Source organism: Schistocerca gregaria, chromosome 2 (assembly GCF_023897955.1).
Source record: "Schistocerca gregaria isolate iqSchGreg1 chromosome 2, iqSchGreg1.2, whole genome shotgun sequence".
Classification (NCBI taxonomy): Eukaryota; Metazoa; Arthropoda; class Insecta; order Orthoptera; family Acrididae; genus Schistocerca; species Schistocerca gregaria.
In genome coordinates this window covers 473,642,840-473,847,332 of record NC_064921.1, presented here as the reverse complement: position 1 = coordinate 473,847,332, position 204,493 = coordinate 473,642,840, and the positions used below count along the sequence as shown (strand labels likewise).

The window sequence follows — 204,493 nt, the reverse complement described above, 5'->3', positions numbered from 1 at the left end:
ACGCTTCATCCAGTCCCAAACATGCTCAATGGGGGACAGATCCGGAGTTCTTGCTGGCCAGGGTAGTTGACTTACACCTTCTAGAGCACGTTGGGTGGCACGGGATACATGCGGACGTGCATTGTCCTGTTGGAACAGCAAGTTCCCTTGCCGGTCTAGGAATGGTAGAACGATGGGTTCGATGACGGTTTGGATGTACCGTGCACTATTCAGTGTCCCCTCGACGATCACCAGAGGTGTACGGCCAGTGTAGGAGATCGCTCCCCACACCATGATGCCGGGTGTTGGCCCTGTGTGCCTCGGTCGTATGCAGTCCTGATTGTGGAGCTCACCTGCACGGCGCCAAACACGCATACGACCATCATTGGCACCAAGGCAGAAGCGACTCTCATCGCTGAACACGACACGTCTCCATTCGTCCCTCCATTCACGCCTGTCGCGACACCACTGGAGGCGGGCTGCACGATGTTGGGGCGTGAGCGGAAGACGGCCTAACGGTGTGCGGGACCGTAGCCCAGCTTCATGGAGACGGTTGCGAATGGTCCTCGCCGATACCCCAGGAGCAACAGTGTCCCTAATTTGCTGAGAAGTGGCGGTGCGGTCCCCTACGGCACTGCGTAGGATCCTACGGTCTTGGCGTGCATCCAGGCGTCGCTGCGGTCCGGTCCCAGGTCGACGGGCACGTGCACCTTCCGCCGACCACTGGCGACAACATCGATGTATTGTGGAGACCTCACGCCCCACGTGTTGAGCAATTCGGTGGTACGTCCACCCGGCCTCCCGCATGCCCACTATACGCTCTCGCTCAAAGTCCGTCAACTGCACATAGGTTTACGTCCACGCTGTTGCGGCATGCTACCAGTGTTAAAGACTGCGATGGACCTCCGTATGCCACGGCAAACTGGCTGACACTGACGGCGGCGGTGCACAAATGCTGCGCAGCTAGCGTCATTCGACGGCCAACACCGCGGTTCCTGGTGTGTCCGCTGTGCCGTGCGTGTGATCATTGCTTGTACAGCCCTCTCGCAGTGTCCGGAGCAAGTATGGTGGGTCTGACACACCGGTGTCATTGTGTTCTTTTCCCCATTTCCAGGAGTGTATTTTCAGCACACAAGTAATAAATATGTGTTGAGTAAAAAAGTCTACTGAATGTATTATTCAAAGACAACTAAGATAAGTGTATTAAGTGATTAGTAATGGGAATGGATTTGGGAGATCAAAACCCTAGCTAGCTGGTACGCAAGATGCAAGCCTTGACAAGAGTAGAAAATTGTCCTTAAGACACTTTGGCAACAAATATTCCCTGAATTTATGTGGAATATTTTCCCAGTGAAGAGGAACAAGATAAAGTGGTTACAATGGCTCATAAAATAATAGAAATGAATCCCTGTAACGAATTCTTTATCATGTAAAATGATGCTTGTAACCAACAGGATGTTCCAGTAACAATCAGTGACATAATTAAAAGACTTTAAGGCCCAGAGACAAATACATGCATTCTCAACTAATTATAAAGGCAGGTATCGCCAGAGGATCTTCAACTGCCAAAGTAATAACAGCCGCAAAAGGTCTCAAAATAAATTCAATTATCTGGGAAAGTATTGTTATTATCAGTTTCGCTGTGGACAGCACTGTAATTCTGAAAAATGCGCGCCTCCATGTAGTTGGTCCAATCAAGCACACAACCCAGCTGATCAATTAGCAGCAAGTTCTGCAGACCAATCCAGTTGCCGCAAAACCTGCCTATTTGTAATGAACAGAAACACAGGACTGCGATTTTTAGTTGACTCTGGGGAATTGTTCCTGAAATTCCAACTAACTCAAAAGTTAATGTTGAATCACCATATCAATTGTGAGTTGTTAATGGTACCGAAGTTCCTACATTCAAGCTCGAACTTTGTACCATCGATTTGGGACTGCGACATCAGTTTCAGTTGTGATAAATCGTTGCGAAAATCAATTGAGCTATAATAGGAGCCAATTTTGTGAATAAATTCGGATTATTAGTAGATATTAATAATAACAGATTAACAGATAACGTAACCAAGCTCAGTTTTGAGGGCAAAGTTGTCAGCTTCAGTTGACAAAGTTGTAAGTACCATGAGTGTTAACTCAAGATTTATAGAACTGTTTAAACATGATCTCAAACACTGCAGTGCCACTGAAGGCCTACCCATGTTTTCTAGAGCAAGACAGTTAGCCGGCCAGAGTGGCCGTGCATTTCTAAAGACCGCTATGGTTTCAGTTTCAAATCCTGCCTAGGGCATGGATATGTGTGATGTCCTTAGGTTAGTTAGGTATAATTAGTTCTAAGTTGTAGGTGACTGATGACCTCAGAAGTTAAGTCGCATAGTGCTCAGAGCCATTTGAACCAAGGCAGTTAGACCCAAAGTGTGTGGGAGTGGCAGAATAATAATTTAAATTCGTGTTACACACAATGGCATCACTTGGCCATTCAACATTCCAGTGATTCAACGTTCCAGTGATTCAGTGATGTGGTTTTGTTTGACTGGATTTTGTGTTTCTGACCTCCACTATAATTTACTCTCCTCATCAAGTATTGAACACTGAGCACACCTAAAAGGAGTCCTAGAGCAATTGTCTAGTTATAGACTTTGAATCAACATTCCAAAACCAATCTTGAGAGTAAATGAAATAGAATTCCTGGTGTACTGGGTAACACAAGAGAGATCCTGTTTGCTACCTGAGAAAGTGCAAGCAATTTTTGGGTACAAGTATCTTGGCATTGTCAACTACTGGAGTCATTGTCTTTAAGATGCTGTGCAAACTCAGGTTGTATTACACGGCTATATTAAGAGAGCAAAACGCAAGGATAACAGGCAAATTCAGTGGACTGTGGAAGTAAAGAAATTGTCCAAGAAATGCTCAGATTTACGCCTAGCGCTATGCACAGACACATCAGATTTTACTATTGGTTCTGTACTCCAACAACTGGAAAGGAAATTGAAAACCGAGTGCATTCTTTTGACAGAAAGTGAGTCAATCACTGATGGTCTACAGTACCTACAACCGAGACTTGTTGGGAGTTTAGCTTTCTGTAAAAAAATTTAAGTATTTACATGTTGGAAAGCACTTTATAATCTTCACTGACCATTAGCCACTCACATTTGTTCGATAATTGGTTGCAAATCCCCTATCTGGAGTTGATGAAGCGACAATAATGGACTCTGAAGAAACTGCCAAGAGTCAACTGCAAGATCACAAATTGCAGCAACTCCAAACAGGGAACAATTCCTTAAATTTCAAGTCACGTCAACTACTACCAGCAAAAACAGTGTGATGTGACACTTCAATGGCAAACATCGTACCTCACATTTCTCATCTTTATAGTCTTCAAATATTTCTCCATTTTCAAGGTTTAGCTCATCTAGCCATAAGGACTACAGTGAAACTACTAATTAGTAGAGTTATTTGGTTAAACATAAAAAGTGATGTGTGACAATGGACTAAATCTTGTGTTAGCTGCTAGAAAACCAATATCACTCGCCACACAAAATCACAATTGGAAAAATTTGTAGAAACAGATTAACATTTCAGTGTTGTACACATTGCTGCCTCATCGATACAGATAGTCGTACCACAGGTGCAACCACAATGGAGGGGTATCTGTTGAGAGGAAAGACAAACGTGTGTTTCTTGAAGAGGGGCAGGAGCCTTTTCAGTAGTTGCAGGGGCAACAGTCTGGACGATTGACTGATCTGGCCTTGTAACACTAACCAAAACGGCCTTGCTGTGCTGGTACTGCTAACGGCTGAAAGCAAGGGGAAACTACATCCGTAATTTTTCCTGAGGGCATGCAGGTTTACTGTATGGTTAAATGATGATAGCGTCCTCTCGCGTAAAATATTCTCTAGGTAAAATAGTTCCCCATTCAGATCTCCGGGCGTGGACTACTCAAGAGGACGTCGTTATCAGGAGAAAGAAAACTGGCGTTGTACGGATCGGAGTGTGGAATGTCAGATCCCTTAATCGGGCAGGTAGGTTAGAAAATATAAAAAAGGGAAATGGATAGGTTAAAGTTAGATATAGTGGGAATTAGCGAGGTTCAGTGGCAGGAGGAACAAGACTTTTGGTCAGGTGAATACAGGGTTATAAATACCAAATCAAATAGGGGTAATGCAGGAGTAGTTTTATTAATGAATAAAAAATAGGAATGTGGGTAAGCTACTACAAACAGCATAGTGAATGCATCATTGTGGCAGGATAGACATCCAACCCATGCCTACAACAGTAGTACAAGTTTATATGACAACTAGCTCTGCAGATGGCGAAGAAATTGGAGAAATGTATGATGAAATAAAAGAAATTATTCAGATAGTGAAGGGAGATGAAAATTTAATAGACACAGATGACTGGAAAAGTAGTGAGTGAATATGGATTGGGGGTAAGAAATGAAAGAGGAAGCCGCGTGGTATAATTTTGCACAGAGCATAACTTAATCATAGGTAACACTTGGTTCAAGAGTCATAAAAGAAGGTTGTATACATGGGAGAACCCTGGAGAGACTGACAGGTTTCAGATAGATTATATAATGGCAAGAGAGATTTTGGAACCAGGTTTTAAATTGTAAGACATTTCCAGGGGCAGATGTGGACTATGACCACATTATATTGGTTATGAACAGGGTTATAAAACTGAAGAAACTGCAAAATGGTGGGAATTTAAGGAGATGCATCCTGGATAAACTGACTAAAACAGAGGTTGTACAGAGTTTCAGGGAGAGCATAAGGGAACAATTGACAGGTATGGTGGAAAGAAATACAGTAGAATAAGAATGGGTAGCTTTGAGGGATGAAGAAGTGAAGCCAGCAGACGATCAAGTAGGTGCCACTCAGAGTGGCCGAGTTGTTCTAGACATATGTCTGCTTGTGTCTGTATATGTGTGGATGGATATGTGTGTGTGTGTGTGTGTGTGTGTGTGTGTGTGTGTGTGTGTGTGTGTGCGAGTGTATACCTGTCCCTTTTTTCCCCTAGGGTAACTCTTTCCGCTCCTGGGATTGGAATGAGTCCTTACCCTCTCCTTTAAAACCCACATCCTTTCGTCTTTACCTCTCCTTCCCTCTTTCCTGATGAAGCAACAGTGGGTTGCGAAAGCTTGAATTTTGTGTGTGTGTTTGTGTTTGTTAGTATCTCTGTCAACATACCAACGCTTTCGTTTGGTAAGTTACATCATATATGAAAAGGACTAGAGAAAGAAAATATATATGATTTTTCTTGATGTGGTAACTCAAACAAAGGTGGAGGAATTGGAAGTTAGTGTATGGTGCTACATATCGTAGGAAAGGCACTATCCATACATTCCACAGAGGCACATACGGTATTTTTTGTGCCTTCCATAATCTGGCACACACGGGGATTAGAGTTCCCGCTAAATACCCGGCAAAATATGTCATATGACTCAGGATCAGAAGGGATTGCTGGAACTGGGTTCACTGTTGTTTTGCAGTGCAGGAAAAAGCAAAGTCAGACGACATGTGCATGTTCCTTCAGGATCATTTATGAAGCCTACTGTGCGGTGGTGGATCGGTTCTCACACTAGCCAGCAGCATTTTATGCAGACAACATTTAGGCCAACTCTGTTTCTATAACGCTCGTCACAGGCTGGTTTGCCTGTTATGGAGTTCCCATGTCATCACTTACAATAGATGAAAACCGTTTGAGGCTTGTTTGTTATAATAGCTTCTTCAGGTGTCTATATGTGAACATATTAGGCCAATTAAGTACCACCACGAAAGCAAAGAATTAGTTGAAAGATTTCATCGAACACCCAAGGTAACATTAATACTGCTTGATACTGTATGGACTGAGGCTTTGTGTCGTGAGTTATTTGGCCTCCATTTGGCAGTGAAGGAGAGTCTGTGAGACTGTTTTGGCTTCAAGGCGCTGTGAAGGTGTCTGTTTTGAAACTTGCTGGGTGAATAAGGAGACACAGCATAAACACCCCAAGCAGGACGTTCCCACACTGGGGTCGTGCCATGACTAGAAGACGTGTGATCTGTCTTCCAGATCTCGCTGTTGGTACTGGCCTATCTGGAGGACGAAGCCTTGTTGCTCCTCGAGTTACTAAGTCTGGGTGTGGCTGTAATTATCGTCATGCATTGGTGGTTTTCTTCAGATATGGGCAGTGGAGTCTTAAGCACAGTTCTTGCAATATTATTCTGCAGCTTCCTTATTTGCCCTGTTATGGAGCATCACATTTATTTATTTCGATAGATGCCCCTACTGTTCTTTTAGTGCGTCTTTGGCGTATTCTTGTCGTTCTAGCATCGCTATGCTCACCCTTCCTTTTGGATGTAATGTGTTTTCGCTTTTGCATTGTACTGCCAATCATGTCTGTTTTATTATATTCACTTGCTGAGTGGGCTTAATATGTTATCATGTTTGGGCTGGTAATATTTTAAGCATATTTGGCTAATTTAGTCATCTTCGGAATTTCATGTTTGAATTTGTTAAAAGTTGCAATCTGTCTTGTAGCACTTCTTCTTTTAATTACTTTCATAAGGGTGGTTATAATACGAGTTTTCTCACGTGTGTTAAAGAATGTTAGTGTATTAGAGAAGTAAATTGTAATCTCGCTCCTAACATCAGGTTTGGGCTGTGCCTGTGCGGCATAGAAGATCTTGTGTGTGCCTATTTTGATTGATGTATTAGGTGGGAGCCTAGACCAGTCTTTGGAAATGACGTTTGTGATCGTATCTTGTAGACACCACCCCTGCCTGTATTCTGTTCATTATGTTTGATGTCTTTATCCTTTATCATTTATAATGTCTACTACTGTGTGGATGTGTGTTTTTTTTTAACTAAAGAATCTCAAACCTGTTTATTACGACATTTGGGTAAAACGTAAATGAGTCTTGAAACAGCACTCAAATTCTGTTACATACCTTGTAAGTATTAATGGTTCTGTTTTATGTGCTTTCTAATGAAATAGAGATTCCCTTTTTAAATTCATTTTCAAAAGCTACATTTACAGATGCATTAAAATCATTTCTTGAATACAGAGTGTAGTGTAAGGGAAAAACATGAAACAGCTAACGCAGTTATTACTATTTTCTCCGACTCTCAAGATATTAAGTTTAGTGAGTTGCAGGACTCGATGTAGGACATATTACTCTTCATTTTAAGCACAAACCAAGAATCATTGTCAGCTAAAACTAGATAATTATGTGTTGCAGTTGAAACATTATTTGTGGCCAGTACCTGGATTGTGTAAGAACTCAGAAAATAAATATCGTACAATGTATAAAATGCAGATAGACTCTTCAGTAAGAATAACATTTTTATAATTGACAGTAAGACAATATGCATTAGGTTCCATACCAGCACAGGAATTACACCTGGCAGAGCCGACGAATTTGTTAAGAAAAGAGATGGCTACAATTTCTTAGGAGTCATTGTAATCCAATACATGAAATGGGAGCAACATCTAGTAAAATCTTCCTAAAAAATCAAATGTATTTCTGATGGAGCAAACGATCACAGCAATAAACTGAGACAAATAAAGTATATTTTTATCTTCCCACGACTGTACCATTTTCTAATGTTGTTTTTGTGATGCAAATTTTCATATCCATAGAATCTTAATTCTACAAACGAATGCTGTCAGATGTATTGTTGGCGTTGCCTCGAGACAATGCTGCAGGTGAAAATTTGAAGATTCAAACTTAATATATTCATAACAATAAACTGCACTCAATTTAAAACATTTCTGTAAATGTCTATAATACATGGAAAAAGAATTGCTACCACACTGACAGTGAACTGTCAATGTAATTGATAGATAAGGACACCGAATGCTATTAAAATTCTGTTCCAGAAGTTGTCTCAGTGTCTGGAGTACATGAGTTTAGAAATAAAGTGAAACACTGCTTAAAATTTGTTTGTCTATATAGTGTTAAGGAATATCAAGAAGTCTAACATTATGGCTGCATAGTATGAAATAGTGTATTATAACACGAGCACATAAAGACATGTGAAGATATGGTTTTGTGTAAAGAAATTACTGCTGCAGAGATACTTCCATTGTAGAGACCATTAAAAACGCTGTTCGTAGGATAACAAAAAAAAATCATGCGATGTATAAGCCTACGGGGTGTTTCTTATTTATGTTGTAGTGCAGTGACGCAGGTGAATTTGCCTTACTCATGTATTGTAAGTTCATTACTCTTTACAGCTTCCTATATAAATTTTAAGCCTCCTGTTTGGAACTTTAATTATTAATTATCTAAGAGAAAAAAAGATCGATCTGTAAAAGCTGCTTACCATTTTTAGTCTGAGTTGTGGTTCTAAATTTTCCACTAGAATTAGACAGGAAATTAAAACACTAATAGACAACATTTTTTTAATAGATGATTCAGTGATATTCATTTTTATCCTGGAAAAATAGAGATTCTGAGAATTATGTACAATTGTAGTCTAATTCATGAAAGATGTAGGTTCATACAGGTCGTGGTGTGGACAGGGTTTGCATTGTTGCTGGATTGAAGTGTCAGTTGTGGTACACATATGCAAGTGCTTTGCAGCTGAAGAAAGCGCAAATCCTGCAAATTAAGTTTCTCAGTTGCTTATCTAGATTTTGTCGTTTACTGCCACTACCAGTGATTACAACTCGCAAAAAGTAGATTAAAATTTCACTAAATAACTCGCTATACTCACGTTTGATGCTTATAGTGGCTACAACATTGACAGCAATCTCTCAGAACACAACTGAACATTCATCGGCTGTTGGAGATGTGTGACTGAGGCCCACAGAACAATCGCTTGTCATAGCTCATGACTCCAATTGTAGTCATGATAAGCTTTTTGTGCAATGGAAAAAAATGCAACTAATAAAGAGATAAGGCAGCCTTATAGGCAGCTGACTGGAGGGATCTGTGTAATGTGTCAATTATCAGTTTCAGATTTAATATTTTTATAGTTGCATTTCTGTCCATCTATAATAGTTATTTTCCAAATAAGACATTTAAGTATTGTACTAAAGAAAAAGACTTGGATTACAACAGGATTCAATGAAACATTATGAAACAATCAGGATAAACAGAGATGTAGGATTGATTTTATATTACAACTACTACTCTCTCTTTAGAAAAAATGACTAAAGAAATAAAATCTCTGTGTGATATCTGCAATTAAAATCCAAATAAAAAAGATATATGTGAGTCATAGTTAAAACTGAAACTTGGAAATATGTTAAAGAATGTGCATATATCATTACTAAAGAGGCATGAAATAACAAATGATAGTGGTCAACATACATGTGGAATTGGATAAACATCGAGCCGAATCATTTTCATGAAATAAACTGTAGAAAACATTAGAGAAGAAACCGAACGAGTAAGAAAGGTGATTGGTACCAGTTCCAGATGCAATTTGGTTTGTTAAAGTGATTTCTTGTCTCAGGGAATGTTGGACCTATATCTCTGATATGTGACTTCTGAAATTTTCCCGGCGTATTTGTTCTTCTAATAATTTCCGGGTATGCAGCCGGATCCTGTCGACATTCTGCCACGATATTTCGGCCCAGAGACGTCCGGCCATCATCAGGTGAGTACACAACTACTCACCTGATGATGGCCGGACGTCTCTGGGCCGAAATATCGTGGCACAATGTCGACGGGATCCAGCTGCATACCCGGAAATTATTAGAATCTCTGATATGTTTTATGATACACTTACACCATATAATTTGTTGTGTAGCTTGCATGATCCTTCTCTGATAATGTTGTGTGGAACGTAATTTCCAAAAATGATGAAGGTACATGGAATAAAACTGACCCTTTGTGATATTCTGGTAGACATTATCTTAAGTTTGGAACTCTGCCTCTCTATTTATGTCATAATGTAACTTTTGTATGGATGATGGAATCAGTTTTATGCAACAATTTGGGATTATAGTTAGCTGTCAGAGTTTGATAGTAATGTTTCCTCTACACACCTTAAACCAGAATTTATTTCAGCCAAAGAAAACTGCTGCTGTCGATTTAAACAAATTGAGTTTTCTGGAGCAGTGGTAGCTCAGCTGAGAGCATTTTCTGGAACTTAACCTGTTGTGGTCGAACCATTACATGTGTTATCAATGGTTCTTTGATCCACTTCATTCAAGTAAACTGATGGGTCTATAATATCTGGTGTGTGTCAGGTCTTTATTTGAATTTGGAATGGGTACAACTTTAAGTGAGAAGTTCTTTTTCGGAATGTATACAGTCTGTAAGCAACTGTTGTAAATTTTCATCAATAGGAGCAACTGTTTTCTTGGTAGATGTTTCTACTGTTGGTTCGTCACCTTATGAGTACCCCAATGTTTTGCAACGTCGAAGTCACTGCAATATGGCTTTGAATTCCGTGACGGATGCCAATTCTGGCTCTGTTGTTGATGTGACTGTTAAAATCCTTCCTGCTATGTAATTAACCTGTTGATCCTCTGTTTCGTCAGATTAGTTTTGATAGGGCAGTAGCAGTGAACTTTGATCTCTATAGATGAAGACGAACATGTTTCTGTTTGCTGCTATGGGCTTTATTGTGAACAAAGTCTTTCAACCAGCAGCCACTCGTCCTCAGTTAGTTTCATGAAATGGTTCATTCAGTCTTCTCATAATTCCATATGCCAAATGCATTATCAGTCCACCAGTTATTGGCGCTTTTTACGTAGGATCCCCACTTCTTGCCACCATTTCCGACATCTCGCTTCTGCTCTTGTAATTCTTCAAAGAATGGTGATAACTGTATCTGATATACTTACAATGTAATTGTGCTGAAACCCGCTCATTTTATTCCATTTTGATTTCTTAGATAATTTGTCTGTTGGTTAGTTATTCAGTCAAAAATCGATTCCACTATGGAGATGTCCTGAGTCGGATATATATGTAGTTACTTAAATAATGGGCTGTAATAAGGCTGTAGTGACTTCATCACACTTTTCTCATGTTTAATGCCAGTTCATACTGGCCAATGCATTATATCGAGTCACGTCACTTCAAAACTTTATACAATTAATTTCAAATGGTGCAATTCACACAGGCCGTCAATGGTCCGTTATATCACATCACGTGGCGCCATGTCACTTTAAAGATCTTAGGTAGAAAATTTTGATGGTGTCATAGTCTGTTAACGTCTGAAATTAACCTGTTGTCACCGCACTGAATAGTATTATAAAAGAGGAGTCCATTCTTTTGTTTATTTCAGTCTTTACTTTATTATTTTGCATTGTTGTCGTGACACATTGCAAATGTTTCATGAGGACTTGGGTATTTTTTCCATTGAGTGTTCTTTAACAAGCGAAGTTAGGTATTTGAAAGTGAAACAATATATCAGAGCTGATTCCCACATTGTACATGAATAAGAATGTAATTTGATGCAATTTCCATTAAATAAATTTTTAACTGATAATTCCAAGTCTAATGAAGGAGAAAAATACAGTTCTTTATGACGTTATAAGTTCTGTGAGAAAAGAAAACATATTGGATAAAGACTATATTTACTCAATTATAAATATTTCAGATGTGTTTCTATTACATACTTTCGCTGGCAAATAAATGTTGATGTTTTAATTGTTGTCTCATTTCTCAGCACTTAATTACATAAAACCTATCAAGAAAACATGTTGTGAAGTTTCCTTTGGTCAATAAAAATTTCTGTCAGTGTTAGATCCTCAATTCCAACACTCCACCCCAATTTTTTGCATTATAACCTCACCTTTACCATTCTGTACTGAACTCAGTGAACTGACATGACTTGACAGATAGTATGAATTCACCGTGATGTGATGACGGCATGATGGGATGTTCAGTGTGAATTGCTTTTTATACATAGAGTACCAGTATATGAAAACTATGAACACCATAATGGAATACAGAAGTGTGAGAAATAAATGTCCAAGATGATGGAATCCATAGTAGGTAACTAAAAAATATAAGATAGAATAAATTGCTGCCCTGTTGGAAAGCGTACGAAATATCTGTATTATTTAACAAAAAATATGTAAAAAATTGACAATATCAATGTAACTTAAAGTATTTCCACTGCAAATTCTGAAGGTGGCAGGGGTAAAATACAGGGAGCGAAAGGCTATTTACAATTTGTGCAGAAACCAGATGGCAGTTATAAGAGTCGAGGGACATGAAAGGGAAGCAGTGGTTGGTAAGGAAGTGAGACAGGATTGTATCTTTTCTCCAATGTTATTCAATCTGTATATTGAGCAAGCAGTAAAGGAAACAAAAGAAAAATTCGTAGTAGGTATTAAAACCCATGGGGAAGAAATAAAAACTTTGAGGTTCGCCGATGACATTGTAATTCTGTCAGAGACAGCAAAGGACTTGGAAGAGCAGTTGAACAGAATGGGCAGTGTCCTGGAAGGAGGATATAAGATGAACTTTAACAAAAGCAAAACGAGGATTATGGAATATAGTCGAGTTAACTAGGGTGATGCTGAGGAAATTAGATTAGGAAATGAGACACTTAAAGTAGTAAAGGAGTGTTGCAATTTGGGGAGAAAAATAATTGATCATGGTCGAAGTAGAGAGGATATAAAATGTAGACTGACTACGGCAAGGAAAGCGTTTCTGAAGAAGAGAAATTTGTTAACAACGAGTTTAGATTTAAGTGTCAGGAAGTAGTTTCTGAAAGTATTTGTATGGAGTGTAGCCATGTATGGAAGTGAAACATGGACGATAAATAGTTTGGACAAGAAGAGAATAGAAACTTTCGAAATCCACATCTATATTTGTACTCCGCAAGCCACCCAAGGGTGTGTGGCGGAGTTGTGGTGCTTCAGAAGAATGCTGAAGATTAGACGTAGAAGTTTGTGGCACAACTTGACCAGAAGAAGTGATCAGTTGGTAGGACAAGTTCTGAGACATTGAGGGATCACCAACTTAGTATTGGAGGGCAGTGTGGAGGGTAAAAATCTTAGAGGGAGACCAAGAGATGAATACACTAAGTTGATTCAGAAGGACGTAGGCTGCAGTACGTACTGGGAGATGAAGCAGCTTGCACACGATAGAGTAGCATGGAGAGCTGCATCAAACCAGTCTCAGGACTGAAGACCACAACAACAACAAAGTGTCTGTCACAAATATGTAGGTTTGCACATTCACACACACACACACACACACACACACACACACACACACACACACACAAAATTTCTGTCTCAGTATTAGTACCATTTCTGAAATGTCTGTAATATGATTCTCTAAAATATATGTTATGGAAAATATCTTGTTCCTACTGCAGGAGTCCAGTTATTGTGTAACTCATACTTGGTGCCCAAAATATGCCTGCTGAGTCTCAGATTAAGTGCTAAAATGCTATTCCCATGTATCAAGTTTTGTATTATTGTTCTATAAAACACATGTCAGCTAAAACAGTCTGTCAGATACTGGAAAAGTCCAATTACTATGTAACTTATACATGACGCCTAAAATATAACTGCGGATTCTTAAATTAAGTTCCACCATGATATATGCAGGTCTGAAGTGTTTCATATATGGGGGAAACTGAAAATTTGTGCCAGACTGGAATTCAAACTCTAGTCTCCTGGTCAGTAGAGAGATGCTTTGACCACTAATCCATCTGTACACAGTGCTCACCGCAACTGCAAGCTTCTCGTTATATCCAGATTCTCAACTTACCGTCACAATGCTGATGTAATGCCCCTGCCCATTATTCTTATTACTCACATCGTTTCGACGATGCGAGCATGGTGTGCATCTGCACTGAAGAGATCATTTGCCAGCTTCGCTTTAATTATGTATGTGGCATCTTTTTTTTGGGAATGTCTGAACACATTACCATGTGTAATATGTCGTACGCAACCCACTTATATTCAAAACACCTTCCAATCGTCTCTGGATGGATAAATACAGGTCCTGTTTGGTCAAAGGGGAGTTCATACCATTCTTCATTCATAGTGGCAAGTTCAGATAATGATGATGGAGGTGGATAGCGATCATCTTCTCTCCAAACCAGATCACAAAGACTCAATAACATTGAGATCTCGTGACTGTTTTCGCCGCTGCAGATGTGAGAGCTAATTCTTGTACTTAAAAAATCAGCCCAGGACGAAGAGAGCTATATGAACATGGGCATTGTTGTTTTACAACACTGGGGAACAAAAATTGTGCCATGGGATGGACCTGATCAGCCAAAATGATCTCTAGATCCATGGCAGTAATGCGACCTTGTAGAGAAACCATGGTGTTTCATTCTTGGGACATGAGCTCCGGCAGCAGTTTAAAACAGTATGGAAAAAGAAATGACACTGGTCCTTAGTTCAGGTTTAAAGACTTCGGCACCACGTTTTCCTGTTGCGTCCTGCAATTCCCAGAACATGGAAGTCCCTTCATGTTGCTTTGATGCCGAAAGAGTTTGTGAGCGCGAGGTTCACTTCTGCATTGACTTTTGAAGCTGTCTCTCTCTCATTTTTCGTCAGAGTCCTCTTTTATATTTGTATGTCACGACCTCTCAACATCCATTTTCGTCCGTACTGTGACTTAGAGGATAATGAACTTCCACTTTTCCTGTATGCGGTATAAATCATCGATGTGAGGGCTCTTGAAGTACCAAAGACTTCGGCTTTCTTGGTTATGGAAACACCCATCACACGTTCACCAAAAATTTTCCCACTTTAGAACTCACTTAGCTCCGCTATAAATTCACTTACACTTGAGCAGAACACTGCTTGAAATACGTTGGTGGTCAGATGCAACAGTTCAATCAGAAGGTCTGGTTAGCATCTTGATTAACGTTCAGGCTTGCATTTTTCGCTGTTTTTCCACATTCTTCGTCCAAGCCCTGTAATTTTAATGACACTCTGACGAAGAGACATCTATCGGTCCCTTCGGTAGACCAGGGTACAAAGCCTGTCTTTCTTGATGTGCTATTACGTTTTGGAGTCTCTACTCATTTCAGATCTTTGAGTAGTTTACATCAAAAAGTTGAAAACACATGTGGGGTTGTTTATATTTTTGTTACATATGAAATCATTAAAAAGAGGAGTTAAATAACAAAGTTTTGCAGGTATTATTTGAATTTGCTATTATGTATTAATCTCACATTGTTTCCGAAAATGTGTTAATTAGTTTTAATGGCATCAACTTTTAAAATAGCAAAACATGGTTTTTACGGTCACGAAATACTAACCAGTGATTTATACGATGTATGTGAATCATCAGATGTGTGTCAGCGTTTTACATACATGTGTCACGTAATAACTCCTTATCATATATACATGCAGTTTGAAGTGTGACATCTATAAGTTTGCGGGATAGTAGAGACCTACAGTGACACCAGCACTTATATTATTTTGCAAACTTTGCCTCGTCCACCTTCTTGACATTTGACATATAACATCATGTAAGATGCGACAGCTGAAGAAACAATGTTATTGACAGTGGCTGGTCAGAACATACTAATGGCCTCTTAGCCTTCAGAGTTCTACCAATTTGTAACTAGGAAGTCATGCAACCAACAAATATTGGACAAATAGTACACACAGGTACACCAAGGATAAAAGCATATCCTGTGTCAGCTATCAGATATATGTAGTATAAGAAGAGTTACCATCAGGGAAAGTCTAAAATAGTAGAGTAGAAATCTCTGATTTGCTGATCGTATTTGGTTATGGTAATAGGTACACCATAATTTCCACACAGATATGATTAGAGAATCAATCAAAACCAGACATTTATTTAACTATTCCTAGATACTCTTTGTACAGTGTATATAAGATAACCAATCTTTACAGCTCATATACATGATATTGCACTGATTACTGTGTCATGTTCATGGTTTATGTGTCAACTGCTAAGGCTGCTACACCGGCTCCTCCATTTTTGAAACTGGGGGCACCGGGAATGGAAGTTCTGCCAGCCTGTGTGACAACTGTTGTTTCACTCTATTTTGATGGATTTGTGGTAACTTTCTACCATCCTGATATTCATGGGATAGTGGCCGGTGGTTCTGAGGTGGTTTCAGCTACATTGGTGTGTCCACCCCTCTGGAGAACCTTGTAGGGCCTTGTGTATATTGGCTGCAAGGGAGGTCGTACACAATCACCTCTAGCCAGATTTGTGATATCAACTGCAACTCTTTGAGTACAATGACTTTGTGTCCCCTTAATTCTGTGCCATCCTATTCTGTAGCAGTTGATTGGACTCTGTCATGGCATTAAGGGTTGGAAGGTGCTGTGGCTTAGTGGAGACAAACATGGTGGGGAGTCGTAATTGTTCTCGAATCATTAGGCATGCTGTGGAGCAATGCAAGTGCTCTTGTATTGCTGTCCATAGCCCTAACAGCATTAATGGTAGTGAATTGGTTTACTGGCTGTCATTACACATTAGAGCTATTTTGATGGATTTGTGGTACCTTTCTACCATCCTGATATTCATGGGATAGTGGCTGGTGGTTCTGAGGTGGTTTCAGCTACATTGGTGTTGAAGTTTGTGGAATGACTGAGACTGTAATTGCCTCATGTGTTCAGTTGTTATTGTTTGAAAAACTGCAAATCTTGAAATCCAGCTAATGATAAGGACTCTGGCTACTGCCTTGCCCAAGTTGTCTGTGATGGTAATTGCATCTGCCCATCACTGTTGCAGCAAGTGACTGTGTTGGCTCAAGATTGGTAGCGGCCCTACCAGCTCCACAGACAAACATGTTTAAAATAAGCTGTTGATGTTTCTATGATGTCTAATGGCCAAGACACAAAGGAATTAAAGACATTAGCTGCCATTTGGCATTCATTTATATCAATGGGGTACAAGTTGAAAATTGGTACCAGACTGGGATTCGAACCCAGGTCTCCTGCTTACTAGGTGGATACAATGACCACTATGCCATTGGGACACAGTGGGCACCACAACTGCACAGACTACTGTAGCCAGAAGGTACTTTGTGTTTGCATGTTCTCATTGCTGTTGATGACAATGTTTGTTCTGGGAAGTCTTTTTGAATTATGTGAAAAGAAAGGCCTCCATGCAGTGGGACCACCTCCACTAGTGGCACAAGCCACATGTTGTTGAGATCAATTGAGAGGTGGAACTTACAGAGAAAGTCAGTACCTAGAATTAGCTCCATGATGTCAGTGAATGTGTGTAGTGTCACGAAAATATCTTGTGCATACTGAGGTCCAGTTCCATGTAATTCCTTCCATATATGTGAATAAATAAGTTGTTAGGTGCTGTCATTATGTGTGCTGTCAATGTATTCTCTGCCTATGCCTGTGTTAAGGCAATAAAGTGAGGTCTGACCCTGTGTCCACCAGGAATTTGCTTAGAAGAACTTGATATGTTGTCAGCCACAAAAAAATGGTGTAAGCACCGCTGTGCCACCTGTGTGACACTGATTAACTGTGAATTGTTTGCCATGTGCAGTTTTGTGGCTGATGGGGTAGCTGTCTCTTCTGCCAAGACAGCTTGGGTATAGGTGAGTGGTTGTTGTGAAGGATGTTTCATGGACATATTCATGCATGGTCCAACCAGTTGCACTGTGCGGCCGTATGTATGAACGAATGTCTCCTTTAAAACTGTCATGATAGTCACGCCCCCCCCCCCCCCGGAAGGGGGTTAGAATGAAGGGCAAAGACAACTGCTTTGGTGCTTGTAATTGTCAAAGGCATACATTAATGGCCATCTGTGGCATATGAATGCCGAAAAGGTGCTAAATTTTTTGTTGCTGATCATAGCAAACCAATTATTAAATTCTTCTGGTTCCTTGTCATTGCGATTCTGTGGTGAAGATTTGCCACACCATCTGCAGGGTGCTCTTGGTGTTGCTTCTTGCAACTGTTTTTATTTGGTGCTGCTAACAGTACATTCAACTCGTGCATGCTGGTTGTCTGTTGATCCTGTGTTGCTGTGTGTGCTTCTGTAGGCATGTGTGTTCTTGGCCCGGTGGGCTGATGCATATTAATCATGGGCATTATGGGTCTGCTTGCTATGTTGTCATTTGCTGCTGCACTGGAAACACTGTTTTACAGGGTGTTTGCAATGGCATCAGCATTATCTTCCAGCATGCTTAAAGGTGTGTGCTGCAAAAACTGTCTGTATGGTACTCGGTAGGTGTTTAAGCCACAATGTGCAAATAGAATATTCTGGTAACAACTATGTGCCAGGCAGTGACTTAAGATCAGTCAAAAACTGTTTGGGGAACCTGTCCCCCCAATTGTTCTTCACCTAGTAACTTTTGAAGACACAGTTCAGCTGACTGTGAAATTTGATAATATACAATCATTTAATGTTATGTAGCACTGAGTTTGTAACACCTCCTCATCATGCGACAATTTAAGTTTCATTTAATACCCAACCAAAAAGCTTAGGCCGGTTTTTTTTTTTTATTTTGTTTAATGTATGAAACTGCAAAACCTCTCATGCATTGGCCTTATCATTGGTTGAAGTATAATTATTGCCACTCTCTTATCAGAATGTAAAGAATATACACTCCTTAAAATGTGCCACAGCAAACTGCACACGAAACAGACTGTGCAAACAGGTGGATGCTACGAGCAAAGTAGAAAGCCATATGTAGAAATGTGACTGCATTGTGTGTCTGCGACTGGAATGAGAAATGCCCTGCCAAGATAATTAATTTTGCCGTCCACAGCTTCTTGTCTTTCACCTAAGCTACTTTTTCTTCCACTAGTGTGTAACCTTCAGGTTCAATAATTATACAGCAGCCCACAAGGCAATTGTTTGATGTACAGCTGTATCACTCTTGTAGGCTCTCTCTCAGGTGCTGCACCAACTTGATTGTATCCTTTTATTTCTGTGTTGGCTTAAACCCAGCGGAAAGCAACCTTATTCACTTGATACTGTAGTGGGAGAATGAAATCTTGTGTGTTCTGAACATTTGCTGAAGTAAATTGGATATAATGAGAAACTTTTTCCTTTGGTCACAACTTCACTGCTCCAGTGCTCTGAGAGCTGCATGGAACTTGGCATTGTAGGTGCGGAAGTATGTCACTAGTTGATTGCAAAGAGACTTTCTGTGTTTTGATCTTCACACATTATGTTGTTGATTTAAAACTTTATGATTCAAGGATCTTGAAATCAAACTGAAGTATTTTTTTGTTTTTTAAATAAGCCAAATTTAAACAATTATATGCTTCAGAGGAAACTTAAGTATGAGATTTATTATTAGCTTGGTATAGAATATTTACTACACTCATTTTTAAATGACAACTCTTTGTATAAATTCCAAAAGAACTTGTTTCTCATGGATGACTACCAGGGTTGCCACAAATTCTGGAAATAAGAAAAATCAGGGAATTTCAGACATGTCAGGGAAATTTTAGAAAAACACTGCAAAAATCTCCTTTCTGAGTAGATGAAATGGTTGTTTACTGAGATGTCATGCACTATTGCAGGCTTGGCACAGCTGAGTATGTGCACTGCTTCCCTAATCCCTTTCTTACTGCTTCTCCCCTTCCTACCATTCCCCTCAGTTTACAGTCAGTGCTGCCACCATTTCTTGCCAGTAGCCTAGCAGCTACCGACGAGAGGCAGCGAGGTGTGGGGAATGGTTTTGTTTGGATCTGATTGTCAGAGATTGTTGATGCAGCGTCTAGAGACAGTGGTTGTGTGAGTTACTGTGAACGTGTGTGTGCTCTCTCTTTCTGACAAAGACTTGTGCTTTCATTTTCTGACAAAGTGTATGGCCAAAAATTTAGTTGTGAGAGTGTGATTGTCTTTCCTATGTGCCTGTCTGCAGCTCAGTGATCATCTTTACAATGAGTTGCTGCCTATTCTAATTAGCGTTGCTTCTCAGAGTATTTGCACCAAGTTATCTGGTCTATGTATTGATCACCGCAGTCTCCTTTCATCAGCATGATGTCTGTGACACATGAGTAACTGGCCACATGAGTGGTCTACCGTGACAGGCCAAAACTGCAGGCCATTTCTGCGGTTATCTCTAATGGATTGGGCCTACCGATCTGCAGCACATTATTTCCCACAAATGTGCAAGCCCTGCCCATTGGATCTAGTCTCACCAATCTGACTGCAGGCTGGGTCTGTTTGTGTGTGGATAATGTGATGGATTTTCATAATTTATCAATGGACCCAGGACTGCTGTGCTCCTCGGCAGGCCAGATCCCACGGGTGATGGATTTCAGGAATTGCGACTGTTTCACCACAAGTCCATTGTACAGTGTGGCATTTTATAGACATTTTATTTATTCTAGTACATTTTGGCACTTCGAAAATAGTTTATATATCAGAAAGTATGGACAAAAAGAAGAAGAAAATTGTGGCAGTCGCTGGTAGTTTGTACTCATATATTTCTCGAAAGAAATATCACACAATACCGGTAAAGTAATAGACATAACACAGTGGCTAATCACTGACAATAATGAACATAGAACCATCATTTTATTGGTGATCACCTATAGTATTGGTTTACACAACTCTTCCCTGCCTCATACACTACTTTCAAGAGGCCTTTTTTTCTGAGGTTATTTCTGAAATAAGTGAATGTATTTTAAGTCTTTCTTGCAACTCCAAGGAAATGTGTGTTTTTGTCACCAATTGTGCTTTGTTTTATTGAAATACAATAATAATAATTTTGCTTTAATTGAAACACGTATACCATTTGGCTTGCTTCTCCATCTAAAAACAGTTCATTACAAAAGATGTGATGTTAGTACTACTTTTGAGATCTCAAAATTTATCAGGGAAAAATGCTAAAACTTGTCTGGAAAGCAGGGAAATATCAGGGAGTTTCACTTGGGGAAACTTGTGGCAGTCCTGACTACTGAAAGTTACTCTGGGGGTGGGAGGGCTTTGATATGTTATGCTTGTGCCTAGAGTATAGAATACATTTAGTTTGTTACACTAAGAGGATTTATCACCTGCTCTGAAGTGGCAGCTCACAACCCTCGGCATAGTGGAAGGAAATGAGACTAGTCCTAAATGACACTGTGGCCACCCCAATGATCTTAAAGTAGACTGTAACTAAAACTTTTAGGTATAACGGCCTAGATGACCTGTAAATGAAGTTCTCCATCATTTTTCTTTTCATTTGCTCTTTTATCTTTGCACCCACTGCTCAGGGGTAAGTATTCAAAGATTTGAACTGCCATGACTACATCCCAATATGAATGTCTGCCAGATAGAGCAGTGACTGAAAGCCACCAACCTGGTTACTGAGCAAGACAAACTAAATGCTACAGCCAGCTTTTTTTGTCTGAACATTGACAGCATCCATGAGTGGGTGAATCAAATTACCAACTTCAACAGTCATGTTTCTGAAATATCTATTCCACAGTACAATAGGTTCTAGTTATTTCGAAATCAGATAGCTAATCCAAAAATGTTGTTAACCAGAACTAGCTGTTTGGTCCCTGCCAAATTACATAAAAAAATCTACCACTTTAAATGAATTTCAAATAATTCATACTAAAAGCTAAAATTTGGTCTCCACTGTACATATTCCATGTCTTATTCTTTGTCTAGACCAAATAAGTATGTACATATGTAGTGCTGTGAATTATGGTATTTTCTATTATGCATTTCATGTAATTATTCTTGATAATGTACTTACTGAAATTTCATAGCAGTGGTCAGACCACTTGATAACTGCTCATGTATCATGTCCACAGCATAAGACACAAGGGCGGGGAAAGAGAAGCATCGGTCAACAGATTGTTCACAGTGAACGACACTCAACAATCCAGAGAGCTCTGTGTGTTTGTTTGCAAACAATGAATGTGTTTTTCCTTTCGCTCCATCACTTGCAAAAAGCAGCTGGAACAGAACCGAGCTCATAGTCAAACTATCTGACAGATTGAAACTGTGTGTCTGATCTAGGCTCAGACTCCTCGGAACCTTTGCTTTTTGCGGGGAATTGGTCCCGAGTTTGAGTCTCCATGTGGCACATCATTTTAATCTACCAGGAAGTTTCATATCAGCACACATTCTGCTGCAGATTGAAAATTTCATTCTGGAGACATCCTCCAGTCTGTGGCTAATCCATGTCTCTGCTATATCCTTTCTTCGAGGAGTGCTAATTGTGCAAGTTTCTCAAGATAGCTTCTGTGAAGTTTGGAAGTTAAGGGATGAGGCACTGGCAGAAGTGAAGCTGTGAGGACAAGTTGTGAGTCATGCTTGGGTAGGTCAGCCAGTAGAGCACTTGCCCATGAAGGGCAAAGGTCCTGAGTTTGAGTGTTGGTCTGGCACACAGTTTTAATCTGCCACTGAGTTTCATATCAGTGACACTCCATTGCAGAGTGAAAATTTTGTTCTGGAGCTCATAATTCCCTGATGTTAAAACAAAAGCAGCAAATTCTGCATATGATTGATGGCGGAGAGAAGACTAAAACACAGGGTGCAAAACACTTTCTAATCCAGAAGCCTACTCTCTCATCAATAATAAGTCAGCAGATAGAGGCAAATATGGCAAGCTGTTCATTTAGCAGCATTAGTGAGCGCATGAGGCCAGCCGAACATGAAGTAGTGGAGGATTGGCTGTTTGAATGGTTCCAACACATGAGCTCAAAGCAAATTCTGTTGTATAGTCCTTTGCTTCAAGGAAAGGCTCATGGGAATTGCCTAGAAGAAGGAAATTTCTAGGTTTTTGTGTTCTGAGGGCTAGCTGTGACATTCTCAGAAGAGGCATAAAATCATTGCTGTCAGTGACTGTGGAAAGCGCACAAAGTAAATGAGGAAGATACCAGTGAGTGAATGTGGGAATTTCAGTCTAAGCTCTGCCATTTGTATCACCAAAGAGATGTGTTTAATATGGTCAAAGCCGGTATTTTCTATACCTGGGAGAGACATAATGTTCCACTTTAATGCTGGAATGTGAAATCAAAATCCTTAGATTGGTGTAGCAGTTATTTATCACCCTGGCAAAACATTTTGCTCAAAATGCCTCGCTGGAATTGCAACTGATGAACTGGCTTTCCATCAGCACCAAACAGTTGCTGGGAGCGGCAAAGGGGACTTGAGTCCAGCCTTTAATGAAATTTGTAACTGTCCATTTGCCATGTGGTAGCCGTGTTTGGCTTTGCCTTTGCTATGTATTATTGCACCAGCTCAAACAATATGCTGCAGTAAACATCCAGAATGCCAAGGGTATCTTTCTTGAACTTTGTAACTTACACTACTGGCCATTAAAATTGCTACACCAAGAAGTAGTGCAGATTATAAACGGGTATTCATTGGACAAATATATTATACTAGAAGTGACATGTGATTACATTTTCATGCAATTTGGGTGCATAGATTCTGAGAAATCAACACCCAGAACAACCACCTCTGGCCGCAATAACAGCCTTGGTACACCTGGGCATTGAGTCAAACAGAGCTTGGATGGTGTGTACAGGTACAGCTGCCCATGCAGCTTCAACACAATACCACAGTTCATCAAGAGTAGTTACTGGCGTATTTTGATGAGCCGGTTGCTTGGCCACCATTGACCAGACATTTTCAATTGGTGAGAGATCTGGAGAATGTGCTGGTCAGGGCAGCAGTTGAACATTTTCTGTATCCAGAAAGGCCTGTACAGGACCTGCAACATGCGGTTGTGCATTATCCTGCTAAAATGTAGGGTTTTGCAGGGATTGAATGAAGGGTAGAGCCACAGGTCATAACACATCTGAAATGTAACGTCCGCTGTTCAAAGTGCTGTCAATACAAACAAGAGGTGACCGAGACGTGTAACCAATGGCACCCCATACCATCACGCCGGGTGATACGCCAGTATGCCGGTGACAAATTTATGCTTCCAATGATCGTTCACCGCAATGTCACCAAACATGGATGCGACCATCATTATGCTGTAAACAGAACCTGGATTCATCCAAAAGAAAAAATGATGTTTTACCATTCGAGCACCCAGGTTCGTCGTTGAGTACATCATAGCAGGCACTCCTGTCTGTGATGCGCGTCAAGGGTAACCGCAGCAACGGCCTCCGAGCTGACAGTCCATGCTGCTGCAAACATCGTTGAACTGTTCGTGCACATGGTTGTTGTCTTGAAAACGTCCTCATCTGTTGACTCAGGGATCGAGACGTGGCTGCACGATCCGTTACAGCCATGTGGATAAGATGCCTGTCATCTCGACTGCTAGTGATACGAGGCCGTTGGGATCCTGTGCGGTGTTCCATATAACCCTCCTAAACCCACTGAATCCATATTCTGCTAACAGTTATTGGATCTCAACCAACGCGAGCAGCAATGTTGCGATACGATAAACCACAATCATGATAGGCTACAATCCAACCTTGATCAAAGTCGGAAATGTGATGGTACGCATTTCTCCTCCTTACATGAGGCATCAAAACAATGTTTCACCGGGCAATGGCAGTCAATTCTGTTTGTGTATGAGAAATTGGTTGGAAACTTTCCTCATGTCAGCACGTTGTAGGTGTCGCCACCCGCACCAACCTTGTGTTTATGCTCTGAAAAGCTGATCATTTGCATATCACAGCATCTTCTTCCTGTCAGTTAAATTTCACATCTGTAGCACGTCATATTCATGGTGTAGCAATTTTAATGGCCAGTAGTGCAATTTTGGAGACATGCAATTTCTGGGTTCATAGAAGGAAACTGTTTTAATTCTCCCTCTTAAGCCTTGAAAGTACTAAACATGTTTGAGTAGCTTTCATAACGTTGCTCTCACTAATGTGCATCAGGATAACAAACTAACTGACAGCTTCTGATGGCCATGCCAGCTTTGGCGTAGTTGAGTTGTTGCAACAGATGTTTTGCGGAAATCTTTGTGCAATGTGCAGCGAGTTGCAGTCCTTGGCCATGTGTGTGAGCAAACATCTTGTTTTGGAACTTTCACAGTAGTCATGAGAGGGGCTGTGGGGAAGGGATACCTACTTTGGTGCTGGCGACAGTCACATAGGCAACCATTAGTGGCATTTTGATAGATTTGGGTGTTGGCAATGTGCTACACCTCTTTTTAAAAGGGGAGAAATTTCCAAAAACACTGAAGCATGTACACTGAAGAGCCAAAAAAACTGGTACACCTGCCTAATATTGTGTAGGGCCCCCGCAAGCACGCAAAAGTGCTGTAACACGATGTGTCATGGACTCGACTAATGTCTGATGTAGTGCTGGAGGGAACTGACTCCGTGAATTCTGCAGGGCTGTCCATAAATCCGTAAGAGTACGAGATGGTGGAGATCTCTTCTGAACAGCATGTTGCGAGGTGTCCCAGATATGTTCAATAATGTTCCTGTCTGGGGAGTTTGGTGGCCAGTGGAGGTGTTTATACTCAGAATAGTGTTCCTGGAGCTGCTCTGTAGCAATTCTGGACATGTGGGCTGTCGCATGTCCTGCTGGAATTAACTAAGTCTTTTGGAATGCACAATGGACATGAATGGATGCAGATGATCAGGCAAGATGCTTGTGCATTTGTCACTTGTCAGAGTCATATCTAGACATATCGGGGAGTCATATCACACCAGCTGTACACACCCAACACCATAACAGAGTCTCCACCAATTTGAACAGTCCCCTGGTAACATGCAGGGAATGGATTCGTGAGGTGGTTTCCATACCTCTACACATCCATCTGCTCGATACAAGTTGAAACAAGACTCACATGATCAGTCATCAACAGTCCTATGTCCGTGTTGACGGGTCCAGATGAGGCATAAAGCTTTGTGTCATGCAGTCATCAAGGATACACAAGTGGGCCTTCAGCTACAAAATGACATATCAATGATGTTTCGTTGAATGGTACACATGCTGGAATTTGTTGATAGCTCAACATTGAAATCTGCAGCAATTTGCGAAGGGTTGCAATTCTGTCACATTAAACAATTCTCTTCATTAATCATTAGTCTTATTCCTAATGGATCTTATCCTGGTTGCAGTGATGTCAGATACTTGATGTTTTACCAGATTCCTGATATTCACGGTTGTTGTTATTGTTGTCTTTAGTCCTGAGACTAGTTTGATGCAGCTCTCCATGCTACTCTATCCTTTGCAACTTCATCTCCCAGTACCTACTGCAGCCTACATCCTTCTGAATCTGCTTAGTGTATTCATCTCTTGGTCTCCCTCTACGATTTTTACGCTCCACGCTGCCCTCCAATACTAAATTAGTGATCCGTTGATGTCTCAGAACATGTCCTACCAACCGATCCTTTCTTCTAGTCAAGTTGTGCCATAAGCTTCTCTTCTCTCCAATTCTATTCAATACCTCCCCATTAGTTATGTGATCTACCCATTTAATCTTTAGCATTCTTCTGTAGCACCACATTTCAAAAGCTTCTATTCTCTTTTTGTCTAAACTATTTATTGTCCATGTTTCACTTCCATACATGGCTACACTCCACACAAATACTTTCAGAAATGACTTCCTGACGTTTAAATCTATACTCGATGTTAACAAATTTTTCCTCTCCAGAAACACTTTCCTTGCCATTGCCAGTCTACATTTTATATCCTCTCTTTATTTTGCTCCCCAAATAGCAAAACTCCTTTACTACTTTAAGTGTCTCATTTCTTAATCTAATTCTCTCACCGCCAGCCGTCTTAATTCGACTACATTCCATTATCCTCGTTTTGCTTTTGTTGATGTTCATCTTATACCCTCCTTTCAAGACACTGTCCATTGCGTTCAACTGCTCTACCAGGTCCTTTGCTGTCTGACAAAATTACAATGTCATCAGCAAGCCTCAAAGTTTTTATTTCTTCACCATGGATTTTAATACCTACTCCAAATTTTTCTTTTGTTTGCTTTACTGCTTGCTCAATATACAGGTTGAATAACATCAGGGATAGGCTACAACCCTCCCTCACTCCCTTCCCAACCACTGCTTCCCTTTCACGTCCCTCGACTCTTATAACTGCCATCTGGTTTCTGTACAAATTGTAAATAGCCTTTTGCTCCCTGTATTTTACCCCTGCCACCTTCAAAATTTGAATGAGAGTATTCCAGTCAACATTGTGAAAAGCTTTCTTAAGTCTACAAATGCTAGAAACGTAGGTTTGCCTTTCCTTAATCTTTCTTCTAAGATAAGTCGTAAGGTGAGTATTGCCTCACGTGTTGCAACATTTCTCCGGAATCGAAAATGATCTTCCCCGAGGTTGGCTTCTACCAGTTTTTCCATTCGTCTGTAAAGAATTCCTGTTAGTATTTTGGAGCTGTGACTTATTAAACTGATAGTTCGGTAATTTTCACATCTGTCAACACCTGCTGTCTTTGGGATTGGAATTATTATATTCTTCTTTAAGTCTGAGGGTATTTCGCCCGTATCATACATCTTGCTCACCAGATAGTAGAGTTTTGTCAGGACTGACTCTCCCAAGGCTGTCAGTAGTTCTAATAGAATGTTGTCCACTCCTGGGGCCTTGTTTCGACTCAAGTCTTTCAGTGCTCTGTCAAACTTTTCACGCAGTATCATATCTCCCACTTCATCTTCATCTACATCCTCTTCTATTGCCATAATATTGTCCTTAAGTACATTGCCCTTGCATAGACCCTCTATATACTCCTTCCACCTTTCTGCTTTCCCTTCTTTGCTTAGAACTGGGTTTCCATCAAAGCTCTTGATATTCATGCAAGTGGTTCTCCTTTCACCAAAAGTCTCTTTAATTTTCCTATAGGCAGTATCTATCTTACCCCTTGTGAGATAAGCCTCTACATCCTTACATTTATCCTCTAGCCATCCCTGCTTAGCTATTTTGCAGTTCCTGTCGATCTCATTTTTGAGACGTTTGTATTCCTTTTTGCCTGCTTCATTTACTGCATTTTTATATTTTCTGCTTTCATCAGTTAAATTCAATATTTCTTCTGTTACCCAAGGGTTTCTACTAGCCTCGTCTTTATACCTATTGATTCTCTGCTGCCTTTACTATTTCATCCCTCAAAGCTACCCATTCTTCTTCTACTGTATTTCCTTCCCCCATTCCTGCCAATTGTTCCCTTATGCTTTCCCTGAAACTGGTTTAGCTAGTTTATTCAGGTCCCATCTTCTTAAATTCCCACCTTTTTGCAGTTTCTTCAGTTTTAATCTACAGTTCATAACCAATAGATTGTGGTCAGAGTCCACATCTGCCCCTGGAAATGTCTTACAATTTAAAACCTGGTTCCTAAATCTCTGTCTTACCATTATATAATCTATCTGATACGTTTTAGTATCTCCAGGGTTCTTCCATGTATACAACCTTCTTTCATGATTCTTGAACCAAGTGTTTGCTATGATTAAGTTATGCTGTGCGCAAAATATTCATGGCACACTCGTGAAATGGTTTTACAGGAAACTTCCCACTTCATCGCTTCTTCAGAGATGCTGTGTCCTACTGCTCATGTGCTGACTATAACACCATGTTCAAACTCACTTAAATCTTGATAATCTGCCATTGTGCCAGACACTTGTTGTCTTATATAGGCATTGCTGCTCACAGCACTATAATCTGAGGCCCTTCCATGGGGGGAGTGCCTGTGTTCCCCTGCCAGTGTGTGTAAATTGTAATGCGCAGCATCCTCCACACTCACCAGCATGCCTGGTGTATGTGAAAGAACGACAGATTCAAGAGTACAAGACCTTAGATCGACTTACCTACACTGAGGCTTGTCGAAAGTATGACCGGCTCCATCCCGTGCCTATAACTTCTACTTTTGCTTCAGTTATGTCCATTCCTGCCTCCTACCCCCTCCTCTTCCCAGCCATCCCTCATTTGCCCCACACCTTCCACCTCACCCTCACCCTCACTCTCCCACTCCCCCTCCCTGTCAGTACCCTTTGGGTGCTGCTCCCCCTCTCCCGCCAGAGAAGCGCTCGATTTCTTCAGCAGCCGCTGGTACTGGAGCTCCCTCCCAGCACTCCTCTTCCCGGCACCCCCCCCCCCCCCCCCCCCCCCGAAAGGAGATCTGCAGCTCCACATTGGCTGTGCGATCCATGGCCAGTGTGTGCCAAGATTGCCAGGTGTAATTCCGTCGTGACTGACCTCACTGCAGTCTGCCCTTCTCTTCCTTCACAAGAGAAGAAGCAGAAACACAAGATCAAGGGCAAGGCCCCTCCAGTACCTCCTGAGGTGCTGCCTTCCCCTCCTCCAGCCAATGAACTAACAGAGTCTGACCCCACCTATATAGACATTACCGCATGTAAGGATGCGCATGTAAGGATGGGGTAATGTCCACCGGTGATGGATGGCAACTCGGCCGCGTGACTGGCTGCGGTCCGTTTGCTTTCCATTTGGACACCAGCTTGAGAATCCTCCAGTGGAATTGTAATGGCTACTTGTGTCACCTCCCAGAGTTGCAGCCCCTTCTTTCCTCCTCATCTGCTGCTTGCATTGCTTTCCAGGAGGTCCATTTTATCAATTCTTACTCATCCACCCTTCATGGGTTCCACGCTTTCTGTCGAAACCGAATTGGCCCCTTGTGGGCTTCTGGCGGTGTTTGCACCTTGATCCGCATGGACATTTTAGTAAATGGGATCCCCTCCATACCAGTCTGTAAGCCTTTGCTGTCAGGGTCCATCTGGCCACTCCAATCACAATCTGTAATCTCTGCCTCCCACCTGACAGGCCGCCCACGTCCCTTGCCTTAACCATCCTTCTTCAACAACTCCCTTCTCCCTTCCTGCTTCAAGGGGACTTTAATGCCCACAACCCTCTTTGGCAGGACAGTTGAAGCTGTTCTGGCATGGCTTGACCTCTGTCTCCTAACACCGGTGCTCCCACACACTTTAGTGTGGCACATGGCACTTTCTCTGCCGTTGACCTCTCCATCTACAGTCCCAGCCTTCTTCCCTCCATTCAGTGGGGTGTTCACTATGACTTATGTGACAGCGATCGTTACCCGATTGTTTTGATCTACCTTCAGTACATCTCGCTCCATCACCCTCCCAGCTGCACCTTCTCTAAAGCTGATTGGTGTGCCTTCTCCTCTGATACCATCCCCCCTGTACTACCACACAGTAGTATTGGTGAGCCTACACAGACTTTGACTGCTGCCATTATTTCCACATCTGTTTTAGCCATCCCTTCTTCCTTGGGTTCCTCCCATTGGAAGATGGTCCCTTGGTGGACTCCGGAAATTGCTGCGGTCATAAAAGACCGCCGCTGAGTTCTTCAACACTTCAAGCGACACCCTTCTATTGCTCTCCTGCTGGTCTTCAAATGATTCTGCACCCATGTCCATTACCTAATCAAATTTCAGAAACGGATTTGCTGGGAATGATATGTGGCTTCCATAGGACCGCACACCCCCTCTTCACAACTATGGGCGAAACTCATGTGAATTTTTGGCCATCGTCCTCCCACCGAAGTTGCAGGAATTTCTGTGCAAGGTGTTGTCCTTGCCCACTCGGACTTTGTTGCAGAGCACTTCACTCAACACTTTGCCCAAGCCTCTGCATCGACTCGGTATCCGCCCATGTTCCTCCTCCTGAAAGAGCCCTCGGAACGACTGCCTTTGCCTTTCATTTCTCGATGCTTGGAGCCTTATAATGCCCCATTTAGTAAGTGGGAATTTGCCAGCATCCTCGCCCTTTGTTGCAACACGGCTCGTAGACCGGATCGGATACATAACCAAATGCTCCAACACTTATCAGTGGCTGGCCACTGTCGTATACTGACCCTTTTCAACCATCTGTGGAGTGAGGAGGTATTTCCTACCTAGTGGCAGGAAAGTATTGTTATTCTGGTATTGTAACCTGGAAAGCCACCTCTTCAGCTGGATAGCTACCGTCCAATTAGCCTTACCAACATCCTCTGCAAGCTTCTTGAATGCTTGGTGAGTTGAGGCTGTTTTGAATCCTTGAGTCCTTCAACATTTTGATATTGACTCAAGGTGGTTTTCGCTGTGGCTGCTCTACGGTGGATAACTCAGTCCACCTGGAGTCTGCTATCTGGTCGGCTTTTTCCCATTGGCAACACCTCATTGCAATAGATAAGATTAAATGAAAAACAGTGTGATTTGTCATAATTTGTCATGAACAGAGCGAGAATTCACAGATATGTTCATCAGATACTGAAATGAAGGTAGTGTGCCTGATGACTAAGATCAGTCTTAAGATTCAGAGACCACCCTTCAAGGATTAGTGAAATAAAATATTACTACTTCACACACAAAAATTATATGTAGTTTGATTGACAAATTAAAAATAGAAATATATTTATAAATGTAGAAAATGGAATTAAAATTTCGGCTATATGAAAAAGGTCTTAGCCTGTTATGAAGTTTGTGGTGACCTGCAGATGAACATGCTAACCTATGTTGCACACTTCTATTTCTTGTTGTCGTCCAGGGCTCTTACAGAGGCAGTGCAAAATGATTCGTAAAGGATTTATTCTTCAAAAAATACGTTGTAAGAATGCTGTGAAAGTCAATAATCTATCTTCTACTGTACACACATTATCCAAGGACCTTGATATTACTACAATCACACACCTACATTTTTCCGTTAACTATTATTTCTGCTTAACAACAGATTCCAGTTTAGTACGAATGCCAACAACAACAATGTGATACATTACTGAAGAAGACTGGAACTGAGTGGCGTCAGGAAAAAAAAAGGGGGGGGGGGTAGGGTCTACTAATCGTTGGCAGTTCAAATGCAAAGACGGTACCTCTTAGGGAAATGGAAGCAAGGGACAGGAAAGGACACCAGGTGCACTTAGTGTGTGCCTGGTGGGCAGCCATTGAGGTTGCAACTAGCTGCAGATCGTGGTGCACATTGGAACAAATGATGCCTCTCGTGTGGGCTCCGAAGTCATGCTTGGGTTATTCCAGCAACTGGCAGAGAAGGTTGAGAAGACCAGCATAATGTATGGAGTTTCAACAAAGCTCACAATTTGCAACATTGTCCCCTGAACTGATCATTTCTGTGACAAGCTTGTCTGTGACTTCCTGGACTTGCGCCATTGGGTTAAGAACTGTAGGGTCCTCCTAAATAAGTCAGATGTGTACTACACATAAGAGGCTACTTCTCAGGTAGCTGACTGTGTGTGTGTGTAGGGGGGTGCACATAAGGGTTTTTAGATTAAGGGACTCTTCATCCAGTCCAGATAACAGTAGCTCTAGGAAACCCAGAAGTAGCAGTGTAAGTTCGAAAGAACTGCCTCCTGCGGGTGAGATTATTAAAATCCTAAAGGTAAACGGCCAAAGCATTCGCAACAAAGTGCCAGAGATTTAAGTGCTCAAGAAAAGCAGTGAAGCTCACACAATAGTAGGTACAGAAAGCTGGTTGAAACCTGAACTTGATAGTAGTGAGATTTTGTGGAAAAGTTTAGTGTATATCGATAGGCAAATGGGGAATGGAGATGGTGTATTTGTCACAGTAGACAAGAAACACAAATCCACAGAGATAGAAATTGAAGCTGCATGTGAGATTGTTGGAGGAAGACTCAGTATCAGGAGTGGGCATAAAATGATAATCGGATCCTTCTATTGCCCCCCAGACTCATCTCCTGAAGTAACTGAAAACTTAAAGAAAACCTCAGTCCACGAGTTTGTAAATTCCACAATCATACTGTAATCATTGACTGACTGACTGACTGGCTGGCTGGCTGACTGACTTCATGACACTACGGTGCTCTGAGGACCTTGGCCTCCTCAGTCACAAATTTCCAATCGTCTTGGTCTTCAGCACGCCTGTGCCACCTCCTCACTCCCACTGCTCTCAGGTCGTCTTCTGCATCTTCCAGCCATCTCACACATGGTTGTCCTCTCCTCCTCCTACCATCATGTGGCTAACAACCCCATATTGAAAAAAAAAAAAAAAAAAAAAAAAAAAAATTGTTCAATTGTTCAGCAACCAATTCACTGAGAGAACCGGACTGTAATCACTGGTGGAGACTTAAATTTGCCAACAATTAATTGGGAAAATAACAGTTTTGTTAGTGGTGGGCATTATAAGGTACCCTGTGAAGCTTTACCAAATGCCTTCTCTGGAAACTACCTAGAACAGATAGCTAGGAATCCCACTCATGATGGGAATATATTGGGTCCGATGGCAACAACTAGACATGACGTCTTTGAGGATGTCCACAACAATACTGATATCAGTGACCATAATGTGGTTGTGACAACAATGATTACCAAAGCACAAAGGACAACTCAAACAAACAGAAAGATATATATGTTCAGTAAACTAGATAAAAAATCAGTAGTGTCATATCTCAAAAACGAACTTGAAACTTTCAGCACAGATCAACAGCATGTAGAGCAGTGCTTCCCAACCTGGGTGTAATAAAGTGAAATTTTCTGAGGGGTACAAACTAAATGATTTGATTCTCTTTCGGTCACAAAACTAAATTATTTTGTAAAGATCATTACTATTATCACAGTTTTTTAAGACTATAATATTGATTATATAATTTATCAGTGATTACTTTTTCTCAATTAGTAGCATTAATGCAGTGGAGATTACAGCAGAAAATGTCCTCTGCAAGTTGTAGGTACTACCTGCAGTAGTCCAGAAGTTGCTTTATTACTCACTTCAAAACATATAAATGAATTTATTGACAGCATGACACAGTGTTAGCAACATAAGGGCTACCGTAATGCATATAATGTATTATTATTATTATTATTATTATTATTATTATTATTACTCTTAGTGACTGGTTAGAAACAAAGCGTTTCCAGACTGAAGTCTTCCAATTTCTGCCAGTTCAGAAGTAAAAAATGCCACAATCAAGTGATTTACGAACTATAAGTACAGTGCACACACTTTAACTTGGTTGATTTTAAATGGCGTTGCAGTTTGCAGGCCAAAAAGTGCCACAATGCAGAAGAATACTGAAGGAGAAGTGTGTTTCGTAACAAGTGTCTGTCTTCAATGTGGATACAGTGAAACTTTGATTTTTATGTCTTCCAATTTTACGTTTTTCATGATTCTACACCATAAATTCTTAGTGCCTGTGAAAAACCGATAAGATCAGTGCTAAAAATTCCCTGGTTTTTCATTTCTTCGTAGTAACGTTTACCCTGATTCTAAATTCTTGCTTGACTTCGTCCTGTTGACATATGAATGACTAAACAAGTTATAAGTGGCTCAAAAGGCAGATGATTTGCATCACAGGTGGTGGCAGAATTAAGGGAATATTTTAGGCCATTGTGGAGAGGGGAAATGTAAGAGAGGAAATGCTAATGTAATCCACGATTGGTGTTTGCCAAACAATTTGCAACCCTTAGCTTTACCAAGCAGCTGTGATACAACTACTGCTAGGTTGCAGCAGTAATGTAAAAGCAAAACAGCAGCATTAAGTGTTGTGGACTGAGCCAATATGTGTAAAGGGGCCCAACCACCACCTTTTCTTTAGCCACTTATAACTCAGTCTCATCTTCTTGCATGTATTTTCAATGTACTGTATTCAACAACATTATCAATCATCAACTTTTTTAAATTCAAACATTGAGTCTCAAAGAACATGCTCAGTCATAATCGAGGAAACATCACCCATTTCCTTCTAGTAAACTCTAATTGGCAGGCGACTTGTTAAGTCACCCAATAGCCAGCGCAGCCGTCACACCACACTAAACATATAAAAAGAGCTCACCTACTGGGTGTGTGCAGAAGGGTAGTGGCCCTTCAGCGATGGTAGTGAAGGTATGGGTGAAAGCGTTTTGTGAAGTGCTGAAAATATATGAGGGTCACTCCAGAAGAAATGCACACTATTTTTGTAAAAATACAGTTTTCATTCTGCCTGTGTGAAAGTGTGTTGATACATCCTTCCTGCTTGTTTTCAAACTTGTTCCCATGGGTGGTGCTGTCACAGCACGTCTTCAAGATGGCTGCTACACTTGACGCTCGTCAGAAGCAACATAGAATTCCCGCATAGAATTCCCGTGCTGTGAAAACGAGACTGTGGGAAACATCCACAATTGGTTGAAAAAGGTGTATGGAGATGCTGCTGTCGATCGCAGTACAGTTAGTCGGTGGGCAAGCACGGTTACGTGATGAAAGCGGGCACTGCAGTATTGAAGATTGTCCTCGCAGAGATTTAACGAATTGGTGACTGCTGACAGATGCATCACAGTGAACGAATTTTCACGCTATGTTGGGAAAGGGGAAGGAAGTGTTTGCAGATTACTGAAAGTGTTGGCGTTAAAAAGATTTGTGCCAGGTGGGTTCCCGGGATGTTGACAATGGCTCACAAAGAAACAAGAAAAATGGTATGCAGCAAACTTTTGGAACAGTATGAGAGTGGTGGAGATGAATTTTTTGGAAGAATTGTGACAGGTGATAAAACATGGCTCTATCATTTTTCACCAGAGACGAAGAGGAAATCAATGGAGTGGCATCATGCAAATTCACCCAAGGAAAAAAATATCTAAACCACACCTTCTGCTGGAAAAGTTATGGCTATGGTGTTTCTCGATTCCAAAGGACTCTTGCTTGTGGACATCATGCCAAGTGGAACCACAATAAATTTTGATGCATATGTGACAACTCTGAAGAAACTTCAAGCTCGACTGAGTCGCATTCGACCAAATCGCAAATCGGCAAAAGCAGGCTGTTTTGCTGTTGCACAGCAGTGCACGGCCACATGTAAGTCAAAAAACCATGGAAGCGATCGCAAAACTCAGATGGACAACACTGAAACACCCACCTTACAGTCCTGACCTGGCTCCATGCGACTATCACCTCTATGGGAAACTGAAAGACTCTCTTCATGGAACAAGGTTTGAAGATGATAACTCCCTTGTGCACACTGCCAAACAGTGGCTCCAACAGGTTGGTCCAGAATTTTACCATGCGGGTATACAGGCACTGGTTCCAAGATGGCGTAAGGCAGTTGAGATAGATGGAAATTATGTGGAGAATTGAAAATATTGTTCCTAAAGGATGTATCTACACACTGTAAAACTTTTAAACATGTAGAATAAAAGATGGATTTAAAAATAGATAGCGTGCAATTTTTTGGAGTGACCCTTGTACTTTTCATGCAGATGATATGCTATGTCAGAGATGTCACACGGAAATAGGACAAGGTTTCTTGCAATATCACATTTTAAAGTCTTTCCTGTTCAAATCTGACATGATACTGTTGCAACAACTATGTACACTATTCATGTATATACTTTGCAACAGACCACACCGTAGATTGTAAAGATTGGCAGCAGTGACAGAAGGCATGAAGCAAAATTGTAGCACATGTGGTTTCTTCAAATTTACATTTTACACAGTGTACAGAAATTCACTTAGCCAGTTTCTAATAAAGGTTTCTAGTAAAGGTACTAACTAATATCTAATTGCACTCTGGGGTAACGGTCTAAGAAAGATTGGGAAACACTGATGATGATGTAGAGGACCTCTGGAACAAGTTTAAAAAAATAGTTGACCACTCACTAGATAATAGATATGTACCAAGTATAGTAGTCCATAATGGGAGGGAGCGTCCGTGGTATACAGTCACTGTAAAAAAACTTCTAAAGAAACAGAGATTACTGCATAATAGATGTAAAACAAAGTGTAGGGCTGTAGATAGAGAGATGGATAATGAAATACATTTGGCTGTCAAGGGAGTAATTCAATGTCTACAGTCACAGAAGTTTTTCAAATGACATTTCACAAAATCCAAAGAAATTCTGTTCGTACATAAAAGCTGTTAGCAAATGGGATGGGAACTGAAACTGAGGGTAGCAAAGCAAAAGCTGAAATGCTTAACTCCGTTTTCAAATGTTCCTTTACAAAGAAGAACCCAGGAGAATTGCCCCAGTTTAGCCCTTGAACCACTGGAAAGATGAGTGAAATAAGTATTAGTGTCAGTGATGTTGAGAAACAACTTAAATTGTTAAAATTGAACAAAGCTCCAGGTCCCCGGTGGACAACCAGGTGGATGCAGTGTTTCTTGATAACTGGTACAATGGGATGCACCGCTCCTACGTTTATTGCCAAAAGTACAATCATGTGGGGTATCAAGTGACATTTTTGGCTGGATTTAGGACTTTTTGGTAGGGAGGACGCAGCATGTTATCTTGGATGGGCAGTCATAATCGAGGAATTGTCACCCATTTCTGGCGAGTAGACTCTTATTGGCTGATGACTTGTTAAGTCACCTAATGCTAAATCACAGTAAGACTCAGTTTTTGCAGTTTCTAACACGTAATTCAACAAAACCCAACATTTCAGCTTCACAGAATGGGCATATGATCAGTGAAACTTTAAAATTTGTAGGTGTTCAGGTAGATATTATTCTGTTGTGGAAAGCCCGCATTCAGACTTTTGTTCGAAGACTTAATGCTGCCATTTTTATTATTCGAATGGTATGTAAAGTAAGTGATCATTTGACACAAAAATTAGCCTACTTTGCTTATTTTCATTCACTTATGTCATATGGTATTATATTTGTGGATAACTCTTCCTATTCTAAATCAATATTTTTGGACCAGAAACAGGCGGTTCGGGCAATAAGTGGTGTAAGTTCGCGAACCTCTTGTCGACTCCTGTTCTCTAGTCTGGGTATTTTGACATTGGCCTTTCAAAACTTGTTGACAATATCAGCTTATTCCCAAGAATAAGCAGCTATCACTTAGTTAATACTCGGCAGAAATCTAACCTGCATTTGGATGGGACTTCCTTAATTCTTGTGCTGCATCAATTTTCAATAAGCTACCACTTGAATTCAAAAATCTTAGCAGTAATCCACATGCTTTCAAATTAAAACTGAAGAGTTTCCTCATGGGTCACTCCTTCTATTCTGTCAAGGAGTTCCTTGAAAAATTAAGCTGATTCTTATGTTATATTGTTGGCTGCATTTACTGAACCTTATTGGCTTGACTTTTTTTGGGTTCATAAACATTTTATTTTTATCTGTTATTACTTTTATGTTGTAATTTCATGTACTGACATGTTCCAAGACCTTGGAGGTTTGCTCGTCAATTTGGAGCTAAGGAACTTGACGTGTAAATAAACAAATAAATAAATAATGTAGAAATAACTAGGGTGTGCCCTAGGGAAGTGTTTGGGACCTCGTTGTTCATCTTGTATATTAAAGAACTTGCAGAGAATATTAATAATAAAATCAGGTTTTTTTGCATATGATGCAGTTATCTATAATGAAGTACTATCTGAGAGAAGCAGCATTAAGTATTCAGTCAGATCTTGATGAGATTGGGGACTTGCTCCAAGTGTTCAGAGTTGTGCACTTAAACAAAACAAAAAACCACATAGTATCCTATGACTATAATATCAATGAGTCATTTTGGAATTGGCCATTTTGTACAAATAATTGGCTGTAACAGTTTGTAGACATATGAAATGGAATGACAACAGAGGTTCAGTTGTGGGTAAAGCAGGTGGTAGACTTCAGTTTATTGGTAGACTGTTAGTCTACAAAAGAGATTGCTTACAAATCAATCATGTGACCAACTCTAGAATATTGCTCAGGTGTATGGGAACTGTACCAGATAGGACTAAATAGTGATACTGAACGTATACAGAGAAGGGCAGCATGAATGGTCACAGGTTTATTTAATCAGTGGGAGAGAGTCACAGAGATTACTGAATGAACTGAAGCAGAAGACTCTTGAAGATAGATTTAAACTGTCCTGAGAAGGTGTATTAACAAAATTTAAAGATCCCGACTTTAACTGATTACTCAAGGGATGTACTACAACCCCTACGTATCGCTCACATAGGAATCACGAGGATAAGATTAGAATAATTACTGCATGCATAGAGGCATTCAAGTAATCATTCTTCCCACATTCTACACATGGAGCAGGGTGAAACCCTAATAACTGGTACAATGGAAGGTACTCTCTGCCACACACCTCACAGTGGTTTGCAGAGTGTAGTTGTGGATGTAAGTGTAGGTGAAGTGGAGGTGTAGGTGTAGGTGTAATTTTTCTGGAACACAACTGCCTATGGGAAACCACCCATTGTAAGAACTGGTAGCTTTGTAATATGTTATCACAACTTTTCAGGTGTTGTTTACTAACAAGATCAAACCTGGCTGAAAGCAGGCTCGTGTGAATGCACTTCAAAAACTCTTACAAAAGATTAAGCAAGTCTGTGGAAATTAGGAGTAACCTTCATTTTACATCTGGAGACTAAAAACAAGGAGTGTGTAATGCAATATCATGATAAGTTGTACTGAACTCTTTCCAAAGTATAGTGCTCACAGAAAACAATATTTGTGTTGAAACACTATGGTATTCAACTTGCCCACATCTCTTCTACAGTCACTATTTATGCACTTGTTTCAACTGTACACTGTAGTGTTGTTTTAAGATCAGTTCCATCAAGGTCTTTCGTAGGCCAGAGGTATGCTTTCTGCTTTGAATTATGTGTGTGTTTTATGAATAATAGCATTCATTACAGATGAATGTAGTATTTTTGTGATTTTTGAAAAAGGGCAGTACGATGCATAATAAAAACCTGAAAAGTAATTTAAATATATTTTTGGCAAGGATCAAAGTATAAAAATTAGGTCCCAGGCTTCTGAATAATGAGTATTGCACTAGATGTGAACTGGTTTTTGTTGTCTTCAGCAAACATTTTCCACGTATGTGGGTGTGTTGTTATGCCATTTTGTAGACAAATGTTCCTTTTTTTAGAGTTATATGATGTTCTTATGTCTTGCCCAATAATTTAGTCTCTTCTCTTGTGGTGCTAGTCTCATTAGAACCTTCATTTACAATTGTCTGTGTTTGGGTAGTCTTCAACTAGTGTATTTGCATAAATTTGAATGTAGTCTTAATTTCGTGAATGTATGTGATGAATTAGTTTTAAAATGTGACCTTTTTGTGTTGTTGTTTTTCCTTTGTTGTTGAACTCAATTAATTATTTTATAGAACTATTTGTTTTCTTGTTTAACATTTATTTTATTTTTATTTTCGGTAGTTTGCATGCTGCAATGTAGAAACTGTTCAGTGATTTCTCAAGTTTGTCAAACATTTTCAGAAATAATTATACTGTTTTTTAATGCAGTCCATGATGACAGATTAATGCAGAAGTGCATGTATTGTTGTGACACAGTATATATTCGTATTGTTATCAGCATTTACTTACATTTTCAGGTAGCTGTAGACTAGTAACATGAAAGTTGATACAGTGAAATCAGAACCCAAACGGTTTAGCTCTAAAAAAAAGAAAAGTGCAGTGTCCACTTTTCATGAAATAGAAGACGATGTTGGAACACATGAGATGGGAAAATGGTATAAACAGGTATTCATTGCAGTTAATATTTTTTTAATACTTTGAACTTTTGCCATAATCTTTGTAGATTATATGTACACTTTAAGTTATTTAGAAATATATCATATGATGCATTTGAAGCAGTATGCATTAACAAAATTAGTCTAGTTTCCTTTCAGTTTTGCCGGCCGGTGTGGCCGTGCATTTCTGGGCGCTTCAGTCTGGAACCGCGTGACCGCTACGGTCCCAGGTTCGAATCCTGCCTCGGGCATGGATGTGTGTGATGTCCTTAGGTTAGTTAGGTTTAAGTAGTTCTAAGTTCTAGGGGATTGATGACCTCAGATGTTAAGTCCCATAGTGCTCAGAGCCATTTTTTCCTTTCAGTTTAATAATAAATAACTCAGTTTTTATCCACTTCTTCTACAACGGTATGTCTGTATCCGTTGAATCATAATACAGGGTGTACATAAAGTCTGGAACACTTTCAATTATTTATTTACAAGAACTACATATTGTGCAGATGTCATACATATTGCATTTTGAAGAAAAACTCTGAAAGCTTTTTTTTGCAAACATTTGACATGCGAACCATGAGTGGCAGATGCCAATGTGGTAATTGAATTCTTGCCGTACCCATCCCACTATGGCATCATTGACTGTGGCAGTCGCTTTCCGCATTCTCTCCCGGAGCTCTGCTAAATCACATGGCAGAGGCAGTACATACACCAGATCTTTAATGTATCCCCACAGAAAAATGTTACACGGAGTGAGATCTGGTGATCCCCTTCTGTAGCACAGCTGATCCATCGATGCAGCAGCTCCATGTTCAGGTACCCATAAAGTTCACGATGAAAATGGGGTGGAGCCATCCTGCTGAAAGATGAATGGAGAGTCCGATTGCATTTGAGGCATCATCCATTGCTGCATGATGCACCTATTTCTTTGGACTCCTTATGAATGTCTCTCATACGTGCTCCACATTCACTTCACTCACACTGGGATGTCTGCTTCTTTTTGACGGGCACAAGCAACCCGTTATTATAATTCATTACCATTTCCAGTAAAATTTTAGCTGGATCTTGGATCTTATTAGGAAAGATTCTGAATTACTTGTTTATTTATTTCTCTAGGGACAATCTCACAGTGATATGGGATTTGTCATTATCATAGTACATTGCAAATAGATAGCTCCAATATACACACACATAATACGTATGTATGTTTTATGAGGAAAGGACAAGTGGTCAGCTGTGGCCATACTGAAGTCTGAAATTATTTAGGAAAACCAAGGAAAACCTGAAGAGGGCCATATGAATCTCAATACCTGACCTGTGTGTATATCAAAATGGGTGCAGGATATAAGATTATGCTGAACTCATCCAAAAGCCAAATGGTACTGGTTGGTCATTCTAAGCTCATTAGCCCAAAATATAAGTAATCCCTGCCATCTTTAACCCTGAATGGGATAGAAATCAACTTCTCTCCCTCAGCAAAGAGTGTAGGAGTAATAACAACAATTGAAAATCTAAATTGGACTCAGCACAAAACAGCAATGTGCAAGAAGGCATCAATATCTCTCCACGCTGTACAAAAATATAAAAAGCTGTACCCTCTTGATCTGAAAAAGAAACTTGTACAAACACTCATACTTCTAATTCGGCACCTGGAAGTAGTCGCAAATGCCTTTGTTCAATATACCTCTGATGTCTATATGTCACCATGATATGCACAGCTGCCCCAGCCATGTGCAGGCAAGATGTGCAGAGATTTCCATACCCTCTACCTTCTATACTATATAAGTAACATACACTTGTCTGTCATATGTCTCCTTGACCTTAAAGCTCTTGTCTGAACAACATGGCAGGAACACCCCTTCCCAGCAGCGCAAAACCTTCTGTCCTCCTCCATCATTCAGTTACTTTCTTGAAATCCTTCTCAGTAACAGGGACCTTACTCTGGAATAACCTCCTGCATTATATCAGAGAACTTTATAATGTCTCTAGCTTCAGAATACGGATATAACATATATCATCATCATCATCATCAGCAGCAGCAGCAGCAGCAGCAGCATCAGGAATAGTAGTAGTAGTAGTAGTAGTAGTAGTAGTACTGTCAATATTATCTTTAGTAGTTCTTAGAATTATTTACTTTCATTGTCACTATAGACACTCAATTTAGTTTAATATTATTTGTCATGATATAACTGTTATTTTTTAGGTAACTGCAATGTAAAAAAGGTACTGTATGTGTGACACTCTGGTCTGATGAGAGAGAGGGCCTGATGGCCCTGATCAGATCAGTTTAAATAATATATAAATAAAAATTAACAGTAATAAATACTGATAACAAAATAAATGAATAAATAAAAAAAGTCAGGATACAAGACAGCTCAAACTCCATTCTCCTGAGTCATTATCATTATAACTGCATTGCCACATTTGATTGGTCTCTACTATATAATGTTCTTTTGACCATACACAGTTTGTATCAAATATCATATAAAACATAATTCTGCACTGCACCACTCTACCCACTGGACACACACTGGTGACTGCAGGACCATGAACATATACATATCCATGTCCTCCTTCCATCCGTCTGGAAAACCAAGTCAGTATCCCCCCCCCTACCCGATGAGTGAGTTGTTGAGCTCAGGAGAATGAGACATTATTGTCAGGCACTATATATGGCTCTTATTCCATAATTATTTGTAGAACTTTTAGTGAAATGCTTACTAATATTTTCACTGATATGTGCAGCAGATTGGTAGATGTGTTCACTTTGATCAGTAAGGATACTCGTTTATTTTAATTAGTTCTTCACACTGAGCCCAACCAATACTTTTAGTTATTATTCATATGGCTCGGTTCTGTGGTTTAAAAATGATCTGCAACATAACTCTCACTGTTTAACTTTGTAATGTCGGTTATTGTTTTTGTCATATCTCATCCTTTAGGCATTTATTAGAGCAATTTCATCTATGCTGCTGTCGCATTTTCGCTTGTCTCAAAATAAATGAACAAGTTGACTTCATTTGTCCTCTCCTGGAAGCTGTGCAAACAGAGGCACTCGTCAAGAGCTTTAAGTACCACTTTTGTGAATTTTGTTAAGGCCAATATTCTACTTCTCCCACATCAGAAATCAAATTATTCCATTAAAAAGCCTGTACCTATTTATGTAACTCATTAGTCTACCTTTCAAGATTTGGTTCTGTTATTACAATACTGAAAATGACATGTCGTTTTCCATACTCTCTGCATTATCTTCGTTTAATAAGCATGTGCTTTAAGTGTTCTGGAAAAACATCCCATAATAATTTGCTTTTATTTTCTACATTCATATTATTTTGTCATTGAACAACTTTTTTTGAACAAGATGAATTCCCGTGTGCATCTTTTTGTATCTGTGATAGTAAGGTGCTGTAGAATAATACAATGCTTATGTTAACGACTGCAAAATTAAAGTATCTTGGAGGAATTTCTAATACAAACTGTTGATAACCTATTCCTGAAACATCAAGTAGAAGAGCAAAAGATCTACGTGATACAGTACATTCCAATGTTTGTGGACTAATGGGCATAACTTCATAGGCAGGAGCACATTTAATATTCACTTTTTATGGGTGATATGTCAAGGAAGCCATTTGGTTATACGCTAAAATCAACAAAAGCAGAGTGCTGTACTTTCATTGAGTTCAAGGAAAAAGTAGAAAAGGAAAGTAGTCAAAAAAATTTAAATACTTTGAACAGATAATGGAATTGAGTTTGTAAGTCAGCATATGAAGTCATTCTTAAAAGATAAATTGAATTCAGTGTGAGACAGCAATTATTTACACACAAGAACAACACAGAGAGGCAGAATTCCTGAATCCGACAATCATTAAAAAGGCAAGATTGATGATTACTAATGCAGGATGCAACACAGAGAGGCAGAATTCCTGAATCCGACAATCATTGAAAAGGCAAGATTGATGATTACTAATGCAGGATGCAACAATTTTGAGCTTAAGCCATTCACACTGCGGTCTTTCTGAAGAATCAATCTCCAACAAAAGCTGTTCAGACTGTTAGTCCTGAAGAATTATGGAGAAGTTCTGAAATAAAACTTGAGTCACTTATCAATCCTTGCACATTGAGCATTTGTTATGTACCTAAAGAAAAATGAACAAAGTTAGAAGATAAATCCAAAGAACGATTCTTTTTTACAGTGTACTTATTTGCTCAATGAACAGTGCTATTATGAATTATTCAGTCATTTTCAAAGTTCTTTTTTTTTTTTTTCAAAACATTACATCTACAAATCTGATTAATGTGTAAATAAAACCGTAAACTCATGAAGTTTGCATTGTGCACACCAGTTGGTGTTACGAGTGCAGTGCCTTGACAGAATGGCTATAAAGCCAGAAAAGAGCTTTTGTCTGTTGGAAAATGCGAGATGTTTATCTGTTAGAACAGTGCAACTTTGCATTCAAAAGGAATTATGAAAAAGAATCGCCACATTAACAGAGCATTATGTGTTAGTATCAGGAGTATAGGTACACTGATTATCTCAGTAAACAGTAGAGGACTGGTTGATGAATGTTAAAGAGGAAGGTGTGTGGGCCGTTTTTTTTCTTTGGAAAGACTATGATGAGTACGTGTTATCTTGATATGTTGCAGTTGTGGTTATTTCCACGACTGACTATCGATTCTGAGAATTTCATCTCCAGACAGGATGGAGCACCCTGTCATTGAACCATCAATGTACTTCACTACCTAAATGGCAAACTTCCACATTGCTGAACTGGGCGTAGTGTTGTAGATGATGCGCTTTGTCCCCTTTGCCCCACAAGTTGACTGACCAAACACATTGTGACTTTGTCCTTTGGTGGTACATTAAGGACCATGTTTACGTGCACTCAATGCTAAGAACACTGGAATAAACCAGAGAAAGCATCAGTGCTGTTGTGATGACTATTGACAGGTTGTTGCTACTTACGGTATGGAACAAACTTGACTACCACTTGGACATGTGTCATGTGGCCAGAGGGGCATTCATAGAACATTTGTAGCATGTGAAATGCAAACTTGGTGAGTTTGTGGTTCTGTTTATGAGACAATCACATTTGTAAATCTAATACTTTGGAAAACATAGAGTTTTGAAAAGTAGTCAATTGTTTATAGTAGCCTGATACCTCAAGTGCACTGGTTAACACAATGAGAGTTAGTATTGAACACTTCAGAACTGATCACATGAATGATATCAAGGGACATCACCACCGCTATAAAAATGTTGTGCTGTGTGTTAACATTTTCATTATTACCATTAAATAAATGTATCCTGTAGAGTGTATACTATATGTTATTTACGTTTCTCTCAGACGTATGTATAAAAGTTAAGACTCTTACTGTTGGCGTGCAGTGAGAGGCTTTGCAAGAGTATGAGTATATTCACTATTGTTGTAACGATATGTATTTTGCTTTGTTCATTTCTTTTCCGTGAAATGGATAGGCTCCCATTTATTAATTAACAGAGATTCAGAACTTGTAAACAAAGCTTACTGGAATAAACTTGAGTATAGGAGTGTACCCAAAAATAAACTGATTTGTAAAAAAAAAAAAAAAATGAATTTTTTGGTGAACAGGTTGGGGAATACAAGAGCAGAGATGATCTGCGTCTTTTCTCCCAGCACCAGCACTTATACACAACAGATACTAACTGGTTCTTTAGGATGTTGACTTCTGCCACGCTCTTGTTTTTAGTGTACACTACTATATTCACAACACATCTCTCCTCCACAGTATCATTTCCACCCACCTTCTGTTACTTTGAGCATTACTTTTCTCTTCCTATCTTTGTAGTTCTATTTATCTTGTTATTTTATTTTGCTGTGTTTTGTCTTTTCTGTCACTTTCTCCTTCCTTCAGTTTCTCCTCTGCTTTGTCCTTTTATTCTTATTCATATGTACCATTGTCTTATCCCTTTTTGCCTTCATAAACCTTTCTTTTTTATATTTCATTCTAGTTTATTCAAATTTCTAGTTACTAACTCTGTCCAATTTCTTGCCTATTGTTACCTGCAAATGAAGCATTTACCTTTCACATATTAACCGGATTGATATCTTTCATGTTAATTTATCTTGGTTTTAACTCTCATCATTTCCATGTCTAGAACCAATCATTTCTTGTATCCTCATCTCTCCTGTTCCTTGGTTGGGTATCTGTGTGCATGCGTGTGCATGTGTGTATGAGAGAGAGAGAGAGAGAGAGAGAGAGATATATAGAGAGAGAGAGAGAGAGAGAGAGAGGTGGGAGGGGGGGGGGGGAGGGTTCTTAGCTCTCTTATATCCTCATATTTAATTGCCTATTGGACATACAGTCACACTGTCACACTGTGTTGTATAGAGCTGTGGTCCAGATTGATTCCACTTCACAGTGAAAGCAGTTTGTGAAGTGTGTATAATTTTATTCCAAGCAATGTCCTTCATTGCATGTGATGTATAAAAAATATTGCGTGAAATATCTGAAGAGCATAAACTTTTCTGTGACCAATGGAGTGATAACACTACATATTGATGATAATATACAGGACGAACATTAATAAAACCAACAAACTGCAGGGTTGAATTCCTGATTGGAAATGGAGGGAAAAGGATCCTATGAACATGTATCTGGAAATAGACGATGTGCGTGCAATGACAATAAATCATCCCGGAACCCAGTACAGAGCTGTATCACATCCACTTTACAACAGATGTTCAAAGTGTCCTCCATGTGACTCCAGGTGATAGTGATAGTAGTGATTGTCATGCAGGATACACCTAATCGTAATGTCTCTTGCACATTGTTAGCGGGCCACTTGCCTGGACCTTGTACTACGGTTTGTCCCAATATCCTGTAGAACCTGGTCCCCCATATCTCATATATGCACATTCCGCAGCCTCCATGCATGTTCGTCTGTCTGAAGGGAACCATGATCATGTAAACACACAAAAAGGGCTTGAAATGTTTTATTATGTGGTTGGTGTCTGTGAGCATACTTGTTTTGCTATAACCATGCTGCCCCTTGACCTTTTCCATCTGCTTATCTGTACACAAACACCATCTCTGCTTGTTGTCGGCAGGAATATCGGATTGTTCTGCAGCTTTCAGTATGCTGCATCAGTCACACAGCCTGCAACTTACAAGGAACACATGGTACTTGGTCAGGAACTGTCATTTGACAGCCCCATCTATTGTGGCAATGATACATTTGTGGACACTTATTCATAGGACCTTTTTCCCTCCATTTCGAGTCAGGAATCTGTCCCTGCAGTTTGTCAGTTTTATTAATGTTCACTTTGTCTATGAGGGTCCAATGGGAAATATTTGAATGCTTCGTTATCATAGAAGCAAGCACAATGGGATACTGATTTTTTTATTTTAGTTATTACTAATAGGAATTGTAGTTGTGTACAGTCTTTAAAGATAATTAAACTATACTTTCTTGAACCATAATCTCCATGTCATTTATTTTCATAAAGAGTATTTTACAGTCCTATGATGATAGAGCCCCAGTGTTTCTACTGGATGCACTGCAATTAGCTGGATGCACTGCAATTAGCTATCTTCCAAATATAGTCACTGAAAACAGATAATTTACTATAATTGCTCTCATTATTAAGGACAGACTGTTTAATTTAGACTTAACATGTCATTTAAGCCTGTGATTTAATTAGGTTGCCCTTATGCTATTGTTTTTCATATATTTATGTATTTAGGTTCCAGATGATCCAGAGGAATTCTCAAAAGTGTCAGATGCAGAAATAGAACATTTAAAATTAGAAGCAAAGAAACTACTAAATGATGAGACTTGTTCATATACAAACAGTATGTATAGCATGGAATATATTTTTTATGAATATGAAATAGCCTACAACAGTCAACCATTTAGCTTGAAATAGTTCATTTTTGTCTTTAAAAATACATGTTTATGTTATTTATGATAAACTGAATTTCATATTTTGAATTTATTTCGTTCAAATGACTTTTTCACTCTTGAAATCATTTTGCTTTTCTGTCAGAATTATCAAAAGGTGGCAGACAGTTTGACTACTCATGGATGCGAACTGTTGTCAACAAGGGAACAGCCTCTGATAAAGTTGCTGCAAACACAATTCTTATTCAAGATTCACCTGTTCATAATGTGCCAACTCTAAAGAACTTGATCAGCCTAGTCAAAGTTGGAAAGAAGAATGAGTGTTTGATGGTTATAGGTAATGTCATTCCACCATATAGTGGATGTCAACCATTTATTGATGTAATATAGCTTGCTGTGTCTTATGAACATTTTAATGTGTGTCCATATTTTTGCTTTTATTGTAGTAGTTGCCTAATTAAATGATGTTCACTGAATGCAACATTTTTAAATGGTTTAAAACAAATTTATTGAGGACGCTATGTTCTGCTGCTTCTTTACCGTGATATCAGGCAGCAGTGTACAGCCTAATTGGGAGCTGCAACTACCTGTTATCCAAGTGTCGGGCGGGAGGGTTTGTATACTTTGTTGAAGTTGAGAGCTATGCTTTCGGTAGCATAGTTACTGTCAGGGTCACCCAAGTCGGATTGGTCTTGACTGAGGAGCCAAACGACGTGTATCCCACAACGTAGGACAGGGAGGGCTCTAGAGGCATAGTGAAGCCATCTTCCTTAGAGGAGTAAACCTAATACAAATCCTGGTCCTCCAGATTGGGGTTTGGGCTAATAACCCCATACCGAATAATAATAATAATAATAATAATAATAATATGGAATTTCAAGAGAAGCCTTGGAAACTAGATGGAAAACATGTATCATGACCCTGGAAAAGGAAACGGACAAAGGATCTGATAGCACCATCATGGAATCTGAGGAAAATGATTCAGCCTGGAAAAATGAAAGAAGTAGCCAATGAACTACTATTGATATAAACCCATCCAGGCGCTAGCAACATCGCCTGACAAAGAATGGCTATTAGTCAGAGTCACGCATGGTACATGCAGTATCAGTGAGCGTACTGTCCATCTGTAGAATGGGGAAGCCTCACAATCTATATGAGTTTGACCAAGGCAGCCCAGAGGCTCAGCATGAGCATTTTGGAAACTGCACAACAGTGTTCAAGGACTGCTATGGGGAGTGTCTTCAATGTGTGGTGAAATCATGGCCAGGCATTGTTGGGTTGGGTGGCCACTCCTCATTACAGATGTTGGATGTTGTAGGCTGGGCAGACTGGTAAAACAGAACAGGTGGCAGACTGTGGTGGAACTAACATCAGATTTTAATGCTGGACCAAGTACTAATGTGTCCGATACACAGTGGATTGAACACTGCTAACAGTGAGCCTCTGCAGCCTCTGTGCGTGAGCCAATGTTATGAGTGTAATAGTAGTAATTTAAGAGAAAGAGCTCACCCAATTCCACTGAAAGTTTTTGACACTGAAAATAGAGCTCACCCAATTCCACTGAAAGTTTTTGTCACTGAAAATGATAGCCAGTGCCTTCTTTCCCATTTGTGAATAGTTACTTTGTGTCATTAAGAGCATATTCAACATGTATAGCAATGGGTTACCTGGTACCATCTGGGTTCCAGTGAGAGAGGACTGCACCAATGCTATACTAGGTTGCATCCGTGACCAGGATTAGTGACTTACCCGGCATAAAAGAAATCAAACAGAGTGGAGCACAAACACTACTTGAGGGACTGGAAAGCCCGTTGACAGTCTGGAGACCACATGAATTTGATGCCCTTTTGCCAAACCCAGTTAAGAGAGTGGCAAATGTATGCAGCCTAGAGAATGAACTTAGCATAATAAGAAATCTTGCCCAAAAAGGACTGGAGCTTCTTCAGGGTTGTGGTTGGCGAGAGGTTGATGGCGGCTTCGATGTTCTCATCCATAGTGATAAGGCCATCTTGCTTAAGCACGTAACCCAAACATGCATGTTTTGAGCAAAACTACTACATTTTTCCAATTTGCAACAAAGGCCATTTTCCAGAAGGTGTTGGAAAATCCCCTGCAGATTGCGTAAATACTTCTCTCATGGGAGCCTGTGACACAGATGTCATCGAGGTAGTTGACACAACAGGTAATGCTCCCAATATCTTTGATAAATTCTCAGGGCACATGAAATACCAAAGGGCAAGTGATTAAAGTGGTAAAGCACAAACAGGGTGTGGAACAGTAAGGAATGCTGAGATTTGGTATCCAGTGGCAACTGCTGGTGTGTGTTGCACAATTTGATGTGTAAAAAATGCTAGGGTCCTGATAACTTCACCAAAAACTCCTCCAGACATGAAATGGGATACAATCCATGACTGTTTGTTTAAAATTGCTGCAAAGGCACATGGTGCCATTTGGTTGCTTAATTATCACCAAAGGGGTGGCTCGCTGACTAGACAAAGTGGAGAAAAATGACAGAGTCTCTGCCTATGCTGCAACTTGACCTTGACCTTGACCTTGCTGCACTTGGTCATGCAAATAGGGTGGAGGCAACAAAATTTGATGTTGCTGATGGGTTAAGGGACACACGAGACTCGAAATTTTCTGTCCAGGCCAAGGTATTCTCAAACATTTGGACATACAATCTCAATAGAGACTCCAAATCTTGAAACTGGACCAATTGGGTCACTAAATGAGCTCTTGTCAATGATCTGTAATCCAAAAACAGACAAGGCTTCAGCCCAAAAGTATTTTGTTCCAATGGTGAATTTACCAGTAACAATGTAAGCTGCTGTTCTACTTTCTTATAGTACACTGAGATGGCGAACTGCCCCACAGTGGAATCTACTGTTTACTGTAAGGTACACTATGCAATCAAAAGTACCCGGACACCTGGCTGAAAATGACTTACAAGTTTGTGGCAACCTCCACCGGTAATGCTGGAATTCAATATGGTGTTGGCTCACCCTTAGCCTTGATGACAGCTTCCACTCTTGCAGGTATACGTCCAATGCGGTGCTGAAAGGTTTCTTGGGGAACGGGAGCCCGTTCTTCACGGAGTGCTGCACTGAGGAGAGGTAGCGATGTCGGTCGGAGAGGCCTGGCACGAAGTAGGCGTTCCAAAACTTCCCAAAGGTATCCTGTAGGACTGAGCTCAGGACTCTGTGCAGACCAATCCATTACAGTGATGCTATTGTCATGTAACCACTCTGCCACAGGCTGTGTGTTATGAATAGGTGCTTGATCATGTTGAAAGGTGTAATCGCCATACCCGAATTGCTCTTCAACAGTGGGAAGCAAGAAGGTGCTTAAAACATCAATTTAGGCCTATGCTGTGATAGTGCCATGCAAAACAACAAGGCATGCAAGGCCCCTTCATGAAAACATGACCACACCATTACACCACTGCCCCCAAATTTTACTGTTGGCACTACACACGCTGGCAGATGACGTTCAACAAGCATTCATCATATCCACACCCTGCCATCGGATCACCACATGGTGTACCGTGATTTGTCACTCCACGCAATGTTTTTCCACTGTTCAATTAACTAATGTTTACACTCCTTGCACCAAGCGAAATGTCATTTGATTTTTACTGGCGTGATATGTGGCTTATGAGCAGCTGCTCAACCATGAAATCCAGATTGTCTCACCTCCTGCTTAACTGTCGTAGTACTTTTAGTTGCTCCTGATGCAGTTTGGAATTCCTGTGTTATGGTCTGGATAGGTGTCTGCCTATTACGCATTATGACCTACTTCAACTGTTGGCAGCCTCTGTCAGTCAACAGATGAGGTCGGCCTGTATGGTTTTGTGCTGTACATGTCCCTTCATGTTTCCACTTCACTATCACATTGGAAACAATGGACCTAGAGATGTTTAGGAGTGTGGAAATCTCCTTACAGACATATGACTCACTTTACACCCAATCACCTGAGTATGTTTGAAGTTCATGAGTTCCGCGGAGTGCCCCATTCTGCTCTCTCATGATGTCTAAAGACTGCTGAGGTCACTGATATGGAGTACCTGGCAGTATTGTGGCAGCACAATGCACCAAATATGAAAGGTATGTTTTTGGGGTGTCTGGATACTTTTGATCACCTAGTGTAATACTTGATTTAGAGTTGTTGCAACACAGCAGCCCAAGGGCCTTGTACAGTCTTCTACATCTACATCTACATTTATACTCCACAAGCCACCCTACGGTGTGTGGCTGATGGTTGTCCCCATGTCTACCTGAAACACTATTGGTCACCCATCCACAACCATCATTAGCAAAATACATTGGGCTGATGCTAATGAGGTGGCGAATACAGCCTCTGAGTCAAGAGAAAACACTGGGGCCTCTGATGATAGTCTTGCAGCTCACCACTTGTCATAAATTGTTGCCAAATGGCCTACATTTTGGCATACCCCACACATGACTGTGTATGGGCAGCCCTATCTAGTATACACCAAATAACAACAGGACTGCTGACTTGCCCCTTGAGTGGAAACAGATGCAGGAGGAGAATGGCACCTAGAGTCAGACAAATGTCACATGCAGTGATTATGACTCTTTGGCATACTTGTTCCTGCCAAGCTCATCGCTGGTAATGACAGGCAGCACTGTGATATTACCATGTGAAAATCGTCAATGGCATAACCACACAATGGGTCAGTGAAGGCAAGGTCACCTCACCAATCCTATGGGATACCGGGGCAGTTTATCATATGTAAATTTTGCAACCTGCCAGTATCAGAAAGTACATCACTTGCTCCTACAGTAAGGTTATGTAATTCAACATCTGGGCAGCTTCGGATAAACAAGGATCTGAAAATGCTAATGCCGTAGTTTGGACCTTGGGGTCAGGTACTAACCAGATCATCAGGTTCCCAATTAATGAGTCCGCACAGAAGGTAGCACGGTGGGGATACTCAAACTGATGCTTGCCTGAGAGACCTTGCATATGATCCAGGAAACACGGGATGGCCTATGGCACGTGCAGTGCTGGTTAAACTGCAGTGGTACTACCACCGCATGGGTTTGATGTCCAAAGTCTGCGTAATCAACTGACAGAGTTCCCCAAAGTGAAGTTTCTCAGGCTCAGTAAAGGACTTGAAATTTTGTATGATTTCATACAACTCCACATAGCTGGACAATAACAAGGTGGCCTTATCAGTTGGATCGACAAAATCCTTTACCTGGCAGTGCAGCATTCCCATTGACTTCACTTCTGTTTGAGCAACTTGTTCATGTGCTCCTGTTGCAGTTGTTGTTGCATCTTGATACACAACTGCTGATACAAGCATTGCACACTTCTGGGTCCATGGGGGTCAAAAATTAATAACATAGAAAAAAAGGAAAAAAAAGCATCACATGTGTAAGAACATCCCATCGCCGTGCCTGCTTGTGTATCTGAACAGCTGTGACAGTGCTGCAAAACCATCCTGTCAGCTCAAATGTCCCTACTCCAGCAGATGGTGGTTGCTCGACCCGAAAGCCAGGGAGTTGGATCCAGGAAGAGGGAAAATTTGACATGTGGATCAATCCACAGGAGATCAGAAAATCTGAACACCATGTAGAAATTGGAATGGAGAAAAGCATAAAATGTGACCAGCAAGTATGACTGTAACAGCTAACGCGTGAAACCAAGAGTAGAGCACAATGCAAAAGGCAGGTCCATATTGGGTGATCTCAGCTTAAGATATGACAGGTCCTGCTTTATTGCCACCAGTAAGTAAACACCTGGGTCTGCAGTTCTGCCCATACAAAGGGGGTAACATCCATGGTAGCTTGCAGCTCTACTCTGCCATGAGACTCGCACCAGCTCATCTATGTAGGTGTGTGTGTCCGCTGGCTGTGAAACTAAAGTAATTTTAACAGCTTTATCCATAATACCAAACCTCTGTTTCTGAAAATACTGTCAACACCTTTGAAAGATACTTATTTCACAGTTACAAATACCACTATTGATTGTTGGCAGAGCTGCAAATGAGAACCTCATGCTGTGCCTCATGCAAAATGTTGTTTCTCCCATATATGTTTCTGTCTTCTGTGTCATGTTCTACCATTTTATGTGAAACATCTTTAACAGGATTTGACTTGTAAACATAGGACTTCATGTCAAAAAGGTTACATATTAGCACAGTCTCACTCATTTTTAGCAATTTGAGAAGTGTTCCTTCCTCTTGGTTGACTTTGCCAAAACAACCAGTGGCACATTTCATACAACTTTCAATTAGCTCAGCAGATATATACTCATGGTGCAGAGTATTTTGAAGTATTGCTACTTCAGAATAATTTATTGGCTGCAGAAATGGGAGGTGTTGTATTTATACTGTGCATTTGTATAGCTGTAGTTAATAATTTGTTCACGAAACAAAGCCGTTCACACCCAAAGTTTGGTGTGAGTACCGCAGTACTTTACTAGGCATTATTGGAGAAATTATGCCCTTGTCATGCTCTGATCGTTGAACTGGCTTTTCCAGCCAGTTATAAAGGGAGTTACTGTTTATTGTGGTCTCTAAATTGTTATGCAGATTCAAATTTTGCACATTTGGAGATCATTACCAGAGGTGAGAGAAGTAGTAAATGACATGACAATTCATAGGAATGACTAGGGAGTGAGGTCACTGACCTTTGACTTATTAGTCTGTCATTTATCCACTGAGCCACTGATCTCACTATCTCATCATAATGCCAACGAAAGATTTTATTAGTCTCAGCAAGCCCATCCGCTCATTGCAGTACTTCTTTAGGATTTTATTACTGCTCTCGCTCCTGTTTGAAACTACAATTTTATTTCCATATAAGCTGGATTTTGTTTTTCTCATTAGCTTACTGGCTCCCTTTTTGTCCTTGCAGAAGTTAGAGTAAGAAATTTTCCAACCAGTGCACAATTATTGGAGGGAGAAAGAATCATTATGGGAACATCCCTTGACTGTGGCAAAATCATTTATCTACAGTATCGTTTCTTCCAGAAGTGCTAGCTCAGTGAGATCTAGGAAACGGCTTTTGTGAAGTTTACAAAAATGAAGATAGAGGTATTGTTAGAATTAAAACTATGAGGGCGGGTTGTGAGTCCTGCCTGGGTAGTTCAGTTTATAAGAACCTTCAAGTTTGAGTCCCTGTCAAGCGCACAGTTTTAATCTACCAGGAAGTTTCAAAACAGTGCACACTGTACTGTGGAGTAAAAGATTTATCCACTAAGTATATGTTGTTTCCAATTGATACTCGGATACAAGCTGTGTAAAGTGATAGGAAATCTACACTCTAAGTAAAGACCAACTACCTGAAGGTTGTGGCATCAAGGGCAAGTCTGTTGGAATGAGATAAATGTTGGGAATGAAAATATCCTTCGGTGTAGTGTTGCTACCACTACCACTTCCTTTAGAAAACTTTACCTGGAAGTGTGATCAACTCATTATTGCAGATGTTATCTATTCCAAAAAAATACTTCCAGCAATTTAACATTGGTAATGAAGGCCTACCCTTAATTTACTGCTTTCATGTCCTGTTACCTAGTGTGTTGTATCTCTGCAAAAGTGTGTATTATTACTGATAGTTCTGAAAAAATTATCTACGTTTCTTTGATTGTGTGTTCATGTATTCTTGTTGCTGAAGTGTGGCTTGGTGGCTTAGCTGGTAAATACCAGGCCAAATCTAAATTCGGTCCAAGGATATTTTTCTGAAACTTATCACTCCTTTCACATCTTGCAACGGTTTGTTAATGTGGATAACACCAAGTTAGATCCTTGTTTGCAGTCCAAGTTAAGCTGTATATGAGGGTGGTTTAAAAAGTTCTCGGAATCACAATGAGAGATCAGCACTAGCGCAATGAGTTGTTCAGGTGATATTCATTGGACTGTTGTCTGTGAACAAAAGTGCACAAAATAGTCATGGAGGATTGCTGATTGAAAGTGTGTGAAATTGGTCACGCTTACCAGATATCACCTGAAAAGATATATCAAATTTTAACTGAAGAATTAGAAATGAAACAAATTATCTGCATGATGAATGCCGCAGCTCTTGACGCTGGATCAAAAACGCATGATAATGGACATATTGCAACAATGTTTGACCCGTTTTAGGAGAAACAAACAAGATTTTTCGTGCCACTTTGTGACCACAGATGAAACTTGGGTGCACTACTATACCCCAGAGACAAAACAACAGTCAAAGCAGTGGAAACATGCTGATTCTCCACCACCAAAGAAAGCAAAGACAATTCCTTCGGTGGGAAAGGTCATGACAGCAGTGTTCTGGGATGCGAAGTGGATTCTGTTTGTAGATTATCTCCACACTGGGCAAACAATTACTGCAGAATACTATGCTAACGTCCTGGACAAATTGCAACAAAAGATACACGAAAAAAGGCCAGGTTTAGCAAGGAAGAAAGTCATCCTCCATCAAGAAATTGCGCGCATGTGCACACATGTGCCATCGCCACGTCAAAATTACACGAACTAAGGTATGAATTGTTGCCACACCCGCCTTGTTCACCTGATATGGCTTCATGAGACTTCCATCTCTTCCCAGAACTGAAAATTTTTCTTGGTGGACGAAGATTCACTTCAAATGAAGAATTGATAGCTGGAGTTGACAACTATGTTGCAGGCCTGAAGGAAACGATCTATAAGGAGACTACATTGAAAAATAACAAAAAAAAGTTTCAGTGATGTAAATACTTTTTTTATATTTGGTTCCGAGAACTTTTCACACCACACTTGTATCTCAGTATGTCAGTTCAAAACGAAGAAAGGTAAGGGCACATTGCACTGAATACTGTAGGAACATGTCTAGTAAAACACTGTGGTATTCAGACTACATTTAATTTGAGAAAAACTTTACTTTACTTACCGTCACCAAATGAGGTGGCGCAGATGTTAGGACAATGGACACTGGACTCGCATTGGGGGGGGGGACACAGTTCAAACCCACATCCAGCCATCCTGATTTAGGTTTGCATGATTTCCCTAAACCACTTCAGGTGAATTCCAAGATGGATCCTGTGAAAGGGCATGGCTGAATTCCTTACTCATCCTTCCCTAATCCGATTGAACTGATGACCTCACTATTTGGTCTCATCCCCTAAATCAACCAACCAACCATCACTTACCGTCAGGTGTTACCTTTCCCTTGCATGTGACAGATAAAATACTGGTCCTCCCTTGTACATGGACCTACATCTTGCTGCAGTTGTACCACAGCATTTTCTTGTGTTATTTGGTTATTAAAAATTTTTCAAAAATGATGACTTACGTGGTCTTCTCTTTCTTCTGCTGATGTTGGGTGTGGTGATGCCAATGTTCTTTGTGTTGCTGCTAATGCCTTTATTCTTAAAGTTTAATTGTCATCTTCACCAACCTGAATCCATTCTCTATATTGTCACGTTTAGCTCAACTTATATTTTTCCTGGTCCTATTTAGGTATAGGTTGTGCTTAGTGAAACTCTGTCCACTTTAATGAACAGCTACCGACAAAATGAGACATAAGTCAGGTTCTGTCAGTTCTGTATCAACATGCTTCACAGCACAATTAAAATTTGGCTGGTAATAGTGCAGTAACAGTTCAGCAAAAACACATTATTGCACCATAAGACAATAAAGAGGTATGCATACATAATAGCAATCACACAGCAGAAAATTTTCTATATGACAGTACACATTGGTAAACTTACAGCTAGCTGCAAAAAGAAACACACACACACACACACACACACACACACACACACACACACACAGAGAGAGAGAGAGAGAGAGAGAGAGAGAGAGAGAGAGAGAGATCTCACAAATTGTATTCTGTAGATTTGTATGGTGCAAGTTAATGATTTAATTGGTATTGTCCTATTACTTTGTTATTTTGTGCTAAGTATAAATATTATTTTATCTGGTTTAGGCTCTTCTCTTTTTCAATGTATGAAGTAAATTTAATGTTTTAGAAGTCAGTGCAGCCAGTGAACAGAATTGCAAATGAATTTGTTCTAGCTTTGGTTGTTTTGCCTAATTTAGATGTAGTATAACACTAACATAAAGTGTTTTTTTAACAGATACTCTGACAGAACTTTTTATGGCTGATCTACTTCCTCCACACCGAAAGCTGAAAACTTTTGAAGCCAGGCCTCATGTCATCTTGCAGGGGTTAAGTGAAGGAAATAAAGCCAAGAGACAAAAGTACCTCATGTACTGGTTTTTTGAAGATCAACTCAAGGAATTGTATATGACATTTGTACAGTCACTACAGTCTGTCTCCCATGATTCTGTGGACAAGAATAAAGAGAAAGCTATAACAGCTTTCTATAAACTGCTTGCAGGGAATCCTGAACTAGAAAGTGTAAGTTTCAAATGTGATCATTCGTGGTACTTAATATTTATTGATCTTTACCTTAGCATCATTAATATTCAAAGTGGTGACAGTATTATGGACAAAAAAAATATTTACACGCCTTCATAATATACACATATGCAGTACATATGAAGATTAATTGCTAAGTAGTGTCTCCATGGGAATAACACACCAATCGCCAGAATCAGTTAAAATCGAACTATAACAAACTATAACTTTTTGTGTGAAGCCTCTTTGAAGAACTGCATTTATTGGAAGTTATCGTAGTGAAAGGGTGTTCAGGAAGTTTTCTGTTTGATTCAAGCAGTATTCAATAGAAGCTGTTATAAGTGGAAGATGTTGATTTAGTGGATACTAACAGGTAAACAAAAGTTTAGTATGGTAATAAGAATATTAATGTGAAAAATGCGTGACAGCAGCTTAAGAGGTGAAGGTTGCTACACTCAGATTGTTCTGCTGCTACTGAGGACTTTTAAAACTGTTGAGGAGATTTGATCCATCACACAACAAAAAGTTCTCTCCTCTATAGAAATTTAAGAATGTGTGGGTCAAACTGATTTTTGTTCTCACTGTTTAACTTGACTGTTAATGCTTGAAGTGACTCCCAGGACTGAAAATTTGCTAGTGGCTTCTGTTTTGTTATATGGCAGAAGATGAATTTTTTCTCTACATCATTACCACTGTAAATTAAATTTGGGTCCACTTTATGAATCCTAAATAAAATGACAAATCATTGAATACTGGCACATAGTATCATAACAGAAAAAAGGTTCAAAACACTGATATCAGTTGGAAATCAAATTAAATTGTCATTTAGAATGACTGAAACAAGTGACTGTTTAGCCACAGATCATTACATTGTTATAGTTGTTTTGGGGTGTTCAGTGTGAGGCCTCATTTGATGCAACTAGCCACGCTAGTTTATCCCATGCAAGCCTTTTCATATTTACACAACTGCTGTAACTCGTATCTACTTGGAGCTTCTTAATGTAGTCAAGCTTTGGTCTCACTCTACAATTTTTTATCCCACACAATTCCATCCATTACCAAATTGAGGATACTTTAATGTTTCGGGATGTATCCTGTCAAGTTGTGCTATAAACTTCTTTTCTCCTTGCTTCAGTTAAGAACCTCTTCAATACGTACCTGATTTTTCTTCTGTAGCATCGAATTTCAGAAGTTTCTGTTCTCTTCTTATCTGAACTATTTATTGTACACAGTTCACTTCCATTAAAAAATTCTGCTTCATAAATGCTTTTCCTGCTGTTGCAAGTCTGTACTTCTGCCATTGATAGTTATTTTGCAACCTAAGTAGCACAACTCTACTACTTTTAGTGTTCATTTTGTAATCTGATGCCTGCAGAATTGCCAAATTTAAATAAACTATATTGTATTATTCTTGTTTTATTTTGGATGATGATCATTTTATTACCTCTTTTTAAGATACTATCCAATCAATTCATCTTATCTTCCAATTCATTTTCTGACTCTAACTGAATTACATTGCCACTTACAAACCATAAAATTTGTTTTCTTCTGTAAAAAATTCAGTTCATTTTTACCAATCATTCTTTGGTTTTATTTACAGTGTGTTCAGTGGATAGATTGGAAAATGATGGGGATAGCCTCTTTTCTAAACTTCCACCTCCCTGTCATATCCTTTGACTCTTATAATAACTGTCAGGTTTCTTTATTAGTTTTAGTTAACCTTTGGTTCCTTATACTTTATCACTGCTACTTTCTGAATTTCAAAGTGTCTTCCAGTCAATATTGCCAAAAGCTTTCTCTGAATCTACAGATTCTGTAAATGTGGGTTTGCCTTTCCTCATTCTGTCATTGTAAATAAGTCATAGGGTGAGTTTTGCCTATGATGTTTGTACATTTCTTTGCTAGTCAAACTGACCTTTCCCCCAATTTGGCTGCTACACTTTTCCAGTCTTCTGTGAATTATTTGTATTAGTGTTTGACAACCATGGCTTATTATACTGACACTTCAATAACATTTGCCCATGCTAGTACCAGCTTTTTTTTTTTTTTTGAAGTGGGATTATTGCTTTCTTCTTGAAGCCTAAGGGTACTTAGCAGTCTCATATATCTTGCACACCAGGTGGAATACTTTTTTTCATTGTTGGTTCCCCAGAAAGATCTAAATAATTCTGAGGGAATGTTCTACTTCTGGTGCCTTCTTTTTCTTTCAGTCCCCTGTCAAATTCCTCTCACAAAATGATGCCTTCCATCACACGTTCATCTAGATCCTCTTGTCTTTCCATAACATCTTCAAGTTTCTATCTGTTTTTAGCTTTTCTATATATAAATTTCACTTTCCAGCCTTTCATTCTTTGTTTAGTAATGGCTTGCTGTCTGAGCTCTTGATATTCATACAGCTGCTTTCATTTCCCAAACGGATTCTTTGATTTCCTTGTATACAGCACTTATCTTTCCCATAGTAGTAAAGATTTCTACAGCTTTGCATTTCTGGTATAGCTATTTCTGCTTTGTCATTTTGCAGTAACTTTCAGTATCATTTTTAAATGTCCATATTGTCTTGTCTTTCTACATTCTTTGCCATTCTTACATTCTCTCCTTTGCTTGGTTAAATTCTATATCTCATACTTTAATCAAGGATTACTGCTGGGGATGTGTTTCTTACTAGTCTGTCCTCTGCTACATTCAGTAATTCATATTTCAGAACTGCTCATTCATCTTCTATTATGTTCTTTTCCTCTGTTTCAAACAATAGTTGCCTAATGGGAACTCTCTTTGAAACTCTCAACAACCTATGGCTCTTTCAATTTATCCAGGTCCCATCCCCTTGATTTCATACATTTTTGTTTTGTGTTCACACCTCCTGCTGCAAATGTTTTGCAGTAGAATCTGGTTTGGAAGTGTCTGTCTTGTCATCTATCTTCCCCTTCTATTTATCTATCTTTTTGTATACACATGTAAATCAAAGTCGCCTGCCACTATTTCTGTCTGTGCATTCAGGCTAATCTCAGGAATGACTACTGGGATTATAATACGGTAGACTGATTCATGGAGGAAGGCTTGTGCAGACGTAAATTAAAAATATTTCATACAAATTGACCCAGCTATAACGAAGTCCCCTGCCACTGTTAAAATGATGTCATTGCCATCTAGTGGCGAGTGGCAGAACATGGAATCGCATAAGGCCATATGAGAGTGCAGCAACAGGCTGGCAAAAGCTACTCTTATCCAGACGCCAGTGTCAACTATTACTGACTTCCTAACTGACCTGTGGTGCAGGGTGTAAGCTGATAAGAGCACGATTTGTGGTGCAGAGTTAATATATAAGGAGTGCAAAGGAAATGTGGGAAAAGTCACACACAAAATGTAGCTTGTGCTGGACTGTCGCTGAGCAGTGTGTCAGCAGTGCACAAGTAGCAGCAAGTGGCTTAATTAATGTTCATATAAGTGTAGTAGTCAAGTTGAAAATTTGTTTGAGTGTTTTTACCGCACTTGTTTAGTTAAATCCGTCAAATCATTGTGTAGTTTCATATTTAGCAGGGGCAGATTTGCATTTTAATATCTGTGACATGTAAAGTCGCATAGTCGTCTGTCATTTGTTTATTTCTTTCAGATAGTCTTTGTACGTTACTGACAGTACAGTTAGCCTTCTGCCGCCGAACAGTGTGTCAGCAGTGCGCAAGTAGCAGCATTACTGCATTTACTAGGCAGTCTTGTATTTTAATAACCGTTTAAATTTTGTGTCAAATTGTTTGTGCTCTCTGCAGATTACTTCAGACATTCTTTGCACGACAGTATTTAGCATGGATAGGGATTGCGTCTGCTGTGTTCAGATGCAGGCTGAGTTGGCATCCCTTCGCTCCCAGCTTCAGGCAGTGTTGGCTTCGGTCACACAGCTTGAGGCTGTTGCCAATGCGCATCACTGTGGGGGTCCGGACGGGGGTTTGTCGGGGATGGCCAGCTCGTCCCATGCATTCCCTGATCGGACCGTGGCTGTGCCTGCTCACGATACCCCCACATTGAGGCTGACCCCTTACCTGTGGTAGAGTGGGTGGTCGTCTCAAGGTGTGGCAGGGGGCGAAAGACATTCCGGAGTGCTGAACGGAAGGCCTCTCCAGTTTGTCTGACCAACCGGTTTCAGGCTCTGTCTCCGGCTGATACTGATCTTCGGCCGGACATGACTGCTTGTCCTGTTCCAGAGTTTGCCCCTCAGTCTGCAAGATCCGGGCGGTTGCAGAGGGTGGGCTTACTGGTAGTTGGGAACTTCAATGTTAGGTGCGTAATGGGGCCGCTCAGGGACATGGCTGCAAGGGAGGGGAAGAAAACCAATGTACACGCTGTGTGCATACCAGGGGGAGTCATTCCAGATGTGGAAAGGATCCTTCTGGATGCCATGAAGGGTACAGGGTGCACCCATCTGCAGGTAGTCGCTCATGTCGGCACCAATGATGTGTGTTGCTATGCATTGGAGGAAAACCTCTCTGGCTTCCGATGGATATCTGATTTCGTGAAGACTGCCAGTCTTGCTAGCGGGATGAAAGCAGAGCTCACCATCTGCAGCATCGTCGACAGGACTGACTGCGGACTGGGTCTGAATCAGAGGCTGAGACGGTTGGGCTGCAGATTCCTCGACTTGCGCCATAGGGTGGTGGGGTTTTGGGTTCCGCTGGATAGGTCAGGAGTCCATTACACACAGCAGGTGGCTACACGGGTAGCAGGGGTTATGTGGCATGGACTGGGCAGTTTTTTAGGTTAGATGGCCTCGAGCAAGTATAGAAAGGGCAACAGCCTCATAGGGTGCGGGATCGAAGCTGCATTGGTAAAGTACCGGAACTTCAAGCGCTGATAGAAAGCACCGAAGCTGAAATTGTTATAGGTATGGAAAGCTGGCTGAAGCCAGAGATAAATTCTGCCGAAATTTTTACAAAGCCACAGACGGTATTTAGAAAGGATAGATTGCATGCAACAGGTGGTGCCGTGTATGTCGCTGGTAGTAGTAGTTTATCCTCTTGTAAAATGGAAGTGGATAGTTCCTGTGAATTATCATGGGTGGAGGTTATACTCAACAACCGAGCTAGGTTAATAATCGGCTCCTTTTACCGACCTCCCGACTCAGCAGCATTAGTGTCAGAACAACTGAGAGAAAATCTGGAATAAATTTCACATCAATTTCCCCAGCATATTACAGTCTTAGGTGAAGATTTAAATTTACCAGATTTAGAATGGGGTACTCAGATGTTTAGGACGAATGGTAGGGACAGAGCATTGAGTGACATTATACTGAGTGCACTATCCGAAAATTACGTAGAGCAATTAAACAGAGAACCGACTCATGGAGATAACATCTTGGACCTACTGATAACAAACAGACCCTAACTTTTCGACTCTGTAAGTGCAGAACAGGGAATCAGTGATCATAAGGCCATTGCAGCATCCCTGAATAAGGAAGTAAATATTAATATAAAAAAGGGAGGAAGGTTTCTCTGTTTATCAAGAGTAATAGGAGGCAGATTTCAGACTACCTAACAGATCAAAACAAAAATTTCTGTTCCAACACTGACAGTGTTGAGTGTTTATGGAAAAAGTTCAAGGCAATCATAAAATGCGTTTCAGACAGGTATGTACCAAGTAAAACTGTGAGGGACGAGAGAAACCCACTGTGGTTCAATAACAGAGTTAGGAAACTACTGTGAAAGCAAAGAGAGCTTCACTGCAAGTTTAAACGCAGCCAAAACCTCTGAGACAAACAGAAACTAAATTGTGTCAAAGTTAGCATAAGGAGGGGTATGCGTGAAGCGTTCAGTGAATTCAAAAGCAAAATTCTATGTACCGACTTGACAGAAAATCCTAGGAAGTTCTGGTCTTACCTTAAATCAGTAAGTGGATCGAAACAGCATATCCAGACATTCTGGGATGATTATGGCATTGAAACAGAGGATGACATGCATAAAGCTGAAATACTAAACATCTTTTTCCAAAGCTGTTTCACAGAGGAAGACCGCACTGCAGTTCCTTCTCTAAATCCTCGTATGAATGAAAAATTGGCTGACATCGAAATAAGTGTCCAAGGAATAGAAAAGGAACTGAAATCACTCAACAGAGGAAAGTCCATTGGACCTGACGGGATACCAATTTGACTCTACACAGAGTACGCGAAAGAACTTGCCTCCCTTCTAACAGCCGTGTACCGCAAGACTCTAGAGGAACGGAAGGTTCCAAATGATTGGAAAAGAGCACAGGTAATTCAAGTTTTCAAGAAGAGTCGTTGAGCAGATGCGTAAAACTATAGGCCTATATCACTGACATCGATCTGTTGTAGAATTTTAGAACTGTTTTTTGCTCGCGTATCATGTCATATCTGGAAACCCAGAATCTACTCTGTAGGAATCAACATGGATTCTGGAAACAGTGATCGTGTGAGGCCCAACTCACTTTATTTGTTCTAGAGACCCAGAAAATATTAGATACAGGCTCCCAGGTAGATGCCATTTTCCTTGACTTTCGGAAGGCGTTCAATACAGTTCCGCACTGTCGCCTGATAAACAAAGTAAGAGCCTACGGAATATCAGACCAGCTGTGTGGCTGGATTGAAGAGTTTTTAGCAAACAGAACACAGCATGTTGTTCTCAATGGAGAGACGTCTACAAACGTTAAAGTAACCTCTGGCGTGCCACTGGGGAGTGTTATGGGACCACTGCTTTTTGCAATATATGTGAATGACCTAGTAGATAGTGTCAGAAGTTCCATGCGGCTTTTTGCGGATGATGTTGTGGTATACAGAGAAGTTGCAGCATTAGAAAATTGAAGCGAAATGCAGGAAGATCTGCAGCGGATAGGCACTTGGTGCAGGGAGTGACAACTGACCCTTAACATAGACAGATGTAATGTATTACAAATACATAGAAAGAAGGATTCTTTACTGTATGATTACATGATAGTGGAACAAACACTGGTAGCAGTTACTTCTGTAAGATATCTGGGAGTATGCGGGTGGAATGATTTGAAGTGGAATGATCATATAAAATTAATTGTTGGTAAGGCGGATGATAGGTTGAGATTCATTGGGAGAGTCCTTAGAAAATGTAGTCCATCAACAAAGGAGGTGGCTTACAAAACACTCGTTCAACCTATACTGGAGTATTGCTCATCAGTGTGGTAACCGTACCAGGTCGGGTTAACAGAGAAGATAGAGAAGATCCAAAGCAAAGTGGCGTGTTTCGTCACAGGTTATTTGGTAAGCATGATAGCATTACGGAGATGTTTAGCAAACTCAGGTGCCAGACTCTGCAAGAGAGATGCTCTGCATCACGGTGTACCTTGCTGTCCAGGTTTCGAGAGGGTGCGTTTCTGGATGAGGTATCAAATATATTGCTTCCCCCTGCTTATACCTCCCAAGGAGATCACGACTGTAAAATTAGAGAGATTTGAGCATTCACGGAGGCTTCCCGGCAGTCGTTCTTCCCGAAAAACCATACACGGCTGGAACAGGAAAGGGAGGTAATGACAGTGACACATAGAGTGCCCTCCGCCACACACCATTGGGTGGCTTGCAGAGTGTAAATGTCGATGTAGATGTAGACTGTCACTGGGTCAGTTGGCCAGCAAGTGGCCATTGCTTGGGCCAAACTCTGCGTCCCGATCGGACGGACCACATCATACGGGCACTGCAAATTGGTGGCCGGCAATGTTTGTGCCTTTTGAGAACTTTCCTGGTGAGCACTTCTCATACATTTCAGTTAAATGAAAGTGATGATATTCAGTTATATAACATTGTTCTCTGAATTTTCATCATAACTATTCATTGCTCTGTAAACAAAATTATCGCTATGTCAGTAAAGTCATCCGTCCTTAGACGGTTAATGGTACCCATGTGAAGCCAGGGTGGGTCCCTAGTTCTATTATACAGGGTCATCAGAAACAGTCTGAAAAGCTTGTAAGGGTATTGGAGGGTAGTAATTGTTAAGAAAAATTTTTTTATGTTGCACTGTTTCTAAGTTAAGTAGCATTGAAGTTAGCCAACTGTGCCACTACATTTGCAGATTAAAGTGAACCACTAGATGCTGTTAGTGTCAGTTATGCTCGTGCTATAGATGGCAGCATACGAAACTGTTCAGCCTTTGGCTCAAGTTCGATCATTACTACCATCCCATGTCCTGTTTGTGGGTCGCTATCATGTTCGGTTTTAGGAAATCAAATGAACACATTTGGCATCACTGTCTCTTTAGGGTACTTGAAGTTGTGCAGGCAACAGTGTGATTGGCTAACTTCAGTGCTGATTATGTCAAAAATGGCACAATGTTTTGATTTTTTTTTAACAATTATCTTTCAGCACAACCTATCCTGGAACTAACTTACAAGCTTTTCAGACTGTTTCTGACCACCCTGTATATCAGAAAACTTTTATTATCTCCAGGTGTCTTCCATTTACACAACCTTGTTTGATAATTATTAAACTCAGCATTAGTAATGATTTTATTGTGCACTTTGCAAAGCCCTACCATATGGCTTCCTCTTTCATGTTTCCCTCCCAGCCCATGTTCTCCATCTGTTTTTCCTTCTGTTACTGTTCCTACCATTGAATTCCAGCCCCCCATCAAAATTAAATTTTTGTCTGCTGTAACTATCAGAATAATTTCTTTTACTCATCATTCCTACCCATGCTCTTTTCATCATCTGCTGAGCTTTATAATTGTATGACTGTGTTTGGTCCAGGCTTCTTGTCAGTCTTGGTTACACTAAAGCCTTCACTACTCTGTTGTAATATCTTACTTGTGTTCCTCTTTTCTCACTCACTATTACTCTAATTCCAACCTAGCTGATTGCGTATTGATGACCCTGTGCTCACCTGACGAGAAATCCTGGTCTTCCTGCTGCCATACTTCACTAATTCCCATTATCTCCAACTTAAACCTATTAACACCCATTTTTCAAATTCTCTAACCTACTACACAATTAAGAGTCTAGCACTCCACATTCAGATCCATAGTACATAATATTTCTTTTTCCCATTGACAAAATCTTCCAGAATAATCCTGTAGATCCAAATGGGAGACTATTTTTCATCTGTAATATTTTAACCAAGTAGATGCCATTATCATTAAACCAGATAGTAGAAATTATGTCCTTAAGGGATGTAGTATCTGTAACTTCCTTCCCCTTTTCATTAGCCATGCCTCTGTACCAAAATAGCAAGGCCATGTTGGCTAATGTTACAAGGTCAGATCAGCCAGTTATCCAAACTGTCACCTCTACCAGAGAGGTTGCCACCCCTCTTAGTCTATCCGCTTCATAGATGTCACTCTGATGTGGTTGTGCTTGTGATATGTCTACCTGTATATCGTGAATGTAATGATAGCAACATTGGAGAGCTACATTTTATGTTTTTACAACCAATTCCTTGGCGACCTGAGTGGCCGAGTGGTTCTAGGCGCTACAGTTTGGAATCGCGCGGCCACTACGGTCGCAGGTTCGAAACCTGCCTCGGGTGTGGATGTGTGTGATGTCCATAGGTTAGTTAGATTTAAGTTGTTCTAAGTTCTAGGGGACTTATGACCACAGCAGTAAAGTCCCATAGTGCTCAGAGCCATTTGAACCATTTTTTGAACCAATTCCTTATTGTTGTATGAATTAAATCATTTATGGCATAGTGATGTTCACGAAAGAAGATCACAGAGTGCTAAATGTGCATTATGAGGTGGATATGGTACAGTACTGACATGAATTTTGTCTTCCTTAGCTTCTTCAGGGAAGTGCATGAAGCATATTGCTCAGCATTTTGATATTGTGTCAACTTAATTTTTGTCTCTGTGAATTTATCTTAAATATCTTCTTAAGGGTCACTACATAGATGCTTGAATGGATATTTAAGAAAAATTGAAAATGACGGCCTTGAAATATTACTTCTGCTATAATTGGGTAGGTCAAATGTTTCAGACCTCAGCTTTTAGACTGGTAACAGCATTTATTATTGCATTTTTACTGTGTATATTACATTTCGACATTAGTGTTACGTGCCCTTCTTGCCTCAGGAACAAGCTACACAACTTGCTAAGAGGAATTCGGATTTTACTTTCACCCTTAATTTTTATTACAAACTAGTACTCCATGTGAACTGTTTTGCATGAAGCTTTGATTTCCAGAACTTACGGACGCATACAGAGTGCACTGAATTTAATTATTCAACTGAATACACTTTTATAAGAATTAATTTTACTGTCTTATCATTTTTCATAACTTAGGTTATTTTGTTACAGTATAGTTTCTTGGTAAGATGAGAAGAAGTTAATGTGTAGACTTTGTAATATACTTGTATGTGTAATAGATCAATGTGTCTCATATATTTTTTTTTTTAGATATTGCTTTCAAATCTTGTTAACAAATTGGGTGATCCAAGTCAGAAGGTTGTTTCAAAAGTAATGTATTGCCTGACTCAGTTACTTCATGTACATCCAAACATGAAAGGTGTTGTGACTGAAGAAATTGAGAAACTTCTGTTCAGGTGGGAACCTTAGAAATCATAGTAGTATTGTATATTTTTAACAGTGAATTACTTTTATTGATTTGTTGTTTCTCTGTTTTAGGCCTAATATAAAACAAAGAGCTCAGTATTATGGCCTGTGTTTTTTGACACAGCTGTTGTTCACTAAAGATGAAGCGTCTCTGGCAGTTACATTAATTAAGTTATATTTTTCCTTCTTCAAAGCCTGTGTTAAAAAGGTAAATGTAGAATTGGTTACAAATTGCATTTCTTTGTTGTAGTATAGTGTTATAAAAACATGATGCATTCATGTCTGAGAAAAATTTGTAGCATATGATGGATTTCTAATGAGAAACCTATCCTTCCTTTTGTATTACCTGCAACTACCACACTATTGCATTTGTAATTAATAAGAATAGTTTGAATGTGTTTTTCATTTATGATGATCTTTTTTCTACTCAAGTTATCCTATGCCTGTATGCTGCATATATGGCTTTGTTAATATAAAGGTAGTGGATGATTATACATTCTGTGTTGCCTCATTGCAGTTATTTTGAATTTCAAGAAAAATGATATTGTGTTGTTTCCATGCAGTATCTCCCACTGTAATTTGTTGGTTGTTATACGATATTTTTAAGCTGAATAAACAAGCCCATGATGGGTTTTGAATCCTATTGAGTGTCTCTTTATCAGTATAGATCTCAGACAGATGAACAGTATTCTATATCTTGTGGAGACATTACCTCACATACATTCAGGTGACTGCATGTATCGTTACTTCAAAGGGTTGCAATCTGCAGGCCAGTACTTGAGTGTTATACTAGCTGTCTGGATGCTGTAAGGCCTGTTACAAACATTCATGAACACACACATTGATAGGGACTGAAAATTTATGGCAAAATTTGCATAGTTTTTTGGTGAAATTTGCATCCAATTTTTTTTGTTTATAAATGATTAGACCTTCAAATTTAGAGTGTTGTCACACTGACTTACCTGAAAGTGAACCCATAGTACTTTCAAATTGACCTTTAAAAATGTGGTGAGGTGGGAGCCTTTTGGCTGGAATGTTTGCTTTTGCTAAAATTTCAAAAGCTTTATTTCAAAATGGTCTTTGCTTTATGCTTTCAACAAATGGTTATTTCTGTTGAGAAGCAGCACTATTTTTATGTATTTGATTTGAGGCATTTCTCGATGTTATTTTTCTTTTCCTGCCAAGTTAAATAATTAAAGAACCTGCAGAGTATTGATTTCAACCTTTTCTGGGCATTTATAGCTGTGTGACTCATACTCGTCAACTCTAGAAGGTACTTAGTATAGAAGTGGAACCAAAAATAACTCTGTTCGCATGTTGGGAGAGACTTTCGGCATGGTTGAAATGCATTAAAGGGTTTTGTTTTTTGGTTGCACTGTATTGCAGAGTGCGAAGGTTATAAACCAGCAATCAGCCATGAGCATAAACAAACTAGAATCTTGGCTGCCAGAGGGGAAAGGAACAGTGCAGGAAAACAAGCTGTCTCGCAGGGCAGGCAGTCTACACCTATGTTCTTTGTTTCTGCGAAAGCAGAACTTGACACGTCGTAGAGGTTGTTGGTCCTTTCTGGTGCTTTGGTGGTAGTAATCAAACTCCGTGATGAATCAGAATTAGTTTCTTCACACAGTTTAAAATAAGAAAAGAAAATGAGGAACACACCACTCGAAACATTCATTAGTGGTTACCACAAAATTGCGTGTTGATATAAGCAGTGTTGTAAACAAGGTAATTCACGCCTGATCTCTACCAGCACTTCATGCAATCAAAATTTAAAACACCTGCAACCTAAAAGTGCCACATTTAAGTGTCCGTATTATACCAACTTTTGAACTTTATGTATGTTTTTATTTGTTCTAAGTTGATAGGTCCCATGGTTGTGTTCTGTGTTGGATTATGTAGAATGTATCTTGTACCAGCTATTCATCTGCTCGCAATTGGTGTGACACCAGAGCGTTGAGTGGGAAAGATGAGTTTTGGTTCCAGGAATTGAGTACATTTTAAGTATTTATATGCAGAAAATGAAGAATTTCAAACTTTCTCTGATGAAATTGTTCATTTGGATGCAATTTGCTAAGAAGTAGCATTTATTAGAAATTTCATATTTTTGCATCTTGAGTCGGAATTTGCATTTATATTCGCATTTGTTAGAAATTGCAAATTTTTCGGGGCCCTACACATTGGGCTGCTGCAAGATTGGCTCACGAAGACTAATATTTTAAAACTACAGTAATTATCTTCACATTTTCTGTCAATTTTTTGCCGTAAGTTAATGTTATATTTATTTGTAGTTGTAAAGTTGGTTACATTTGTGTGTATATTTTCTGAATGTGTATTTATGGAAGCAGTTTGTGAATAACATTGCAGTCCTGGCACCAGCTGTGTAAGTAACTACCTGCTCAGTTGAGTTTATACTTCTATATTATTCTCTTAAATTTCAACAAGATATTTGCTTACTGTACTCTGAATGCATAGTGAGTGTGTTTACTGGTTAATCAAATATCTAATATTTTTGTTTATTGATGAGCAGCTACCAACAACTGCACCAATGATTTAATTTTCTTTAAGAGTGTTAGTGGTGAATCACAATTCCTTATGTTATATAGTTAGTAGATGCTTGTCCGATAATATGCACCTCCTATTGGAAGATTAAATACCTAACATTTTTTTATGATAAAAACATCCTTTATAAGCCTAATCACGAATAGTCTTATGTAAATAAATTTAATTAACCACTCTTCTCTTACTGTGTGAGCTAAATTTGCATAATCTCAGCAACAGTTTTATCTCCTTGTTACGTTCTTGAGGAAATTATCATTTTTGTTTTCTCCATCAGAAAATATCTTGATAGATGTCAACTTGTGCAAATGTCAATAACTGCTGTGCAAGATTTGTAGCAAACAGGTTATTGTAATGTTTTTGTACCAAAATTGAATCACCAGAACTTTTCTGTACCCCAGCTTTATTATTTCATCAAAGATTTTCACGCACTGTACACACCATAACATAAGGTTGTGTATAATTTTCAATAGATTTTCTCTTACATCACAAGCATTCTGCTAGTTTGTTAAAGTCTCTGTGAATATCTCTCCCCATTTGATAGATAATGTCACATAAATATGTACTCTTTAAAGGTATTAATTTTCTTCTGCTCACTAAATTGCCATAGACATCAAACAAATCATTGCTGAACTGTGTCTACAACGGCAGTGTGCCAGTGCAGTTCCATGTGAAAAACACCAAATAACTTGTAAAGATTGTTGACGTTAACTGGAACTTAAAGTTTCTTTCAGTTTACTATTTTTATTTTATTTGTTTATTTATTTTTGACTGGGGCACACTGTGTATATTATTGGTATTAAGATGAGTTGGTTTTAAATAATCATCTCTCACTAGAGTAGTGTTTCATTGTAATTTTATATGTGATGAGGCAATAAATTTGAATGGGAAGGCACTGAACTGGAGTTGCAAAACAATTGTCATTAATCTATAGATGCACTCATAAGCAACCAAGACATGCAGGAAAGGATTCCGACATTATTCAATGCTACAAGGAGAAAGTATAATGATATTATAGATCAGAGGTTTTCTGTTTTCCTGACACTGGTTATTGAACTAACAAGCCAAAACCTTAGGACCACCTGAGTAATAATGTTCTGGTCCAGTTTTGGAATAGAATACATTAGCGATTCTGTGATCTATAGAGTCAGCAAGCGCTTGATAGGTCCCAGCTGGTGTGTGCTGCCAGATGTCGTCGTCGTCCCCCCCCCCCCCCCCCCCCCCACACACACACACATTCTAACAATTCCCATAAATTATGAGCAAGTGGAATTTGGGTGCAGAATTGGCACCCAGTTGAATCTCATGTGTATTCCATTGGGTTCAGATGACACAAACTAAGAAACCAAGAAATCAACATGATCTCACCATAATGCTCCTCAGACCACTGTGACACAATTCTGGCCTAATGACATGGACAGCTATCTTCCTGGAAGAAACCATCACTATTGGGAAAGACTTCACATTTGCAGAGATATATGTGGTCAACAGTATTGTTCTCATAGACCAGGGCTGTCATGGCACCTCTGATTACTGCCACAAGTTCTGCTGAACCACAAGTTGATGTGCACTGTAGCATAATACCACCCCCACCAGCTGTTGGGTGGCGCATGTTCGCAAGAGTCTTTTGCCTGGATTGTGGCGTAGCTGGACATGTCCATTGATTTGATGTAACAAAAATTGTATTCATCCAATGTGGGGAAAAATTTCCATTGATCCAGGGTCCATTCTGTGTAAAGTTGAGTAAAAAACATAATGTAATCGAAGTGCCACCAAGCTTGCTCCCAGCATTTTGTCTAGTAGCTGATATCTGCATAATTTATCTGAAAGAATTTAAAGTTCTTCTCTAGTTGGTTTGTGTAACAATTAAATCCCTTTTTGTTAATTTTGTACACTAAAGAGATTTCTATTTGCATAAAAATATTTATTGACTCTGTATTTATTATGATTGAAAATTTGGGAAGTATATATTTGTGTGTAGACATTTGACTGTAAAATAAACCATATTTTATACCTAAAGAATATTTGTATGTAGATTCAGTAACTGGAATTAGCTACTGAAACACTACACGTACTTCCATAGGGTTTCGTATACATACTTTACACTGTAATATCAATATATCAGCACTGAGTATTGTTTCTTTTGCTGTGTATGATTGTGCCTAATCAGTAAGTGGTGGCATTCCGTATTCATCCATACATTATCTAGCCAACTCACATTATGAAAGAGAATCTCAATCAAGGGTATTAATCATTGTGCCCATAAACTTAATGACTTGCCTATCACAAACTTTATTTGTAGAACGAATTAACATTTAAAAATTATTAAAGATAATCTGTTACACTCTGTTGGTACATAAAAATGCAGCAGATGAACTTATTAAACATGAAACTAATAATAATAGTATCAGAATGGGATTGTCAACTTATTCTGCTTACCAACCATAAAAAAGGCCTCCTGGAACAGGTGTGGCAGACAGCAAATGGCTCTCTAACATTTTGATGTTTCTAACATATTTTCATCAGGATGAAGATAGCAGAAAAGTAAAAGTAAAGATATATACTTGTGCTGTATGAAAGAAAAGTTCAGTTGAGACCTTAAATTAAGGTGAAAGACAGGATATAAAAAAGATGACATTATGATCGAGAAGTCAAATTAACTTCTCTTTCCCTTCAGTATCTGCCTTGTACTCTCAAGTTACTAAATTTTGAATTTAATTTCCCCTAATTTACATCAGTGTGTATCAGAAATGCTGCTGTGATTGAGTTTTTATAATTTATGCATCTCTTTTCTTGCTCTCCATGTTTACCATGGTGAAATATTTTCAAAAGTCACCTGCCTCTTAATTTGTGTGTCTGTCAACCTTGCATCAGCCTTTCCTGTTTTTACAGTCATAAATGAACATCTTAGGTACTTTACAGGAAAACCACATCTTTGAAAAGAGTGCTGTTTTTCAGGCTACACTGCACGCTGTTGTTGGTCTACTAATGGTTGCTTAATATTTCCAGAAATAGGGTGATAACTATAAAAAACATCAGTTACATGTAAATACTGTATGACTGGAGATTTCCAATCCCAAATCTAGATAATCACATAATTTATAGGAGGAGCGAAGTGCTAAATGAATTATACTGTCAGTTTAATTTTCTAGATGCTGGGGTTCCCAATTTATTTACTTATGTGTGTGTATGGCTAGATAGGATCTTTGCACTAGGGTGTTGATTATCACTCTGAAACCCAGACAAGCTGCAACTTTCAGATGAAGATGTTTTTTGTTTCTTCTATTGTAATTGTGTATGTTACATTTCATCTGGAACATATTTATAAGGTTAGCCACAAAAACCATTGCAAAAGAAATGTCCCAATCAGTGCAAGAATTCCAATATCTCTGAAGAGATTTGCAGTTAAATACTTTAAACTGTACTCTCATTGCACTTTTTTTCAGAATAAATATTTTATTGACTAAAGTTGCCTTATCCCAATAGATAATTCCATAGTATACAGAACATGTTAGTGTTCGTGTATGAATGTGAACATAGGCTGAGGTAATAAGTGTTAAACTTGCAGCACAAAGTAATAAACCTGACTGCCAAGGCAATTTACAAATCTAGCACTGTTTTTCATTCATTCATTTATTATGAATAAAGTAGATGATGATCTGTTGTTTCAAAAATATTTTTAACTAAATAATCATTTGAAATATAACTATGTAAAGCATATTTTTAATTCTCTAGGGAGAGATTGATTCAAGGCTGATGAGTGCGTTATTCACAGGAGTCAATCGGGCATTCCCATTTGCTCGAAATGAAATTAACACTATTATGGAACATATTGATACACTATACAAAGTTGTGCATATAGCATCCTTCAATGTCAGTCTACATGCCTTGTGCCTGCTGTTCCATATCACTGACCAAGAAAATACATCAGCTGACAGGTAATATTGTGTGAAGATGTAATATTTGATAATTTATTATAGTTACTTGTCTTTCTACTTGAGAAGTCATTTGAGGATTTCCCTGTTGTTTATAGGCTTGTGTTATTTGTTCTTCTTTCTTTTATTTCTCCTTTCTTTATACATGCAACAAGGCACAAAATGGCCCACAAAAATAGTTTATTCTTAAGGCAAGATAAAAATAAGTTAGCAGAAAAACTGCTTGATTTTATCTCTAGTTCATAGTTATATCTTTTCTTGTTCATTTCCAGTCACTGTTAGTTTTTTATTTCCCACTTTTAATTTATGCAGATGATGCATTGTGAACAGTTTTAGCACTAAACATTTATCACTTTTTTGTGAAATGGATTGTATGGAGCAACAACATTGTGTTGTTGTGGTCTTCAGTCCTGAGACTGGTTTGATGCAGCTCTCCATGCTACTCTATCCTGTGCAAGCTTCTTCATCTCCTAGTACCTACTGCAACCTACATCCTTCTGAATCTGCTTGGTGTATTCATCTCTTGGTCTCCCTCTACAATTTTTACCCCCCACACTGCCCTCCAATACTAAATTGGCGATCTCTTGATGCCTCAGAACATGTCCTACCAACCGATCCCTTCTTCTAGTAAAGTTGTGCCACAAACTTCTCTTCTCCTCAATCCTGTTCAACACCTCCTCATTAGTTATGTGATCTACCCATCTAATCTTCAGCATTCTTCTGTAGCACCACATTTCGAAAGCTTCTATTCTCTTCTTGTCTAAACTATTTATTGTCCATGTTTCACTTCCATACATGGCTATACTCCATATAAATACTTTCAGAAACGACTTCCTGACACTTAAATCTATACTCGATGTTAACAAATTTCTCTTCTTCAGAAACACTTTCCTCCCATTGCCAGTCTACATTTTATATCCTCTCTACTTTGACCATCATCAGTTATTTTGCTCCCCAAATAGCAAAACTCCTTTACTACTTTAAGTGTCTCATTTCCTAATCTAATTCCCTCAGCATCACCCGATTTAATTTGACTACATTCCATTATCCTCGTTTTGCTTTTGTTGATGTTCATCTTATATCCTCCTTTCAAGACACTATCCATTCCGTTCAACTGCTCTTCCAAGTCCTTTGTTGTCTCTGACAGACTTACAATGTCATCGGCGAACCTCAAAGTTATTTACTATAAACAGTTTTGCCTTATACTCACAAGTTATTAAATTTGGTTTTAATTTCTTGTAATTTATATCAATGTCTATCAGGTGCAATTCTGTGAATGAGTTTTTGTAAGTGATGAATCTTCCTGCAATTAAAGTTTGTGTAGCATACTAAAATTGTGAGATGCAATTGTCCCCAAATACAGTTTTGCTTTTTACTATAGTAGAAGTTGCTGTCGGAAGTAGTTCATCTTGAACCAGAATTGAAGTGGATAGTTCCTGTGAGTTAGTATGGGAAGAAGTCTTTCCTGGAAACTGGAATAAAATAATAATTAGATCCTTTTACTGACCTCCCAACTCAGATGATTCAATTGCTGAACGGTTCAAAGAAAACTTGAGTCTAATTTCAAACACATACCCAACTTATACAATCATAGTTGGTGGTGACTTCAATTTACTCTCGATGTGTTGGCAAGAATACATGCTTAAATCTGGAGGTATGAGTAAAACATCATCTGATATTGTACTAAATGCAATCTCTGAAAATCATTTCAAGTAATTAGTTCATGAGCCCAATCAAACAGTAAACAGTTGTGAAAACACGCTTGGCCTCTTAGCAACAAATAGTCTTGAGCTACTAATGATTATCAAAGTGAATACAGAGATTAGTGAAGACATGGTTGTCATAGCGACACTGAATGTTGTAACTCCCAAATCCTTCAAAAAGAAACGAAAAATATACCTATTCAAAAAAGCAGATAAAAGTTCACTTGACACCTTCCTAAGAGGCAATCTCCACTCCTTCCAAATTAATAATGTATGAGGGGAGTTTGAAAAGTCCGTGCAAAAATAAAAACTACTTATATGTTTCCGTTAGACCGTTTTTAATTTTTTGACGTTGTCTCCTTTTAGACTTATACACTTGTCCAATGCTGTTCTAATTTGTTGATCCCTTTTGAATAATAGGAATTGTCCAAGTCTGCAAAATAGCTATTGGTTGCTGCAATCACCTCCTCATTTGAATGAAATCTTTGTCCCGCCATCCATTTTATCAAATTGGGGAACAAATGGTAGTCTGAGGGAGCCAAGTCCAGAGAATAGGGGGGGATTTGAAATGAGTTGGAATCCTATTTCCAGTAATTTTGCAACCACAACTGCTGAGGTGTGTGCTGGTGCAGTATTGTGATGGAAAAGGACTTTTTTGCGGTTCAATCGCCGGCATTTTTCTTGCAGTTCGGTTTTCAGACGGTCCAATAATGATGAATAATATTCACTTGTAATAGTTTTACTCTTTTCCAGATAGTCGATGAGGATTATCCCTTGTGAATCCCAAAAGACAGTCGCCATAACTTTTCCGGCCGAAGGAATGGTCTTCGCCTTTTTTGGTGCAATTTTTCCCTTGGTAACCCATTGTTTAGATTGTTGTTTGGTATCAGGAGTATAGTAATGTATCCATGTTTCATCCACAATGACGAAACAGTGCTTAAAGTCCTGCGGATACTTCCTGAACAGATGCAAACCATCCTTGCAACACTTCACACAATTCCATTTTTGGTCAAGCGTGAGCAGTCGCAGAACACATCCAAATGCAAAATCTTCGAGATTGGCGATTTTTTGGCAGAAGCTCAAAATTTAGTGCAGACTTCAATGCGAGATGTGTATAATAGTTTCCATGCCCAAACTTTGCCTTGAAACCTGACAGAAAATCCAAAGAGATTGTGGTCACATCTAAAGTATGCTAGTGGCAAGACACAATCAATGCCTTCTCTGTGTGATAGCAGTGGAAATACTATCGATGACAGTGCTGCTAAAGCAGAGTTACTAAACACAGCCTTCTGAAATTTCATCACCAAAGAGGACAAAGTAAATATTCCAGAGTTTGAATCGAGAACAGTTACCAACATGGGTATCCTCAGCGTATTTAAGTAACTTAAAAACTTAAATCTCTTAATAAGCAAGTCTACTGGTGCAAACAGTATGCCAATAAAGTTCCTTTCAGAGTATGCTGATGCAGTAGCTCCATACATATACAACTGCTCACTTGACGAAAGATCCATACTCAAAGACTGTAAGGTTGGATGAGTCACGCCAATATTCCAGAAAGGCAGTAAGAGTAATCCACTAAATTACAGACCCATATCATTAATGTTGATTTGCTGCAGGATTATGGAACATGTATTGTGTTCGACATTATAAATGTTCTTAAAGAGAATGGTCTATTAACACACTGTCAACACAGATTTAGAAAATATTGTTCTTTTGAAACACAACTAGCCCTTTAACAATGTAGGAAAAGATAGAATGATACTTACTGTAAAGAAGATTGTTAAGTTGTAGACAGACATGATTAAAAGATACTCACATATAATTTTCGGCCACAGCCTTCATCAGTAAAAACACACACACACACACACACACACACACACACACACACACACACACACACACACGCGCGCACACACAAACAAACAAACAAACAAGAAAGCACACGTCACATACATATGACTGCGAACTCCAGCATCTTGGCTCGGATTGCAACATCATGTGGGATGCAATTAGCAATCTGGAGGGGATGGGTAAGGGGAAGGGATAGTAGTGTATGGATGGGGAGAGAGATGAACACTGGTGGAGGTGCAGTGACTTGACTGCCATCAAGTGAAGCATCAGGAGGTTGTGGGGCAGGGAGATGGGGGGAAAATGTAACAAAAATGAGAGGAGTAGGGAAAGACAGGCAGATGCATTGTCAGATGGCTGCAAATAAACAGGGCGGGAGATGAGATTGAGGAGGAGATGATAGGGCAGAGGGGGTGGATAATGTTGGCTGAAGGGTGTGGGGACTGTATGTTACCATAGATTGGAGAGAAGGATCCAAATGGTCAGATGGCTCGAGTTGTGAAGCAGCCACTGAAATCAAGTGTGTTATGGTCAGCTGCATGTTGTGCCACAGGATTGTATACTTTGCTCTTGGCCACAGTTTGGCGGTGGCCTTTCATCCTGGTGGAGAGCAGGTTGGTAGTCACATCAATATAAAAAGCTGTGCAAAGTTTACAGCAGAGCTGGTAAATGACTTGGCTGCTTTCACAGGTAGTCTAGCCCCTGATGGGGTATGATAAACCTGTGACAGGACTGGAATAAGAAGTGGTGAGTGGTTAGATTGGAGAGGTTTTGCACATGGGTCTTCCACAACGATATGAAGAATGCTTCCATTGCACGGATCAGGAGAAGGAGAGTAGGTCTTTGATAAGTACAGCATTCTGCAGACAGAGGTTCCACCACTGTTGTTATGAATCACAGTGACTACCTGGCAGAAGGCCACCACCAATTGTCTTGACTCCTCCACCTATAAACCTAGCCAGAGTGATCCTATCCCAGAAGTGGATTACAAACTCCAATCCCTGTTTAAAGCCTTAGGCCCTTCCCAGAACATCTCTCCTGAATCCATTTCTCTCCTCACCCCTATTACACCCTGCACACCCACCTTCTAATTGTCCCCCAAAATCAACAAACCCAACAGTCCTGGACACCCCATTGTGGCTGGTTACTGTGGCCCCACTGAAAGAATTACAGCACTCTATGACCAATGCCTCCAACCAATTGCCCATAATCTGGCCACCTACATAATGATATCAACCACTTCCTTCACCAACTCTCCACCATCCCCATCCTTTTACCTCCTGGATCCAGCTCATAACTGTTGATGCCACCTCCCTGCACACCATCATCCCTCATGCCCATGGTCTTACTGCTATTGAACACTACCTCTCTCAATGTCCTTCAGACCCCAAACCCACTACCTCATTCCTCATACGTGTTACTAACTTTATCCTAACACACAACTACTTCTCATTTGAAGGGAAGATGTATAAATAAATCCATGACACAGCCATGGGCATCCACATGACCCTTCTATGCCAACTGTTCCAACTCCAGGAACAACTGAACCACATCCTTTGCCAGGGCTTTACTTACCTATCATCTTGTCATGGTGCCTTGAAATGAGGGACATCCTACCCAAAGCACTTCCTAGCACTCCTAAAGTGGTGTTCCATTGCCACCAAACCTTCACATTATCCTAGTCCATCTCTGTGCCACTCCCAATCCCAGCCCATTGCCCAGGAGCAAAACCTGCCCAGTCCACCCACCCCATCATTTCCTATTCCAGTCCTGTCACAAGTTTATCCTACCCCATCAGAAGCTGGGCCACCTGTGAAAAGAACCATGTCATTTGCCAGCTTTGCTACAATCATTGCACAGCTTATTATATTGGTACGACTACCAACCAGCTGTCCATCATGATGAAAGGCCACCTCCAAACAGTAGCCAAGAGCAAAGTAGACTATCCTGTGGCACAACATGCAACTGAACATAACACACTTGATTTCAGTGGCTGCTCCAGTACCCGAGTCATCTAGATCCTTCCCTCCACCACCAGTTCTTCTTAACTGTGCAGGTGGGAGATATTCTTACAACACATTCTCTGCCCTCATAATTATTCCGGCCTCAACCTATGGTAACATGCTGTCCTCACATCCTTGACCCAATAGTTTCCACCCCCTTTGTCCTATCGTCTCCTCCCCATTCTCATTTCCCACCTAGTTTATTTGCAACCCTCTGCCAATGCATCTACCATTCTTTCCCCATTACTCTCCTCTCTCCTTTTTGTTCCTTTTTCCCCCACCTCCCTGCTCCACAACCTCCTGATGCAGTCTAGTTCCTGCACACTCCACCAGACAGTGTTGTCTCTCTCCCCATCCATTCACTACTATCCCTTTCCCTTCCCCTTTCCCAACTCCTCTAGAGTGCTACTTACATACCACATGATGATGCATTCCAGTTCGAGATCTCGAGATGCCGGATTTGGCAGTCGCATGTATGTGAGGTGTGCTTGCTTTGTGTGTGTGTGTGTGTGTGTGTGTGTGTGTGTGTGTGTGTGTGTGTGTTTACTGATGAAGATTGTGGCCAAAAACTATAAGTGAGTGTCTTTTAACCATTCCTGTGTGCAAATGACATGTCTTCTTTACAATAAGTAGTGATCTACCTTTTCCTATGTTGTTTATTTATACTCCTATGTGGAGTTTCCATTGTCTGATGCCTAGCTCTTTACTCACACAAAGTGTTGAGTGCTATTGACAAGGGCTTTCAAATTGATTCTATTTCTAGATTTCCACAAAGTTTTTGCCACTTTCCTCACAAGCAGCTTGCAATCAGATTACTTGCTAATGGAATATCATTTCAGTTATGTGTCTGGATTCATGATTTCCTGTCACACAGAGGTCACAGTTAGTAGTAATAGACGGAAAGTTATTGAGTGAAACAGAAGTGATTTCTGGCATTCCTCAAGATAGTGTTATAGACCATCTGCTGTTCCTTCTCTATATAAATGATTTAGGACACAATCTGAGCTTCCTTCTTAGATTGTTTGCAGATGATGCTGTCGTTTATTGTTTAGTAAAGTCATCAGAAGATGAAAACAGATTGCAAAATGATTTAGAAAATATTTCTATATAGTGTAAAAATTGGCAATTGATCCTAAATAATGAAAAGTATGAGGTCATTCACATGAGTTGTAAAAGGAATCTGTTAAACTTGGTTTCCATGATAAGTCAGTCAAATTTAAAGGCTGTAAATTCACATGAATACCTAGGAATTTCAATTAAGAACAACTTAAATTGGAAAGCACACACAGAAAATGTTATGGGGAAGGCAAACCAAAGACTACAATTTATAGCAAATGCTTAGAAGATGCAGCAGATCTACTAAACAGACTGTCTACACTATGTTTCTCTGTCCTCTTTTGGAGTACTTCTGTGCGGTGTGGAATCCTTACCAGATAGGATTAACAGAGTAGGTCGAGGAGTTGAAAGAAGAGGAGCATATTTTGTACTATTGAGAAATAGGGGAGAATGTGTCACTAACATGATACAAGATTTGGGGTGGCAGTCATAAAAAAAAGTTTTTTTTTTTTTGTTGCTGTGGTCTCTTCTCATGAAATTTCAGTCACCAACTTTCTACTCTGAACGTGAAAACATAGGGAGAAATGATCATCATAATAAAATAAGATAAATCAGATCTCGCCTGGAGAGATACAGGTTTTTGTTTCTACCACGCGCTGTACAAGATTGGAATAATGGAGAATAATTGCGAAGATGGTTCAATGAACCTTCTGCCAGGCACTTACATGTGATTTGCAGAGTATCCATGTAAATGCAGATGTAGATACAGAAAGAGAAATTATCAAGACCACAGCTGGAAAAAAGGCAGTTACAAACATGTCAAAACTGAATATCATTAAGTGAAACTATGCAAGCCAAAGTAAAAACTTAACTCATTTCACCTTGGTTAATCACTAATCTGGTGTAACATCCCTTGTACTCTAAATATTATCTTGAAATTGTGTCAACTTTATAGCTATCTTTGTATCTGCGCCTTCACCTATTGGTTTTGTAATTGTAACTTTGTAGTTGTTCTTGTAATAGTTCCTTCACTTATTACCTTTATAATACCCTTAACTGTAGTATTACTTTATTTTATTTTATGTGCTGTTATTACAATTTGCCTGAGAATTCTCTGTCTTGTATGTAACAGTAGCTTGGTTTAAATGGCCTAGAACAAAATCAGAATCGATATTACTTTGGTATTTCCTAATTTAATTGTTAGCATTCTGTGTTAATCTCTTAGTAGTCATTAAATCTATTTTTCTCTGTTGGCAGCATCAGTGTTGTAAATCATCTGCTTTTTCCTCCCAACCTGAGCTACACAGTACTCTAATTACCTTTAATATGGAAGGTTTGTTGTTTTTACAGTCATCACTGTTCTCAGTCGCATTCCCTCACAAGGAATAATCTCTGCTGCCACTCCTCCATATTTGCACCAACCTTTGCACTTTGTGCTAGAGAAGAGTAACTGACCTTGAACTCGTTGCATTCTCCACACCCTGTCACCGCCCATGGGCCCCTCCCCCTCTTACTCATCCCACATACTTCAAGGCACTGGCTATGCCAGAGTTCAGGGCAACTGCTGTCCCTACTTTCAGCATTATAGCAGGAGCTATTCACAATGACTGTACACTACATCTCGCACATGCAAATTTGCAGTCATTATCAGCCCACTTGACTGAATTCAGCTGCATATTTCAGGACATCAGCTTTCATGTCACTCTACTGTTGGAGATGTGGCTTTAGCCAAGTATCCCTTCTGGCTCTGTAAGCCTCAAAAGTGTTCTGTCTGTGTGATATACAATCCACTCAAGGCTAGACATCTCTCTAGCTTTAAATCCTCATTCTCAGGTCTTGAATCTTTGTATGAAAACATAATTGTAGCTGGAGATGTGAACATAAATTTTATAAGCATCAGTTTTGCAGTTTCAAAATTCAAACACATACTTTCCTACTCAAATTGTATACTGTGCCCACTTGGGCCAACTCAACATACTGCAGACACTCACACCTCTGTCAATATTTTTGCAACAAAGTCTCGAAACAGAGCTATTCACACTGATCAAATTTCTGCACCTGGCTTACCTGATTATCATGTAATATTCATGAATTATTTGTTGCAAGTCTAAAGAACAAACTGCAACTGGCCACTTTTATAGACTTCAAGCAATTATGTCCGAGCTTATAGCTGATGCCTGTGACACCTCTTGGCGGGGAGTGACAGGAAATAACTTTGTCATAGGTTATGGAGCATCTAATTTCACTGAGATACTCAATAATTCATATGATAAACACACCCTGATAAAAACTGTAAGAATCAGCAGAAAATCTGCACCACGGCTTACTGATCAACTCAAACACTTTATGAGTATCAGAGATACAGCACACAAAAAAATATAAATGGCATCCTACCTCTGAGAATAATCTCACATACAAGTGAATTCGCAACCACGTTAGCCAGTCAGTTAGAAATGCAAAACTCAGGTACACCAACTCAGTAACTGAGAAAAGGAACAGGTAAACCTAATCTGCAGCTGAACCTTTCATTCCTATTGAGAATTTAGCAAGGAGAGGTCCCCAGTGGTATAATCGACTTTTTGCAACCAGCTATATGTGGTGTAGGTTAAGAACCCAGGCATCACACCCTGAACCCATTCACCCTGGTGGGCCCTCTTTTGCAAGTAATAGCCGAAAAGCAATTTAGCCTGTTCCTCTACATTAAATTATCATCAGACTTTCGACTGCCATCTTAGTGTAATGGATAGCGTAAATCAGTAGCAAACAGAAGGTGGTGGGTTAGATTCCTGTCTAATTCCTATTTTTTTAATTTTTTTTCTTAGGTTATTTGCTTCAAATGTAATATTTTTAAATTTTCTAATCCTTTCCCAAGTCATTTTAATTGTTGTATCAACTTTTTTATTTGCTCTCATATTGTTATCCTGTCACTCCTTTTTCATTTGAAATGATTGTCCATATGGTTTTAATCCTTTTTATGGGTTTAATTCTTTTTTTATTTATATATTGTAATATTTAATCATTTTAAAATACCGATCAAGTGACTAAAAATCAAAATAGTTATTAGTATTCATGTAGATCGTGCAACAGCACAAAAATTTATTTTTCATTGCGAGATATACAGTTTTTTGGGCGGTAATTGTCATACAAACATTTGAAACACAAATTGTTCTCACATAATGGACAAACTATAAAAGCTATCTGTCTATATTTACATAGTTTCTTTATCAAATTCAATGGAAAGCACACTTCATTCACACTGCGAAATATTGTTTTTTCATTACCTAACTTTGATTCATACCAGGTATACCTTATCATGTCTTGAAAGGCTGGTGCACACATAATTCAAAGAACAATTTAATGTACTTTGATAACATCGCCATGCGTAGCAATTTTGCGTTTATCTTGTAATAATGCTGGTGCGCTCTGAAGCATTTTAATAGTATTTTACACCTGGCGATAAAAATATACGTCACATGTCTGGCAAGGGGGAATACACTTTGGAGGAATAATTTTCAAAGTGCTTGTAGCTTCCCCAGTGCTGTTCACATATATTTCGTCATATGATGTGTTGTCCATCTGACCTCTCCATGAATCAACAAGTAACAAAAAATCATTTTCTTTGTGTATGGTTTTGTTACAGATAGCAAATATTGCACATATAGCTCTTTCGCTAATTTTCCTGATTTTGAGCAGGTGATGACCACATTTCCGTATTCTTACTCCAAAGTTCAATTTCTTTAGCAACCATAGGTCCAAATTTATTTCCAACATCCTGCATACATAAGAATGCATGGTAGCAATTCACAGGCAAATGTCAAGGAATACGAAAGTGAAGGCTTTCACCAAATTTCTCTTTTACACCAAAACTATTTTTGGTCCTCGAAATTCCAGTGATCGATGATATATTAATTTATAATTACAACTCATTTGATTGGTATTAATAACAAGGTTTGGACTATAATTTCCTACTATCAGCACTGTTCATTTTCTGCATCATTCTGCTGTTGCAGTTTCAAGTGTTGCAATGTCATTTGCACTAATGAAATAGTCACTTTTCTCTGATGTATTCCTTGTTTTATTTTAAAATTGCTTGCTCACTTCCCACTTGCAGAGAATGGCAAGTTTTCCTATAGATACAGAATGGCGATAACCATTGCCCATTGTTGCAGTGTACGCGTTGTCACTTGTTTGTAGTACATCCGAGCATCCTTAAATTTTTCAGATGTTTCAGTATCAATTAGACACAGCTTATGGAATTTAGTTCCTCCTTCTTTGACGTCTTGCTTCCATTTCCTCAAGTATCCTTTTCATGCGTGAAGGAGAGAAAGCACTTTGTTGTATACTTTTTAGTGAGTAATAGGGATTGGCTTCAGCGAAGGCGACTGCTTTAGCTTTGTATTTTAATGCAGTATTTGTCTATGGAGGTGCCTGGCAATTGGAAGGGTTAAAACATTCATCCATGCCTTCATCATTGAAAGTACACAGCAAAGAACAAATTTTCCATGTTAATAGTGAGCGAGGAAATCCAAAAATTAATAGCAGTAATATGGGAAGGCGAACTTCATCATACAAACCCTCTTCACCAGTCTCGCTGTTTAAAATGAGATCATCTTCCTGAAGAATAGCACTCTCCATCACAAATCTAATTGTTTCCTCTGCGATTCATTTGCCCATCATATTGCATTTGCATTTATATAATAGGGAGCATTTTCAGAGAGGAGAGATCTCTCCTTGTAAATAGACAATTTATAACGTAAGGCATTCGTGAAAGTTCTCCTTATTTCTTCATCAAATTCCTCCATTCTCTGGTCATGACATTTGCTGGTTGGTGAATTTACGTTGCTGGTCATTTCAAATGCCGTACACTCACAAAACAAATGCAAGAGGGAAGCACAAAAAAATAAACAGGAAAGAATTGATTTATGATTGGAAAGTGCAAACCCACCAATGATGTTGAGCCTGGTGGAGAAATGGGAACAAAAAAGGAAGTTAATGCAATGGCTTAAATGACTTGGCAAAGGATTAGAAAATCTAAAAATATTACATTTGAAGATGATAACTGAAGGGGGGGGGAAAGAGCAAGAGGAACTTGACGAGGGCCCAGCAGGGTGAATGGCTTCAGGGTGTCATACCTACACAACTATGTAGGTGGTTGCAAAAAGTCGATTGCATCACTGGGGACCTCTCCTTGTAATTGAGTATTTTGCACACCAACATCTCTTCTTGACCAATGCAAAAGGACACGGACATTGAATTCCGTGAAGCATCTGCGGTCAGTAAAAATGAAAAATTTTTTCTGCAGCTTGTAAGTCTCAACACAATCAGGAAGTCAATTGCACAAATTCGTTCTGCTGCCGCAGGACATGACAATATTGCAGTACAAATGATCAATTTCCACATCAGTTCATTACTGTTGATAATAATGTATCTTTTTGACCATTCATCTTCCTAGTGGCTTGGAGAAAGGGACTTGCTGAACCTATACTCAAAAAGGCATCTGCCAGAGAACCATCTGGTTATAGGCCCATTTGCATTCTACCAGAATTGTCTAAGGCTTTACAATACATAGTTGACAATCAGCTTACCAGTTAGTTAACCTCAAGTAACCATTTGGATGAATACCAATCTGGCTTCTGGAAAAATCACAGCATAGTGATTGCTCTCATAAAAGTTACTGATGAACTAAAACAAGCTGTGGACAAAAAGAGGCAACTTTTATGTGCTTCTTGGACTTCAGCAAAGCTTCCAACACTGTCAACCTTAACAGTCTACTTGCCAAACTCAAAAGTCAAATCTTTTCTTTGAGTACTGTCCAGTGGATCTACTTATACCTTATATACTGCCAGCAGGTGTGATGATCAGGACAAAGAGGTCACAGTGGAAGACTATAGTATCAGGTGTCCCACAAGGACCAGTACTGCCCCCGTTAATTTTTTCATTACATGTTAATGATGTGTCAGCTATTATCCCCCTTTGCAGACATTATTTATACTGCACTTACCCACCCAGAAGATAAATGCTGACTTAATTGCTTTATCAAAATAGGGACATAACATAGGTTTGAAACTTAACCCATCTGAAACATAAGGCAGCTTAGACATTCACAAGAGACTTATTACACTTCAGTTCAGGGAATCTCTTCTGCCCTTAGTCCTAAACAACACAGAAATCACCTTTTCTTCTTCTGCAAAGAATTTGGGATAATTCTGGATGTAGTCGCCCTCCGTCTGTCTGCCGTCGTTGACTTCTCTGATGAACGACGTTATGTTGTTATCTAATGTCTATGTCTCAATGATTGTCATATCTGTACCTCAGGTGGAGCAACCACAAATATCTTCACTATAACAGCAACTAAATTTCAGGTTTTCCTGACAATTAATGTTAACTTTTTGCTCAGTCAATCACCGTTCATTTGTTGCTGCATTACTGAAGACACGATAGTTAATAACGTCTTTGGATGTTACATACTAGTTACTAATTAAATGTAACTATGGAAATCACTTTAGATTTTTTAACAAGAACAACATTCAATAATAATTAAATGATGATGAATGATTGCTTTTTGTATAGAGGGAAAAAGGGGGTTGACCCTACAATTACTTTCAGCAATTATGGCTACTAAAATGCCCGTGATTTTTTTTATAGTTAGTCTCCCAAAGATATTATAGAAATGTGTATGGTCCATTACTATACTTCAGTACAGTCATTCAAACTTCATACACTTTTATATTCACAAAGCTAAGTGTCCAGTTCCGTTTTTATATTTAATTTAATGTCCCTTCGTATAGTTGCAGATCCTACTAAGAGTTATTCGGCTTGTAATAGAATTTAATACCGAGCACTACTTTTTCTCGCACACATAATTCCTCAGATATTCTTAGTCCGTGGCAGTACCTCAAATGTCTGTCCTGTAAAAATTAATTATAGTGAATTATCTTGCAGTTTAACAAAAGTTCCCTGATCGCTTCCGTAACATATCACATGAAAATGCCCGCTATATCGCATGTCACAACTACGTAGACTTATTCAGAGCGGGGAAAACAAGATGAAAGAACTAACAATACCCACCCAGGGTTTATATAGTAGAATTAAGAAACAAAAGTAGCCACATTAAACCCTTTTTGATTTCTCTGAAGCACTACTTTGGTGCGGGTGTTATTCTGATGAGAGATTATATATCGATAATTTTAATTAAAACTTTTTCAGAGCTATTAATTATTACTGATATTGTTGATTACCTGTACCCAAACTCTTTGCCTTTACAAATGTCTGCTTGTATATATATATATATAGGTGTGTGTGCGTGCGTGCGTGCGTGCGTGCGTGCGTGCGTGCGTGTGTGTGTGTGTGCGCGCGCGCACGCGTGTGTGTGTGCGTGCGCGTGTGTGGGCGCGCGTGCGAGTGTATACCTAACCTTTTCTTCCCCCTAAGGTAAGTCTTTCCGCTCCCAGGATTGGAATGACTCCTTACCCTCTCCCTTAAAACTCACATCCTTCATCTTTCCCTCTCCTTCCGTCTTTCCTGAGTTGATGTGACTTACCAAACAAAAGTGCTGGCAGGTCGATAGATACACAGACAAAGACAAACATACACACAAAATTCAAGCTTTCGCAACCAACACTTGCTCCTTCAGGAAAGAGGGAAGGAGAGGGAAAGACGAAAGGATGTGGGTTTTAAGGGAGAGGGTAAGGAGTCATTCCAATGCCAGGAGCGGAAAGACTTAGGGGAAAAAAGGACAGGTATACACTCGCGCACACACACACACCCACATACCCATCCGCACATACACAGACACAAGCAGGCATTTGTAAAGGCAAAGGCACATGGGTACCAGGATGGCCCCCTCGTACGCCAACCTATTCATGGGTTGCTTAGAGGAACCCTTCTTGGTTACCCAGGCCTGCCAACCCAAAGTTTGGTACAGATTTATTGATGACATCTTCATGATCTGGACTCACAGTGAAGAAGAACTCCAGAATTTCCTCTCCAACCTCAACTCCTTTGGTTCCATCAGATTCACCTGGTCCTACTCCAAATCCCATGCCACTTTCCTTGACGTTGACCTCCATCTGTCCAATGGCCAGCTTCACACGTCCATCCACATCAAACCCACCAATAAGCAACAGTACCTCCATTATCACAGCTGCCACCCATTCCACATCAAACGGTCCCTTCCCTACAGCTTAGGTCTTCGTGGCAAACAAATCTGCTCCAGCCCGGAATCCCTGAACCATTACACCAACAACCTGAAAACAGCTTTTGCATCCCGCAACTACCCTCCCGACCTGGTACAGAAGCAAATACCCAGAGCCATTGCCTCATCCCCTCAAACACAGAACCTCCCCAGAAGAACCACAAAAGTGCCCCACTTGTGACAGAATACTTTCCGGGACTGGATCAGACTCTGAATGTGGCTCTCCAGCAGGGATACAACTTCCTCAAATCCTGCCCTGAAATGAGATCCATCCTTCATGAAATCCTCCCCACTCCCCCAAGAGTGTCTTTCCGCCGTCCACCTAACCTTCGTAACCTCTTAGTTCATCCCTATGAAATCCCCAAACCACCTTCCCTACCCACTGGCTCCTACCCTTGTAACCCCCCCCCCCCCCCCCCCCCCCTGGTGTAAAACCTGTCCCATGCACCCTCCCACCACCACCTACTCCAGTCCTGTAACCTGGAAGGTGTACACGATCAAAGGCAGAGCCACGTGTGAAAGCACCCATATGATTTACCAACTGGACTGCCTACACTGTGAAGCTTTCTATGTGGGAATGACCAGCAACAAACTGTCCATTCGCATGAATGGACACAGGCAGACAGTGTTTGTTGGTAATGAGGATCACCCTCTGTCTAAACATGCCTTGGTACAGGGCCAGCACATCTTGGCACAGTGTTACACTGTCCGGGTTATCTGGATACTTCCCACTAAGACCAACCTGTCAGAACTCCGGAGATGGGAACTTGCCCTTCAGTATATCCTCTCTTCTCATTATCCGCCAGGCCTCAACCTCCACTAATTTTAAGTTGCCGCCGCTCATACCTCACCTGTCTTTCAACAACATCTTTGCCTCTGTACTTCCGCCTCGACTGACATCTCTGCCCAAACTCTTTGCCTTTACAAATGTATGCTTGTGTCTGTGTATGTGCGGATGGATATGTGTGTGTGTGCGAGTGTATACCTGTCCTTTTTTCCCCTTATGGTAAGTCTTTCCGCTCCCGGGATTGGAATGACTCCTTACCCTCTCCCTTAAAACTCACATCCTTTCGTCTTTCCCTCTCCTTCCCTCTTTCCTGAAGAGGCAACCGTTGGTTGTGAAAGCTGGAATTGTGTGTGTGTGTTTGTGTTTGTTTGTGTATCTATCGACCTGCCAGCACTTTTGTTTGGTAAGTCACATCAACTTTGTTTCTTTGTTTTTAGATATATTTTTCCCCTGTGGAATGTTTTCCAAGACTTACCAAGCGGGAAAGCGCCGGCAGACAGGCACATGAACAAAGCACACAGACACACACACAGAATTACGAGCTTTCGCAACTGGCAGTTGCTTCATCAGGAAAGAGGGAAGGAGAGGGAAAAATGAAAGGATGTGGGTTTTAAGGGAGAGGGTAAGGAGTCATTCCAATCCCGGGAGTGGAAAGACTTACCATAAGGGGAAAAAAGGACAGGTATACACTCGCACACACACACATATCCATCCGCACATACACACACACACACACACACATATATATATATATATATATATATATATATATATAAAAAACAAAGATTCCAAGACTTACCAAGTGGGAAAGCGCCGGCAGACAGGCACATGAACAAAACACACAAACACACACACAGAATTACTAGTTTTCGCAACCGATGGTTGCTTCTTCAGGAAGGAGAGGGAAAGACGAAAGGATGTGGGTTTTAAGGGAGAGGGTAAGGAGTCATTCCAATCCCGGGAGCGGAAAGACTTCCCTTAGGGGAAAAAAAAGGACAGGTGTACACTCGCACACACACATATCCATCCGCACATACACAGACACAAGCAGACATATTGAAATATTGAAATATGTCTGCTTGTGTCTGTGTATGTGAGGATGGATATGTGTGTGTGTGCGAGTGTACACCTGTCCTTTTTTTACCCTAAGGGAAGTCTTTCCGCTCCCGGGATTGGAATGACTCCTTACCCTCTCCCTTAAAACCCACATCCTTTCGTCTTTCCCTCTCCTTCCTAAAGAAGCAACCATCGGTTGCGAAAGCTAGTAATTCTGTGTGTGTGTTTGTGTGTTTTGTTCATGTGCCTGTCTGCCGGCGCTTTCCCGCTTGGTAAGTCTTGGAATCTTTGTTTTTAATATATTTTTTCCCATGTGGAAGTTTCTTTCTACATTCGACGTGGGAAAAATATATCTAAAAACGAAGATGATGTAACTTACCAAATGAAAGCGTTGGCATGTTGATACACACACAACATGCCAACGCTTTTGTTTGGTAAGTTACATTATATATAAGCTTATTTGTTGTGCCTATTTGCTACTTTGCATCTCCACTGTATGGTGAGTAGCAACTTTCCTTTTCAAAGTGTTGTTCATTATTATTATTATTATTATTGTTTTATATTATCTTTAGTATGTGTTGTTCTTTGGCAGGTGTAAGAGAGGGCCTTAAGGCCACAATCTTGTCAGGCTAAATAAGCAATAAGTAAATGAAGGCTTTAATGCAGCAGCAGTCCTCATAGCAATTTTTCTCTTTCCCCCTAAGGTGGTGTGACTTTATTTGATTTTTTTTTATGTTGTCTCCAAGGTATTACTCTGCCCTGTATAAGAAACTGGTGGATCCACAAATTGGATGCTCTTCACACCAGGCTGCCTTTGTGAACCTCTTATTCCGTTCCCTACAAAAGGATACTAGCACCCCGCGAGTATGCGCATTCATCAAACGTCTACTGCAGGTATGTCATATGTAACATGTAAATTTAAAGCTTGAGGACATAGAATGGCTTGCTGGTATTTACCTTTTGGAGGGGTCATTTGAAGCAGTGCTGATGGAAATAATGAAAAATAAAAGATACTACTCCTAGCTTTCAGAACTTGGCTTGATTGATGGTGGTTGGAAAGGAGGGTAGACCACTCAAAATTCTACCATTGGGCAAATGGGATGGGGCAGGGTGATTTTTAACGGAGTACAGAAGAGTAGCAAGACGCGACGACATGTTGGGGAGCAATTTCTCATCTCCAGATTGGAGGAAATTCATACTGGATAGGCTGCTTCAAGTGGCCTTTGTTGTGTTGCATGCATTCAACAGGATTGTAGGTAGAACATGCTCAGCAACATTGTACTGCTTATCACATAGATCATTTGAACCCCCCATCCAATATTGTTCCCCTGAACTCCAGAGATGGAAACTTAGTCTCCAAAATATCCTTACATTCCACTGCCTTCCTGAATTTAAACTCTGTGAACAACCCCCTCCTCCTCTTTCTCCCACTCATAGAATTTCATTATTTCCACATTAACTAATTTATCCCCCCCCCCTCTCTCTCTAATTGGTTTCTCTCTCCTTTTTCTCCCCCTTTTTCCTATTTTTAATTGCATTTTTTATTTCACTTTCCATTTATCTTCCTATTTAATCCATCTTCCCTTATAATTCTTCCCCTATTGTTATCCACGAACTGAAGCTAACACAGTGTTTGCAAACTGTCTTTGACCACCTGGCACCTTCTCCTTCACCTTTGTCTCCTCTCATCTTCGTAAATACAGATGAGTTTCTCTCAACCTAGAGTCTACATTCCAGCCTTCACCATCCAATTCCTCTTTCTCCCGCAGGAAGGTACATACTTGTGCTGAAAGCTAGGAATAGTATTTCCTGCTTCTAAATGTCCCTTTTGCCTGTGCTAGGATTTTTGCTTGCTGAAGATAAGTACTTGCTAGCCATTCTGTCTCTCTGTAATTTAACTGTTTTCTTTTTTTTTAAATTGAACTTCCAAAATGAGACAAATAACATACATAAAAACTATTTTATGTTTTTCTAATTTTATATTACCTGTATTATCCAGTTTACTCATTCTTTTATTTGTTTAGAAAATGATGGAAGAAAGGAAAAAGGAGGGACTAACAACTCATCTACAATGATTTTCGTGTGTGCATGTAGCGAAATAAGTCACCAGGCAAAGAACTTGGCGTTTACTAAGTTCAACTTTGTTTTATCCCTAACCTCATTTTATATCCCGCTGTGTGTAGAATGTTTAATTTGGGAGTATAATATAGATTTTCACTATTGAGGTTATCTTTAGATGGAGAAGAAATATCGTTAGGTTTCATTACATAGCAATATTTTATTGAGCTTTCAAAATGTTGAGCCATTTTCAGCATAATAAATAGGCTGGATGGTATTGAAATTGAATGCTCGTCAGTGTGCCAGCCATACCAAATTTTTATCTTGCCTCTTTGAGTGTAATAATCAAGGAAAGTTTGCTATTTACTAAGTAGTCTCTGTATGGTCCAAAGTTCCGAAATGTTAAGGTGCTTGCTGCCTTCTCTGAGCTGTCGTAGGCAGAAGCTTCTATGTGTACATGTTTCTATGACATATGTTTATTGCATAATGGCAAAGCTGTACTGGAAGTTCCAAATGGGATCGCTGAGCAAATTGTGTACAATATGTGGAAGCTGAGAGATACACATTATTTTTGTACAGCAATTGTAAGTAGTTTAGCAGTCTACAGGAGGGCTTGGTGGGAGGGTGGAAGGAATTGGATAAGATTCAGATCAGTAGTGGAACGTGGTGAGCAGTAATTGTGCAGCTGTAAGAGATTTGACTTATTAGATCTTGCTCTAACACCATTAATTGGGTTGGTTTTACCTCTTTTTGGTATCCCCGCTAGAAGACATGGAGATGTATCTAGATGAGTTGGTATGAGTATTGCAGTGGAATAGTGCCGAACACTGTCACGTGCGAAGAGCATTGCAAAGGCAGAGTCACTGGCTCAGATGTTTACCTGCTGGTGGCAGTAGGCCTCGGCTGGTAGTTCCTATGTGGACATTAACTACTTTGGACGTAGCCTTTGCCTCGCACTGTGTTTTGTTTCAAGTCTTAGTTGAAGCATCGGCTGGGCATCAGTGTCATTTCTCCTATTTAAACCAGTCGGCACCGTGCACCTTTGTGGCATCTTTAAACAGACATTCACTGTCCAGTGTGTTGTGGACTCGTATCCAACTCCGTGGCCACATGAGTTGTTGGTGAAGTTGTCAAGGGGCCAGTATTTTTCACCCATTGACTTGCTAGACACATATCTGTGGTTGCCCATCAAAGTCTGGAATTTATTAACAATATTTGGAGCAGTTGATTCAGGACATTCTCTGTTGCGTAAACTATGTCAGTGATATCCGGGTCATGGGTTCCACGCTATATGAGTATTTATGAAATCTGCAGGTGATTTTCAATGCCCTCTGATGAACAACCTTCATCAAACTCAAAATATGTAGGTTTTTCCCCCAAAGGTGCATTTTTTGAGACGTGCTTATCAAAGATGGCCTTGCCCCTACAAGCAAGCGCATCAAAGCCATTGTCAACTTGCTAGTGCCCAAGAATCTAAAGGAACTCCAGTCTCTTTTGGGTGAAATTTCTTATTATGCTAAGTTCATCCCGATGCCATGCCCATATGCCATCCTCTCAACTGGCTTCACCAAAAGGGCATCATATTCATGCGATTTGTGGACTGTTAATGGACTTTTCAGTCCCTCAAGCAGTGTTTGCGCTCTGCTCCTTGTTTGGATTCCTTTACTGCGTGTAAACTAGTAACCCTGGCTGCTGGTGCCTTCCAGTAGGCCCCTTGCTGTTGTATTGCATCAGAACCCAGGTATCATGAAGCATCCCATTGCTTCTCGCATCAAAGATGCTTTCTGCAGTGCAAGTAAAAAAGGAGGTGCTGGCTGCCACTTTCGGCACTAAAAGATTTCATGTTTTTTTTTATAGGGACCAAAAATTCCTGCTCATTACAGACCACAGTCCTCAGGCTTCCTTATTCATATCTCACTCTGATATACCAGATTGGATTGCCCATCAGTTGCAGAGGAGGGGCCTCTATTTCATTAATTATTGCTATTACATTTACCAGCCCACCACCCAACATGCAAATGCAGAATCGCAGTTGTGGTCTGTAGTTTTATTGGCAGGGAGTTCTAGTTTTCACATTGGATGATACCTCGTAACAGACATTGCTGGGGAGAGAGTAGCCACCTATGCCACTGACTTGCTTTTCTGGAAAATCATTTGAGCATTTCAGGTAAGATGGCTCAAATGCTCTTTCTGGAGAAGATTCAGTGTGACATCTTTTCTGTTGTGGAATCAGCTCAATGTTGCCCTCATGCTGGCCACAGAGGAGCAAAGCTATCCAGTCACCATCGTTCTCATGTTGCATCCCCACATACTCCATTTGCTGTATGTGTCACATCTGCTGGCTGGCAATCGATTATGGTTTTGGAAATGTTGTGCAGGCTTGCACAGCCTGTGCCCAGAACAAGGCTGCACCACTGCATCTATTTTCCCCTTGGCCAATTCTGAACCATCCTTGGGACTGAGCACACATAGATTTTTAGAGTCATGCTATGGGGGAGCATGTGGCTGTTGCTGGTCACTGTATTGTCAAATTTCTCGTGTGTGGCCAAACTGCCCTCCTCAATACTGACTGCAGCTAAAAGTTCCTCTCAGGTTAAAACTGTGTGCCAGACTGAACTCAAACTCCACTATTGCTAGAACACTGGACAATAGTGAATACTCTAAAATCCTGAAGAAGATCCCAGCAGAGGGGTCAAAACATTAATTATTTTTGAGGAAGTACGATGCGGCCTAACAACTCAGAAGATTTTTACTTTTAAGTGCTCTAGTGATTGAGCTACCCAAGTATGGCTTATGGTCCCTCCTCCGAGCTTTTCTTCTGCTGGTACCTCATCTCGTACCTTCTAAACTTCAGAAAAGCTCTTCTGCCAAACATATGAAACTTCCTGGCAGACTAAAACTGTATTGTGGACCAAGACTAGAAATCACAGTTCATACACTGCTAGAACTTTCAATTATAGCATCAAAACTGCACATAAATAATGAACTTGCTTTCATATTTCATTAATTTATACGATCACATTTAAGCATAATCTACAGCCTTGTTTTTGGAGGCTAAAGCAGATCAAGCAGTTTTGTTTCAGTCACTGTCCTCCTCAAGAAGAAGCAGTACAAGTGTTGCGTTGTAGCATGTTGCTAAAAGCCCTCTGAATCGTAATAGGAGGGGATAACAACACATATTTTTCTACCTGAGGCCCAGGTTATTGTTCAAGTCCCCCATGTCAGTGCTTCTAAATGTAGCTGATAATTTGTTCTTTAACTGAAAAGGAAAAGTCACTAGAAGAAGGTATGTGTTTGAAGTGGAGCAATCTGTTGTATCCTTTAATTGACACCGTGCCTCAGGACCTGTCGTGCTACAATTTTTCTGAGATAATTTGGAGAAAATAACATGTAATTTTCTGATCATTCTCTTGTGGTAGGGGCAGATTTCATTGTGCCAGTCAGAGTTGTGACTGATAGTGCAAAGTTTTTAATACTGCTTCACATTGTTGCACAGTGAACAGAATATGGGAATATTGACTAGAGGACGAGTTTTGTGATAAGGTAATAAACTGTCTAGCAGATAGAACTCAATGCATCATTGTTAACGAGGTTAAATCATCAGATTAAAATAACTTCAAAGCACACCTCAAGGGTGTGTTATAGTGCTATTACTGTTCACAATATAAATAAATGACCTGGTGGATAACATAGGAAGCTCCGTGGTGTTGTATATGGATAATTTTGTTGTACATAGGAAAGGTGTAACCCCAGAAACTGTGACAAAAAGCAGGAGGATCTGCAAAGAATTGAGTTTGATGCTGGGATGATCAGCAAGTTACACTCAATATTAATAAATATGACATACTACGTGTAAATAGGCAGAAAGACACATTATATTTTGATTACATAATTAGAAATCAGTCACTGAGAATAGTAGTGACTGTAAAACGTCTATGACTATACTCCAGAGCGGCCTAATGAATAACAACTACATAAATTAGTTGTTGAAAAAGCATATATCTGGTTGAGACTCATTGGAAGAATCCTAAGTAAATTTAATTTGTCAAAGAAAGAGTTGGCATACAAAAGCCTCATTAGACCCATTCTTGAGTAGTGCTTGTTTGTCTGGAATTATTATTGGTCAAGAGTAATACAGGAGATAGAGAAATCCAAAGAAGAGTGATGTGTTTTCTTATGTTCATTTATTAAGTATAAAAACAGCACTTTGATGCTCATCATACTCTAGGAACAGATGCCGATAGAGAGGCCGTGTGCATCGTGGAGGTATTTACTGTTAAAATTCCATAAGCACACTTTTCAGGGAGAGTCGTACAAAATATTACTTCCTCCAATATAAATCTTATGAAATGATCATTACGGAAAAAGTCAGAGGAATTTGAATCCATTTGGTCACTGCCAACAGTTTTTCTTTGTAAATGGAGCAGAGGGGGAGCAATCTCTTCTCGGATCGGTATTTTTAGTAGTAATTATATGTTGAGATGCACATGGAGCAGAGGGGGACCAATCTCTTCTCGGATCGGTATTTTTAGTAGTAATTATATGTGCACTTTCACTGGAATCTTGTCATGTTCACAGTTATTAAGTGTATTTCTGCGCAGTGAGCTTTTATGCTTGCTATTTTTGTAACATTATCTTTAAACGATAATTCCCAGCTGGAGGATATACCCTGATGAGCTGAACCATTATAACCATTTGCTTAGCAGCATGCTGATCCACCATTGGAAGGTGGAAGGTAGTGCAGTAGTGATTCTGCATGACATGAGTTTGACATGTCCGTCATAGGTTTCCGGTTGTATGTGGCACCAGATGTCTATGCACAAGCCGCACAGTTCTTAATAAGTTTTGGTTCGGTGGTTTGTGGGTGCAGAGCTGGTGTCTTATAGCATCCAGAATGTTTTCCATGCTTTCAGATCAGGCATATTTGGTAGCAGAACATCAATGTGCGTGAGTTTGCTATAATGCTTCTCAAAATGCTCTAGTATTATTTTGGTATTTGACATGGACAGTTATGGTGCTAGAATAAATCAATGCCATTGGGAAAGACATAAAGTGTGGTCTGCAATAATGTTCACATAGTCCACAGCTGTCATAATGCCTTCGGTTACTACTGTACATCCCAGGGATGTCTAGGTAAATGTCCTCTATAGTCAAATATTGCCCCCTCCAGTCTGTGCTCATGGCATGGTGCATGTTTTAAACAGTCGTTCACCTAGATGATGGTGACTCCAGTCACAAACATCGATCCAGTGTAACAAGAAACACGATTCATTTGATGAAGTGTTTTGGCTCACCATGTATAAAATCGATATACATGTAGGCCAAGTTAGCCATTAATTTGCAGTATCGTAACATTAATATTTCACTTTTTAAAACCTTTTTAAGTGGATGCCATGAAAATACTCTTTTTTTTTTCTTTATTTTGAAGTACACGCCAGTGTTTATAAAGAAAGAGGTGTCCACATTATTTGCTGTCTACTTATGTATTTCCCAGGGCTTTATCATATCTAATCTCCATTATTGTGCCAGAATTACATGTAAGAAATTCAGTTATTTGGGACACAAAAATTTCTTTCTTTTGTTTCAGCTTTGTTTGGTGTGGCCAGTTCCTCTGGTATGTGGTGTCCTGTACATGATTTCACAACTTTTAATCAAACATGCAAATATTTTATCCTTTGAGATGAAACATACACCTAAATTTGAAAATGATGGAAGTGATGAAGAAGAACACTATGATGATGTGCTAGAAGAGGTTTGTTTTTTAAGATTGATGACTGTGTACTACTTTATTATAATATTTAATAAGCACCAAGAAGCGATTAGTAGTGATCTACTGTTAACTTAATAGAGTGAGTGTAAATTCTGATCTGGCTTTTTTGACCTAGACTCTCTCTCTCTCTCTCTCTCTCTCTCTCTCTCTCTCTCTCTCTCTCTCTCTCTCTCTCTCTCTCTAGAAAGAAAGAAACTTCCACATGGGAAAAATATATCAAAAACAAAAGGCACAATGAATAAAACACACAAACACACACACAGAATTTCGAGCTTTCGCAACCGGCGGCTGCTTCGTCAGGAAAGAGGGAAGGAAAAGGAAAGATGAAAGGATGAGGGTTTTAAGGGAGAGGGTAAGGAGTCATTCCAATCCCGGGAGCGGAAAGACTTACCTTAGGGGGAAAAAAGGATAGATATAATCTCGCGCGCGCGCGCCCACACACACACACACACACACACACACACACACACACACACACACACACATACACATACATATCCATCCATACATACACAGACACAAGCAGACATATTTAAAGGCAAAGAGTGACTCCAGTGCTTTTGCAGACTTAAATTCACAGTGCTGTTGCAGACATAACTTTTGCCTCTCATCCCAATGCTACCGGTAAGCAAGATAAAGTTACTCTCACTAGAATGTACAATAACAATCTCCCGTATTTCTACTGAGTTTGAAACCTGTACCTGCCATGAGGATCTTGCCGCCACTCCACCAGTATTTTTTAGGAAATGCTGGCGTTTTCTCAGCAAACACAGAATAACTGAACTCTCTCCATATCGCAACCCAGTGGTCATCATTCCCTTCCAGCACAAGTTTATCTGAACTATCCAGATGGGAATTGCCTCTCCAGCATATCCTGCACTGTTGCAATGCCCTGTCCTGAATCTCCAACATGTTTTCCAATGCCTCACCTTACCTTTCACCGTCTCTCTTTTGCCCATACCACTCTGCCTCCATCCAATTTGTGTACTGCCCTCTCCGACCACTCTCTCTCTCTCTCTCTCTCTCTCTCTCTCTCTCTCTCTCTCCTCCCTCCCTCCCTCCCTCCCTCTCCCTCTCCCTCTCCCTCTCCCTCTCCCTCTCCCCCTCCCCCTCCCTCTCTCTCTCTCCCCCCCCTCTCTCTCTCCCCCCTCCCCCCCATTTGGTCTCTCTCTTCACCCTCCCATCCCCTTCCTCTCTCTGTTCCTAAAATGCTGTGCCTTCTGAACTCTTTTCATCTTGTGCAGCTGCTGAGTCATCTGGCAAAGACCTGCCTCATACTTTCCTGCTATCCGCTCATTGCCTTGTGCGCCCTTTCTCACCTCCATGTACCCAGTCAATTACTGTTGATAAATGATATTCAGTATACAGTTTTACTACTACCGCGAGCATATATATATTCAGGTGTTAGTGTGCTTGTGTGTCTAAATGTGTTTACTGTTAGTAGAAAAACAGCAAGAGCTCAAAAACTAGTGTTAATAGTTTTCTATCATATTTTTCTATGCACCATGCACAAATCCTCAATAGATAGATTGTTTATGTAAAATAATCATTTACTGTATTGTGAAACTGTGCTTACAGACTTTGCTTCTTATGTGCATTTTTCCGTTCAAGACCAGCACTTCACTTTACTTTTTGTTGTTATCATTTCCTTATTATAGCAGAAGAAAAAGTCAGTTGTGGAAATTATTACAGTACAAGGAGACAGAGTGACAGGCCCTTCCTTACCTTGAGGAGGTGAAAGTCTAAGTACTGCCAACAGACATGTTATGTAAAAGTAGAAAAAGCTATGTTGGCTTTCACGACTTTCTCAGGAAGGAAAGAGGGATGTATCTGGCAAGATTAGAAAGGAAGGATGTGTAATTCAGACCACATGTTGAGAGAGACCTACATGTTATAAAGACAAGGCGAGACAAAGTTTAAGGGGAGCTGACAGTGTGTGTGTGTGTGTGTGTGTGTGTGTGTGTGTGTGTGTGTTTCCTTATTAGCTAATTCTGAGGAGAGACAGTATCTTAAAGCTTGGCATTGTTTTCAGTCTTATTTATGCACTGCTAAGTACCTTAACTGTTTGTGATTCCTTAGACTAATTTTCTGAAGTATGCGATTGAAGGCCTTGAAAAGGTCATAGAAAATCCTATAAGACAATTTTTTCTTGTCTGGTTCCAATAGAACTAAATTTGTCAGAGCATATATTGCTTTCTTGGTAGAAAAGCCTTTACAGAAGCAAAGCTGTGGTGGCGTTAAAATGTTATTCTCAGAACAGTGGTTCAATATTCTGTTTTAAGCTAGCCAAAGATTTGTGAGAACACAGGAAAAGGGGAGGGAGGGGGGAGGGGGCAGTGATATTTAATGAGAGGCCCTTTTACTAATCTACTTTTTATAAATGAATATTACTGCAGCTCATTTCCAATGTGGAAATTGAAAGTAATTATTTTGACTTATCTTGTTTCTTGAAGTTCATTACATTTTCTTCATATTGTTGGCACAGCACTCTTGAGGTGTGTAATATACCTGATTGATGTAGGAAGATATTGGGCTTATCCAATCTTCAGTATTAATATTACTTTACTTACTTTTACTTTACATGTGGCGAGGGCCTTATCGACCATACGCCTGCTCTATGAGCCTCTTCCACTTCTGCATGTCCAATGTGCTGTTTGTCCAGTTGCTGTTGCTGTTAATCCTAGTTGTGTCCTCCTGAATGTTATTCCGCCATCTGATTCTGGGTCTCCCTCTTCCTCTTGTTCCGTCTATTGTTCTGCTGAATGCCATTCTAGGTAGTGTGTTCTCTGTAATTCTTGCTATATGGCCTGCCCAATTCAACCTTCTCCTCTTGAGCACTTCGACAATGTTAAGGTGTTTGTACAGCCCTCTTAATTCTTCATTTCTTCTTATTCTCCATTCCATGTTATTTTCGTCGTATACAGGTCCAAAAATTTTCCTTAGTACTTTCCTTTCTAATATTAACAGTTTTTCTTCATCTTTCTTTCTAAATATTAATGTTTCACATCCATATAGCATCACAGGTATAATGGTCAATTGATATAAGCGGATTTTGAAGTTACTGCTAAGTAATCTTTTTCTTAGAATTTTGATGAAACTAAAAAGTATCTTGTTTGCTGTTTATAAATGGGCATCTATTTCTATAGCTGTTCTGTTGTTATTACTAAAAAGACTTCCTAGGTACTTGAAGTGGTCAACAGTCTTAAAATTGAATCCATCTACAGTCAGAGGTGAATATTTTCTGGTTTTCTTACTTATGGGCATGTATTCTGTCTTTTCTTCATTAACATGTGATCATGTTTTCTCAGCAATTTTGTAGTAATTTTGCATAATTCTGATTAATTCTCTTTTGGCCCTACTTATTAGTGCTACATCATCTGCATAGGCAAGTCTTGTAATGTTCACATCCTGTAGCTGGATCCCTTGTGGACTGGTTTTAGAAAATTCTCTATCAATCTTCTCTAGGACAAGGTTAAATAAAATAGGTGAAATGGTGTCCCCTTGGCTCAGTCCAGTATACACCTTAAAATATTCTGTTTCTCCAACCGGTGTCTTTATGTGACATAAAGTTTCATCTTTACACATTTTAACTAATCTGATTAATTTTGATGGTATTTTAAATTCCTTCATTATATTTAGGAGTGTCTGTCGGTGTATGCTATCATGTTGTTGTTGTGGTCTTCAGTCCTGAGACTGGGTTGATGCAGCTCTCCATGCTACTGTATCCTCTGCAAGCTTCTTCATCTCCAGTACCTACTGCAGCCTACATCCTTCTGAATCTGCTTAGTGTATTCATCTCTTGGTCTCCCTCTACGATTATTACCCTCCACACTGCCCCCCAATACTAAATTGGTGATCCCTCAATGTCTCAGAACATGTCCTACCAACCGATCCCTTCTTCTAGTAAAGTTGTGCCACAAGCTCCTCTTCTCCTCAATTCTATTCAATACCTCCTCATTAGTTATGTGATCTACCCATCTAATCTTCAGCATTCTTCTGTAGCACCACATTTCGAAAGCTTCTATTCTCTTCTTGTCTAAACTATTTATCATCCACGTTTCACTCCCATTCCTCGCTACACTCCATACAAATACTTTAAGAAACGGCTTCCTGACATTTAAATCTATACTTGATGTTAACAAATTTCTCTTCTTCAGAAATGCTTTCCTTGCCATTGATAGTCTACATTTTATATCCTCTCTACTTCGACCATTATCAGATATTTTGCTTCCCAAATAGCAAAACTCCTTTACTACTTTAAGTGTCTCATTTCCTAATCTAATTCCCTCAGCATCACCCAACTTAATTCGACTACATTCCATTATCCTCGTTTTGCTTTTGTTGATGTTCATCTTATACCCTACTTTCAAGACACTGTCCATTCTGTTCAACTGCTCTTCCTAGTCCCTTGCTGTCTCTGGCAGAATTACAATGTCATCACCAAACCTCAAAGTTTTTATTTCTTCTCCATGGATTTTAATACCTACTCCGAACGTTTCTTTCGTAGCCTTTATTGATTGCTCAATATACTGACAGCAGACTGAAACTTAGACGCAAGACAGGACAGATAAGTAACATAGCAACACACAATATAAATTCTCTCATCCAACCAGGTAAACTTAAAATTTTGACAGACAAAATGGATCGTCAAGGGATTCTGATAACCGGACTTCAAGAAATGAGAAACACTGATCAAGAACCAGTGGAATCACAAGGATATAAAATTTACAAGGGGATACCACCGAAAAGAGCAATGAAGAAATGTCCACAATTTGAAACAGGATTCATGGTCAACCTCAAAATGATAGATTCCATAATAGCATTGAAAGCACAATCTCCGAGGCTCTCAACATAACAATAAAAGTGGCAAATAGAACATACACAATAATAAATGCCCATGCCCCAACTAATGACAAAAATAAAGAAAAATACCACAGAGAAGATGTGGATGGATTTTTGGAGCTTTTGGATCAGATAGCAACAAACATCAACAAAAATCACATCAAAATTTTAATTGGAGACTTCAGTTCTGAGATACAGCGATGTAATAGGGAACTGGCCATCACAACGAAGAAGAAACCAGAATGGCATGAGATTGGTGGAGTTCTGTAGAAACCATGGCATGATCTTGATCTCAAAATCAACATACTTTGTGCCTGGAAACACCCAGACTGGACAAAAGGAGAATGGCAGTTGGATCTTGTCTGCATGGATAAGAACCACAAGGAAATCTACGATGTGAAAGTCCTAAGAGGAACTGACACTGGAGCAGATCATTGCTTGATAAAAATAAAAATTAAATTCACCTCACTGAGAAAGAAAAAAATCCTACCCCCAAAAACAGAGAACCTATGACCCTCATAAATTGATAAATAAAAAGGAATGCGAAGAACAAACTAGGAATATTAAAAAAAAAAAACAAAAAAAAAAAAAACCAGATGATCTGGATGAAACAATTTCCCAATTAAAACAAATAGCTGAACAAGTAGCCCCAATAAATCCTAGGAAAAAACCTCCAGTGGCGGAATAACGAATGTGATAAAACAGTGGAAGATAGACTCCACACCTGGTTAAGGTATCAGAGTCAAAAAACAGAAGAATTTTACTTGGAACTTACAAAACAAAGAAAGATGACTCAAAAAACATTAAGAAGGGTTAAATGTCTATATCAAAAGATATATTTTCTATGATAGAAACAAATAGTAAGAACACAAACTCACGAGATTAGCAGACAACTCCAAAGATATGATCCCCAAACAGTAACGGTAAAAGATGAAAACAATAAGATGGCCCATAGTGATAAAAGGGATTAAGAAATTTTAGCAGAAACATTTAACGAACTAATAAATTGCAAGGATACTCCTGAGCTTCTTGAAATAAACACAGAATCTCCACCAGAAAATATAAACCCACCAACAATTCAGGAAGTCTACGAAGCTTTGAGCAAGCTCAAGAACTACAAAACAAGTGGAGAAGTTCATACATTTACAGAACTCTGAAAATACGCAGAAGAACCGGTGAAGATATCATTACATCAATGCATAGTTAAAATCTGGATCGGAGAAGAGCTATCAGAACATTGGACTACAGATATTATACATGCATTACACAAAAAAGGAGAACAATCCAATTGGGACAGCTACAGAGGGATTGCACATATAAAATATTGTCAAGAATTCTCTACAATCGCTGTAAAGATCATCTTGAAAAGGAGCTAGGAGAATATCAAGGAGGATTTAGACCCTGGAGAAGCTGCCCAGAACAGATAATCACATTAAAATTAATGATAGATACCTACAAAAGGAGACAGAAGCAACTAGTCATGACCTTTGTAGATTTCAAGAAAGCTTATGATTGCATCCACAGATCTTCTATGCTGGATGTATTAAGAAATTTTTAGACTTCATCTCAAATTAATAAAAATGATGAAATTAACCCTTATGAACACCAAGTCCAAAGTAAAATTCAGAGGAGAACTATCTGAGTCATGTACAATTAAAACAGGGTTAAGACAAGGAGATGGTCTGTCACCACTGTTCTTCAACTGTGCTCTTGAATACTTGATGAGAGAATGGTACAAAGAGAATCCTAAAAACATAACAATTGGAACCAAGAAAGATGATATAAACCTAAATTGTTTGGAATTTGCAGATGACTTGGCATTACTAGCTAATAATATACACGAAGTTAGAAATCAAATAATGAGCCTGCAAAATATAGCACAAAAAGTAGGACTCCAGACATCTTTCGAAAAGACCAAGATAAAGGTAACAGACCAGCTGGTAATAGACCACGTAACAGTAGACAACAGAAAAATTAAAATAGTGAAGCAATTTAAACATCTTTGAGAGATTATAACACACAACTTGGATGTAAAACATGCTTGGCAAGAAATAACCAATAAAGTGATAAAAGCTCAAAAATTAACTTGGTCTACATACAATAAGAAATGTCTTTCAATTCAAACAGAATTAAAACACTACAAGATGGTGGTTCAGCCAGATGTAACAAATGCAAGTGATTCTCTTTTTTGTAGTCTCTCAGAGAAACAGGGTCGACAAAATACTAAAAGTAGAGAGAAGAATAGCTGGTGCGTGCATAAATAAAAAAAATACCAGAAGGAAGGACAGTGGCGGATAGTGTTGAATGAAGTAGTGTACAGGGAACTGGAGTCAATCTCAGATACTATATGTAAAAAGAAGATGTCTTTCGTTCGTCACACAATGAGGAGGACACAAACCACATTAGCAAGAAAAATTATGCAGAAACTGTGGAATCTGGAGCAACAAGTAGGATAGATCAAGGAAATTAAAGAGGATATGGGAAAACTAGATGTAATGTTGGATGATCTGCAAAACAAGACAGAAAATCTCAAGAAACTGCAAGACAAAAAAATAAGATTTAAACCGAAAGTAGACAAATGACTCACAATGAAAAGGGTATTTACAGATGAAGAAAGACAGGAAAGATCAGAACAAATGAAAATATACTAGGTAGTTAAGAAAGAACGAAACATGCACTTACTGAAGAAGGGGACCAGGAAATGATTGTCTAAAGTGGTCCAATGAGGCTGTAAAAGCAAATATTATTATTATTGTTAATATTATTAAAGAAAAGTGTGACAAAGTTGTTTCTGGTTGAAAAAATGAAGCCATTTTTAAGTTTTGTGGAAACTAGTAATTTCTTCTCATAATTTGTGGATATGTTTTCAGTATTTTGGCATTTGTTGTCTCAAAATCTACCACAAAGTTTTCCAGTATGTTCTACTCCTGTAACTTATTCTTGGAATCTGCGTGTTTCTTATTACACTGTACAGAAAAAACACTCCACTTCTTGATGATGTTCTTCTCAGTTACAAAGCCAAATAACGTAGTGATCTTGACACAGTATTTCACTGGACTAGCAGCTACCATCTTCAGGTAAGTATGCTGTTGCACGATCTCACTGGAACTGAGTCTCCGACAGCGTTGGTGACTCCTTTATACACCCCGGTGCACCCACTATGCATGTGCAAGCACCACTGCTGTTCTTAAGTGAAAGTGTATTGTAGCGCACTGGTGGAAGAGAGAGGCAAAACAATATAGCCCTAGCAAAAGAATTTTCCGGTCGAAATAAAGACTGTTGTTAAATATCAGACAAAATCCGATTTCGTATCTTACTTCAAGGGAAACCCTCATCCCTATTAATAATCAGATAATCAAATTTCAATAGACTCCTTTAGAACACAATCCCAGTAGTGGGAAGCAGGAGTGATCAAAAATAAATAAATAAAATAAATTTGCATCTCATTATACAATATCTAAAGTACCTCACTAAGCCAGTGTTCTGCCACTGTGGAGTTCTCTGGCTGGAACAAACAAGTGTGATGATGATGATCTACTCACCAGTCCTGAATGGTACGTATAGCTCGGCTAGTATAAGTCATCCCACAGTGACATGGAATTTTGTAAACTCTGGGTTTCCTCAGTTCCGCATCATCCTTAACTTATCCCAGAAGGGCTCTAATCGTATCTTGTGGCACAAACGTACTTGTAATGTCATATCTTTTTAATATTCATGAAATTTTTGAAGATATACCCCCGTCAAAAAGCAAAAAAGCAGCAGATTTACAATACTCCTCTAATGGTTCATCCGCCAGTCCAAACTGAAAAGCCCAACGTATTTTTTTGGTCAGTATAACCAATGTGCTTAAAAACGACTTTCAGATGATCCAGTTCTTGTATCTAATTTTCTGCATCAGAAATTGCATAAACTCTTTTCATGAAAGACATCAAGACCCACTTTCATTGGTGTGGTGGGTGACAACTGTTTGCAAGAAGATAATGATCAATATGTGTAGGTTCACAATATACCAGTGACCAAAATCCCATTGTCATTTCAGTGAACCAAAACTCAAGAAAAGGAAGTTTGCTTTCTCTTTCAACTTCCATCATGAATTTGATACTAGGATGAAGATTAATTAGAATGATTTATAAAACAATTCATCACATCAATTCCATGAGCCAATTATCAAAAGTAGTACAATTCAACACATCAATTCCATGAGCCCAAACTTTAAAAGTGCCATCATCGTATCTCCAAAAAGTTATCTTTATGTTACCAGTTATCACCCACCACTGCAATTCATAGGCTTCTTGTAGACTTTGGTGAAGGGAGCTTATGCCATTTCCAACACAGAAAATTTGATACAGGAACTGGATCTTCTTAAAGTTGTTTTTGAACAGAATGGTTATACTGTCCAACAAGTATGTCATGCTGTTTATTTAGCACCACCAGGTAAACCATTAGAGGATGCTTGTAAATCTGTTGCTTTTTTACCTTTGACTAGGAGCATATCCTTGAAAATTTCAAGAATAGTAAGAAGCTAAGATTAAGAGTCCTTCTTGGACCAGTAAGGGATGAATTGGGACTGATGAAACCCGGAGTATACAAGAAACCATGTTACTATGATATGGCTTATATTTTCCAAAAATACTTGTATTATTCAGGACCAGTGTGTAGAACCCCATGATCACACTTGCTTGTTTCAGTCACAGAAATCCTCATCGGCAGAACACTGGTTTAATGAAGGACATGAGATTTAATATAATGAGATGTGAATGATTGCTCTTGCTTCCTGCTGTTGACATTGTGCTGTAAAGGAATCTATTGAAATTCAGTTATCTGATAATATTAATAATAGGGAAAGGGTTTCACTTTAAGTAAGATGTGAAATCCAATTTTATCTGATATTAAACAACAATAGTCTTTATTTTGACTATCAGATTCTTTTAACTAATGTCTGCTAGTGATTTATCGTTTTGCCTGTTTCTTCCACCAGTTCGCTACCAGTTCACGTACGCTTGAGAGCAGCAGTGCAACTGCTTGTGTATACGCAATGAGCCGATCACAGTGTATAAAGGAGTTGCCAATTCTGTTGGAAGTTTGGCTCTGGTGAGATTGTACATCAGCATTTTCACCTGAAAATTACAGTCAATTGGTCCATTGAAATATTGTGTCAAGATGACTGCAGTATCTGGCTGCATATCAAAGAACAGTATCATAACTTATTATTCTCAGAAAGTCTATGTAATCACTCTTCACATTTTGATTATCTAGTGACTTGTGGCAGAAGTTTAGTTACTAGCAGGCATACACCTTAGTTAAGATCAGTGTGAGTGCAGAGGTTCACGATAACATATTAAACATTAGCAAGCTTCCCACATCTTAACAGTTTGCAATTGAACTTTTATGTGTCAACACAATAATGGTCCTGTCCTGAAAGCAAAGACCATTGTATCATGATTTGAAGATCAATTACATAGGATGGAGCACCTGATTTGTAGGTTTGCCATGTATGTCTCTGAACATCTGTGGGATGAAGTGGGGCATCAGTTACATGTCAGATCAGTTCCTGCATGTAGCGTAGCCCAGTAATAGTATGGTTTACATAAATATTTGTTGTGCCTGTAATCTCTGGTGTGAAGTGATATGGACTTACACATTACTAGTATAACAGTTTTTATCATGTTTGTTGTATAACTCACAGTAACACCTGATTCAGATAAAGGAAAAAGTAGTACTTCTTCTTCAGGGAATGGACAACATTGGGATCTGATATATTGAGGGCTATTCTAAAAATGGGTCTGAGACAGAAGTTTTCTAGATTTGGGACAAGTATTTTAAGTGATTATTATATGTTTGAATAATCCACAGAATGTTGTAAGAGGATATATTAAGACAACTTAAACAGCAAATTTTATGAATATGGTGGAGATTAGTAGCTCCACTAGCTTCCTGTGCTATTCTTTGTTATTGATTTTTTGAATTTGTGTGGTATATCATTGTTAATTATTGTACCGCACTTCCACAGGATAAGGCATGTGAAGCTTCTACCAATAATGCAATAAACAATAAAATAAAAAATGGAGAAGTTAAGGGAACATGGTTTCACTGTCAAAATGAGAGGCACAAGGGTCTTAAAAAGACAGGTGTATATGATGCTTTCCAAAGGAATCCTCTGTTTGCTGGTGGGGAATATAGTGTATGTACTGAACTGCGACACCTAAACAGCCATTATCACCCTACTGTGTCTCTGTTTGCACAGAAAATTCTCCAAGGTGAGCTGTACATGTTTTGTTAATTTTTTCTGCCCGTATTTGTTTTTCTATCTCATACATACACACTGAAGTGTTCAGTTCATATTTCATGATGAATTTCTCTACTTGCACTTACTTAAATTTTCTTTGTGCCAGGAGAAAAAATAATTTATTCTGGAGATCCACTTCAAGACTTCACTTTGTCAAGGTTTTTGGACAGATTTGTTTTCAAAAACCCAAAGAAGAGCTCTGAGAACTCTGATGCAGTGGTACACAAAGTCCTGTATACTCCTACTGGAGTAAAGTCACTTGCTGTTACTAGTGACAGCTATCTCAACACAGATGAATCGAAAATACCTGTTGATGAACTCTTTCTGTATAGGTGAGTATTTTGAGAATCAATAAGTTGAAAGTGACTTATTTTATCCTCCAACCATTTTTTCTACATCTTACATTGTTGTTCCATCATTATACTTTTTTCCTTTCTTACTTCTTTCCCATCATCTTCACTACACAAAATTTCTGCATATTGTAGTTTGTGCTTCTTAAAAACTTCACGCCTCTGTTGGTGAATGATTTTGAAATAACACTCCATGTTGTTGGTAAGTTGATAATGAATAGTAATATGAAGTACTGAGACGCCAGTAATGACTGGTTAGCACACTAGATTCACATTCGGGAGGACGATGGTTCAAACCCATGTCCAGCCATCCTGATTTAAGTTTTCCTTCATTTCCCTAAATTGCTCCAGGTAAATGCTGTGATGATTACTTTGAAGGGGCATGGTCGAATGCCTTCCTTAATCCGATAGGACTGATGACCTTGCTGTTTGGTCGCTTCCCCCCAATCAGCCAACCAGTAATGACAAGATTGGTTCTGCCATTTCAAGTATCTGCTGCCACAGACAATTACCCCAGTTTGATGATATAGAGTGAGGTAGCTTCAGTATTGATATAATCATCAGACCAAAAAATTGCCAGGTTTTCTTAAAAAATCTGAAAACTGCATTGAGGGGGAGCATGTTACATTTCTTATGAGGCATACTCTGGAAAAAAAAAGGGGGGGGGGGGGGGGGGAATGCTTGATTGATGCTTTATGTTCACGGTCAGTGAACCATTTGTTTACTTCCAATTTCTAGAAAAAGACTGGTTAGGCATCACATGGCGGCCTTGTAGCTCTGCAATGCTGGCAACTAACCTTATTCTTTGGTGTAATTCTGTTAAGTTTCTCTCCCAGATCTGTACTGCTCCACGAGGAAAGAAACACACATAGAACCAGGCAGCTTGGTAATTCACCGGTCCCAGATTTGCTTTTTATCAGAAGTATGAACAAAGGCTATTTGTTCAGGTTTGCTTTTGGCTGTGGTTATTTTTGAGGAACAGAGGCACCTTTTTTTTTTTTTTTTTTTAGTTCATGGAATCAACCAATAAAACAGTAAAATGCACACTAAGTGTTTATCAGATCCACTTTGTAATTGAACTACTCAGCTGCTAAAGCCAAATCAGATTTCATTTTGTAAAAAAGAAACTACATTTTTCAACAGAAACATGTGATCACTACTGTGTCAATTTGTGGGATAGAGAGACCCAACCATCTAAGAGTACATATTCAATGTCTGCATGGCTTTGCACCATTGTGTGTGCATCTTTGATCCTTGCTCTCAATGCAGTAGGCACATGTGCCTTGTGCATAAAAAATAAAAAAAATTGCTCAGGTTCAAATGGGCTTTTGTCTCCTGATCACTCATATTCCAAACAGCTACTCCAGTCCCAACTCCAGTGTATGAAATGGATCCCACTCTTCTCTAAATGTTCACATTGTTCTTCGTCCATTTACAGAGTTAAGCCCTCGTAAGAAATGGTACCCTATAGGATTTTAATTAAGATGGAACCACTTCACAATTGACTAAATGAAGTTTTTCCCCAAATACATTTTCACTGTTCTTCACAAAGAACATTGACTTAGAGGAAAAAAGGATCCCACCTCTGTCCAAATGCAAACCAGGAAGTGAGCGGTGTAAGTTTCTGCAAGCCACTTGGCTTTCCTTTCCTCCCATGGTGTGCACAAGGAGGAAAAGTTCCTAGGGGTACAACGATACACACTGAAGGATTCCAGAATCTTGTCAGTGGCTGCTTGGAGTGTAAGATGTAATACTGTCATCCATAAACACATCTGTGATAGCTGGTGGTGTTACTTATTGTTCTATTTATATATACTGCAACTTGTAATAATGTTATCACATTTGATGTTTTTATTCCTGATGGCCTCGCCAGGGAGAATTATGTTTTGGTAAGAAGTCCTCAAGCTAGTCATAAGTGTAGTTTGTATCCTGTAAGCATGTGTGGTGTTTATTGACTGGCAGAGTTGAACTGCATAAAAAGCTTTCCCAATGTTTACTCAGGCTCACTGAACTGCTACTGAAAAGATTCACAAACAAATGGTTTACCATCATTATACCCTCACCACACTAGTACTAAGGTAATGTATTTCCATTAGTTTCTTTCTAACATCAAATTCCAGCCATCTGACTCAGCTTCCCTACTTTTGACAATATAATGTAATTGGGTACATAAAAAAATCTACTCACCCAGCAGTGGCAGGAAAACACACACACACACACACACACACACACACACACACACACACACACACACACACACACAAAGAGGTTTTACTTATACAAGCTTTCAGAACCAGTGGCTCCTTCTTCTGGCAGAAGGATTGAAGAAGAAGGAAGAGGGATGAGGGGGAAAGGAACTCCTACTGTCTTAAATTTCTCATTTAATCAATTGTGAGCCATCTTCTTTCAAAAAGCAATAATCATCATAATGTATCACTAAAAAAAGCTCAACCTCTGTGATTTCAGATCTAAAAGAGGTTACAGTAGCCATTACCAGTTCTTTGAATCCAAATCTCACCAAGTTCATGCTTATATGACAATTTTCAGTGCTCCAGAAAGTGTGTGGTGAAATGTTTATTAGTTTCCAACATTCATTCAGTGATGAGTTCATTACAAATGGATACACTCTTTCAGGGCAAGACTGAAGCACATTATGTGCAAAGTAAAGTGGAATTGGAGCAGTTCTTAGCTGCAAGCAGAAAGTACAAATTTCTTCTTCTAACACTGTGCAAATATTGCTCAAATGGAAGAATGTTAGTAAGCAAATAAGGAAAGGACAGAAATGAAAAGAGCAATGCCGAAAACTTTAGAAGAAGAGGCTGAGAAAACAAGAGTACAAGAAGCTATGAAGGAATGGATCACAAAAGAGATTACAGAAAAAATGAATAATAGGAACAAATGTAAGAGTGTCAAAACATATTTCTTGGGAGAAGTCAGTTTTCTGCATCAAGCTATTTTTATTTGGAATAAACATTTTATTTCGCGAGCTGCACACCGTAACACCATCGCCTCCAAATTTTACTGTTGACAGTACACAGGTTGGCAGATGACATTCATCAGGCATTCGCCATAGCCACCCACAGCCATCAAATCACCAAATTGTTTACCGTAATTTGTCACTCCACACAATTTTTTTCCACTATTCAATCGTCCAATGTTTACACTTCTTACACCGGGCATTGTCGTGCAGCATCACACAAAAATTACATTATCTGCTTTCATCTGTCAGTACATAATGATCAGCTTGTAATGACATCCCATGTCCCTCTCAAATAGTTTCTCAGGATAACAAATTATTTAGGAATAAATAAAGGAGACAACTCACCAAAAGGGAGAAGTGCTGTGTTGCTGACAGGTGCACAAAGAAAATGTAGAGTGCTTTGCTAGCTTTTGGAATGAAATTCCTTTCTCAAGCTGTAGGAGAAAAGGCCGGGAGATACGGGAAGATTTCAATTAGATTACATCATGGTCAGACAGAGATTCCGAAATCAGATACTGGATTGTAGGGTGTACCCAGGAGCAGATATAGACTCAGATCACAATATAGTAGTGATGAAGAGTAGGCTGAAGTTCAAGACATTAGTCAGGAAGAATCAATACGCTAAGAAGTGGGATACGGAAGTTCTAAGGAATGACGAGATACGTTTGAAGTTCTCTAACACTATAAATACAGCAATAAGGAACAGCACAGTAGGCAGTTGAAGAGGAATGAACATCTCTAAAAAGGGCCATCACAGAAGTTGGGAAGGAAAACATAGGTACAAAGAAGGTAGCTGCGAAGAAATCATGGGTAACAGAAGAAATACTTCAGTTGATTGATAAAAGGAGGAAGTACAAACATGTTCTGGGAAAATCAGGAATACAGAAATACAAGTTGCTGAGGAATGAAATAAATAGGAAGTGCAGGGAAGCTAAGACGAAATGGCTGCAGGAAAAATGTGGAGACATTGAAAAAGATATGATTCTCGGAAGGACAGACTCAGCACACAGGAAAGTCAAAACAACCTTAGTTGACATTAAAAGCAATGGTGATAACATTAAGAGTGCAACGGGAATTACACTGTTAAATGCAGAGGAGAGAGCAGATAGGTGGAAAGAATACATTGAAAGCCTCTATGAAGGTGAATATTTGTCTGTTGTGATAGAAGAAGAAACAGGAGTCGATTTAGAAGACATAGGGGATCCAGTATTAGAATCGGAATTTAAAAGATCTTTGGAGGACTTACGGTCAAATAAGGCAGAAGGGATAAATAACATTACATCAGAATTTCTAAAATCATAAGGGAAGTGGCAAAAAAACGACTATTCACGTAGGTGTGTCGAATATATGAGTCTGGCGACATACCATCTGACTTTCGGAAAAGCATCATCCACACAATTCCGAAGACGGAAAGAGCTGACAAGGGCGAGAATTATCGCACAATCAGCTTAACAGCTCATGCATCGAGGCTGCTTACAAGAATAATATACAGAAGAATGGAAAAGAAAATTGAGAATGCGCTAGGTGACGATCAGTTCGGCTTTAGGAAAAGTAAAGGCACGAGAGAGGCAATTCTGACGTTACGGCTATTAATGGAAGCAAGGCTAAAGAAAAATCAAGACACGTCCATAGGATTTGTCGACCTGGAAAAAGCGTTCGACAATATAAAATGGTGCAAGCTGTTCAAGATTCTGAAAAAATTAGGGGTAAGCTATAGGGAGAGACGGGTCATATACAATATGTACAACAACCAAGAGGGAATAATAAGAGTGGACGATCAAGAACAAAATGCTCGTATTAAGAAGGGAGTAAAACAAGGCCGTAGCCTTTCGCCTCTACTCTTCAATCTGTACATCGAGGAAGCAATGATGGAAATAAAAGAAAGGTTCAGGAGTGGAATTAAAATACAAGGTGAAAGGATATCAATGATACGATTCGCTGATGACATTGCTATCCTGAGTGAAAGTGAAGAAGAATTAAATGATCTGCTGAATGGAATGAACAGTCTAATGAGTACACAGTATGGTTTGAGAGTTAATTGGAGAAAGACGAAGGTAATGAGAAGTAGTAGAAATGAGAACAGCGAGAAACTTAACATCAGGATTGACGGTCACGAAGTCAATGAAGTTAAGGAATTCTGCTACCTAGGCAGTAAAATAATCAATGATGGATGGAGCAAGGAGGACATCAAAAGCAGACTCGCTATGGCAAAAAAAGCATTTCTGGCCAAGAGAAGTCTACTAATATCAAATACCAGCCTTAATTTGAGGAAGAAATTTCTGAGGATGTACGTCTGGAGTACAGCATTGTATGGTAGTGAAACATGGACTGTGGGAAAACCGGAACAGAAGAGAATCGAGGCATTTGAGATGTGGTGCTATAGACGAATGTTGAAAATTAGGTGGACTGATAAGGTAAGGAATGAGGAGATTCTATGCAGAATCGGAGAGGAAAGGAATATGTGGAAAACACTGATAAGGAGAAGGAACAGGATGATAGGACATCTGCTAAGACATGAGGGAATGACTTCCATGGTATAGAGGGAGCTGTAGAGGGCAAAAACTGTAGAGGAAGACAGAGATTGGAATACGTCAAGCAAATAATTGAGGACGTAGGTTGCAAGTGCTACTCTGAGATGAAGAGGTTAGCACAGGAAAGGAATTCGTGGCAGGCCGCATCAAACCAGTCAGTAGACTGATGAAGAAAAAAAAAAAAAAAAGGGGGAGAAACACACACACATATATGCACAACCAGTCTCCTTACATTGTGTTCAGTCAACTGGCAGCTCTTTCTTGGCCCATGGTGAGTGTACTGGGGCGAGGTGTGGGGTGCAGGGTGGGGTGGGGTGAGTGATGGAGAGAGGTGGGAGACAAGAAGGGGGCTGGAGGGAAGCATCCAGCGGTTCATGGGAAAATGGGGAGCCATCTGTTGGCTAGCTAGGAGTGCAGGTAGAGGAAGCACCTGGCAGATAGCTGTGCATGCAATTTCACAGGCTAAGGTGTGAGACGGCAAAGCACACAACTAGCTAACATGTTTTGGGCAGGGGTACTGGGGCAAGGTATGGTGTGTGTGTGTGTGTGTGTGTGTGTGTGTGTGTGTGTGTGTGTGTACAGGAGTGATGGATTTGCTGTAAGGGTAGTTCCCATCTGTGCAGCTCAGGAAAGCTGGTAGTGATGGTGAGGATCCAGATAGTACAGTTTGTGAAGCAACCATTGAAATCTCGCATGTTGTGCTCTGCTGCATGTTGCACTACTGGGTGGTCCACCTTGCTTTGGCGACAGTGTGGCAGTGCCCATTCATTCTGGTTGACAGCTGGTTGGTTGTCACACCAGTATAAATGTTGTGCAGTGGTTGGAGCTGAGCTGGTATATAACATGGCTGCTTTCACAGGTGGCCTGGCCTCCGATGGGGTGGGATAGGCCTGTGATGGGACTGGAGTAGGAGATGCTGGGTAGATGGATAGGGTTGGTCTTCCATCTGTGTGTTGCGGCAGGGGATTAGGGGTGGGAGTGGTGTAGGGATGGACTAGGTCACTAGGATGTTGTGGAGGTTGGGTGGGTGGCAGAGCACCACTTTGAGAGTGGAAGAAATAACTTGGGGAGGATGTTCCTCTTTCTTGGCATGATGATGGATAATCAAACCCCTAACGAAGGATGTGGTTCAGTTATTTCACTCCCATGTGGTATTTGGTGACAAGGGAGGCACTTCTTTGTGGTTGGCTGAATATAACACACTTGATTTCAATGGTTGCTTCAGTACCCGAGCCATCTGGATTCTCCCCTCTACCACCAGCTTTTCTGAACTGCACAGATGGGAGTTATGCTTACAACACATCCTTCACTCCTGTAACCTCCCTGGCCTAAACTTTATTAAGGTAAGTCACAGTCCCACCTTCCGCCCACCCCCACCCCCCAACATCCACAACCAACCAACAGAGTGTGTGTGTACACAGACCATCCCCGTCTCAGTTCCCCCGCCCAATATGTGTAAGCTATACTATGTAATCAAACGTATCCAGACACCCCCAAAAACATACTTTTTCATATTAGCTGCATTGTGCTGCCACCTACTGCCAGGTACTCCATATCAGCGACATCAGAAGCCATTAGACATTGTGAGAGAGCAGAATGAGGTACTTCGAACATGGCCAAATGATAGGGTGTCACTTGTGTCATATGTCCGTACGCGAGATTTCCACACTCCTGAACATCCCTAGGTCCACAGTTTCCAATGTGATAGTGAAGTGGAAATGTGAAGGGACATGTACAGCACAAAAGCATAGAGGCCGACTTCATTTGTTGACTGACAGACTGCCGACAGTTGTAGAGGGTCGTAACAGTTGTAGAGGCAGACATCTATCCAGGCCATGACACAGGAATTCCAAACTGCATCAGGATCCACTGCAAATACTATGACAGGTGGGTGGGAGGTGAGAAAACTTGGATTTCAGGGTTGAGCGGCTACTCATAATCCACACATCACGCGCTGGTAAATGCCAAACACTGTCTTGCCCGGTGTAAGAAGTGTAAACATTGGACGATTGAATAGTGGAAAAAAATTGTGTGGAGTGACAAATTACGGTAAACAATTTGGTGATTTGATGGCTGTGGGTGGCTATGGCGAATGCCTGATGAATGTCATCTGCCAACCTGTGTACTGTCAACAGTAAAATTTGGAGGCGATGGTGTTACGGTGTGATTGTGTTTTTTCATGGGGGGTGGGGGGGGTGGGGGAGCTTTCACCCCTTGTTGGTTTGCTTGGTATTATCACAGCACAGGCCTAAATTGATGTTTTAAGCATCTTCTTGCTTCCCACGGTTGAAGAGCAATTCGGGGATGGCGATTGCAGCTTTCAAAACGATCGAACACCTGTTCATAATGCACGTCCTGTGACGAAGTGGTTACACAACAATAACATCGCTGTAATGGACTGGCCTGCACAGAGTCCTGAATCCTATAGAACAACTTTGGGATGTTTTAGAACACCAACTTTGGGCCAAACCTCACCGACTGACATTGATACCTCTCCTCAGTGCACTCCAGGAAGAATGGGCTTTCATTCCCCAAGAAACCTTCCAGCACCTGATTAAATGTATGTCTGTGAGAATGGGAGCTGTCATCAAGGCTAAGGGTGGGCCAACACCATATTGAATTCCAGCAGTACCAATGGAGGGCGCCACTAACTTGTAAACCATTTTCAGCCAGGTGCCCGGATACTTTTCATCACATAGCGTAGTTTTGTGCTGCCATCTTATGTCGTAGTCTGTGAAATTGCATACCCACTCGTCTGCCACCTGCCTCTTCTACCTGCACCCCTAGCTCGCTGACAGATGGCTCCCCAGTTGCTCAAGAGCTGCTAGATGCTTGCCCCTAACCCCCTCCCTGCCTCCCAGTTCTCTAAGCTCTCTCCATCCCTCACCCCACCCTACCCTGCAGCCAGACCTCACCCCAGTACACTCACTGTGGGCCAGGAAAGAGCCGTCAGTTGCCTGAGCATAATTTAGGGAGGCAGGCATGTGTTTATGAGTGAGTGTATGTGTATATGTATGTTTGCAAGTTTCTCCTACAGCTTGAGACAGGAATTTTATTCTGAAAGCTAGCAAAGCAAAGTTCTGTAACTTTTGTTTGTGTACCTGTCAATGACACAGCGCTTCTGCCTTTCGGTGAGTCATCTCCTTTGTTCCTAAATAATTCATTATTCTCCACCATAACTTTCCATACATTAAAATAGTGTATCAGCATACACTCACAGATGAGAGGTTCTGCACCTAGTTAAAAAAAAAGTTAAATCCAGATGCAGGTTGTACTTTTTTTGTCGTCATGGAGGAAGCTGCAAATGTTTGAAACTCGAGAAGTTAACCCTTTCACTTTCTTCAGAGGAAAAATATTTACAGAATTCTTCATTTGGAGTGTAGTTATTTATGGATCAGAAACCTGCATATTAATGAAGGAACAGGAAAAAATTTAGAAAACTTGAAAATCTACCGTTGGGGAAAAATGGATAAAATTAAATAGGCAGAGAGGTTAATGAATGATGAAGTATGTGGAAGGCTAAGGAAACAAGAATCCCCTGAGGTATGACATGCAGTGGGCTCAGTATTTCAGTGATCACACTTGTCATCACTGTCAGGTGTGCTAACAAACTGTCGTCGGGGAGGGAATAGGGAAGGTGAGGATTACATGACCAACGTGTATCACTTCCCCTTCGTGGGGTGTTCCATATGTCATCTATGCCTGAGGGTGTACATCCACAGCTGAGTAGGTGATTGCATCGGCATTTGTGGCTCTTCCAGTAGGGTGACGTGGTGCGGCAGCTTGGATGTAGGCAATCTGCCCACTCCAGCTGACAGTTCACTGTGTTTGCTGAGTGTCTTCTTAATTACACCCAGAACTGGTTCCCAAACCTTTCTGAGGCTATAGCTGCGGTTCCAGATGATAACATGGCCCCTAGTAAGTATTTAGGTGGCTGTTTAAGAACCTAGTCTCTTTCTCCATAACTTCTTTACCTGTCTCCACATGTTCCACTCTAGTGGTAGGGTGCGGAGCATGGCAACTCTGCCATTGCATGTAAACGTTTTTTGGAATGCTTTTATGAGTTGTTCCTTTTCCAGGGGAGACACACTGTAATGTGAGATGTTCCTCTGCATCCTAGTGTTTCAAGCATCACACTCCCTCCACAGGAAATGTATTCCAGTAAGGACTAAAGGAAACAGCAAGGGAAAAGACATTGTCTTTTGACATAATTATGTATGGTGGTAGTGATGGTGGTGGTGGTGGTGGTGATGATGATGACAGCTTGCTATGATTGGTTACTGGTGGATATAATCCTGGAATTCACTTTAAGAGATTCAAGTTATGCACTGGGTGCCTAAATCTGGATGATGATTTGCACTTAATTCCTCCTGAATGTCAGTCTAGTGTCGTAACCACTTTATCGCTTTCCTCACACAAGCTCAGTCAAGTAAAGCATTTGCAAACACAGGCAGAAGGTGTCATAAACATTGTCTTCCAAAACTAATGTTTCCTTTATGTATAAAAAGTAAGGGTGGATTGGTGTAGCTGTGAGGAATTTGAGTGGTCAGGAAGCAAACACTGCAAAGTAGTACAGACATTGAATGTCCTCCAGAAAGGTAGACACTGGAAAAATATTTCCCACTCTTGAACCGATGCTTTAAATTCATTGGCCACACATCTTCCTGGTGTAAATACAATGTAATTTGTGGAGACTGGATCATTTCACGAAAGCTCACCTTCTGCACTTCCATCTGATTTATCAGTTGTGGAAATGACCACCCTCCCGATCCTTGAAGTTCCCTATTCTAATTAAAAAAGGCAAAATCGGTGACCTGAATGTCTCCAACTGATTCTCATATTTTGAAGCTTGAAAAAATCTGATTGTTTATATCCTGTCTCAGTGATACCAACCTTTGCCACTACTGTGATCAAATTGTTTGCATTAACTTGATTAGTTACTCCCTCAACATTGCTCTCTGGGAGTCACTCAACTAAATTAGACAATGGGGATGATAGGATCTTCCCTCACATGGTAGCTGCAGCACCATCTAATGTGCATTCTGTCAGAAGAATACTGGCCCTAAGAGAGCATCTGGAGCGGTCTGTACGTTAGCTCGCACAGATAATCATCAGTGAGTAGTGTCGTCTCCGTACCACATTGGAAGCAATAGCAATGCAGTTGTGAAATACCCAAGTGATAAACAATTGTAAGCTTTATTTGCTTCCAGGCAGGGCGGCATTTATATACAATGAGATGACCACCTGAACCTCCCTCCTCAGTTTTCTTCCAGTTTGGGATTTCATTGAACCTCACTCCCTTTGGAGATTGTCCGGTTGACTAGTGTCTTTCTGACCTTGATCTTTGTCTCCTCACTGACTCATTCTCACCTCAATTCCACCTGCTGTGCTTTTCTAGCTATCAGCTATAAAGTCTCTATCCCTAATCATGTGGCTTTGCTACAGTGGTCCCTACACAATGCTCTTCGTAGTAGTGACTACTTGATGGCAATTTGTCACTTCCTTGTCACCACCCAATGGGATGATTGCCATGCTGGGCTCCTTGAAGCCGCGTGGGATTAGCCGAGTGGTCTAAGGCACTGCAGTCATGGACTGTGTGGCTGATTCCGGCGGAGGTTCGAGTCCTCCCTCGGGCATGAGTGTGTGTGTTTGTCCTTAGGATAGTTTACGTTAAGTAGTGTGTAAGTTTAGGGACTGACAACCTTAGCAGTTAAGTCCCATAAGATTTCACACCCATTTGAACATTTGGTTCCTTGAAGAGCCGCTGGCAATTGTATACCTCTGCTGTCATCACCACCCCTCTCTTTGAGATTGCATCAGTGGGTTTGTGAGAGACTTTTCTGACACATCCATCCGTTTTGATTGGTTGGTTGATTGATTCAGGGGAGGGGACCAAACAGCACGGTTATTGGATTAGAGAAGGAGGGCAAAGAAGTCAGCCGTGCCCTTTAAAAGTAACCATCACACTATTTGCAAGAGATTTGAGAAAATCATGGGAAACCTAAATCAGGATGACCAGCCGCAAGCTTGAACTGTCATCCTCCTGAATTTGAGTCCAGTGTGCTAACCACTGCGCTACCTCGTCCAGTGTGCTAACCACTGCGTTACCTCCCTCGGTCACTTGTGCCACTGGAACTGCTGTTCCTCTTGCTATAGGCCCCCTCCACCACCAGTTGGTAGCATGGTAAATCAAAGTTGTTACAAAAGTTATTCAGGATTGTTGTCGGGCCCAGCAAAATCTCATGTGACATCCTTCATAGACAACCCTCATCACTTTTAAGCAGCTGTGCACTAAGACTGCTATCTAGTTAAACACAGTAAGAAGAAATGTTGGGAGTGCTATGTCTTCTTCTTTGGAACATATGCCTCTTTATCCCAAGCTAAGCCCTGTATTCTTCTGGCCCATCAAAGATCAGCAACTGCTCTGTGTGTCTTCCTTCATGGTGGTATTTCTACTGATGTGTCAGTTCTTGCTGAACACTTTGTGACAGCATCAGTATCCTATTCTTACCCGGCTAGCTTTTAAATGCATAAAAGGCAAGTTGAAAACATCTACCTATCCTTTATCTGCCATCACACTGAGTTATACAATGAACCTTTCACTGATTGGAAACTCCTCCCTGTTTAGTACACAGACCACAAATTAAGATCAATCTATTTCAAGGACCTAAAGTTGCAGTTCTCCCAATTACCTTTTGGCATCTGTCCTCTCAGCTCTTCAGGAGTATCAGGATATCATTAACATTAACACTCAAAAAACCATGAATAGGAAATGATATGTAAGTTTTTACATCTCCCACCAGTCAGAAGGCACATTTGTTGCTGGGAATCTGTAGTATTTTTATGACAGAGCTGATAGCCTTTAACAGAGTCCAGTATTTTATTAAACAGACCTCTCTGGACTGCATTTTAATTTTTAGTGACTCAATGAGAGTTTCCACACTGTTGGTTGGTGCTGCTCTTGTCATCTTGTGATATCTGCTATTCATGATGCTCTGTCTGAGCTTAGTCATATTGCCTGCACACTTGTCTTTCTCTGTCTCTCAAGTCATGTGGTGTCCCAGGTAATGAATTGACCACCATTTGACTAGAGAAGCGATTACTCACCCAACAGTCACTTTGATGAGCCCAGATGCATATTTGTGATTGCAAATATGACATCTCCTCACTTAAAGATAGAACAACGCAACAACATTTCATGGACTACTGTCCCATCTATAAAATTCCACACTATCAAGGAGACTACTGCTGTTTGGTGCACCTCCTTCTACCCTTTCTGGAAGGAAACCACTACCATGTGTTGCTTCTATTGGTCATACCAAATTAACACACAGTTTCATTCAGTGTAATGAGCCACCTCCAAGTTGTGGATGTGAAACCTAGCAGACAGTAGATCACATTCTGGCAGAATGCCCCTTCCTGCTGATTCTGCGTGCTAAGCAAGATTTTCCAGATTCTTTGCATCTAATATCAGCGGACAACTCATGGACAGTTCTGTTGGTTCTCTGCTTTCTATGTGAAGGTGGTTTTTATTCACAGACAAAATGGTTTAAACTTTTTCGGGGCAGGAGGATGGTGGTTCACGATGTTGGGGCACCTCCTGCTGCATGCTGGATCTGGGTTGCACTCAACCCTACTCCCTTTGCCAGCTGCCTTTCCCATCCCTCTTTTAGACTACTTTAATTGCTGTCACCCTTTTTTCTGCCATATCTTGTTTTCTGTTTTAGGGATAGCACTCTGATGAATGATGGGTGTTGTTTCATTCTTTAACACTTTGGCTATAATGGATTGGTGGGACAGCTGTGGGAGGGATGAGTCCTTACTTGTATTATTATGAATGTCCCCACTTAGAGGCAGTCTTTTCTCTACAACTGTCTTCTCCCGTAATGGAACTGGCTGGTGGGGTTTCTCTTGCCACAGATGCGCACTGGGAGAACCCTCATCTGAGCTCTAACTTGTGTACTAACCAAACTCAAATAATTTTATTTCTCTATAAATTATTTCTTAGCTCTGGCACCAGTATTGCTTTCAGCACATATTTTACCACTCCTGCATACCTCCATAATTTGATCAAATTTCAGCCTGGTATCAGTAACTCCAGATGAAATATCTCTTGACTAAGGATGTTAATGACCTTGTGGTTTAGACCTTAACCCCCAACCAACCAGCCAACCAATCAGTCACACTATATTATGGTGTGTGGCGGAAGAAACTATGTAAACAACCATCACTTCCTCTTTTCTGTTCCAGTCATGAGTGGTGTGCAATGAGAATGATTATTCATAAGCCTGTGTGCAAGCCTGAATCTTGATAATCCTACTTTTCTGGTATTTTTGTGAAATATATGTAAGAGGAAGCAATATATTGGTTGGTTCTTCTAGGATTGTATGCTATTAGAATTTTAACAACAAACCACATTATGGTCGACAATACCTCTCTTGAAATAAATGCCACTGAAGAGGTGTGAAAATCTCTGTGATGTTTTTCTGCTTAATAAACAAACATTTGATGAAACATGATGTTCTTCTTTTGATTTTTTTCTATTGCCCGTATGATCATATATGGTAATTGTCCTAGACTAATGAGAAGTACTCTAATACGACAACTTTGGTTTTGTAAGGTGCCTCCTTTGTTACGGGTGAGCTACATATCCTAAGGATTCTTTCAGTAAATATCAGTCTGGCCTCTGCCTTTCCTACAATTACTTGTATGTGGATGTTCCACTTTAAATCGCTATATATTTTTCTCCCAGATATTTAATGTATGTGACTGGTTCCATTGACTGTTCTGTGATCATATAGTCATACAATAACAAGTCTTTATGGGTCTTACACGGTATGTTACATTTAAGTATGTGGAGTTTCAACTGCCATCAGTCAGTTTTCTGAAGATCTTCTTGCATTTCACTGCAGTTTTTAGTATTGAAGCTTCCCTATGTGAAAATGTCATCTGTGAACAGTTTCATAGAGCTTCCAATATTATCCACTAGGTCATTTATATATACTGTGACTGTAATACTCCTCTGACAATTCCTTGGGCTACACGTGAAATTGTTTTTACAGTGAAAGATTTCTCTCCATCAGGAATGACAGTATGTGTTCTGTTTGCAAGGAGCTCTCTAATCCAATAAAAAATCTGATCTGATATTTGTAAGCATACTTTCTTGCTCATTATGGAACACTGAGTAACTGTATTGAATGCATTCCAGATGTCAAGGTGTATGGCAACAAATAGGATACTTGTGTCTACTACCATGTTAAACAGTAGGTTCCGATATAACTGCCTGGGTAAGTCAGGTTGTAGGAAGGTGAAGGCATACCACCTACAATAGGACTGTGCTTAGTAAAATGTTGTGTTGTTCAAACAAACCTTCTGATGGAACAAAGCTCTACTTTTACTAATTAGTATAGTATCATTTTAAGTATATTACAAAGAGAAACAAAAAATTCTCTCTCCCTCTTTCTCATTTACATGAAAAGAGGCATTTGAATCACAGACTGTAAATGTTGTCAGTTCATTGTGTGTGTGTGTCCCAGGATGGTTGGTCATTACTTACCTCCGAGAAATGTAGTTCACGTATTGTCCATAGACACATTAACAGTAGAATACTGTCTCCTAATAATTTTATCATTTTCGCAAATGAATTCTCCTTTTGATATACTGGTATACATCTTTTGAGTTTTTTGTTTTCCTTATGTTTCAGCTGTACAGAGTGCATCAGTTCCTTAGTAATTCATTTTTGTCAGAATTTCCACGTTTGCTTATGCTGTATGAAAATAAACAATATTGCATACTGGAATGGTAACAAACTGAATATTTGTTTCTTTATAATGCTCCTTCTTTTTGTCTAACACTTCAACTTTTTTAGGTACCTGAAAAAGAAAAGAAAAGATACAGTTCCCAAGGACACTGAAAGTGACATTGAAAGTGTAGCAAGTGAGGAATTTGAAGAGATGATTGATAGTATGATGGGTGTAAAGAAGGGTGATACTGACTTCGCTAATGAGATTGCTGGTAAACTTACATCATCAGAAAAAAAAGGTCAGTAGTAGCACAGCAAATTTCAGTCTTCAGTGGAAATATTATCATACTTTTGTGTTATACAATATGGAAACTATCTGTGAAAATGATCAACAATCTGAAAATATTTTTGATGTGAATAAAGAAATTCTACACATTAAGCAACAGCAGATGAAAACCACGAAGAAAAATTAGGAAAAAATACTGCCATCGTTTGTGAAAAAATTTCCACTGATTTTGAGTACTGGAGGACTTTTGGTGTATCTTTAAATCATGCTGGTCTCTTTTTGTACAACTCTTTCATCTGTTCTACTGGAAGGATGAGTCTGTCCCCTCAGTCCATCCCAATCATAGAGATTATCTCATATAGGACATTATTCATTGTTTGAACATATTTTATCGCAAGTAGTAAAGGTTACAGCAATCGGTTCCAAATAACATTTATTGCATATCCAGATATGGGTCACCGTGTGGCCATCTTCAGTGCTAAAAGACATAAAGAACCAGTTACAATAAGGTAATGTGCATGTCTTATTACACTGTCCAGTCACATTAATGTGACCACCTGCCAAAGTTTGAATAACAACTTTTTGCATTGTGCACAACTATGAGAAACAAAGATTCAGTGAGGTTCTAGAAAGTACTGACAGGGGTGTGGAGTCATGCTTAGCTCAGTCCTGCAGCCAGCTGTGCTACCTTTCTTGGTTGATGATTCATGGCACACATAACCTGACAGAGGTGTTCCCACAGACTCTCAATTGGTTTTAAACCTGGGGAGTTAGATGGCCAGGAGAGAGTGCTGAATTCATCCTGGCACTCTTTGAACCACGCACATATGCTGTGAGTTGTTTAACACATTACTGGTACATGCTGTTGTGCTGCAGAAAAGCAAACTGCATATAGAGGTGGACATGGTCTCAAGGATAGACGCACACTTGTGTTGATACATTCTGCCTTCCAGAATGACAAGATCCCCCAGAGAATGCCACAAAACCATTCCCCAGATCATAATGCTCCCTCTTCTGGCCTGGCCCCTCCCAGAGATCGTTGCAAAGTGTTTGCTTTTGGATCTTTCATGCCCTACACGCCAACCGTCATCTGTCTGATGGAGCATCTGAAAGGGCACATGTCACGAATCAGTGGATGTTCAGTTGGCAGTATTTGCATGCAAATTCCAGTGTTTGTTGCCTATGAACAGCGGTCAGCATTGGTGCATGAGCCAGGCACCTGTTGCGGAGGTCCACACACAGCAATGTTCGCTGAATGGTTGTTGCGGGGAGACTGTTGGTATCCATGGTTCATCAGGGCTGTCAGTTGGTCAACAGTAGCATGTGTATTTACATGTACACATCTACAGACTCATTGTTCAAGTCTGTCATCTATGGCCTGTGGCGCACCACAGTTGCCTCGGTGCCGGTTTGGATAGTACCACTTTGCGATGCTTGATGTGCTTTAACCATGGTGGCATGTGAACATTTCACAAACTCAGCAGTTTCAGAAATGTTTCCACCCTTGGTCCGGAAGCCAGTGATCATACCTTTCTGGTCATCAGATAAATCGCTTCATTTTCACATTACAATGACTATACCGTTTACGTACCTCAACCCCCCCCCCCCCCCCTCAACATGCGTTATGTACCCTTCACTGCTAGTGCAGCCTCCTGCCACTGCATCATGTTGACGTAGAACATAGGCGGTGGTCAGATTAATGAGAGTCGACCCTGTAGATGTACAGTTGTATAAGCTTTAAATGTGAGTCAGTCTTAAATACATAGCAGGAAATGTAAGTTAAAATATTTAAAACCACTTATACAGGGTGGTCAGAAACAGTCTGAAAAACTTGTAAGGGTGCTGCAGGCTAGGTTGTGCTGAGAAGTAATTGTGAAGAAAGAAATTTGATATGTTGTGGTATTTCAGAGTTAATAAGCCGTGAAGGTAGCCAAACAGGCTGTTGCACTCACAGGTTCAAACAGCTTGCCAGATACAATTAGTGTTGAATGTTCTCATACTGTGGATAATTGCACACAAGACTACTCAGCCTGTGGCTCGGGCTCAACCCTTACTACCGTCCCATGTCAAGAACGCTGTCTCTGGTGGGCTGCTTGAATTTGCATGCATAATGGCCTGATTGGCTGCTTCAGTATTAATTAACTCTGAAGTGTTGCGATGTTTTGACTGTTATTTCTCACCACAATCCATCCTGCAACATCCTTAAAAGTTTCTCAGACTGTTTGTAACCACACTGTTAACACATAGTCCCGACTGGACTATTCATGCCAAAAGTTGAGTTCACACAGAGCTTACTGTTGACAGTTACATAACTGCAGATTTCAGTATATGTCATACCAATCTGCAGCACCCGCATTACAAGCGTGGTGCGTTGACAACGTGCCTTAACTTTATTTTACAAATCTAATCACCAATTAGCAACAGGAGACACATACACAAAAAGGTTTAACTTATGGAAGCTTCTGGAGCCAGTGGCTCCTCTTTCCAGCAGAAGAGTTGAAGGGGAAGGAAGATGGGTGAAGGAAAAGGACTGGAGAGGTTTAGGAAAAGGGGATACAGTTTTGAAAAGTCATCCAGAACCCCACATCAGGGGAGACTTACCAGATGGGATGAGAAGGAAAGACTGATTGTTGGGGACTGCACTGGATGAGATTTGAAAACCTGACAGCTTAAAGGTGGAAGGCAGGGTAATGTCCAAGACAGAGATTACTACTAAAACATTGTGCACAAGTTAATTAGAGTGAACTAAGTGCATTGTATGTATCAGAGATTGGGGAGGGGGGGAGACGGGAAAAAATAGACAGGTCAGAAAATGAAAGATGTAGAAAACTAAAATGGAGTGAAGAAGAGAGTAGTTACTGTGAAGAAATGCTGGGATAAAGAAATTAATGTAAATTTAGACCAGGTGGGTGATGAGAACCAAGGACATGTTGTAGCGCTAGTTCCCACCTGCGGAGTTCTGAGAAACTGGTGTATGTGGGAAAACTCCAGATGGAACTTGTTATGAAACAGGCACCAATGTCATGACTGTCATGTTGTAGAGCATGCTCTGCAACAGGATATTTTGTGGTGCTGGTATATGTCCTCTGCCTATGCCTGTTCATGCTGACTGATAACTGAGTGGTTGTCATGTTGATGTAAACAGCCAAACGGTGGTCTATGACGTGTGTCGTTTCACAGGTGGCTCTCCTCTCGATAGTATATGTTTTGCCAGATACAGGGCTGGTGTAGGTTGTGGTAGGAGGGTGCATAGGGAGTAGGAACCATAGGGTAGGGAGACGGATGCAAAGGAGCATAGAGTCTGACAAGGATGTTGTGGAGATTGGGAGGGCAATGAAAAGCTATTCTAGTGTGATGGGCAAAATCTCAGTCAGGATGGGCCTCATTTCAGGGGATGATTTTAGGAAGCCGTTGTCTTGTTGAAGTAGCTTATTAATAATTAAGACCAGGATAATACTGAGTGATAAGTGGTGTGCTCCGAAGTTGTTTATTGGAGGGGTAATCAGTACCAGGGTGGCCTGGGAAATCTGCTTTTGAACTAGGCTGATGGTGTAATTATGTCCAGAAAGGCTGAGGTGAAGTGGTGGTATATTGCTGTAGAAAGTCTGCATCCAAACAAATACATTTGCCTTGAATGCTAAGGCTATGTGTGAGAGGACATTTGACATCGAAGGGATGGCAACTGTCAAAATGTAAGTACTGCTGTTTGTTAGTAGGTTTAATGTGGACAGGAATGTGTAGCTGTCCTTTGGCAAGAATGAGATCAACATCAAAGAAAGTGGCATGGGTTTCAGAATAGGACCATGTGAAATTTAATTGGGTGAAGACATTTAGAGATTCCAGGAATTTTAATAGGTCAGCCTCACTACAAGTCCATATGGCAAAGGTGTCACCAATATATTTAAACAAAACCAGTGGCTGAAGGCTTATGGATCCCAGGAAAGCCCCCTCCAAGGGACCCATGAAATAGTTGGTAGATCTGTTTTTATGTCTGCCCCTCAAAGGTGAAGTAATTGTAGGTAAATATAAATTTGATTAAGGTGAGCAAGAAGGATGTCATAGGTTCGGAATCTGGTGGGCACTGGCTGAGGAAATGTTTAGCAGCAGAGAGACCATGTATGTGGAGGGTGTTGGTAACCTGCTTCGGTGGATCTAAATGTAGCATTACACAATAGAACTGAGTCCTGAGTATAGTTCTATTTCTGATGTAATGTCAAATTAGTATCCAGTCAGCAATTTTTATACCTTCAGCCCTTAGAGTGTCTAGTGGGAATGATTTTTATTTATTTAATATATTGTAAAATGGTGTTTTATGAAATGATCTTATCTGACATGATTTGCTATATTTTTAAATCTACTGTTGTATAACTCATTGCAGTTGAGGGAATGCTTATTGTATCATTACCTTTCAGACATTAAGAGTGAAAGGAGTGGCAGCATGTAGAACTCAACATGAGCGTATTTCTCTATAATTTTACCCTCATGCATATTATGTGCAAGGTAGTAATATGCTCCTAAACACCTCTCATAAGGCGGGCTCCTTCAATTCTAAGAATAAACTTCCTGTGATGGATATTGCATATGTTTTTGAGTCTCCCACAAAATTTTGTTGACACATCTGTGGCAATCCACAGACCCCTAAAATAAAAATAATAACCAAGACTGGATTGGGAGAAAATCTAGTAGTCACTTCTAGTATAGTTGTTATGTTCTCTGTTTTGAAGACTGGTTTCACGTAAAACTCACACTAGTGTACACTGTGCAAGCCTCTTCTCCTCTGCTGTAACTCCTGCAAACTCCATCCATTGGACCTGCTTACATTACTGAAGCCTTGGTCTCCCTCTACATTATTTTACTCCCCACACTACTCTCCATTATCAGATTGAAAATTCCTTGGTGCCTCAGGATCTGTCCTATCAACCAATCCCTTTTTTTAGTCAAGATGTGTCATAGTATTATTTTCTCTTCAATTTCATTTGGTACCTCATGATTAGTTATCCAACATACCCACCTAATCTACAGCATTCTTCTCTAGCATCAGAAGCTTGTACTTTCTTTCTGTCTATGCCATTCACCATTTTGGTATCACTTCTGTATAAGGCTACTCTCAAAACAAATGCCTTCAGAACAGATTTCCTAACACTGAAATTTATATTAGATGCTAACAAATTCCTCTTTCCAGAAATGTTTTTCTTGCTGTAACCAGTCTGCATTTTATGTCCTCCCTGTTTTAGCCATTATCAGTCATTTTGCTGCCCAAATAGGAAAACTCGTGTACTACTTTTAGTGTCTCATTTTCTGATCTAATTCCTTCAGCTCTGACTGAAGTAATTTGTCTACATTCCAATACCCTTCATTCGTATTGTTGATTTTCGTCAAATAACTTCTTTTTAATTAGCTTTAATGTCCTTTTTGTATTTCTTTTTGGTTTCCTTTATTGTATGCTCAGTTTACAGAGTGAACAATATTAGTGTCTCTTTACTTTCTCAGCTGCTGCTTGTCTTCGGTGTTCAACTCTTATGATTGTAGTTTGGTATCTGCACGTTTGATGTAATCTTTTGTTCCTTACATTTTATCCCTGCTTACTTCAGAATTTCAATGGTTCTAGTTAAAATTTAAGATATTTGCACTAGAAATAAAAATAAAAAAAGGTGGCAGGAGTATGTATTTACAGAAGAGGGAAGAAACTTCAGTAGCTCTTGTAGCATGGATCTTACATAACTCCAGTTCGTTTTCAGCGAAGTTTCTGAGATGACTTATACAGAGAACATTATTTCTTTGATGTAGAAAATTTGTTTGTCAAATCATTCTCACGTTTATGGGCAGCAGGGAGTCCACACCTACATTGGTGTAACACTTTAAGTGGAGAGTGGGTGGCAGCTGTTATTGTATCGAAATTGAAAATCAAATAATTTCCCCAAGCATGGTAGTGACCATGATGCAGGTTCATACTACTTGTCTATCCTACAGCTATCCCTACAATCCATAAACTACCAATAATAGTGAATGATGATATCAAGGAAAATAAATACTAGAATAACAATCTCAAACATATCTTGAAATTATAATTATATTCTCCAATAATATTTGTATAATTTGCCTATCCCATGATGTGAATTGCAGTTGAAATCCCGTTCACGTATGGACATAGTTTTGACATTGAAATCCTTTCATTTAATGGTGACAACAACATTGGCAAGTGTTACATAAAAAAATACTTGCAGCCATTCTCTCCAAGTCTAGAACAAAAGTATTTTGCGTTCCTTTTTTGTGTAACATAACTTAATGGAATAATGTTGTCATAGCCCAGAAGGCAGCCAGCTGTATCACTGTGTGTATACATTATTACTGGCGTGCTGTTCATGCTTGGCATAACATTATTAAACATTATTTATAGCATTCAAAAGACACGATATAAAAAGGGATAGTACAAAAAGGGGTCATACGCCCTGCTTCCTTCAGAACTTCAAAAGATTCTATTCTAGTCAACATTGCCAAAAACTTTGTCTAAATCTGCAGGTGCTATAAATGCAGGTTTGGCTTTCTTTAGTCTACCTTGTAAAGTCACAGAGGCAGTATTTTCTCAGGTAGCCAAAATGATTTTCTCCAAGGTTAGCATCTATGTCATTCTGTTCTTCCGTATAATTTGTGTTTGTTATGCAACCATGGCTTATTAAACTGATGGTTCAGTACTGTTCACACCTGTTAGCATCATCCTTCTTTGTAATTGGAATTATTTCATCCTTCATAAAGTTAAAGGTGTTTTGTGTGCCTCATATGTCTTGCAGACAGAGTGGAACAGTTTCACCATCATATTTTCTGCCAAGGATCTCAATAATTCTGAGAGAATGTTGTCTACTACAGGGGCTTTATTTTGACATAGGTCTGCCACTCCTGTTTGAAATTCCAGTTTATTTCCTAGCTCGTATTCATATACTTCCTCTTACTTTTCCATTATGTCTATATTGATGTGCTATGTTATCATAAAACGCTCTCCATAAATCTCCACATGGTATTCATGTTTGAAACAACTAGACTATTTATGTAAATTTGTGGTAAGATGTTATAGGACCAAGCTGCTTAGGTCATCGGTCCTTGAAGGATGACAGAGAGAAGGTCAAAATACTAAATTCCTTTTTCTAATTTATCTTACTGAAGAATATCATACTAAAATTCCTCCATTAAATAGTTGCACAAATGTCAAAATAACAGATAAAGAAATAATTGACCACAGGATAGAAAATGAACAGAGGAAAGACCGCTGGGCCTGACAGGATACCTATGCAATTCTACATAGATTGTGTGAAATAACTTGCCCTCTTTTAGCAGCATTGAATGGTAGGTCACTAGAGGAGCGAATCATTCCCATTAGTAAGAAAAAAACACAGGTCATTCCCATTTACAAGAAGGGTTATTGAACAGATTTTATGCTCATGTATTATGACATTTTTAGGGACTGCAATTCTCTTTGGTAATCAACATGTATACCACAAGCTATAATCAGCTCACTTGCTCTGTTCATCCATGAGACCCAGAAGGTAGTAGATACCAGCACGCAGGTTGATCCATTGTGCTTTGACTTCCAGATAGTATTCAACACAGTTAATCACTGTAGCCTAAGAATAAACTATGAGCATATGAAATATCAACCAGCTGCGTGACTAAACTGAAGAGTTCATAGCAAACGGAGCACAGAGTGTCATTATTGACAAACGGACATCTTCAGGCATATAAGTAACTTAAGATGTACCCCAAGAGTGTGTTATAGAGCGAGTATCTATCATAGTATATATTGGTGACCTAGTGAATAATGTCAGGAGTTCCATGAGGCTTTCTGTGGATGACAGTGTTTTATCTAGAGCAGTCACAAAGCTAAAATAATGTAGCAAAATGCAGGAAGACCTTAAGAACATTGACATTTGTTGCTGGCATTGGCAGTTTAACCTTAACATAAAAAAATGCAATGCATCATGCATAAATAGGCAGGCAAACCCTTTACAATCACTATAAGCAGTCATGTTCATAAATATCTTGGAGTACGAGTATGGAATGTGTGGAATGACCATGTAAAATTAATAATTAGTAAGTTAGTTGCCAGACAGATTCATTAGAAGAGTCTTCAAGAAGTGTAGTCAACCCACAAGAGAGGTAATGTACAAAACCTTCATTTGGCTAATATTTGAATAGTTCTCAACAGTCTAGGGTCCATAACAAATGGGACCAATAGAGGAAATAGAGAAGAATCAAAGAAGAACAGCACATTTGTCACATGTTCATCTAGTAAGTGGGAAAGTGTATGGAGGTGCTTACTAAACTCCAGTGGTAGATGCAACAAGACTGGCATTGTGCAACATGTTGTGGTTTACTGTTAAAATTCTGATAACATGACACATTTCACCACTTTGAGTGATTTAATTTATTTACTTATTCATTTAGTTTTTAATAGGGATGCGGGTTGTTGTTCATGCTGGGTGCACATTCATTGTCATGCTATGTTGTGACCCATCATCCCTTCCTGTGGTATTTTTATTTCTTTATCTTCGCAGACTTCTCTTAACAACTGCCAAATGTATCAAGATTTATCGCATTCATTGATTCGTATTACTGTCACTTTTGTTTTAATTCTAATAATGGTTTGGCTCATCACTTACATTGACAGTTTGCTCTGCTTCTTTCTGCATTTTGTGCCAAGACAGGTCATGAAATTTGCTGAAAAATAACTCACTCCATGATCTGAAAATCCATTTTTTCCATTTTCTAAAATATTTTAAGTTCTTGGAGTTTCCTGCTTCCTTGTTTTTCAGTTTTGTACTTCACTTCCCTACAACTCTATTTGTTGAGTTCATTACAGGTCGATGTTAGACACCAGTATATTTATTTTCCTAGGTAATATATTTTTGCTTCTAATTTTCCCTTATGTTTCCGTCTTCAGGTTTTTCTCTAAATAATAATATTTCTTTCTTCTGTTGCATCATTATTCATTAGCTGATATCCTAGTTCCTGATGGTCATAATAACCTATGATTTTTGTATATGGCAATGTGACCTGTTCCTTACATTTGGATAGTTTCTCTAAATTTAGAACATATTTAGTTACATCACAACAGGATCAATGAACATAAATCTGATTATTTTGTTTCTTTCTTCTTTTAGGTATGGTAGATTTAATGCACTATATTGCTCATCATGTAAGCTAGGAGGCTTTGCCCCTCTGGGCTTAGATTTTTGTTATGGTCACTAGTTGTTTATATATGTGCAACGAGTACTCAATAAGCAAGTACTTATTACTGTACTCCTGAAACTTATTGTGCCCAGTAAAATAGTTCTTTTTTATTATAAGTACAATCTTTTTTTATCCATTTTCATTACATTTATAGTATTTATAGATTTCTGCAAATGAAAAACTTTAATTTGGGAATCAGTGGTGCAAATTGTATATTAAATATTAATTTTAAGCTGTGTGGTATGGATTAAAAATATGCATGCATGTGCATGCATGTACAAAAACACAACACACACACACACACACACACACGTTCACAGAGAGATGGTATTCACAATGTACTGTAAGTATTTCTTATGTGCATTCCCCCGGATCCACATTATGCCCGTTTCACTCATAAACAGACCCTCTTTGGGCATAATGTGACATCATAATCAGATATGTGATAACCTGTAACCACCGTCAAGCATAATGTTATGGACCAACATCTGCTTCAACAATAAATCAGACAATGGAATCTCCAGATTGGAAAAACAACAGTATTAGGGAAAGGATAGATTACTTCTCACCATAAAGATGCCGTGTTGTGTTGCAGACACGCGCACACAAAGAAAAGAAACTGCTACACATTATAGCTTTTGGCCAAAGTTTTCCCCAGCAAAGAAAACACACACACATTTACACAAGCAAGTGCCCTTCATGCACACATGACCACTACCCCTGACAGCTCTGACCAAAATGTGACTGTCACATGAAAAGCAACTTGGAGAGGGGTGGTAATGGGGGCAGAAGACTGCTGTCTGGTGGGGCATGCAGGGACTAGATGGCGGAGTGACGTGACAGCTGGTTGCAGAGTCGGGAGGTGGGGTGTGGTGGGAAAACATGGAAAGTGGAAAAGGAGAGGAGCTGGGAAGAGAGAAGGACAAGCGGGTGCATTGGCAGAGGGCAGCACACAGCTCCGGTGAAGAGGCATGAGAATGGAGGAGGCGACGGGACAGTGGGGCAGAAACTGTTGGATGGGGTGTGTGGGCACAGTAGGTTACTGTGGAGTGAGCCCAGGTTAATTTTGGGAGTGGTGAGTGTGTTTTAAGGATAACTTCCATCTCTGCAGTTCAAAAAAGCTTGTGGTGAAGGGGAGAATCCAGATGGCCAGGGTTCTGAAGACACCATTGAAATCAAGCATATTATATTCAGCTGCATGTTATGCCACAGGTGGTCTACTTTGCTCTTAGCCACAGCTTGGCACTGACCGTTCAATCTGGTGGACAGCTGGTTAGTAGTCATACCAATATAAAAAGCTGTGCTAGAATAGGACTAGAATAGAAAGTGTTGGATAGATGGAATTGGCAGGAATAGACCTGGGTCTTCCACAGGGATGTGGACTAGGACGTTGGGGAGTTTGTGTGGACGACAGAACACCACTTTAGGAGGGGTGAGATGGATCTTCGGTAGGATGTCATTCATTTCAGGGCATGATGGTAGATAATTAAAGCCCTGACGAAGGATGTGGTTCAGTCGTTCCAGTCCATGGTGATATTGGATGACAAAGGGTGCACTCCTTTTTGTTTGGCTCTTGGGGTGAGCGGGAGGATTCGGCGTGTGAGAGGAAATGACACAGGAGATCTGTTTGTGGACTAGGTCTGGGGGATAGTGCCTGTCTGTGAATGCCTTGGTCAGTACTCTGGGACAAGATACCATATCTTCAAAGCATTTCACCTTTTTGGACATTGACCAACTCCTTTCTGATGGTTTCATCCACGCCTCGGTCCACATTAAACCCACTAACCACCAACAGTACCTGCATTTTGATAGCTGTGATCCCTTCCACAGCAAAATACTCCCATACAGCCTGGTCACTTGGGGACGGTGTACCTGCAGTGACAAAAAGTCCCTTTCCCAGTATTCTGAAAGCCTCTTCTGGGCTGTGCCGATCAATGTTATCCTTAGAACACAGTGTCATTTCCCGAAATCGTGCAGGCCTCAACCTACAGTAACCTATCAGCCCCACACCGTCCATCCAACAGTTCCCGCCCCCTCTGCCCTCTCACCTCCTCCCTTTTCATGTCCCCTCATCCTCATTGTATGCTGTCCTCTGTCAATTTATCCACCTATCCTTCCCTCTTCCCTGCTTCTCTCCTTTTCTGCTCTCTGTTTTTTCCCCCATAACCCCCCCCCCCCCCTCCCGACACTGCACTTGGCTGTCACTTCAGGCCACCATCTAGTTCCTGCATGCCCCACCAGACAGCACTCTTCTCTCCCCCACCCGTACCCTAACTACCCCTCCCACTTCACCACCCTACTCTATATTGCTAATCATGTGACAGTTGCATTCTGATCATGGCTGCCAGCAGTAGCAGTCCTATGTGCATGAGGTGTGCTTGCTTGTATTAATGTCTGTTTTTTTTTCTGAAGAAGGCTTTTGCCAAAAGATATAATGTGTAACAGTCATTTCGTTGTCCGTGCCTGCACACCAGGTCATCTTTATCATGAGTAGCAGTCTTATCCTTTTGCTAATATTGTTGTCAACTATAAATCAGGGCACATACAGCGTTCAGCAATTTACTGTAAGCTACATGTGCTCCTGACACAATTCTGATTATGATAGCTTATCTGTTTGTTCACAGAAATCTGTTACAACCATAAAAAAAAAATTTATTGTTACAGACACAGACAGTGATGATGGTTCTGATGGAAGTGGTGCTGATCAAGATATGGATGATGAGTTTGATGATGATCTTGATGTTGATGAGGATCTTGGTGAAGATATTGATGATGGTGATTTTGATGATGATGATATTGGTAGTAGTACTGGAAGAGATGATTTTGATGCAGAGGATGATGATGAAGAGGAATTAGTATTTGATGATATGTCTGATGAAGAAGTTGATATAAATAGCATTCGGGAGGACATAAGGAGGAAAAAGTTTTCATTGAAGGTATAAACTAGCATTGATATACTGTGGCAACTAATAATTTTTCAGTATAATTGTCATTATAACTGCTGGGTCTATCTGATCTTAGAGTCTTGAGTGACCTGCCTCTCTTTATAGCCTTCTCCAATCTATTCCTCTTTCCTTCCCCAGGAAGGAATCAACATCTCTGAAACCTAGGATACTTTGTTATATGCACCTCTCAGCTGTACTTATATCTATAACTCTTAGAGATAAGTACTGCCCAGTCATTATGGATCTTTGTACTTTCTTAATTCCCTCAAGTGAACCTCTCTGTTGAAACAATTAATCCTCTTTCTGGCATTTTTATTCTTTTTTGTGATTTGGTCATCTCCTTTCTGTGTACATTGATCTATGTTGAGTGGTCCATTTTCCTTCTACATCTGCCTCTGTTGTTGTATGGTGAGTGCGGCTGACTTCCATATGTGAGAACCGTGTCAGATTCTCAGCCAGGTCGGAGATTTTGTCCACTTAGGGACTGGAAGTTGTGTTGTCCCCATCATTCTCGAAGCACAAGTCACTGAAGTGACATCAAATAAAAAGACTTGTACTAGGCAGCCTGACAACCACAGATGGGGCCTCCTGGTCATAAATGCTGTACAATATTTTTTTTTCATTTCATTTTCCTTCCACAATGATTTTTCCTTGTATGGTGATTCTTTTCTATCTGTTTAGTGATCTCATTTTTTTTTTTTTTTTTTTTTTTTTTTTTTTTTTTTTTTTTTTTTTTGTGATCGTTTCTCTGTATTCAGTCATCCTTACTCAGTAGTAGTGATCTCTCATTGTTTGGCAGTCTACTCTAATTGCTGAACAATATTCCGTATTTGTGTGGCAATTGTTTTCCTGCTAGTTTTCTTGCTTGGCTACTGTTTTTCACAATTTAGTGATTTTCTTCTGTCTTATTTTCTTTTTAGTAACCCTTACAGAGCATTGAATGACTATACCTCATTGTAAAGTTATTTTGACTGTCTAATATTTTCTACACATTGTCCCAGTAGCCAATTTGCCTGTGTACAGAAGCTCTTCACCTTGATTTAGTCTTGTGTCTATTTCATGGTGTTACCTTCCCCAGTCTAAGTTAGCTCTGCTCCCCCCCCCCCCCCCCCCCCCCCCCCATATCTTCATGCCCCCTAACCATAGACCTTGATACCTACACTCCTTTTGCAAGCATGTTTTCACTGTAGCCAAACTAAATTCCGATATATTTTTCCTCCAGTTGTGCTTAACGTTCGGTATTGAAGTTCCCACTTCTCTCTGCAATCCATCCTTGCAACAGTCCCTACATAAATCCCAGACTTATCCATTCTTAGCCCTTACCCACCATGTCCTTGATCTGTACATTGCCTCTGCCAGTCGCCAATTCTGACAGTTCCTATCTCTATTTAAATTCATTTACCTTGTGGCCCAACAGTGGTGCCCCTCTCCAACTCTCTCACAAATACCATTCACAACCCCATCTCCAGTAACATCTAGCCAACAAGCCCAGCCTGGCCTCCATATCATGACACACCTCCTACACAGGCACAGCCATAACCATAATCAAACACCAACACTGTGTCATCTCGACCACCATTCAGTACTAAACCTTTAATCCATACCTCTCTCTGATCATGATACATTCATTCTTTTCTAATTCCTAACCCATCCTTAAATTCAGTCACACTGTCCTAGTCAAAAGATTTCCTCTCATTCACTCATAAATACAACTAGAAATATCACTTCACCATCCATTCTCAACCCACAACCAACAGAATGGGTGTCGAATCCTGTCTATAGTAGTTCTGACCCAAATACCAAAAGTGCCCTCTTCTGGTTCTCCCAAAATCATCATCTTCCAACATTCTAAGAATTTCTCATTTCCAGCATCATCTCTCAGTCTTTCATAAAAATATGAACAAAACTTCAAACCCTACTCAAGCTGAAACCCAAACTATCTGTTCAGATTGCTCTATAACATCATCTTCCCTGTGGTCCGTTGTACTTGACAATTGAGAGTACAGGATTTGTATAAAAAGTAATGATACTGAGCGTGTGAATCAAAATTTATTGTAGATATCGCTACAACCACTTAGTACTTCTCAACATATGACTCTTGAGAGTCAAAAATGTGCTGCATGCGATATTTCCATTCTTCAAACGCTGCTATGAACGCTGAGTCTGGGATGGCCCCTCAAAGCCCTCATTGTGACAGCTTGGACCTGCTCCAGGGTCCCGTGATGGTGTCTTTTCAGGGAAGTTTTTAGTTTGGGGAACAAAAAAGAGTCTGGTGGGGCCACATCGGGACTGTAGGGGGGCTGGGGAATCGGAATCCCTTTCTTGTCCAGGTAGCTGGCCATCATGAAGGAGGTGTGACTCAGCGCTTTGTCATGATGCAGCTTCCAATCATCGGTGATGGCTGGCTTCAAGTGATGGATCCTGGCTTTCAGTCTCTTGATCACTTCCCAGTTAAAAGCAGCATTGAAAGTTTGGCCTTGGGGCACAAACTCATGATGAACCATGCCCATGACATCGAAAAACACAATCAGCTTGGCTTTCGCCTCTGATTTGCTCATGTGAGCCTTTTTTGGACGTGGGGATGTTGTGATGTGCCATTCGGCATTCATACCCTTTGCCTCCGGGTCGTACTGAAACATGCAGGTTTCATCTCCGGTGATAATGTTATCTAAAACTTCGGAATCAACTTCAAGGCTCTGGAGATTGTGTTGTGCTTGCTTTTGAATATCTGACGAAATATTCAGGACCGTCTTGGCGCAGATCTTCCTCATTGACAATTCTTTGGTGATGATGTGCACTGTCATTTTATCAAATCCGAGGTCATGTGCTATCATATTGACACTCATGCAATGGTCAGTGTTCAATAAAATACGCACAGGGGTGATGTTTTCATCAATTTTGCTGGTTGACGGGCGTCTGGAGCAGTCCTTGTCCTCAGTGCTTTCCTGGCCCTCTTTAAAGCTCTTCACAACCTAAAAACCTGGGCTTTTGACAGGCAATCATCACTGTAGGCTTGCCAACATATATCCAACCTTTCCGTACCTGATTTCCCTAGTTTCACACAAAACTTGATGGCATAACGTAGCTTGATCGTTTGCTGCATGTTGCGCCACAATCGCCAACTTTGTGACGTGTCCGCTCAATGCACGGTGCTGCCGAGACAAGAGTCTGCAGGTGACTGGCATGCCGCACGTTTTCGGCCAGACACCCCCCACCACCAACCCCCCCCCCCCCCCCCGCCCCCCCGGGGAGTGTGCACTGTGAAGTACAGTAGTGTCAGCAAAAAAATCAGTCTCATTACTTTTTATACAAACCCTGTATGTGGCAGGGAACTTTATCAGCTCTCGGTCACCTGTACAGGCAAAACCGTTCCTAACAATAGCACTTTGAAGTGACAACCTAATGCTATCTCAAACGTTTATGTCTGATAGTCAATGTAATTTTATTTGTGTTCTAATCCTCACTTTGTGTCATTTTCGTCTTACAAGCACCTCACATTGATTTTTTGATAGTCTTTATATTACTGTGTACATTTACTTTTTATATTAATGTATATGTTTAGTATCTCATTCTGTAACCATTTTGATGTTTTATTATGCCTATTTTTTACAAGATTTTAATTAGAAAATGGATTCAGAATGAGATTTTCACTCAGCAGTGGAGTGTGCGCTGATATGAAACTTCCTGGCAGATTAAAACTGTGTGCTGGACTGAGACATGAACTTGGGATTGAGTCTCGGTCTGGCACACAGTTTTAATCTGCCAGGAAGTTTCAGAAAATGGATTGGTCATCAGAATGAATCTTCTACTCAAATGCAATGTGTGCGCTGTCTTGAAAGGGGTGCTGATAGAGAGCGAGCTGTGAGGGATAGTTGTGAGTTGTACCTGGATTGTTCAGTTGGTCCCAATGACTTTACAACCTTTGAATCGCTGGATCTTCCTTGATCACTGGAGTTAAGCAAATGTCTGGCCCAGTTAGTACATTGATTGGTGACCAAATGGGAAAATTGGGTACCATTGACTCAGGTTCAAGCAAGTTGCTGAAGTGGTGTCCAGTTGAAAGACTAGCACCGGGCTGTTGCGCCATACAACTTACTATTGTCTCAGTTGGCAAGATCACCGCTTGCTAAAGGCAAGGTTCCTGTCTCGATCTGACACATGGTTTTAATCTGCCGAGAAGTTTCAATTTACCTGTAATGTGTACCTGAACTGGCTATTCAGAATGTAGGTAAATCAGCAGTGGTCCATAGCTGCAACAATAATTGATGCTGTGTGTAATTCTTCATGAAAATCCATGAAAACAGTTTCTGAGATCAAGGCACACGGTCTTGATTAGTCTTTCAATGTCTCAAGATATGTTGTAATACTTACCACTGTAATTTTGTACAGAGCAACACACCTTGCCAAATAATAAAAGAAAGTAAGGCTGAAATTTGGAAGGAATTTGTAGAAGAACTATATAAAGCAAAGAAACCTGAAGACATCATTACAGAAAGGAAAGAAGAAGTGGAGGAACGCGAAATGAGATGGTGAATACAGAGCTGGCAGAAGAATTTGACAGCCCGATGAAAGGATTAAGTTGAAACAAGGCAGTGGTATGCAGAATGTATTAGACATCGGAAATACCTATTGACCTCAATAGAGGAGGAGTGACTATTACTGAACTATTAGTTTAATAAGTCATGTTTGCAAAGGAAAAACATGAATTAGCCAGAGAGGAATGGAACAGTTAGTAGAAGTCAAACTCGGAGGAGGTCAGTTTGGATTCCAGATAAATGTATGAACGCTTGAGCTATTATGAAATGGAACAACCTCATATCCTGTCACACTAAAAAGTTTTGTGTCTATCTGGATTAATGAAAAATCAAAAATAGACTAAAGTTAAGCTGGCAGTTTTAGGGCTCCAGGCATTCTACATAGTCTCACCCCCCCCCATTTCCCCTCCCAGTCACTTGTGTGCAACATACAGAACTTTCATACAACCATATGAAACTGTCAGAAAGATACTTATGTGGGATGTTGTTCAGCTCGTGCACCACATTGACTTGCTTATTTGTTATGTTCTCAGTGTTGACCTTTTACGTGAATTTCGGCATGGTGTTATTTAATGGTAGGTGTAGATTGATAACACTGAGTCTTGTCACCTTTGATTATTTTTTCCAGGAAAGAACTGCCTGTGCTTTTCATTTTAGTCACGTCATGGCAGGCAACCTAGTGTGTTGTTTCTGTTTAGGAGTAAAGGTTTGCAGGACAAATTTTCTGTACACTGTTCTGTTCCTCAGAACATTCTAGAGAATTTCTTGAATACTTGATTTGGATATTTTTCTCTTTTGCCATATGATTGTGATTTGTGACAGAACAGTGACACATTAAGACCACACATACACTTCTTAACACTGTGTGCTCACAACTGACTTGTCGAATGCACATTTGTGTTTACAATTGTTAGTTCAAGCTGTCCCCATAGTTACTACACTAACATTGCTTATACATCAGGAATAAAATAAGTCTTGGAACTTTTTCCATGGATCATGTAATGTTAGTAGTAGAGAAGATGAATGGTTGATTTTGGTGTATTGGAAGAATTTGTAGCTCATCTGTAGAGGAGACGATGTATAGAACACCAGCGTGATACATTCTTGAGCATTATTCATGTGTTTGGAATCACCAGCATGTTGGGTGAAAGGGAGTCTTGAAGCAGTTCAGAGGAATGCTACTAGATTTGTTACCAGCAGGTTCGATCTACAAACAAGTACAATGGATGTTCAGAAAGTTTTGAACAGCTGTCTCTAATTTTTTTATTTTTTTGCAGGAGGAGAATGAAATTTTTTGTGAACATACTTGGAACATTTAGCTATACATTGACTCTACTTAATATATAATCCATCAGCTGTGATGCATTTGTCCCAATGTTCTTTCCGTGATATAAATGCACTTAGGTAAAATTCTGGGGATCGACTTTTACACCAACACTTGACATTTTCATTTCTTTTGTCAATAATCTAGCCACTTAAAGTGCACAGATTTTTCTGTACCCTAGTGACTGTACCAGTGATACCACACTACCCAATGACTAAATGAGTCATTTCAGCAAGCTGTCATGTAGTCACACATCTGTCATTTTGTGTGATTTGATCAGTGGTCTCCTTATTCACATCACTCACTGCCATCAATGGTCTACCTTATTGTGGATTGTTCAGTAGAGAGAAATCACCCTCTTCAAACCTCTGCAACCACCGCAGGATACTGTTGCAGTGCACTGTGTCCTCCCCATAAACAGGGATCAACTTCCTGCGAATCGATTGACAGAGTCATCACCGGTCTTGAAGAGGAACTCCATCACTGGCCGTTGTCACAACCTGACATCTTCTTCATGGTCCATTATAGCTCACCTGTAAATAAAAGAAAATACTTTTATAAGCCAACTTATAGCTAAATGTTCCAAGTATGTTCACAAAAAATTTCACTCTCCTCCTGCAAAAAATTAAAAAAATAGAGACGACTGTGCAAAACTTTTTTGAAGGCCGTTTGTATTATGGAGATGCTCCATGAACTCAAATGGAAATCTCTGGAGGTAAGACAACATTCCTTTTACGAAATACTATTGAGAAAATAATTTTTTCAGGACAGCCACAAGTCACACTCAATATTTTTTATTGACCAGTTGCATTCAGTTTAAGAAGACTATCATCAGAAACTGTGGAATTTACAGTTCAAATTAAGACAACAGAAATTATTGCTTATATAGCGGCACATAGGCAGTTGTCTTCCCATCACTTCACTTGTGAGTGGAACAGGAGATAAAATGACTAATAATGGTGCAAGACATGCAACATATGGTGCCTTGTGGAGTTTGTGTGTAACATAGAAGTAGAATATTGTCTCTATGACTTAGAAAACTAAGTGAAGAATGGCAAATCTACGATTATAGGATTTGTAGATTTAGGATTTCGCAATGTTGAATGGAGTACAGTCTTTGAAATTCTGAATTTAAGGCCCAATAGAATGTCTGTAACTTGTACAGAAACTGGTCTGTAGATATAGGAGTCAAAGAAAGTGAAAGGGATGCAGTGGTTGAGAAGGAAATAAGGAAAGGTTGTAATGTATCCCAGATTTTATTTAATCTGTACACCGAGAAAGCAGTGAATCAAATCAAGGAGAAATGTGAAAAGGGAAAGTATAAGACATAAAATCTTTGAGAGTTGCCAGCGACACTGTAGTTACGTCAAAGAACTTGGAGAACAGTTGAATGGAATGGACAGTGTCTTGAAAAGAAGTCACAAGTTAGGCATCAATAAAAGTAAAACTGGGTTATTATAATGTACACATACCAAATCATGCAAGGCTGAGGGAATTTGATCAGGAGATGAGACACTAATAGCAGTAAATGAGTTTTGGTATTTGGGCAGCAAAATAACTGATAACTGCCAAGGTCAGGAGATTATAAAATACAAACTAGTGATAAGAAGAAAAAGTTTTGTGAAAAAGAGAAATTGTACAGTGAGCTCCAGGACTAACTGTAGTAAGCAGGTGGGTACAATTCTTATGTCATGTTGAAGAGATAGACAAGTGATGAGAGTTGCATCAAAACAGTCATAGCACTGAAGTCCACAACAACAACAGGGATACTGAACTGAATCATAAATATGTTGTATGAGATTGGACACAACTTTCAGGAAGAATCTGAGAGGCCATGAAACTAGCACAAGCACCACGCACAAGGAAACACTGTTGGTGGAAGCAAACATGTGACCAAGCTATTGACCAACGAACCAGTGCATGGAAAAAATTTAGTAGCCATAAATCCCCATAGAATTGGATGAACTTCCTGAAAACACAAAACAATCAAGCAAAATCATTCGCAGTGAAAAACAACAGTATGATAAACGGCAACTGACTGAGATCGAATTGGACTTCACGAAGAACAATACAAGAAACTTCTACAGAACGTTCAGAGAAAATATGACTGGATATCAACCATCCAACTTGTGCTTCAGAAGACTGGATGGAACCCTAGAAACCAGTACCAAAAACAGTTGTGACATTCTGGCAAAGGACTTTGAAAAGCTCCTCAACACGGACCCCCCTACGGTAAGAAATGATGACAGAAACAAGCACGTACCTCCAACTCTAGAAGAAGTTAAAGAAATAATCAAGTCACTCAAGAATTGTAGAGCACCAGGAGAAGATGGCATCATCACGGTAATCTGGAAGTTACAAGACCCAGAGCTCACCAAACACATCCACAGGATCTTAGAAGATATCTGGGAGACCTTGAAAATTCCTGACGACTGGAAAACTGCTCTGATATATCCACTACACAAAAAAGGTGACAAGACTGACCCGAACAACTACAGAGGAATATCCTTACTACCGTTCACATACAAGATACTCTCTAATGCTTTACTTGACAGCCTAGAAAGCCAGACCGACCATTTGATTGGAGAATACCAAGCAGGTTTCCGTAAAGAGCGGTCTTGTGTGGAACAAATTTTGAACCTGAAAGTGATTTTACAACACAAACAGAACCTGATCATTACCTTTGTCGACTTCAAAAAGGCGTTTATGGCTCTATCAGTGGTTTTCCTTTGTATATTCTAAAGTTCTCCGTGTTGAAATGGTCTTTGTATGTGAATCATGTTTCTTGCAGTGCACATATTTTGATTTGAAATTTTTTTGAGTGTGTCTGTGAGTTGTTTCATGTTTCCTGTCTTCGTCAGTGTGTTCATGTTGAGCATACCAATGTAGTGTTTGTGTTTTTCTCATGATGTCCGTGAGCCCCCAGAATCCGATGCTCACGGCAATCCCTGTCTATTGACTGGAGCCCAGGGTAATGAGATTTTTCTCGTTGTACCAACATGATGTTTAGTAGTAAATATTCCAAGACTTACCAAGTGGGAAAGCGCCAGTAGATAGGCACAATAAATAAAACACACAAACACACACACAGAATTTCTAGCTTTCGCAACCGATGGTAGCTTCTTCAGGAAAGAGGGAAGGAGAGGGAAAGACGAAAGGATGTGGGTTTTATGGGAGAGTGTAAGGAGTCATTCCAATCCCGGGAGCAGAAAGGCTTCCCTTAGGGGGAAAAAAGGACAGGTGTACACTCGCGCACACACACACATATCCATCCGCACATACACAGACACAAGCAGACATTTGTAAAGGCAAAGAAGGTTAGGTGGATGGCGGAAAGACACTCTTGGTGTCCCTTTGTAACCTCTTGGTTCATCCCTATGAAATCCCCAAACCACCTTCCCTACCCTCTGGCTCCTACCCTTGCAACCGCCCCCGGTGTAAAACCTGTCCTATGCACTCTCCCACCACTACCGACTCCAGTCCTGTAACCCGGAAGATGTACACGATCAAAGGCAGAGCCCCGTGTGAAAGCACCCACGTAATTTACCAACTGAACTGCCTACACTGTGACACTTTCTATGTGGGAATGACCAGCAACAAACTGTCCATTCGCATGAATGGACACAGGCAGACAGTGTTTGTTGGTAATGAGGATCACCCTGTGGCTAAACATGCCTTGGTGCACGGCCAGCACATCTTGGCACAGTGTTACACCGTCCGGGTTATCTGGATACTTCCTACCAACACCAACCTATCCGAACTCCGGAGATGGGAAATTGCCCTTCAATATATCCTCTCTTCTCGTTATCCACCAGGCTTCAATCTCCGCTAATTTCAAGTTGCCGCCACTCATACCTCACCTGTCTTTCAACAACATCTTTGCCTCCACACTTTCGCCTCGACTTACATCTCTGCCCTTACTCTTTGCCTTTAAATATGTCTGCTTGTGTCTGTGTATGTATGTATGGATGTGTGTGTGTGTGTGTGTGTGTGTGTGTGTGTGTGTGTGTGTGTGTGTGTGTGGGCGCGCGCAAGTATATACCTATCCTTTTTTCCCCCTAAGGTAAGTCTTTCCGCTCCCAGGATTGGAATGACTCCTTACCCTCTCTCTTAAAACCCACATCCTTTCATCTTTCCTTTTCCTTCGCTCTTTCCTGACAAAGCAGCCGCCGGTTGCGAAAGCGCAAATTCTGTGTGTGTGTGTTTGTGTGTGTGTGTGTGTGTGTGTGTGTGTGTGTGTGTGTTTTTTTTTCCATTGTGCCTATCTGCCGGCGCTTTCCCGCTTGGTAAGTCTTGGAATCTTTGTTTTTAAGATATTTGTGTGTGTGTGTGTGTGTGTGTGTGTGTGTGTGTGTGTATTTTCCACATTTCCTTCTAAACCACTGGATTGATTTCACCCAAACCAGGTTCACACATACCTTACTGTCAGGCGACAATCGCTGTGGGGTTAAGAACCACCTAACTATCAAAAGAAACGGGATGGGCATGAAAAATTTCAAACCTTTATGAATTTTTTCTCATTTACGACCCCCTGCAAAATGATGAAAGGAATATTTTTATTGCTTAGTACTTTTCCACTTTTCGTACAGTAAAAATACTGCCCAAGACATAACATTCTAATTTATTACTTTTTTACTTCTCTCTGTATTCACGAGGCAGCATGCACACATACCACTGAACGTAAGTGCTGAATTATGCCATTGTATGACACAAAGTTCATAAGATATGACATCACAGTAAGTGAGATGTGTGAAAACTGAGACATCACGTGCTTGACACCTAAGTTTATTACTTATTTGCTACTAAGTTTGTTCACAGGAAATGTCATGGTCAGTATCCACATATTCTGCTGGATGTACATACAATACTACACCATTGTACAACTAATAGTTCAGGAGATATTATGTCAAAACCAGTGAGATGCATCAAAAACTGTCACTTTGTGCCTGACATGTAATTCTGTCAGAGACAGCAAAGGACTTGGAAGAGCAGCCGAACGGAATGGACAGTGTCTTGAAAGGAAGGTACAAGATGAACATCAACAAAAGCAAAATGAGGATAATGGAATGTAGTCGAATTAAGTCAGGTGATGCTGAGGGAATTAGATTAGGAAATGAGACACTTAAAGCAGTAAAGGAGTTTTGCTATTTGGGGAGCAAAATAACTGACGATGGTCGAAGTAGAGAGGATATAAAATGTAGACTGGCAATGGCAAGGAAAATTTCTGAAGAAGAAAAATTTGTTAACATTGAGTATAGATTTGAATGTCAGGAAGTCGTTTCTGAAAGTATTTGTATGGAGTGTAGCCATGTATGGAAGTGAAACATGGACGATAAAAAGTTTAGACAAGAAGAGAATAGAAGCTTTCGAAATGTGGTGCTACAGAAGAATGCTGAAGATTAGATGGGTAGATCACATAACTAATGAGGAGGTATTGAATGGAATTGGGGAGAAGAGGAGCTTGTGGCACAACTTTACTAGAAGAAGGGATTGGTTGGTAGGGCATGTTCTGAGACATCGAGGGATCTACAATTTAGTATTGGAGGGCAGTGTGGAGGGTAAAAATCGTAGAGGGAGACCCAGAGATGAATACACTAAGCAGATTCAGAAGGATGTAGGCTGCAGTAGGTACTGGGAGATGAAGAAGCTTGCACAGAATAGAGTAGCATGGAGAGCTGCATCAAACCAGTCTCAGGACTGAAGACCTCAACAACAACAACAACAACAACAACAACAACTTCATTGCTGCTATCTCCATTTGCTACACAATTGCACACAGTATCCACATATACTACTGACTGTGCCTACAAAATGATGACAATTTGCGACACACAGATCTGGAAATATGATGTTATAAACATTAAGCACAAGGCCATATGCTGTGTGGTATGCATGTGGATGCACAGCTATAAATAAATACCTGGGCAATGCTGGAATTCTGCGCTAGTAAATAAATAAAGATTAAGTAAAATATGCACTGCCTGTCACATGTCATGCCTTTGAAACCAGGCATTATGATTAAGCAGCATTTACATGTGGAAAAATGCATGGAATTCTTCCTCCACCACCCCCTCCCCGTTGAATCTGTCATTAATACTATTTATGTCCTTTTCTTCTTGACACACTCCTCTAAATATATTTTTTTTAATTTCTCTGTAACTTGTTTTAAAATTTTCCTCTTTCTGTTTTCTTTCTCTGTGATGGAGCCATAAGCACTAGATATTAAGTTATGTGAATAAAAGGTATCATATTAAGATCATGTGGAGAAAAGGTATCAAACCATATTTAGGAGCTAAAGCAACTAAACTGCACTGCATGAACTATTTATCCTGTTTCATCAAATTTCACACTGTTCTCATTTCAATAACTGTATTTAGGGATTAACTGTTACTTTTCTGATAGTAAATTAAAGTGCTTTCAAAACTGCTTGTTTGAGGCACAAATTGTGATTGTGGCGTGTCGGAAAACACACCTTGTCGACATCCGAACACAGCTGTTTTTCTTTATGTACTATAGACACACTAAATAGGCACTGGATGTTTATATACTTTTTCCAACAAATAAAACATTTATATGTAAGTCACTCACTATCCTATGATTTTCCGCTTTGTATAGCTGAAGCTCCAGCGATACCGCCTACAATGCAGTACTCGGCTATTCTGATCACTACAGGTCTCACACTGTTCCTCAGGAAACAAGAAAAAGTGAACAGATCTTAGTTATGTACTCTGCTAGTGACATAACTTAATTTTGGTTGATATCATTACTTTTGGATTTGTAACACAGGATGTATTACACTGTAAATGTTTCACTTCTGTTCCACTGACTGGGTCCCCATACCTGGCACTGGCCTTCAAGGAGTATTTACGACAAAACGACATATGAGTAAGAGTTATACGTGAAATTTTATGGATGAATAACTTTCTGGAAAGGTTGAGTGTGTTTGAAAATGCAAGCTCTGGGAGAGGAGGGGTGGGGGGGTTTGGCTGGCACTTGACATTTTAGCACTAGGCAGCAAAATCCCTGGAGCCAGCTCTGTCTCATCTAACATATTCTTATTTAAAAAGTATGACCTACCTTGAATTTTTCCACAGCAATCAGCAAGAGCCCTGAAAACACTGATCATGTGAAACTCAACTGTCAATCTTCTCACATGGTATCCTCAGTGACATTGATAAAGCAAACTAAGTTGATTCTATGTTTCAAAACTGTCAGAATGTTTTTGATTCAGTATGTCAGTGATTTCTTTCTAATGAAAACATATTCCTGTGGCATATCTAAACTGATTATGACTGGATTGAAAATTTTATGACAGGTAGTTCGCTATATATATTATCCTGAATAGATAATCATCTCTTAGACACAGAAGGGCACTTTAATTAGGTTTGTTGCTGTTCATGTTTTACAAATATGAGCTACAATTAGTGGATTGTACAAGCTGCAATCTTATGCTTTTCACAGGTATTGCCATTATTTACAGTGAAATTCTATCAGTAAAAATTATGGCAGTGTTCAGTTGAATCTCAGCAAAATAGTCTGGAACAGTGACTAATAACTAGTTCATGACAGAAAGAAAAGCACAGCTGTAAACTTTATGAAAAGCAACGGCAAGTATCATTTGATGACACGATTAGTGAGGTACAACTAGAGTCAAGTCATAAAAATATTAGGGAATAGCAATGTGTAGAGATACAAAGTTAAATGACTACATAGGTTCAGTTGTAGGTAAAGCAAGTTGCAGGCTGTGATTAATTGGTAGAACACAGGGAAAGTGCAGTTTCTCTACAGAATAAATTATGGTATGGCCGCACTAGAATACTGCTCAATGGTATGGGACCTGTATTAGGTCGTATTAACTAAAGACTTTTATTGTGTGTGAGGAAGGGTGGTGGTGGTGGTGGTGGTGGTGGTGGTGGTGGTCATATTGTTTCACTGGTCAGAGAGTGTAAATGTTGAAAAATCTTAACAGACAGACAGTTGAAAAAATATGCTTCACTTCTCATAAGACTCCTATATGTTTATTCCGTAGAGAGAGTACACATAAAATTAAACAAATAATAGGTGGCACCGATGTGTACAAGCAGACATCCGTATTGCATTTCATCCTTGGATGGAACAGGAAGAAACATCAGTATATGACATAATAAAAATTATCTTCTGCCTCACACATCATAGCAGTATAGATGTAGGTGGAGATGGTGTGTTTGGGGCCGGGTTAAGGGGTGGCAGTAGGACAGAGGGTATTATGGCTGTACGTGTGTCTATCTGTTTTCAGTATATTCATCATTTAGATTTGCAGCTCCTTGTGTTTACCATGTTTGCAGTTAAAATTGTTGGATGTAACATCTGCCAGTTATGCAAAACACCGTTTTTTCCAATTTCCCAAACATGTTTCAGCACCACTGTGCCATCATCAGTGGATTTTCAGTTTACTTGATCTGTAATGTGAAACATTTTTACTAAATGATTACAAAATTATATGGATATTCAGTTCAAACAATAATTCGTTTCTTTTTGTTAATACCTTTACACTTGGTGTCAGTGGCAGCTCGTGACCAAAGAAGATGGTGGTGGCGCACTTTACTCATGAAGGATAACATCAACAAAAGAGAGAAAATCAGTACACTGCTCAATGTTTTTGTAATGCCTGATATAAACAGACCGCTCACTCGTGTCACTCCTGCATCTACTCATAATAAAACCAAAAGGTGTACACAGAAAAAAACTATTACTTTTGCAGAATAAAAGGAATTAAAATCAACTGCAGCTCTATGTACTCAAAAGTGGTAGGGATGCCTTACTAACCTTATTCAGCACGACTGGTGTTAACGTCATTCAATTATACCTCTGAACTTGGATGTGGTGGTGATCACTTGTACAGGAACTCTATTCTTCTTTCCATCATATTTGCAAATCTTTCTATCACTCTTTGATTGAAGTCTGCAATCGCGGGTGCTGATAGTCTTTCTTGGTCCATAGTATTCCGCAAGAAGATTTTGATGTGTTTCAGTGAAGAAAAACAATGTTCTGCTTCTGATGTGGTCATTGGAATTGTAATTATCGCTTTCAGGAGCTTCACAGATTCAGTCAGTGTATCACAAAGATTATTATCTGTTATGTAATCCAGAAAGCTCAGAGCTCCACACATGATTTTGAACTCCTATCTTCCATAAATAACAGATAGTTCTGATCAAAGTTTCTTTGCTTCCAAAAAAGAGTAACATTCAGTAGCAGCTCTGAAATAAGTTTCTGGAAAACTGGAAGAGCAAGTAGCGAATTTCTCTGGTAGAAAGAGAGAGGCTGCAACTAGGTGTCCAGTGAACTTGAATCTTTCTTTTGCCTCGTAACTTACGACGTCACATACTTCTTTATCTCCCGCAGTAGATTACACATCGCTGCCCCATCTTCAGTTCTCCCTCTTTTATGGTACTCCTGTAAATCTGTTGAATTTTCACTCACTCCTTCCCTAATGATCGCAATTTCATGCTCAAAAGCTGTCAGCTGACTGTGTGAGTAAGTTGGGCCAATATGCCTTTTTTTTGTAGCTGGTTATACAAAATATCCACATGGATCATAATTTTATGAAAAAATGAAAGGCAAAAATGAACTTTTCATCCTCCAAAATTGTTACTAAGCCACAGGCTTGCAGCATCGTGTTCTCATTGCACAGTTTTTCCCCCGGCTAATATTATTCATGCATGTGATTATATCTTCCCTGCATTCTAAAATGTTATTGACGTTCCTTGACTGAAAATTCCAACAAGTAGGCACTGAACGTGGCAGTTGTTTTTGTACTATTTTGTCGAGAACTGTTGTTCTTTGAGAGGAGATGCTGAGAAGAAGTTGCAAAGTCCCTGAAGTTTAGTGAAGAATATTCACACATTTTTATTAATGGAAGCAGCTTTAAGCATAATGAGATTCAACTGGTGGCCATAGCAATGAATGTATGAAGCGTTGGGAAACTTTTCCTTAATGAGAGCCTGCACCCCACGTGACGAACCACTCATGACTGCTGCACCATCATATGTTTGCGCTATTGGCTTATGTGGATAATTCCCCAAATGATTATTTATCTGTTCGATGATGGATGTTGCCAAAGACTTGTCTGGTGCTATGAAGTCCCAAAATCTTTCAACTCAGCACCTTTAATTTCCTTTCTAATTTCCTCTTGGCAGACTTGAAGCATGCACTGGAGGAGTTCATTCTCGGTGGTTTTTGAGGTTCCTTTGCAAACTGTAGCTTTCTCTAAATGCAATTTTAATACCGAGTCTAATTCTAATTAATCAAGGAACGAAAAACACCAGGACTGGAAGATGATTCAGTCTCATCGCAAGTTCCAACGCACCACAGAAATGAATACAGTTAATAATTAGATTCAATATGTACCTATTATTGGTAACTTTCCGGTTGTGTAATGCCACGGACCTTCTGTACCCACTGTCTAATTTACATTGCCTAGACTCGATATATTCAAAACGTTATCTACATCGACTGAAGAAAGTTCGTGTTTTCTAATTTTGTCATGGAGGTGTTGAATGTCACAGACTCCGTGTGTAGACCATGAAAATATCTATACCAAATAATAAACAAGGAAAACAAAATAATGTATTTTTCATGTCGCAAGCACACAGCCATTCATGCTTGTTGTACAATTCACAGTTAAATTTCCTATTGAATTGGCGACTTTTTGTTTTAATAGTGTGAGAAATTGTTAAAGCAGTCGGCCTACCTAGCCTTTTGATTTCTAATTTTTCTTCAAACTTACATAAACTGAAGGGTTCAGAGAGCAATGAAATTACCTGATTAATTATTTCAGGTATTCGCTTGTCACTTGAGCCTCAAAATTCACAGTAGCACACGCGAAAATAACTAACACAACACACAGGAAATAGTTAATTCGCTCTCAGCAACACCTGAACTGGTAAGGTGGCGCGAAAATCCCACTTTGTTCGAAGATCCGATAGTTCCGTTTCCCTTTGGAAGAGTTCCGGTCCTCTTCTTGCAGCTGGCAGGGTGGCCCGGGTGAGATGCTTATATGCACAAGGCCCGCATACGAGTACAGTGATGCCAAGCATTTCCCCCGCACCCCGCACCGCCTCTGAGACACCCAAGTCCGCATTTGCAGCCACAGCGCAACCCGCTGTACTTCTCCACACGTATAGAATGGTCAGAAGGCAAATACAGTTGAACAATATTATTCCTTGGGGGTAGCACAAACCTGCAAACCTATACAGGAGCCACCCCTGCTTGGTGTGCATGATTTTTCAGGACCACTTGTGTGTTATTTATTGCAGGTAGCTTGTCATCTGCAACCAAACGATGTTGATGAGGGACTTTGTTGAGAGTTAACCTATCATCTAAACATAATTTAGTTTGTCAATACCACAGAAGGAAGGTTGCTATTCGCCATATAGCAGAGACGCTGAGTCATGATAGGCACAACAAAAAGATTCACACAATTATTGCTTTAAGAGATTAAGGCCTTTGTCAGCAGTACACACACACAGACACACACACACACACTCACACTCACACTCACGCAAACGCAACTTGCACACACGTCTGCAGTCTCAGAGAGCTGAAACCACAGACTGCAGATGTGTGTACAAGTTGCGTTTGCGTGTGTGTGTGTGTGTGTGTGTGTGTGTGTGTGTGTGTGTGTGTGTGTGTGTGTGTGTGTGTTCATTTTTGTACTGTTTACATACTTTTTGATTTAACTTGTCTCCCGTATGGGTATCATAACCATTTTCTGCTGCTATTTGTTTTATTGTGTTTAGTTGTTTGTTCAGTGGGTGTGTTCACAGGTGTTCTGTTTAATCTGTTGAGCATGAATCTGAAGTTTGCTTGCTTATTTGTCAGTGGGTGATTCGATAGGCTGTGAATGGTGGTGCTTGTGGTTGTTGGTTTCCTAAATATTGTGAAGTTGTGTGTGTTGTTTGTTTTATGTATGATGAGATCTAAAAAATGTAGTGTGTTGTTAGTTTCTGTTGTATGTGAAGTTAATTTTAGGGTGTAAGTTGTTTACTTCATTGTACAGCTGTTCTATGTGTGTATATGGTTAATCAGTCAGGCATATTACGTCATCAACATAACGGTACTAGTATACAACTTTGTAGTTTTTTGGTTTTATTATGTGTCTGAAGATTATGTACTCCAGGTTGTTCATAAATATGTTAGTTAGGAGGCCACTAATTGGTGATCCCACTGGCAGTCCTTCATGTTGAGAATAAAATTCTTTGTTGAATACAAAATAATTTTGTGGTGTTATGGTCTCGAATATGGTTTTTATTTCATTGATATGTGTGTCTGGTGTGTTTCCTTGTTGTTTTAATCTTTGTGTGATGCTGTTGATTGTTTCGTTTATTGGAATACAAGTGTACATTGATTTGATGTCAAATAATATAAGGGTTGCTGTGTCTGGTATGTGTATGTTCTTGATTCTGTCGATTAATTCCTTTGAGTTTTCCAGGTTCCTGTTGTTACCAAAAGTGTACTATTTTTTTAGTCGTGTGTGTGTCTGTTGGGCTAGGTGGTAGGATGGAGTATTTCGGAAGTTGATGATGGGCCTTAATGGGATATTATCCTTGAGAACCTTTGGTAGGGAATTTAGGGTGGGTGCTGTTGGATTTTTATGTTATCCTCTTTTCCTGACCTTTAGAAAGTGTATTTTTGATGTTTTTCAGTGTCTGTTGAATGTTTTTCTGGTACTTTGCTGTTGGGTCACTGGTCAGTTTTCTGATGTTGTTGTCTTTGAGAAAATCTAGTGTTTTTTTCTATGCATTCTTTTTCATCCATAATTATAGTAATATTCCCTTTGTCTGTTCTTATTACTATGGCATTGTCCTGTTTTAATTTTTATTTTAGCTTGTTGGCTGTGATTTCCTCTAATGTACTATGATTAGAAATAATTGTGGATTTGTGTGCTCTGTTTATCTGTGTTACTTCTGGAGCTACTAATTCTCTTGTCGAGTTTGCATTAAAATTTGGTGTGCTCAATCTTTCTTATTCCTTTATAATGTGTTCCAATTCTGTTATGAGGCTTTCTATTGTTAAGCATGATATGTTTGTGTTAATGCTGTGTTTTGGTCCTTTTTCTAGTAGGCACTTTTCTTGTTTGGTAAGATTTATGTCAGTTAGGTTAATGATTCTGTCCACTTTTTCATGGACACTAAGCCAGTCTCATATTGATTTAACGTTTTGTAATGCCCTGTGCGGTCTATGCAGTGAAATCAAATGGGTGTGCTATTTATATACTAGGATGCTTCATGTTGGTGCAGATAGGAGTTCAAATGCAGGTTATTACATACAGGTTAGTGAAATATGCAGTTTCAGTATTTCACTCCTTTCCTCTCTCTCTCTCTCTCTCTCTCTCTCTCTCTCTCTCTCTCTCTCTCTCTCACCGAGCGAGGTGGCGCAGTGGTTAGATACTGGACTCGCATCCGGGAGGACGACGGTTCAATCCCGCGTCCGGCCATCCTGATTTAGGTTTTCCGTGATTTCCCTAAATCACTCCAGGCAAATGCCTGGAAGTTCCTCTGAAAAGGCACGGCCGACTTCCTTCCCCATCCTTCCCTAATCCGATGAGACCGATGACCAAGCAGTCTGGTCTCCTTCCCCAAACAACCAACCAACCTCTTTCCCTCTCTCTCTTTTTATTTTTATTTTTTTTAAAATACAAAACTGATGAATATGATTGTAACCAAATGAATTCGGTTCAGTGTTCATATTTACTGGTGTGCACTATTTAATAGTTTCCAGCACTTCTATTAATTCAGCCATTTTGTGTGCCCAATGTTGATTTCGGTCACAAGCTGATCTTTTATGCATCTAAATGTCCACTAACTTCTGGTGGTGCATGTACAATATCATAGTCTTATACATCCTCTCCCCATTTCAGTTGATTCACTATAATAATGTAGGTTGCAAAGTTCTTCAAATCTTCAGCACACCCAACCCACAAAATATCTATTTTCAACATTATTTTAGCTTCAGAAAATATCTATTTTCAACATTATTTTAGCTTCAGAAAATATCTGGAACTGGAATGAATTGGTGTAGGGTTTCCCAGTCATTCTGTACTGTAAATTGCAAGATACATTGGAGCACCAAAGAAACTGGTATAGGCATGCGTATTCAAATACAGAGATATGTAAACAGGCACAATACGGCACTGCGGTCTGCAATGCCTATACAAGACAACAAGTGTCTGACACAGTTGTTAGATCAGTTACTGCTGCTGCAATGGCAGATTATCAAGACTTAAATGAGTTGAATGTGGTGTTATAGTCAGCACACAAGCAATGGGACATATCATCTCTGAGGTAGCGATGAAGTGGGGATTTTCCCATATGACCAATATCAGGAATCTAGTAAAGCATGAAACATCTGACAGCGCTGTGACTGGAAAAAGATCCTGCAAGAATTGAAGAGAATCATTCAGCATGACAGAAGTGCAACCCTTCTGCAAATTGCTGCAGATTTCAATGCTGGGCCATCAACGAGTGTCATCGTGCAAACCATTCAACAAAACATCATCGATGTGTGCTTTTGGAGCCAAAGGCCCACTCGTTTACCCTTGATGACTGCATGACACAAAGCTTTATGCCTCACCTGGGACTGTCAAACTGGATGACTGGAAATATCTTGCCTGCTTGGATGAGTCTCATTCCAAATTGTGCATGTACAGTTGGAGTGATATGGGCCCCTGATATGTATAGATACGACTGTCAGGTACAACGATTGTGTCTGATAACTTGCACCCATTCATGTCTGCTAAATCTACAGAGCAAGAACCAACTTGTTTCGCCAACTTATTTATTATGGAAACTGCAATAAACCACCAACAGTAACACACTCTTCAAAACAATAAGGACCCCTTCTGCGGATAAAGCAAATAACTACTAATTCCTACGCACAGTGTGCTCTTTGACTCTGTACCTGTACAACTGTTCCATGTTGAAGTCTGCTGTTTGCAGCTGGTAGATAGTATACCACAGTGGAAGCAATGTAGCACAATCGTTGGGGCAGAGAGGATGTTCCAGGTGGCACACTGCTAGACGCCCAATGTTCTCCGCACTCGGCGAGTTGAGAACTGCTCACTGAACGGCTGGGCACCGGCATATCTAGCCCTTGGCAGAAGGATATTGCCAGGAATATTTGCACACACATGATCACCAGGAAATAGTTCATGAATCGTAGCACCCCCTTCGTCTGCTGCTGGTTGATGCCCTCCAATAGATGTTGGCCACACCTATGTGTCAGTTGTCAAGTGTGGTACTTGCTTGTAAACACTCTTGCATTGGCCAGACTTCGCAGTGGAGTCGGTGACCTACATCAATGGCCGGTCTGCTGAGTTGCCTCTTCAGTATGCAACTGTGGAGACTGCAGCAGTCTCCAGGGGCGAGACGAAGGCACATCTCGATGTTGGACCCAGGTTCTGCTGGTGGAATGAGACCACAGGGGTTGGCAAAAGAGGTGCCGGTGACGGGGGTGCCACATCACATCCACAGGTGACGGACCTGCCCATGGGGGCTCTGCAATGGCTGCAGCCTCACGGAAGACTCCAGACCGAAGCTGCGGCACCGGAGACAGTGGCAGTGCCAGGCTTGGCCCACAATGGTGCTGTAGCTGGTTGAAGTGCTTCCAACAGAGGGTGCCTTCTAATGCATTGAGGACAACAGTTGCTATGGTGTGGCCGAAAAGCATGGAGGCCTTGGCAGGAACCCAACGGGGAAACACCAATGCCCAAACTGGATCCTATGGAAAGAACCGCAGCCGCGCTGAGACAGGAGCAGTCGGATGAGGGGAAGCAAGAAACAGGAGTGACAAGGAATTCTGATGAGTGTGGCCATGCAACGTTTCTGCCAGAGAAGACCCCGCGGGCCCAGAAGAACGATATGTACACAGGAAGAGGTCGAGGGCAGCTGCCTGGGAGTGATACTGACACAGTCTGGCCATCTGCAATTTAAATGCATGGACAAACATTTCAGCCAAGCCATTGGATGCAGGATGGAATGGCGCCATATGGAGCAGCTGGATGCCCAATGTACCACAGAAGGAAGTAAACTGCCGATGTGAACGGTGGGCCGTTTTCTATCACAATCGCCTTCGGTAGATCCTCGATGGCAAAAATGTAAGAGAGGGCTTGAATGGTGTGAGGGGCAGTTGTCGAGAACATGTGTGCAATGTACGGAAAACCGCTGCTGGCATCCACCAAAATGAGCCACTAGGACCTAGGAATGGGCATGCAAAATCCAGATGGAGCCGGGGCCCGTGGGGCAGTGGTTGGAGGCCACAGAAGCAGGTGTCGTGGCCGCACTGACTGCTGACAGTGACAGGAGGTGCAGGAACCCTTCATGTGGGTGATATTGCCATCCATACCCCACCAATATACATGTTGGCAGGCAAGGTGCTTCGTCAGGACGATCCTCCAGTGCCTGACATACAGGAGCACGAGGACCCGCTGAGCCCAAACCTCCGGGTCCGACACCTGATGATGATCAGAGGGTGACCCAGGTTGAATGTGGCGCAGAATCGTCCGGAGAACAGGGTCTGAGGCTGTGTGGTTTGTGGCATGCTGGGTGCCCAGTGGCAAGCAGCGATGGTAGATGAGGCCGCACCATCCAGACAAAATCTGCATCAAAGTCAGAAACTGTCCCCACGGGAAGTTGAGAAAGAAGATCAGTGTTGGCATGGAGAGCCGTGTCCTGGTAACAGATGTCGTAAGTTTATCCTGCAAGAAACAACACCCAGGGCTACAAGCGGCAATCAGTTTGGGTAGGGATGATGGATGTGGTGCTAAAGACAGAGACCAAGGGCTTGTGGTCCGTGTAGAGTGTGAACTGGCAGCCATAGATGAAGTTGTGGGAATTCGTAAATCCTAATACAATGGCTAAGGCCTCCTTCTTGATGTGCTTATAGTTACGCTGTGCATGTGATAGGGTTTTCGAGGCGAAAGCCACTGGATGCTCAACAGCGTCAATGATATGAGACAACACTGCCCCTAGCCCATAATCTGACACTTCAGTGCCCGAAGTAAGAGTCTTGGCGGGGTCATACAGGACGAGGCATGGTGGAGCGAGAAGAGTAGATTTTAGATGCTGGAAAGCCTGATCACATTCTGGCGACCATATCCAGGGAACATTCTTGTGAAGGAGGCGATGCAGAGGCTCTGTCAGAGCTGGAGCATGTGGGATGTAACACCGATAATAATTGAGTTATCCCAAGATGGATTTGAGCTGGGAGACATTTGTTGGCTCAGGAGCCGCTGAATAGCCTCGAGGTATTGCGGTGTGGGGAGAATACCTGTAGCACTCAAGACATGACCGATATAGGTCATTTGCGGCACAAAAAATTGCCATTTGATCCTGTTGCACTGCAACCCCACAGCCTGCAGAACCTCGAAAAGTTGCCGAAGATTCCATGCTAACTCTGGAACTGAGATCCCTGCAACTAAGATGTTGTCTAAGTAATTGGCAGTGCCGGGGACCTCTTTAGTCACCAACTCCAGAAAGAGTTGAAAGATGGCTGGAGTGCTGGTGATCCCAAAGGGCAGGCGGTTGTACTGGAAGAGTCTGAAGGGAGTATTGATGACGAGGACCCCTTGAGAGAGAGCATTGAGTGGCAGCTGGAAGTATGCTTCCCTAAGATCAATCTTGGTGAAGATCTATCCACCCGCCAACTTGGACAGTATATCATCGACCTCCGGGATAAGGTAAGAGTCAATGATTGGCCTTAAAACACACGTGATCGCCAGGTAATTGTTTGTTGATTGTTGCGCCCCCTTCCTCTGCTGCTGGTTGATGCCCTCTGATGGACATTGGCTGCCCTTACATGTTTGTTGTCGACTGTGGCATTTGCTTGTAAACGCTTGCGTCGCCCATATTTTGCAGTGGAGCCAGCAACCTGCTGGTCTGTCTGCTGTGTTGCCGCTGCAGCAATGTCAATTGTGCATTCCGATGTACTTGGGCAATTACAGGAGGACAATTCAACATCCCACATGTCTGGAATTGTGACAAAGTAGCTCCAGGAACATTCTTCTGAGTTTAAACACTTCTGCTGGCCATCAGACTCTCCAGACATGAACATTATTGAGCATATCTGGGTTGCCTTGCTACATGCTGTTCAGAAGAGACCTCCACCCCCTTGTACTCTTATGGATTTGTGGACAGCCCTGCAGGATTCATGGTGTCAATTCCCTTCAGCACTACTTCAGACATTAGGCAAGTCCATGCCACATCGTGTTGCAGCACTTCTGTGTTGTCGCAGGAGCTCTATACAATATTAGGCAAGTGTACCAGTTTCTTTGGCTCTTCAGTCAGTGTATATATTTATACTTGTGGCATATTGAAATGGTATACTGATGGCCACACTGTGGGCTCAAATACTTTCTGAGTAGTGTGTAGTCAGTAGAGGTATAACTGTTCAACCTTAGAGGCTCAGCATGATGAACAGGATTACAGGAGCATCATGAATAATATCTTCGTTGGTGGTAACACTGCAATGAGGCTGCAATCAAAATGAAACTGCAGTCCATAGGCTGAAGCTGTGCCGTATTTTTAGGAAGAAAGTGTGATTTCCACCAAGCAGAATGGTATCTACTGTGTTGTGGTGCACGTAAAGTGTTTCACTGCCAGCCTGTAAATTTCATATAGGTTGAAATAAGTATACTGCATGACTCGCAATGAAAAGTTACCCTCTGTTGTGTTTCTTTGTACTTGTGAGGGGCCATGAATTATTGCTATAACTCAGTAAACATGCTGTTTGGCATACAAAGAAATACGAAGAAGATAAGTATTTAATGTCATGGTGGTGATAAAGTTTTTAGAGACAGAAGAATACAAATTGTCGAAGTCCACAAGCATTGGGTACAGGAGCGCAAGATTTTTTAAATGTACCATCATATGAAATAAGCTATATATGCTTAGTACACAGTAGAATTACTAGGGGGAAAATACAGGGAGCAAAAGGCTATTTACAATTTGTACAGAAACCAGATGGCAGTATAAGAGTTGAGGGGCATGAAAGGGAAGCAGTGGTTGGGAAGAGAGTCAGACAGGGTTGTAGCCTCTCCCCGATGTTATTCAATCTGCATATTGAGCAAGCAGTAAAGGAAACAAAAGAAAAATTCAGAGTAGGTAATAAAATCCATGGAGAAGAAATAAAAACTTTGAGGTTCCCCGATGACATTGTAATTCTGTCAGAGACAGCAAAGGACTTGGAAGAGCAGTTGAACACAATGGACAGTGTCTTGAAAGGAGGATATAAGATGAACATCAACAAAAGCAAAATGAGGATAATGGAATGTAGTCGAATTAAGTCAGGTGATGCTGAGGGAATTAGATTAGGAAATGAGACACTTAAAGTAGTAAAGGAGTTTTGCTATTTAGGAAGTAAAATAACTGATGATGGTCGAAGTAGAGAGGATATAAGAAGTAGACTGGCAATGGCAAGGAAAACATTTCTGAAGAAGAGAAATTTGTTAACATCGAATATAGATTTATGTATCAGGAAGACGTTTCTGAAAGCATTTGTATGGAGTATAGCCATGTATGGAAGTGAAACATGGACGATAAATAGTTTGGACAAGAGGAGAATAGGACCTTTCGAAATGTGGTGTTACAGAAGAATGCTGAAGATTAGATGGGTAGATCACATAACTAATGAGGAGGTATTGAATAGAATTGGGGAGAAGAGGAGTTTGTGGCACAACTTGACAAGAAGAAGGATCCGGTTGGTAGGACATGTTCCGAGGCATCAAGGGATTACAAATTTAGCATTGGAGGGCAGTGTGGAGAGTAAAAATTGTAGAGGGAGACCAAGAGATGAATACACTAAGCAGATTCAGAAGGATGTAGGTTGCGGTAAGTACTGGGAGATGAAGAAGCTTGCACAGGATATATTAGCATTGGAGAGCTGCATCAAACCAGTCTCAGGACTGAAGACAACAACAACAACATCAACAACAACCACAGGCTGTCATATGCTACGATTGTAAACGGCAAATATTGGTACAGCACTGGAGAGGCCAGAGTCAACACCATTGTTGTTTCAGTCAGGATGTGTTCAGTATTCTGTTAGAGCCTCACAATTACTTCTGTCATTGGCTTAGTGTTTATGAGAATATACAGAATCTCAGTGCACAGGTGAGAGCTAGAACTAAGTGATAATGCATTCTTGCCTGTCTCTGTAAACTCACTGCCAGCCAGCATTTTTAGCACTTCCATAGCAATAATAACAGCTGTAATGTTGCTAATAAACCAATGATAGTTATCATGTGAACTGGATTTGTGTGTGTATTTTGTAGTTTGAGGGGAAAGGTGGGGGGGGGGGGGGGGGGGGGTGTAATGACATGGTCAGTAAAACAATCCTTCCTTTGTGTTTATTGTTGATTAGAATTTGAAATAAACTCATTTCATCCCTTTAATTCGTTGTTAACATTTGTGCCTTTTTTGTCTAATATTATCCTGTTGCTTCTTCCTTAAACTGATAAACTGTGATCATATGCTGTAAACTAAATGTACTATAGCTCTATGTGCTGTTGGCAGGCAAACAAAAAGAAAGGAAGAATCCTACAGAAGAAAGGTCTTGATGAAGAGACTTTTGTCCCTGCTGAAGAGTTTGCTGAAATATTGGAAGATACTGGGACATCTGATCATAATGTAGGAAGCATATCAGCAGTGTCTACCAAAGATAATGCTGGTAAGTGTAATACATGACAGCTGTCTTTCTGATACTTGTGGAATTGAACTACATCATAATTAGCAAACTTTATATGCGTTTGTTTAGGGAGGGGAGGGGAGGATACTAACTGCAGTATATTAATGCATGCAACTAGATACAAGTATATGGGTTACACTTATTAGGTTTAACATGATTTAGTTTTACCATTTCAATAGATTTCATTGAAGTGCTGACTTGTATCAGATAGGAGAACATATTTGTGAACTATGTTGCCAAGTATCTCCAAACACCCAAATCATTTATTCTGAAGATACTTTCCAGTCAACAGCATACTCCTGTTGCAATGACACTTATATAGTAGTCCCTCAAGAACAACAGTTTTTAATGAAGCAGTTAATTCCTCTGCAAGGCTCACTTTGAAAGGTCAAAGTGCTGAAATAACCCATCATAATGCAATTTTGCACTCCCCAAGTTTTAGCATAATTATGGGAGAGATGTAGTGGAATGGACAGGCAAATAGTGACTTAGGTAAGATGTGCCTTGAAATTGGTTAATGAGTAGCTTAAAATGACAGCTATATTTGCAATAACTTTACCTTACTGGACCAGTGGTTTCTTTTGATTGAAAGTGCAATGCTGGGTATCCAACCAATGAGACGCTACAATGCCTGCAGTAGTGGTGTCTTACTGTGCCCTATTAGGGCCAAGTGGCTTACGGCAAAGGTGCATGTGAACCAGGGACACTGTTCATCACCTCCAGCCTGAATAAACTGTTCTACTAACCATGTCACATGGAGTCAAAAGTACCCAAAATTCAAAGCATAGAATGAACTAGGTGTTGTGAATGTAGTAACTGATTGTTACTATTAATTCAGCCCAAACATCAACAGTAGCAGAAAATAGTGTTTCCCTTTTATTGTTCCATAATGGCGGCTGGTTTGTACACTTGCTAGGGGCACTTGTTTGATAGGGTGCACTAAAACAGAAATGCGGCATTTGATCTCCTAAACCTAATATACTGATATCTTACTAATTTTGCTGTTTCTTGGCATGATACCATAGATATTGCTAATAGTAATTGTTGCAGACATTCTGTTATGGTTGTAGTTCTTTGTAAGTAGGGACTGCTAAGTTGGAGGGTGGTCTTTGGAGTAGTCTACTGAGTTAACTGAAGTGAACGATCTTGACTGCTGGTTCGTAACTGTGTGAGTGAGTGTGGCGCATCATGTTTTGAGCCTGTTGGTGGAAGAATATCCTTGTCTGGCCATGCATGATGGAAGCAATGTAGCCTGTGTTTGACGGGATTTTTCATTGGCTGTTCACACTACCATTGGACATGCAAGTCACTCTGAAAGTGGTGCAGAAATAGCAAGAGGCTGTTGTTTGTGAGTACCGTCTGGGGGCTGCTGCATGGAGCTGAGAGACACCAGGTGAGTTGTTGTATCTGTGTGGTGGTGACCGCTCTCGGTAAGTGTCCTCCTCCTGTGTTTGCTGGCGTGCATATTTGGTAGATGCACATGTTGCTTCCCATGGCATTCGCTTGCACCACTGCAGGAAACCCATGCAGAACCACAGTGAGGTGATGGATGCAGTTGGAGCATGCTGCTGGAGGTACTGGCATAAGCTGCTGCCGATTGCATAAGAAGGTCCGTCAGACAGCTGGCTGCTTATAGATCTTCTGAGTCTGTAAAAGAAAACAGCATAGAGAAACTGCCTATGTGCATGTGAGTGCACTGGTCTTGATTTGATTTTTGTGGTGTGTTGTGATGCCATGTAAATATTTATTCATAAACATGGCATTGCTGAGCTGATCTATGAATATTCCTGGTACACATGTCTTTTCCCATGCTTGTACATTGTTTGTGGGAGAAGACTGGGAGGAAGAAGGAGACACAAGATGATAGATGACATGAAGGGAAGAGGTAATTATGTGGACCTGAAGAGGATGGAAGAAGACCGGACAGCCTGGAGAACTATCATGTGAAAACCTACCCTTTGGCAGAACACTAATGATGATGATGATGATGATGATGATGATGATGATGATGATGTACGTTGAAAAGTGTACCAGATCATTCACCTTAATTTTTTTTGTTTTGACTGTTGTTGAGTCCTGGCACATGGATGCACTAGCAGCTTTAAAATTCATGTTAATGTTAAGTGGGTCTTCCATGGAATCTCTATGCTGGAGATTGTGCATTATGTGAAGTGGCACTGTACCGTGAGGAGGAAGATAAATTAAGTCTTTATTGTACTGTTGAACGAGCTTCAACATGTGGTACTTGAAAATTCACACAAGTCTTTCAGCGAGTCCATTGGCCTCAGGATGAAATGGTGCCATCCTGCAGTGTGAAATGCTGTTGGTTACACAAAATAGTTTAAATTCCCGAGAATAAAATTGTTTGACATTGTCAGTGACAATGTATTTTGGCCATCCTTCAATAGAGAAGACCTTAGACAAAGCCTTTGTGGAAGATATCAATGACATCTGCAATCACAAATGCAAGTTTGAAGGAAGCACCAGTGAGGATGGAACAGTAGCTTCCTAGAGATGGTCCTGCAAAATAAGTATGCAGACATGACCCGGGTCCTGTTGTCTATGGCCACAGAAAATATTGTCAAGGTGGTACTGACTGGTATTTTTTTACATAAGAGTCATTTAGCTGACATCATTTCGTTGTCTTTGTCAATATTTTTCCAGAAGTGGTGCTCTGAAGCAATGCATTGCATATGAACTGTGCCTCAATGACATTAATGTAGCATCTGTAGACCTTAGATTTAAGCTCCACAGGAATAACCACTCATGTTTAGATTCTGAATGTACCGCAATGACACCTTTCTACCTTGTACTTGCTTGCCTCATGTTCCATTGATTAATTAAGTTCTTATAATTAGACCACTCCATTTGAACATACTGTTCGAGCTTAGGCAAAAATGGATCTGTAGGCACAAATTTGGCAATTAAATTAGAGTTTACTAGGAAAATTTCCCACAGTGTCTTGACTATTGAACTAAACTAAACTCCTCTCGAACAGGCCACGAAGGCCCAATGCTACTGACCGGCCACCATGTCATCCTCAGTCCACAGGCATCACTGGATGCAAATATGGAGGGACATGTGGTCAGCACACCGCTCGCCCGGCTGTATGTCAGTTTCCGAAACCGGAGCCGCTACTTCTCAATCAAGTAGCTCCTCAGTTTTGCCTCACAAGGGCTGTGTGCACCCCGCCAACAGTGCTCGGTGGATCAGATGGTTGCCCATCCAAGGCTAGCCCAACGCAACAGTTCTTAACTTCGGTGATCTGGCAGGGACTGGTGACACCACTGTGGCAAGGCCATTGGGCTTGCCTATTGACAACTATTGAAAAACAAAAATCATCTAATAAGTCAGTCGTTGCCCTAGTAGCAAATGTCAGCGGAAATCTGCATTTGCATGTTGTACTGTGGACCTGATTATAATTACATAGTTGCAGTTCAGCAGAAGAAATGCGTAGTGCTGCAAACATTGAGCTCTGTGTGTAGGAATGGTATTGTTTGGTCCAAGTGTAGCCACTAAAGGTTTGTTGTTGGTGAGGAAGATGAAAGTACATTCATAAATATAATCATGAAATTTCTTGACTTGCAATGTAATTGCAAGAGCCTTCTCCTCGCTCTGACTGCAATTTCTGTGTGCCACTGAACAACGAACATTGGAACTCTATTAACTTTGGCATTCCCAACCTTCGGTATGCCTGCAGGTTAGTGATTTAAATTGACAACCCTGTGTCAATCTGAAAATTGATTGACACTTTATTAACTCGAAGAGTTACAGTTAACAACTTGTTATTTCTAGAAAAAATAGCATTCATGTGACATCTAGTCTCCGCAAAAGTTGTTGAATTTGCACATGTCCATTATGAACAATATTTGACTTTTTACCATTAATCATTGCATATACTTGAGTGTCTGCTATTTTTGTAGACTGTGATTCATTTTGCGCACCTGAGCTATATGCTCAGATTTTTTACAAAAATCACAACACACATTGTATTTTGTGGTTTACACCTCAGCGTGAACAGGATCTTAATTTAGAATTTCTAAATTTGTTTACTGACTGTTTCAGTCAATTAGTCCTGTGATTTCTGGGCCTAACAGTACTGTTTACTTGGCTGTGCTGGCTGTTGATATGTTGTGAACAGCATTTTCACTCTGTATTGCTTCAGCAGATACACATCAGAGGCAAACAATTTTGTAAATTGGGTTTGTTAGATTTCCAAGCCCTCCTCTAATTTACTGTCAGGGGAGTGCAGGAAAAACATTCACAAAATAGTGAGTCTGCATAAAATTTCTTACATTGATCATTTTCACAATGAAATTGATGTTCTGAGTCACCCCTGCAGTTGAGTAATTCACTCTTTATAGTTTTCTAAACTTGTTTACTGACTGTTTCAGTCAATTAGTCCTGTGATTTCTGAGCTTGCTATAGCTTTGTTTTGACTTCTTAAAACATGAAAAATCAATGTCTGGCAGAAGAAACATGAACTTGTGAGCCGAAATATGTTGCAACGTCTGTCTTCGTGAATCTGCAATTTCAGTTCCTGCAGTAGCTCTGTGACACTCACCCATGGATTAAACACATCTGTGACCATTTCTGCCGCCCTTCTCTACATAAACTATGTGACCAAAAGTATCTGGACACCCCCAAAAACATACATTTTTCGTATTAGGTGCATTGTGTTGCAATCTACTGCCAGGTACTCCATATCAGCTACCTCAGTAGTCATTAGACATTGTAAGAGAATAGAATGGGGTGCTCCGCGGAACTCACGGACTTCTAATGTGGTCAGGTGATTGGGTGTAACTTGTGTCATATGTCTGTTTGTGAGATTTCCACACTCCTAAACGTCCCTAGGTCCACAGTTTCCAATGTGATAGTGAAGTGGAAATGTAGGGACACATACAGCACAGAAGTGTACAGGCCGACCTCATCTGTTGACAGTTGAAGAGGGTCGTAATGTGTAATAGACAGGCATCTATCCAGACTATCACACAGGAATTCCAAACTGCAGCAGAACCTCTGCAAGTACTATGACAGTTAGGCGGGAGGTGAGAAAACTTGGATTTATGGGTCAAGCAGCTGCTCATAAGCCACACATCATGCCAGTAAATGCCAAACGGTGCCTCGCTTGGTGTAACAAGTGTGAATGTTGGGTAATTGAACAGTGGAAAAACATTGTTTAGAGTATGAATCATGGTACCGAATGTGGCGATCCGATGGCAGGGTGTGGGTACGGCGAGTGCCCGGTGAATGTGATGTGCCAGTGTGTGTGTGTGTGTGTGTGTGTGTGTAGTACCAACAGTAAAATTTGGAGATGGTGGTGTTATGGTGTGGTCATGTTTTTCATGGAGGGGGCGTGCACCCCTTGTTGTTTTGCATGGCACTATAACTGCACAGGTCTACATTGATGTTTTAAGCACCTTCTTGCTTCCCACTGTTGAAGAGCAATTCGAGTATGGTGATTGCATCTTTCAACACGATCGAGTACCTGTTCATAATGCACACACTGTGGCGGAGTGGTTACACGACAATAACATCCCTGTAATGGACTGGTCTGTACAGAATCCTGACCTGAATCCTATAGAACACCTTTGGGATGTTTTGGAATGCCAACTTTGTGCCAGACCTCACCGACCGTCGTTGATGCCTCTCCTCAGTGCAGCACTCCATGAAGAATGGGCTGCCATTCCCCAAGAAACCTTCCTGCACCTGACTGAACACATGCCCATGGCAGTGGAAGCTATCGTCAAGGTAAGGGTGGACCAACGCAGTATTAAATTCCAGCATTACCAATGGAGAGTGCCACGAACTTGTAAGTCATTTTCAGCCAGGTGTCCAGATACTTTTGATCACATAGTGTATGTTCAGTTTCTCCTGTTAGTCCTATCTGGTACTTGTCCCACAATATCTTTTATAGATTGATTGCACTTCCCCAGTATTCTGTCAATAACAAAGTCTACCACCTGCTTTACCCATGACTGAACCTAGGTGATCACTCCATTTCATAGCCCTGCAGAGTGTTACACCCTACAAAGTGTTGGCTGCTTCCAACAGTGACACATTTCATTTTGTGAAGTGCATGATTTTGCATTTCTGAACATTTAGAGCAAGTTGCCAATCTCTGTGCCACACTGAAATCTTATCAAGCTCTTCTCTCATATAGTACTTCATTATAGATAACCATGTCATCTTCAAAAAACTTGATTTTACTCTTAATATTGTCTGCAAGGTCATTAATATATAACATGAACAGCAAAGGTTCCAACACACTTCCCTGGGGCACACCTGAAGTTACTTCTACATCTATCGTACTGAGTCAGTTGCTTTTTGGAAATCAAGAAACACTGTGTTTGCCTGGTTGCCTTGATCTAAAGCTTGCAGTATGTCGTGTGAGAAAAGTGCAAATTGGATTTCGCAAGATAGATGTTTTCAAAAACCATGCTGATTGGCATTGAGGAGGTCATTCTTTTCAGGGTACCTCATCATATTTTGAACTCAGAATGTATTCTAAGATTCTAAAACAAATCTGTGTCAAGGATATTGGGCAGTAGTTCTGTGGATCATTTCTACCACCCTTCTAGTAGATGGGTGTGACCTATGCCTTTTTTCAAGAACTGGGCACAGGGATCTACAATAGATTATAGTTAGAAGAGGGGCTAATTTGGCCACAAATTCAGTACAGAATCTGACAGGGGTTCCATCAGGACCTGGAGCTTTGCTCAGTTTTCACGATTTCAGCTGTTTCTCAACACCACTGACACTAATACTTATTTCATTCATCTTTTCACTGATACTAGGATTAAATTGGGCAACTGTCCTGGGTTTTTGTTTGTAAAGGAACATTTGAAAACTCAGTTAAGCATTTCAGCTTTTGATTTGCTACCCTCAATTTCAGTTTCTGACTCATTCACTAGCGACATGACACTAACTTTTATGTCACCAACAGCATGCTGGGAATGCAATTATCCAGTGCTTGGTCAACAATTCTTTTAAACTTTAGCCAGAGTTCCTCTGTTTGTTCTTGACCTGTGCTAAAAGTTTCACGTTTCTTGTTTAGATATGACATTACAGATTTTTTTAATGTAGTTTACTGACCATGTATATTTTTCTGCTTGTTTTAGATATCCTTTGTACTTTGTTAATCGTTATTGCAACAACAGCATCATGGTCACTGATACCAGTTTCGATGTGGCCTTTCTCAAAGAGGTCATGTTTGTTTGTTGCCCACTCCATCATGAGTGGGGTTCCTAACCATCTGTTCTAGGTAGTTTTCTGAGAAGTCATTTAGTAAAGTTTCGCAGGATGTCTTCTCATGCCCACCACTAACAAAATTGTAATTTTTCCAATTAATTGTTGGATGAGTAATGTATCCACCAATGATCACAGTATGACTGGAGAACTTAAGTACACATAAACTGAGGTTTTCTCTGAAGCTCTTGGTTACATCATGAGTCAGATGGGTGATAGGAGAATCCAGTTATCATTTTATGGCCACCCCTGATACCCAGTCTTGCCCAGACAGTCTCACATGTAGCTTTCATTTCTATCTTGGTGGATTTGAGTGGTTTGTCTTCTCCAACAAATACACCACCCCCATTTCCCATTTGTCTATCCTTTCGATATACCCTTAAATGTTCCTCAGAAATCCCACTGCTATCAATTTCCGGTTTCAACCAGCTTTTTGTACCTAGTATTATGTGAGCTTCACTGCTTTTCATGAGTGCTTCAAACTCTGGCACTTCATTGCGAATGCTTCAGCAGTTTATCATTAGGATTTTGAGTAGCAGCCTCAGTTCTCAATCTTATGGCCCAACTCCATAAGTTGCAGCATAGCTTTTCACAGAACTTTCAAAGTCTCAGGTTCAGTCCTTCCACTCAACTCAGTACCGAAGGACCATGATCAGTTCCATGGACAATGCTGCAAATTATGAGCTTCATTGAAACTCTGCACGCAAGGCTGGTCTTCTCACCCTACTTTGCCAGTCACTGGAATGACCCAAGAATGACCTTGGAGACAGACAACAGGCATTATTTGCTCCAATGTGCACCACAATCTGCAATTGGTTACACCCTGTTCACTCTATGGCTGCTGGAATATCCTCTTCAACATGTTGAATGAGGCCCCCAGGCATACACACTGAGTACACTTGGTGTCCTTCCCTGTCCCTTGCTGCCATTTTCCTTGGGAGTGCCATCATTTGCCATATGTTTGAACTGCCAATGATTAATAGGCCCCTTCACTTTTGTGTTTGCCTCCTCCTGACACCAGACAAAACAGGTTTCTCCCATACAGGTGAAGCGAGTCCCACTGGGTCAGTTTCAGTTTCAGTGAAAGACAGCACCTCAAACTTATTGGTTAAGGGGATCGATACAACACCCTGAGTTGTCCCTGGTCCCCATCCACCCTGTACAGGATGCCTAGCTGTACCATTGACATGCCACTCGCAGTCAAGTGGATGTGTAATGACAGATCCTGTACTTTCTGCAGAGGAGACAGGATCTTCAGGAGAGGATAGTACTTGAGGTACCTCTGGCACAGGTATCACAGGTACACAACTCTCAGGAGCTCTTCTGACACACCGATTTGGAGCAGCTGTCAATCGTTTGACAGTAGTCAGGGCGATTTCCAATTGCTTATGAATGTCAGCCAACTCATCCCATGTTTGAGAGCAGCATTCACAGTGGAGCTGCTTTTTGGCTGGTGCAGTGTGTTACAAGGCAGTGAACAAAGGACTTTAAATTAAACCCGCTGATTATCTTTTAATCTGTTGAGCTAAAAAGTTGCTAATTCCCTATAAGAATTGAAGCAGATACACAAAATGAGATTTTTATCAAGGCAATACAAAAACCTGTGATAAAAATTACTAATTTGCTAAAATGTTTTGATTTTAATTTTAGTTGTCAGCAAACTCAAAAACTGAGTTATTTTATGATAAATGCAGATAATAGATAGGGCTTCTGCTCTCTAAAGGAGAACTAGATGTAACACAAAATGTAACTTAGAAAATCTGCTTTGCTGAAGAAATCACGAACCCTGGTTTGTTACAGATTGCTAGTAAATTATGCAAAAGACAATGGTAGCTTCCAAAAATTCTCCAGAATGCATATTTAATTTGCACTGATATACAGTGAAACTCAGGGGTGATGTATACTTTGGCTTACCTAACTTGGGTACAATATAATGCATGTCACCAAACTAGCTTTACTGTCTCTTGGCAGTCATGCACTGTTGCCACAAAAAACATGAAATTACTGAAGCATAAAGTTTGCCCTGCTTAGTAATTTTTCCCCTTTTGTCCAGTAGTGTTTCGTGTTATTCGTCGTCCAATGTTGATGAAAGTTTTGTGGGTTTGCACTGTCTTGTGGTCAACTATTTCCAGTTTTTCATGTTGTCAAATGATGAGATTTTCCACATTGCCAAAATCATGACTGGTGAAAATTGTTTGCAATTCTTAAAGTTATCCTCCAGCTGCAAAACTTTATGAACGCAATAAATCAATACTATTATTAACTCAGCCCAAACACCCATGACAGCAGAAAACTGTTTCCTTGCTATGGTTCAGCTGGTTTGTACACTAACTAATTAACACTTGCTTGATAAGGTGTACTAAAACAGAAATGTGGGAACACAATAAGAAATAATAAAATAACATTTATTAAGAGTATGTTACAAAATTGTATTTCACTTGGGTACAAATTGATGCATGGCATCTAACTACTCTACTGTATCATGGTAGTCTATGAGATGGAAAGTATCGCTGATAGTAATGTTTGCAGACAATCTGTTACTTGTCATGCTTCTCCGTAAATACTGACTGTTAAGTCAGAGGGAAGTCCTCAGAGTACTGTACTGAGCTAACTGCAGGTTCTTAAGTGAACTGTCTGACTGATGGTTCGTAACCGTGTTAGTGCCCGTGCTATGTTGTGTTTTGAACCTGTCAGCAGAAGAATATCCAAGTCTGCTGTACAAGATGGAAGCAATGTGGTTTGCTGTTGACAGCATTCCCTATCAGCTTTAGCACACTATCAGTGGACTTACAGGATGTGCTGGAGGAAGTGACATGGAAGCACCCCAGTCAAAACTGAGAACTTAATCGACTGAACTCCATAACCTAGGCAAAGTGGCTGTTCACCATTTTCTTCAATATCCTTTCCAAGCAATTAGTGAGGCCCTGTGTCTGTCAGTGCCACCTGCAGACTGCTGTACTGGAGCTAGAGATATCAGGTGAATGGTTGTGCCTGTGTGATGGCAGTGTCACATGGTATATTTTGTGTACCTCTTGCTTGGTACACAACATAAAGAAAGTATATAAAGCTATTAAACATCTAGAATTCATGTCGCCGTAGTAATCTGTCACCAAAAACTACTCAGTATGAAGTAGTCTTCAGTCTTATCTATAGAAATTGGAAAATAACTGTAACTAGAAATGTTACTGTAATTGCAACAAAATTGATAGTTTCTTGACAGGCATATGTGATTACACTAGATAACAGTAGCTTCAAGTCAAATGAATTGGCCCTAAAGACAGAAAGAGAAAAATTGACTGGCATGAAAGTTGCCAGTTTTGTCCTTGGAAGATAAAGTCAGGTAAAAGCCACAAATCTAAGGGGAAAAAACCCTTGATCAATACACATCACATTGGTTCTGTCTGTTACACCATAAGGTAATCACCAGTTATCCATATGGACTGTGAGGAGTACTGGATGGAAACAAAAAGGATCTCATTGAGGAACCTCATTTCTAAAATGGCTGCAGTTTTACAGTGACATGTAAATTGATTCACTCTTCATGCAAACGAATTGAGTGGAGCACCTATTATGTATGTATGACACTGAACCTCCTTTGACAAAATACTATCATGTACCGACCACTAGCCAAAATAATTTATCACCATGGAGCCATCACTGAGCAAGACAGTTTCGAGGATTGGAAACCTTGTGATTGTCACTTCCCCAGGTGAGAGTGAGTTCGTGACACAACTGATGAGACAAAATGCATTACACCGTGTTGTGGCATCTCACAGAAGCAGCCGAAGAAGTCCTTACCCTGTCCCTGTTCCACCACATTTATGAAGCAGTAGACTTCTATAACTCTTGGATGTATATAATATTATAATATGCTTCTTGAAGTAAGTGTAGGTCTGTGCTTGTCCAGGTTGTTATCACAGATCTCCCCCTCACTACATGCTTGTAAAGGCTTGGAGTAAATGTTAAATAGTGACTTTGCCTATTTCTGGAGTTCAGTTTTTAGTTTTGGCTAGGGTGCTATAATTCTATGATTGACAACCTGGACACTGTTCATAGGGTTGCCACAAGTTCTGGAAATCAAGGAATATCAGAGAATTTCAAATGTGTCAGGGAAATATCAGGGAAGTTTCAAAAAATACTGGAAAAATCTAGTTTTTGTCTCAGTAGATGAAATGGTTTGTTTACTGAGATCTTATGCATCATTGCTGGCTGGGTGCAGCTGAGTATGTGAGTCGATTCCCTACTTCCTCATTCTTATTGCTTCTCCCTTTTCTGCTGCTCCCCTCAGCTTTCAGTCAGTGCTGCCACCACTTCTTACTGTTAGCCTAGCAGCTGCCAATGAGAGGCAGGGGGGCGTCAGGACAGGTTTGTTTGGATTTGATTCTCAGAGTCTGTTGATGCAGCGGCCGGAGATAGTTGTCATGTGTGCATGAGTTGTGTCTGAATGATTTTGTGAATGTGTGTGTGTTCTTGTTTTCTGACAAAGGCTATGGCCAAAACTTTAGTTGTGAGAGTGTGATTGTCTTTTCTATGTGCTTGTCTGCAGCTCAGTGACCATCTTTACGGTGAATTGCTACCTATTGTCATTAGTATTGATTTTCATAGTATTCTTGCAAATTATCTTTCCCTTGGATTATTCAACGTGGTCTCATTTCATCAACGTGGTGTCTGCGACATATGTAAATAGCTGGCCACACCAGTGGCCTTCCATGACGGGCCAAAACTGCAGGCCATTTTTGTGGGTATCTCTAACAGATCCGGCCTGCCAATCTGAAGCCCATCATTTCCCACTAGTGCGCAGGCCCTGCCCATAGGATCTGGTCTCACCGATCTGCCTGCAGGCCAAGTCTGTTTGTGTGTGGTGTAATGCAGCAGATGTTTGTGGTTTATCCATGGACTCAGAACTGCGGAGCTCCTCGGCAGGCCAGAGGCCACGGGCAATGGATTTCAGGAACTGCGACTGTCTCACCGCAAGAACATTGTACAGTGTGGCATTTTATGACATTTTATTTATCCTAGTACATTTTGGCACTTTGAAAGTAGTTTATATATTAGAAAGTATGGTTGATAAGAGGAAGAAAATAGTGACAGTCACTGGCAGTTTTTACACTGTTTACTCACATATTTTGTGAAAAAAAAAAACACAGTACCCATAAAATAATAGTCATAACACAGTGGGTAATAACTGACAATAACAAACATAGTAGGCCTAACATTTTATTGGCAGTTGCCTACAGTGTCTGTTCACACAACTCTTCCCTGCCTAATACACTTCTTTTGAGAGGTCTACTGTTTTCTGAGATTATTTTTGCAATCAGTGAAGATATTTTAAACCTGTCTTGCAATTCCAATGAAATACACATTTTTGTCACCAAATGTGTTTTGTTTTATTGAAATAAAATAAAATCTGTGGTCTTGATGAAACATATGTAACATTTGACTTGCTCTGTCAATCTAAAAACAGTTCATTTCAAAAGATGTTGATGTTAGTACTTAAGATTTTTACTCACATGTTTAGAAATACAGAAGTCCTTACGTTTTTTGTCAACTTATGTCTTTACTTACCTTTGAGATCTTAAAATTTGTACCCCCAGGGGGCCAGCAGCTCTTTGGTGGGTACATGTGTGGTGCGGACGGGTCCCTGATCTATTGCAGCCTTTATTCTTTACTGGGCTGCTTTCCCCTCCCCTTCCTTTTCCTTCCCTGTCCTTCTTCCTTTCCCTTTGCCCCTTCCATTCCTTCTCTTGGTGTTCTTCTTTATGTCGGCTGCTTCATCTTGCAGGTGTGGTTGGTTGCTTTTCCTCCTCCTTTTTGCCTTTTCTTTTTTGGTCCTCCCTCGGGTGTTTGACCTTCATCTCTAAATTTGAAATCTGTAGTGCAGACCAGTTGCGGAAGAACTCCCTCCCTAGCGTTTTTGGCGTGGATTCCTCTTCCTTTCTGCTTTTCCCTCCCTCCCCGCCAAAGCCGTTTTGCCTCCTTGCTAGGTCACCAGCTCGGTAGTCAGTCCATGTGGTGGAACTGTTACATACCCATCTGGCTGAGTACCCTGATCCCACAGGGACCACTCTGGTGGTACCTGTGCTGTGAATGCCTTGTGGAAGCCTAGGAGTAGTTGCCCATCTTTCTGGCACATCAGAACTCCCAGCAACAACCGTCCTGCCAGGCGGCCATTGGTGTGGCTGGGTGGTGCCTACAAGGCGAGCCCCTGTTCAGAGTGGGTGGTACTGGGGCGGACGTTTGGCACATGAAATATGTTAAACTCTCTGGCTGCTCTACTGCGGCCGTGTCTCTTGCTTAACATAGTTCTGTTTCAGTTCCTGTTTCTGCCTTTCCAGGCTTATGCTCCTTGAATACACCCTGGGAGGAGGGCTGGATGTGCCGGCTTGGGGCAAGACACTTTCCACAGTTCTTGGTCTGTACCAGGACTGACAGGAAGACTTTTGCCACCACCAAACCCCTTTTCTTTGACGAGCATACTGAGGACAAGTTCGGTGAAGTTGAGTCAGTAAGCAAGATGAGCTCTGGCTCTCTCCTTATAAAGACAACTTCCGCCAGTCAGCCAGCCCCCCTCTGTGCCTGCAACCATTTAGGAGACGTTCCCATGACTAATGCTCCTCACAAAAAATGGTTCAAATGCCTCTAAGCACTATGGGACTTAACATCTGAGGTCATAAGTCCACTAGACTTAGAACTACTTAATACTAAGGACATCACACACATCCATGCCCAAGGAAGGATTTGAACCTGCGACCGTAGCAGCAGCACAGTTCCAGACTGAAGTGCCTAGAACTACTCGGCCACAGCCTGCTGGCACTCCTCACAAGACACACAGTATGACATGGGATGTAATTTTCCATAGGGAACTTCTCCTTGATGATGAACTTAGTGCTAATCTGGAACACCATGGCGTTCATTTCGTCCGGTGTGCCCAGAAAGGCTCTAAGGACCATTGTGTAGACACTGGCACTTTCATCATGGCATTTGATAAGGATACCCTGCCTGAGAAGTTCAGGGTAATGGTGTACAGATGTGATGTGAAACCATACATTCCACCGCCCACGCATTGCTTTCATTGCCTCAAGTTCGACCACATGTCCTTGCACTGTGGTGCCACTCCCTTCTGTGGTGACTGTGGCCACCCTCTTCATTTGGGGAGCCCTTGCACCCCACCGCCTAACTGTGTAAAATGCTCTCCCCACTCATCGGAATATCCAGTTTACTTGAAGGAAAAAGAATTCAGGAAATAAAGATCCTTGACTATCTCAGCTACTTTGAAGCCCGGAAGAAATTTGACAGACTTCACCCTGTAAATCTCTCCTTTACCTATGCCTCAGTTATGTCCTCCTATCCTCACCCTTCACCATTACCCGCATCCTGCCCCCTTCCATTTTCTCACCCTTGGCGGCTCCCGTCCCTTCCCCTCCAGGAACCGCTCGTCCTCCTCCTCCACAGCCAGGGAAAACATCCTCTTCTCTGGCTCATGCAAGGAATGGGGCTTCATTTCAGAACACCCCTTCCTGGCATTATCAGTACAGAAAGCTTGCACACTTGGGCCAGGGGAGAGTCCAGTGCTCCAAAGGTCCCAAAACCACTCACTCTCTGTCCTATACTGTAATCATTGCCATCTAATCCCTTGCTGAGAACACCTCCTCCCACCCTCTGAGGGAGAAAAAGAAGCCACGCAAGTCAAAGGACAAAGCTTCCCCGGCTTCCCGGAGGGCTTCACACTTCCACCTCATCCCAAATGAGACCGTTTTTATGGATGTCATACCATCCTCATTGGAGAAGCTCACTGACCAAGTGACTTGACCTCCCCTCAGCTTCTTTACGTCTCATCTCACCACATAATAATCCAGTGGAATTGCAACGAATATTATTGCCACCTCCCAGAAATACACCTTGTTTCCTCCTACTCTTCATTCTGTCTTGCTCTTCAAGAAACTCACTTTCATGATGACCACATTCTAAAGTTTTTTGTTATTGAGCGTTCTGTTGGAACTGTGCCGGCCCGGGATAGTGTCTGGAGGGGTCTGCACTTTGGTTTGCATCGATTTCATTAGTGACTGGATCCCCCTTCATATCAACTTGGAAGTGTTAGCAGTTAGAGGGCGGGCGACTGCAGCAATCACTTTTGTAATGTCTACTGCCTTCCAGGTAGGCCAGTTTCTTGTAATGAACTGTATACCTTAATACAGCAATTCATACCCCCGTATCTCCTCCTTGGGGACTTCAGTGCACACCACCCCGGTGGGGGAGTGCCACCTTGTTGGGTAGGGGTCTTCTATTTGACCAGCTTACTACAAACTTTGATTTGTGTCTCCTCAATGACAAGTTCCCCTACCCACTTCAGTGCTGCTCATGGAGCCTTTGCTGCTTTCTATCTTAGAGTCTCCTCTCCTGCTTTCGTGGCTTGCCTATATTGGTCACCCCATGTGATGATCTTTGTGACAGTGATCACTTGCCAGAGTTTCTGTTATTCCCCTGCTGCTACCAGGCAGACAGGGCCCCACGTTGGGCATTCTGCAGGGCCAGCTGGACTTCATATAGGTCTGCTGTGCACTTCTGACACTTCTCTCTCAAACTGCATTGATGCGGTCATGCAGGGTATTTCTGCCACTATTCTTCACGCTGCTAGCACTGCTGTCCCCTTATCCACAGGTCCCCCTCATTATCAGCCAGTACCATGGTGGACCAAGGATGTAGCAGTTGCTGTCCAGGACCACCGACGGGCACTGCTACAATTTAAATGTCACCCTTCACAGACCAACCTCCTCGCTTTTAAGTGTCTCTGAGCTAGGGGTCGTTACCCTATTAAGTGGAGTAAATAGGAATGTTGGAAGCACTGTGTTTCCTTGCTGTGGAGGTACGGCTCTTCATCACAGGTTTGGTTCAAGCTCCGCAGCCTTTTGGGCCACCAGTAACAGTCAATTGTAAAGGAGCTTATCCTCCAAGGTGCTCTGTCTACTGATCCATTGGTCCTTGCAGAACACCTCGCGACACACTTTGCGTCATCCTCGGCATCCTCTTCCTATCCTGCCACCTGTCTCCGGCAGAAACCAGACTTCTGTTTCAACCCTCACCAAGCTGAACACTATAATGAACCCTCCAATGAATGGGAATTCTTGTAGGCTCTTACCTCTTCATGTAAGCCCCAGGCCCAGTTTCCATCCACAACCAGAGGATCCAACACTTGGACATTACACAGAGGCAATATCTACTCAGGGTCTTGAACCACGTTTGGCTCATGGGTGCCTTCCCCTCACAGTGGCGAGACAGTATAGTTATCCATGTCCTTAAGCTTGGGAAGAACCCAACGTCTCTCAACAGCTACTGCCCAGTTAGCCTGATGAACATACTTTGTAAACTGAAAGGATGGTCATCTTCCGATTATGTTGGGTACTCGAATCTCGGGGCCTTTTGTCCCCATATCAGTGTGGCTTTCAGGAAGGACGATCTCGAACTGACTATTTACTCAGACTCGAAACTGCAATCTGACTGGCTTCTACTAAATGTCAGCACATTTCACATTTTAGTTAGCCTCAGTGACAGGGGCTTTCATGGCCCCCTTCCGATTTTTATTCACAATTTTTTATCCCACCGCTTCTTCTGGGTTCCAGTTGGCACTTCCTCAGCACTCCTTGGAACTCAGGAGAATGGTATCCCACAGGATTCTGTATTAAGTGTTACACTCTTCCTCATAGTCATCAGTGGGCTTGTAATATCTGTTGGTTACCCTGGCATTGGGGGCATTGCATGTCGACAATTTTTGCATCTGGTGCACTCGGTAGCATCTGCTGAGCACCAGCTCCAAGAGGTCACCCAGCGAACCTCTGCATGGGCTGTCTCCCATGGCTTCTAGTTTCCTCCCTCCAAAATGCGGGTTATGCATTTTTGTTGCCAATTCATAGTACACCCTGATCCAGAACTTTATTTAGGTGACCAGCTCCTAGATGTTACAGCACAGTCCCGTTTCTTGGACCTTTTTTTATGTAAAGCTGACTTGGCTGTCCCATATTTGCCACCTGAAGACTATATGCATGCTCTCTGCCTCCTGGCCCACACATCTTGGGGTGCAGACCATGCTACTCTTCTCCATCTTACCAGTGCTCTGGCTTTGTCCAGACTAGATTATGGAAGTCTGGTTTAAGGCCCAATGACTCCTTCCACTCTGAAAATACTCAAGCCTGTTCGCCATCGTGGGGTGAGTCTGGCTGTTGGTGCCTTTCACACTACTCCCAATGACAGTATTCTCACAGAAGTGAGGGTTACCCCTCTACAAATACGACGAAGCCAACTCCTGGCTTTGTACACAATTGCCATTCACAGATTCCCTGACCATCCCATGTACCCTGTCTTTGCAAATGAGGGACATCTGCCTCCTTAGCAATACCCTCAGGTGGGATTGCCGGTTGGAATGCTCTCACTTCCCTCTGTCAGGATCTCCATCTCCATTCACTGAAATGTGCCACAAGTACACATGTATTTCCTCTACCCCCTCCCCCCCCCCCTTTCCATCCTGGATGGTGCCTGGACCACAGATTAGGACCAACCTATTCCAAGTTTCTGTTGCCCGTATGGTCTCCCTTGTACATTCCATCCTTGCAGAGTTTCGGGTACTACAATCTTCTACACTGATGGTTCTAAGATGGTAGATAAAGCAGGATACATTTTCATGTCTCCTACTGGCTTAGAACACCATTTATTGCAGAAATCATGTAGTGTGTACACAACAGAGCTGCTAGCTGTTACCAAAGTGCCCATTTTGTTACTCAGGCCTTCCTCCATAGTGTTTTAATATGTACCAACTCATTGAGCAGCATGCTACTCTTGTCATCCTTTGATCTCTGGTGTCCATGGTCTTTTCTCCTTCCTGGTGTGTGCTGCCTGCTCAGTTGTCTTTCTCTGAGTCCCAAGTCATGTGGTTATCCCAGGGAATGAACGGGCTGACTGTTTGGCTAGATAAGCTGATACTCATGCTCCATTCCCTTTCGTGACTCCAGGTGCAGATATGCAGCTATGTTAAATCTCTCTTTGCACGAAAGTGGAGTGACATCTGGAGTGCTACTGCTCTCAGTACTAAACTCCACACAATCGAGGAGACTGCTGCACTTTGGTGCTCTTACTTCCACTCCTCTCGGAAAGGGTCCACTGCTGTGCTTTGGTGCTCTTCCTTCCACACCTCTTGGAAGGAGTCCAGTGCTTTATGCCGTCTACACATTGGCCATACCTGGCTCACCCACTGTGTCCTCCTCTGTAATGAACCACTGCCACAGTATTGTGGAACCAGTCTGATGATATCCCACATATTGGTAGAATGTCCCCTTTATGCTAAATATAGTCTTCTTTAATATTAATGTTAGCAGACAATTCATAGATGGTTGAATTGGTCCTCAGTTTCCTCTGTGAAAATGGTTATTTCCTGATATAAGGTTTCTGCTTTACTCCTGGAGCAGAGGCAGGTTGGCTGTGTTTGGGTCTCTCTTCATGTTTTCTCAGTCTGGGACCCCATGACCACTCCCCCATGGAAAGAGCACTCTGTTTTCCAGTTTTTAGATTTGGTCTAACCTTTTATATCTTCTATTGTGTGTGTTTGACTCCACACTGGATCCATCCATAGCTGACCCTTTTTCATCTGTGAGGAATCACAGGACTGATGATCTCACCATTTGGTCCCATAAACCCACTCAATCAATCAATCAATCTCAAAATTTTTCAGGGAAAAATGCTAAAATGTGTCTGGAAATCAGGGAAGTATCAGGGGATTTAACTTGGGGTAACATGTGGAAACCTTGATTCAACAAGCAAGCAACATGTCGTTGATGTCTTTTTGATATTGAGAAAGCCTGCAGCACCACCTGAAGGCATGATATCATAGTACGGCCCACATTAGTGGGGTGTCTGACCATTTCTACCATATTCATGTTGTCCTTCATCTTATATCATTTCTGTTAAATGTTGTTAAGGAAGTCATTGTGGTTTGTTTGTAAAGTAGAATGACGTGTGTCAAGGCTGTTGCCATCAATGGCATTACATTACTGTTGGCAGACCAATGGATGATTTTGCTATATTTCATTCTTTTTCCAACCCTGTAACTGTGGTTGGTCAGTGGCAAACTACAATTAATAGATTGTACTTGTGAACTTAGAGTAAATACTGGGGAACAGACAGTGTATGCCTGTTACAGTTTTATAAGGCTTTCTTGCATTTCTGGTTGGATTACAGGGCCACTTGTGTGGATTGGTGAGACCCGTGCATCATAGATGCTATCTGCCTAGGGACAAGGATGGCCAAGGGTGTCTGCTAGTTCAGCACCATAGCCAGCCTCTGTGCTGAGGTTTGTGAGCTACAACTATCCAGCCAGTGTAATTGGTTGGATTACAGGGCCACTTGTGTGGATTGGTGAGACCCGTGCATCATAGATGCTATCTGCCTAGGGACAAGGATGGCCAAGGGTATCTACTAGTTCAGCACCATAGCCAGCCTCTGTGCTGAGGTTTGTGAGCTACAACTATCCAGCCAGTGTAACTTTCCTTAGTATGACAAGCATATGTGCTCAATTGTGGAAATGGCATCTTCAAATGGCCTACAAGTGACAGTTTTGTTTGGGATTCATGCAGAAGCTGACCTAGCGACTTATAATGTTGATCAGTTTCCATTGGTGGAGCTGGCTGCCACTCTGGACTGGAACCTAGCAGAATGCCACAGTGGTTAAGACACTGGACCCAAATTTGGGTGGATGGCATTTTAAATCCACATTTGGCCATTCAGTTACAGGTTTTTCATAGTTTTCTTAAATTGCCCCAGATATACTTAAGTACCAAAGAAAATGGTATACGCATGCATATTCAAACACAGAGAAATGTAAACACATGGAATACAACGTTGTGGTCAGCAACACCTATTTAGGACATCAAGTGGCGCAGTTGTTAGATTGGTTACTGCTGCTACAATGGCAGGTTATCAAGATTTAAGTGAATTTAGATGTAGTGTTACAGTAGGTGCACGAATGATTGGATTCAGCATCACCGAGTATATCGTGAATATCGAGAATCCAGTAAAACATCAAATCTCCGACATTGCTGCATCCGGAAAATGGTCCTGCAAGGATGGGACCAATGCCAACTGAAAAGAATTGTTCAATGTGACAGAAGTGCAATCCTTTTGCATATTGCTGCAGATTTCAATGCTGGGCCACCAGCAAGTGTCAGTGTGCCAACCGTTCAACAAAACTTCATCGATATGGGCTTTTGGAGTCGGAGGCCCATTCGTGTACGCTTGACGTCTGCACAACACAAAGCTTTACGCATCACCTGGGCCCGTCAACACTGACATTGGACTGTTTTTGACTGGAAACATGTTATCTGATCGGACGAGTCTCGTTTCAAATTGTATTGAGCGGCGGACGTGAGACATCCTCATGAACCCAAGAACCCTGCATGTCAGCAGGGGACTGTTCAAGCTGGTGAAGCCTTTGTAACGGTGAGGTGTGCGTGCAGTTGGCGTGATAATGGGATCCCTGATACATCTAGATACGACTCTGACAGCTGACATTTATGTAAGCATCCTGTCTGATTGCCTGCGTCCCTTCATGTCCCTTGCGTATTCCAACAGCCTTTGGCTATTCCAGCAGGACAATGCTACACCCCATACATCCATAAATGCTACAGAGTGGCTCTAGGAACACTCTTCTGAGTTGAAACACTTCTGCTGGCCACCAAACTCCACAAACATGAACATTATTGAGCATATTGGGATTCCTTGCAGCATGCTGTTCAAAAGAGATCTCCATCCCTTTGTACTCTTATGGATTTATGGACAGACCTGCAGGATTCATGGTGTCAGTTCCCTTCAGCATTACTTCACACATTAGTCAAGTCCATGTCATATCATGTTGCGGCACTTCTGTGTGCTTGTGGGGGCCCTAAGCGATGTTAGGCAGGTGTACCAGTTTCTTTGGCTCTTCATTGCAAATGCCAGGATGGTTCCTTTGAAAAGAATATGTTTGGAATCTTTCCCTATCCTTCCTTGTGCTTTTTGTCTAATGGCCTAAGTATGGAAGGGACATAAAATCTTGATCTTCCTTTCCTTTCTGTACTCACAGAAACCGCAACAATATTTTGACTCTTCTTGAATATAAGTACAGTGTTCTGGGATTAACCTATAAATGTTTTATACCTATATGCCAACTATTTGGCAATATACAACAATGGGTCTAAGGAAGTGATTACCTTTATTGCTCTGTATTTTATGCCGGTGTTCCATGGCATGAATAGGAATTTAACTTTCTGTGCTGCTGTGTTACTTACAGTCTTGAGGGCATTGGGGCAGGCTGGATGCATTTGAGCTACAGAATTCCCCATTTCCTCTGATTCACAGAGTACACTGCAAGACACCCAGTGCATGTGTTCAACAGAGAAACCAGCCCAGTCAGTAAAGAACAGTTTTATTTACTGATAAAAAAAGTGGAAGGCAGTGATATTGTAGTGGGTACATGGAAATTTGGAGCTGTGAACTGGCATATGCAGCTACCAAAAAAGTTTTACATGTTGTTCAGTCTTGCATATTGTTAGAGACTACTATGGGCAGGGTCATATGTGATTGAGGGAGGAGTGACAGGAGGTGTAGGACAACAAGCTGAGGTTGGAGAAGCTTTGTGTTTGACCACTGCCATCCAGCACATTGTATCCTGCACCTAAAATGTCAGTTGATAATTTTGCTGGGTGCTAATCCTCTATTTCGGGTGACAACAAACATAGTTTGAAACTTCTACTACAATATTTTTTCACTTACACAACAGTTTGACGAAAGTTTGCACGGTAACAATTAACTTGTCCTCCAAGTTAGTTTAACACTCTTGGTGCCAAGACCATAGAATTTGTGGGCTACATGCTGTCCAAAAAGCATCAAGCTCATAAAAACTATGGATTGCACTTTTGGCTTCATGTATTTTATATCTTAGATGTCGCATCCATCAGTCTTTCTTACAGTTTGCATTCACAGATGAATAGAAAGATTTGTCTGCACCTTCTGCTGGCTACTCATTATGAGCTGTAATTTTCGTTCAGTATAACATGTCAAACTTAATTTGGCCAGGAAATCACCATTCCACTTACTGCTGAAGAGATTCTAGATGATTGATGTAGTGAAAAAGATGATTTTGGAGAAAGCGACACATTTGAAAGCAAGAGGCTGACTGTTAAATAATAATATGTTACTGTTACTACGTACACAAAAATATGTTTTCTGTGGTCATTTCTGTTTGACTGTATTAGCAGTGCATTGTTCATTCCAACAGATTAACTGAATGAAAGCCATTTATTGCAAGAGAATGAAACAAATAGTGAACATCAGAATGCACTGCATAAAAGTCTGTTGTGTCCATTGGTGTGTAGACTACAGCTGACACTCAGGTGCATTTACCTCTTAACACAGCACCACAAAAAGTTCTCATGAAGATCGATTACATGAGATACCCATTGTTCAAATGTTTTTCTAACCAATGAAGACATCAGAGAAACTAAAGCTCATACACATGTATGTTCATCTAAGGTAGTAGCAAAGAAACATAGTAAAAATGAACTGAAACCTTATTCAGTACTAAATTTGTGGAAGCTACTGACACTCAGTGAAAGTAGGTGTTTCTTGGCCATAGTTTTTCATATGTATGTTTCAGGATGGCTCAGGATTGGAACACTAATCCAATGATTGGGTGAATTTTTGTGTGCAAGTGATGAGTCACTTAATGTTTACTCTGTTTGCACCTAGTTGACAATTCCAAGCAACAGAGACCAAGAGAAGTTGTATCATCCACTCTTCAGAGTTATTCGTTAATACAACAGTCCCAAAGAGCCTTATACTAGGGTATATTGTCTGCCTGAGAAACTTATGGTAGATCAGGGAGTGTGTCCATTTTTCGTTCATGTGAGTTTTCACGTATATGTTCAGAATAAACCACACAAATGTAGTTTGAAGTTATATACTGTTGCTGAAGCAAACAATATTTATGTAATTAATTGTGAGACTTACATTGCAAAATAGGCCACACTGCTTACTTAGACAAATTTTACTCCAGCCCAGAAATCTTGGAGCAGTTGGGTCAGAAAGGAACTGGTGCAGTGGTACAGTAAGCAAAACATGACAAACAGTGTCCAAAGATTTAGCTGCAACTAAACAGGGAAAGGGTGCAATCGTGTGCAGATATGAAAACAATTTGTAGGTGATAAAATGGAAACTTAAAGAGGTGTGTGTATGCAACATCATTTGTATCACATACCTAAAAGAATAAAACACTTATGATGAAGTCACTTACAATATTAGATTACATTGTGAACAAGACATGTGATGATCGTGCAGATCTTGTAGTACGGTGTGGTTTCAGTACAGAACAATCAAATCATGGAGGAAGTTGTACATTCGTATGACATGGGAGTGTCAAAAATATTTTAGCTGTGTAATTCAGAGCACCAGGAGGGAATGAAAATGACTGATTCCATCACGAGACTTGCAGCTGAGCTAATTGAAGATGATGTGCAACATGTTACTGATACTGCTGTGCAAAGTGGAACAGAGGGATATTTGCTGTAGTGGATACCACCCACAAGCAAGAAGTATGCTGCTTGTATATGCCATTTATATATTTTCAGGTGCAAAAAAGAAAGTGGAAAAGCTTCTCAGAAAGAGGCCTGGTACCAGTGTGAGCAATGTGGTGTTGCTTTGTATATGGAACCTTGTGTCAAGATCTACCATGCAAAGAAACAATATGATTTTCTATGAAAACTGTTATTAGCCACATCATTAATGTGAAGAAAAACTTACTTACATTTTAAGGTATACATTGTGTGTAACTTTTTCTAATGTAAATTTTTTTTTAAATTTTCAAAAACAGTGTTGTATGGATTATGTGGTTATCCTGAAACCTACTTACTGAAAAATAATTATTTTAGAAGAATGTAAAAGTAGAAGAAAGTAGCTCTAAAGTTGCCTTATTGGTCAGAATTTGTTAATGAATGACAAAATAGCGTTCATCTGAATATGGCTAAATTTGTCTGGTTTCTACAGCTTTGTACATATAATGGGGCTGATATTGAGAGTGCTAGCAAACCAGCTCTTCTGTTATGGGTGTATTTGCACTTTTTAATGATTTTGTGTACTTCTCTTTTCTATCAAACAATGGAAAATCTAGGATGGAATGTAACAGTATTAGAGAAAGAAAGCTGTTACTCTCTGAGTCACGATAGGCACAACAAAAAGATTCACACAATTTTAGCTTTTGGCCATTCAGGACTTTGTCAACAATAGACACACACGCACACACACACTCACGTAAATGCAACTCGCACACACGTCTGCAGTCTCAGGCAACTGAGTGTGGTTTCAGTTGCCTGAGACTGCAGACTTGTGTGTGAGTTGCATTTGCGTGCGTGTGTGTGTCTTGTTGACAAAGGCCTTAAGGGCTGAATGCTATAATTGTGTGTATATTCGCTATATGGTGAGTAGCAACTTTCCTTCTCTAATATTCTCTTTTGTATCACTTTTATTTGTTTATGTTCCTATCTCATTAATTTTTGTATACTGACTGTCATTTCACTTCCATGAGGTGCTAATGACCATGTACTCACTTATTTTGTGCTTGAACAGCAATTTAGCCAGATGCCACAATCCTGCAATTTCACTGTCTGATCTATCAGATGTACACTTATTATCCTGCACAGTGTTTTCTCTGGTGTGTTGTGGAACACCTTCAATAGGTTCAGAAACACAATCTTGTATCCACATCTCAAAATCAGTCATCTGCTTGCAGGTGCAGACTTAGGGTGTACACGTGCTGACTGAAAAGTATACGAGTATAATCAATTTGAATAGAGTACTGTCATAGATTTTCATTAATTATGATTGTATCATTAATTTATGGAATTCGTGTGTGCTGATTTGTACTAAAACTTCACAGTCTTATCTATTGCTCAAAAAATGTGTGTACTAAAGAAACCCCTCACATCCACATGAAAACAGAGTTATACTAGTCTCTATTCCAAAACCAATAATTAATGTTGGATAGCTATTTACCTGCCTGTAGCAGAATTCCAGGATCTAGACTGTGACTACTGGACTGGAAACCCTACAACACTAAACAGTAAGTATGCTGCTTCCAGTCAGCTCCTAGCAACTTGAAATGATAATCTTCTTGAGAACAAAACAGGATACCAGTTTAAAGTCAGTAGGAAGCAGACCACACACCATAAAACTGCACTCCAAGTTTCTACAGGAGCATATATAATTTATTGGCTTCAGTTAGACGTCACCAAGCCTGTTACTTATAATTAATGCTGCCTACAGGTAGCTAATCACTTCACATGTTGATGATGAGGTCTCTTCCTATTGAGTGCATGCCCACTCATTAAACTACAGTACTTGCCTAGCAGATTGAAAGGCAACTAATCTGAATTCCATGGTCACGCCTGGAAATTAATTCTTATAAGCCTTCCTTATTGGAAAATTAACTTTGTTGACCGTGAAGGATCACTTACTTTCAATTTCAGAAATAGTATAAGAACCACCTCCAGAGCATACAATTTGCTTCCTATATCTGGGGAGACATCCAGCCAAGTGTATTTCCAACACCTGCTAGAAAACACCTTCCTTCATGGAGAAGTCACTAGCCCTTAACCCAGCATAGTAGACTCTGACCACAAAACACTAAGATGGGTTACGTAAATACTGACCAATCATCTCTAGGCTGAAAAAGTCCCCTTTCACCATATGCCAGAAACTGTCTTTGGTGACCCAACTGAGAGGATGACCCTATGGTGAGGCCAGGAGTGATATGTTTAGAAGACCTTCATTTAACCAGTTTGTGTATGTTGCTTGTCAGTATGAGATGTTTACCATGTAAGATCAATGAAGAAAATGAAAAGAGGAACTGTGCATTTACTCATTGTACATTTAATCAGGACAAGTGTGACATGGAGTTGCCATGCTTCAGTCACATATGTTGTAAGAGAGGTGTTATTCATTATAGGAAGGCATACCATTAAATTCTGAGCATACATGTTCCAAGGAGACTCAATCAACATTTTACTTCCTACCGCATGTTTATCAAAAAATGTCTTTGGTGGTAAATTTAGAGAAATTCAAGCTTACCAACACTCATTTGCAGATGAATCAACAGTGACCAGGGTGAGAGAATGTTAGTGATACATGGCGAACTGTCTGCTATACACTGTAATATGCCATGCAATGTGTAAATGTAGATTAAGATATAGACTTATAGATTAGGACTTCAGTGTGTCCATGTGCACATATTTTAATATTGAAAAAGCATAATCTTTTCCCCTAATTTTCATTTTTTAATTGCAGATGTTAAACAACTGAAATGGGAGGCAAAGAGAGATATGTGGATGCAACAGAACAAGAAATGGAAACGCAAACATAAAGGAAAGCAATCAGGACCTGTTACTAAGAGAAGAAGGAACTGAATTCTCAGACATTATCAGAAATGTTTTTGCAACCAGTGTGTTTATGTACAGTAACTCACGACAGGGCAGAATGTAAATAAAATATTAATTAGTTTTATTATGTGCTCTGTTTTTAATTTATATGGCTGCATTGACACTTCAGCACCAGTTTCATCACACACAAAAATGATGCATATTATGCTTTTGGTGATGGTATTAGAGTTGCTTCTCATATTTCAGTGAGTAAAGTAGCACACACAGATTAAGACCTTGGGAGGAGGAGAATTCAAATCTCTCCCTGTCCTTCCTGGTTTAAGTTTCCCATGATTCCTCTTAATTGATAAAGGCAGACTGTGGGATAGCTCCTTCAAAGAGGACATGGACAGTTTTACTAACTCATCCTTTTCCAATTGAGGTTATGTTCCACATTTAATGACCTCTGCATTTATTGGCGTGGAAAATACGGAGGCGCATAAACTTGGGTGGCATAGTGCATACATGTGCAATGTACATTCTTAATTCAGTGCAACCTTACTAGTGTACATTTGAATATATAATGTTTGCAGTACATTGACACAAAAATAAACAAAAAATAAATGAGTTTACCAAACCCAACAGAAGTTCAGATCTGTAGCACAACAATGTATGACGGACAAACACAACAGAAATTCGATTCTGTAGCACAACAATGTATGATGGAATAGTATTTTGAACTATTGCTTTGGCTGACTAGTAGGACTGGAAAGTATTACATTTTTTCATCACCATCCACATTAAATACTCCTGAAAACATCTCCGTTTTCTTTACATGTTAGAATGTATTTACTGAATGCTGTGGCATAACATTTTGTAGTTACATGTAACTCTTTTCACATACCTATTACTTTCCAGTGCAGTAACTCTCTGCACATTACTGTCCAGCATCAGTAAAAAATCATGAAATGGTTAAATATTTTTTTGAAATGCCTCTTTGTGATCTCTGTCTTCATCAAGTCCTTATCTTCTATTTCCTGGGTGCCTTCTATTTTTATTACTGTTTTGTGTTATTATTTTTCCTTTTCCTTCATTTATTCAAGAGAAGAGCAACATAATCCATCTTCATATTACTTGCATCTTCAGAGTCAAAGAGTTTGCACACTAGAACTCCTACGCAGTGACCCCTCAGTACCATTATCAAGGATAACAAAGAAAAGTGTATTCAATATTTTATACAGAATGCTTAGGAATTTTTCATCAATTAACATGTTACAATATAACTAATTGCACTGCTTTGTTGTACTTTAAACTTTTTGTTCTCTTTACAGCTATGTAGGGAGTACAAACTGAACTCAATATCTGCAGTAGTGCTACATTTTCCACTGAATTATACTTATCATCCAGATTATGACAAAGTAACATTCATAAATCATATATGTGTGTTTCACTTATCATCTATCTTATATCAGCTGTTATTTGGTTTGACAAAACAGTAAAAACTCGCATAACTATAATTTTTCTTCGAACAGTATGTCTCAAATAAACTTTGTCGTAATGTGTGAATGTGGAAACTGCTGTAAAATAGATAGAAATAGTTGGCAGCGTGAATACTGCCTGTGCATTTTTCAAGCAAGCTACTGTGAGGCAGTTTCTTTGGAAACAGGTGTGAACTAATACAGCAGTAGCTGTGCTCATCTCTCAACCATTACAGCAGTTTATTTTCTTATGTTTCATGTTTATCATCTATACTGGTCATCTATTTCATAATTATTTCTTGTGCAAGACAATGTCCTTTGTTTTTGTGGTGATACATGTTGCTATTTAGGGTAGCAACGTGTATCATTTCCTTTCTACTGCGCCAGTCGTAGATGGTCACATGGAAACCTTAATTTATGGTAGTAACGGCAGAGGAAAGACTGCATACTATGCGTTCATTTTTTTTATTTATATGCAGATACGAAACACAAATGTAAGCACAGTACACACACAAGACGTGACGGAGGGAGAGTGTTTTACTGGTGGGGAAGGAGACATTTACACTTTGTCATTGTGACTTATGGGGTGCTATGGATGCCAAAGGAGAAGAGGTCGGGATGATAGTGGCTGCTGTTCCAAAAAGAAAAACAAAAGAAGATTATCTGGATTACTGAAGTAATTAGTTACTTACTTTTTGACGGATACTAACAATCTGTCTGTCAATGAGTTTGGTTATTAAGAACTTAAATGTGAGTGTTTAATTGATTTGTTGAAAATGTCATGCGGACCGTTAAATACCAAAGGAATTTGAAAAGATGTGGTTATATGATATTGTAACTAGTAGGCAGAGAACATAATCTACCATTATCACGGCGCTTTGAAGCAGCTGGTTAAGGAGTTCGGTGTAGCTTTGAGTGGCACTGCACAACAGGACCACAACTTGAAGGAGCAACATGAGTGCAGAAAGGGAAGATTTAATGGTAAAGGTAATTATGAACATACAACTGACAGATCACATTCATGGAATTGATACCCTGGTTAAGTACTCTCCAGCAGTGAATACCAGCAGTAAAATTCCACTTTATAACAGTTAGTTGCAGCTACTTGTTTTAATATGTCAAATCTATGATTCTGTGTGTCCTGATTTAGAGAAGACTGTGTATTATAGATTGGAAACACAACCATTTATGTTTTTGAGAATGCACTAACTTCTGATTAATGACAGCATCTGAACAGGTCGAGTTAACAGTGGATGCGGAACTGTAAGATAGCCCCCCCCCCCCCACCTCCCAAAAAACACACAACTGAAGCTGTTATTTTTCTCTGTTTATAACGTGAATTCAGTTTTAGGGTGAAATACATTTAACTTCATGATAGACGTAATCTTAATCTTTTGAGTGAAAACTGTACTATTTTTAATACTGTCTATCTCTCTGGAAACACACACTTTTCTTCAACTTGCTGTTGAGTGGATTATTAAACACACAGTTTGACCCATCTTCATTATTATCAATAAAGCACACTGGCTTGCTTTCTTTGTGCAACTTCATCTGCAGTCGCTCTATTGGTATCAGGGGATGCATTACTTTAAATCTCTATTTCTCTGTTGGCTCAAACAAGAAACATAATGTATTTATCATTTTTTTAAATGTCACTGCAACACTTTTTGAGTGAGCTGTGGCTGAAATAAATAACAGTAATAATAATGATACTAATAATAATCAGCTGCAACAGCAGCTTGGACAGCATAGGGTGTAACAATCATAATATATTTATCAAGTTTGATTCCATGGGAATAATTGTGCCCCATGACTGTGATGTGATCCAGGACAGAAAGGAGGTCGGCATTAGCTGTAGTATCTGTATTTTCTTGCTTAAAATTGCATGTAAATAGAAAGGGTACTAATAAGATTTAGTAGAAAAAATTGTGTGGTGGCTCTCTTGTGTTATTCATAGAGCATTTACAAGATGAGTGATGGGAAGAAGTTTACCAGAGGCATACAGTAAATGAGAAATTTAATTATTTTCTTAGAAATTCTTACAACGCTGTGAATCCAGTTTTCATTTACAACTGGTCGGAATCAAATGCAGTGGCAAAAAAGAGATGGGTTGGTAAATCCATGCTCACAGTATCATTTGCCAGGAAGAGGAACCTCTATTTAAATCAACGTAATCAGGAGTTAAAGTGGAACTACAAGCAGTATTGTAAATTTCATTACTGAACCAAGTAAACTATTCTGCGAAAAATGCAACACCAGTTTGGAGCATTGTTAGGTACAATATGAATAAACTTGGTAAGGCAAATGGTGTAAGCCTATAACTGATGGGAATGGGGAAAGCTTCAGTTTTGTTTGTTTTTCAGTTTGCAGTGAAATTGAAACTCATGTTAGTGGTTAAGTGAGACTCTGTCTAATAAACAACCATCTTCATCTGACAAGAAACATCTTTCTGAATCTACTCTGGAGGTGGCTATTGATAAGTGTGTGGCTATGTATGTGTGATATTTTTAGCCATAAGAAACTATTGGAGGTGAAGGTTTAATCTTACACCTTATTTGATACTGTAGTCCAGTTATGGAAAAGGCTATTATACCTCATCCCACAAGTGTCATGTCTCATGGCAGAAAATGCTTAAAATAATTATACTTGAGGTAACTGATTGTGGCAACAATGTCTATGGCAACAATGTCACTGCATTGAGTAATCATTGATGACTGCATTGTTCCGACCATATGCTAAATACAGTTCTACAAAATGTTTTTAATGCGGAACATTAGTCTGTCGTTCATGATTTTGAGTGCTGGGAAGAACTAATCTCTTATACAAAGAAAAATGGTCTTCTTGATGCTTATGGCAAAACATTATCCATTGATTCTCACTGGTATACATGACTGACTATTTTAGAACCAGTACAAAAGCAATATTTGGCCTTGTGCGAAAAGTTCTCTGAGAAGGGAAAAATAAGTCAGACTGAGGGAATTGATACCATGCTGATGAACAAACCAATTTCTTTCCTCACAGTATGCATGCTGTTCTGTTAATATATCAGGGTGTATACGACCCGGGATAACCGGGAGATCCAGGGATAAACCGGGAATCTTTTCATTCAGGAGAAAACTGGGAAAAACCCAGGAATCTTTTAGAATTCCGGGAATTTTCATTGTATTAGTTTTTGGTTATATTTTTGTAACATTGACTAGTAACAACCAATACTCTAACAAAGAATATTACTGTATCTTGCCACTGCAGAATAATACTGCAGCAATAAAACTCGAACGAGAGAAAAAAAAACGAAAATAAAACCGAAGATGCTAAGGAAATCGCCATATACAGGAACAAAACACAGTGCTCAAACAAGTGTCTGCCAACAGCAAAATGTGCCAAAGGCTTTAAGAAGACTATGCAATGTTTCATCACAACAAATTGCCTCTGATGAGCGTGACGTCGCAACTGTGTACATTTGATTCGTTTGAGCGGATGCAGGTGAGCTTATGCGCATGTGCAGTTGAGTCACGTATGAGTAGCACCGTCTCCTGCTTCTGGCTACAGAACTGTGGCAGTTAGCTGTATAAACAATAGAAGCAAGCAGCCAGATGCTATCCGGAAAATTTTTATTGGTGTACCTAAGCTGGCAGGTTCACGTATGCACAACAGGCCCGGAACTAGGGGGGCGGAGGTAAACCGGGGCATCTATCTGTTCCGGGCAGCAGTTTCGGGGGGAGGGGGGGGTCCCAAAAATCATATAATTGAGGAAAAATACCTTGTTTCATAAAGCGCCTAGCATCCAGCACACGTTGGTCTATCGATTACTCATGTGATTTTGAACGCATCCCTGTTGGTTTTTGAACAGGTTTGATCAAATTCTAAGATGACGTCTGAATGAATCGTAAGTTGATTTTTGAATGCTTGCATAGTGTACGTGATGTATCTGACCGGGGAATCCCCGACGCATCTAGAGATAAACTTTCCTGCAGACAAAAGGGGACGGGTCTATACGAGCTGAGCGAATGAAGCCGAAAGGGTGAATAACAATCGCTGTTTATGTGGTTGACTGGGTTTGCAAAGTGATCAGCGTTGTTGTAATTACTAACAAATTCCATAGATTCTGACTACCAGAGTGGAAATAAACGACTAACAGGAATAACAGGCATCTAAGATTATGTATTGTCTTCTCTGTGTATCCAAGAAAATGAAATGTAGACAGAAAATTTTTGGCTAGACCACTAAGGGCCAGTTATACAGTCCCCGGCTAGCAGCCGCTAAAGTTCTATTCTGGGAGTAGCGCGGAGAACGCGTTGTACGAAGGCTTAATTACGCCTAACCGGAGAACAAATGCGGGGTAAATAAACTGGTGATTGGGGCAGGGTCAACCAGTGAATAAATTTGGACACAGGCAGGAATAGTTACAGAATTAGTGATGGCAAGTTTGTTTGTTAGAACGAGGAAGGAGAAGAAACAGAGACACTCACAAATTACGGAAGAATATGACGTTTCCAAATTTATATAAAAATTTTGTACTGTCACTTTTCGATCTCATGCTTCAGAAGCTAGGGAGGATCAATGAAATATGAAACTATTTCCTAACATAAGACCTTCTGCTTCTAGTAGGCCTAATAGGCATTTTATATTGGTACTCGTGAATTATATTCTGCCTTGTTATAAAAATGAACATTTTTTCCAAAACAGTCTCGTTTATTCGGTGTGTGTAACAATTGGTGCAATATTAGGCAGGCCTGTTTCGTTTTATCTAGCAGACAGTGACAAAATACACATAATCAGATCGAGAAACCACACCGGTCTTGGGTACTATTTGTATTAACAGCTTTTGAGCGTTTTTTTCATGTAGCAAAACGTTGACGAACTTTGATGGTGCAATAGATTCTTTCCCAGAAAGGAAAGTACGCCATATAAAACTGCGGCAAGATTAGAGAGATAAAAAGCTAGTACTTGAGAATTGAAGAAATGTGTACTGTTTTGCTTGTCTCTTGTCTTTACTCATTTTATGTAGCCTATATTTAATTTTATGTCACACATAACAGCAAGTTATTAGCTAATAAGCAGTAAAGACTGAAAATTTTCTGAAGCGTTCTTGTCCTCAAATGGTTCAAATGGCTCTGAGCACTATGGGACTTAACATCTATGGTCATCAGTCCCCTAGAACTTAGAACTACTTAAACCTAACTAACCTAAGGACAGCACACAACACCCAGTCATCACAAGGCAGAGAAAATCCCTGACCCTGCCGGGAATCGAACCCGGGAACCTGGGCATGGGAAGCGCTAGTTCTTGTCCTCCTGGTTACAAATAATCCCATACACTACTAATTGCGAGATTCTTTAAATAGGGGCAGGATGTCAAACCTGCCGACTGGGAGCAGGAGAGGCACCTCAGGACATTTGAATTTCCACTGGTCTGAATATAGTTTGATGGCAACCGTTACATAATATCACACGTTTGAATTCCACAGAGCGAAATACAGAGACGTGCGATGGAAGAATTCTGTAAAGATGCGTGGCACTGCACTTCGGCACACTGAAGACCAAGTAACATTTTTTATGTTCCCTCAGAAAGATGTGCGCTACAATATGCAGATATTTCTGAAAAGTCGATTTTTTAAGTTTTTGGCATCCTCCCTCAGAAAGATGTGCGCTACAATATGCAGATATTTCTGAAGTCGATTTTCTAAATTTTTGGTGTCCTACCTCAAACGCTCGATGGAGGAGGAGCGCCACTATCTAGTATTGCCCCCGTTAGGAAAAATCGTAGATGTGGACCTGGTGCACAGAGCAGTCTGAGTTGTTGTGAGGAGGTGGTAGTCTTCACGTGATCCATGTTTATGTTAAGTGATTTTGCTGTTCCTCTTCGTTTATTACTCTCACGTCAATTGAAAACAAAACGGATTTCTGTGACTGGGAGCTATCAAGTGAATTAAAATACATTCACATAATTATGCAAGGCTAAAATAAGTTATTAGTTTCAGATTTTATTTTGTTTCTACCTTTCTGACAGTCAAGCGTTAATCGCCTTGCAGGACAATGAAGTTATCTTTGTCGGTTTGTTAAAGAAATTTCTGCTAAGGCAGTCAATTTATTTGAAACGAAGTGTTTAATTCCACACTATTGCCTAGGTTCAACTGTTCACTACATTTTAAGTTCTTGTTTTCATCATCTAGCACGTATGGCATTATGCTATAATAAAGAACCAAACATGAGATAATGCGGGTACTGGTACTCAAAGAAAATTTACATCTGAATCTGGACATACGAATGTGCGCTTTAAGCTGAATTATGCATTTTAGTAGGGTTCACAAAATTCCCATACTCTTGAAGTATCCTCTAACATCTTGTTGCTTTTATGACATAACGTAAGATCTTTTAATGTTTTCCACATACAAACATACGGGCTTCATGCGTCATTGTAGCTACGCAAACACGGCGACACCTGTCATCTGGCACATCTGCTTAAACGAATCTATTTCTAACAGGTCACAGTAAAATATTCTGAATGGTTGTTAGAAAAGCGTTACTTTCAAGCAAAGTAAATTTCCTTTTACACAAAAATAAGCTCTGTCTGCCAATGTCCAATGAATTTCTTGAATCACAGAGCATTTGACTCTTATTCAAAATTCACATCTTTGAGAACGACCATTTGGAATATTTTCGAGCCCAGATCAGACATTTATTTCGTTGTTAAAAACTTCGCTGGCACATTTGTGTGATGTATCTTAAAGTGTAACACGCGCAAAAAACATCAACGTTACATGCGAAAGCTTAGCTTCTCTTGCAGCTTATTAATCTTAGAGGGCAATATTGTAGGCCACGTGAAAGCTTTTCTTTTCTTTTAGCAGCGCTATGTATAGTAATTTAAGCCATTACCTTTCCCTATTTGTGTGTTCGTGCTACTCAACAGTGATGTTGCTATTGGCTGACTATATCACGTGTCCTATGCTCTGAATATCCGCTGTCATCGGCTGGCGAGATTGCTTGACATGAGCTACGACTGGCTTACAAAACGCATTGCAATCTCGATCTCAATCCTTCAGAAAGTAACATGCGGTATTTGGTGGAATTCGAATTTATACTTTTGTAATATGAAATATGCAGTGTACATGGTGCTGCACATCATACATCTTTCCAAAACATGTTTTTTCCCCCCTAAGTTTCGTTTTCTAAAGTGCTGGGAAATTCTACACCGGTGTATAAAACCACAACCATTGAATGGATTGATAAGTTTTACAGTTCTGAGGAAAAGTGTATTTTCATCCGGGAGAAAGTGTATTTTTAACCAGGAAATCCGGGAATTTTTTTTTCTCGTCCACGTATACACCCTGTATATGTACTCTGTATGCGTTAGCATGTAAATTATTGCAGACCCAACCTTCTGTTGCAGTTGGAGATGATACTATTATAGCACTCGAGTTAGATGCTTCTGCATAGAGAAGTCTCTGAAATAGGACTTTTGCGTAATTGCCTCAAGTTATACATAGAAGAAAAGGTGATTGTTCAGAGGTAACATAGCTAGCAACTTTTCCCCAGCTGCCATTTTATCATGTAAAAATATCTGAGGATAAGTCTTTGTCTGTCTTCTCCTCCTGCTACTCTCTCTGTTCATTTCCTCCTCACTATCCATCTCCTCTTCCGCCACTATTTGCCCATCCTCTCCTATCCCTGTCCATTTCCACCTCCCCCTCTCTCTGTTCATCACCTTTACCTCTCAGTCAATCTCCTCCTCCCCCTCCGTCTTCTCTTGCCCCCATCTCCTCCAGTCCATCTCTTCCTGCCTCTGCCGCCCCCTCCCCCCCCCCCTCTCTATCCACCTCAACCTCCTCACCTCTCCCTATTCATCTCCTTCAGCCAGCTGCGCCCATCCACACATGTAGCCCCTAAAACAAAAGATAAAGCAGGCTGATAGTACTCCCATGACAAGCCTGCCATGCAGGGTATGCAGGGCAACCCACACATCCGGGGCTGCAAAATCCATTTCTTGCCCTTGGGAGGAGGAAAAAAAAAAAAAAAAAAACACGTCTTTGCCTGGAACTCCACCCCTACTGGAGCTACATAGGAGGTTATAAAACCGACAGTGCAGATACTTGTGAAGTTTTCTGTTTATGCACCAAATTTTCTATAAATCAATCCAGATTATATGTATACAGGATGGTTATAACTAAGCTTTTGCCACTTCGTATACACCTTTATAGGAATGTTGTTCAGAATGTGCGCAGCCTGATTTTTGTTAGTAGTGTTAATATCATGAGTTACCACCATAAGGAGTCGGTACTGGGGTATGGTGACACAGGGTTGAAACAAGCATCAGTGTGCATCAAAGCTGCAATCAAAATTGGTCTGGTAAAGGTGAGAAGGTCTTTACTTGTAAACCTGTTTCATCAAAAACAGCAATACATCTACATCTGCATCATATTCCGCAAGCCACCTAATGGTGTGTGGTGGAGGGTACTTTCGGTACCACTATCCAATCTCTCAAGCCTCTATATTGGCTCTAATTTCTCGAATTTTCTCCTCATGGTCAATACACGAGATGTATGTGGAGGGGGGAGCAATATGTTGTCAGACTCCTGAAAAGTGCTGTCCCAAAAATTCAATAGTAAATCTCTGTGTGGTGTACAATGCCTCTCTTGTAACGTCGGCCAGTGCAGTTTGTTTAGCATCTCCGTAACACTGTCTCACCAACTGAACGATCCCGTGATGAAAGGCGCCGCTCTTCGTTCGATCTTCTTTATCAGTCCTACCTCGTAGGGATCCCACATAGATAAACAGTACTCAAGAAGTGGGTGAACAAGTGCTTTATAAGCTACTTCTTTCATGGATGAGTTACATTTCCTTAAGATTCTTCCTTTGAATCTGAGTCTGGTATCTGCTTTTCCCACTATCTGTTTTTTGTGGTCATTCCACTTAAGGTCGCACTGGATAGTTACGCCTAGATATTTTACAGCAGGCGCTGTCTCCAGCTGTATGTTGTCAATACTGTAGCTGTACAGTAGTGGATTTCTTTCCCTATGTATCCACAATATGTTACATTTATTTACGTTGAGGGTCAACCACCAGAGTCTGCACCATTCATCAATTTTCTGCAGGTCATTCTGCAAATTCTTACCATCTTCTGGCATTGCTACTTTGGTATAGACAACTGCATCATCTGCAAATAGCCTTAAAAAGCATCCAATGCTTTCTACTAGATCATTTATATATATTGCAAACAGCAACTGTTCTATCACACACCCCCTGTGGTACTCTGAATATTGTTCTGTTAAGAGTGACATGCTGAGTTTTATCTGCAAGGAAGTCTTGAATCCAATCGCAAGTCTGCTCTGATACTTTGTAAGCTCATATTTTTTTCATTAAATGGCAATGCGGGACGGTGTCAAATGCCTTACTGAAATCAAGGAACATGGCATCAACCGGAGTGCTGTTGTCCACTGTGCTGTGGATCACATGGAGGAACAGAGCGAGTTGAATTTCGAGGGGGTCTGTTTGCGTAATCCATGTTGATTTTTATAGAGGAGATGCTCGTTTTCCAAAAATGTCATAATCATTGAGCATAGTGATGTCAACGATATAGGTCTATAAGTGTGTGGATCTGTCTTAGGGCCTTTCTTAAAAACTGGAATGACCTGCAGTTTTTTCCAGTCATTAGAAGTGGAGCAAGTTCTTTCAAATAATCTTTATAGAATCTTAAGAGATATCTCATCTGGTCCTGACGCCTTTCCACTACTAAGCGATTGTAGCTGCTTTTCAAATCCGCAATTCGTTATTTCAGTATCTGCCATTTCGACATTTCTACGATGATTGAAAGTATGGATAGTGTTGTGATCTTCCACAGTGAAACAACTTTGGAAAACCGAATATAGTATTTCGGCCTTCTCTCTGTTGTCTTCCGTTTCGGTGCTGGTGTGGTCACTGAGAGAATGATTTTACATATGACCAAAATCTCTTAGAATTTTTACTAAGGTTGGTTGACAATGTCTTGTTTTTAAAATCATTGAACGCTTCTCTCATTGCTCCCCTTACACTCATTTTCGTTTCATTCAGATTTTGTTTGTCAGCTAGGTTTTTACTTCTGAGATGAAGTGTTTTTTGTTTACGCAGCACTTTTCTAACACGGCTATTAAACCACGGTGGATCTTTCCTATCCCTTAAAACCTTACTCGTGACATACTTGCTTAGGGCATACTGAACAGTGCCTTGAATTTTTTCCATCACCGAATATTTGATGCTAGCTGCTGAGGTCTTCTGAAATTTGTATCCTGTCACCCTTGCTGAGCAAATATATCTTCCTACCTTTCTTAACATTCCTTGTAGGACCTGTTGTGATAGATGCTGTCACAGCCTTATGGTCACTGATACCTTCCTCTACACTCATTAAATGGTTCTGGTCTGTTTGTTGCCATGGGTCTAAAACATTACCTTTATGAGTTGCTTCGCTAACTATCTGCTCAAGGTAATTTTCGGACAAGACATGCAGAACAATGCCACATGAATCCCTGTCTCTGGCACCATTTTGACAGTTTGATGGCATAACACTCCCAATCTATACCTGGCAAGTTGAAGTCGCCCTCTTTTACAACGGCATGTTCAGGAAAATTCTTTGATACTCAATTTCACCCAGATTAATTCACATTTGGAATCCGTGATAACCTCGCTAGATTTTATTGAATTTTTTACTGCAATAAACATGTCACCACTATTGGTGACTAACATATACTTACAATAAACATTCCAATCTGAATTTAGGATTTCATTGTCATTGACATCTTGTTTCAATCAGCTTTCTGTTCCC

General features: G+C 40.3%; 1 protein-coding gene across 1 annotated transcript; it reads left to right on the top strand.

Moving 5' to 3' along the window:
- The first annotated feature begins 14,827 nt into the window (after positions 1–14,827).
- LOC126326497 (CCAAT/enhancer-binding protein zeta-like) lies at positions 14,828–192,369 on the top strand. Its single transcript, XM_049995645.1, has 16 exons — positions 14,828–15,036; positions 39,952–40,099; positions 47,808–47,916; positions 48,111–48,302; positions 58,034–58,317; positions 68,667–68,812; positions 68,895–69,030; positions 75,114–75,316; positions 92,707–92,854; positions 99,606–99,770; positions 110,641–110,887; positions 111,023–111,248; positions 126,646–126,818; positions 138,692–138,963; positions 165,378–165,531; positions 192,151–192,369. Exons 2-16 carry the CDS (start codon positions 39,971–39,973, stop codon positions 192,267–192,269), a joined length of 2,703 nt encoding a protein of 900 aa, XP_049851602.1. The 5' UTR covers positions 14,828–15,036; positions 39,952–39,970; the 3' UTR covers positions 192,270–192,369.
- Positions 192,370–204,493: the final 12,124 nt, after the last annotated feature.

What these genes read in the sequence shown, in the direction of transcription:
- LOC126326497 (XM_049995645.1), top strand. Translation starts at nt 39,971, where the DNA reads ATGAAAGTTGATACAGTGAAATCAGAACCCAAACGGTTTAGCTCTAAA. An exon ending in TGGGAAAATGGTATAAACAG is followed by an intron (nt 40,100 to 47,807) that starts GTATTCATTGCA and finishes TTATGTATTTAG; the next exon opens with GTTCCAGATGATCCAGAGGA. An exon ending in TCATCAAACGTCTACTGCAG is followed by an intron (nt 92,855 to 99,605) that starts GTATGTCATATG and finishes CTTTTGTTTCAG; the next exon opens with CTTTGTTTGGTGTGGCCAGT.